The sequence below is a fragment of the Epinephelus lanceolatus genome, chromosome 14 (genome assembly GCF_041903045.1).
Source record: "Epinephelus lanceolatus isolate andai-2023 chromosome 14, ASM4190304v1, whole genome shotgun sequence".
NCBI lineage: Eukaryota > Metazoa > Chordata > Actinopteri > Perciformes > Serranidae > Epinephelus > Epinephelus lanceolatus.
The window spans coordinates 26,981,960-27,270,317 of record NC_135747.1 but is presented as its reverse complement, the minus strand read 5'-3'; the positions used below and the strand labels follow the sequence as shown (position 1 = coordinate 27,270,317).

Genomic DNA, 288,358 nt, shown 5'->3' with positions numbered 1-288,358 from the left:
TTCCTGAATTCAAGATCCCCCTCAGATATACATTTGTACATATCTCTGCTTTCTTTAAAATATTGCTGCAAATTGATACATTGTCTTTAAGCCATTTTGAGTGGAATTGTGTAATTTCTTACTGTGGTGCCCTGTTTTGGGGAATCATCTAAACTAGTCTTTAGCCATGCAAACGGCACTGTGAGGCTCTACTCTGAGTTAATGTAAGCATGCCCACATGCTCAAAATGGAAACGCTGACATCATCAGGTGTACTGTTTACACATGAACCCCAGGAACATCGGCGGACTTTAAAGTCGAATTGACATAGTGTCCAAACCGAGTAACTACAACCTTCAGGTCTGTCACATGAGGCCACTGGACCCAAAAAGACCTTAGGACATCGACTTACTTTGGGTAAGAGACGTCTGTAAATCACTGGGTACATTTATTTTCCAGCATCATAACCCACGTGGAATGACTTGGGATTTGATCCATTTGGTCCAATAACATTTTGAAAGTCTAGAAGAGCCACACAATTGAATCATTTCATCTGCTAATCCGAAAGTTGGCTGCTCGACCGCCTTAAGTCCCATTGAAGGCCTAAACCAGAAGTTAGCCACGTGGTCAGCAAAGTATGTAGTGGACTTCCTCTATGGGCCCAAAGATGCGAAAGCTCCAGGTAATTTTATCCTGGGGAAGTCAAACATTTTTGGCTTCATTCACCACTGAACAGCTTTCATATAAAAGAGTGAGGCGCCTCCTTCGATGCTGTTTGCAGTTGTCTTAATACATCCATGGTTTATACCATGTTCACCATCTTTTTTTTTTTTCACAGTAGTACAGTAACATTCGCTAATTGGCATAAACACAAAGTACAGTTGAGGCTGATAGAACTTCAGTCGTGTTGCTGGTATTTGACCATAAACAAAAGTATTGAACAAATTGGAGTTATGACTTGATGGTTGTTAGGAGCCAGGCAGTGAGGCAACAAGGACCCAGGCGTTGGGTCCACAACATTGTGGGTTTTTATTTACCCAAGAATGAAAAATTACAAACTAAGAAATGAACAATTAGGCCTATTATAGAGGTCAGCGTAACATACTAAATATAATAACTACACAAGGTGTTGACTGAACAAACTGACCTGTCAACATGACACACGAGGGAGCATATATAGTAGCTTGGCCAAACCAAATAATATGCCAAAATGGAGGGCAACTACAACTATATACAAAGCAAAACTAACTAAATCCAAATCCCCCTATGACATGGCAGCACAGGGGGCTTGAACGTGTGTGGGAATTTTCACGGCAATCCAGCATACATTTCACTCAAACCACAAACCAAGTATTCATCATGTGAGAACCACACGTGTGTACAAATGCCATGGCAATTTAGCCTGGACCAGCTGACATTATCTTTAGACCTATGCTGCTAGCATGGCTAAAAATAAGACATACCTGTGCACCAAAATTTAAATATTATGAGGAAATAGTAGAATAATGTCATATCCTATACAAACTCATTTTAGTTGAATGTTTAAAGGTGTAGTATGGAGTTGATTGTTGAGTCTCATTCCCAGGACGTCAGAGATCAGTGCTTTGGGTTGACGGTTCGGTCCAACTACCAACCCAATCTCGTCTGTATTTTACGACCAGGGAATCCGCAATAAACTATCCTTCTCTAGAATTACATTCAGCACCTTGACGATAACTTCACATTACAAATATTGTGCAAAAAGCATTTGACTTGCTGCTTAAAGAGACAAAGTCTTTTGAAATTGTTATGCTGTTAGAGTAGGAAGAGTTAAACCCACTGTGTGATTATCATTTCTACAGCTTTCTGGTCCTTTCCCAGAGAGAGTGATCATTCCCAGTGTAAGAGATTGTGTAGAGACTGTGAGAGCATTAGGATACAGTCTCAGGCCATCAGTGATGTAACATCAGAGTAAGAGAGGATGAAGACAAACACACCCTAACACGCACAAACACATTCAGGAATGTTATACTCATATTCAATAGTGTTTTATTTAACTGTTGTGATAGTGTTTTCAGATTAGATAGAGACCACAAGAGGGCATAAACAGGGTAGATATGTGCTGTTTTAGCTGCTAGTCAAACATGATAATACACATAATTATGCAAGGGGCTTGCATCAGTAGGTTTTAGTCCCCTCAGCTGTGTATTTGTATTCTGTATGTTTCCTTGCCAGTCTATAAGCTACCTTCCCTGACAGGCACATTCCCTTTGAAGCTGGAGACAGGGTGAGTGCAGAGATCCGGGTTGCACGGTGGGAATATAGGCCAGGAATCCAGGATCACGGATATGGGAATAAGCTGTGTCCTTGGGAAAGTAAGCTGTGTTGATAAACCGCTGAGGGATTCCTGGAATGGAAATGGGGTGAGTCAATCGATCATGAGAGTAAAGCCCTAAGGCGGAGCAGAGGTGGTGCTGGGTGGGGTGGTAGGTTGAACTGCATGATGGTATCTCCATCATTGTCTTAATCCCCCCCCTCGAGTCCAGTGACCAATTGAACAGTCAGTACAGTGTTCATTTGTTTCATCACATACATGCAAGGACTGTAGCAGTGAATCTGTGTATCTGATCCCATGCATGGTAGATCTTGTACAATTTATATTACAGCTATTTGGCAAATTACGCTGAAATGTTTAAAAAAAAGAAATTCACCTCCATTCATTTCTGTGTTTGGAAATCAATTGTTGGACTCTCTTGGTTGTGTAATCCATCACAGTGAACAATGCATTTGTTCGTGTCAGAGTTGTATTATAGTTGTGAGGCTGTGCAGAGCACACTGTTTAATAAATTACTAAAATAGCTGATATAAAAAAGAGATGCGATGTGACTGTAATGGAAAAAAGACTGGTTTCAAGAATACTTTGATTTCCATACCATACCATATGGAAGTCAATGGCTGACTGAAAAGTACATTGAAAAATCTAAACCTTTATAGCATACTTTGGAATTTTATTTCCACAGCTATAGTCGGATTACACCTGGTTTGAAGAGCTAAAGCTTGGAAAGATACTGCAAAAACAATGATATTTTAATGTACAACTATTTAATCAATATTACTCAAATGACCCCCTGTTATAATACTCATGCTACGTGATGCTGACTGACCAAGCAAAATTAAGTTCGTGAGATGCAGTTGAAAGCTCGTTGATCTTGAGTTAAAGGAATACATCACTCCAAAATGACCATCAATTACTCACCCTGTGTTACACTGACTTTGTGAGGACAACTATGCATGCTTGTGTGCCTTTATGGTGAATAAAGAATCAAAAAAAGGAGAAAATTTCTGATGAGTTCAAGTAACAGGGGTCCATGTTTAACAAGTAGAAAACATCCCTTTACAAACTCTTACACTACTCCTGCAGTATAATCGAACTGTGTCTCAAAGCACATACTTCCGTTAGTACACTTCCATGTAGTATACTATGTGCACTATGTACAATACAGGCCAAAAGTTTGGACACACCTTCTCATTCAATGCGTTTTCTTTATTTTCATGACTATTTACATTGTAGATTCTCACTGAAGGCATCAAAACTATGAATGAACACGTGGAGTTATGTATTTAACAAAAAAAGGTGAAATAACTGAAAACATGTTTTATATTCTAGTTTCTTCAAAATAGCCACCCTTTGCTCTGATTACTGCTTTGCACACTCTTGGCATTCTCTCCATGAGCTTCAAGAGGTAGTCACCTGAAATGGTTTCCACTTCACAGGTGTGCCTTATCAGGGTTAATTAGTGGAATTTCTTGCTTTATCAATGGGGTTGGGACCATCAGTTGTGTTGTGCAGAAGTCAGGTTAATACACAGCCGACAGCCCTATTGGACAACTGTTAAAATTCATATTATGGCAAGAACCAATCAGCTAACTAAAGAAAAACAAGTGGCCATCATTACTTTAAGAAATGAAGGTCAGTCAGTCCGGAAAATTGCAAAAACTTTAAATGTGTCCCCAAGTGGAGTCGCAAAAACCATCAAGCGCTACAACCAAACTGGCACACATGAGGACCGACCCAGGAAAGGAAGACCAAGAGTCACCTCTGCTTCTGAGGATAAGTTCATCCGAGTCACCAGCCTCAGAAATCGCAAGTTAACAGCAGCTCAGATCAGAGACCAGATGAATGCCACACAGAGTTCTAGCAGCAGACCCATCTCTAGAACAACTGTTAAGAGGAGACTGCGCCAATCAGGCCTTCATGGTCAAATAGCTGCTAGGAAACCACTGCTAAGGAGAGGCAACAAGCAGAAGAGATTTGTTTGGGCCAAGAAACACAAGGAATGGACATTAGACCAGTGGAAATCTGTGCTTTGGTCTGATGATTCCAAATTTGAGATCTTTGGTTCCAACCGCCGTGTCTTTGTGAGATGCAGAAAAGGTGAACAGATGGATTCCACATGCCTGGTTCCCACTGTGAAGCATGGAGGAGGAGGTGTGATGGTGTGGGGGTGTTTTGCTGGTGACACTGTTGGGGATTTATTCAAAATTGAAGGCACACTGAACCAGCATGGCTACCACAGCATCCTGCAGCGACATGCCATCCCATCCGGTTTGCGTTTAGTTGGACGATCATTTATTTTTCAACAGGACAATGACCCCAAACACACCTCCAGGCTGTGTAAGGGCTATTTGACCAAGAAGGAGAGTGATGGAGTGCTGCGGCAGATGACCTGGCCTCCACAGTCACCGGACCTGAACCCAATAGAGATGGTTTGGGGTGAGCTGGACCGCAGAGTGAAGGCAAAGGGGCCAACAAGTGCTAAACACCTCTGGGAACTTCTTCAAGACTGTTGGAAAACCATTTCAGGTGACTACCTCTTGAAGCTCATCGAGAGAATGCCAAGAGTGTGCAAAGCAGTAATCAGAGCAAAGGGTGGCTATTTTGAAGAAACTAGAATATAAAACGTGTTTTCAGTTATTTCACCTTTTTTTGTTAAGTACATAACTCCACATGTGTTCATTCATAGTTTTGATGCCTTCAGTGAGAATCTACAATGTAAATAGTCATGAAAATAAAGAAAACGCATTGAATGAGAAGGTGTGTCCAGACTTTTGGCCTGTACTGTACTTATTGGCGTAGGGCGCAAATTTCAACAGGGTAGTGTTGTCTCAACCCAAACATGGGCGTTGTGCACTTACCGGAAATGACGACCGCAAATGTGCAGCTGTTAGCTAGTTAGCAAACTAGCATTAGCATTCATGTTATGGTTTGCGGTACCAAATCATTACAGATTGCTAAATTAACCCAATAAACATACTGCTGGCTTATACCCGACAATAGTGTAGTGGTGCTTGGTGCAAAAAAACCCCTTCCGCTACATAGCCAAGATGGCAACCATTGAGGGCGAGAAGTGTCCATAGTTCCACACTCAACTTCTTGTCCACTTTGAGTGCACCATCCGGGTACTCATAGTGCACTGCATTTCTCCATACTTCTCAGTGTGAACGCACTTATGCACTCAAAATATTAAGTGTAAGTTCAGAAGTACGCGATTTAGTGTGATCTAGTGTCATTTCTCCAGTCATATGCTCAGTACTTCCCAGACAGATGGCTCTTTCTGATGGGAACTGAATGGAAAGTAAAACTCATGCGTGCTCTCTTCAAAGCCAGACTCCATTGACAAAAACAGTAATTTTACCTCCCTAAGCACAGGAGCTTCTGGTCTACCACTGCCTCAATTTGTAGTTCGTCTGTGTTATTGTGTGACTATGGTGACTTCAAACTAACCCTTTTAAACACCAAAGTCCCACAATAAAACAAATAAATTAAATGATTGAGGCAGTGGTAGACCAGCAGCTCCTGTGTTTAGCAATGTTAAATTATTAGTTTTGCCAGTAGAGCCTGGCTTAAAAGAAAGCGATATAATGGCTCAGTTTCTCATCAGAAATCGCTGCAAAGTAAAGCAGTGAAAATATTCTAAATATAGCGTACACTTAAACTGATTATATAGATGTTTTTGGTGGCTTAAATAGGTTTTGCTGCTGACCCCTCCACAGGAGTACATCATTTAGCTTCCATGACGATACTCCTGCCTGCTTCTCCAAACTGGGAGCATGCTGCCTGATGCTAATACACTATGGATGAGTAACCCATATAAGCCTACTTCAAACAATCCAAACTACCCCTTTAATTAACACAGTTGCACACACTCAGAACATTAGAACACGAAGGGAAAATAAGCACACACACATATTTGCAGGTGCATACACACATGCACTTGTGTGGGATAATGCACTAACCTTAAACACACATCTCTCTGTCAAATCCTGACATCCACTCAGGACAGTAAGCCAGGGCTGAGGGTGCTGTCTTCTTTGACCAATCAGAGAGGCTGAGCCTGTCTCTTTCTCCTCTCTGACGTCAGGCAGATGAAAGCACAGAAGGAGGGTGAGACTGAGAGACAGTGGAAGACAGCGAGAGCTTAAAGAGGAGTCATATCAGAAGAGTCAAATAGGGTCAGCTGAGTGGGAGAAGAAGAGAAGGATGGAGAGTGACGTTGGCAGTAAGAAGGGAGAAAGAAAATGCTGACAGATCATTAAAAAGGAGGAAAAAAGGGAAAAGGTGAACTCAGAGGAGGGGAAGAAGAGAATGAAGAGCATGCATCTTAAAGCCAGCTGTGAAGGGCAAACAAGAGAAGAAAAGAGATATAGTGACAGATTCACTAAAGAGGTCCATTTGGCGCTGACACAGTGTGCAGGAGGTGGAAGGTTGTGGATTTGACACAAGTTTGCACAGTTGGCTGATGTCACCTGTCTCTTTCCTTTCACCCCATTCTCCTCCTCCTCTGATTGTCGTTGGGTGCAGTCTAGCAACAACCTCTGTCCTCCTCCCTGGCTGTCTGTCTCCGTCAGGAATGCCGATGGGTGGGGAAACACATTGTGATGACGAGATAGTGAACATCAGGGTGCGAAAAGGTCTTTCAAAGCTTAGGATGCTCATGAAATATTGATTGGTTTAAAGAGGCAACATTGTCAGCATCAATTTAAGCTTCCTGTGTGACTCAAACAATACAGAATGGGTTACTTTTTATAGCTGGATCAGATTCAGAGTGACTTAAAAAACTTCAGAGAGCTAAAAAGGCAATGAACCCTCCATTTGGTTATTTTGGATTTGTTTATAAAACATTTTTAAATAGGCACTTATAAATAGACGGTTGAGCTTTGACAAGCCAGACAGAGCAATGATGTAAAAATAGATATAACAGGGGGTTTGGATATTGAATGACACACTTATTTGCTTTTGATTTCCTACAAATTAAATAGAAAACGAGATGCAAATGACCTTCGATTCAGCAAAAGTGGCTGTGTGAGTACAGCGAGATAATGCAATCAATTCTACATGTATGTACAGTTGTTTCAGAAAGGACACACACACACGCAGAAACACACACACGTTCCCGGGCATGGATAGTGGATGAGTCATGTCTGCCAGCCCTTACTGTTACTGTGATGGCTCCAGATTTAAGGGCCAGCAATCTGCATTCATCTCACAGACCTACACTCTCTTGCTCTCTCTCCGCTGTCTCTCTACTCTGTCTCACTCTTGCCCTCACACTACTCCTGTCTCCATTACATACACACACACACACATGGATACACAAACAAACACGCAGGTAGGAAAGTGTTGGGAGTGGTGTGAAACTGACAACTCTCTGCTGTGCCAGCCACACACACCGTATGTTGTTGATTGGCCACCTCTCAGGAGCTGACATAAGTCAGGCGTCAGCTCGAACCAATCAAATTGCTGATCTGGAAACGGCATTATGAAACTCCTGGCAAGGTCCCTATATCCATATGTCTACCAACAGCAGGCGGGGGGGGGGGGGGGGGGGGGGGCAGGCCACACACATGCACAAACACACACACAGTCGGGGTCAAAGACAGAGCATGAATTGAGCAACTAACTACAGTTAAAGCAGACTAGACAATCCCAGCCGAAGTAGGACATCTTTCCCCGCGAGGCATGATCACAGCATCCTGCAGTGACATAATATGTGAGAGCAATGAGTGATGAATGATGAGGCATTCAAGCATCCTTAGCAATGACACAACAGATGTTTGCCACAACACCATCCGCTGTTCCAAATTCAGTTGATGTTCCTACCAAAAATCCAGGCCCTGCATGGTGGATTATTCAGTCACCGTTGCGATCAGAGGTGAATCAGAGAAGGAGGACTTCAAAACATCACGCAAATCAAATCTCCTAGTGTGAGCTGCACCTGCTGACATTTGGTGATAAATCTGCAAATTACGTTAGTGACGGGACATGTTCCCTCCACTGGAACATTTTTTTAGTTAAATAGCTCTCTTAAAGGTCCAGTGTGGAAGATTTGGTGATGCTTCAAAACTGTTGGGGATGGCGTTGGAATGGTTAGCATTGTTGCCTCACAGCAAGAGGGTTTCTGGTTCGAACCCAGGGTGGGGGAGCCCTTCTATGTGGAGTTTGCATATTCTCCTGTGTCAGCATGGGTTTTCTCTGGGTACTCCAGCTTCCTCCCACAGTCCAAAGACATGCAGTTTAAGTTAATTGGTGACTCTAATTTCTCGTAGGTGTGAATGTGAGTGTGAATGGTTTGTCTGTCTCTATGTGTCAGCCCTGTGATAGTCTGGTGGCCTGTCCAGGGTGTACCCTGCCTCTCGCTCAATGCCAGCTGGGATAGGCTCCAGCCCCGCAGCGACATGATAAGCGGTTATGGAAAATGAAGAAATGAATGAATGAGCTCTCTTAAAGGTCTAGTGTAAGATTTAGGGCATCTAGCAGATGGCTAAAACTGCTAAAACTTCTCTGGTTAGAATTCTTTGGTGTTCATTGTGCACATGATTTAACTGGGAGCCAATTTACCCCGCAAAGGTCTCCTACAAAACAAACTGACCACGGGCCTCATTTATTAAGCAGTACGTAGGATCCATACATCCATAAAAATGTACAGAAGCCAAAGCAAAAATGGCTTGCGCTAAAAAATATGCATCAATTTCAGGCTTCCACCTTATCATCTGTTTGTAAGCAAGTTTCTCCCACCAAGTCTGTCTTCATAGATCGGTGAGAAGTGGCTTACGCATCTTTCAGCCTCATTTTGTGAGTATGCAATGTTTATAAATGAGATCTTGCTATTTTAAACAGTAAAAACACTGAATAAAGAAGTTTAATATTACGAAACAGTGTTTCCTACACTGTTAGCCGAGCACCTGCTAATTTGTGCTCACCTTTTTTCTTTGATGACTTAACATCCAGACGTTCAGGGGATTTTTCAGGAGGAGCTTAATTATCCACAGAGGTCTCTTCTGGTGATTTAAACCTGTAAAAACACTAGATGACGCAATTTTACATTAAAAAATCTGTGTTTTTCCAACACTACTCATCGCAGACAAACCAAACACTAGCTGTCTGAGCGTTTGGTTTGGTCTGTCTGTTCTGGGCTACTGTAGAAACATGGTGGTGCAACATGGCGATATCTGTAAATGAGGACCCCCTCACTGTGTAGATATAAACAGCTCATTCTAAGGTAACCAAAACACCCTAAATCATACACACTGGACTTTTATACACTCAATGGAAGGTGCAACAAGAGGGATAAATACCTCTTTATGTTGCGTTTGAGGGCAGTTTTACAAAGTAAACCTCTGCAACAGGCAGTTTAGTAAACTGCAGCTTCCACACAGACAACCCTGAGAGGTGAGCTGTCCATGGTGCTGAAACAAAGTGCTGCTCTCCCACAGGACAAAAAGACCACACAATATAAAACATTTTCATTTAATTCCCATCACTTTTCAGTATATTGTTGCATCATTTTTTGGCAGGGGGACACTGGCTGCACTAAAACTAATTGGACTGGTGTTGGATGAGCACTTCTCCCCCTCAACAACAAATTGTAGAAGAAGCCGCCTCCCGCCCTGCCTTAAGCACGAATTAATCAGGTAATCATCTCTTGTCTTATCCCCAATATACAGCCCATTAACATTAGGCAACGCTCTCTTTGGTGGTTCTCCAAGCCATGCACACTGACAATGATTAGTAGCTCTGAGGACGAGGATAAATACAGTAATTTACTTTCAGCACCCTGAGAGCAACTACCTGTCCCTCCTCCCTCTTTCTCCCTCTGTCACACACACAGGTGCATTATATATGGAGTCACACTGTAAGTCATGTGTTTGTTTTAAACCCACTGACCAAACACAACACAGGTGATAAGGTGGGACCCACTTGCAGGGAGCAGGTACATGATACTGAACCTACAAGTACAAAGTGTGCTTACTCAGCTGCTTGTTCAGCTGCTTGTTCAGAGTCAGTGTTGTTAAAGCCTTAATTTCCTTAATATTAATTCCACCTGCGTCTTCTCTGGGTAAGATGATGAAAAACACTGTGTAATGTGAGGATTTACAGCCTGCATTGTGTGTATGAAATGAGCCGGAATTTTAAATGACTGAAACAGTCAGAGTGATGTCTTAACTGCATTGTTGTTCTTGTGAATGGACTCGCGCCTATCCTGCACCAAAAGCAAGATGTCGCCAAAAGTGTGTGTTTGTGCTGCCAAGACAACATTTGGGGACTATTACTCATGAAGAGCAGAGAGGATAGCCTAAACACCCTTAACCACCTTTATGTGTGTCTGTGCTCTCTCTCCCTCTCCCTCCCTGCGTGTGTGTGTGCATGTGTCTCCGTGTGTGTTTGTGTGCATATAGGTAATAAGCTGCTCCGCCACTGCGCAACGATGGAGCTATCGCAACGATGGAGATGACGCAAACCGACCCAGCTCTCCGAAAAAGTGTTTCAAGACGAACATGGCGGCAACTTAACCGCGGTCCAAGATGACAATGGCCAACGGGAGAAAGGATTCTAGGCTTTCCGCCCAAGCACCGGACAGTGTGCGTGCATCGAAAGGGCTCGTTGCTCTCCTTTAAGTCAATCTGCAAAGCGAACGGCGGCAGACGCGCAGCATCAGCACCGAGAGGCTCGCAACAGCTGGTCTCCCTGCGCCCCCGACGAGAGAACAAACCCGGGGAGGGACGGTAGGGAGAGGGGGGCATGCGGTCAAAGAGGACGCCGTTTCCCCCCGGAGAGCCATGGAGAACCGGGATGCGGCAGCGCGAAGCTTAATCTGTGCGGGCGCGCTAATTGGATCGGAATAGCACCGATTGCTGCGGGCGCGATAGAGGAGCGCCCTGGACCGGCGGAGGCACGGCACCCCACCGTTACAGAGGAGAACCAACCGGAGTCCGTCTCCCCCCAAGTCAATGAGTATTGTGGCAGAGCAGCCCCCGCGGTGGAGTCGGCCAGGGCAGCACTTTCCTAAAATATGACCAGGGGTGCTTGGATGCGTCGGCAGCATGATGAGGGCTTAAAATACTGGTTTGCACCCCGAGAGAACGAGAAGCCATTTACCGAGTCGGAGCGGGCCCAGAGATGGCGACTGTCGCTGGCCTCTCTGCTGTTCATCACCGTCCTGCTCTCTGATCACTTGTGGTTCTGCGCCGAGGCGAAACTGACGCGAACCCGAGACAAGCGGTCGGACGAGGGGCTTGCATACACGGACATGGGCGAGCACCCAAACTCCCTCCACCGACACCATATCCCAACATCACCTGACCCCAACCGCCTCGCCAGAGAGAAAGATGTTATTTTTATAGGGAATTCTACCAAACCTCTGTGGCGAATGGACACCTGTCATCCAGACAGCCTGTCCAAAGACTGCTTTACTTTCACGGACGCGAAGACCGTGTGCCAGGGCCTCTCCGGTGGAGGGGAAAAGGGGACACAGTTGGCGTACGTGAATCTGAGCGATTTGTACCTTTCTTTTTGTAATTCCTACTCACTTTTGGATTTGTTTTACGGGTTTACGAGTCCGGACGTTGTGAATTGCACCCTGGATATGCCCATGGGGGCGGATGAATGCACCGAGTGTGTCCGGGCTTATCAGCTTCTTGACCAGCAGGCGGAGGAAATCTACCGGGAGTTTGAACTGCTGGTTCAGAAATATGAGACGGATGCATACTCGGTTAGGACGTGCATGGAGGAATGCAAGGTAGGACTAACGAGGCGCGCACGCACACACACGCGCGCACACACACAAGTGCTTTTAAGGGGGTGGGTTCACAGTCGTCATGGCAACCATTGGGCATATCTGTCAGTATATTGGTATTTATTCTTTATTTATTTTGTAGAGATCAGGCAACCAGTGCTTTTACTGCATCAGCTGGTCTGTCAGGGTTTGCACAAACACACAGCTGCACCACATGACAGTACCATGGGGGACCAGAGGACAGGCCAGCAGACTCCTGCAGTCCCTCATCACTCTCTTTCCCCCTTGTTTCTCTTCCTCTGCCTCTCTAAGTCTAATCTCGTGGACCACTTTGTGAACTGTGACTGTGGAAGTGACGTTTGACATTTGGAGCAAGGGCCAGGCTTGCACCGCAGCTCTGTGAAATGAGGGGAGAGAGGGCTGTTGAGTGGTGCTCATTTCAATATCGTTAATAGCACACGAGTGATTCCTGCACCTAATCCAGGCTTTGTATTGTCCCCAGTTTGCTTGTTGTCTTGATAACATGGCAGCCTCAGACAGCACATATCTCAGGTTGTGGAGTACATGTTGTGCATGTCAACAGCGTAGCATACCCAGGTCTATATACACACACACACACACACATACAGACAAACACACTTTTACTTCAGGCATCAGGGCCCTCTCAGCTGTGTTGAACAAAGACAACGCACCTGTAAATAGTAACATGGTGGAGATACATTGGATATTACACTTCAATCTGGATCATTTGTTGCGCGCTGGACTGTTGCAGAGGCTCTGTCTCCCCGACAGCTGTGCATCCTCCTGTGCTCACTGTCCATGCTGCTGAGAGAAGGCCCTGCAAGAGGCCTTTCAGGAAGACATGCTTGTTCCTGTGGCTGTGTACTTATGGAACAACATCAACTGATTTAATTAGTGTGGCAGTGAAGTACGGTTGTTTTTGTTCACCTTATTGGCACAGGGACCAGCCTCATCTCTTAAACAGAGTGGACCACACTACATGTCCTCCCACCTCTATCCATACCTGATTAGCTCAGTCAGGTGGGTTGATGTGTTCATGTTTGGATAGATGTAAATGTGCAGTTTGGGGGTCTTTCATTAACAAGATTGAGAACTGCTGGTATAATAAATATGGAATATGGTTCATGACATGAGGGATGTGGGAGTATGGCTTGACAAGGACAAAAGAGATTTACTGTATGTTAGTGTGGCTTGTACTGCCTCTGGTACTGTTCTGTATCTATTGTATAGCTTCATTTATTTCGCAGATGAACTTTTCACATTCTAAAACATTAACATGTTCTTATCAAGTTTCTTGTCCTGAACATTAAGGTTTTGAGGAATTATAATGACAGTTGTTATAAAATGCATCCAAAGCCAGGAGAGCTGCAGCATCACCACAAAAGCACTGTGTAGTAACAGGTCAGGAAATGAACTTCGGAAAGCAGGAAATCTTCCGTCAAAACTGCCCTCATAATGGTCCTGCAACCCAAACCCCATTTCTACAAGATGGATGTTGTACAAGGGCAGATGGTCAGGGTGCTGGGCTGTGAGTGCTGATAATCCGTGTGTGTGTGTGTGTGTGAGGAAGGCCAGTTAGTGGGAGGATACACCAAGGATAAACCTTCACATTGTAATCATGTGTTGTTTATATATTTGTTTCTTGTGAGTCATAGCTTATTGTTAGGCTCTGACTGTGTGCATGCATGTACATATGTGCATGAGGCTGTTTCCTACAACATCATATAGCTGCTTCCTTCTCATGCCATCTAATCACCAGTGTGCATTTGCACTCCTACTCTTTGCTAATGTAATCAGACTCAGGCAGGGCTACAGCAGCCTTTTAGCCCCTTTAGCCCAATCTGAATTGCTAATCTGCTCCAGTGTTCGTGTGACCTTTGTGAAAGCACAGCACCCCAGGCCTGCATCACAAACCACCGCTCCTTGAAGAAGCACTCCGCTGGACAATAAGAGACAGCTTGAAACAATATTATTACGATTCACTCGTATCTTTCTTATCTCTCTCATCTCGGACATTTTTACTTCATCTTCATTTTAAACAACTGCTTAAGGTTTCTTTCAAATAGTTTAAAGGGACAGTTCACCCCAAAACCAAAAATACGTATTTTTCCTCTTACCTGTAGTGGTATGTATCAGTCTAGATTGTTTTGGTGTGAGTTGCAGAGTGTTAGAGATATCTTCCATAGAGATGTCTGCCTTCTCTCCAATATAATGGAACTAGATAGCACTTGACTTGTTGTCCGTAAAGCAGCAGCAATGTCTCTTTCCAGAAATCATGACCCCGGTTCTCAAGATAATCCACACAGCTTGTTGTGAGCAGTTTTATGTAGGAACTATTTTCTTTCTACTGAACACACCCACCAATTGTATCACTGCACAGAAGGAAGCATGCATCTCCTGCTAGCTCACCTAGCACCACTGAACTAGTTAACGTTACATCTCAGCCGAGGAGGACCCCTTTAATGTTTAGATATCACGCTGTCATGAGCGCGGGCCTCTCGTCCATGAGTGGACACATGCCTCCTTCTGCATGGTAATGCGGTTGGCGGGTGCAGTTTGGTACAAAGAAAGTAATTCCTAAATGAAACTGCTGCAACAGTTGGTGTCATTATATCCACGAGACGGCCGACAACGCTACGGCCAATATCTCTAACACTCAGGAACTGAGGAACACTCAGGTGGGGTGAACTGTTCCTTTAAATCAATTGAAACTGTAACATCACGTGATGTTTGTTTATGTTATGTCAGTGTTGTATTCGTACATGGGATGGGAGAACAGATAAGCCGTTAGATGATAAAAAAGTAAAAGGGATAATGGAAAATATGAGGCAGGTGAATTTCAAGAGGCATCAATACGATACGCACACACATAATATGACATAACTAGTCTACTAATCTTCATGGACGGATGTAAACTGTGGGTGTCATTATCATTCAAACCAGCTAGTTTTCATCAGCATAGTGTTTGGCACCAGGCCTGCCTTGTTTACTGTCAGAGAATGATGTGTTACTAGAGTTCACTGGCAAGCGTTACCTGTGCAGCTAAAGCCTCATTGAGCTTATTTCTCTGTGTCACAGACCTCCATTGTTGCCCCAGACCTATTAAAAACACATCAGTGGGCCACAGTGTTGTACTGAGTGACATGTTTATCTGTTTCCGTGAAAATAGGCACCGTAGTTGATTTAGAGTCAAACCACATACCCCGTCCTGCTGTTGCACATACTCATTAGTGATCTGAATGTGTATGTATCTGTTGAATAGTTCCCAAAAAATGAACTTCTCTTTGAGTAATATTCGATAAAACTACAGTGCACAGCTGTTTTAGAAAATGACTTAGCTATTAAAAATAACTTTATATTTGTGACATGTTTTAAAAGATTTAAATCTTCAGAAGGAGCATATGGGTGCCACAGACAGACAGGGTAGAGAAGTTTCATTTTCAGATGCTGCCTTTGACTGAGACGGGTCTTTCTTACTCTGACTTGTGACTTTAAAGCCCCACTTTTGCACCACCTTTGCACAATTGCCAGTGTAAGACCATAGCAACCACTTCTTGTGTTAACTTACTCCTGAACTAAACACGCTCATTTGGTAGGCCTTTTTTACCGAGATGCTTGACATGTAGTAAAAGCACAGGTGTAAATAAATGCAATGCAATTAAGCTGCTTCAGTCTCAGGGTCCTGGTTGTTGATTGTTGGCTCATTGTCACACTGTCATGACTATAATGAAATCATTCCTAATGTTAGTAACGTGTGCTTTCCTTACAATTACAAGTCAAAATGTCTGCTGTTATAAGGCATATTACTCCCTAAGAAACTAATTTCAGGACAAGTCTGCAAACTATGTTTACAGTAGGGCTGGGCAATATGGAGTAAATCAAACATTAGGATATTTTTGACCCAATACCTCAATATTGATGTTGCACTGATACTGTAGGGTTGACTCAAAGTGCGTAAAGTGGGTAAATGCAAGTAATAAAACAGCTAATACAATCTGGTAACTTCAAAAAATGACATCACTTTACTGTAATGCAGCCTTTAAAACCAAGAAAAGACAACATTTATGATATTACGATATCCAACGCTGGAGACGAATTCTAGTCTCATAACACAGTACTGACGTAAGATTGATATGTCACCCAGCCCTAAATTACAGTAGCTTACGATTCTCAATATCTGATGTTTTCAGGCAATATTTCTGCTTCATTTGAGATGGAAAAATGACGTGATTAACTCTACAGGCATGTAGGTAAAGGAAGTTTACATTATCGTGAGTAAAGTCTGCTACAGCCAACTCAGGTGAAAAAAACAGAACTTTTGGCACAGTGTGGCGCATACAGTACCGTATACACCAGCACAGGGTCATCAGAAAAATGTGTATCAAATGAAACATAATGGAAGAGGAGTGCAAATTGTTATGCTATATCCAAGGCTGTAGACAGGACCAACTTAATCGAGTCCAAGTCAAGTCCAAGCGCAGTCCAGAGCAAATCGAGTCCTTTTCAAGACCAGAATACACAATAGTTTCTGTCCAATGCTAATATAGTGTTTAAGGAGTTAGGATGGACAATGAAATAAACTATGAGTGAACATAACTGATCTATCTCCTAACATCAAACTAATCAATGCATAGAATTTAGGTCTGAGGCCCATTACAGGCTCCTACTGGTAAGCTCACCAAAATACTTTAAATTCTTTGTTGTGTTGTGCCAGAGTTGCTTGCAAAATTGGTGCAATATCACAGAGGAAGAGGTGGAGGGAGGGGTATTTTCTTTTCACGTATCATGTTGGTAAAATCAGGCAACGTTCTGTACAACTGTTCCCGAATCAGCAGCCAGGAACGACCAGTTCTCAATAGCTGAGCCTGAGACCAAGACTAATTCCCAGTCCAACAAGGCATGAGAACAAAACAAATGCAAGACCTTCAAAAGTGGTCTCAAGACTGGAATCATGTATCACCAGCCCTGGCTACACCCCTCCTCTTTGTTACCTGTTTTTTTCTCCTCCTATTACCCTTTACTTCGTGTGTTCTTTGCGCCTTTTGATCTCTGTATGTACCTGTTTATATCACACAGACATGTGATTATATACACACACACACACACACACACACACACGCGTACACAAAGAGCCCCATGTGCAGTGTTTCCTGCAGGTCCAGACCTGACTGTCCCTTCCGGTGTAATTTAATTTGCACTCCCATAATTCTCTGCTTCTCTGGTGGCTGTGTCTCCAGGGCTCTGTCTCAACATGTTGATCTCCTTTCTCCCTCGATCTGTCATTGTCTCTCCCTCACTTTCACATCCTTTCCCTCTTTGTCTTTCTCCCATCTGTGTCACAGCGCTGAGGAACCAACATCACACGTACACATGTGTCCAGTATCTGTCTCTGCATCACCTCCGCCCCTTTCTCCCCTCCTCCTTATAGACTCACTTCCCATCAGGGGCCTTGGTTTTTCTCTCCCTCTCCCTTCCTAGAGATATGTGGGTGTTGAGCTCTTCTCTGCTGCTGGAGTGATGGATGCTGATCTAGGTTAAGGTCCTTTCCTTCCCTTGAATTACAGGCCTGTCCACACAAATCCCACTGTGTGCTCCCTCAGCCAGCCTCTCTGGCCTTCTGCTTATTCAATCACCTTTTCTCCTCTATCACTCTCTATTTCTACAAGACTATTCAGTTAAGCTCCTATTTAATTTAGCTGTTTATGTTTTAACTCTGCAGTGAAGATGGGACGATTGTGTTTTCCATTAAATAAAACAGAATTACAAAAAGTCCCTGCTGGAGTCCCAGTGTATGTCAAGGTAAAATTCAGAAAAGATAACGTAAGATAAAACTTTATTGATCCCCAGGAGGGAAATTTTGCATTACAGCACCACGAGAAGCAGACCAGAGATACAGTAGGTAGGAACCAGTCTACAGCCATACTAGCAGCCCTGTGAGACTGTTTTAAGGCACAGAGGTGCTTTGAGTTGAATTCAGATGTCACTAATGATAATGCTAACATGATGCTGAGGGTTATGTCACCATCTTAGTTTAGCATGCTAACATCTGCTAATCAGCACTATATCCACTATAAATTTGACCCGATGATGGTTAAAAGGCAGAACCCAGGTCTGAAGAAGGGTAACCCCTGCACCTATGTGATGACACCTTCTAGAGCGGTGGCTTTTGGTTAGCCAGTGGGAGACACACAGAGACTCACATGCACTTACATACACGCATGGTCAGTACATCTACCACAGCAACAAACAGAGAAGCTTGGATTACAACACACATGAAGGTAGCGTGACTTCATTCTCCACTCAGGATGCCATTACTTCACTATATCTTTACATAGAAAATAGTTGTTTAATCTGTATCACATTCCACAGCAGTTCGTCCACTAGTTGAGTTCCCCAGCCAACATTTGTATGTAGGGCCCATGTGGGTGGTAAATGGGCTAAAAAAAATGGGCCCTAGATGGGATTGTCCATTGGTTCCATGATGGCCCCATGGCAGTCGCCCACATGGTTGGGTTTAATCAAGTGGGCCCATATAGGTTATGCTAGTTCTACCTGGGTACAAAGTGGGTATGGGCCCAAAATGGGCACCTTATCTGGGGCCCACTTGGGTAAACCCACCCATGTGGGCAATTGGCATAGGGCCAATGTGGAACTTGTTGGCAATCCCATATAAGGCCCATTTTTCTGTTCATTTACGACCCATATGGGCCCCACATACAGATGTTGGCTTGGCCAGGGGTGTAATGGTAGTTGATGAGGTGGGTGTACTACTAGGTAGATGGGTAGTTTACCAAGGAGGAAGTGGGTATACTCTCCTGTATAGTCCAGTGGCTTTTTGCCTGAGAAAAAGAAGTGGGTATACCCAGTATACCCGTGTGCACCTTCCATTACACCACTGGTTGAGATAGAAACTTTTAGTTGCCGTATTGGGCCTCTTGACTGTCTTCCTCAGGAGATGGAGATTGTCCAGTTGTAATGCTGATCGTAGATCAGATTAAAAGCAAGCTTTAATTAGATAGTTTCTTGTCATGAATGTTCTTAAGTGCACCTTACTTCTTTAAGTGTCTGATTGTTTGTTTATTGAAATACTTGTACATTTATGCTGAATTGAAAGCTCCAAATCAGACACAGAGGTGTGTGGTGAGATTGTTTGTGTCAGTTCATCTAAAAATTCACTCTGAACCAAAACAAAGAGGAGCAGCAGAGTCAATAGCATGCATTGTCTGGGAAGCATCAATGTATGTACAAAAATGTGATGGCATTCCCAATATTTGTAGAAATAAGTGATCAATCAGCAGGCTGACACTGCCATCCCGAGAGCTCCACTGCTAGCATAGCTAAAAAATTCAGTTAGATGCAGCACATGACCCAATATAGTGATATTTTTAGCTCAACATAGATATATATGCAATACATACAGTATTTAATCTGTATTATATACTAAGTTTGGGATGGCAGGAAACATACTGACTCAGTACATGTTTCTATTAACACATTTTGCTTTATTACAAGTGGATGGTGTGCTACACTACAAACTACACATTTGTTAAAACAAACAGCTTCTGCATGCAAATGAAATGAAAGTCGGCTTTGACAGAGCACATAATGCACAGATTTCTCTGCTATCCACACAGACAGCATGGCCTCACTGCAAGTCCTGCACTTTTCTCTCTCTCTCCCTCAAATTCAATTAGGGCTCTGTTGCTTCTCTACGCAGCTCAAATAGATCCAGGGAAACTCCCCTTCATATGAGCTGCCAGTGTTTGTTTCTCCCCAGGCAGGAGATAAGGGAATGCGTCTGTTCGAGAAGAACACAGCAGCACTCCCATGGAAACGCCTCCTCGTCGTCCTCGATTCCCCGTCTACGCAGCACAATGAGACCATACAGCTCCCTCCTTCACTGCCTTGGGCCTCAGCTCCAATCAACACATCCACACCCATTTCATTCTCTCCATATATTTTTCTCCCTCTTTGCTGCAATACTCTGAAAAAAAAAGTCCTTTCCCTCATTCAGAGGAGTGCTGTCCTGTTTGCCTGGTGCGTGGGTACCTTTTAGGTCAGCTGAAAAAGTCAAAGAAAACAGTATGAGCTCGTCTGTGCGCTTGTGTGTGACTGTGTGCAGGAAAGAGCTGCATGTATCCAGCCAGTCACTGTAGGCCATACATCAGCTCCGCTCATAATGAGATAAAAGTTGCAGTGAGTCCTTTTAATGCATCCAATTCAATCAGATCTATGGCATAAACAAATTATGACTTTTACAAATGCACACTCGCTATCTGTCTCTTCTCTCCTCTGTCTCAGTGGTATGCTTAGTTGAATGATTTGATGAGTGGGTGATGTGTTATGTTTGATTTTCTGTGACAAAGTGAAGAGAGAGAAGGGGCTAGAGAGAGCGGAAATGGCTGCTATTGATAACTGACTCCATACAAAATGCATTAAACTGCCCGATAAAATCAGTAAACATAAGGCATTTATTTATCTAATAAGATTTTAGGTGTTTAACAGCCCGTATCTACATCTAATAACCAGCCTCTTCACGATTTCAGGAGGAAAAAATGGCCTCTGCGCAACAGATTTTGCACTTGTGTCCAGGATACGGCCAATATCTGCCACTTCTGTTTATTCAGTGTTAGCTGGTGGCGAACAAAAGTAAGATGACAATTGGATTAACAAAAACAATAATGTGAGGAAACTGATTTTTTAGCACAAACCATTAGAAATACACAAGTGCCACCATGACAGCCCAGCGCAGTTTCACATTTCTGGTCCCAAGGTCCTTTGTGTTGAGATGCACATCTTAATTTAGTTCTTGTGCGTAAGCATGACATTGATCTGTGGACTCAATTGTTTATTTGAAAGGAGGAGAAATAGGGCTTTTTAACAGAATTAGTCACTGATAAAAATGGAATTCATTTAATCAGAACTTCATTGAAGGGATTTACAAAGCGGAGAGTGCAAGAATGTGCTCCACAGACTCTATTTTTAGAGTGATGTCACTTTGCTATTTGATGGTGTTCGTATTAGGTGAGAAAGTGAATGGAACAGCACATCACATTTCATATCCTGGAGGTAAAGGCATCTGAATTATGAATGCACTTGAGGCGAAAAGGGTATTTACATGAAATGTCTCTCTACAATAGTTCAATGAATGAGGAATGAGAATGAATGAATGAACATTTGTTTACCGGTGTAGGGGAGCAGGCTCCTATACTCCTTGTGGCTCCAGAGGGAGCTGGGTTAAATCTAACAAATTGTGTGTTGGGTCTAAAGACAAGTTTGAAAAATAAATGAATTTTGGGTGTGGAGTTGGAGACCTCTGTAGCTTGCTCCTCATCTCTGCTTGGGGCTCGTGGCTGGATATTAGCTGCTACTAGCACAATAATAATATTTCGACCATACATAGGTGCCAGGTTATGAAAAGGAAGAAACATTTGTGGAATATAAAAGCAAATATCTTTCATTCTGCTGCACTGATTTCAAAAACTGCCCATCACGAGTCATTACAGGAGTGCAGTGTTTAATCCCCTGTGGTCTATCACCCAGAACATCAGCGTCATTTGGTGACTGAGCAAAAGTTTAGGCTGATACATGTTTTCCTTTTCCACTCAGGATCTAATAAATGTGTATGTGACTTCCTGTATATACTGTTGATGCTGCTGGAAACTGCCCAAGTTGACTGTAGCTTTTTGTCACCTCCCCCGGCTGCAGCCACGCGGCGAGAATGGATTCATCTTAAACAAGACTGTGTTATCAAATATCCAACCACTTCCTGCTTACATGCATGAATAGCAGGGTACTTTGTTCCCCTGAGTTTGACTCCTGTGAAAGCACTTCCTCTCAGGTTGTTTACACACCGCCTGTGCCCTCTGGATCTACCCTAAATCATCTGTGCCCTTACTTGAAACATCTTGAAGCTGAACCTATATTGGTTTGAGGGGGGTGTTACTGTAGTTGAGGATGGCTAAGGCTCATTTTTATGGATTTTCAAAGCAAATACAGGTCACTAGTGTTTATAATAAACAGTCTTGACCGGGGGTAAAAAGGTAAATTGGTAAAAAAAATTGCCCCCATTGACACTTTGCCACTTCATGCGTCTGTGGTGAATCAGATAACAGTATTAGACACCAGACAAATGTAAATGCAGCCATTCTAGCCTAATATCCATCTCTCCAAGACACAAACACAATCATTTGTCCTCCCTAAAGCTACGTCAGTAAATGGCCTGTGGAAGCGGCTACTCACACGGCCTATCCCCTGTGATAATGGTGGTTGAAGTGACACTGAAATTACACTGACATTTCGATCATTGTTAGTGTCACATTAAAAGCAACAGGAAGAAAGCATGACAGCAATTCCAGCACAGAAGGTCGTACAGAAGACGTAATGTGCTGTTGTTGCATTTATCCGATCCCTGATCAGTTTAACCACCGGATGATCCGTGTGGGTGATCTGTTATTGGTGAGGACGTGGCGTAAGGAAGAGGAAAACTTTTGCCCTAATTGCTAGTCCGTCCAAGTGATTCATCCGTGTGTTTGTGCTGGTTGTTAGCCACCTAGCTAAGCTGCTAATGTTGTTGTCGTCGCACAAGCTATTTTTCTTCTGGTGTTTTTCCAGTGAAACAGCTTCAGGGGTGTTGCAACCCCCCTTTGGACTGATGTGATGCTGATCCTGATTTGTACATAGCCTGAATAAACCTGGGATTGCAATCTGTCGGAGAGGCATTACGTGTCTCGGTGTCAACAAAAGTTTAATAAATTGCATCTGGATTTCACCTGCACAAAAGAACACTTGAAATGGGAACAAAAACAACAAGATCAAAAAGGAACTGACAGCGGCAAAAGTGAAGTGTGCTGAGAAAGCTACAGTCTGAGCATCACTGGCAGAGAGACAAAAACCAGTCTCAGTTCCCAGACTCTGGTGACATTCTCACATTACTGAGTCATCATCATCATCAGCCGCTCACAGCATGTCCTGATTCAGGGAGAGCAGAGAAGCGAGAGGAGACAGTCACATGAACATGTAGCTTTATGTTTATAAACTCGCGCAGACTTTACGTACACAGCATGAGCAGACACATCCTGCAGCATTAACCGACGACAGCACATACAGGAGAGAGGCTGACAGCGATCAGGTGACAGAAGCAAACAGAAGAGGGGTGGAGAGGGAGAGAGAGAGACTGACAAATGAATGGTTAGATTAGAGGGAATACCCAGTGATGTGTGCAGCATGATGGGCTCATGACAGATCCCCTGACATACTGTATTCTCTCTGGGTTTTGTACAAACAATTCATTTGAGCACCTGGTCCTACCTAATCCTTTCAATTTTAATCAGGCTAGTGTTTCTGTCAATGGATGAGTGTGTGTGTATTTGTTGAGTGAAGGGCGCATGTCTTCATGCATGAGTGCGTTGTATAGTGGGATGTTGTAGACGTTTCCATCCGTCCATTTGTTATGAAATCTTGGTCTAAAAAGAGCTATATAAGGGACATTCAGGGCATCAGTATAGCGGTAAGCAAACATTTGCTATGTAAAGACAGAGCAGATTAATGTTGCCTGAGCACAGAATGAAGTCACGCTTCTTCTTTGTGTTATAATCTGAGCTTCTCTGATCTTTGTTGTGGTAGCTGGTCTGGCCAGGGGTGCATGTTTGTGCATGTGAGTCCCTGTTTGTGTATCCCACTAGCGAACTAATCGATTCTGCTCTGCACCGTACTCACATGGCATTTACTGCTGCATAATGTCCACCCCCATGTTAACAGTGTTGGCTCTGTCAGCACTGTTGCCATTTGTAGCATCGTTATCTGCTAGCTGCTGGCTCAGCCACCTCCATGTTGAGAGCCATGTGCAGACAATTTCAGCTCATACTCCGAATCATAGAAATGCTCTGAATGTTGCATTCAGCTTCTTTAAAGGAATTGTGACAGTTGGGGAAATTTGCTTTCTTGCAGAGAGTTAGGTAAGAATTTCGAAACCACTCTCTTGTGTGTCTGTTAGATATGACGCTACAACCACGAGACAGTTAGCTTAGCTTAATAAAGTACAGGGAAATCAAACTGGTTGGTGTCGGACACTAATGTGCAGAGGCACTTTTTACTGGAGGTATGAGATGCCATGGGTAGTGGCATTTGTTGATGCTGCAGGTGAGAAAGTCTGCATAGGTGGGAGGAATGTCAGGGACTTTCACCCGGACTTTCACCTGGGAGCCCACTGTGTGTGTCCCGGACACAATCTTGGACTTCCACTGGGAGCTTGCTGTTTGTGTTTTGTGTGAAACCAAAAGTCAATTCAAGTTACTCTAATAACAATAAAGTCTCCTAGCATGTGTAGCATACAATGCGAGTGACATATGTACGTTGATAAAAAAGGTACGTATTATATGCCAAACCATGGTGTTTTTTTTCCTGAAACCTAAACATGTGCTTTTGTTGCCTAAACATAAGGAAGTTCACCTGAAAATTTTTACTTACCCATGTTCTTACCTAGCTTTGAGTTAAAGTTTGCATGCATTTAACGAAGAGAAACTGTAGCCACATTTCCTGTGAAAACGGAAGTTTTTTTTGAAAAAAGATGATGCATGTAACAAGCCTAAATTAAAATGTCCATGATCTCTAAAACTGATGCAGAGGGGGTATTAAGCGTGTCATGTTTGATGTGATGGGCCACTTACCAAGCATGAGTTGGAGGTGAGGGAAACAATTGTGCTTACAAGGGGAGCTACAACTTGTAATTTTTACGCTTTCATTTTTTAACTAGTTGAACAAGATTAAACTTATGTTAATTAGTTAATTAGTAACTTTACAGGTGTGGGTAGATACATTTTGTTACTTTGGAAGAGAGCCGGCTCGCTGTTTCCCCCTGCTAAGCTAACAAACTGCTGGTGCTAGCTTCATATTGACCATACAGACACAATGTTATTGATCCCAACATCTAATTCTCAGCAAAAGAATAAATAAGGGTATTTCCCAAAATGTTGACCTGCTCCTTTAAAGTTTTATATTATGTCACTTGAATTTAGGGGCATTTTCATTTTATAGGATGCAACTAACAATTACTTTAATTCTAGATTAATCTTTTGATTATTTTCTCGATTAAGTTGGCTAATTAATTATTTTGTCCATAAAATGTCAGAAAATAATGAAAAATGCCCATAATAATTACCTTGAGCCCAGGGTGACATATCTAAATTGCTTGTTTTATTCTACCATAAATCCAAGCCTAAAGATATTCAATTTATGATCATGAATGATAAAGAAGAGCAACAAATCATCACACTCAGGGAGCTGGATGCACAGAAAGTCAAGCATTTTCTCTTGAAGAGTAACTGAAATGGCAAATCGATTATACAAGTAGTTGCCAATTTATTTCATGTCAATTAATTACTTGTTTCAGCTCTAGGGGCAATATTCTGATATTCATTTGGAGACATTGGAGCACAAGGGGTTGTTGATGCAGTGGTTCATGTTTCTGAAATAAAACTGTGACTTTGATGCTCTAAATATTTTTTTCAGTCATGATGGATATTTTTTTTCCTGCCTAGTAATAATAGAAATTAAGACAACAATATTGCATTGTTTTATGACTGTTTCCAGAGCAGCGTGATAAAAGTAAGCAAGTTTATTTATATAGTGCCTTTCACAGACAAAGATCACAAAGTGCATGAAAGGTTGAATTCAGGGTATAAAAACCAACAGTGGGATCAAACTTTTAAAAAATCTTTGCTTTTCTGGTCATCACTCTGTGTGCCTGTTTCTTACAGGTGGGGTGGAAAAACATCTAAAATAGCATTTAGGCAATATTACACTAAACGCCTCCATTCAAACGGATGCAAATGAGTTTGTGTTGTCATCCTCACAGCCCTCATTATGAAGCCAAAGAGGCTGATTATTCACATCATTATTCCAGTGGCACCTAGCAACCACCTCACCACTGAGGAGCCTTTCCTGGTGCCTGATACAGGCTTAAAGTTCCTATGTGAGACCTACAGTAAGTTTGGTGGTCTATCCTCACCCCCCGCACACACACCTCCTCCAGCCTGACACGGTAATTTGATTGCGTACGCGGAGGGGGAAGAGAGAGGGAGGTTATTGATGGGTACAGATGGAACATGGAAAAGGAACAAAGCAAGACAGGAGAGGAATGGAGGGGAGCTTGACCTGATGATGAGGGTCTTATCGGCACCTCTTCGTAATAGTTTTTCACCTGCCGCGCGTGTGTGTGTATGTGTGTGTGAAGTGGATGGATGGTGGAGGGGTTACTGGGGGTTTTTCACCTGCTGAAGTTTTGCTCTTCATCTAAGACTCTTTTGTTCATTTGTCCTCAGCCCCTACAGTATGTGCCATTTGTCAACTGCAGCTGTGTCACTCTTTCTTCATCCTTTTACACCATCTTTCCCACTGTTATGCTTCATTCTTCTTTTTTTATTACTTTTCTTCCATCTAGCACTCGCTCGGGAACTACCTGTATAACATGTATGGGGCTTTCGTCCCATCCTGCTTTGTCTCTTTTATAGCAGTTTTCCTTTACATTGGCATTGACAGCCTCTGACTGATTCTCTTTAAATTATTCATCTGTCATTGACTTTTCAAAAGCACTGAGGAGGAACTGGAACACTTCTGTCCCTTGCTCCCACAACCCTGTGACACTCTCTTGTGCCTTTTTTGCAAGCAAGCACACGCGCAAATCACCAGAATAAATGTTGGCATTTTACATTTCTGCAAACCGCACATATGACACATTTGTACATTTCATATGGAGCAAATACACTGAAGAATTCTGTTTCTGTACATTTAAGTTTTATAGTTCTTGTTGTGACACACTGTGGTTAATGTGTGGTTGGGTAAAGGCACAAAAACACTTTGTCATGATTAGGAAAAGAACATGGAAATGTGCTGATTCCGCCTTAAAAAATACCTGGTTGTTGTTGCAACAACCATCGCTGGAAATTTACCGATATTGCCTCAAAAATATCCGGTACCTAGCCACAATCACGGCTGAAAATGTGCTGACACCACCTTAAAAAATATCCGGTTGTTGTTGCTTCAGTCATTGCTGGAATTGTGCTGACATCATCTTAAAAAATACCCGGTTGTCGCTTTAGTCTTCGCTGGAAATTTGCTGACATCACCCTGGTTGTAGCTGCCACAAACACCACTGGAAGTGTCGTGACATGTCGTTTTAAAACCCCTCCTGATGAGAACCTCAGCTCATATAACCTCAACTACGTCACATTAGAAATGTTGATATGGTACGTATGAAGCGTTTGCAGGAAGGTATATTTGTACATTTGTAGCTATTTGTATAGCTGGGTGTGTTATCACATGATCTGTTGGGCATTGGTTGTACATATAGAGGTGTGCCTCCTTATCTTGTTCATGTCTGATGATGAGCTGATGCTTGAAATGTCAGATGTGGTAATACAATTAACATCTCCAAAAGGAGCAGTTTCAGATGAGCGGACCTGTTTTTGTATTTTTGTATTTGTTCTTTTGTCCAGCAGCCAGAATTTATCATTTTTGGATGTGTGTGCTGTTTTTGAATCATCAAATGTATATTGCCAACATTTTTTTCTGGGGGCCAGGCTGGTAAAAAGCATGCAAGCACACCCAAATATATATGCACAGGGCCTTTAATGCCCTTGAGAACTTTATGGAAACAGCCGTCTTTACCTTTGTGATTTTTTAATCTCCCTGTCAACCTCCGCACATCCTCTATCTAACATGTTACAATAAACATTAGAGGCACACAACTGTAAATAAAAAAGCGCTCATGACTCATGTCTCGTATCATACAAACATCACATCTCAAGCAAGGTTGATGCCTTGTACTCTGCTTGATCCTCGCATATCTTGAAATGCCACGGCAACAGAAACACACATGCTAAAACACAATTTCGGTTGCTGAATTTTCTCCCAGGGTTTCATCAGAAATAGCCATTTATATGTGCCTGATGAGTCCAAATACATACACCAAATTCTCATCTGTATTTGCTAGACAGCAGTCATTGAGTATTTAGACAGTAGGGATAAGCTCTACATAAAATTAAGCTTTATATGGTGTCCGGACTGCCACTGTATGTGTGTGTTTGCATGGCACTAACCTGGAGGGCATGAATGTGTTTTGGTGTAGATATCATTTCCTCACTGTAATCCTACACAGCCTCCCTTCCGTTCCTCTTTCCATTTTTATCAAGGTGGTGAAACGTCACACGATCGCTGCCCCAGTTTGTCACCTCCTCCTCCTCTCCCTATCTTGCTCCCTGTAGCCCTAATCCTCCTGTGCAGGCTCTTAGCTGGATAAAGCTGTCTCCCATCCTTTCTCTTTATGGCAGGATTTACAGCAGCACCCCTTCATATCCCCCTTTTAGCACTCTTATGGTAGCTTCCAGTGTTACAGGGCTGTGCTCTTTGAAGAGCCTACGATTCAGTGGCAGGATGGAAGGAGATCCCTGAAAGTCCAAGTAGCCAAACTTTTACTGCGATGAACTGAAATTACAAAATAGAAAGGTCAGGGAAGGTCATTTTGGAAGTGGAGACAATACTGATTCTAAATTGGCTTTGTGACACATTTATGTTTTAACCAGCTGTCAAGTAAACCTCTCTATAACAGGCTGTGATAGTCTATAAAACAGGTTGTTTGTAGCACAGTGAATCTTGGGGCTTCCCTTGCTCCATTCAGGACTGTCTTGGCAGTCAGCATAGAAGACATGGAGGAAAATATTGAGTGGTTCCCATTGGAAAGTTCAGGGAAGCGGCTGTGTGCTGCTTCTTAGCAGAGATGGAGTGTCAGGAATCAGTTCAGGAAGGACCCAAGGATCCAAATGCAGAGCAGGAGGCTGGTTTAAGGTTAAACAAAAAGCGAAATCCTTGAAACAGGCTGGCAACAAAACAAAGTCCAAATGAAAGGAGAACCAAAACTGAAACAAACCAGTGAAGCATGATGAGGGAAGGGAAGAACAACAAGGAACAAAGGGAAACATTCAGGTATATATACACAGAAAACCAATCAAAAGAACGAGACACAGCTGGAGTAGGTGGACATGGGCAAAAGGAGGGAAATGGGGATTGGCTTATGAAAAGGGTGTGGTTAGAAACAGGCGGGAAAACACACAGGAAGGAAGATAGGAAGTAAAACCAGACATGACGCAAGGATATAATCTACAAAATAAAACAGGAAACAAGAAAGAACACAAAGAGAAAACCCCATAGCAAAGTCCACAAGATAACATAATATTAACAAAAACCCATGGTAATGACAAGGGGAAGTTAACCAGATAAACATTTGCCAAACCGACCAGTTCATCTCCAGTTTGTCCAGTTTTTAAAAATAGAGTTTGAAGACAGTTGAGATAAAGTATAAATCCCACCTTTCTGTCACTTCTTGAAGATTGTTTTCCAATATGGCCGAAAAGATGCTGCAGCTGTAAACACACACGACACACGAAGGTCAAATTCATATTTTATTGGACGTTCTTTCAACCTGTATTTTTTTTAACCTTAAAAGAAAAATGACTTTAAAGATGAGGACTGAGTAGTTGGTTTGAAAAATGCACCTCTGGCTAAGCGCTCCACCTCTGTTAAACTGTAGTGCACAGCCACTTCCCTGAGCTCTTCAATGGGAACCGAAGGCGAGGGGCTTCCCATTTATTTTCATCGTCATCCTTTTTAAATGTGATTGTCCTCACTTTGAGTCGGCAAATAAATGTCTGGGCTCCCCGTTTTTCCTCAGTGTCCTCTTGTCCTTGGTGTCAGTTGGTTGTGGCATGCATTGCAGTATTGAGCATGGTGTGCCGTCATTCCTACAGTATAATCTAGCGTGTGTGTGTTATTTCATCCCCGGAGTGCAGTGTCTCTGAATAGGACAGGATGAAAAGGAGATGTGATTTCGTCAGACAGATTTTCTAAATTTCTAACATTTGGGATTTAATGATTTGTTTTTGTGCTAGTAGCAGTGTTGGTGGGATACGACCAGGGAAGGCATTACTGTATACGCGACTGCGCTCGTGTGTGTGTGTGACCATGCGAGTGAGTAAGCGAAAAGAGAATGAGAGAGAACGAGGGCGACTTTCACAAACTGACTTATTGATTTCCCATTTGAAAGCAGGGGTGAGGTTTCGGACGGGAGAGATTGGGAGGTGGAGTCGTCAAGAGAAAGGAAGACATGAGGTGGAAAGAAAAGACAGAAAGAGAGAGGGCGGGGGTTTGTCAGAGATTGACAACAGAATAATAAAGACGATGCTTGGAAACACATGTAGAAGGAGAGTGGACACACAGGGGGAGGGATGGGGATGGGGAATTTAAGGGCTTGACCTTACAACCTCCCCTCCCCATCCAAGATTGATGTTCTCAGTCAAGACACACAGATGCTGGTAGCAAAGCTCTGGCATAGGAAATGATGGTGACTGATTGATAGGGGACGACGAGGGTCATATCCCGTACAGAGGACAGCAGGACTGTTACTGACAGAATTACTCTGGCTCTCTCATTCTCTTTCATCTCTTCCTCTGTCTCCATCGGTCTTCTAATTCATCTCTCTCAACAGAGGCTAAAACTTCATGTCCAGGATACAAAGTCAGCATCCACACCAGCTGATCCTGTAGGCAACAGGGCACGATTTTTTTTGTTTCAGAAGCATTGTGATTTTTGTTTGTCATCTATTTGTAACCCTAGTAGCACCAACCAATCAGTTTTGAGCTAGCTTTGGTTGCATGCAGGTAATCAGTCCATGTAGAGAGGTGGAACGCACTGTCCAAAATGCAGTCTTGGAACCCAGCACTATGCGCTCAGTAGCCAGGTCCAGCCCTCATGATGTTTTCTGATACCTTATTTTCATTATTATTCCTTGTTAGTCTATACCTTAGGCCATCACAGGTTGATTACAAGCACCTTTAACTTGTGGCTGTTTGGTCTCAGGGGGCCCAGATCCCCTTTTTTGGGACACGTTCCTGGCGAAATGATGTAAATGCAAATATAAGGACACTACGATGGCACTGATTGTCCTATGAAATTTGGTGAGGAGTATCCTGACACAAAGGGGAAAGAAGCAATATCAGATTCTGGGACTTGCTGCCATTTTATTTCAAAATATCACACACAACATCCCCCCAAGAAACAAAAAAAGCGACTGTCCGTTTGACAGATTCTCATCAAAAATGATTCTTTTTCATCACTTTGTGTTTCATATCACTGCTTCACTTGTACATAGAAAACTTTCCAAGTTGATAAGCTTCATTTTAAGCCCAAGTTGACCTTTTGCTTTGGCCTAAATTTGTCACTGTACTTGAAACCAGAGAAAATGGATTTTTTTAGTCACCAGCATTCCAGAGAGTCTACTTGCTAGCAATGTGAATCCGATAGTGTTGACTTCCCCAAAGTTTTATGTTAGAAATGTACAGAATGGATGCCCAGCATTTAGAAACTAACAGATGCTAACTTGAATATGTTGTGAAATGTGCGTAATTAGCATAATTAGCATTTGATTTGGACAGTCTTTGAGTGGTTTTGGGGGTTACTGAGGATGCTGGATCCATTTCTGACATTTTCAAAATTCAAAGTAGCTGTTTAAACCAGATGTTTATACCAGATGTGTCAGTTGAGCTTTTTTTATGAATGTATCTGCATTCATATGCAGATATCTATTGGTGGAGCATCAAGTTGGCAATAGGACTGTAAACAATGAATGGCACACATAAGAGGAGGTCTTGGCCTGGATATGCTTTATCAAGATGGCCACGCTGAAACCCCTCGAGTATTGGCTGCTGCCCCCAGAGGTTAAATCATTGTCAGATCGATAGCCGATTGGGTTACAGGAATGCTGTATCAATAAAACTGTAATTAAAATGGTACTGAATAGATTGGATGCATAGAAAAACATCTGTGCCAGGCAACAAAGTAATGAGATTCATGCCAATAACGTTAGCATGTTCAAACATTGAGCTTTACTTTTGTAAGAGACAAGAATACAAGGATGAGAAATAACCTCTTAAAGAGTAAGAGCGTTTGCAGGTTGCAAAACGCAAGCCTGCCCCAAACACAGAGAGCGTTTTTTGCAGCTTGCTGTGTCTTTTTAAATTGTTGCCAGGGAACCACTGAATCACTTGTCCTTAGTTTAACCGCTATTTTGCTGGGAAGTAAACTTGCAGATCTGTACTTTAAAAGCTGCATATAAAATGGACAGGCAGAGGGCACCTGCCCTGGCTTCGGTTGAGGGTGAGAGGCTGTTATGAAATGAAAGTGGAGATCCATGTGGGTATATGAGACCCTCAGAAAGAGGAGAAATCACAGGAAGTATCGGCAGCTGGTACAGGAGCCTGGATGATGGTCGATGTGAGGCTTATTTTAGAATAAGTCAGGGACAGTTCGACGAGCCAATGTCAATCATTGGGCCTAACTGCGGCTGGTAAAATGTTAGACATGTCTTGCAGCTTGCCTAGGGTGACGTCAAAAGTTAGCTAATGTAAGCTTCACACAAACCATGTACACTACTACTTGTTGTTAGAGCCAACACAGAAGGCCCACCTCTCATTTCATCTGATTACACAGTGGGAAAAAACGACAATAACGTTTGGCGCTTCCAGGGTCGAAGTGTTTTGAAACTTGAGGCATTCAGGGTGCTCCTGTGCCTGATTGTATAGAGTGGAAAAAGCTGGCCCAGGCTGCTAAAAGGCACTCTGTCTGATCGAAGCCTATCATAAGTTTGGCTGGAGCTGCTGGTGTGAAAACTTCCCCCTTCTAAACCCAGATATGATGCACCTTGGCTATCACAGGGTGGTTGTCCAGTCACAAATAGGTGCTGTTACCCCATGTCATAACATAGTTTGTTTACCTCTTGAAATAACTCGAGGTTACCACTGCAGGTAGTAAGCCAGTTATCTGGGCATGCTATCATTTGCAGCTTATATTAGAGCAGATAAACACTATTTAATCAGTTTTTTTTACACCTTTGCATGTGTTTTTGGTTTTGGAAAGGTAATTTCCAAAATGAACAGTTCCTGTCAAACAAACAAACACACACATACACACACACACACACACACACACACACACACACACATACACACACACAGTTTGTGCTGTGGAGTAACTGCTGTTGTGAGCAGATACAGACCTGACAAACAGCGCTGAGCTGCTGTGAGCAACGGGGATCAGAGCTGGTGCTGCACTCAGTGTGTTCTGTGTCCACACAGAAAAGGCTTTCCTCAGCGTAATTACATAATTACAGCTTCTGCATCTCTTCACCAAACCACTTCACCTGAGTGTGACTCCGTTTTTTTTTTCTTTTCACCAGACCAAAACTGCTAAAGAATGTGGTGCCTCCACTGCTATGCAGTTGCTAGAAGTTTATTAAAATGAAATTTCAGTGTTTCCTGACTTGTGTTACTTCATCAAGTCAAGTATGCAGGCTATTTATTCCATGCACAATATCAAAATGTATATCTAAATATATCATTAGAAAAAGTATATGGAGTAAATCTTTGGTAATGTTAGCTAACTGCTAAGGTCATTGTCAACACTTCCAGTTTTGCAGAAAATACCTGACTGTGCCTTCTGGCTATTTATAGTGAAGCACATGCAGGAAGTGGCAGCCTATACATTTGCTTAAAGCTCTAAATGAATCATGTGGATCAGAAAACTGTATTTGATGTGGATCGCTGACATTTGGCTGATACTTGATCTGCCTAATGAGGTCAGTAGAAGCGTATCAGTGCTGAAACCTTATCCAAACGTTCAAATTGCTGCATCTCTACTCTTTTCTCCGGCCTAGCTGTATTCTCTCTCTCTCTCTCTCTCTCTCTCTCTCTCTCTCTCTCTCTCTCTCTCTCTCTCTCTCTCTCTCTCTCTCTCTGTGTGTCTCTCACTCTTGAAGCTGCATGAACAGTCGCACAGTGCAGCAATAGAAAGGAGAAAATTGCAGGTGGAGCACATAATGCTTTTACAAGTCTTTGCTTGCTTGAAACTTCAACCACATTTATGTTTGCTTGTCGACATGGGTGAGTGTGATTTGGGCATGTGCGTGGTGTGTAATGATTGTGTGTGTGTGTGTATCATTGTGTTCCTGTGTGTTCTTGGGGCTCAGTGTAATCACAGCTCTAATCTGTCTGCCAGGAGTCTGTGTGTGGGTGACATTAAAGTTCTCATTAGCACTGTAACTCAGCACCAATGTCACTGTGAAGACACCAACGACACATCCACTGCAGCAAAATCTACCCACCACGTCTGCGTGTGTGTATATCTGTGTGTGTGTGTGTGTGTGTGTGTGTGCATGCATGAGAGAGAGAGAGAGAGAGAGAGAGTAAAAGCTTCTTAAGTTAACAGTTTGGATGATTTCTTGCACCCATTCTCCACATTTTCTTTTCTTAGTCGTTGTTAATGTGCTGTCGATTTCATTACTCATGAAGGCAAAATTAGATAAAACAGCACACGAGTGCTTTGTTTAACAGCATGCACTATTAAAAAGTTGGGGAATAATATGTAACGGTGCGATGAATTATTTCTCGCTGCACCACGTTTTCATTAAATAACTTAAGAGTTCTCTTTATAGACACGCTGTTGGATTCAGCTGAAATAAGGCAGGATGAATGAGAAAGAAGAGATGGAAAGAAGGAATAGTTGGGAAGAAGGACGAGACCGGTTGCCATGGTAACAGGAAACGGGCTGGAATTGAGTGAAAGATTTGGCGGAGACCAGTTTACTGAGTTGAAACCAAAACAAGGTCTACCGCTGCTGGTGTAACCAGAGATGCCGGCTGTGCAGCTGTTTCTTTTCTCCCTGTCAGCCAGATATCGGCATCCCGTTTCTGTACCCATCACTTGACCCCCCTCTGAACGCTGTTTCAATAAGCATGGCTGTGAGCACTCTGCACCAAGTTAGTCTGACTTGTTTTCAGCAAGCATATTAAGTAAAAGAACCAGAGCGAGTGAGAGAAGTGGGTCAGAGGAGGATATGAGCGTCTGCGCTCAGGCCGGTTCTGTCTGATTTCACACATCCCAGCTAATCAGCCTCTAACACTTAGCATCCTCGCTCTCTCTAGCATGCTAACGCACAAGCAAGCTGCCCTAGTAGTTGTTCTTAGGGGGAAGGATAATGCTAACATGCTAACATGGAGCTAATCATCTCTGTTATGCACAGCAATTGTATCCTGTGGTGGATATTGTGGTGTTTTAAGGCAGTCCAGCATGGCGTCACCACTGTGTAAGAGTGTTGCACTGAGAAACTGATTCATAGCTGGTCTGTGTTTGGATGTTAGCATTTTAACTTGCAGCCTGGTTTCTCTTGTTTTTAGCTGCAGCTTTGAAACAGAATAGATGTTGCAGCTCAGGATGGTTTTCCCTGAATGAATGTTTTTTTTTCCTTGAAAAAGGCAGGTTTAGTGAAAAGCTGCAAAAAGTGAAAGCAAGGAGTGGAGGGAGTGATAGCAGATCCATCAGACGTGTCTCTTGTGTCCTTGGTGACGCAGATCTGCAGTTTTTCTGCAGTAGGAACAACAGAGAGGGAGAGAGGGAGACAGAGAGAAAGAGAGTACATTTCGAGGGTCAGGGGCTGAGACAAACAGTGAAGCTCAGGGAGTGAACATTCGGCACCTGCAGTGGGACTTGGCTGCAACAGTAGTTCATTTTTTTCTGGAGGAAATGGGGTCTCTGATTTGCATTATGCAGCATCCTAGCTGCAATGCCAGCTCTGCTGCAATATACAAAGTTGACAAATATCAGCTTTATTGTCAGGAGCTGGGCTTAATTTGGTGTTGAAATGAATAGATTTCTCATTTGGCCTTTGGGCTGGAACCATGTCGTATTTGTTGTTGGTGGTGTGTGTGTAAGGGAGGGGGGAATACAAGCCCAGAGCTGCAGTTTTGGAGTTGAATCTTACAGTGTTTTTGCAGAGATTAAAGAATGGATGCAGAAAGCTGGAAACATGAGGTGGAGTGCTGGGCTACTTCAACTTCATTAACAGATGTCTCATACTATTTTGAGCTGTGTAAGGCTCAGTGTTGTAGTTGGCTACTCGAGCCCCATCATGGTCTTTAGACTGGCCTTAAAATCACTTTTTGAAAGTGTCACCTTGTCTTGGACTTTTTAGTCAGCCTTGTCTTTCTTATAGACAAGGTAGACTCAAGTAGAGCCTATCCCAGCTGACACTGGGCGAGAGGCAGGGTACACCCTGGACAGGTCACCAGACTATCACAGGGCTGACACATAGAGACAGACAACCATTTACTCACATTCACACCTACGGACAATTTAGAGTCACCAATTAACCTGCATGTCTTTGGACTGTTGGAGGAAGCCAGAGTACCCGGTCTGAACCCCCCACCCCAGGTTCGAACCAGGTACTTTCTAGCTGTGAGGCAACAATGCCACCGTGCCATTGGGCTGTGATTGAAATTGTACATTTTGAATTGCTTGCTAGCTGACTTTATTTATGTATCCAGGTCTATCTCGACAAGTGAGATCTCAATCTAAATGGGACCTACCTGATTAAATAAAGGTCTTTATTTTTGCTCTTTAATGTTAATTTCTATTTGGTCAGGATGACTTGGTCTTGGTTTAGGTTGTCTTGACTACAACACTGGTAAGACCGCCCCCCCATGAAGTAAAGGAGCCTTATAGTCACTAAATGAAAAGGGTTCGTACTCACAGCCAGATTAATGATATGAAATAATAGTGTTCTCCTGTTCTAGAGGTAAATGAGGGAGCACGAAGGCTCACTTAGTCATGCAGAGTTAGCTTGATGACAGCCAGTGTTTTTTTTTACTATGCTCACCTGCTGAGTGGTACTCTTGTAACAGCAGCATATTACCACTTCAGCTATGTATACAATTTAACTTAAGCATGCAGACGCTCATCTTTAACTGCCAATACCATTTCCCCTACTGCCCATTTAATTGAATTTACACCTTTTACTGCACAAAGGAAAACATTAGCTAAAAATACTGAATATGCAGGATCTCTATAATGTATTCAGAGAAATTGGATTAAGGTTGGACAATGCTACAAAATTTGGGTTTGATCCAATACCAAGTAATTCCAGGGCCAGGGTCGCCAATATTGGTACTTTTTATTGCGATAACCAGCTAATGTGCTATCTTGTAAGAGACAGAAATATGTCATGATTTCCTAGGTGAATGGATTATTAACTGTCTCCTGCTAAAAGTACTTTAATTACCACTGAATAATTTGCCAAACATGAGATTTCATATGACTCTTCTCTGTTAATTACTTAATCGCATGCACATTTTAACACAAGTCAGGTTTCAATGGCAAATAACAAATGTTCACTGTGCACATGCACACAACAGCAGCAGCGGTGCAAATATTTCAGCACTAAGAAGTGTGTTCATGTGCCCAGGATAGTACCAATACTCCTGAGTAAAACTATACATTTTGGTAACACAGATAGTATTTGCATGTTTCAGCTTTTTAAATGGTAGGCATCTGTTTTTATAACTTTGCTGCCCTTGAAATATCTTCAGTTTTACATGACATTCTCTGCACATCTTGCTGCAATGCATTATATAAGGTGCTTCTCAGATCAGAGACAGCAAACATCCCTGAATGTCTGTCTGTTTTCACTATCCAACATTTAAAATCAATGCGTATGCTCCGGTCTCTTCACACTTCCGATCTTACATTTAAACTATAACTAACAAATACTGGGCCATGTATGTACAGTATGAAAACAAGTTTATTGGACTAAAAGTTGAGGTGAGTGTGTGTGGGATAGAGAGATGAGAGGAGTCGAAGGTTGGAATGAAATGGGGGTTGAGCATGAGGGGATGAACTGAGGGTTGACTGAGAAGCGATTATGGGCCAGAAGAAAGAACGCCTGGAGTTAGACTCAGGTTGGGAACTTCTCAGTAAGGCTTCATTGCTTGATCATCCCTACCTTGTGATTCTTGTAGTAGGAGGACAGAGAGCAGAAACAGAGTTTGGGATTTGGAGTTGTGAGACTTGAGACAAATAGGACAGAAAGGTGTTAAGACCCAGATTCACCAAACAAAGAACTAGTGGTGACCAAGGCCGACTGCTGCATCCCCTCAGGTCCCCTGTGTCTCAGCCCAAAAGTTGCACTGAACACACCCCAAATACTACAGTCAGTGGCTACCTAGCATGTATGTTCTGTGCCTGTGTGAGAGGAAATAACTCTTCTTAGCAGAATGCAATGGTGGTTTGTATTCAACATTACAAACGGGAAACCAGGACAATGCTAGTTAGCCAGTTAGCATATTAACAACAAAACTTGATGTTGAAAGATAAAGGTTATATAAGCTCAAGATCAATAACAAAACAATTACAAACTGTTTCTGCTAAAGACTTTTATAGCTGAAAAAACAAAAAGATCTTAACAATTATAACAAGTTTGTCTCGATCTCACACACATCCTTGACTTAAGCTGTTTGTTTACTTTCCTCACTTATGTTTCTCCTTTTGTGCACTGAACTGAACTTCTAATCAGAGGAATGTCATTCACTAACAGACTCTGCCAGGTCTGCTGCCAATTTAACATACTGAGTTGGGTGAAAAGAACTAACAAGGGGAGACTAGTGCCAACATTGTGGGACAAACTGCAAAAACTAGGGCGACAGATGCTTAGCAATGGTCTGACATTGACCAACGACCAGCCATCGGCTTGGTCTGTCAGGGCCCCTCGACACTCTTATAATATATACTGTAGGTAGACACAGAACAATTGAATTAGAATGAGGCAACATCTCTGGAGTTGAAACACTTCCAGTGTAAGTGTGAGTATAAAGCAAGATGTATTATTACCATACGAAGGAAAATGTTGGACTGGGGTTCATTAAATGTATGCTTTCATTCTGCCAGTATAAAATTTTAACCAGCCATCTTTAAATTAATCCAGTCGGGGTGGTTCTATAAATGGACCACTGAAAACTTTTGCTTAATTAATAAAGGTTAATGCATTCAAGATGGAACACTTAATCCTGCAATACAAGGGCATTTGGTTGAACATTCACTTTGAGTATGTTTGATATCAGTTTCGTCAATATTTAATGTAGAGAATGAATGAAAATTCTAAATGGTCTTTCCGAGCCTTTACTGAATCTATTCTTCAAAGATATGAAGCATTCTGTACTTCCTCCTCTACTGGTAATACAAGCAGGCACAAAGAGAGCATGTCATCAGTGTATACTCTCTACATTCTGAATTTCCTCATCATGAACACTACAGGTGAAAGTGGGAAAATGGTTCTGGTTCAGCAATAACAAACACTACTTTTCCGCAAGGCTAAGTGGCCTATGTTTGTGTCTGTTGTGACCATGCAACATCCGAGAGAAAATTTCACATTAACCTCATAAACCATTGAGGAATCCCATCATGGGCCTGTTCCTCACCACAAAGCAAACAAAATATAGTTGGACATATCACTCTGAAGCTGCAATCAAAAAAAAAAAAACAAATCAAAGAATCAAATGACTAGATGAATGCACTGTACTTGTAGCAAAGTTATCTGTTGCCTACACACTTATGTGGGATTTATACGCCACGTCGTGGCGACGCAGACCACCTGTCTATTTTTGTAAGCTGAAACCATTTCTCTCAGTGGAAAGGAGGCTTTTATTTGCTTTAATTTCACAGATGAGAAACAATAAATTGTGAAGACAGTAAAGCCTCCACAAAAATAGAATTTTAAGTCTTGTGTGTGATTTATATTTTAGGATTTAGCCTGATACCATATGAGCAGAGGAAATCTCAGGTCATCACTAGGCTAATTTATACAATGTAAAATACCATAGGCTTGTGCTAATAACATAAGCATGTTATATTTGTTTGGTAAACATGTTTAGTATAAGACAGTTGTTTTGCCAGTGAACCCTTGTGAGTTGTAATGGAGCTGAATTTTGTAACGTTACCTTTGTTAAATGTTGCTGTTGTCCCTGGCTTCATATGGGTAGAGGAAAAGTGCGCTAGCCGCTAGGCTAATTTATACAATGTAAAATACCAAAGGCTTGTGCTAAAAACATTTGCATGTTGTATTTGTGGGGAAAATGTGTCCAGCCAAACAAAAGCCATAGACTGTGTCGTGTTAAGTATCTGTGAGCTGTAAATTCACTACCTCCAAGCAGAAGAGAGAAGATAATGTTATCACGGAGCCTTGCGGCGGAAAGTTTCTCCTCCTTTGTGCTGCTGCATCATGTCTGCAGCTGTCTGTACCAAGGAGTAGCGTGAAAGTTAAGAATGCTCACTCAGCAGCAAAATCTGGGGACCAAAATGTTCCCAGAAGTACAGTATACAGCACACTGACTAGCCCCCACCCACCAAAAAAACAGACTGCTCAAGTTGAAGCAATCTCAGTCGACTGAGGGTTCTCCGACTGATGACTCGAATCTTCGACTTTAAAAGGACATCCCTAATTAACACACACACTGAATGTACCTTTTAGTGTAAGTTCAGGAAGGAAGATAATTATTATTCTAATTTCCTCATCGCACAGGGTCTCAGCTTGTCATTAATTAAAAGACTCACTGAGCATATGTTCAAGGGCTCTTCTACATATCAACTAATGACCATCCAGGCTGAAGGGTAATCAAACTACAGTACAAGTCATGTCTTTTTACCAGTGCAGCAGTTTGTCTTCATATTTTTGTGGATAATGTTCATAGTCACTAGGGCTGTACTGAATAGTTCAAAGCTTTAAAGCTTCATTTATAACATCAACAATGGAATGCTGTGCAGCTTTATTTATTTTTTCATGTCCATTCTCTTTAAACCAGGTATTTCTGCACAGTTAGGGCCAGGGCCAGACTAGTCTGAGTGGGTGGAAGTTCGCTGCATAGATCAGCCTCTCATTGGGCGGAACAAGCCACCCGCTGAAGTCCCGCCCTACCACCTCCGGTTGTGTAGCAGTTTTCAACACATCCTTTACTAACTTTTGCGGTGTTTGATCTTGCGGGGATGTAGCCATTTTTCTGCCATGGTTCGCATCCTGTAGGCGATATTTTTGTGGGAGTGTTACACCAAAACCTGTTTCCCCCCGGCAATATTTTTGCAAGTGCACCATTGCTGTGGCACCGCCAAGAACGACTGTGATTGGTTGAAAGAAGTAAAAAAAGCTGGGGCGTTTTTTTCTCTAACCTTAAAGTGAGAGTCGGCGCAGCCGACCAGACCTTTCTCAAGAAAACTCTGGTGAGCGAGACTAGGGCCAGACTTACCCACGAGGGCCCACAGTAAAGTAGACTTGTAGCATTACACACAGGAGGTCCTACTGGGAAATGGGCTTAACTGCATCAAAACTTGGCCTTATGCAATGGATCAAACTCTGTTAAGCAAGTTAGGCAGCCACTGTTTTCTCCCAGTTAGTGGTGTTGGTGGTGATAATGCAAAACAGCTTTGATATTATCTGTTGTCCCCGCGGGCTAGTTGGCTCCCTTGCTAGCAGCAGATCCAACTGTGGCAGGCTACCTGGGTGGCGTGACGGGGCGGTCCAGCAACAGTAGCAAGAAAATGACTTCTTATTGACTTCTAATGGTTTCAGCTCTGGCTTAGAAGATAGACTGGGTTGTCCTTCAATCACAAGGTTTGCGGCCATGTCCACGGCTTCTCCTGTACACATGTCAGAGTGTCCCTGATTAAGACACTGAACCCACTGGTGTATGAATGTGTGTGAATGGGTGAATGGGAGGCAAATTGTAAAGCCCTTTGTCTGGCGAGGTAGAAAGACACTATATAAATTCAGTCCGTTTACCATTCGCCTTTTCCAAGTCTTCCTGCACTGCTCCAGACTATGTGTACTGCCGCATGTTTGTGTGTTTGTAAATCCAGTTTAACAGATAGCACTCCAATTACATTATTAAAGGGATTAGGCACTAGTAGGCGTCACAGCTAGTAAAGCAGGGGTGGACAAACTATTGCCTGTGGGCCAGCAAAATGAACTAGAATATGGCTTCAGCATATTTCTAAAAGACTGCACTGTATGTACATTGCACAGCCTAGTTGAAACACAATGTCACTGTCATCCTAAAAATCTGTGCTACTAATGACAAACCCTGTCATTGAACTTAATTTGAAACTAGATGTTGCAACTTCACCTGCAATAATCGATTACTCACTGATAAGTACATTTACCTCAGTAAACATGGCGACAGAGAGAAATTTCTACAGGCATTTCTGCTTTAAAAATACAATTTTTTTTGCCGTGTAACTGGTTGAAAACTGTGCATTTACTATTGTTTGGCCCATGAGTCCTAGTCCATATTTTTCTGTATAAGGCCCACAATTAGAACGTTTGTCCTACCTTTGCCCTGACTGGCCATTACTGTTTTTGATTGGTTCTTAAAGTCTCCACAATTACATGGTCTGTAACTTGCTGAGGATAGTTTCATGACCTTTTTTGTCCAACAGTGTTTTGTCCGGCTTTTTTTCCACATATAAAGATGTGACACAGCTATGGGCACCTGACCCTGACACCTGAACACTTTTTTAATGTTGTACGAAATATTATCGCTTCATCAAGTGGTAGGTAGGTAGTGTGATCAAAATTATTGTCATTATAAGGGGTTGTATAGCTGTAGACATTCAAACACACAGTAATTGACACTCCAGACTTCCTGTTTGAGCATTAGTTCCACCAATTATTTTTAGCACAGATTTGACCGTTGAACCTTTATCGGATGTTTTTCCTCTAACAAAAGTTAGCCAGCCAACAACACATTTTATGTTTGTCTGCAGTGTGTTTGAGACAGATTTTAAAATTTACCAGAAACAGTTCTTTTTATTGTTTCCCTCCAGACCATTTCCTTTATACTCCTGTCTCTATATTTCATTACGTGAGTCACACAGCTCCAAACATATTATTCTCACTCAAGTTAAAGCATTTTCAACTTCAATTTGCATCACCTTGAGTGAACCCTCGTCAGCCTTATTTTTCTTCGCATTCTTGTGAACTCTGTGAAAATTGCTTTGGTTCACTTTTCACTTTGAGTTTCCAGCTATTCATTTACTAGGGATTATGTGACAAAAAAAAGGACTGGGAATAAAAAAAAGATGTTACAGTCATTTTGTACAGGTATCTACATGTAGTTATACAGGACAACCAACAAGGTTTGAGCACAACTATTGTCAAATATGAGCATATAATAGTGAGACAGTGATATTAGCTTCAGTCTGGTGAATCATGACATGACTTAAACCAATATAAAAATGAAGTGACACTAAAAGTTGAGAAAACGGGTCTTCTTTATGTAGCAATTATTTCCAATGGTGGGACAAACTAAACTACACAGTTCAATAGTCAGTTGTATTTGGCAGGTTTGGCATTTTGGCCATTACCATCTTTTTTTTTTTTTTGGTGTTGGGGGGGGGGGGGGGGGGGGCTAGGAGTGACCATATTTGGATGACAAGTTGGAGCTGTGAAGGAGTGAGGGGTGGATCTCACTGAGAGGTAGCCACGCCCTAAAGCATACCCTGCTTTATCGTGTATTTGACTCTAGATGGGACGATAATGTACAAAATGAACATCATGCTGTATTGAAGACTTAAGGTAATGATTGAGACTAAGAAAATGAGGTAATAAATCAAGTGAGAAGTAGGGTCATTTTCTCATAGACTCGTATACAATCAGACTTCTTTCTTCCACAAGTGGAGTCACCCCCTGCTGGCCATTAGAGAGAATGCAGGTTTCAAGCACCTTCGCGTTGGCCTCACTTTTCAGACTTGAGATAACCCCTTGATTTCAACATGTGTCAGTTCTAAGGCTGTTCTGGAAATGATGCTAGTATATCCCAGCGTTACCACATGTTTCCACCTTTTGACCCATTGATTATGGTAATCTGCCAAGAAAGCATGGTCTTTCACTGTGTATCATAAAACAGTTCATATGCTTATGCAACAGTTTGCATATGTTATCAATTAGCACCTCTACCGCTTCTACCGGTTTAGGAAAATAATCTTGGTTGGGCATCGTCATGTTACGCACTTAATGTAACTTAAAATAACTCATAACTAATAATTCATGTTGACTTTTGGTTTCACATGGGACACAAACAGCGGCCTCCTGGGTCAAAGTCCTGTGTTTGTTTGACCCATTCATTCACCCCAACCACATCCCTAAGCAGAATTTGTCGCTCTTTATATCACAAGATCTTTCTCTTTTGCCTCATATACATATGAGCAAGGCCAGGCTGCAGCTCACAGGCCTCAGGTTCACATTCTCCTCATGATCACATGGGTGATTTATGAATTATCAGCTTTACTTTTTGTAGGTATAAGTACAAACAGTGAATGAAAACAGCCTGCATTTAACTATCAAGTGGGCTGTACTACAATAACCTATCTACCTAGACTTTCTGCACATCTCAAATGTGGTTTTAATGTATGTAAGCCTTGCTCTGAGAATATTTCTTACTTTACAAATTCTGCAACCATTACAATTAGATTACAGGTCAAACTGTTGAACTGTGTATGCAGAGATTTCTGTGAAAGATGATAATAGAGCAGCTGTGATTACATATCACACCTGCAGCTGCTGTAAGATTTCCCCTTTAGCTGTCAGAGGTTTGCCCATGTAAGTGCCTGTGTGCCTGTGTGTGTGTTTGTGTGTGCTCGTGTTTGTTGCCCTGCACACTCACTGACAGAGACAGACAGACAGAGAGAGTCAGTGTGAGCCGTGCACCTGTGTATATTTTGTCTTGTGTCAGCGTGGCCTCTCTGAAGCCTGATGTTATCAACCTCTGGTGATGAAAGGTAGACTTTGTCCTTTCCAGGTGTCCCTGGCAGAGGAAGAGAGGAGAGGAGAGAGTCCTTCATGGGCCTCGCTGAGCATTCATGATTGTTATTAAGCTATTTCATGCTAATCTCGGTCGAGTTTCAAGTCTAGGCATGGGTCTGAATCAAATCTTAAATCCCTTTGGATTTATTATCATCCTTTTGTATAATCTCTCACAGGACCAAGTGCCTTGAACAGTCACCATGATAATGAAGCACCTTGTGGCTGCTGAAGACTGAGTAATGTAGACTTAATTGGCTAAATTGCATTTCTTTCAACCTTTTGAAATTGTACAATGACTGGCTGATTACAGATGATATGGTGGAACATGTGGAACATACACTTGGTGGCTACTTTATTAGGTACACTAAGCAAAAGCTAATGCAGTCTAATACAACAGCCGTGTACTAAATCTTATCTCCATGAAGGTTATAATTTTTGGTTTTTGTTGAAACTCTTTTAGAGAACCAGCTATATGGGCAGCAGTCTATTCTATGCTGTAGTCTGTGGTAGTTTTTGAAGATTTAGATATCTATATTTACCATCATTGATATTACATGTATAAGGTGGAAAAAATATTTTTGAGTAAAGATTGTGTGACTTGGTCTCATTGGATAAAACATGTAAAGAGCAGCATATAAAAATGTATGCCAGGTAGGGGTGTAACAGTTCATAATTCGGTTCTCAGTAGGATAGGTGGTCAGTGTTGATTTTGTGGTGGATAACAATAAATACGTCATTGTATGGAAACACTGAGATTTATATTTATTCATGTGTATATTTGTGTCCAGCCCTATTGCGCAAATGATACATAGAGTTTCACTTAAAGTTGTGATCCTTAAGATTTCAGTCCTGGTTAATTTGGCAATACAGTTTGTCACTGAAGTGCAGACTGACTACAGCAAACACTCCTGGCGCAGCTACACTTTCAGAAATACAACAGGGGAGCAACTGTGTGTCTGTTTACAGTGCAGCCAAACAAACTTATGTTATTCTAATAAAGAACTTGGTCAATAATAATAGTGACCCAGATTTGATTTCATGGTGCACACAACAAAAATAGTCTTCCACACAACAGCAGGACACAGTAAAGTTGGTGTCTTTGTTGAGAAGTTGGAGGTATGCAGCCTGTCACTTGCTGCTCTTCATCTAATAGCTAAAAACGGATCTACTGACAAAATAATTCAGAGAATGACTGTTGTCTTGTTCGCCAGATGCATTTTTGATGAGCAATTGCAGAACCATTGAGTTCAAACAGGGCAGCACTAAACACCCTCCCCTTATCCTCAAATGAATCATCCTCTTCAACATCTCCCTATCCCTTTTTATCCTTAGAAAACCTGTATGTTTGTGTGTTTCTTCCACTTCTTGCTGCATCTACGTATGTGTGACGTTGAATACATCCGAGCAGGCTAGGGAACAACACGATCCAAAGGCACTCTGTTACCTTTCAGGACACTGAGTTTATATTAGGCGAGGAAGCTTCTGCTGAATATTTCAGCGATGCTGCCATGCTACTATGAAGGAAATGAGGAAGCTGTAAGGAATAGAAGGACCTGCATAGTACCTGAACATGCTGTTTGTCAATAAACGTAACAGAATTGTGTGTACATAGCTGTTTACTTTCCTCTTGTCATTGAAGCTTGGGGAGTTGGAGGATATATTTGTACTTGACTATGATGCTCACTAAGGTTTGTCCTGAATTTAAGTGAAGGAATACTCTATTGAACACAAGTTTCCTTGTGGTTCATCATGATCACTTGATTAGAGTTCTTAAAATTCATCAGGAAAAACCTTAAAATAAGTGATATGTAATTTAAGGCAGCAAGGTGTATATTTAGTCTGCTAGTGCTTAATGCTGCTCGAATGTTTTAAAGTTATTTTCTTAAAGAAAAAGGGCTTTTGGATGTTTTTTTTAATCAATGTTGCTATATGTACCTATAGCATAAGTTGGTAGTCAATATCAGAGAATCAGACCACGGTGACACTTGAGATACAGCAAACGCAGGACTGAATTACTGTGACTGTTAAAAAAAATACAGACAAACTTTTGATGTTGGCAACTGTTCAACTGTGGTCATTCAGAGAGGCATGCAGGGTAGGGGCACTTCTGCAAACTTCTGAATGTACGAAGGGCGCAGTAGCTGCGTGTACTGTAATTCAGTCAGGAACACTTTAGTCAAAGAAAACTTTATTTCCATTGGCAGTGTTATATTTGGTGGTATGGCTCTGTTCTGGGGCCCCTCTGCCTTTCCTCAGGCCTACGCAGAAAGCCTCTTCCATGTGCCTACATGAAAAGCCTAAAGGCAGAGAGAGCACACTTGTCTGCCCTTCCACGTGCAAATGAGGAAAGCCTGAGGCAGAGAGGCAAACTTTCCTGCCCCTCCATGTGCCTGTGTAGAAAGCTTTAGCCAGGGAGAGCAGCAGCAAAGACCCCCCTGGAACAGAACAGAGCAGCATCAGTGACAAACAGAAATGACATTGATAAGTCAGACACAGCATGAAAAGGAGGAGCTGGGGTGGAGGCAGGTTGCAAAGCAGCTTGCAGAGGAAGCAGCAACAGTAGGCAGGCCAGAGCAGTTTAAATAGGGCACCCTGAATGAGATTCGCCAACTGGTTGCGTAGAACGGAATCATGTGATCTATCAGCTGACTCGCTTCCATCAATCAGCTGATCCATCAGTTTATTGGGCTGTTTGAGATCAGCTGATGTAGCTGGGATGTGAGCTGAGCTTGACATTGTGTCCTGCCTGAACTAACGCTATGCTCAATTAATTAGTTTCTTAAATGAATTGTGAAATGAGTAGTAAGTAGTACAGTGCAAAAATGATTATATTACATTAATTCTATCAGTACAACAACAAAGTATGCCGTACTCACCAATCTGCTGCCTTGAATTTCTGTTTTTCTTGTGTTCAACACAAACATTAATATCAAGCTCTGATAAAATCCAGTTTCTTTGCCCTTCATTCATTCACTGTAAAGCTACCTCCTGCTCATGTTTCACATTGAAAGCCAACCAGGAATAAGCAGGACTATACCCTCTATTTAGCCACTTACAGTACAGGAAACAGTGTGGCACCCACTTCCTTTTCAAAAATTCTCATATTACAGCCAAACAATGCACAAAAATTATGTGTCTAAAGACATTTTAGGCAAGACATCAATGATAGTATCCTGGTTTGTATTTGATCGGCACTGTAGTTTTTCAGTTTGATCTGAGTTTGGTCTGAGAAAGAAAGAAAGAGGTGGTGGGTATATGAAAATGTGTAAGTACAATCTGTGGTTTGAGCAACAGCCCTAGAGGTAGAGGAAATATTTACGCTGAAAGATGAGCAGGGAGATCTAGGCGCTGGTAAGATGGCACAAAGTTTACCATAGTTCTTTTACACACACTACCCAGACTGTTATGATTGAAAGCTGGTTGAAAATAGGTACAGTATCTCTTTAAAAAACCAAAAGCTTGAAAACCTTTCTCTGATGTAAACCTGTTTCAATGAAGTGCCTCGGTTTCTCTGCATTTGAGGACAGAGAACCGGGAGCTTTGTCACCTGATATAAACTCAGTCTCCTGAAAGGTAGCAGAGGGCCTGTGTATTGTGTCGCTCCCCAGTCTTCGTGGTAGTGTTCAGCGTCACAGATATGAATGAAACACACAAATATGCAGGTTATCTGAGGATAGAAAAGCAGGAAGACATTGAAGGAAACCAGTCAGTATTTAAAAGATTGATCCCTTTGTTGACAGCGGTCTGAAATAGTTCATGAGCCAAAAGACACAAGAGAAATAACTTTGATTACATATAAAAATCATTAAATCCAGAGATGACGTAGTAACCAGTAACCAGCTAACCATAATGCTTCACTTTTGCTGCCACCACCTCCCTTTGCCAAACCACTGTCACAAAAAACTAAAATTTCTGGACTGTATGTGTTAACCTACTTGCTCTTTTGCGTCTGTGTGGCTAATAAGTGTTTTTCTTTGAAAGAGTCGTGGCAGGAGGTAACCAACTACTGTTCAGGCCGCCTCATCTCCCCTCGCTGTGCACCCCCCGCCAGCTCTGGTCTGGAAACCCACCTTAATATAGATCAGGCACCTGGGAGAACAGCACGGGGTCCCGGCCCTCTGGCCTGTTCCAGAGCTTTATTGATAGGCACCGAGCCGAGCTGCCAATATCACAGCAGCACGTGGACCTAGTTGCTGTTGTTAAGTGTGGATTTGTGTGGCTCTTTTGTGTACTCTCCGTGTGTGTCTCTATATTGTGGCACTTTTACTTTCTTCTTTTTTATGCTTTTGTTTTCCATCTTTGTTAGAAGGTCCTTTATTGATATGTAAGAAAAAAGCCTTTGAACATCCAAGCAACCATGCATGCTTTCTCTCTCCCACACGCACACACACACACACACACCTGCACAATGTAATCCAACAATACACAAGTCTGCAGTGGAAAGTACAATAGCCAGTCATGAAGTATTTGCAATGAAGGAGAGTGTATAGTCATAAGGCTCCAGTCGTTTTTCTTCATACTTCTGGCTCTCATTTTTTAATGTCACGATTTGTTTCATCTAAATAATGACCATAATGAATCATGGGAAATGAGAACACGGCATACACATGTACATCTTGTAACTTTACCCCCATTTTACAGAGGTTTGACCTCATCTAATCAGTATATAAGAACATGAAACATCTGTGAAAAATGGGGCTAAGGAGGATGGGTAATGAGAAGCATGGAAAGAAAAGTGTAGGAGGCGGCAGACAGAATAGAAGGAGAATGAAGAGGTGCTTAATATTTCATTAGTTAATTAGAGACTGTGCTACGTTCTGAGTGAGTGTGCTGTAGCTCTAGGCTCCTGGGTGTCATTGTGGCCGGCACAGTCATCACTTACTGTACCAGCCTATTTCCGATGGCTTCCACTTCACAACAAATACAGTATGGGGACTAGTTCTTTTGCCACAAACCAAGGGAAAATGGATACATAAAGGTGGAGATATTTGGAGGCAAGTTGCTGTTTAACATGCAGCGTATAGTCAGGCAAACATTGTGTAGACCACAGACGGTGTGGCCGTGGTGTTTTGGTATCTTTGTGGCCAGAGGTATCACCTGCACCCAGGTAAACTTGCACAGATTGGAAAATGATGTAATGCATTATTTAACATAGATTGAGGGCATGCTAGAAGGTGATTACAGTCTGCTATCAGTCACACAAGCAGTATCCCACCATGACGTAAATCCTTAGTGCACGACTTTCTCAGACATTGCGTGTACAGCATGTTCAGAAAGTCCTGAGGATATCACCTACAATACATGTGGGATAAGTAACTGATTATACTGGAAGGCAGTAATGCTGAGGTATATGCAAATTCTGATGTGCGCAAGTGTGCGTTATTATTTTGCAGCACTCTAATTGCAAGCACAAGATGTAATCAGCTAGCTTCCATTTTTCATAACTGTACTGTACACCGGTGGCCCTGTTGTCATACAGTAATTGGATTTACTTTGCATTTCCACTATACATCTGAATGTGTTTCTTATTTATAGTCAGAGTGAAGCAAAAATGCAAAACATTCATGTGGTTGTTGGGCTATTTTGGAGAGTAACATGTGGGTGTTCCTCCGCCTTAAAGTGGCATAATTAGCACCAAAAAAAATTGTGCTCTGTGCAGTATCCTGTTTACCTGGTCTGAGCAGGTGGGTGGTGCACAATACAAAACACAGTCATAGCTTACACCACAAGTGCAGTGCTCCACTTCGCTGCCAATGATACACCTATTGCAACTGTTGTTTCCCTTTGATCATTCCTTTTGAATGTTATCAGTGGATTGAATGGGTATTAGTCTCATAGATGTGGGTTATAAGGGGCCTCCTACACCTACTAGTAGTAGTAGTATCAGCCCATAAAAATGGTTGCAGCTTCTTTGGGTTTCTCCTCCAGTTTTGTGAAGTTGATGTGCCAAAACTGTGTGGTTAGGTTTAGAAAGAAGATCATTGTTTTGGTTGGTTGTTTTGGCGGGGACAGAGCAGCTGCAGCAAGTGAACACGCAGTCTGCAGCCATTTTGACTTGACCAATGGACTTTCCTACAAGCCGATGAAACAGGCTGTTGAAACAGGTGACGTTGCCTTATGTTCTAAAACCAGCTGGCGACGACTTGACCAGCTCAGTTGCAGGCTACACCGTCAGCCATCCTGAGTCGACCTCAGGCCAGCCAGTTCACACTGCTGCAACTTTTCTCTGCAACATTCTAAAACGTTTTCATCTCATTGCAAATCATTGGTCTAAACTAGGCCTACAGTAACATGACAAACATGAGCACATCAGTTAAAATAAGTCAAGATTAACTACCGGTTTCCCACGGGACAAGAAAAGCAGTCTCCTGGGTCAAAGTCCTATGTTCCTTGATCCACCACCCCAACCTCCTCTGATCATGGACTCTGTCGCTTTTTGTATGATGTCACCTGACTCCCTCCTTTGCTCACAATTACTACAGCCACCAGGGGTCGCCTTCTATGCTCCTCATTACAAGTGATAATGACCTACAACAGTAGAAGATTCAGAAGGCCTCCTCTTACCCATGACTATTAGGCTGATAATCACTGATAATGAGTGAGAATGAATAAAGTCTCCAAACAAAGAAAAGGTGAAGGCATATTCAACTTTGTCTGCCAAAGCTGTACTTGTTATGCATCTGCACAAAAAAAACAGCCTGGAGAACCAAGTAGGGGGAAAATGAGGACATGAGGTAAGGACAATGAAGGACAGAAGGGCAGCGCTGAGGGATAGGGTTGGTTTCCTCAGAGAGAAACCATAGAAATGCCAAGAGTTACCTCAGGCTTCTGGGGAGCAACACAGAGAGAGCGAGGTGAAAGTGTGTGTAAGGAAGAGAGAGACAGACAGACAGAGAGGAACATTTGGAGAGACAGATTTAGCTTTTGACACATGGCTGCTAAAAAAGTAAAAAAAAAAAAAAAAAAAAAAGGTCTATTTTCCGTTGAACATTTTCCAATTCTTAATTAAGTCTCATTGCTATTTCAGGCGTAGATGTTAAGACAGAGGTGAGAGTGTGCTTTCTGTATTTAACAAGCGTGTTGTGATGTGAGAATGTCACTCTGGGTCCAAAAAAGATACAGATGTCTCAATAATGAGTCATAGTCATCACAGTTGAGAGTGTTGGAATGAATAGCTCTTGGTGTGTGTGTGTGTGAGCAGGTAGATAGAGACAAGATATTTTGACCAGGTCTCTCTGCAGGTGGTGATTCTGGATATTTAGCTGCAAAGTATTCTGGAAACCAATAATTACACGTGCATACACAAGCGCGCATACGCACTCCAATACAGGAACGCAGATGAAAAGCTTTGTCTTGTTTTGCGAGTCCCAGGTGCAGTAACATCTTGCCAGCCCATGAATAAAGTTTTCCATAGAGAGCAGAGCAGAGAGAGACTGATGCACACGAGCTGTGATTGATGGTTTATTGAGCTTATCAACCCAGAGGGGAACAGAAAACCTAATTCTCCAACTCTTCTCCTCTCACTGCAAGACCAGAAGGAAAAAAACAAAGAGAGCAGGGACCAAGGTCTGCATGTTAATTACAAGAGTATAAGATAAACCCAAGTGCATTGTGTGTATGTGTGTGTACTCAGTAATTAGCCTCGATACGAGTAGAATTGGAAGTTTAAAGCCCACGGAAGTCATTCATTCAAAATAAAAGGTCTCATCATAAAGGAACTTGCATGTAGCAGCTTTAAAAGAATCCCAGATAATGCTTCATTATGGATTTATAGTTTGATACTAATAACATTGACATAGTAAAGAAAGCACATTGTGGGATGTTATTATGATAGAAATATAATCTTATAATATAGTTCGAATAATTTGAGCTGTAACTTTATGTATTTTACAGACTTGTAGAATCAGAAATAAGACTAAAATGTGCCACAGTTAAAGGTCCAGTGTGTAGGATGTAGGGGGATATATTGGCAAAAATGGCATATAATATAACAAATATGTTCTTTAGTGTATAACCACCTCAAAGTAAGAATCAATGCGTCTTTCGTTACATTAGACTGAGCCCTTTATATCTATATAGGAAACAGGTGCTCGTCCATGTTCACTGCCACATCTCTACAGTAACCCAGAACGGACAAACCGAGCACTGGCTCTATATGGCCTATTTGCACTTTTGCATCAGCTACGGTAGTTAGCAGCCACTCCACGACAAGCGATATTGCAAAAACACAGTTTTTTGTAACATGAAACTGCTTTATTTAGTGTTTTTACAGGTTTAAATCACCAGATCCATTTGCTTTAGAGAGGAAGCAACCTCTGGGGATAATTCGACTCCTGGCAAAATCCTCTTGAATGATGAACACTAAAGGACTTCTAACTGGGAGAGGTTTCAGCTGGTTGCAATCTGCAATCCCAACTGCTTTACACTACTAAATCATTTTAGATTTTACTAACTGGACCTTGAATCTATTCATACTAATAGAAACTGAATACTCGGAACAATCTTGCAAGTTCCATCCATCCATCCATTTTCATCCACTTGGGGTCACAGGGGCAGCAGGCCAAGCAAACCACCCCAGACGCCCCTCTCCCCAGCAACAATTCCCAGCTCCTCCTGAGGGACCCCAAGGCGTTCCCATCACACATTTATTGTTGTTCTTGCTTATAATCGTGGGTGAAAGAAAGGACCCAAGTCTGAAGAAGATTAATCAATCAGGCAACACAAGGACTCTTCATTAAGGCAATTTTAATTCATGTATACAGGGGTAGATTGACTTAGCATAAATTGCATCAGTTAACCTACATCAACTGAGAGTGTGTGTTTGTACATGAAAGTCCATTTTTTTTTGTGGTTTGATGTCTGTGACCCATCCACCACCCCAACTTGTCTTCTTACAAGCACTTGGGACTGCTTTCTTGTTTCTTGCCATTAGCGCATAGGTCATGTGATTGCAGCCCTTCAAAATACATGGCAACAAAATTTGGCTACACTGTTTTTTGTCGGAAAACATATGAACAATTTGTGAGAACAGCCTCCTTAACATGACTCGAAGTTCACACCCTTCCAAACACCACTCCTGAGGAAAGCCTTCGGGGAAGTTTTCAGTTTCATGACCCGTCCACCACCCCAACCTACCTCCTTATGGGGCCACCTCCTTCTTTACTCCTGTCAGCATATTGGTCTCATAGCCATCCCAAAAACGTACAGACAGTGCATGAGAACAGCCTGGTTTGCATGCTGATGAGTTGGTGTGTATGGTGTTTGCGCAGGGATGTTTATGGGTGTGGTGGTGTAGGCTTATGCATAACCATCTACCTTTTAGTACACCCACCACTACACCACTGTGAACACACCTCTAACCCACCTTGCCAGATAAAACATCAGTTTGTCCATTTGTATGTTAGTAAAACAGCTTCGTAATAGGTTTTCTTCAGACTCCAGAAAACCAATTGCTATATTTCTCAATACTTGCCAGAGGAGCCTTGAGGCTCCCCTGAACTGCAGAAGAGTTCAACTGTGTGCATAGAGTTCACCTCAGGACAAAGTAGATACACAAGGACATGGTGCACATACTGTATGGAAGATCTAAAAGTAAATATAAAAGATTTAAGATATGACATGAAATGATAATGAAATGATTATGACATATCTCAGTTTAGTAGGGCTAAACTCAACCAAAGAAAATCTTAGTTAGCTGGAACTGCACCTAATCTTATCGTATCTCTAGATCATCTGAATGGGCCACAGTGCTCTGAGTGCACTCTACTTGGTAGTGTTGTGTTTCCACTAAAGTGTTTTGTTCCTGTCACAAGGCTCGACATTAACACTTGCTCAGGGCAAGTTAACTTCCAGTGAACTTAGTTACTTCCAGTGACAAACTAATGTGATCTCAAATGTAATACTATACGAAAATAAACTACGCACATTTAACACTTTTCAACTTGAGCTGCATATGTGAGTCTTTCTCACCACTAAACATTGAACAAGGGTGGGTCTTGGGAAAAATCCGACATACTGGACATTGCAGAAGTTAAGACTGGAGTTTAGGATGTCATATACAGCATAAGGTTACTCATGCATTTCCGTAACCACTTTTCCTTTTAGGGGTTGCGGTGGAGCTGGAGCCTATCCCAGCTGATACTTGGCGAGAGGCAGGGTACACCCTGGACAGATCACCACACTATCACAGGGCTGACACATAGAGACAGACAACCATTCACACTCACATTAGCACCTATGGTCAATGTAGAGTCACAAATTAACCTGCATGTCTCTTGACTATGGGAGGAAGCCGGAGTACACGGGGAGAACATGCAAACTCAACACAGAAGGGCTCCCCCACCCCAGAGTTTGAACTCCCCTCTAGCTGTGAGGCGACAGTGATACCCACTGAGCCACCTTACTGCTCCTGACATAAGTTTACTAATGTTAAATATGTAACGCTGCATGCAAGAGAGAGACTTCATATTTTAGTCCAGTAGCTAACGTTAGCTATCCTGCCGCTTCAACAAGGGCTCCAGTGTGATCCTATTCCTTTCAGAAGCTTTATGATCCGGCCTTGAACTGCAGTGTTTTTTCTGAGATGTTAGTAAATTAAATCCATAGTGATAAAATCAAAAACTGAATGTCTTCTGTGATTATTTATCTGTTTTCTGGTTAAAAATGGAAGTTGGAAAATGTTTAACTTTTGGTAAAATGCTGCGTTTGTCACTGTCACCAGCCGTCAAATGACTGTGGAGTGGGGGCGGGATAAGTACCTTAAAGACCAACTATCACAGAGGTGCAACACCTGCTGTTTCCAGCCAGGAAAAGAAAGGTTGTGGTTGACAGACAGCCTTATAAAAGTAACACAAGCAACTGTTTGACTAATGAGAATTTGGTCAGCATTGTGCATGCAGGTATCTTAAAGTGCATCCAACAAAATTTAACAGTGTTCAAGTTTCGATTGGGTGAATGACTTCATGTAACCTAACGTGGCTTCTGTGTGTGTGTGTGTGTGTATGAGTAAGCGTCTGACTGGCCTCCAGCCATTTTCTCAGTTTGTTATGTGAATTTGCATGCATTCAGTGCGAGCCTAAAGCCAAGCTGCAGTCAAAGAAAATGCATCACGGCACGGTCCCTGAGAGAAGTTTGAGGGCATTATGCAACCAAGCCACCGTACTGTTACAGTATCCCAGGCAACACTTTCATATGCACCACACCTTCAACATTTTAAACGGCTGCGACTGTATGAGCTTGAGCCCATTTTTGCACTTCAAATGAATTTCCACTCAGATCTCGGCTGGCAAGTTTGCCGTCTCTACCTGCAATGTTTCACTGAGCAGAATCTGTTTCACGTTGGGAAATTAGCATTCTACAGTAGCTTTCACTCTCACATCAGGGTGTTGTTGCTGCTGTTTTTAGCAGCTTTCACTCCTACACTCCTGGTTCTAGCCAGTTATGACTCAGGACTACTAATTGTCCTCGTGGCATGAAGGAAGCCTCGGGGTATCAGAAAATAACCCTGAGTGATAACTCACGTTCATACCTTTTTTTTGTCAGTCTGTTGCTTCCAGGTATATCATGTGATCTACAATATGTGTGTCGACTGTAGGTGTGCATGTGTGCAAATATTCCTGCATACATGTTTCTCTCCAACACACACAGTATGTCTACTGATCAATCCATTTCTTTACAGGACAGTGCGTGCCTTTCTGTGTGTGTGTGTGTGTTGATGGGTGCAGCAGTGTAACTGGGATGATTTCTGCTGCTGGAGTAGATAGTGATGACCTGGCAGTGGTGTTATTTGGCTGAGAAAAGACTCTGGCCCTCTCCAACCCTCTGCTGTACTGATTACTGACTCCTGACTCCTGGCACACACACGCCAGCTATAGGCCAGGGCAGCTCCACCCCATAATCACTATTGATTACTGATAATCCAGTTAGGAGAAGGAAAACTGCCCCTGTTTTGGCAATGGAGAGAAGATGGCATCAGTGAGATGAGCTATCTTCTTACAGTAGTGCTGACAGAAAGCATACTGTATTCTAAAACCCCTCTTCAGATGTGAAGAAACATGTGATGGCGATTTTATGTCAGTCTCATGTTTGAATAAACCTCTGAGTTACTTTGCCACAAAAGTTGTGCTCATGTGATTCTGTCAAACTTAGAAAAAACAGAGATTAAATAAGCACTGTAGTAACTTTGTTATTGAATTATCATATATCATGCACAGAGAAAATGAAATCAGTTTAATACACCACAAAATAGTGTCAATATGTCAATCTAAATTTGTGCAGGAGATTCTTCTCATGTCAGATCAGTCCATAAACTTTTTTATGAACTTTTTTTGTAGTTCAGTACAAAACAGAAGTTCTTTTTTTTTTTTTTACTTTTATTTTTTGTGTTTTTTTTTGTTTTTTTTTTTTTTTACTGCACCACAAAACATAAAATTTTATGGGCCGATCTGACATGAGAAACACCCCCCCCCCCCCCCCCCCCCCTTTTTCACGGTGGTGCAGTGGTTAGCATTATTGCCTCACAGCAAGAAGGTTCCTGGTTTGAACGCAGATTGGGGGGTTTGAGCCAGGAGTAGGGGGGGTCAAGACCCGGGGTGGGGGAGCCATGTTCTCCCTGTGTCAGTGTGGGTTTTCTCTGGGTACTCCGGCTTCTTCCCACAGTCCGAAGACATGCAGGTTAATTGGTGGTAGGTGTGAATGTGAGTGGTGAGTGTGAATGGTTGTCTGTCTCTATGTGTCAGTCCTATGATAGTCTGGCGACCTGTCCAGGGTGTACCCCGCCTCTTGCCCAATAGGCTCCAGCCCCACCCAATCTCTAACAGAATAAGCATATATGGAAAATGAATGAATACAAAAAACCTTAATTATGATTAATAAATAAAATAATCATCAGACCATCAACATAAACTTTTATCTTTCAATAAAAGTTACACTACATACACCATGTAAGCTAGTAGAACTCAAGCAACAGTCAAAACCCAATGTCATTTTTTTTTTTTTAACCTCTGCTTCAGTGCTGTGGGATTGTAGACAGAATATATTGAGATAACTGTCAGGGTTGGTTGAACCAGTGAGCAGAGCTGATGAGTGTCACTTACACTCACAGTTGTTATTAATTAAAGGTGCCCTGTGGAGTTTTCTTGTAAACAAACAGAAGTTATGTTTACATTCAGTGTTGTGCATGAATACACATTGTGTGTATCCTTGAGTTCTAGCAAATGTATTATATGCGTTTACTTCCTCATAAAACATTTTCAAAGCCATTTTTTAGAATTAATTGCTAGCTTGCAGTCGCCTTCTTGGGTTCTTTTGTTAGTGCATTACATGTTTCCTACACATTCCCTCCACCAGCTACTAATCAGTGGTGCTGAATGGAGCTGAAGTCAGCCTGTGAGATGCAACACTTGCATGTTCAAGCTTGTGCATGTGTGTCTGTGTGTGCGTGCACAATACAAACACAACAGGGACCTACTTGTGAAGACGTGGCTCCACAGCCCTCCTAGTGGTCAAAAACTTAACAAGGTACCTTTAAGTCACGGAGATAAACAGTCATTAAACTGAGGGATAAGTTTGAAAAACTGTGAATACTTTCTCCCTCAAAATTATTACTGTTCAGCTCAGCACCATCACTCACTCACCATGTGCCAAATATTGCATGGGGATTCTAGCTCTTTGCATTGTGATCCTGTCAAATTTGAATAACTCGAATGTTGAGTATTTATGCTACAAAGATGTTTGACTGCCAAAAAAAGGTTACTTTAAAACAGTGGTTCCCAAACTGAGGGTCCCGACTCCAAAAGGGTTCACCAAAGCTTCATGGGAGGTCACAAGGCCGTCTTGATTGTCACTTTCAGACATGTATCCAAATCACTTTTCACACAAACTTCCCGCAGTTATTGATTTCACTGTTTGGGTCAATTGTACAGTTTATCAGTTGTTTTGTACTCTTATCGTAATGCCTTGAATATACCATGAAGATCCATGAAATATGTCACCTAGTCAGGGGTTGTCAGGTGTTATCGATTTTAATGACAGAAAAGTCTATGGTTTAGGAAAAAGGTTAGGAACCACTGCTTTAACAGACAGATAAAGACAATAATAGATTCCATGTCTGGGTTAGAATTAAGCAATATCACACAAGAGGGAGTGATGTTGTACTGCGGCCTCGTGCCTACGACCGAATCACAGCCATGACGATATCACAGTACAACATCACGAGCTCGAGTGTGATATTGCTTTTATACAACAGTTCAACAATTAAATAAGCAAGGCTGATTAAGAAATGTTGAAAAATGAGGACAAAATAGATAATTTAAGCATTTTATTTGTCTTCCGCTAACAAAAATAGTTCCCTCAGGACTCCGCTGTCACCGTTGCTATGTAACGCAGACATGGTGCGCCAGGCACTTACTCTTTATACACATTTATCTGCACGTTTCCATTAATTGTGCAGCCGGTGAAATAAGTCTCTGGTGACTGCATGGTGGACTGTCGCTTCCCAGGCACAGCTGACTCTGCGTTCTGATCTGACAGTATGTTGCTTTTCTCCAAGTCATTGAGCTCCGCTGATGAAACACTGACAAACCTGGATGTGTGCTCAGATGGATTCAGCTTCTCCTCTCCCTCATCTTCCTCTGATGACCATTCATAGTTCAATTCAAAACTTATTTTAGGAAATAAATCCATATTTTTGGCTGTTTGACAGTGGATGAATTAATTAGCCTACAACGCAACTGCTGACCTAACTGACACTAACCGTCAGTTTTGATTTGATTGTTGATTGCAATCAGCTGTGAGGCGGAGTGATACATACACAGTGAAATAACCGTGATGTTGTACTCCAATATCATCACGGTTTTACTGTCTCTCGACCAATCAGATTGCAGGGCCGGAACTAACTGTTGTATAATGATTTATATTCTTTAGCCTCATTTACACTGCATGGTTCAGCTCCACTCTCACTTTTGGTTCCAGTTGCTTTTCTCAATTTAATTTCCTACTGCAAGCAGTAGCCCTTCAATGCGGACAGGATTCTTAGCTGATCGTCATAGCAACGCTACATGAAACTGCTGTGACATCATCTTCAACGCAACAGCGGGTGATGCCCCTCCAGATCTGGCTGGATCCTGTTATTGGCAACCAAACAAAGTAATGTCTGCACTTTGTGGTTTTGTGAGCTTCCACTTTTTTAGAAGCTGAGTGAATCAAAAAACATATGGTTGCTGTTGATGGTAACTTGGCTATTTAAAAATGGACTGCACTTGTATGACGCTTTTCTAGTCTTCCAACCACTCAAAGCACTTTTACTCTGCATGCCCCATTCACACACTGGTGGCTGAGGCTACCATATGTGGTGCCACCTGCTACTCAGTAACCAATCACATGCACTCACACACCAATGGAACAGCCATCAGGAGCAATTTGGGGTTCAGTGTCTTGCCCAAGGATTGAACTGCCAATCTTGCGATTAGTGGACGACCTCCTCTACCTCTGAGCCACAGTCACCAAAATGGCGGATTTGTGCAGTGTGTCCTGTGTCCTACTAGTCCCTGACCAATCAGTGGTCTGCAGTGTTTTGACTCTACCTTCTTCAGCAGTGTCACCTCAGTTGCTTACACCTCGAGCAAGGTGGTACCAAAAAGGTAACGGGTACTATCCACAAAGTTTTCAAATGGAAAACTGAAAAAGAATGGTTGCAAACAAGCTGAGGTGAGTCGAGCCGCACTGTAAGATACAGTGGAAATAAGGCCTTTGTGAGAGTGCTAGGGAGTCTGCGTTATTGAAAGCCATCTATTTGCAGTTCAGCAGCCTTTGATAAAGAACCATATGATTAATCAACAGTTTGATACTATATGTTTTCTGATTGCAGTTAAAGAGAATCAGATATAAAGCTGAGAAGAGATTTTGAGAGAGAAGAAAAGAAGAATGAAAACATAAAGGAGGTAAAGGACAGTGAATGATAGGTTAAGAAAAACAGCTTCAGTTAATCCGCACAGAGGGGGATGAGGAGAAATGGTGAGATTCACTGTAGGTGTGCAGCTAAACTGAGTAAGGTATTAACATGGATGTTTTGGGTACAGACATTGTAGCATTGTATCATACTAAAGAAAAAAATAGGTTAGCTTAGGTTATTTTATAGTAGCATTCAGGTAATAGGAAATAAACTCCCACATGGTAAATGATTGCTTTTGAACCACCTCAAATGTTAATTCAAAAACATACAACTGAAAGATACTACATCTTGCTTCATATAGATTCTTTGAGATGCATTAAATGTGAGGATGCAGGCATCTACCGCGCTGTGTGGCATAATCCTGGCCATCAACTCCCACGCTCTCTGCATCTCCACAGCATGGAGCATCCACTGTCTGTCAACACTCTAATGGGAGGCAAACCAAACAACACAGAGGGAAGGGGACAAGAATATACACAAACTACACAGAGATAAATGGATAATGGGCCAATGTTGTACAGATTGGAGCATTGTGAATAATGCTGATAATGGATCCCGTTTCAGATGGTCTGTGTTGGACAGCTGGAGCGGACTTCTCCTTGTGTCACATTTCAGCTTTATTGCGTCAGTGTGAAGAGGCTGTATCACTGTAGTGCGTTATAAATGCAGCAGCTGGGTCACAGGGGTAGAGGGCTTAGAGGGTCATCACAGTGGAAACTGTTGAAAAACAGAAAATACACCGAAAAAGAGAAGAAAAGAGAAATTGAGCTCATCACCTTTTTTTCATCCTTGTCACAGTACAGTAGATTTAATAGTGCTTACAGAAAACGGAGCGGTGATTAAGGGACTGAATACAAGATAATTATATTTACTGCAATGCACACATGGGGTCAATAATAAGAATGAGTAATGTTGCGTAGTGCAGTTGGCGGGTTACAGTGCTGCAGGGCCGGCCCATGTCCTTCCTGTTCTCTGAATACAGGGTCCCATTGGAGTCTGAAGGCAGAGATGGCAGCTAAGTGGGCTCTGGATTGATGTTCTCCACAGCGAAGCACTGCAGAGGCCTGACTCGCACTCCCCTCTACCCCTCTGCTAAACCTCTTCTTCACTCACCTGCATTGCACCAGTTATTTCTCACCTCCAACTTAACATCTCCTCCTGTCCTACAGATTCAGTGCTCAGGAGTCCTCCCTCCCTCTGTCCCTCTTTCTCTCTCGGTAAACACTGCAGCGCTTCATTCACGTGTGCTCAGGTGTGGGCTGGCTTCGGGGCAAATGAAGGCTGATAATCCTCCTGTTAGCATCGATTTTGAAATACAGACATCGACTGTGGGAGAAATAATGGCACTTTTCCACTGCTGGAACTTAACAACCCGTAACGTGAAGCTTCCCAAAAACTTTTATGAACCTGTAAGATTGTGGCTGTTTCTTTTGGCTGGTTCTGACTTGTGTTTCTGTTGTGTTTCACAAAGTGAAATTTGTCAGATAAATATTATTGAAAGTATGACACCTCTTTGGATAGGCCATAAAAGTTAGTCCTTTGGGTTGTTAAACCAGCCCACTGCTCTATTCCCTCCAGGATTAGAAGATGGGGGAAGAACAGATGCAGCACGATCATTCAGGAGCTTCTTTTTTTGTCTTCAAGAGAAAAAACAATATAGTGAGCGTGAGGCAGGAGGGGTTTGCAGGTCAAACAAACATCAACTTTCGCCCTGGAGAGCGGTGTTCGTGTCCCGTAAGATTATGAAGCCAAACCCTGTTTTTTTTCTTGAACTTACCCACATGTGTTAATTGTTGGAGGAACGTCAATTTGGGTTGTTGTACTGACGTATTGCATTTATTTTGAAAGAGACTGTATGTAAACTGTAAATTTCCTGTGAAAACTGAAGCGTATTTTGAAAGGGGACAATGCATGTAACAGGCAGAACTTGACACAGCGTCCCAGAACATCAACAACCAACACGCCCAGGGTACCTTTCACGTCGTATCTGCACAGGGAAAGTCCATGAGCTAACGTCGATATGTGATGAGGTTGGTGTGAGAATGGGTTACTTTTAATTGTAGCACATCAATGGATGCTCCATCTAGCAGCTTTATTGGACTTTATTGGAGCCAGAGGTCACTGACCTGCCCGGAAATCAGCCTAGTTCTTCTCAGTCTGCAACAGAACGGTAACTCAACGGCTATAGTTCTTATATAGTGTAGGGGCGGGGCTTATGCTAAGGGTTACTCCACTGTGTCATTGAGCTTGCTTTTAGCCCTGCCACAAAAATCCTGGACACAGACAGTTGAAGGACCTAAGTCCACAATTCCGTACCATATAGTTCAGTATTTTCACATTTTCAACAAGTGTTTTTGAACATGTTTAATTTATTTAGATGAAAATGTCAGAGTTTTACTACTCTGATACTAGACTATTATTAAAATAATATAGAAAAGAAATTAGACCAGACCCTGAAACTATCGCAGCAGACTGGCACTGTGGTGATAGTTTTGGCTTGCTGGGAAACTAATGGAGCATCCACAGAGTTCGTGGTCAGCTTCCCAGAGCTCTGTTGCCAGCCACAAAGGCTTCAGGGTGCTTTGTGGTACTTCTGTCTCTTGTCTAAACCTGGTAAACTCACCAAGATGCACTCTCAGGTACTGACGTTTAGCACCAATGCATTTAATGTGAATTGGTACTCGTTAATACCCATGTAATTTGGTAGGTGCCATTAAAAGTACAGAGTTCTGTACCCAACCCTACCCTCAAGAGTACCTGCAACTTGTATTTAACTCTGGTGTCCCCTCCTGAGTTGTGGCAGAAATGTAGCTCCAGGAGCTCATGATCTCAAAAGCCCAGGAGTACAGTGGAAACAAAAGCAGAACCTGTGACCATGATTACAGTCACAGGCTGTTAAGTTCCCGTAGTAGAAAAGGCACATAAAATCACATAAGAGCATCACCGTCTTTTGTTAAACAGGACAAATTGCAGACATGGCCTGGCCCTGTGTTCCACAACTGAGCCCATGAAATATACAATGATGTTCAGCCTCCTCTCTCACACAAGGTCTTGGCCTTCTCCTGGAGCTGAGGCAGCCTGGGTAGGCTGAGCTCTCCTCAGCTACTGAACCATGACGGGCTACTGCTGTTCAAGAGCTCTGCCTAGGGAAACGGGACCCAGCTTTACACCGCCAACCCCAAGATTAAATGGCCAAAGGGAGAAGAAGCAGGGAGACCAGGGTGTGTGTCGCGGTGCATGTGTGCGACAATAGTGTGTATGATTGATCATGATAGTAGGATGTGTTTACAGCGTTTGGTGAGGCCACTGTAAATCAGGCCCCCTCTCTTCCCCGTCGCTATGGCAATGACTTCCTGATCCACTCTGGGCTGATTTAATGGTCCTGGGGGACCTCTAAACACACGCCATGGATGCTCTCTGGGCTCCACTCACCAGGCTTAGGCTGCCGTAAATTCAATCAGTTACCGGTTAGAGCACCTGTGTGCACTTGGGTGAGTGTGTGTTTGTCTGTGCAGCTTATCAGTTTGTGTGTGTTTGTTTTGTGTAATTTTTTTTTTTTGCACTAAACAAACAAATCATTGTCTGAGGTAATTCAATCAAGCAGTCAGTCTTGGAGTGTTAAAAAATGTAGTGCTTGTGGTGTGAGATGATGAGTTTTCAATTCAAGCGTCATTATGATCTGCCTTGTTTTCAGTTGCTGACTTCTAACAGAGATGAGTGGAATCATTTCATCTCCTTGATAGAAAAACCTAATTTTATTTTAATTTAAAGATATATAAAGCCTTAATTTCACATAAGCATTCAATCAAATACTAGAGTTGCTTATACTGCCAGTCCCGCTAACAGTTAGCCTCAGTCTGCAATTCTGTGCAGCATTTAGGTGAAGTAAATGGAAGGTGTCAAAAATCTGGTTAGCCAGTGGCACTGAAGTAGCTGATGATGGACATAAGGTGAATACAAATGCAAAACCGGTGTTTGATTGCATAATATTACTCATATTGGACTTTTTCTGATGGAGGTGTAATTTCTTAGGCACTGTTACACATATTCCCATCTGGAAGCTGCCCAGTACAACCATAATCGTAAGTGTGTGAGGCCGACTGATGAGAGTTATAGTTTGGACTAGCCAGAAGAGTTTAAATCTGCAATAACATATTGCTTTGCCACTTGGGGTTAGGGGAAACTAGGGGGACATCTTATCACCTTATATAGTTAATATGGCAAACTTGTTGGCAGACAGTTGCTAATTTAGGCCCTGATCACATAGAAAGCATTTTAGCAGCTGGAGGCACCTTTATGTAATTGTTTTTAATAAGAATGAAGCTTTTGCTCGCAGTTTTTGCATAGCCATGTGCCTCGCATTTCTGCACCCCATATCATCTCTTATTTTTGTCATCTTTTCTCCCATTGTCCAACTGGATGATTTGAGAGGGGGGTCTTCTGGTGTGGTCATGACAACAAGTTTACAGCTGGTAAAAAATGGAGGAGAAATTGGTGGTAGCGGTTGCTGGATACCCAGAGCTATACGGCATGATGATAGACAGCAGATTGTGAAACTGCCCCAGAGTCGTCCTAAAATATGCCTGGAAACAGCCATCATGGAGGTGAAGCTCCTGGACCAACTGGTGGTACTCCCCGTGATCCACCCTCTTTTTTAGGGTCTCATGTACCCACAGATCTCTGTTTCCCTGTGCCCAACAAACTATTTACTGACAGCCTCACCCTCGGCCACTGCTACAGCAAGTACCCTGTGCTTCAACATTTTAGGAACTAGATAATAATTACTGTGAAAAAATGAGGAAGTTGATCTAATGGGAAGGTTAGCGTAGGGAGGTGATGGGGTAGTTGCCTGGCAACAATAAAAAGGTGCAGCAAGAATTTTTTTTTTTTTTTACTAGTGGCATAAACCTTTCTGTCTGATCAAGGCCTTACTTATCCAGAGGACATGTAGCAACATTTGCATTCGTTGCGAGTTGTGTCTCTGGCCACCTGAAGAATTTAGGTCCAGTATTTTACTCTTCCTTTAGCTCTGTTTTGGTCACCACCAACTCGTGAGAAACATATCTGGCTCCTCAGCAGCTCAAAGTCAAAAAACTGCTAAGCAGACAAAAAAACTTCTGCCTGCACTCAGAATTAAAAATAATAATGATTAAAGAAAAAACAGTTTCAGCTTCCTCCAGCTGCCTGCTGTGGCCTAAAATTATTCTAGAATGTGCCGAAATATAAAGCTGAAAGACGTGATAAATCTCCATGGAGATGATGGTAACTGCAGAGGTGATAATGTTCTGTGGTTTCATCACTACAGGTGACCCAGTTCACATTACATGCAGTCATCTGATCCAGTGTCGTTATAGAAATACTGATTCAAGTAGCAGCTTAGTGATTGGTGCTTTGACGACAAGTCTCTCAGTTGGTGTCTCGTAGAAAGTATGACGTACACAATTTAGATATGGCCACCATGTAAATCAATGACTTTCATTATTATGTTGTTTGTGCAGACTTATATAAAGTCATGAGTGAGTGTCTGTAGTCTAATCAGTACTTATGTAGGTGACAAGACCTGGTGTGAATAAATATCATCTCTCACACATATGTTCTAAGTTTAACCCAAGCCAGTGACCTTGTCTTTACACCCACCTCTCTCTTTCTGTTCTTGTTTCCTCTCTACATATGTTCTATGGTCAAATACCATGAACATTTTTATTGGTTTAATCTAAAACAAAGTATTAACATGGATTATTAACCTTTACATCTTCATCATACGTCTTACAACTTGGTCCCTGCAGACATTTTAAATAAAGACATCAATCAACTGGCAACATGTTATCTATCTTCTGTCATGTTGCATGTAAAAAAAAGTCCAATATGGGATGACATTATGGGCCTAACTCTGGCCCAGAAAAAGGAAGATAAATTCACAATTTGCTCCGTATCTGCAGCCATAGAAATATGGTGTGAAAATCTTTCATGTCAGCACACAAGCATGGAGGCCTTTTCCTCTCTTGCTATCTCTCTTCCCCCTGAAGACACACACACACACACACACACACACACACACACACACACACATGCAGGAGGGATGACATAATGGAATGTATCATTTGTTTGGGTTCGGTTTGTTAACTGGTATTAAGCCAGACTGCCGTGCAAGAATCAAGACTGATCTAAGAGTAGATTGCCGGAAAGACCCTGACTGGCTTTGTGTATCCGTGTGTGTGCGCTTGTGTTTAGGAGGAACCTTGTCATCAGATAAGCCTAATAAGCTGATTGATCACATGTTCATAAATGTCCCTCTACTCATTTATCAGTGAGAGCTACTGTACAGCCACATGTAAACAGAACACGCAAGAGTCGTATCATTCAATATGATGTAATTCAATTTATTTCAACCATTTGCATATTCTTTCCATAAACAGCTCATCCTGAAGTCAGATTGCAGTGTTCAAAAGATATTTACAGGGTTTACTGTAAGTAGTTTAGACCATAATATTATAGAAAACAAATATGTCTTCTTAGAATGTCATTAAGGAATATCCGCTACATTTGCCCCATGTTGTATGAGCTGCAGTTAAACCGTGGCTTTACTTTAGCATTTCAGCGCCAATAATAAAAAGAAAAACTGCTTAAATGTTTAACCAGAGCAATGAAACTGTTTATCAGTGTAAAATGACTACAGCCCTGGAGTATTTTAAGCAAACCACTGGTGCTGTAATGGCTTTTACACTTTTACTATTTAAGGCAAATGCGCCTCATTTACTTTTCCTTTACTGGTATCACAGATTATCACCAGTGAGTGATACTGGTCTGTTCCTCCTGGATGCTGAGTCTGTGTTTTTTGTGTAAATCATCTTTAAAAGTCCAAAAAACACATTTCATTCCTGTCCTTTTGGAGATTGTAAGACTCCATCAAAGCCACCCTATGGAGTTTTCTGTGCAGATACAGATGTGTGTATCTTTTAGGCCTAACAAGCATATTGAATGAATTTTGAATCTTATTTGCTTTATTGCAAAGCCATTTTTTTAACATTTTGAAAGCTGCATTGTTAACAACCACGTTTACATCGACTAGCTGTCTCCTTCTCTGCATTTTGCTGGTGTATTGCTACGTTCCGTGGAAAATATTTCACCTGCTTTACTTCTTCTGTTATAGCTTGTACAGTATGCAGCTACACTGTGCATGGGATACAAAAAAATAGGAAAACATTGCTCCATAGCAACAGTATTGGAAAAAACACCTTTTAGAAGATTACCAGACGTAGGGATATTTAGCGATTTGTTTGCTTGCATGATGGTTTCAACCTCTACGCTGGTGGAACCCATCTCAGTTCTCCTGCACAAACCACATTTGGGTTTTCTCACTTCTCGCAAGTGCTATACCAAAATCCATGAAACAGTTTTCCCCTTGGTTATGTAGCCAACAATTCTTATTTTATTATATTTAAATTCTGATGGTATGGTCTCAAATTTCTAAGAGAGCTTAAAGATACTTCACTCCCCAAATAATCATTTGGATATCAACTTAACCCGTGTTATGGTGAGTCCTGGAAGAAAACATTGCTTTTGTTGCATGCCTCCATGGTGAACAGGGAATCTAAAACATGATAAAGAATGCATGCTAAAACCTTTGTATTTAAAACACTTGCACATAAACACACATGGACGAGTTGTCACCTGTTTCTTCAGCCAATCAGCTTGTAGTGAAGTCCACTGGTCAGGTCAAAATGACGACAGACGGCATGTTCACTTAATGCGGCAGGTGCTCCATCCACGCCAAGCCCTCTGTTTCCGTCCTCATGGTGTGCCGGTGCTGGTCGGTGGGTCGCTGCTGCTGCTCACTATACAGTATGTGCTTATGCCCCCTCACACACACACACACTCATTGACTGATTAATTGGCACTGGTTATTTGTATTATTGTGGCATATTTATTATGAATACAGTCCATATGATGCTCATTTTGTCTGTCTTTTCATCCACTTTAAATGCACTTGTAGCCAGTATCTTACTATCACTATCCTCATTCATATTTTAAGAAGCTACAGATTATATTCAGCCACAAAATAAGCGTCAGGATGGAGGTACAGAAAGTTGTTGCATAGAGATGATACACCGTTTCATCTAGTTGCATTGGTGCGAACCGACAGGTTTTTAGAACGTTGCAGAATTCGCATTGCAGGTAGTTGCCTGTTTCAACTCTTCTCGTTGCGAATCTTTGGTCTGAACTGGGCGTTAAGTCGACGGAAAGAACTTGTTGCTGAGATGGAATGAAAACCTGCGGGCAAGGCACATGGCTGGCTACGTCTGATCAACAGCACAAAGAAGAGATACACAGTTCTGTATTCTGTGAATGTGTTTGAAAATCTTCAGTTGTAATATAACTGTTTGTTTTTAGGATTAGGCCAAGTGAAACCTTTCTTTTTCTAATCCTCTCCAAATTTCACTCAGATTGTGGGAAAAATCCAGTCGTCTGACTGCCACTGAGTGTTTGCACACACATTTACTTTGTGGATATTCGAATGTTCTGCACTGAACTTGGCTGGCACATGTAAACACCATATTGTGTTTACAATATGCCCGTATCTCAAATTTTAACTGCAGAGTCTGATGATAGTTCTGTAGGTTTAACACAAAGAGAGACTCCTTTCACATTGTCACATATTATTCTCACATATTTTCATTTGATAGTAATTACTAAAACATTGTGCTTTACGAGCCTGCTTATAACACACATATTAATAGTGCGTTATTCCCCAATGAATGTTGTGGAAACTTGTTATAATATACTGTACTTACAGTACTCCACTTGGTCAAGTTGAGCTGTTACACACAGCATGTTCTCACTCCATCCATCCATCCATCCATCCATCCATCCATCCACTTATCCAGGGCTGGGTTAGGGGGCAGCAGGCCAAGCAAAGCACCCCAGACATCCCTCTCCCCAGCAACGCTTTCCAGCTCCCACTTAGCGACTCCAAGGCATTCCCAGGCCAGATGAGATATGTAATCCCTCCAGGTCTACCCCAGGGTCTCCTACCAGTGGGACGTCCCTGGAACACCTCTAACGGGAGGTGCCCAGGGAGCATCCTAATCAGATGCCCGGACTACCTCAACTGGCCCCTTTCGACGAGACATTCTCACTCCCAACTCATGAAATATGGCAGCTTAGTCAGTGACCTTACGCCTAAAACTCTAAGTACCCCACTAGCATCAATTTTGGACACTCAGGGACAGCTTGTCAATTGCTGCTCACTACATGCATAATGTCTTTTCAAAATGAACTTCTGTATCTAAAGGAAACTTGGATTTCGTCACCAAAAACTACCATGGGTTTATGCAACATGACTACTTGGTAGGATTTAGAAAAAAGATTATGATTTGAGTTAAAATAAGTATGTTTGTTGTATAACTTAACTTATGTTAGTGTTAACAAGTATGTCACGAGATGTAAGAACAGCGGTCTCCTGGGGGAAAGTCCTGTGCTTCTTTGACCCATCAACCACCCTTCCCTTTCTCCAACTTTCTCACTCTTTTATCTGCAACATTGCTGCGGATGGGTTTATACTGAAGTCACTTGAAAGCCTGGTATATCTTATACAGACCCTAAAGGGTGCCTTGTAAGTCAGAATGAGACGCTGACAGCCACTGACCATCTGCTGTATTTGACACCCTGGGAATGGGAAAGAGCTGTTATGCAGTACATACATAAGCTACCTTGCGAATGTTTAAATCCAAAACCATCTCTCCTATGTCATGGGTTAATCTAAACTAATTTTTATATTACTGAATGTTGAAAATGTCTTGGCTTTGGTGTCAATTTTTTTAAAAACAGAATTCAACAATAAACAATGTTACAGCCTCGAGCTTTACAGAGGTTTAATGTAGTTCATTGTATTATGTGCTGTGGATTGCAAAGTTCATGGAGCATTACAATGGAACTGAAAATTTCCTTTGTGCTATATCCATGTCTATATTTAGTGTCAGTGAATATTATAATACACCCTGATAGATCATAAATTTAGCACTTTACAGACGAGTGTAACCATGGTAAAACATGGTTATACTTTTCACCACTCACACTTCCTAACAAGTGCTGTTGGTGGAACTAGGTCTGCTGGTTGTCATGGTAACCGCTCTATTCATGCCGGGTGATGTACGACTGCTTCCTGTTTGCTCTCCCCCTTGGACATTTCGGCTTAATCGCCTGGAAACAGGCCAAATATGAATTTATGATGCAAGTTTGGCAGCATGAACAAACTTTAAAACATCAATAAATTTAATGTACATACATATTTTGGGCTGTTCTTTAAGTGTCAAGGGCTTACACATGTTAATGTGGGTGAGTTGTAGTTGTGTAGCTCTGCCTTTGTCCGTGTTATCGTGGAAATACTGTCTTGACTTCAGCTGACTCACTTTCCTTTATGGATGTAGACGGATGTCTTCTTCAGCGCACACTGTATCTGACCAGCAGCTGTCAGCTTTTAGTTCTGAGGGTGAGGATCTGTCTGTCCCTGCAGACATATTTGACACATATACACACTCATTCACATACACACACACACTTTCCTTATGCTCCTGGTGCATCAATCCTACTCTCCCTTCAAGGGAAATGTAAAAGAGCTCCAAGCGATAGCCTCAGGGCATTACAAGGTGGCTAGAAAGACCTTTCATCCTGCCTTAAGCTCCGCCATAGCCAACATGCTAGTATGACTCCATCAGAAAACATGTGAGAAGCAAAATGATTTAAGAGGAATAATTCCCCTTAACATTGCAACACTGCTGAACAAACAGCCACTGGCCAAGCTCTCACTTTGACCACTCTCATGTGTAACTGCTGTGAAGGAATTTTCGATCATAAAAATGTTTGATTGTGTGTCTCATAAAAATGCTTAATTTGTGCGTTGACATGTAATTGATGTGAAAAACATTAGTGCCCTTAGCACTTAGCATGTTTCATATTGAGAGGCTCCTGCCTGTCTGGGAAATAAGATGTCGACCTTGTTGATGGAACACACATCCTTTGTCTGACTCATGTCTGGTGATGTAATGATAGGAGATTCTGAATGATGCAGGACAGACACTGTATCAGGCGGAAATTACTGCTCTGTACCAAGATACTAAGATTTTAGTATGTCTCTGTACATGCACATGTACGGTGCAGAAGGCTTCTCTGATATCAGATCTGAGTTACAGTTATACAGTTTATTCAAGTAAGAACAACTGCGGCTCACTGAGTTTATTTTATTATTCATCAAAAAGAGGACTGACGAGTTAAAGTTTTTCCACATCATCAGGCAAAATATAGATCGCACAATAGTTTTGGACTCGCGTTTTACTGATAACACACAGCGTACTGGCATAACAAAAAAAGTAGGAATTTGAGGTGAGAGAACACTTTCGAAATGAGTCAAAAAATGTGGGGACCGGACAGAACAGGGCACAGACAAAAATAAAGGACAAAAACATCACAATGTGATTTCTAACCATTTTTATAGTGTAGTTGCGGATAAGATGCACTGGGGGTGGCATTCTTTGATGCTCTGACCAATTGCTGTAGTATAAAGAGCAAGAAAGTCAGTTTAGTGTAGGTGGGAGTGGTGGTGGATGTGTCGAACAAACTCCACACTTTCACCCGGGAGCCCGCTGTTTGTGTCTCATGTGAAACCAACAGTCAGTTGGATTATTTAAATAATATGCTAGTGACATATGTCACATAACATATGTCACATAACAATGTATTTTTCTAAACCCAACCACATAATTTTGTTGCCTATATAAACCTAAAAGCCTACATTCTAAGTTTATTTTGAAAACTGTACACATTTAATGAGCAGAAACTGTACATTTCCCATGAAAACAAATTTATTTTGAAAAGGCACAATGCATGTGATGAGCAGAAGTTGACACACCGTCCCTTAGCATCCAAAACAACTTGTGGCAACCTCTGGGGCTGAAAGATGAAGCCAACATGGAAGTACCAAAAACTGCAGTTCATCAAATGGCCACTTGAGGCTGGCTCCAGAAGCCAGTCAGTCCCCATAGACACCCATGTTAAAATGCCCAACTTTACAGCAGAAATAAACATAACAAACTTGATAATTCCACCCTACATGACAACTGCACCTGTTTACGTTTTATTAACAGCATATAGTTACGCATAATTGAGGACAGGCTGCACTGAGTGACAGGCTGTCTGCTGATAGTGCCCTCAGCTTCTCAGTCAGATCCACCCCTCGCTCCTCCACAGTGACGGCCTCTTGCACAAATATGGTCACCAAGATTGTGAAGGCTGAAATGCCAAACTCAAGCCTTCAAAATAGGCTGATGTCACGAGAGAATGTGTTGCCGAGCAATCAGGGTGATATTTTGTCTTTAAGGTAGCGACTGGTTCATGTTTTTAGTCAACAAGATCATCCGGTGATTTGCAGACACTGATTAATATCCTCCTGTTGGTGAATGCATTGCTGATGTTGAACATGTTGCCCAGCCGCCACTGGTGGTTTGGGTGTTTGTGTGCAGTCAGAGAGCGAGCAGTGGAGCAGTAATTTACATTCAGTAATTTGGCAGAGGCTTTTGTTCAAAGTGACTTATGATAGGTGCTTTTAAACCCAGGGGACAAACTCAGGAACTCAAGGTCCAAGAGCTAAATGCCTTAAAAAATTGGAAGTGAAACCTCCAAAATAAACAGCTTAAAGTGTGTTCAGAGAGCTGCAGTACAAGTGCTTCTTTTCTTTTTTTCCCAGTTTAACAGACACACTAAATTGAATATGATTTATCAAAAGTCAGTGTCAGTTTTGGGTGTTAATTATTGTAGCATTTTGAGGATTGAACAGCAACTATTTTAATAACTTGTTAATCATTTAGGTTCACTAATGGCATTTGCTGGTTCTGGCTTCTTAAATATGAGGATTTGATGCTTTTCTTTTCGTTTTATAAGCTTGTTTATGAAATACTGTGGAGTTTGGGAGTGTTAACAGAAAGAACAATTTAAATAAGTCACCTTGGGTATGTTTTAGTATTTGCTGACATTTTACAATCTAATTGGAAAAGTAATCAACTGATTAGTTCATAATGGAAATAATCCTTAGTTATACCCTGAAACTAGTGACAACTTCTGTAGAGACTCAATAATGTAATCTGTAAGGTTCAATAGGGACAAGCCCATCAGAAAGGAGGAAGTGATACTAATCTTTCTGCTGACAGCTGCCTCAGAGGACACATCAACAAGACATACTGTGTTCTGAATAAGGGCAGCAACCTTCACTCGGTCTGGACCGGCTCACTGATACATAAACCCCTGTATAAGATGAGGCAAATCTTAATTATGAAACCTTGTGAGCAAATAAAACCAATCATCTGTTCTAGATGTTGGTGCTATACAGAAAATATATGTTCAGACAGTAGCAATTGTTTGCTACCAAGCTAATTTCACTTAGTCCCACACAGCAAAGTGGAACAAGTTTACCCCTTCTCTTTAGAGGTTACTGAAAGTCATTCTGGGAAATGTAAAAAATGAAAGTACAGCAGGAGGCAGGCAAGAAAATAAATTAGTCCACTTAATTTGAAAATAACTTCTGGCCTCCATTGAACATAACTAATTGATGCTATTTGTAATCTTCCTATGTGACGCGTTGCTTCTGGTCACCCTCTCTTGCTCTGACATCTGACCTGTTCCCATGAGGCTGCACTCCAATCACAGAAAAACAGGAAGAACATTGCCTCTGACAGCAGGCGTTACGAGTGGCCTCATGGGAAATGTAGTGCTGGCAATCTAAAGTGGGGTATGAGTCACCATCTGTCTCTCTCACTCAGTCATTACACAAGTGCTGCACATGCGTGTTTTGATGTGTGTGTGTGTGTTTGTCAGTATAAACTGTGATTGTATTTACTGGTTATTTGTCCTACATCTGTCTTGCAGTTTGAATCTATTACGTTTCTGATGACATGGGAAATTGTGAGTTGACCTTGCAAGGTGCTGGGAGAGTCTTGGATGTCACTCTGTCTTGTGTGTCTGGGAAGAGCCGACGGTGCTGGTAGCTGTTGACATACACATAGAGAGTACGCTACTGCAATACAGGCACACACACACACACACACACACACACTACCTCAAGGCTGAGACTGTCCTACTGTGTCTCTACTTGCCACCACGTTTAGGTATTCCAGGCAACGCTCATAGGGTATATTGACATTCCTGTCTCATTGCTTGCTCCATTGTGCATTCTGTGAGAGCTAAACCCCCCCATCTCTGTGTGTGTATGTGTGTGTGTGTGTGTGTGTGTGTGTGTGTGTGTGTCTCTCTCTCTCTCTCACTCTACAGAGCATCAGACTTATTATCCTCACTCACACTCAGCTTTGGAGAACAGCAAGACAACACATGCATCAAAACAGGCACACATGCAAACACACACACGCACACAAACAGCAATTACTGTACGCAGACAATATTTAAAAGATACCTCCGATGTTGTGAATGACCCTATTTATGTGACCGGTTTACAGATCTGTCAATACGTCGCTTAATCATGATGTCAGCCTCTCCTTCAAAAGGCTGAAGGTGGCGATTGGTGTCAGTACTTTTGAGTCCCGACCGATTAGGATTGAGAGATGACAGTCATGCTAATATGCTCACAATGGCAATGCTAACATGCTGATGTTATGAAGATATGTCTGCCTTGTTCACTATCCAGGTTTAGCATATTAGCATGCTAAAAAATACATTTACAGTGTTTGTACATTTAACTATTTACACATTTATGTTCACAATTATTATTTACATACTTAAATATTAAAATATTCACAGCAGCATTGTTAAAAACAGTAACAATAATTTTCTTGATCTGCCTCAGTAATTCTCACACACGTTGACCTCAGTCTAAGTCCTTCTAGCTTCTCATTGGTTAGTTAAGAGACATGTGACCCATAACAAAGAAGAGTAGTTACGAAATGTTGTTGTGAAGCTGCTGAAGTGTGAGAACAGTAAAGTGCCTAAGAGAATATCTGTCTCCATCCCGCTGTGTACTCTCAACAAGAGTGACCCAAACACAACACATCGAACCCTCACGTTACACTACTTTTTGTTTAAAAATGCGTAACTATTGCTAAGTTGACATCTAGCATTCACACTCTTCTGCATTTTGGAACCCCTTAAACAGACAATTTGAAACACTGATGATCCATTTTAGTTTTAAAACTCCGTGGTTGCGTTTTAGTGTGGATGGGTGAAAATGGAGACCTCAGAAAATGATGACACAGACACTGATGTCCACTTCTTGGTTGGGTCTTATAATTCATGGCATGTTAAGCCAAAAACAGAGTCTACAACCCCTTTGTGATTTTCAACCTTCTTGTGTGGGTACTTCCCCTGGTGCAGGTACTGCTCTAATATGTCGCTGCATTTGCTTTGCAACGACTCAGTCTGTTTTCCAATGCCTCGACCATTTTATAGTCATTATCAATAAAACAAAAACAAAACATACTGCAGTATTTTTTGTAGCTGGTCAGTACGGGCATCTAATGTACGTGAATGGTCATGAGTTTTGACCTAATGATGGTGCTTCATGAAACATCTTGGCAACACAAAATTTATCACAACTGATCCTGAGCAATCAAATGCAGACGTTGCGCTCGACTTTTTCGTCGCCGGTCATTTTGACCGACAGGGTCATAAAAATCCGGTCATAATCTATTTTTACCAGTCATTTAAATTTTCGCTTTTAAATGATAATAAAGATATTCAAAGACATTTAGTTTTCATTCGTTCGTTTTTAATAAATCCAACAAGCAAGTTATAAAGTGTGCATTAATAAGGACATGAACGAAAAGATGAACAGACATCCATACACCGCAGCGCTTCAGTTCGGCATCTGGTCTATTTTTCACGCGAGCCGCGAGCGCTTCTGTCAAGCTGGATAGAGCGGATCGTACCAAACAGGAAGTCGGACACAGAAAAGACGAGAGAATTCGGCCAATTTTCAAAATAAAATAACAACAGCATGCACGATGAACATGAGGAGGCAATACCATGTTTATAATTTAAAATAACACAACAGTGCATAACTGAACACATTTTTCAATACCCTAATCACTTCATTACAATTTTTATTTTGTGTCACCGAGCCTACAGACATAACTACATGAATAAAATGGTCAGAACAATATACCCTATTCATTCAGTGTTAATCCAACACGCTCAATACATGGATATGCAATGACAAACTGTCATTAACTTATTACATTATAAAAAACGATTAAAATACGGCCTTACCCATGTTTAAAATGACCTGTTGATGTGAAAAACGTGTACTGACGGGAACAGACGAGTGGAGTCGATGTTTAACCGGCGCAGAGAGCGCAGGAGAAATGCGCTGCCTGTGTGGACAGTCAAGCGCCTACGAATATACTCTCAGGACTTCTGCGGCACTAACGCATCTGGTGTGTCCAGGCAACAACGCTACATGAAGCAGATGAATGACTTTTTCTCTGCAGTGTGAAAACGGCAGCCACTTAAACCACTGACTGTGCACTCCGCCGCCAAGTGGGCAGGGGTGGTAATTGCAACTGGTCAAAATGACCGACAGCCTTCAGATTTTCCGGTCATTGTTGTAAAAAAAGGGTCAGTGACCGAGAATATCCGGTTAACGCGACCCCTGGTCCCAAAGCTGCTGAGATATTTCATTCCATACCAAAGTGGTGGACCAACACTGCAGCAGAGTAGGGGCGCCCTGAGGTTCCATTGATATATTCCTCTTGTTCTTGTATGGATGTGTCATAAAACAAGGATGCCCTCAGAGGTTCGGCTTACACTTTCCTTACACTTGTGATGTAAGGTGCTGTTTGTGATATTTTCTTTTTTTACAGTGGAGATTCAGCCCTCTGTATGGTGTGTACAATCTGTTGTAGCTTAACAGGATTGTGTTTCTTTATGGTGTCACCTTATGAAAAATAATAATGGAACAGGTGGCTTCCTGCATCAAGCTGAAACTTTTTTTTGTGATTAAGAAAATTTTTTGGCTGAAAAATGTTTAAATTGCCCTGTAAGACTGTATTCTATATACTGTATGTACACAACATACAGTCAGTAACCTTGGTTTAGCATTTCATACCCAAGCCCAACAGAATCAGTGGTGGGAATTAGAAGGCCTGAAACATGGTTATATACAGGTAGTTCATCTGCACCCTCTAACGTCAAACACCATTATTTTTAGAGTTTTGAATGGGTTTGAAGTATTTTTTTTTCTATATAGATTTTATTTCTGAGTTTTTAACACTTTAACAATACATAAACATGGACATAAGAAATACAGGACAGAAAAAAAGACAATGACAAAAACAAAAAAAAATATACCAAATTTCTTCAAGCTGTCGACAAGAAACCATGTCACTTAGCCATTTTGTAAAGCAAAGAGGGGAAGCAGATTTCCATTCTCACAAAATAACCCTTTTTGGTATCACAGTGAGAGAATCAGGGACTAACTGTTTGCTGTATATGTTACTATACAATTGAAAAATGTCCGCCCAGAAATTCCTGAGTTTGGGGCAAGACCAGACAAGCTGACCTGAGGTACCCTCACCTTATTTACACTTGTCACATGTAGAAGTAATTTTTGAGAAACAACTGGCATTTGTTTTGGAGGATAAACTGTCGTCGACCCAACAAGTCCTCCAAATTAAACGTCAAAATGTGTAACTTGTCCATGTCCTCTTGAACACCATACAGAAATGTTCCCTGAATTGTCACTCTTTCTGAGAGCACAGTCTTGTTTGGCAAGTGAAAAACATACTTTGGTTACAATTATGTAATTTGTAGTCATCTCAGTAGTACAACCTATTGTTGTTTGCCTAAGGATGTGGAGCTGCTGTTGCCCGGGTACAGTGCTGCGGTAACTGTTTAGAGTGATAGGAAGTAAATGCAATGATTCCTTATCACCAAATGCGTTGCCATAACACAGAAAAACAAGGATTTTTTTTAGCTCCATAAGAAAAAGCATGTATATAGTGCTAATTTAGATCTCAAGAGCTCTCACAATACTGCAGTCATACTCAAGTCCTTCTCTAGCTGTGTCCAATAATGAAAGTGGGACCCAGATAGAAAGTGACATAAAAACAAGCTTAATAATTTAATAATGGTCTGGGATCTATGGTCTCTTTGTGTTTGCTTATCTTCATCTAAGACAAGGGGTTGTGGCTCAGCTGCTGCTTGTTTATCTCCGTGCTGCAGGTGCTGTAAGGAAAGACACACAGGTAGACTAAATAAATATATCCCTTATATAATATATCCTTACAGCACAGGCCATAATCATTTAAAACAATTCCTTAATTATGTCTTTTGTCTGCAGGAAACAACACACATGATAATAATAAATATGGCTAATAAGGAGAAACAAAACAGAAAAAATTAAATATATAACGTTAAAAAATTGAAGTGGAAAGACTGAAATAGGAAGTAAGAGTCATGAGCATTACACACACTTTGTCATATAAACAGACCTTGTTTGTGTACACGCACATGCACACACACACACACACACACACACATTTGCACACCTTCAGGAGCTGGAAGCAATGCAGTTTACTCGCATCACACTGGCTTGTGATGTTGGTTTGTTTATGTGTGCCAAGGGAGTGATAACCTGCTACTGTAGCTAACATTTCTAAACAGCTCCAGCAGCAGCTCGCACTGAGGAAATGAATGGGCAGACTTCACCTGTGCTTGGTTGTTTGGCGGAGAGATGTGTTTGAGGCATCTGGTCTCTTTGTCAGCTAAAAACACTCATGGGTTTATTTATTTCGACCATGCTGCATCCTTATCCTCTTCTCTTCCACATCACACCTCTCTGTCAAAAGTTGGCATCTCAACCATCGGTGAGGAGACATGCAGTCTTTTCTTTTGAGTTGTTTTAACTCAATGGCACCTCGGGACGTCCCTCCTTTGCTCTGTGCTTGCTACATACTTGATAAGGCTGGTACAGTGAGAAGTGAAGTGAGAATTGAGCAACTACAGCTACTATTTGAAGTGTGATCCTGATGTTAAAACACCCTCAGTCAAGGACGTTTTACTTCAAATTTAATCAAGTGTCAAATTTTCAAACTGGATTTTGTCCCCACGTTTATTTCAAGCACTTATATCCAAGGAAAGCCAAAAGAGAGGGCCAGCTGTTTGAGAAAACAAGTTGAGCTTTGACTTTGTCCCTAAAGAAAAAGTTAGGATGGAGCTCTTGATGGGAGACATGGAGACATTTAGAAGGGAAGACACATGATAGCTGGCTTATCCTGCTTCACCTCTGACAACACCCAAAAAGTAGTCAAAATTAAATGGTCTAAGTCTGGAGCCTATCCCAGCTGACACTGGGTGAGAGGCAGGGTACACCCTGGACAGGTCGCCAGACTAGCACAGGGCTGACACATAGAGACAGATGCTCTCATTCACACCTATGGCCAATTTAGAGTCACCAGTTAACCTGCATGTCTTTGGACTGTGGGAGGAAGCTGGAGTACCTGGAGAAAACCCACACTGACACAGGGAGAACATGCAAAATCTGCATAGAAGGCCTACCCCATCACAGAGTTTGAAACCCCAACCCCAGGATCCTCTTGCTGTGAAGCGACCAGTGTTGGGTAAGGGTTACTTTAAAAGTAATCAAAGTACATTACTGCGTTACTTTCTAATAAAGTAAGGAGATACTTTACTGCGTTACTCCCTGAGAGAAGTAACTCAAGCACTTTTAAAGTATTTTTGAGTATTCTACATTTCCTATTGGGCAATGGACCACAGGGCGCTAAGCCTACATTTTTTTGTCTCCAAAATTAAAGTTACGGACCACTTGCCCTTCACTGAGATCCAATTCTCCCATCACAGCCGTCACTTTGACCAGTAGAAACACAGAACGATCTGCTGCCGTAGACAACTGTGTGACAACAACACCCCAACGTTTTTAATATTTCCTCTAGGGATGTTACCACACAGAGTAAAAGGGGGAAATGATGGTGTGAAACAGCAGAGGCACTTTGTCAACCCGCTGAGTTAACGTTACTGTCATTAGCATCAAGCTAGCAAACAATGGTACATCCTCACGGTCGGACATAAAGTAATAACATTAACAAATAGCGGCAGGGCTTTTACTCACCACAACTGCAGAGGCTCCCAGCTTCATTTGAAACAAACTACATTATAGACGGTCCGTTATTTATTAATCCCTCTGTCAATCAATCAATCAATCAATTTTATTTATAAAGCCCAATATCACAAATTACAATTTGCCTCACAGGGCTTTACAGCATACGACATCCCTCTGTCCTTATGACCCTCGCAGCGGATAAAGAAAAACTCCCCAAAAAAAACCCTTTAATGGAAAAAAAACAGTAGAAACCTCAGGAAGAGCAAGTGAGGAGGGATCCCTCTTCCAGGACGGACAGACGTGCAATAGATGTCGTACAGGACAGATCAGCATAATAAATTAACAGTAATCCGCATGACACAATGAGACAGAGAGAGAGACAGAGAGAGAGATAGAGAGAGAGAGAGACAGAGAGAGAGACAGAGAGAGAGATAGAGAGAGAGAGAGACAGAGAGAGAGACAGAGAGAGAGATGCAGGTAATAACAGTAGCTTACAACAACATTATTGAAAGTAATAATATTATAGTTATAGTTCTGGCTACTGTGGTACAATATGTTGAAAGTATGTATTAATATCTGGCAGTATACATGTGTGACAATGTGTATAATAACAGTAGAAGCAGGAGGCATCTGGCAGGACCACAGCAGCAGCACAACCACACACGTCACGCTGTCCAGGCACCACTGCGATATGAGTTAATCTGAGAGACAGTGGAGCACAAAGGCTCCGGAGAAGAAGCCGAGTTAGTGACATCCAGAATGGCCGAGTTAGCAAGATGCAGTAATAGAATACGAGAGAGAGAGAGAGAAGGAGAGAAGGTGCCCGGTGTATTATAGGGGGGTCCTCCGGCAGACTAGGCCTAAGTCAGCCTAACTAGGGGCTGGTACAGGGCAAGCCTGAGCCAGCCCTAACTATAAGCTTATAAGCTGTGTGTTTATATATTTACTTTTTATCTGCTCCTCAACACTTGTTTCAAATTAAAAGCCCCTTATAACCTCGGCTGAGAGAATCCCTCCATTTTCTAAATAGACTTTTATTCTGAAACATTTGTCAGAACTTCCTGTGGAAGATAGAGTAACTTGATAGTTTACATGTGGCGCTTCGAATGTAGCTCCTGCCATCTGCTGACGCTTTTAGGTGACTACAACAACATGTCGGCTGGCACATGAACAGACACAGTTCTGGCAGTGACTCAAATAATAGTCAAAGTAATAAAAATAGGACAAGAATAACCCGATGACATCACACACGCCGTAAAAGACGACCGGGGATAATTGGTGAGTACCAGTGTGTAGCGTGTACCAGGCATAATGCAAGTCCTGAGTCTGAAATATCTCTATCAGCGAGTCCACTCCACCTATTTAGACTCCACCATAGACAACGGCAGCATTTCTCCGACCACGTAGCGAGCCACAAGCTCCGTGGCTTCTTTCAGACTGATAGGTTTAATGTTATCTCCGTTATTAGAACCAAACGACAGCCGTTGCTGTTTCGGAGCTGAAGGACCAGCATTCTAAAAGTAACGGAAGTAACTGATGTCTTGTTTGAAAATGTACTTAAGTATTTGATTACTCAAACAGCAAACTAACGCGTTAGGTTACTCGTTACTGCAAAAAGTAATCAAAGTACTCTAACGCGTTACTTTGTATTGTTGTATACCCAACTCTGGTAGGAAGATAGCAAGTCAGTTAATCATCCATCTTTTAAGTTGTTATGTATTCAGTCTTATCTGAAGTGCACAGCTGATATTTTACATGAAGTAACAGAAGTGCATAGTTAATGTATTCAGTGTGGACAGAGAGCTCTGATAACATTCAATGTGACGCAATAGTCTGACACTTGTATGCTATTAGGACACGTGCGAATTTGTTCCACTCAGGCGTGGCTGCTGAGTCAAGTGCCACACCTGGTAAATTTGGTATACTGATCCGATCTGGCTCCTAATATCAAACTGGTTTGAACATTGGTACGCCGGCCCAAACTTAGTCTACAATACTAATATAAGTCTGTTAAATACTCACTGTGTGTTTTTTCTTCTTTTTTTTTGGAAGTGGAATATTACTACAACCCCTGAATCCCCCCCCCCCCAAAATATTGAGGATTCCCCAAAAACACAAAATTTGGAGGCTGTATATTGTCTGCGTTGTATAACATTAATGTGTCAGTAATCACATTCTACAATGTGTTAATATTTAGGTGTTAATATTTCACATTGCATGTCACCCTCTTAATCATAGGTCAAGCTAGGGGTCGGTGATATATTGATTATACTTGATGTATCACAGTGTGTTCCATGTGGGATGTGTAAAATGACTTTATCATGAATGTCAAGTATAAATTGTCATCTCATCTCAGACTCCTTCGCCCATCCAAACCACTCTCGCCTGGCTGATAGAGTGAGCAGGCGATATGTGTGTGGTTTTGCTCCAGACCACCACTTTTCCAGCTCACAGTGAATAAATCCTCACGTTTAAAGGTGCTGCGTTAACAGTTCAACTTTTTGCTAATTGCTAACATCTGATAGTTTCCTGGAGGCTTCAAGTTTAGAGCAAAAACACCAACACTGCTGGCCTGATGCTTCAAAATAAGAGCACCAGTGGTTACGTTTCAATTTTTAAAATGTATTAACAATATTTTAAAATACTCTGAACTTTATTCAGAGTATTTTATTTAATTTCATTTTAACAGCACCATATTTAACTTTCTTATGACAGTAGCGACATAATTTGAATTGAGTGTAACTGTAGTTTCTTGATTAGTTTTGTATTTTAGTAGTCTACAGTAGTTTAGAGGAGATTTTAAAATGTTGCGATATAGCCTAAAAATATTGCAATATTATTTTTTAAGCTATATAACCCTAAAGGTCAAGCCTTCATCTATCATGTTCATACAAGAAGTAAATAAATCTAAACCACATATAATGGCTTCTGTATGTAGTCATGTAAACATGCACACACACACGTGCTCATACACACACACACATACACACACAGGCCTACTAAACTACATTAAGCGATTCAGCATTGATCAGAACCCCAGAGAGCGGACCTCTTAGCACTTTTATTAATAATTGATACAGGCCAGGAGAGCACTGGGGCGCTCATCTTTACTTAGCATATTAAGGTAGGAACCTTTTTCTTCAAGGCTTAGAGGCAGAAGCCACTTATGGGAGGTTTGTGGCTACTGCGTTCGCATGCTGATGACATTTAGCTGAGCGCGGAGTCAGGGGACTTTATTTAGATGATGGAGACATTAAGACATGGCTGTAAGCTGGCAGACCAAAGTCATAATATCAAACCCAATAATGTGGATAAGTGGAACGAATCCCCAAGAGACGTGCTTGTTTGCTCTATTATCATACACATTTGTCATCGCTGCATCTTGTACAGAGGAAGTCCCAGAATAAGCTCCAGTAAAGAGGAAAATAACTCCACACCAGTGCCTGTGTGTTATTTCTTAAACTGATAGAGGGATTTCACACCCTGCTTGTTATTTAAAAATCGACTTATCTATGCTGTGCATGTCAGTCGGGTAAAGCTGAACATAGATTGAGAGAGTCTGCAGATACCTTTAATGATTTGTTCCTGTTTTGATATCTCCAAGGTGTTAAGTTACACGCATATCTTTCCATTGTGAGAAAGGATGGGAGGTAAATGAGAGGAGAAGTGAGGCCTGCTGGTGTTTATGCTCCAGCATGCTGTTCAGCAGGCCTGTAGAGCTGCCAGGCAGAGAGACAGCGGTGGAGGTGTTGGGGGGGGAGGGGGGGGCAGTAGTCACATACAGATGACACAATCCGCTGTGATGCCACAAAGCTGACACTGGCAGAGACCAGCGAGAAGGCAGGCGATACACATCCTGGCATTTCTGTGTTATGTAACCACTTGTACACTGTGGAACATTTAAGGCCATGGTGCACCTGAGGCAGCAGACGCACGTGTTTTCACACACCCTAAATGTTTTTGGTGGGCCAGTGCAGTATCATATGTCATGTGTCATATGAAAGCATGGCGTGGTTGCTGTTGGCGTGACTCAGCACCACATACTATGTATCACAGTCCTGCATGATTATCACCTGGAGCTCAGACATTTCAGTCACAAGTCCACACATTTTTTTCCACTAAATTTTTTTCTAAATCTACGAACAAACCAGAGCAGACCTTGACTTCGAGTCACAAATTCAGATGAGAGAAAATTAATTCAGTGACCAGTGATTTAGCAGGTATTATAGATATAACGGCCTGGATGTCACAGAATTTTTTCCCGCTCAACAAGGATAAAAAGAAGTACATGGTCCAAAGCCTCAGACAGAAACTGGACTCCAAACTAAATACAAAAGGTCTCAGCAGGAGCAAAGAAGCAAGAAATCTAGCAGTGATTTTTGATTCTGATTTCAATTTCAAGGTTCAAGGTACTGGGTGTCACAAAAATGGCATTTTATCATTTGAAGAACATCTTCAAAGTGAGGCTATTTCTCTCTCTGAGCCACACACACACACTGATGTACGCTTTTATAACTAGCAGGTTTGACTATTGTTACGCTCCTCTAACAATAAATCAGCTGAAATGAATTCAAGATTCTGCTGCATGAGTGCTAAGACTCAAAGGAGAGCGCACATTACAGCTATTTTAAAGTCTTTACTTGTTACCTGTTTAATATTGATTTTTAAGTTATTTTATTAGTTAAGGCTAAGGCTATACCTGGCTGCCTGTCAGAAATGCTTTTTAAGAACCAGGCAGGCCTCTCAGATCCCTGGGGTTTGAGCTTTTAACTGTGCCACAAAGCAGAACAATACATTTGGCAATGCTGCTTTCAGCCATTATAATCCAAGTTGCTAAAACAATCTTCTCTACTCTCTACTACTACTTCTCTACTCATCTCAGAGTAGCTATAGGTCAGAATCAAACCTGGGCAGCTTCAAGAAGGACTCACAGGACTACCATTTTTAACATCTTTTTTTTTTATCGATGGTGCTCTATAAAGACAGTTTGATTGATTTATTGATTATGCAAAAGCTGAATTACAATATTGTGAACAAAATGTAGCAAAGACTGCTAGCAAGTTCAGGCAGCCCAACTCAATTCAACCGCTGAACTCTACAACGGTTCGTATGATATCTAACAAAATGAACGCCTTACGAGTGAAGTAAAGATGCGTAGGTTAGATTTAGGAAAAGAAACATGGTGACGACAAACCTTAAAACAATTTAAAGTTAATTTTGTTTCACACAGTTCCAAACACCGGTGTCCTTGGGGAAGGTCCTGCATTGTTTGGCCCATCCACCACCCCAGCCTGCCTTCTTACATGGACTTTCTCCCTTTATACTACTCCTGTTAGCACACTGGTCATGTAATTGCAGCCTTCCCGATTACATAGAGTATACACAAATTACTGGCTCATAATGAAGTGGGTTGTATGAGGTGTGGTGTTATTATTAATTTTCGTAGGTATACGTATGAACAGTGCATGAGAACCACCTGCTCTGCAACATACAGTATATCGAATGCACTCTTTGTATCATGGCAGTGTACTTAACCCATCAGTGCTCTGCTTCCTCTTCTGCTGCATACCTACTGCCTACAGCATTTGAAAATCACTCCAGCATCCACCTGTAGGCTCTGAGTCCACCTTTACCCTGAAGATAGCATAGTTGCTGTCCATTTCCTGGTGTGCTGAGCTTAAGGTTTCCTTGTGAAGCGCAACAAGGTCAGAGCCCTAATGCTGTACCAAGCAACATCCAGGGCTAAAAAAAATGAAGCAAACACCAAAGTGCGAAAAGCTGCAGTTCTTTGAACGGCCACTAGAGGTTGGCACCAGAAGCCAGTCAATCTCCTCAGACCTCCATGTTAAAATGCCTGGCAGAAATAAACATGTTTACAGCCAGGTGCAAAAAAGGTTTTAGTCGCAGTTGGTCTCAACTGCACATGGGGTGAATTTATATACAACTCATCTGTTAACATTTTATTAAGACTTAATGTTACACACAATTAAGGGTGGGCCACCTTGAGACAGGCTGTCTGCCGATAGACAGTGTTCACATACAGTCCATTCCATGTGAGTCAGCTGACTGAAATATGTAATATAATAACAGTATACACTGTAGTTATCTGTACTTCAAACTAGTCACCAGATATGAGGGAAAGGTAACAGCCCAGACCATTTAACTTCATTTCATTCATGCATCCCACAGGGTTGAAACGCAGGTGAAAGCACTGCTGATGCTTCAAATCTCCTGTCTGCAGTGCACCATATTCAAAATGACACATTCAAAAAAGTATTGCTTCCAGTGGCCCTTTGGATCAGCTTTTTTATGTAACCCTTAGAGGGCTTTACAATCTGTAAACAGGTATCAAGCCTTGAAAAGAGCAAATTGCTTATGAAACAGTTCGGATGAGTCTAAGCAGTTGTGACACGGGTTTATGTGTTTCAACAGACTGTTAAAAGCAGGAGCCTGGCAATGTCAACACTGTGATTGAATCCATTCAACATTATGTCAGTATGGTACAAAGGGACTTACTACATTTTGCATGAGTTAATTGTGCCTTCCTAAGCATCATTTGCCTGCTTGATGGAACGCAGCAGACAAAGAGTGTCCTCAGACCACAGCCGCTGCCCACATAACACACTCATCACTAAGAAAGCAAAGAGCTCACAGCAGTGCAGGAGTCATTGTGCACCCCCCATGACAACACAGATCCTCGTACATCCTCTTCTGACGCTTACATTGCTTGCCGTGTGTACGAGTGTGCTCAGCCTGTTTATTCATGCATGTGCATGCACGCATGTGTATGCACACCCTTTTGTGCATAGTATGCGGGGGAGGAAGAGGAGGTGTCAAGCACACAGTGGTATCCAGGAAAAGATTGTTCTGTTCTTGTAGATGTGTGTGGGAGGACACTGTGGAGTGGGGTCATCTGGGACCATGGATTCTCAGGGAATTAAAGAATTACTTACTCTGTTTTCAATTTAAATGCAAATGTTGTGAATGTGAGCTTCTAGGAGAGTGCAGAGACACCAGGAGTGGCGAGGAAAGCGGGCTGTGTACTGTATGTGTGCACAGGGATGTTTAGAGGCCTGAGTATATTAACCATGATTAGTTGTTGTCAGTAAAGATCTCCAAGGGCAGGACCTGGTGGGATCATTACAGCTGCCAGAGAGTGACCTGAAGAAGGTCAGCACACTCGTTGTGCCAGCTACAGCAAGCGCAGGTTTCTTACATTTTCCAAAGCTGTTGATTACTGTCCATTCATAATGTCACGGTAACTCTGTTAGCCACAAGTCCGGCCTCTGCAGCCAGTGGAGGACAAAGCATATGTCCGCTCTTTATAAAAGCCTGCCCTGCTTTCATAAATTCCCAGGAGTAACTCTTACAGACTGATTTACATAATGGAAAAGAACAGAGTCATTGAAGATTGTGAGTCTACAGAAATATGCTCCAAATTTTCAGTTCCATAAAAAATATTGTCATGGCTCAGCAAACTGTGTCTCCACACTCAGATACTACTCTTTCACACAGGATCTATCATACTTACACACTTTATTTGTAGGACTGTAAGCAGTGGCAAATTAGAGGGACTGAATGAGCAATAACACATGAGAGAACATGAAAGAGAAGGAAAGCGGTTAAAAAAAAAGCTCTGAAATTGGGAAAAGAAGGAGTAGTAGTCAAGGTCAGTTAAAAAAAGAAAAAGAAAAACAAATGTGGGTGAGTGCAATACTGGGAGATCACTGGAATAAAAGAGATTAATTGGTTGCCAAATGTACAGTCTATCACCAACAGATGGTTCATCTCACTGGGATTATTTGCAGCAGCACATAATCATAGCCCCACAGGTAGCATAGCATCCCGGCTAAACTCAGTACTTAATTTCTAAAGAGAACATTACAGGGCTTAATGACTAAGCAAACCTTTACAGCCTTTACATGAATAATCAAATCAAATCTCAGTTATTTCTTAAAGGTCACATTCATTCATCAGTGTTTTACTCACATGGATTTGGGGATTTTACAAGATGTCTTTGGGATAATTTTATACACATTATTTCAAATGCAGCTTAGTGTGTCCTGTTTCTTTGGAAACTATGGGTTCTTGGCTTGAGTTTAAAATAAAGTTTATTCATTTGAACAAATTTTGTCCACACAAATGCTTGCAGTGATTGACCCACCGGCAGGTCAGTGTGGCTGAACATTTTACAGCCAAGTCACTAATAAAATGCTGGCATTGTACATTTCTGTGAATATGTTATGTTGCGCACTTATGATGTAGCTCAGATTGCACGCATATGAAATGACTTTCTCATCAGGACAGGAAGGGATGGTGGATATTGCCATCTAAGCAAGACAGCTATATGTTAGACTATTTTTTAAGGACAGGTCAGGACATTTCCAGATGCTTTTCTAGTGATCGACCAGGTATTTTAAGCCAAACATGATGTTTTCCTCACCTTAACCAAGTGGTTTTTGTACCTAAACCTAATCACACGGTAACAACAGTGTTAAATAAGTGTTAAATAATAAAACTGAAAAGTGAAACATAAAGAAACGAAAAGTTTTAACATATCAGCTACCTATGAAACATACAAATGTAACATATCCACGGTTTGCAAAAATATACCATGACATGTATTCTAGCAATTAGGTTGTAAGTCAACATGAATATTTTTGAGCATGGAAGAAAAGAAGGCAGGCACATACTGTTAATGGTAAATTGAAGGCAGTATTGCCTGCAGCTAAAGCCTGGTATTCCTTTGCACCACAGAGCACCATCGTTGTTGAAAAACCTATTTAACGCACACCAAAGAGCCACACTGTTGCACTGTGAAAGCTTCCTTTGTTACCAAAAACATGAGCGCATGTACACTGTCCTGCTACTAAAAATAGTCCCCAACAAATGCACTATTTACTTCTGTTTGAGTAACATGTGCCGAGCACTACAGGTTGTTCATTTTCCATGATTGCTTATCTTGTTAGGGGTCGTGATGGGGCTGTAGCCTATCCCAGCTGATACTGGGCGAGAGTCGGGGTCTGACACGTAGAGACAGACAATCATTCACACAATTTAGAGTCACCAATTTGCCTGCATGTCTTTGGACTGTGGGAGGAAGCCAGAGTACCCGGAGAAAACCCACGCTGACACGGGGAGAACATGCAAACTCCACACAGAGCAGCTCCTCCACCCCTGGGTCGAACCAGGAACCCTCTTTCTTTGAGGCCACAATGCTAACCACTGCACCACCATGCTGCCCCAGCCTTGTTATATATGCCCTATACAATAAAATGAAAGTATATACGGTATCTCGACCTGTATTTAAAGATTTATGTCCTCAATAGTGATGAATTGGCTTGGGGCTGAAAGCCACAGACGCAGTGAGTCAGAAAACATGGAGAGACGGACTTATGCACTGTTGGTTTTTGTCTTCTCACAGGATTTGTTAACAAATACAAATACAAAATGCTGCACCCAATTTTGGAATGAAAATTGTCACGTGACCTGATGTGTGATCCTGCAGACAGCCAAGTGCTAACCCCTATTCTTGGAAGATATATGTGAAAGGGCCCCAAGCTCGTGCAATGTCCACCTGACCAGACCTTGAACAGTGGAGAGATATAGGCTATCAATTATTGAAGCCAGATATGGGTTATCTATTATTGCTGCGCACAGAAAAGAATGTTGCACTTTCATCACCGCAGACAGTTGAATGTTCCTCATTAAGCAAGCCCTCCATGAGTGGGTGACAGTGATTAGTGCTGAAGAGGACACATATACTTGATGAGGCTGAAGTGTAGTATTAGCCTTTGTTACATGGAGCTTGTGTTTGGAAGTGGAGCAGAGTGCACCAAGAGTTCCTGTGTTCTCTCCTCCTCACAATGGAGGCAGCAGAGTGGAAAATCTCTGGATTATGAAGAGCCTGACCCAGGGAAATGCACACATGCGCACACACATACAAACACACATAGACACACACACACACCGGTACACACATGCTCCACTCACCCCATTTATGTAAAACTCTGTGCACCTGTGCTGTACACACAACATAGTGCTCATGGGTATTGCAGGTATTGCCGTGTTACTATTATGGGAAACTGCTGCTGCCCCTAAGCTCCTCTCCTCCCTTATGCTCTCCTCTCATCCTCTCATATATCAACTCCCCTAAGCAGTGGTGAGCAGGGCCCCCAGGCTCGCTCTCTCCCAGCCAATGACGCTATTAGATGGTCCATTTTGTTATCACAGCTCAATGGAATTACAGCCATGTTCCTGTCTCAGATAAATATTGGATGTGACGAAGGAAGCTTTGGAACACCACGGTGCACCTTCCTCTGCCACCCTCGCCCATTTTCTCTGAATGTGAGTGTAAAATACGTGTTCTGATACACATGACACCATGGTGTAGATCGATGATATGAAATGATAGGCGAGGTGGTATGAGTAGGCCCTTGAGTTGTAATGAGCCAGCAGGTAATGGGACGCAGCCATGTTCCTACACAGCCTCTTGTAATGGGATATATAGCCCAGATTAATGGACCTGTCATTGCTCGGTCTGAACGTATGGTCCACACTCACCTGAGAAGTTCACTTCAGAATATTTTCCAGCAGATAAGCAAAAAAATCCCTAAGCATCATTCAGATGTTTTTGTTTTATAATTTCCTGCTTTCCTGCTTGCTGCTAATCAACACTTAATATTTTGTTTTATCCTGACTTATCTTCAAAGTTACTGTTTTGGGAAAAGGCATGTGTTGTGTTTGACCAAAAAAGGGTAATACCACCTAAATAAAAAATCCCCCTTTATTATTGCCATGGTGTAGGACAGTTTCATCAAAGACAGAAACCGGAGAGGTAAGTCTTAAACTTGTGATGTCATCAAGTATAAAGTCTGGAGCTGCTCCATAGACAATGGATGGGAAATTGATTCTGTGTACACACAGAATGTTTGCTGCCTTTTTTTATAACCAAATGAGCTTTATTTTGTTATAGTCTTCTCAGTAGAGAAAATGTATCCATATACAACTGACATTATACTTTATGACATCACAAATTTGAGTTTTAGCTCTCTAGTTTTTGGATTTGGGAGAGTAGTTTATGTTTACTTATAATTTTGGACTGTCTTAGACCATAGAAATAACATGGATGAATTTTGAAAATGGGCATAGTTGCCCTTTAAGTTAGTGTTGCTGTGGCTGTTCACTTTTTTACTCTGCCTCTGCCAGTATGCGTTTTATAATGATAGTGGTGGTCAGTTCACTCTAAATTTGTACTCTTTTTTGTTAACCATGGGTCTTTGATTTAGGAAAGAAATTTGACAAATGGAGGGTTTCAAGTTCAGAGATGACTATTTCAACCCAGGCTCAATCTGAAGTCTTCGAAATCTGTTGCTTTCGCAATGAATTGCGGCATCAGACGCCATCCTTCAGTGTTGGTATGATACGTGGCCAGTTGCTGTTATAGATTATTGGCACTCTGTGGTGTCAGAGGAGCATGATCGAAAGTTAAGGCGATGAAAGTTCAAGCAGGGCGGGTGTCGGGTGGTGGATGGGTCCAGCAAACATCGACTTTCACCCAGGAGAGCGGTGTTCTTGTCCCGTAAGATTATAAAGCCAAACCCCATTCTTTTTTCCTAAACTCATGTGCGTTAGTTGAAGGCAAAAAAATGCAAATGTTTTTTACCAATCGACTTTATTTTGAAAGAGACTGTATGTAAACTGTAAATTTCCTGTGAGAACGGAGGCGTATTTTGAAAGAAGACAATGCATGTAACAGGCAGAACTTGACACGGTGTCCCAGTGCATCAACATCCAACGCACCCAGGGTATCTTTCACATCGTACCTGGACGTGGACCAAACGTCGCTATGTGATGAGGTCGGAGTGAGAATGTGTTGGCAGAGTTTAGTTATAGCTAAATAACATTTGGTTGGTTGAAAACTCTCAACTTGATTTTTGTATGTTTCTAGCTGATTCATATGCGAGTAAGCCCAAAGAAAAAGGGTCTTAATATGCATTTGATGGCTAATCTCTGTGTAATGATGATGCAAAAAGGCTAAAGCTTAATGGCCGCACGTGAAAGTATTTTCACTACGTGATAAATCATATATAAGACATGGTGATAAAGAAGCAGCTTGTTAGCCTGGTTAGCTACACTATTAAGGAAACATGAGTAAACTTCCCCAAATCCAACACAGAGCAGGGCTAATGTTATTCTAAAGACTAATTTGTTTAGTAGCATCTGGTCAGGGCTTTTTCCACTGTCACTGTGACCACACGATAATATAGTTAGCTAATGACATGCTAACTCTTAGCCTTGGAAGTGATGCTAAGTTACTAATGGAGGTAGATGACCTTGTCAACTAGTCATGCTAACAATGGAGGTTTGCAGTAGAGTTGGTAAATACAGTGTTTAATCCTTTCCTTATGCTAATTTCGCTGTTACATGTTTGTTTTTGGAGAGGTAAAAAAAAGAGCACCATGCACACTGCTTCAGCACCTTTAGAAATCCAAAGCTTGACAGGCCTACTGTGCCTAGTTACAGTTGCTCAGCTATGATTGGGTAATTTGAAGAGGAAGGCTTTAGTAAACAGTCTGTTACTTTGTGTTATTCTGAAATGTTAGCTTTTCATTCATAGCTGTTTGTGCTTTTCTTGTTTTCCTATTGGAGCAGTACTGTTGTCCACCTGGGTTGATAAGTTTACGGTGGTCATGGATACACACTGAGCATGCATTTGTGTGCATATCTTCGAAGGCCTTGAATGCTTAACTGGATCCTGATAATATTCTCCAAGCTATCATTATAATTCAGTGTAAATGTGATGCCTCTCCCTGCAGTAGGCCTACCAGCAGTGTGGGGGCTGCTCTGTTCTGCTCTCCTCTGCTTGCACAAACTCTCATTCTATCCATGATACAGAGCTGCAGCTTATTCTGGCAGCAGCAATCAGATTAATAAGTAAACAAGCTAGTAATTGTCCTCAATGAAATATTCAAATGATACGGCTGTTTACTAAAAGGACACTCATCCTGGAATTTCAAGCATTAACCACCCATGATGATATGACATGTCATTACAAGTACCATCTCTCTCTGTGACTGCCTCCCTCCCTCTCACCTCAATCCTCCCTTTGCATACGAGAGCGCTCTGAGGCTGTCTGTGCATCATGTACTTTCCTTCACTTGTGGTGTATTTTAGAATAATGCACTGCAGAATTCCAACTAATATATGACTTACTGCTGCGACCAATGAGCTTTGCAAAATACAACGTCATCTCTGGCTCCACTAAAACATACATCTACATATGTGGCACTGCATGCATCAGATCTCTCTGTTAATCCTTTTATCTCGCAGTGTATGTGTGTGTGTGTGTGTGTGTGTGTGTGTGAGCGCCCATGTATGCTTGTGTGCCTCTGTGATCTTGCTTTCTGTCTAAGCGCAGCATTGCAGAGCACAAGCTGCATACTAACCCAATCATTAAGACATAAATGAGAACATCAGAATCTATCTGCAGTCTCGCACACAGCAGTCCCGAGAGAGAGAGGCAGAGGGAGGGAGAGAGGTGGGGGGAGGGCTGACCAATTTATCTTCAGTCTCTCCTTCCTCCTCTTCTAATGTTTGCATCTCCCCATTTCTCTCTTGCTCTCCCACTTCCTTTCTTTCTCTGACAGATAGAAGCACAGGGGCGGAATGTGGCCTGGTTGAATATATCAGACTCAGACTTTCTGCCTGTAGTTTTTAGTCTAATTGGGGGCAGCAAAGCTGCCGTGTCTCAGGCTCGGCCCAGACGTTGTGACCCCATCGGATTCTACCATTCCTTTCTAATTTTGTCCTGCATTTCAGACATTGGCCAATCCTGGCCCACTTTCCCGTCCATATGTGAGATAAAAAAGACAACATCAGAGACAAATGAAAAGATGGAACGCTATGATAGAGGGAGTTGGGTAAAAATGATAGAGAAGAAAAGCTACCTGCGTTCTGTAGTGCTGTTGCTAGAAAGAGTCGAAAATGTTGTCTCTGTGTACAAATGTGTGAGTCAATAGATGCGTGCTTTGGGTGAGGAGGAATGTGTGAAAGAGAAGAGATCAGTGATCTTTTAGCAGATGCCACACTGCAACTAGAGAAACCAGTTGAAATGGGAATAAGAGGGAAAAGTGACAGGAGAAGACATGTTGAGGGATTTAGGGGGTTGTGACTTGGGTTAGTGATTCATTGAGGTCAATACAGACACTCCTGACCTCTCTGGCTCTATGGAGACCCAGAATCACTGGGAATAATTCCCATAGGAACCATTGCATCTCCCTCTGTGGGAATGGAGAGCTTATTTTGATCGGTGCAAAAGCTCCAGGTTATATGATGATTCAAACTGCAACATCTGGGGAACAAAGAGCTTGACTGCACTGCAGTGACATGTTTCATGTAGTGTGTGTGCATGCATGTGTATACTGTGTATCCGTGTGAGCGTGTGCATACATAAACACATTTAAACATAACATGGAGCATAGCCCTTGAGTTTGCTCCTTCTTTATGGGATAATGCTATTAGAAATTAATCTCCTCAGAAGCGTTGCTGACAAAGCATGTTTTGTTTGACCTGAGCTGTTCCAAAAACACCCCAAAATAAACACAGACTTTTGCTGTTAGTAATGTTGTGGTTTAGGAGCTGGCATTCATGTTTCACGATCTACAACATCAGAATATAGTGAGATCCTGGTTAGATGAGTAGTCTCACAGACACAAGCTGTGTGATGGCAGGTTCAGCACTTTGATCAGGAAGTGTTTCACCTCAGCTGTCACACACATCCCTGGGTAGGCTCTATGTTGAAAGCAACACCAGTTGACGAAACTTACAAAGCATTTCATGTGTGTATTAATAGTCTGGCAGGGCACGTGTATCAAGAATACAAAACTAAATGACTGTTCATCCTAATTCATGAAACCATGCTTCTGTCTGCTTCTGTCCTGCACTGACTTCAAATTAGCAGCGTAAAATCGTCAAAACAGACTCTGCATTGTCATACACCACCAATAGGTACACTATATACACTGTGCACCATAGTATCCTATAATCTGATTTGAGGGGTGGAATCGATAGCTATCAAATGATATGGTGCATCTGCAGTTAATTAGATTTTTGCTATCGCTATCACCTTTAATTAGAGGGTGCGTTTAAGGTCATATTATTTAACTCAACTTCATATTTCAGTCAAATTTCTGCCCTGCCATCCCAAATGCGTTCGTCTACGTGATTTGTAATGCAACTAGAAGCAAAGACGATTTTAACAGGTCATGTTAGAGACCATCACAATGTGTTACACCCCACACAAGTACACATTAAAATATACATGTGCGCAATTCCACTGGGACTGGGAATGGCAAGATGTGTTCATTATCAAGTGCCTGGACACATGACGTTGATGGGTGATAAGATGTCAGCTTGAATGACACACAGTTAAACTGATATCAACTCAGATGAGGTGGTGTTGAAAGCAATATTAAATTAAGTGCAGCGACGAGTTTAAAAAAAAGTCAGTGGTGAGTAAAATTGCACTGCATCAACCTGCTTAAATTTCTAGTTGAAAAATGAATGTCAGGCTGATCAAATATATTCATAAAATGATTTGTTTACAATTTCATTTGATCGCCGTGAAATCATGTAATTTGGGTAATTGGTTGCAACATTTCAGTATTTAATTTAATTGCATTTAATTTGGTTCAACATTTAATATGATAACATTATACTCAATTCATCATTTAATTTGCTAGCTATTTAAACGAGTCTGCATTTAATTTATCGTTTTTCATGACCTCCAACCAAGTCTGAGGACAAATTTGGAAGTTGTTTTGATGCTAATTTAAGATATTAAAACATATTTATTAGAATAAATGAGCTTATATGAAGAAGGAAAACTGTAGCTGTCTGATAGCAGATGCTAGCAATGTGTAAATCTGAAACCACTCACTGGATGCTGTCAAACATATTTGAATATACAAACTTTCTTACGGTGTTACGGTGCATAAATGTATTGTAATTATGATATCATAAAAATGAAATAAGAGACACATTTTACTGTTCTGGAGTCCAAATGGGAGTGTATCTATGTTCCCAGGGTCCTGTGCTCCCAGTTCAGTGTTCTGTAAAACACATTATCCCTGCTTTTGTGTTCTGGTCAAGTTTTGCCTGTCTCTTTTTTTATCCTTTGTTTTTCCCCTCTCGTTTAATTGCTTAATTAATGGGTTGATTAACTCTTGTTATATTGATTTTAGAGGTGAAATCTGTTTGGAAATTGTTCTTCATACATAAAAGTAACTATTATCTAGACTAAGATCTGTGCAAGTGCAATTGATTCTAGTCCTCTAACCTAAAGACTAGAGGACATAGGACCCTGAGAACACAGGACCCTGAGAACATAGGATCCAGAGGACAAAAGACCCTAGTAATATTGGACCCTTAGAGCATAGGACTCTGGGAACATAGGCCCTTGGGAATATAGACCCCTTGGAACATAGGTCCATGGGAACAAAGGACCTTGGGGACATATGACCCCAAAACATAGGACCCTGAGAATACAGGACCCTGGGACCTTAGGACCTTGGAAACATAGAACCCTGTGAACATGGGACCCTGAGAGCATATGTCTCTGGTGACAAAGGACCATGAAAACATAGGACCTTGAGAATATAGACCCCTGGGAACATATTACATTGGGAACATAGGGCCCTGAGAACCCTGGGAATACAGGGCCCAAGGAACATAGGACACTGAGAACGTAGGACCTTGGAAACATAGAACCCAGGGAACATAGGACCCTGAGAACATAGGACTTTCGGAACATACGACCCAAAGAACTTACAGTAGGATCCTGTGAACATAGGACCCTGGGATCATATAACCCTGAGAACATAGGACTTTCGGAACATGTGACCCCAAGAACTTACAGTAGGATCCTCGGAACAAAGGACCCTGAGATCATAACCCTGGGAACACAGAACTTTGGGAACACAGGGCACTGAGAACATAGTACCTTGGGAACATATGACCCTGAAAACAAGGGATCCTGGGAACATAAGTCCCTGAGTACACAGGACCCTGAGAGCATAGGACCATGGGAACAGAGAACCCTGACAACATAGAACTTTGGGAACATATCGACCCCAAGAACGTAGGATCCTGGGAACACATGACCCTGAGATCATATAACCCTGTGAACACAGGATCCTGAGAGCATAGGACCCTGGGAACATAGGACTTTCTGAACATATGACCCCAAGAACTTAGGACCTTGGGAACATAGGACCCTGAGAACATAGGGCCTTGACAACACAGGGAACACAGGAATAACCCTGTGCGAACACCACCATGAGCCACAACCGAAAACACGACCAGAGTTAGTTGAATAAAAACCCCTGTGACACAGTTTCAACAAAGACTGAACATTGTGAGCTTCACAAAAGTAGAATTCATTACAGCATTGTTTTATATGAGAGGTTCAGAGTCAAACCTCTTGTCAGTGGAGCTGGCCTCTATACCGGATTTGTTGTGTGTGATGATGTGCTTTAGCAGCCAGTCATGGGTTCACAGCAAGCCTGTGGCTGGACCTGCCCAGACAAGACCTCCATTATCGATGCCCCCTTAGCTCTGGTAGCTGCTCGTCTGGTAATTAAACAGTTGATAGTGCTGATTTTCTGCCGTGTTAGAGATTGCCCATGTACATGTGTTTGTGTGTGTACTTCAAGCGTGTACACAAACATCAGTATTTGCTTTTGTTTCTTACATGTTCCAGGCTTCATGCTGAAAACACCTCATTCATGTTGAACTAAATCTACTCACACTACAGCGCATCTTCATCTAATGGTAAAACATCAGATGCATTAATGTATGTCCCACTTTTGTAATCATATTGACTGATATTGTTTATACACATTTAAACCTCTAAAGCATATAGGCCAAAACCATTTAGTACTGTATATAGAGGTCATTTCTAGGAGACAGTGTTGTCATTATTGCAGACAGTAAATGCTATAGAAAATGAGTGAACTATTTGTATGTTTGTACTGTTTATTATTATTAGAAAATTATTCTGTTTTATCAGCTAAAGAGAGATTTGGGACACTGAGTGAGAGATTGACTTTTAAAGGTCACATTAGTAATAGGGAGGCTGGAATAAAGACAATAAGATTAAAGACACAGTTTCGTGAATAGAAGAATACAATGCAGTAACTGGACCGTCCCTCTTACACTTGAATGCAGCTCAGCAACTCTGGCAACAAAAGGATGAAATTAAAGCTATGCTGGAACTTTGTTAGCTGCAGTGAACATAATTATACTTATTATTATGATATCTTTACATGGCGAAATGTTTTAAGAATTGTTATCTGCATAAGGTGTCACGTCACCCTGTGGCAGCAGTGAGGAGGTTTTGCTGACTCAAGCAGAAACAACTGGGACACAAACGGGGCATCGGCACGCGGTTACTGCATGACCTTGGAATAATTAGATTCTATCTTTACAGGGAGCAACAATTTTTGTTGAAAAAAAAGCTGACAGTTTGGTCCCAAATTGTACACAAAATCAAAGTATTCATTACTGAAGCGGAGATAAACTCCAGTGACACCCTTTGAAGATCCCTCTCTCTCCTCTCTCTCCCTGACTTTATCTTTCACGCCTGTGCCAGATAAACACGGATTGAATGATTTTCTTTTTATGAGGATTTGAATAGCAAAACATCTGAGGGGAGTTATTAAAGGAAATGTTTAGTATATGTGGATGCACATGTGTTTGTACTGTGCACCTTTAAAACAGAGAAGGTATTCAGCTGGCCAATTTAGGACATGAGCTCAGTTTCAAACGATCCGATCCACCGGGCCTGACATGGCTCGCCTGGCTGGGTCAGTGGCACCCATGGGAGGAAAACTCTCTGACAACAAGCTAGTGACAACTGTAGGATATTAATACTGTAAAGACCTGGAAAGACACCACCATCCCTCCTTCTCTGTCTCTCTGTTCTACATGTGTGTTTGCTTCTCCTGTAAATGAGACAGAAAGAGAGCAAGCTAGAGAAATAGCACGGCGAAGCTAGAAAGAGAGCACAGTGTATGTCTGAAGGTGAGTGTGTATATCTGTTATGTCTCTGCTGGCAACCTTGCGCCAGCCCCCCCTTCCAGGCCATTTTTCATCCACTTGCTGCAGTACACACTGCAGAGGGAGACAAGGGGGGAGTGAGGTAGGGGTGGGGGGAGGCATGTATAGCAGCAGGAGAGACAGCAGTCGCGCGAGGAGGAAGGGATTTTCCTGCGATACTGTGCGGTAATGGTGAACAGTTGTCTGTTGCCGGGATTACTCGCTGTGTTTAACAGGTTTGCATGGCTGGGGATGCAGGAATGGGACCCCACAGAGGCAGGAAGAGCTGATAACTGAGCTGCAGGTACACGTCACACATGCATACAAGCATGGCCCAGTAGAGCTAACAGCAGGCTGTATGACTGCAGTGGGTGTTGATTCATCACTCTCACTCACAGTAGGCCCATCTTGCTGATAATTATCTTTGTCAAATTAATTATCAGTGTAAGTGTCAGCCTGACAGTGCCGATGAATTACATCCAGATAACCTCGATTAATCAACAAAATGAGTTTTAGGGCAAATGTTTTGTGCATATGGATGTGCTGCCTGTAGAAAATGTCCTCTTTCTTCTTCATCCATCTCCATCCTCACATTCATAATTTCTCATCGCTGCGTCTTTCCCTGACACTCTCTCTGTCTCTGCGTTCTCTATTCTTACAGAGGAGTTTTACGGTTTGGAGTACCAGGATCACAAACTTTCAGAGCAGACTAAAAGAACAAAAATTTCAGTGTCCTGACCTCTTTTTTAAGACTTTTCGGCTTGACTGGAAAGCTGTTAACTTTACGAGACAAATACTGTATGATGAGATATACGGGCAGGGATATCTGTACCAAAGTTCATGGCAGTCCATCCGATAGTTCAGCCAGGAGAGACCTAAATTGATTTATTTGACATAGTGCACAATAGAAAAGTTGAAATATGAAGGGAGACTTTGTCAGTTTGACCCCATTATTATTTTAAGGCTGTAGTGATGCCGTGAGCTGCACAGGAATATCCAATGATGGAGTATAGTTAATGGTGAATGGTTGTAGAGCAATGACTGAAGATCTGGATGGATATGACGTGGAGCAAAACTTCTGATGAGCTCACAGGAACAACCTATGGGCGCTGGTTGTGATGACAACAGGAGGTGAATGGGGTGGAAAAGGGTTGCATCGATCTCACGCTGAAATGACAGCTGACAGCAGCAGAGAAAGCAGCAGCTTTAAAATTCAACATCAACGAGATGATTGGCTGACAGAGACTGTGGCAAAATACGATTTGTGTGACACTCTCAGTCAGCTGATTGAGTTGTAAGTGGGAAACAGAGGAGGGAGAAAGAGAGAATAAATAGAGTAAGAATGAAGAAAGCCCTCCTGTTTAAACTTTTGCCAAGCTTCATTTGTTATGTCAACCTACTGGCAGTGCTATAAGGCTTTTCTATACAAATGGCTTGGCTTGACTCAGTTTGACTCGGCACGTCAGCCCAGTGTGGAATCTCCATATAGCAGGGATCCCCGCTTGAGGGTGTGTCTTCAGATGATGTGCTAACTTTCCTTGTGAACCATGTTATTTCACATTGTGTGCATTTTTCTGCCCGCTGTCTTTTTTTAATTCTCCCTTACACTGCATGCCCATCTCCTTTAGCTTGCTCGCAGTGTCTCAGAAGTGGTGTAGTGCTGCTGGAGCACACCAGAGTAACGCTCTTTCACTTTTTGTCTCCAAGTGAGGAAGTCAGGTGGTTAGCACTGTCGTTTATAGCAAGACGGTTCAGGGTTAGATCCTGCCTGTTTGGCATGTGTGGCAGTTTTCATGTTCTTCCTGTGTCAGCGCAGGTTTTCTCTGGGTTCTCCAGCTTCCTCCCACAGTCCAAAGACACGCAGGTTGCATTATTGGTGACTCTAAATTGTCCGCTAATGTGAATGTGAGCATGAATGCTTTCTGTCAGGCTCCAGCCCCCCAGTGACCCTGAGTAGTATAAGCTTTTATGGATAATGACTGAATGAATGAAGGATGATATCAAATAAACACTCGTCAGCAACACAAACCTCCAAATATTAACGAATGAAGGGATTCTGTTCACAGAAATGTCGTCAGAGGGCTTTTATTTTGAAACAAGAAGAAAGTGTTGAGTGAAAATAAAATTTTATACAGATGTTAAATTGACAGATAGAGACATTGAAGCTGTAGTGAAAGGTGGTGTGATGTCAATATGATTATCAAAGAACCATTTTCACTGTCTATTTTTCCTGCCCGTCGCACACAGAAAAGCTAGGCGAGACTCTGGATCTCTGAACAGCAGCCGAGCCACACAGGAGCAGTGCGTCTCACACAGGCAGTGGGGCCTGCGCGTAAATTGCTTGTAGTTGCCAGCAGACTTTGAGTGGCACAGTGGATTAAATTATTTTTTCTCAGGCTAGCTAACTATATGTATATAAAATGTGCCTCTCTGACATTTCTTTTAAATCCTAATGCACTTTATTTAAACATCTGTGCTCAATTTGAATTGATATGCACAAGTTGGAGAAGCTGAGGGGGCTGCATTTAACTTCAGTTGTACCTTGTATGATTTGACAGTTAAATTTACTGATTGATTGACATTGAAATTTGATGCTTTGGAAGAAGCCCGTCACCTCAGTCTGTATGGTTGGGCGCACTGTTGGCCCAACTCCAGAGACGGCCCATTTTAGGCGTATCTTGGCACACCTCTGTTTTTAAACTGGTAATGGAAACTTAAGTCAACGCTGCATGGTTTGACTGCGGCCAAAAACACCAATGGAAAAGCCTTGATAGAGAAAAAGTCTGAATCTGAGAAAATGTCCTGAATCAGAACTCCACACCAAGCACACATCAGACGAACCACTGCAACTGGTTTTCCTTTATAACATGATAATGCAGTCACCACCTTAATGGAATCACAGTGAAGTTCTCTGCGCTCTTCTCGCACAGTTCATGTTTATAAATGTGTGTGTGATGGGAGCTCCATGGTAACTTTATCAACTGGTCTATCAACTCGTCTCAGAGGCTCACACCTGCACAACCTGACACACTCTTGCAGGCAGTGAACACCTTCTGCTTGGAGGAAATTCATTCTTTCATTATTAATTCACACACTGCCATGACCGTATCTTTCATTCATTAATTTTTCATGTTTCCCTGTACCGCTCCTATTTTGTGATTCAGCACTCATCATATTTGTTGTATTTTTCCCTTTTCAGTAGCGCACTACACTGAAACATGGCCCGGCAACGTCTCAGCATAACAGTCTGGTGAACTCGGTGCAGTCTGTAGTCTGAGGTTATTCTATTTTTTTACACACATGTCTCCCTCTGTCTCTCTATTTGTTTGCATATATTCTCCTTTTAATAACCTCACTTAATGTAATACTGTATGTCCTTGGTGTGTGGTAATTACATTAGCATGGCTTTTGTTTGACAAACGAGCAGCCCATATTAAAAAGATATGTTTAGCTGTTGTTGCGTGTGTGTGTGTGTGTGTGTATGTGTGCTGTGTGTGTTTAAGCTGTCCATCTGCCACAAACAGCAGGTGGGTCACAATGAGAAACCAGGCCTCATGTGTCCACACAGTCATTCAAATATAACATGAATGTAATTGAATAGGTGCCTCTCAGGGAGTTGCATGCGTTCTTTCTGCGCACTTCTCTTTTCAATCAATGTATTGTGTTGTGGCTGCAGTCTGCCAGCAGCCTCTCTTGTCCTTTTGTTTTACAATCGCGCTCTTACTGCTTCCTCTAACCACCTTGGCTAAACCTGCCTTTTTATTTTAGCCTGTCTTGTTGTTTAGATCATTAGCTATGTAACGTTTTCTCTATGTAACTGCTGTTGACATGGTGTGCTCGCCAGCTGCTGGCGCCTCAGGCTAGTCAATATACACACATGCATGTTTTCACTGTACATAAAAGAAAACGCACATAAATACATCCCAGCCAATTAAATGTTATCTGCTGAAGTTAGCGGGGTGTTTTTGCCGTGATATTGATTATACATGCACTTTCCTTGCAGGGGACCCATGGTTTGTTTTTTCTTTGTGTTTGAGTTCACGCTTGATCACATTCATTGACGTACCTACGTGTTTAGCCATGCACACTCGTTTGTTTGTATATGTGAATGTGGATGTTTTTTTTACAGATTATATTTGGTGTAACCTTTGCGATTTGACCCTTCAGCCCCCATCTTGTGGTGCAGCTCCCATGGGGCATTGCTACTGCTGCTGCTGCTGCTGGTGTAGGAATTAAAGCGATAGTTTACATGCTGGCTCCTACTAAAGAACAATCTCTATTTGACCCCGCACATGTTGGACTGCCCTAGTGTCACTGCTTGAATGGACTGCTCATTTTATCCAACACTGTGGAGAGCATGCAGAATGATAATCTGTGCTTCTGTGGACTGGGTGTGGGGAATTACATTTTCATCAGCGGACAGTATACAGTGCATAGGGTCAAAAAAAAAATGTCTTAAAATTAGCAGGAAAATCCAAAGAGACACAAATCCAAAAGCATTCTCTTTAACCATTTCTAGTTCTTTAATATACTCAGAGGAAGTATGACGATTTTGCAATGCTGTCTCACACATAAACAACAGATTAGGTTGAATTTCACTGACTTACTGAAGAACTCATGTGACCGACTCCAAAATGGTATTACTGTTATAACAGTTGCAGTTGTGACCAGGTGATTAGTTTCATGAAGCGCACACAATTCTGGTTTAAACCTTTGTGGTTAGGTTAAAGAAAAACATCATGGTTTGGCATTAAATACTGTAAGTACTTTTGTCACTAGCGTATGTCAGCATACTAGGCTATGTTTTTTATTTTAGGGCTGTCAAAATAATGCATTCATTTTGATCCATGGTGCCCTTTGACTCTGCGCATCATTAAAGGCCACAGTTGCTTTGTCACATGATGGAGGCAGACAAAAGGCGCTACTTGGTCCCATGAATGGAACATTTAAAAAACAGAGAGATGAAAGTGTTCATAGGAGCACTGTCCTCTGCAATTTCTGCAGTAAGAAATTTTCATACCATCGGAGTGCTTCAAGCCAAAATATCACCTCATCGCAAAGCACTTAGAAGCAAGCCTGGAGGTCTGAGCTAGCACTGCCTCTGATGCTAGCACTAGCAGCCAGCCTGGCCAAGCCACACTCGACCAGGCGTTCAAACTGAGTAAGTCCACCTGTGACCGACTAATTAACTCCCTTGCAAAATGGATTGCAATGGACTCCAGGCCAGTTTCGGTGGTAGAGGACAGGGAGACAATTGTGTCCAAAATCCAGCAGCTTTACTACGACACATCTGCCAAAATTTATTTGAACTGAATTTTTAAAAATACTTTCACAGCAAAAGTTGACGTATGCGATTAATTTAGATACTTTTTTTTAAATCCCTTGACAGGCCTAGTTTTTATTAAAATAAGTCAACATTGACTCTGGGACACAAACAGCAGTCTCCTGGGTGAAAGTGCTGTGTTTGTTTGACCCATCGAGCACCCCTTCCTTCCACCCTATAGGGGTTTCTTTGATATTTGTTAGGGGTGGGAGGCTCCAGGCACCTCAGGATTCAATCGATTACGATTCAGAGGGCCACGATTTGATTTTAAGAAAATTATCGATACATCTTGATGCATCGAAATTTTCAATTTCTATTCATGATTTATTTTTGACACTGTGCGACTACCTGATACTTTTAAAACATTACGTGCATCTGCATTTTCAATGATCCATAATTAAATAAAAATATGAATTTACTTGCATAAAGTGTGGCTTTTGTCTAGGTCCACGCCCTGGCTGTTAAACCAGGGAGTGGCAGTCAGATTGTATCCATCTGCAGTCAGTCATGCTAACCCACTGTGGGATATTGTGTCTAGTATTTGCATACAGTAATATTTCACTGGACACAGTATGTAATTAACATACTGTTGATTAGTGATTGGTTTGCAACCTTTTTATTTTAAAAGGTTAACTGCATTCATTTAGGAATTAATTAATGTGAAAACACCTTACTGTGTCCTACCTATATGAGAATAACGAAATGAGGGAAGGCAGAGTGCTCCTCTGTGTTGTTAACTTTACTTCTTGAGCAGCCTCTGCAGCATGGTAGCTGTGGGGAAAGCCAAGTCGCTCAGCATGCCATGTACAGGGTTTTTGAGGTGAAACAGACTGAGTTCAGAGTTATTTTCTTCACCACAGAGGTGTTATAAGTTGCTTGATGCTGCTGTGTGTGTTGGTCAGCTGGTCTAGTTTGTTAACATTACTGCTGATTGCTGCTCTGCGCTGTTAATGTAACTAATGTAACTGTGGGTGATGGCATAGCAAATGTACACAATATACTTCATCTCGCAAAAATGTAATCATCAGACACTGAATTTAAACATGCTTGCAACTGCTGACTTTTGTGCTCAATATCAGGTTTACAAACACTGAGATAATCGATTACTGACATTTGCAAATCGGTGCTGAATCATCCATGTCCACATCACGATGCATCCAATAATTAACATCCCTAATATTTGTACATCATTACATCGACTTTGTCACTGTTTTTTGTTACGTCATGTCACCTCCTTCTCTGCTCCTGTACTAATTAGCTTACTACGGCCACTAGAGGGCATCACCGTACAATAAATCTAAGTATGGGTCGTAATACACTGCTTGCACAGTCAACCTTTGCGGTCGTTTTTCAGTGAGAGTGGGCCGTGAATTTGCGTTTTTTCTTAGCTGTGCTTGTTCACTGTTTTACAACGTTTGGTGCAGGGAGACAAAATATAATCAGTTCAAATCAGTGTAAAAAATTTGGTGTAGAAAACCAGAAGAAAGCATATTTTTCTGTGAAACTTGTAACCTCAATTACAAGTTTTTCATCACATCCTTCTGTTGTTTTACTCCCATGCTGCAGTCTGACACAACTTACAAATATGCTAATACCAGGCTATTGTGCTGTACACTTGTCCTGGTCCATTATTTAAGCTGAGGATCATTTAAATAAGCAGAGCAGAAAAGAGGATACAAGAAAAGAGGACAGCCCAAATGCATCGAAGCAGTGAATGGCTGTTAGTTGTAATTGACAAGGCGGCTCATGAGACTCTGCATGTGTTTATGTGTGTCTGTGCCTCTCTGTAGCTCCACTGCACTGTACTGCATGCTGAAGAAAAATGGGTTGCAGTAAAGTGGTGCGTTTCTACCATCTCCCTCAGCCTCTGTCAGCAGTTTAGCCACAACCACAAGTCCAGATAAAACATTAAAGACGAGGCACTGACAAGGCAGGGCCATCCGGGGCCACTTAAAACCAATACCACAGGGCAGGGTAAGGCCTTCCATCAATTACAACCTTATTAGCCTAATCGTTATAAAATAATCCAATCCAGGAGACAGCTGAGTGTCAACTCTGCAGATCACCAAGTCAAGCAAACCAGTGGAGTGCAGGGGGAGGAGCCGGCCATAACAAAATATTGTGGCATTATATTTTGCAATACAAAAATGATATGCATTGTAGAGCCAAAGACTGGATTGTAGTATCAGCTAAATCTTTTCAGTCAATTTTTAAATTACAAAAGCAAATTTTCAGACCAGACCAATTTGACTCAAGCTGTATCTCTTTATACAATCCATGTTCCCTGTATGCTCATAAAAATGTTGTCATTATGAACTTTAGCAGATGTGTTTTCACCTTCAGCACATCTGCATGTGTTCATCTCTGCAGTCTTCTGACCATTACCTTTGTTTGAAATTCATGCAGCCTCTAGATATCGCTGCATTGCGCAAATAGATGTAAACAAGTTGTCATTACTGTGGTGGCGTTCTCCAAACTTTGTTATCAATTAGCTGAGATGATTTAGAACAGTAGTTCCCAATTGGTCCAGCCACGGTGTCTAGATTTCTCCTCAGTCATTAGTTAAACAACCACACATTTTAATATAGTCAGTGTCATACTTGCGTTTGGCATTGAGCTAGTTTGCTGTCTCTGTGTGGTCGCTGTCCCTTATTCACTAACTCTACAGCAGGAAACAGCACTTCAAAATAAAAGCTCTGTGCTGTAAATTCAGTGCAAAATAAAATGCGTTTTTTACAAACTCAAAACATTCTGGAGTCACTTGCAGTCCATTCAGGATGGACCCACCATCCACCAGTTGGGAACCACTGATTTAGAAAATCTACCACCTTTGCTGCGCCCATTGTCAGCAGGCAGCAGAGACACTGCACATTGCCACCTCAGTTGTGTTGGCACAGCAAGATGACGACATACATTTGTTCTGTATCTTCACGAGGGCATTCTCATACACTACATGCATTGCATTTATATACAGTAATCTAGCAGTTGTTTTTATCCAAAGCAGCATACATTTTCCACCACACAAACATGCATGAAAAGCACAGAAAAACAGCAAAGTAGAGGCAATTATAAATGATTAGTGTGTGAGAACAGTAGTTCTGTTAAAAAGGGAATTTCAAAACAACACAGCAGTCATTGTGACACGCTTTGTTCTTGTATTGATATAGTATTTACTTCACACTGACATTAATTATTGTCGGCTACTTTTGATAAATAAATACTGAAGTAGTGAATAAGTGTTGTGATCCATTAAGTTCTCCTTCATTATTTGAAAATACATTTTCCATTTTTTTCGTGTGTGCCTCTACTTGAGAATTTACGGTAAAAGCACCACTAGTAAATTGAACCATGAGGCCTGTGTTGTGAGACCGTGTTAGTCGCACCCTCGATGGGAAAGATGACACAGTGACGGGAGTTCAGCACAGCAAAAGCGGATGGGAGATGTAAAAGGAAGTGAAAGGTGACAGAAAAGGGGGAATGAAAATTTGAGAGCCAGCTGGCTGACCTCTAACTCACTGAGTCGGTGATTGAGGAGAAGGCAGTATTTTACTCTCTCCCCAAGGGGGTCAAGAGAAGACACCAGATTGGAAAAAAGTTACATAAAGGAAAGAAAGAATTCATCCCACCACTATCTCTATCATGACACTCCTCTCCCTGTCTCTCCCACTTGCCGTCTCTTTCTTCCTCTCTGAGATTTGACAGCAGGATGATAAATTACTAGTCATGCGTCTACAGAAGACTGATGGTTGAGGGAGTGGAGATCTCGTGTGCAGCAGCAGCAGTGGGCCTCACTAACTGGGACTGAGTGCAAAAGGATATGACTGTGTGGCAAAGGGCCAAAAAGAGCTGTGGTTTCTACACCACATCTGTTGCACTTCAAACAGATGTTCTGGTGACTGGCAGGCTCACGGGGCATGCTTGCCCTTTTTTGTTCTGGTCATGTGGTCTGAGAGTCACCTAGATCCAACCTACTTCTTTGTCCTTGTGAATAAGCATTAGTTACACTGACAGTGCTGGGCCTAGCACTTTCGGCATCCTAGGCAAGCTCCTCCTGCGCCCCAATTACTGCTGTTATCTTTTATATTTATATAAATCAACACAAATAAACAAAAGAAACAACTTAGCAAACAAATTGAATTAAAACAAAAAACAATAAGCGAACACTTTATGTGCAAATTTGAAAAATTTGTGTTCTTGTTTTCCGGCCTCAGCACCAGTGATAGACGTGGGTAGAGGCATTATGTTTCTGGGTAGTCTGGCAGTCCATACATTGGTCCGTCCATCTGTCCATCTGTCAATACATCCTTCAAATTTGGCACAAATGTCCACTTGGACTCAAAGCTGAACTGATTAGAATTTGGTGGTGAAAGGTCAAGATCACTGTGACCTTGCATTTATCTCATTCTTGTGAACATGATATTTAAATTGGGCCTTGAGGGAATTTCCTCAACTTTGGCACAAATGTCCACTTGGACTCAAGGATGAACTGATAAGATTTTGTCAGTCAAAGGTCAAGGTCACTGTGGCCTTAAAAAACATGTTTTTGGCTTAAACTAAAAAATTCATTTGCTAATTATGTCAAAATTTCACACAAATAGATAATAGGATAAAATGGTGAGGTGACATTTTATATCCACAAGGTCAAAGGTTACTTTCACCGTTACATTGTAATGTTATGAAAAATGCATTGCTGGCCATTATGAAACTTAATAATGCAGGAACAGTAGGAGAGACATCTGGTCAGATACAGAATTGGTGACACTAATCTTGGGTGTCCATTTTGAAACTGTGCTGACCTTCCGTTCTAACACATTCTCACACCGGCCTTGTCACATACAGTATTGACGTGCTTGGTCATGGACTTTCCACGTCCACATACGACGTGCAAGGTACCCTGGGTGCGCTGGTTGGTGACGTTCTGGGACACCATGATAAGTTCTGACTGCTACATGCATTTTCTTCTATTAAGATACACTTACATTTTCACAGAAAGTTTAACGTTTTAACACTTTCAAAATAAACGCACTATGTCGGTACAACTCCGCGAATTGAGTTTTTTTCCTTCAACAGCAAACACACATGGTTGGGTTTAGGCAACAAAAGCATATGGTTAGGTTTAGAGAGAATCTTGAGAATCATACGGGACACAAACACCGCTCTCTTGGGTGAAAGTCAGCATTTGGTAGACCCATCCATAATCCTCCCACCTTCCCCACTCGGACATTAACTTTCGTCCTTGTCTTGCCATGTTTCTCCCTGACGCAGCGTATCATGCTGAAGTTAGCGGACAGCTTTTTCGTCGGTGTCTGACGCTGTAAGTCACTGCCCAAGCGCCGGATTTCGACCACTTTGGTGTGCTGCCGGGCGGAAGATGTGTGTGAAGCAACCATGTTTTAGAATATCTAGCTTCTTTGCAGCAACATCCGTATTTGAAGTATTGTCAACTGTCATGGCTACATATGGGTCTGGACAGGTATAGATGTAAAGTGTAACTTAAAAAAAAATGTAAAAAAAAAATAATTGGGGGCCTATGTTGCCTATAGAAAGTTCCACTAATGACCACTGACCTCAATTCTGCTAGGAAATGGTTGCCATACTCAAGTGAGAGCTAAGGGGCTGCTTGAAGCGTTGTTTAATGATAATCTCTTTAGTTGTGATGTTATTGATTATTCAGCTTTTCATTTTTTGATTTATGTCCGAGCCTCGGTGCAACCAGACAGACCTTGACTTTAACATTGTTGTCTGACGTTCTGCTGAGTATGGGAAATGTCTGATAAATACCAAAACAGACACCACTTGACACTCACTGCCTGTGACATTGTTAGTCTAACGTGATGCGTTGCTGAATTTCACTCAGTTTGTCTTTATCTCCTCGTGCTGACAGCTACATTAGGAGAAGTTGTCCATACACAGGGAACAGGAGGACATGAGGTGGAAAATGTGTTGCACAAGCGAAATGCAAAAGACTCACACATACATGGACGCTTCTATTCTCGCATACACAGATGCACAGCATGTTAATAATTTAGAAATAATCATCTGATGCTGTATGTACACGATGTGACATTAGGCCATTTTCATTTGTGACATTCACACAGTGATAGATTAGAGAGAAGGGCAGTGTACGTGCCTGCGTGTGTGTGTGTGTGTGTGTGTGTGTGTGTGTGTGCGGTGTCCTCAGGAAGCAACCTTATCTTCTACTGCAAATCCAATTATTAGCGCACAGCAATTTACTGCACAGCATCTGTGCATGTGTGCAGAATGTCCATTTGTGCACATGTTCAGTCATGCATATCGTATATGCCTGTCAGTCTACAACAGGCATGACAGATGACTCAACCGAGCAGTCATGTTATGTTGAAGTGATATTTGCATAATGATATAATACTATGATAAATTTCAGATGCTACAAAATGACATCTCAGTGTGGCCATTACAAGCACAAAGGATATGTGAGTACCAGACAATAGGTACTTGTCACAATAAAGGCAATTGTTAAACTTCTCTTTATTATTCCAGCAACATTTTGACTTACAGTAATATGCCCCCACTCAAGTTCTGAATAATTTACTAACATGAATCAAAGGCAGACATTTTCTAAGAATAGTTTTCTGATGCATTGCATTTTTTCCCCTCATTTGAATCACATATTGCCTTCTCTTTTCCCCATTTATATGAGGACTAATTTGTAAAATGACACACAAGCATACACTAATGCTGTATTACAGAGCAGTCTTACACTGTTATTACTATTATTATATGTATTACAATATATATTGCCGCTTAACAGTTCAAGGAGGACCCAGATGCAGACTAACAGGCTGGTTGAGGTGACAAAAAGTGAGCTTTAATACAGCCAATAAAAAACATCCAGATACAGCAGGTAACAAAGTCCAAATGAAAGCAGAACAAAAAATAAATTGAAAATCACATGGGATACGGAGCATGGACGACATCAAGAACACAGGGACGAGCTCAGGAATACACAGAGATGAACATAGACGAGCTGACAAAGAATAAAGGGAAACACACAGGTATATATACACAGAAAACTAATCACAAGAACGAGACACAGCTCAGGGAAATTGACATACAGGGAAATGGAGATTGGCTAACAACAAGGGTGTGGAGGGGAACACTAGGGTGGAGCAAACAATACTAATACACAACAGGTGTGAAGGGAAGACTCTGGGAACAGGGAAGAACTAACGAGACAGGTGTGACAGCAGAAAACACACAAAGACAGGAAGTAAAACCAGACACAACACACGAGGAAATAATCTACAAAATAAAACAGGAAGCAGATTAAACGTGAATGAATAACATGAAACAAGGGACACAAACAGAAAACTAGAAAACAAAGTCCATAGAATGACAGACTATAAACAAACCCATGATCATGACAATATATGACATATAAGGTATTATAATCAGTTACAATGACGCTTAAAGCAACAAAAACATAAGGATTTTTGTTGGTTGAACAAACACTGAAACCTGAAACTTTTTTTTAAAATGGAAGTATGTGTGAAAAGTCTGACAGGCTGTCATTTACTACCAAGCAAGACAAGCAAATGTACACAGTATGGTAACCGTCAATTTTCATATGGGTTCACAGTATACTGCTGCAACCCTGGAAAAGACAACAGAATGAGTGATGAGGCTGTAACTATGCCTTAAATAGTAATGCAAAAGGAAATGTTAGTGCCTCCATTATGCAAAAATGTTTAAATAATAAGCCCATTAATTACGTTATGCTATGATGTTAATGCTAATTATCATTAGCTCTATTATCCCAGACATAGCCTGCAATGTCTGCTCTTCAGGAATATTATTTAACCATCATTTTCTTTTCTTTTCTTCTCCTCTCCTCTGCTTTACATTACTTAGGCTACATCTTGGCTGGATTGCAACCATTTACATCTACAGTTCGACGAATAGTTTTTATCAATAATCATTCTGTTTTGTGTGCTTGTGTGTATTTTTCCTTTGCTATGTTCAGGGATTATTTATTTATTGGTATTTATGTGTCATCCAAAAGAATCTCTGCATTACTATTACATAAATACTGTATTTCAACATACACATTTGATCTTGCTCTCTCCTCTTTCTGGCACTCACACTCACACACACACACATGGACACCACCACAACAGTAACATGTACTGTAAGTATCTATGGGGGAGTGACATGGTTTGGTGCACTGTTTTTAGGTGCGATGATTAGCTCCAAGCAGGTGCTAGTTTGCCTCGTGATCCCTGGAGTGTTTCACAGGAAATACCAGTAAATTGCTGCAGGTGATAATACCTCACAATGAGGTGACAAGTTTATTGCATGAGGAAGGAAAAAAATAAGGTGCTAAGTAAATCATTTGTCCCCACTTGTGCACTGGTAGAGCTGAGAAAATAAGTGAGAAAAGAATTAGGAAATTACTGAACACAAACATCAACATTATGTAATATGAACCTTTTTTTTTTAACATATACTGCACATTTAAGATAATCTCACATTTACAGTTTAATTTACAGTTCAGTTTGTTTTCAAAAATACATATTTTTCCTCTTACCAATTGTTTTGGTGTGAGTTGCTGAGTGTTGAAGATATCGGATGTAGAGACTTTCTTCTCTTTAGTGTAATGGAATTTAGTTGCACTCAGCTTGTGATGCTCAGAGGGCCAAAAAATTACATTACAAAAATTGAAAAACTCTACATTGATGTCTCTTTCCAGAAATCTTGACCCAGTTACTCAGGTTAATCTACAAACCTTGTTGGGAGCAGTTTCTTAAAGGAACTATTTTCTCTCTACTGAAGTACACTTGCCAACGGTGTTGCCACACAAAAGGAAGTGTGCATCTACTGTTAGCTCATGTTACAGCTCAGCTAAGAAGGGCATCATTAATTAATGTTTCTTCACAACCACGAGCCTCTCATCCATGAGTAGATGCACTCTTCCTTCTGCATGGTGACACGTTTGGCATTAGTAGTTCGGTGGAAAGAAAATAGTTCCTGGATGAAACTGCTCACAACAATCATTATCTATGTATTTCTGTTTCTGGAAAGAGACATGGCTGTTGAGTTTTACAAATGTATTTTTGGCGCTTTGAGGACCACAAGCTGAGTGCCATCTAGTTCCATTATATTTGAGAGAAGGCAGACACTCAGCAACTCACACCAAAATAATCCAAATTGCTAAATAGCACTACAGATAAGAAAAAGATATGCACTTTTGATTTGGGGGTGAACTGTCCCTTTAACACACCTGTGTTTTTGCTATGAAATGTTAGTGAACTGATGATGATTCAAAAAATAAGACAATTCTCCTGCTGTATTTACAAGCATTGCTGGTGTAAACCAACCTAACAGCATCAGCTTAGAATTTATCATATTTGATATAAAGAGATTGTATGAAAAGAGCTGTAAATGTTGTAGTGATGGATCATCCAATTTGGTGTTTTGATTTCTGAAGGAACAATTACAAGCTACTAGCTTTTACTGACTCACAGTTTACTTAGGGTGTACATAATAGAAGCGGATTCTCTGTGTATTTTGAGCATCACTGGATAATACAAATCTGAATTATGCCTCTGAAAACTGTGAAATGCAGCTGCAGCACACACTGATACAGTTGTTCTAAAGAGGAAGTTGTGTAATACTGTATATTGACCGGCTGCCCAGCAACAGCCACATTCATTAAACAGTGGCTATCAGGATCACCAGGATATCTGCTCAGTTCTTTGTGAATCAATAGCTGTAGAGGTCATGGATGATGCACATACATGTGAGAGTGTGCATGTGTGTGACTGCGTATCATCTGAAGCAATCCTCCCTAACTCATCAATATCCTCTCTCTCTGCGCCCCCTCCGCCTGTCTTTCTCTCCCCCCTGCCCTCACCTCTCTGTCTCCCACCTAGATGGTTTATAAGCCCTGGCTGTGTTCTCAGTACTTCCAGACCACCCAGATGCACTGCAGTAAGCGAATCCCCTGTGGTCAGTACTGCCTGGAGGTGCAGCAGCGGTGCCCCTTCGTCCTGCCCGACAATGATGATCTCATTCATGGAGGCAGCCCCAGTTTTATATGCACAGGTACAAAAAATATCTTACAGTGTTTGCATTAATCTGTTTGTATAAAGCTCCTGTGCGTGTTTTCTTTTAACCTTATTTTAAAGATTAGTATCACATGCAGCTGCCCAGTCTCACTTCAGTGCTCAGCAACTCAACTGAGCACTTGGAGCGAAGTGCTTTGTTGACTATGTGAGGGATAAAGGAGCATTACTTCCTTAAATCCGAGGATTCGAAGCCACAGCAACAAGCATCTCGAACCTCTACTGCTTCTGCCCACCCTATGTACTATAGATCATGCTCTTCACCTGTGAAACTTAGGCCCCATCCCATTTCTTTTTACCCCTACCCCTAGTTTTGAGTGCCCCTTTGAACAGAGTTTCAAGGGGTGGAAATCTTCAACTATAAAATGGGATAACACTTCAAGACCCTGAAACATCATCAGCATCGTCATGAATGGTATTTACATAAATAGACATGATGATTGCAATAATGGTATTATCACAGTGACATTTGCCTGTAATTTATCTGATAGATATCGGAAAGCATGGATGCTAGTCCATTGCTCATAACTTAAAGAGCATGGACATCAGCAGTGAGCTAAAACATGTTTCTGACAACATTTAAAGTGAGAAATAGGCAACTCACTTTGGTCATACAGGGACAGGATGGCTTATATCAATGACACAGGTACCCCATAATCCTGCAGCTTCTGTCTCCAAGTCCACGAAGCACGTGTAGACTGGATGGGCAAACTCCCACAACCCTGCAAGAGTAAAGAGCTGGTCCACTGTTTCATGGTCAGGGCAGAATTGGCATTGCTCCTCTTGAATCTGAGGTCAGAGCCTCCTTTCCAGCACCCTGGAGTAAACTTTCCCCAGGACCCTGAGCAGTGTGACACCCCGATAATTGGAGCTCACCTTCTGGTCCCCTAGTTTTTTAAAGTGGGAACCACCATCCTGATCTGCCACTCCACAGGCACTGTACCTGACCTCTACACGACTCTAAAGAGGCGTGTCAGCAAAGACAGCCCAACAATGTCAAGAGCCTTCAGCATCTCAGGGCAAATCTCATTCACACCCGGCGCCTTGGCACTGGGAAGCTTTTTGACTACCTCAGTGACCTCTGCCAGGGATGTGGACGAGAGTTTTCTCAAGTCTTTAGACTCAACAATATCCCCAGTCCAGGCAGGCAGTTTTCCTCCCCTGCTGAGCACAGCCTGAGATGAGCCCTGCTTTCACTTCCTGAGGTGTCTAATGGTTTGCTAGAACTTGCTTCATGCCAACCAAAAGTCCTTCTCCATAGTTCCCAGTTCACCCTCAATACACACTTGGGTTTGCCAGCCTCCCCAGCATCTGATCCAACTCACCACCAAGTGGGGATCAGTTGACAGCTCTGCTCCACTCTTCACCCGAGTGTCCAAGACATACAGCCACAGATCTGATGATACAACCACAAAGTCAATCATTGATCTTTGGCCTAGAGTGTTCTGGTACCAGGTACACTTATGAATCTCCCTGTACTTGAATATGGTGTTTGTTATGGCCAATCCATGACTCGCACAGAAGTCGGAGTATCGTAATTTTAAATGTTTTTTAACGTAGAAAATACAATTAGGAGTTTCTTTTGTTCTTTGTACAGCCATCTTTCTGATGATTTCTCATAACACTCGGTTTGAAATGTGCCTCTGAAAAACCTCAGTATTGAGGGCCATGTAGCCCTAACACTTTGCCCTACACCTCTATCCCAACAAGAATCAGGACACTCCTCCCTTAGACTTGAAAGGGCCAAACAGTGTACTGGGATTGTACAATGAGCAAACACATTGTTAACACATTTGAACGTAGGGTCCTGCTCAATGATACTTCAGTAGAACACAACCCTTTGATGGTCTCACAGTGAACACTTGTGACTTTACAGTTACAGGATGTTCTGTTTGACCTGACTAACAAGGGGATACACCATTACAACAAATTGTTAGCAATTCATTCACAGCACCAGGAGACAGCTGTACAGTGGAGCACTATCTTTATGTTCTGCCTGTACTGCACTCTGTTGATCAGTGTTAGTGAATGTGGTGCTTATTCACACATGATGACCTTTTTTTGTCAATGTACATGGAAGGTAAATAAGTGGGAGCACAGTTTTTCTGTGTGACCAGACTTTTGTCCCCAGAACTTGATTAATACAAAGACACACACTCACATCATGTGTTGATGCCGCCCTCTAGTGGTCATATTGAGCATCAGGTTACATTCATGTACAGTATAAAAGAAGAAATTCAAAGTGTTTGTCATAATTAGTTAAGTTTTTCTATTAATCAACAAATGTATGTATTCATTAAGAATACAAAACAAGGCTGCTTTTCTCACTCTTTGAAACTGAAGGATAAGACTGGCAATATTCTGTCACATTTTTACAATCATCAACAAAAGACCAACTATGTTAGTCTGTTTTTAATAGTTGCTGATGCCCCCAGCCTGTCTGTAGCTCTCAACTCCAAGCCCCTTCATCTCATTGGAAGAAATATTTAAAAATGGGTCACACACACATATATATTTGCTTACAGTCATTATCATATTGTCTATGTGTGTATGTATATGGGACCCTATGATGATAATTACCATGTATTCATGCAAATCACCTCTCAACTCCTGCAATAAAAATGACATGACTTCCATTTTCCTCCATGCTAGGCTGAAATGTGAGCATGTTTGTTTGACATGGCCAGAATAAATGGAGATAAATTGAGATAGATCAAATTTGTCTTGAAGATCTGAAACAGCTGAGCACTGTAGGTTTCGTCAAATGTTCCTCAGACAGGAGAAAATGGTACAATGGTCTGGTAATTTTAAGATTAATACAGATCCACTGCACTAGTGAGTATTTAGGGTGATGTATATGGGGTTGAGTCAAAATAGGCTACAGCCTGTCATGTTCATTGTAATGAAGAAACTTATCTCCCAGTGTAAAAGTGCAGCTCATTGGTGTGTTTTTAATATTTTTGGGACAGTTATGGGGCTTTGCGTCTCATTAGAATAAACTACACTGACAGTACTTGTTATCTGGATCATTTAATTGGATTTGGTCGTTCCACAGGCTTTTCTGACAATATAGAAAATGTAGAATAACACCCTCCATCCTCTTCTGGACTCTATGGGTTGTACTCTTCCAATCACAGTCACCACTGAAATTTGAATAAAGGTAGCTGGCAAATCAGCACGTGCGAATATGTGCAGAGCCCACAGGATGTAGAGGAGCCTTACAGTCTTAGCATCCTACTCTGTCTGTAGCAAGCGGAGTAGGAGCAACAGAGTGCTTAGGTAAAGAGCTCTGCTTGTGCTAATAGAACTAAGGTTACAATATCATAACCTTCATTTCAACTCCAGTTGCAAATAAATATGTTTTTTGGGGGACACTAAAAACTGCTAAGCATGTAAAAGACTTTTTCCTTGGTAAATTGGGTAACAATATTTACTTGTGAGTTTTCTTTTCATTTGCTTGCGTTTTCTAACGTTGCAGATCACTGAGCTCTCTTGGCCACGGTGCTTTCAAACCATAATTTCATGATCAAAGTCATAGGAATGTATTAATGTTATTTTGTCTTTTATCTCTTTTTTTTTTCTAGTGGGCGAAGCTGGATTAGCTGCAATATTCTTTTTGTAACAAGAGGCAAGGACAGGATTTATAAAGTAAATGTTAAGACAACATGTGTGCTAACTGTTTAAATCTCCACTCCCACCACCACCCCCTTCCCCCAAAAACAAACCCCAGGGCTGCTGGAGGACCATCCATCAGGTGTTGACCCGAAAGCAGAGTGCTGCGACGTGCGGTGGGACTTGAAAGTGGACAACCGTTCCCGGGGGACCCTGAAAAGAACTCACCCGCCATGCCAGCACCGTACCTCCCTCAGCTCCTCGGCAGCCTGCAGACTGTGTAACAGCCGGCTCAAACTCTGCCTGCTGGTCCTCGTCCTCCTACACACTGTTGCCAGCCTCACTGCATCCCACAATGCAACAGGACTGGGCCTCCCCGCCATCACGCCTCTGGAGGAGAGCCCCGCCAACGAGGAGTGATAGAGCTGCCAGGAGGAGGTGAGGTTGTTGGGGTGGGGGATTCCCTCACCATGGCAACCAGTGTGGAAAAATACAGCCACAGTTGTGCGAACGGCTGGAGCTGTGTGCCTGTGGACATTCTGCAGCGCTTTCTGGCAAATGGAAAATGTGGGACGCTTTGAGACGAAAGACACACAAATCAATCAAAACAAATAAATAAGTAAACAAACAGACACACTGAGGGACTCAACCAGTCCCTTAGATAGAAAGGGGACAATGCCACAGCCTTTGTTGAGTGGGAAGGTCGGCTTCCCCATGGCTGAGTTTCTCTCACTACGCTTTTTTACACTGTGTTCCAATTATTGGTTTCTGTTGCACTGGCTGACTATGGAATAACACAATCATATTCTCTTTCTAATGTTCATCCTTTGTGTTTGTTTCTGGGTCTCTCATACAGGAAGAAAATGTGTTCTCTAAATAAGACAGATAATGTGTAAAAAAAATTAATTAGCTGCAAGTTTGTGTGAGATGGTTTGTGTTTCTAGATTTACCGTGTGCGTGAGTACGTGTGGGTGTGTGTGTGCTTGTATGCATGTCTTTAAATGTGTGTGTGTGTGTGTGTGTGTGTGTGTGTGTGAGAGAGGAGGAGTGTGTGTTGCTCACATGTACCCTAAAAGTCTAGCTAACAGGCTGGTGCAGCGATGATGTTTTTATGGAGCCCCCCCCCCCCCCCCCCCCCCACACACACACACACACACACACACACACACCCAGATGTCACTTAGCTCTGCCATGCTGGTTTGTTGGCCACTATCCCATTTTAACTTCACTGGGTTTTGGATGTGGTTCTGATGTCCATAATAAGCACTGTGTTTAACACAGGTTTATGGTCCTACACTTGGCTTTAAGAGATAATATTCGCCTGGTAACACTGTTTTAAAGGATCAAAACATTTTAGTAATTAGCATCAGTGAAAAGCTAACACCTGGCTAAATTGTGAAACACATCAGGATCTATCCAAATTTTATTACAAGTAGGGAACTATTTTCTTGGTTTTGACTGTGATTCCTTTTACGGCGCTGTACTCACCATGTTTATGCTTTCTGGGAAGACTGATAAAATGAAGTCTGACAGGGGAAGAGACATAAGCAATCAGTTTAGACAAACCTAAAACCAACCAAACTTATGTGGCAGATAAAATGAAGACAGTTTTCCTTTGCAGTGACAGATTTTTACAAACATTTCAACATCACTCACTTTCAATTTGTATGCCAAATACAATATATTATAAACATGCTTTTGAATATATATCAAATATTTCATCTGACCACTTTTCTTGCTCCATTAGACTTCGTTGTAACAATGCTGACGTGTTGCCAGATCTCAGCAGTTAGTTTGTTGAGTAAAACCTTGTCATTATCAATAAAAGTGACTGCCAAAACTATAAATGTAAGACCCAAGCTGTATTAAACCTGAGTGAATATTTAAGCTTCAGGCTTATCACTACAGTGGGGCTGAGCCAAATGAACGGAAACTGAATCAGAATGATCGTACAAAATAACTTGACTGCAAATTTTAGTTATGTGTTGAATGATCATGCTTTAAAGGTGCTAAACTAAAGCATTCGGATCAGCACTCATCAGGTTGCACTCTGCTGTGCTTTGAATGAAGATGAACAAAAGGGGCCCAGTCGCCAAAGGAAAATTTTTGGCATTGTACATTTATGCAAACCATGGTTATAGTGACTAGCTCTATACTTAGCAGTTGCTAATCGGCTGAATTGACTGGACTTGTTCTCAGAAAACTACTCCCAATCTTTTTGAATGCTGTATATCATTATTGGTTTATTTTCTCACCACTGAACATAACTTCCAACAACTTTCAATGCAAACTTCCAATAAATACATACTGTTTGCGCCCTAACATCAGCAACACCTGTGCTTACTGGGATGAACTTTAATACCATGGCCTGCCTCAGCCAGTGACATAAGCCACCTAGTGGCGTGGTGGGATATTACATTTCACACAATTCAAAACAATGTCTCCAACAAAGGTTATGTTACATATGGATGTTAGTTAGTTATGATCACATGCATATGAGCTGATTTGGTCATCAGGAGGAGGAGGGGATGGTGGATGTGACATTCAGGCAAGACAGCAGCCAAGCAGTGGCCCACTGCAGCCCACTGACCAACCATAACTAGTTGTTTTTGTGCCTATACATAACCGCATGTTAATCACAGCATTGTTGAAATGTAAAGTTTCAACATATCCACTACACACTGTATGAAATGTGCAAATGTCTGTTGTTTGCATAAATACACAATGCCAATATTTATTCTGGTGATTAGGCTGCCAAAAGACAAGGCAGGACCACCTGGTTAGATGCCAAAGAATGTGTAGAAAGCTTTTATTAGACACTCTGTTAAAATTAAAGGAGGGGGTCTTTATGTTGCTGCTGTTATTTTTTTAACTACTCCCTTTAAATCATACTAGTTAATAAAATATTATACCTGGGTTAACTGTCAGCCATTAAAGCTTGGATAATACCATGAACATGTAGCCAGTTGTTAGCAACTACTGCACTGGAAGCTTTAAAAAAGCACAGGTAGGACAATTTTATCTCATATAACAAAACATGAAGCTGTGTTAAGCTTGTCTTAACCAAAGATGTTATTTCAGGCGTTTTAACAAAACCCAGTCAGATTGTGGTCACTTCTCAGCAACGTTGCTCTGCAGAGTTAAGTGACATCAGGGTTATAGCACTGGATTAATGTTATTCACTGTTGTTCCAGATGAAGAAGCTTTGTTATTTTTGATTTTAAAGGTACTATCCAGTCAAAAATTAATGTCCGCAATATAAGAATGATGGTTACTGAACGTTCCTACGTCTCCTCTGCCTCAAAAGCCTTTTCCTATTCCCTGCAGCTCACCTATAAAGATTTTTTTCTATCACCACTACTTGAAAACACAAACTAAATTTAACGTTTGCCCCGGAACCATTACTGATGCCTATATCAGTGGTGTCATTTTAACCTCAGGCCTTTTTATTCACACGAAAAATGATGACTGGATGTTACCTTTAAGGACTTTTTATAATTGGTAAACTGTAATTCCCGTGCAGTTATGATGAAGATAAAATGTCAACGTCTCACTAGGAAAGGTAGCATGCTACTTCAAGTAGTGTGAGGGAAAATCCCCTGTCCACTGATAGGTATATTACACTATAACCCTGCTCCCCGGCCATACAGTAGGTACAGAAAGACACTCAACATATCACCAACACTAAGACGATTTGTTCAGATTGGTCACTTTGTTTCTGTTAAATCGAAATGTGTAATCGACTCTCATGAACTGCATGTGGAGGCTCTGTGCAAGGTTATGACGGCCTCTTTTGTTGATTGTCCTCAGCCCCACTTCGCACCACATCCGATCCCAAATCAGCTCCTGTAGCATGCCCACTGTCTCGTACTTTTCTCCTCCAAACATCAAACTAGCGTCTCATTAAGTAAAGGGCTTATTAAGATACACAGTACAAACATGATCATCAAACACAGTCAGACACACTTAACAACATGCACATCCAAATTGTTAGCAGACAAAGGGTAAAAACATGGCTCACTTCCTGTTTCTTTTTTAACTGGTATAATACCTGCAGTGCAGAGGCATTCCACTGGCTGCTGCTGGAGAGCAGGAGCAGAAATCTAGAGAGAGAGAGAGGAGCGTGTCATTGTTTGTGTAAGCACTAATGGCATAACCTGGTAATCGTCTAAGTCAGCTGGCACTTATGTTTCTTTTCTAAATGTTGACCAGCATGTGAACAGAAAGGAATGGCGTGACCTTAAGGGCTGACTTCTTCTTTAGTTTCTAGATTTTATTTTGTCTCTTCGATGAACAAGGCTGTGAGATGAGGTATTTGAAGACAAACAGATGTTACTGAATGCATTTTTTCCACTCTCGAGTATGTTGAATACTTAAATGAGATGTCCAATCTGATATCTGATGTCAAGAATTTTATTATACAGCTTATATGAGGATTTAAAATTCATCATTATTCACATTTTACGTCTATATAACCAATATATTGGCTTATTTTTGACACTTACTCTGTTTAGACCCTGCCCCACTCTAGACATCACCATTCTTGCTTGCATAACTACTCATTGTCATTCAGCCCAGCACACCCATGCCCATCTCAGATGACCGCAGTCAGTGATAGAAAAATGCTGCTATTCTATTGGTCACCAGTAGATGGAGATATTTTTATTCTTTTATATTGCTACCGCTGCTGAAGACCTATCACACAAGGACTGTCATATACACAGAGTCAGGAAGGCTGAGCTCAGAGGATAAAATGATGGGCCTGTGGGTAAAAGTGCGCTGTTGTGTGTGTGTGTGTGCATATGCAGAAATGTGTGTTTGTGTCTGTGGCTAATTGCCGTGTGTTCTCTGGAGAGCTCATTAGCGTTGCTACGACCTTGGGGCCTGCAGGACAGGTGTGGCAAACCACCACTGTCTTTAGACCCACGGGGACCTGCTACATTAATCGTCTCATTATTCACTGCAGCCCTAAAGCTGCATGGACTGTAGTATGAAACCACTGTACTGTACAATGTGTAATAAGTGTGTCAGTGCCCCGAGACCCCCACACAGAGTAGGGTAGGGGTAGATCTATTTTTTCCACAGCACTTGCCTGCTAGAATAATCCCCGAGCCCTTGTCTGAAATGAGATGATGCACAGAAGGTCAGGGAGAATGAAGTGGACAATGACCCGAAACTGGTGCCAAAGCATACCTTGATCCTGAGTAAAACAAACCCAATTCAAATCTAATATGACACGCAACAGGAGGAAAACAGGGTCTGTCAGTGTTGGAGAAATGTGCCATGTTAGCAATATATGGATTGCATCTCATAAGCCTCACACAACCCTCGCCATGAACACATGTAAGGGATCAAGACGTACATGTGATTCCATTCTGCCTATCATGTCAGCAGTTGACGCTGTGATGCCATCACAAACCAACTGTCGGACATGTGTTCATACAATAAAGTCATGCAGAGGCTGCTTTACATGCAGGAATGCATCCTCACTGCGGTTGCATGGGTGCGAATGCTGTGCATATGCGTTGTCCTTCATGCTGCTTCAGACATGTCAGCACCAAGGACGGACCTTGTGTGCAAGGTTTCTTCCACAGACAATAATAGAATTAGATTTGACTGATGTAAATCTCTGATTTGACTTTTGTTGGTAATGCAGGCATGCACGCAACAGTTACTCTGCTGTGATAACTTTTATTTTCCTGTGTGTTTTGGTTTGTCACTTTTTACTGCATTATACTGAGAAGAAATTGTGTAGGGTCCTATAGATTCAGTCTAGATCCCCGACAATGGTCTGTAGCAGTCGTAGGGTATGGTCTGTCACATTCCATAATACACCAACCTACAAAAACTAATTTTGTGTTTCCCCCCCCTGCACATATAGACTATGTATGCCTCTTGCCCCCAACCCCCCCTCCCGTGCACCCACCGCCAAATGGTATGTACACAAATATTGCCCTCTTTCACTCCCTCTCAGCCTCTCTCTGTTTTCACAATAGTTCCGTTCTCTATCCTGTGGATCTATGCAGAAGCCCATTCCTTTTTTGGTTGTAAATACGTTCCTTAGTATGCTGAACAATGTATGTCTTTGCGTCCAGGTTTCCTTGTGTACTTTAAGTTGATGTCATGCTGTTACTTTCTTCTTCTTCTTCTAATTCTTTTTTTTTTTTTTAAATTTTATTTCGAGCGTCTGAAATCATTGATGTTAAAAGAGAATGTGGGGAGGTTTAACCAATAGACTCGCCCTCAGCTTCGCAACCTTATTGTGAGAGGTTGTGGTTCTGTGTGTGTGGAAGCGATTTATGATTATAGAAATGAAAAAGGTTCAAAGTCATATAGAAGTATCATTGCGATTATGATTATTATGATTACTATTATACTACCAGTATATTGTAATATTATAGATGCTTTAGTTCAAGTAACTTCTTTAATTTTTTTACAAACAACTTTGATGAAATGATTTATAAAACAGTCTCACAAGTCATGATCTTTTCGAAAAGTATGAAAACTACTGCTACAATGATTAAAATTGTGTTCTGATGAAAATAAATACAGACATATAATCTGTTCCTCTGTTGTGTTTTGTATGATGTCACATTGTTCCAAGTAAGATGCAAAGATAGCAGTGAAAGTTCGGCTTTTTTTGTATTTTTACGTAACAGGCTTTCATAAACTGCTGTAATAATGTACCTCAAAGAAGTGGTGAAACTAGTGTGCAAAACACAAGCCTCAAAAGATTGGATAATATCACAAAAAAGTGTCTGAATCTGCAATTTTCACAGCCTCTCAACAACCCACGATGATGACACAAGGCGCAATCACATGACATATTTTCTACAGAGGTGCTGGTGCTGACGAGAACTAAAATGATCCCTAACGACTCTGCCGGTGGGCAACATTGATGTGATGTTCGACAAAGGTAATGAATGTTGTCAGCTGCCTGAGGACAAGAGGAAAGGTAAAAAAAAAGAACTGTTATAGAAATCAAACACCTGTCAGTATTTCACTATGACATAAAGACACAGTTCACGTTTTACTGTTGAATCATTACATAATTTAAACTGCCGTTAACTTAAAATAAAAGTTCAGAATCAGCATTATTGGTCAAGTATGTGCAAACATACAAGTAAACTGACTCTGGTTTATTGCTTTTAATGTTCATCCAGAGATTATAGATACAAAGAGGTGGGTATTCCTCAAGCTTGGGTCCTCTACCAGAGGCCTGGGAGTTTGAGGTACAGTATCTGCACATCATTTTAGCTGTTCCTAGCACTCCTCCAGACGGAGACCTCACACTACCTGTTCCCATACACTACGCCAGCCACCATGTATGCTGTTCCTGCCTGCATCTTGCACCCTGCTATCACTGTATGTGCTGAACCGTCTCAGGAGCATCTTTGCACAGCCTGCACCTGGGATCCTGTCTGGTGTGGTAGACCCCTGCTCTTGTGCTGCCACGCTTAGTGCTTCTCTTTCAGTCCAGCCATTCCAGCTACTGGTAGGATGTCTTGATGTCTGCCACTTCTTCAATGTGTTGGTGGTACATGAGGTGCAGGGGCTTGTCCTTCCATGATGGTTCATTCGAAGCATCCATATGTTCCACATCCTCTGCATGTAGCCCCTCTCACTGGTGTTACCTGTGTAGTAGCATTCCAACATATATTCTCTGCTCTTGTCCATCTATGTTTTGTTCAATTTCTCATCAGTGTTTTCCTGTTTTTTAGGGGCACTTTATAAAATAAAATACTTAGGCACCTTCTTACCTTTATAGCACCTCTTCATTGAATCCACAGTATCTGGTAAATGCCCATGTCAGTGCTGCTAACAATCCATGAACCCCGTTTCTAATGCAGGTTTTCTGTTAGATATGCGTAGACCCGCAGCACAAGATGAGGTAACACTGGTGACATTACTGAGGTTATTTTTGACTTCCACAGATATTGAATGAAATCCAATAAAACTCCAATGCTGGTCATTAGTATGCAGTAAGCACTAATATTTAAGCTTCTGTTTATGCCATTAGATCCATAATAAATTCCTCACAGTCTACATTTGTTGTGTCCATCCATGTCCAAGTTGGAGCACATATACAACATGCAGTTCCACTTAACAACATGAGATGGCAGTATCAGCATATTAGTAGGAGTGTGTGCTGGCATAAATCCAAGAGTACAAAAATAGATCACTAAAAAATGTTGACATCACAACCACAGGGATCATGAATGAATGCTACATGGGCATTTATTGACTGAATTTTGTGCTTAACTCTGTGCATCTTCACACCAGGAGAGGGATTAGCTCATACAATATCCACTGGGTGCTCTATTAAGTATTTACCATTAAATATATACCACATAGTTTAAGTATATACCTTCACTCTGAGCCGAGTTAAGCCAAGAGACTGGATATATATTTCACTCATACATTATAAAACTGCTGACCAAGACCTGCCATGGCCAGCTGGGTCAATTGCATACACACTCACCTTTTAAAATTTAATGTCACTGCACATGCATTTATTCAGCTGTTTATCAAGCACCGCTGACATTATGGAGTGAGTGACCCTCCTCACTGTGCATAATAATGTTTGAAGCCATGACTGTGTCCATTCATACTTTTTGTGGCCCATTAACTGTGTCACCCTGCGAGGATTAAATTACTGTGGGTCAGTGAGATGGACCGCTTGAGCTTTATTTGTCACTGGTAGGCTACATTGCATACACACAGGCAGGCTCAAAACTCAGTGCCATTGTAACTGTGGATTATAAACGTGGGAAACAATACCAAATCACATATATTCCCCTCTGTGCCAGTGGCCCTTCCACTTCGGATTAAAGCCCTCATTTCTATTTCGGCTTGCTGGGGGAGATGAGCTCATCTGACTAATCCTCAACTAACCCGCCAATAGTCAGCATCCAATATTCCACCTGCCATTCAGACCACAGTGTGTGTGTGTGTGTGTGTGTGTGTGTGTGTGCTGTTGAAAGAAAATTGCTGTATTGGCATGCAGCACTACTGACGTAAAATAGGGAGTCACTGATGCTGATTTTGGAATCAACAACAGTCCTGCAGAGGACTTCTAGTAGCCTATCTTTACATTTAAAATTTGGTTTATCAGTATTTCATGCAGATCTTGAATGTCAACTCAATGGTGCTGCCATACACCTGCCAAGAGAGGTCAGTGCTATGCAGGCATTAAAGGAAATATAGCATCACTTTATGATTTAAATCAGTTGTTAACAGGGGACTTTATTTTATGGACAACATAGCCCTTGCAACAACACTTGTTATACACTGCGTCTAATAACTAATGGAAAGACTATACATATTTTTGCTCTAAATCCCAAACAATTGTTAAATCAAAAGGCAGACGCCGAGCAGCAGGGGCGAATCACCAAACCAAGCTGAGCTGAGCTTGGCTGAACTGAGACATGTTTTCTCCCCCTCTTTCCACCAGGCTGCATGCTGCTGATTGGATGTTAGCTAATCCTACAGAACAGTCATTTGTCAGTTCTGCTGGGAGCTTTGCATGTGTGAGGCATAACAGGAATTAATGAACATTTCCCACAACCTCCCAATTGCCCTTTCACTTCAGCATAAATGACCTAACTTAGTCGCTCATGGAGGTGTTGCTACTTACATGTTTCTTATGTAGGCTTGTGAGAAGAGCTGAGAAAAGCCTGGTTTAATATTTCACAAAGTTAAAGCCTCTGAAGTCCTTATGTAACAGTCCCTCGTAACAGTTTTTAAGCCAAGTCTCTGGCGCATCCTCCTGATTTTTTTTTTTTCTCCCACTTGTTTTTTGCAGCAGTGTGTGTATACTGTGTGTGTTCATGTTTTATAACAAGAGGGAGGGGAGGAAAGCAACATTAGGACCACAGGGATTTAAGAAGATGATCTGCCTCGGCGGAAATTCAAACACATCAGACGCAGCAGTGTCAGTCACATCATTGCAGACATGGGGGGGCGGAAGTGAAGCTATTAATTGTGCTGCACTGATTCTGATCCACCAGCATCAGCTGTGGTCACTGTTAAGGGCTTAATGGACAAGGCATAATTAAGCAGATGCTTAGCTGATTAGACGAGCTAGAGAAGTTAGGCACTGGGTTGTAAATGTTGCTTACAACAGTGTTTGAGTGGCATTGTGGCAAGTGTCACTCACAGCCAGAGAGGCCTAATTATGTGCTAATTGTTTCTCATTGTCCCTTGGTTTCTGATGAGGTGCGTCCAATCTGTGGGTCTCCATGGGTTTAACGAAGGCAGGAGAGGGAAGCAACCACTGGCAGCTAAATGTAATGACCTTAATTAAAAAACGTAACAGGTTAGTCTAAGGAGCTATCATGAGAATCCTTGCAGTTAAAGGAGCAGTGTGTAGGATTCACTTCTCCCGTGTGCCAAGCATGACATCCCGGTTGGGATTTCTCAAGTGTTCATGGTTCAGGGGTTTTTGGGTGGGAGCTGGATTATCCACAGAGGTCTCTTTCTCTCCAAAACAAATGGACCAGGGTCACATTTATAAACATTGCATGGGCCACTTTAAACGGAAAAGTTGTGATCTATAAAAACAGACTTGATGAGAGAAACTTTGACCCATACTTAGGAACAGTGTGGAGACAGGAAATCGATGATGCAGATGGTGAGGTGGAAGCCTGATGGTTGAAAATGTTAAATATTTTTTGGTGCACGTCATTTCTGGCTTTTGTCCATATGTACAATTTAAGTATGGATCCTACGCATTGTTTTGTGAATGAGAACCCAGTTTATTTCCTTTAACTCCCAGCTGGGATTTCTCTACTGTTCATTGTTAAGGGGGTTTTAGCAGGAGCCGAATTATCCACAGAGGTCTCTTTCTCTCTAAAACATATGGACCAGGGGTCTTATTTCTAAACATTGCGTATGCACAAAACAGGGCTTGAAAGAGGCGTACGCTACTTTCCACGCAAAAGTTGTGATCTATAAAAACAGACTTGATAGAAGAAACTTTGACCCATGCTTACGAAGATTTAGGAGACGGAAAATTGCAGTTGCAGATAGTGAGGTGGAAGCCTGATGGTTGAAGGTATTGAATATTTTTTTGCGCCTTTAGTCCGTACGTGCATTTTGAGTATGGATCCTACGCTTTGTTTTATAAATGAGACCCTAGGTGATTAAGACTGAACTGAGATCCTGTTTATACGGCAACAATTTCAACTGAATTTTTGGAAACAGCATCATCTCTGTTGTCATGTAAACTTGCAATTTGCAGTTCCTCTGAAAAGGGAGACTTTTCGCACATGCACATTACGGTTCCAGTCACTAGGCATGCGTGAGTAAGTCGACCATCACAGCAACATTGGCGGACTCCCGAGCTCTGTTTGTGCTGCTCAGCCTGTTGAATTAATTGACGCTTCTCCAGCAAAGTATAGACTTACTGTAGCAACTCCACCTCGTCGTCTGTCCAGACAAACATTTGTGCGGTTGCCATTTTGTTTGTTTATACATCACTGCTCTGTCGAAGGAAGTGCATGTGTGTGCAACTACTGGCTTGGCATGTATAGACCTACTACAGCGTTTTTGGTCATTTTTGCGGATCCGTGTGCACGGTGATTGTTATCAATACGTTGTCGTCTGAACGCAGAACTTCTTTCAAAACAAAAATGAGAAACAATTCCGTTTTCAGCGGATCGTTTTTGTGTAAACGTGGCCTGAATGAAGCAATTTCATGTTAAAAAAAATCAGTGTTTTCCCGACAGCTCATTGCGGAGGAGCTGCTAACTATTGTGGCCCCTGAGAAAATGTATATCGCCCTTTCTAAAGCCAGTGTTTGTTATTTCCGTTCTATTCTACTGTAGAAACATGGCCGTGCAACTGAACCTGTAAGTTCACAAGTCCTTTCTTTCTGTGGTTGGAATGTGAAATACAGATCAATGTGAAATGACAGGTATGCATTTTGATTCATAGGCACTGGAGAATGCAGAATTTTCTATGGTTCTAGACTGTCAAGAGTTAATGCAATGCAGGAGACATTTACATACCTTGTATTTCTGCTGCATAATGCAACAGCAATGGCAGTTGATATGTGCAATGCAACACTGACACCTTTAATCTTTTGTAAGCCCTTTAACTGTAGAAAAAATTTCAAGCAGCCTTGCGGTTAGGTCTTGGGACAGAGATTGAGAGAAAAGGGTGCATTTTAATGCTGTTGGGATAGAAATACTGCAAACATACAGTTCAAAGCATTCAAGAGTACATCGTATGTGGTTGCCAGGCAGAGGCGTTCTCTCTGGCATGCATCTCTCTCTTTCAGTTGGACATACTTTGCGTAGACACCTGACATGTGCCTGCACCCCCACGCAACTTACATTGTTTGGCGTATGAGAAGAAATAATGAGGAGAACCCATTTAAAGCTTTTAACACTGCCTCACTTTGGTTTCTGTCTTTCTCTGTCTGCCTCTCATCCCCTCTTTCTGTTTTGTTTTAATCATCTGTGTCCATCTGGACTTGTGCATGTATACGTAGGATCAGTGCCAAAAGAGCCGGTCATTCATGTCCGAACAGAGTGCCTTTACACTGGTGGCAAAATCTGGACACACATCTGTGTAGTTTGACTTCATGGTGCAGATAAAGGCAATACTAATGACAAAGTAATATGGACAGACAATGGGGTATTGTATCTGCATCCTAAGAATGAAGTTTACAGTGTAATTATGAATTACATACAGTAATGTTATCTGCTTGGTTGGTGGAACAGACAGTATCCCAAAACACCAGTGTCATGAATGTACACTTCACTGCTCAATGGAACCATCTACCTCGATGGAGCAGGCATCCTTTTTAGCCAGGTCCCTGGTGCCATATAATGCTGTTTTCAACAACACTGCATTCATCACAAGCTTACATGAAAGAGGATGCTTGCATGGATGGTGCTGATGCGTGATTTGTATATCTGTGTGTGTGTGTGTGTGTGTGTGTGTGTGTGTGTGTGTGTGTGTGTGTGTGCCTGCGTGTGTGGTGCTTTCTACTCACTGGATTGATGACAAAGAATGTACCCACCCGAGGACCAGCCTGAGGCCTTTTGAGCCTCTGCTACTGCCATTTAGAGTTTGCTTGGACTGAAACCTTTCCTCTTCAGGCTTCTGCTCAGAGCAGTTGTTTGGACCAGAATTCAGCAGCACTGAAACCAGCCTAGACTAAATGAATCAAACAAATGTTTCATTCAAAGTGTACCACACAGTATGCTGCTACTATACTTCTACTCCACTACATTTTAAGAGTCAATTATTGTACTTTTTACTACACTACTAGTACTGTTATTATTATTATCTAATTTAGTTTAATTTAATTTAATTTAATTTAATTTAGTTTAATTCTCTTTTGAATTATTTAATTTCAAATTATTTTATTTTATCTATCTATTTATTTAGCAGTATATAAAATAATTAAAATCATCCGTTTGAGCTGCAACAGTATAGTGATGTACACAGTGATGCATCCCTAATTATGATCAACATACATGAATCTGAAACAGGCCACGCTGCATAATGAGTACTTCTTTTAATGCTAATACTAATGTATGTGTGAGTATTTTTACACTGTAATATTTACTTAAAGGGCCACTGTGTAAAATGGGTTGAAAACTGTTGAAAACAGTGACATCAGTGGTCAAATTCTAGATTGCAGGGCTCACTCGCTCACCCCTCCTGTCGGGTAAATGACGGTGGCCTCGCAGGGACAAAAAGCTTGCGCAGACACGAGTTTTTCAGGAGTAGGTCTATCTAGCAACGTGGTGAATGTCTATTTAGAAATCTAAACCATGTTACGATATTGTAATGAATCCCTGACGAGCAGGAGACCAGAGGAGTGTTTGGGAAAAAGGCCCATTTATTTGAGCACTCCAAAAACTCCGGTAACACTCCAGGGGGTAAAACACTCCGTCCCAAACTCTGACTCTTCTAGCTTAACAGACACACTTCATACACACATACTCGTTTACGCTACCAAGCGGGCACCCCCTCCCCTCTCTGCTCCACTAATCTCCAGCCCGCACACTGACTGACAGTGTAGCCGGTAAACAAAGCTCAGCTGTTTATTTAGCCTAGCGATATCTCCGGACTATAGTAGCTGCAATGGACGACTTTGAACGCGATTTTGAAGAGTTTCTTGTAGCGGACACAGACCCAGAGCCATACCTGTTTGAGCCAGAGCATACAGATGAGGAACTCCATGTGTTTGATGCTGAGCGGGTGCGAAGAGAGGCTGAATGCCCAGAATGGGATTCGGTGCTACTGCTACCATCGTTGGGGAGATATATCACCAGGAGGAAAAGCGCCGCAGAGAGTGCATCACAAGGAGTGAAGTTGCATCTTCTTTTCCTCGCAGATGACGGTTTGGGTTCATTCTCTCCTGTTGCGTGGTAAGTGTGGTCCATTCGCAAACTTTATAACTAAAAAAACTTTTCACTACTCTCTATCGACGAACTACTAACACTCTCTGCTGTTTCCTCCTCCTTCTTCCTTCCTTCCGCTGTCTTCGTTGGTTTATTTATACACGCGAAACGCGTTCTCTGGCTGGCTGGATTGTCCGCTCGGTCTGCCGTACATACATGGCGGCACAAGATGGCGACCTCTCTAAAGCAAGGCCCTTGCTATATATATATATATAAAAGCCTAATTATAAGGCTATGAAAACCAAACGAATTTTATTTTATAGCGATTATACACTTATATAAACATATTAATGGGTAGAATATTCAGATTCAGATTCAGATTTCAGATGCCAAATATTACACACTGGCCCTTTAAATACACTAAAAGATAAAAATACTTCTTCCACCACTGTGCATGTGGAAGAGTGGAACTTTATTTGACATGTGTTTGACAAACCTGTGAGCAATTTTCACTGGATTAAATGGAATTTACTCTTCCAATAAACCATGCGACGCAAAAGCCTCAACCCCATTCATTTAATGAGGCACAGTGTTGACACGATAGAGATGCAGTGGCAGAGGCCTCAGGTAAAAAAATGCAAGGATGTCAGCTAAACAGTGTGATCTCATCTGGCATTACACCGTTTTGGCCAATCACTGCTTACATTGCTGGATTCCAAAGCAAAGGTAAAAGACTGTCACTGTGAAAACTTTACACAGTTGTAAAATCCAGTCACACACTACTATAAATAGTTGGCATTGTTCAGTCTTCAGGTTGGCCTTCACATTTCTGGAAGCTGCATCTTCACTTCCTGGATTGAATTTCTACATTTACATCTACAAAACAATGCGTATACTAAAAATGTATGTATGGACAAAAGCTAAAAAATAGAGTGTGCCAAAAAATATTCGACATTCGCTTCCCCTTTACCATCTCCATCACCAATTCCTCAAGTGGTGTATGTCTCTTTCGGGCTTTCAGGAGTACACATAAAATGGGGCCTTTATAAATGAGACCCCTGGTTTTGTCAAGACGTGTTTTTTGGTCTTCTTTTTTCTGTTTGTTTTATATTTTTGGCAAAGCTACAAGAAATAAGTTATGCTGGAGTTATGCTGCTGCATGGACGGGGAAAGGCACAGCCCGAAACACAATGAAAAAAAATTACAGCTCTAACATAATTTGGCTAGTGTACCTAACGCTCCACAGCCACTTAATGCACTCAGAAGGTCTGGTAGAACACACTGTATGAGACACACACACACACACACACACACACACAATCTTGCCCACTGTTTGTTGCTTTGTGCATAAGGAGTTTGTCAGAGTATAACTTGTTCAAGCAAGCTGGAGAAGAATTTTCCATTCACAGTTCTAGTTTTCCATGACCACTGCTGCTCTGAATAAAAGCGAGCATAATAAAAAAACAACAGCAATCTCCTGTCTTACTCTGCTTTGTGATGCATTTTATGTGTGCACTACATATACAGAGATGTGCAATCAAAGCTTGGCGAGAGAGAAGCAGCAGGATACAGCTGTGTCAAAGGTCTCTTGCATATATCTGTTGTATTTGTGCATATGTGCTGATTCTCCTTTACATCTTCCACAACTTGGAAACACAGCGGGAACGTCCCATCATAAAGAGATTAACAATGCCGTCCCATTTATCATCAGGCATTGACTGGTCTATGAGCTGGAAACCTGTTTAATAAATGGATAGTTCAGTTGATTTGATGGGATTATCAAAGGATGACAAAGAGCCAATGAGTGGCATTACTGCTGTAATAAGCCAGCATGTCATTAAAGGAATCCACTGATGAATAGCTGGTAGATACATTATGGATGAAGTGTAAGGAGCTCAGAGTAAGGATGATGTATTCACTATATGGAAATACTTTAAATAGGAGGTTTCTATTCTTATTATGCTTTTTCCTCCACATATCAAGATGAGGATTGTGCACAAATTTGCACAAAAAATATCTCTTCCTGTTACGTATTTAGAAAATGACATACTTGTGTTACAACATTTCTGTCACACCTAGGCTGTGCAACCAAATTTGTACATATGTCACACATTTTAAAAGGCTGCAATCACAGCAGTCTTCTGAAGAGGCAGGTTGGCCAACACATTCTCACACCAATCTCATCACATATCAACGTTTGGTCATGGACCTTCCACGTCCTGACACGACATGAAAGGTACCCTGGGTGCGTTGGTTGTTGACATTCTGGGACGCCGTGTCAAGTTCTGCCTGTTACATGCATTGTCTTCTTTCAAGACACACTTCTGTTTTCACAGGAAATTTAACGTTTACTGTAACGTTACCGTTTGACGTTTTTTTCCCTGCAACAACTAATGCATGTGGATGGGTTTAGGAAAAAGAACAGTGTTTGGATTTATAATCTTACGGGACACAAACATTAATCCCACGGGTGAAGGTTGGTGTTTGTTGGACCCATCCACCACCCCTCCTGCCCACCCTACTTGGACTTTCGCTGCCTTAACTTTCATTCTTGTCCCACTGTGTTTCCCCTTGATGCTGCCCCTGATCACTATAACGATGATCGGCTGCGTATCATGCCGACGTTAAAGGACGGCTTTTTCATCAATATCTGATGCCACAAGTCATTGCTCATGTGCCGGATTTCAATGACTTCGGATTGAGACCGGGTTGGGTAGGGGTAGTGGATGAATCACAAAAACCCAGACTTTCCCCTGTAGATGACTTTGGAACCATGAGAACTTTGAGTGAACTTTCAGTCATCTTAAAGGCATAGTGCACCCAAAAATGAAAATTCAGCCATTATCTACTCACCCATATGCCGATGAAGTTTTAGAGTCCTCACATCCCTTGCGGAGATCGGCGGGTGGAGCGGCTAGCACACCTAATGGCAGACGGCGCCCCAGACATCCAAGAACACAAAATTGAATCCACAAAGTATCTCCATACTGCTCATCTGTAGTGATCCAAGTGTCCTGAAGCCCTGACATAAAAAGTTGTTTTGAAAAACGTCATGAACTCTGTTTTTAGCCTCACTGTAGCCTGTAGCTCTGACTACTTCTCTGTGCATTTTTGGGTGCACTATCCCTTTAAGGTGTGTCCTCACCATGTTTCTTTTCCACAACCTAACCTCTGTAACTTTACATTAATTACGTGGCTGTATGTTAAGTACGGAACATCATTTGTGGAGCGCTAATTCGTAGCATATCATACAAAACATTTTATAAGAATGGCAGCGCACACAATAGACAGCAGTCTGAGTGCCATTCCTCACTCCCATCATCTCAACACCATATTAGCACTTCAAAGAGCTGGTCTGAAACTCTAATGTGCCATTCTTAGAGACTCATCTTGAAGATGGGACACACAAACACTGACACATTGTGAATATTTTAATGTATATTTGCTTGTTTTTTGGTTTCACATCTGAAATCTTGCATATTTTGGACCAGAGATGAGACTGTGTACGGATCATATGTGTATCTCACCCTGTTTCTATGTGCTACAACTCTTAACTTGTTAAGTTAGATTTAGTTGCTCAAAAATGGAATGGTGGATAATGCATGGAGAAATGCATCGATTAAAATATGCATTTCATCTGAACACAATGTCAACAAATAGCACAGAAATTGCACTTCTTTATAAATTACCAGTAGCAACTCTTTTCATATTCAAAGTTAAGCAAAGCAGAACTAAGTGTCCTTACAAAAGTTTGCACGCCATCAAACTCTTCTCCCCAATAAGACTGTGTGCCTGTGTGATTTAAAATCTTCAAAGCTTGGATGAAAATTTCTGTCCAATTACTGAGATGTTGTAGACACCCACACCATCCTATTTCAGTCTAATTTTCTTACTTTCTGTCACTTTTGGATCACAAATTAACACATAAACACTGCGAAAAATAATACAGAGCAAGACCACTAATTCAAACTTTGTTGTGCTCTTTGAAGTGTCTCCTTACTTTTCCTTAAAGTGCTTGTCAGTGAATATTCAGATGCAGTTAATTTTGTGTTTGCTGTTACAGCTACTACACCGTGCACGCTGTATCACAGTCACTGTGGAGGTCCCAGGCCACACAGATGGGATGGACAGAAGATTTAAAAGTTAGTGGGTAATGGGGTAAAATATTGTCGTCTGTCTAGTGCTCTGCTGCGGGATGGCTAGCTTAGTAAAATCTAATCCCACACACACACACACACACACACACACATGCATGTATATCAGCAGACAAACAAACACATCCCCATGCTGCTGTAAACCGTTTTTAAGTTGTCTTAACAGGAGTAGAGGGATTAAATTCATTTACACACAACTCTGTCTTTCTCTCTCCCTCTCTTTCCGTCTCACAAGCACACATCTATGCACGCATTAACACATGCACACGCGTACACAGGTCACAGAGAGCATCAGTTATTAGACCCAAATGGAGCTGAACCCTGACTGACAGCATCTGTTTCTAATGCCATCTGCCGCAGACATCAGCCAGCTCGCTGATGATGATCTGATTGTGTCCACGATAAATAGACGGGGGCATGAACGGTGAGACTTACATAATGTTGTTTCCGCAGTGAAGAAGCATATGAACGTATATTTGTTTTGTTTTTGGTAAATTTAGATAGAAAACTGTTAAAGGTTGTGATCTTGACAAACCTCAGCTGGTTCCTAAAAGGCCCAGCACTAACACGTAGATGGGTTTCCAAGCGTCATTGTCCTTTTTCATGAAAGATAATTCGACGTCACCGTAGAAAAAACACAGGTGTGAGTAATAAAATAAATGATGGCTACATTTTTCATCGAGGATAATTAGACACAATATGAAATACTAATTATAGTAAATTCCATCCCGAGCGCTTTAAAGGGATAATAAGTTTAATATGGCCAGAATTTGAGTTTAAGACATTTAAAAAAAAAAAACTAATAATATTAGCAGAATGTGAAGAAGTAACTGTGTTGACACTGATGTAAAAAATGTCTATGCATTGTGTGGCAAAACACGATTGAGCATGCTAACCAGCTTGCCCTGGTCTGTTCTGTTTTGTAATACCACTTTTACCTTCGATAGATTGATGCACGCCACATACACATTCATATCTATATTTTTAAGATACGATAGATACAAGTAAAAGCAAATCAGTTAAAACGAAACATGTGAGGGGTCCTGCCTTATGTTTGTGGCCCGTGAGAGAAGGCGGCCTGAGCGAAGGTCACAAATAATAATCCGATGATCCTCTCAGACATCTTGACAACCTGCTGCAGGTCTTTTTTTCGGAGCCGGAGTACCACACAGTACAGCAGTATGTTATTATGCTCTCAACTGTGCAGTGGTAAAAGAGGATCAGAAGTTCCTGAGGAAGCCTGTTATGTTTCAGCATCCTCAGAAAGAATAAACTTTGAGAGGCTGTGTAGCGTCCACCCTCAGTCCAAAATCAGAGGACAAAGTGATAGAGCTGCACTGAACCTGTACTTAATGCCACACTACATCCAATATATTTCTGTTTTTAAACACATACATTTTTATGAAGCAAAAGATGGCTGAAGCTCTGGGCAAGTGACCTTTGTCACCATGCCAGCCACCGGTTCCAAGAAATGAAAACATTGGCGTCGCTTTCCACTGCTGGAGAGAGGTCTTGGCAGGTAAAGAGACGAGGTTCACTGCAATGTTTCTTTTAGACGAGAGCCACATTCTGGTGCTTCAAATGGGGATCCTTGAATATATAATAAACAATGAGTAACATCTAATGATTGCTATCTAGTGAAACTGATAGCAATACAGTGATACAGTCTAGCTGAAGCTGACATAAACTACATAAGTTACTAATAATAAATACCCATGATATTTTCTAGAAGGCTGATCTTACCAGAACCCACCCCACCAGCTATGGGTCAATAATAAGCTGATAGTAAGCTGACAGATGGATTTATGAAAAACCTGTGGGTCAAACCTATATATTTGGGGTTGGTAAATCATTCCGAATAAAAGTATTTCCCTCTTAACTGTCTCAATTAAGATGCTTCAATATAATAATAAAAAATAAAAAAAAAACACCTGTACATGTTTTCTCCCTCAAATTTGATGAATACATTAATATTCTGCGCCTATGCCACCAGTTGACAATCGCTGCTATAGACCAACACTGAATCTGCTTGTGTGTCTGGAACCTCCCATCTACAATGGGTCTGACACGCGCCCTCGTTGAAGACTTGGCTCAGATTCTGGAATTACTTCTTATCCTGAAGCCTCCTTAAGGAAAGGACAATCTTGATTCGGCGGTGGGAACCTCTTGCGACCGCATGCTTTTGCTGACGTTGACCACAGCAGGATGTGAGCCCTAGACCTTCCGCATGGACGAGTGCTAACCACTAGGAAGGCCCCCCCTATAAACCAACACTACGTGTGAAAATTGTGAGATGCCAGTGTTATATTGACCGGCTGTCAGTGTTTCACCCCACATACTAGGAGTACGTCCCAAGTCCCTTAAAATTACTGCTAACCACCTAACCTAGCCACCTTACCTAACTGTTTAGTCCCTCCCACTTAGGAAAACATTTAATGAGTCAGGAGTTAGGAGTGAGGAGTGAGGATTGCTGATAAGAGACATGAGACGGCCTTACTCTGAAGCGTCACGTAAAGCGACGTCCTATTCTGGTGACGGCGGCACCTATGGGCGGCACAGCTGGATCTGCTGCATAACGGAGCCAGCGTTTGGCGTACATCCCAAGTCACATTATATTCGCTGATCAAAGCCGTCTGTTGACTTTTTCAGAACGCAGTGTCAACTTATGCTTGTTACATGCACTCTCTTTTCAAAATACACGCATATGCATATGAGCCTTTTCAAAATAAATTTACAATGACGGTAAAACACCTCATATTGATGTTTACTTCCCTGTGTAACAAAAGCACATGGTTAGGTTTGGAGAACAAATGCATGTGGTTAGGTTAGGTTCAGAAAATTATATCATGATTTGGCTAAATGTTCATATGGGAAGAGAACACCAGGCTCTTGGGTGAAAGTCCAGGGTTTGTTGGACCCACCCATTGCCCGTCTCACCCACCCTATAGAGACTTCCCAGGTCCTTCTATTACATTGTTTCGTTACGTTGCTGCAATATAAACTGACGCCCACCTGGCCTCAAAAGGTGCCTTTTGCTTTGTTGTCTGATGTCAAAATCACTCACCAAGTGATGGTATTTGACGACTTCATCATAAGAACAGGCTGTAAATTTAGATGGTGGATCCAGTAGTAGACCAGTGAAACACTACTCTCTATTTCTTTGGAGCATGTGGCCAGGCATTACACACTGCAGGTTTTATTCAAGGAAACCAAACATACAGAGAACAAGACATACCTGTAGCATGAATGTGGTGCTATTTGCGGCCTTAAAGAGCCTTCATCCTGTTCCTCATCTAGTCAATTGCATCACTGGGCTAGTTGGTCTTCACTGTAGCCTTGATACAGTATGAACATAATGGTAGTTTCTTACATTATTATTTTCATTATTTTTTAATACTGGTCATCACATGTGCTTTATTAATAGCAGAGAGCTTGATTGTATGCCCAGAATTCATTAAACAAGCTCTCATACTGTGCCTGAGTGTCCAGGAACACACCAAAGGGACGGCTGCCTCAGAAGTAATCAGCTACCGTGTCCTCAGGGGAACTGGTTCCAACAATGAATCACATACTGTAAATAACATACCGCACCAAGAATGTAAGTAACCATCATAATAGGAAATGAAACTATCGGTCATGAATCTAATGGTTGCTCTGCCATGACGGTTTATAATGATGACATTCATCTTTCGTCTGTCATGCGACTTCCTTTCAGCATAACCAGTGCCCCCAAAAACCATCACAGATGCATGCTCTTTCCAGACTCCACACAGTTGATAACAGGATATTAACCTAATCATAGGGATGGCACGACTGATCCTGATTAAGTCATTAGCAAAGGCTGAACCGTCCCCTTAAATTGACTCCTGAAAGGTATGCAGGAAAGACGGAGCGTGACATAGAATATGACACAATGTGTAAAGCAAAGTAAAAATTTCCTTTCCATACATCTTTCCATGTATCTGCATATTGTCTATCCTCGGGTTGAGTGTAATCCATAAAGATAATGACGCCTAAAAAATAGTGCTTAAAAGATGAACATAGCTTTCATTAACGTCAACATTATCCAACTTGTATTAACTCATTACCATGCTATGAAAGCGAATCTAAAGCATGGTTAGTTATATTTACTTGTGCCAGAAAAAGAAGCCCCATGCAGTGATTTATTTTATTGAGCACCACGCTGAGTCTGGACACCGCTCAAATCATGCTGATGATGCTATAACAGTATTTCATCCAATATTATTGAACCGCATTCTCACAAAAGGTAGTTAAAGCTGACCTGACTTGAACATTTTTTTCCACAGTTGGAAAGGCACCATCAAAGCCTCCTACCCTGCCAAAGGCTGCCAGTTTAAGACCCTGAATTACACCTGACAAGCTTTTATTTTTATTCATCCATTACTCATTTTGTTTTTCATATACCCTCAGCTGCTCAGTAAATCAATAGGACATGGCCTCAGTGGACTTTAGGAGTCATAATTTGTGATGCGTCACCACTATTTTTCCTGCACAAGAAGAGAGTGTAAAGGATCGCTGGTGTGAGACACGCCAGCCACTGCCAAATCTTGCTCCTTGGCCGGATATATTTTAAAGACATATTTCCAGTTTGCTCCATTTGATTGTGTCACGGTTATGAAGGCAGGTGGACCCAAATGCAGAAGCAACAGGTGGGCAAAAGGAACTTGAGGAAAATAAATATTTATAACCAGATGCCTGGGAACATGCAGACAGATGCAAAATGGAACTGGCTGGCTTGAAACGAGGAGCCAGGACAAATAACAAATACTGGAACTGCAACACCATGATGCACTGACTCTGACCATTTCAAGGCATCTTTCAGTTGCCAGGAAACAACATCATTGTTTAACTTAGACTTAGACTCCAGCCAGTTAAGTCCTCCTGAACTGAAAGACACACTGTGGGAAATGGCAAAATTAGTTTTTGGACCTTGCTGCTCAATGGTAGGTTGTTCTCTTCGACAAGGTACAAACTCAATGTCAGACATAAAAGCCCACCACTTCCCTAAAGAAACAAACACACGCTGCAGCAGTTAAACAAAAGAACAAGATACTGTCAGGAAGACCCAGAGTCTGTAGTGCTCATTTCATCACTGGAATGTAAGCTTCTTCAAGCTAACAATTGCTAGCCAACAGTCTACTGAGGAGCATTCGTATTTGTGTGTGCTGTGTGTCTTGTCATTGTTATTCTCCCTAAAACTGCTAAACTTACCGATGATGCCCAGGACCCTGGATTCTCCTGGCGGTATCCAGTTTGTCATTTGACCACTGTAATCCATGCTTTGCACTGGTTCGTGTCTTCAGGGAGGCTGTAGACTTTTATTTCTGACATTAAGTTTGTGCCTTGTCAAAGGGAGCAACCTACCATTGAGCAGCAAGGTCAATAACTAATTTCACCATTGCTCAGAGTGTGCTCAGTTCAGGAAGAAAGATGCTTTGAAACGGTCTGTACACAGAGAACTAATCACAAGAGCAAGACACAGCTGGAGTAAGCCAAGGATTTATGAAGAGACCTGGTTTTAGCATTAAAGGCAGGACCCCATTCATTCCTATGAATGTTGCTAAGAAGCGACTGAAGTCAAAAACGTTTATATGCTGCATATAAAATCACCTGGTCGATCTGGACTGCTTCCACATCATTGGGCCCATGGAGTAAGTGCATTAGAGACTTCTGCTGGCCGAGCCAGAAACCTATGGGTAAGCCCTCTACGATCTTGAATGGGGATAAAATTATTTAATCTTGCAGCTCTTCCAGACTTTCCAAATCTTATTGGATGGAAAGGATCCCAATAGTGAAACAAGTCATTTTGCAGGAACTGCAAGGCTCAAAAAAACTTTGTCCACTGATTTACAGACTTCTCTTTCACAGTGTAAATATAGGGAAAATGTCTTTTTGGGCCCAATGGCATCACATGATGGACTTAGGAGTTGTAATTCCACATTTTGGCCACTATGAAAATTGGCTTCAAAGCTCGGCGTACTTCTTGGGGGGCTAGAACAGATGGGCACAGGCATAAGGATGAAGACACTAGCTAACAATTAAGGTAACGAGGATTAACAAGGGTTGGGCAAATTAGACTAGTACAGGAAAATAAGGAGGAAACCTCTGGAACAGGGAAGGACTAACGAGGCTGATACAAGCAGGTATGTAAGAAAACAGGCGAAAAAGAAAAAAGTCCACAAGCGTATAAGTAAAAAGAGTAAGCCTTCTACCTAATATGTATGCATGTATCAGACATCCTGTATTGTATAAGGATTAGCATAGTTAGGACTGATCACAATTGAATATCTAAAGTATCACTCAACAATATATACAATATACGTACGAATAATGGTGGATTTTTGGAGGCTGAATAAAAACATACTTAATATTTAAAATGGTAAATGGACCTGCATTTGTATAGAGCCTTTCTAGTCATCTGACCACTCAAAGCACTTTTTATGCTACGAGTCACATTCACCCATTCACACACACATTCATACACTGGTGGCCGAGGCTACCATACAGCTAACCTCTGCTGGCAGAATAATGCCTGGACTAATACAATGGCGTTACACAGAGATAGATACTGTAAACCTAGTTATTCCGCTTCACCTGTTTCTGTTTCTGTTAAGTGGAATGGTAGTGAAGCATTAGGGTTTTCTTAATGCAAAGAAAATCTAATACAGAGAAAGCAGAGGATGTCATGAATTCAGGAGCATAGACGAAGACCCTACGCTTGGTTCAATCAGCTTGATAGGATTCTTTGTTTGTCTTCCCATGCATCACCTTGGCAGGCAGCAATGGTTGGTATTTTTTTCAGCTCTTTTGATATTGTTATGTTTCTGGCATTACCTTATGGCAATTACATCCACATTCAGAAGAGAAACATTATCCAGTCCCACCAGGTATGGTGCTTCCGAGGTTAGTCTGCCAATATCCTCTGCATATTTGAAAACAATCTTTATTAGCAAATCCAAATTTGGGCTTATTGCTTTGGATATGCTTCGCTTAAGTGGTTTCAAAATATGCTTTAGGGTGTCCATGTATAACCGAGGCTAACGAGGATATTGACTGCATGCAGTCCTATCGTCCATCTTATATGAAACCAGCTCTGCACACAGGTGCTGTCAATGCTGCTGATGTACAGCACCAGCAGGCCCCGACAAAGTCAGCAAGAAGAATCCATTAAGTGTGAAGAAGTATTTGGTGAAGTACAGTTCAAAGCACACTGCCAAAAGCCAACGCACTCTGTGATATATATAGAATACATTAGCTTTCAGTGGTGTAGAGAACATACAACAGGCATGTAAGTGCAGGTATGTGCTCATGCAGCCAGACACACAGGATTTCTCAGAGTGACAAACTTATCAATTACCAGAGCTGACCTAGTTAGTTTTGGGTACATTAAACAATAACTAAAAACCCCATCTTTACCCCATCATCACATTTAACAAAGTAAGAAAACTGCTTTGTCTACTTATCTGATCTGCTGCTGTCAGGACAACAGCCTATTCCCGAATGTCAGTAAAAGTAAGGAGATGATGGTGGACTTAATGCCCCCCTTAATATTGACACGTCCTTGGTGTGAGAGGGTGTACAGCTTCAAACACCTTGGTGTCCACATAACTGAGGGCCTGACCTGGGTACTGCAAACTGACTCAGTGGTGTGAAAGGCAAAGCAAAGACTCTTTTACCTGAGATGCCCAAAGAAATTCTGTGTATCCCCTAAAATACTGAGGAATTTCTACTCTACTGCATCACCAAGAGCATCCAGTGGCAGGGGCAAAATGGCTTGGCCACACCCTCTTAACATGAGCACGGACCACATGTATGCAGAAAAATCGGTACACATGTGTTGAAGGGCACGTCCACTATGGAGTGTTGAATTTGGATGTCTCGCCATGAAACATGAAATTGCTATAACTTTGGATTACATGCTGCAATGTGCATAAAACTTCATGTTTCATAAATGTCCCAGCCTGAATACATTTGCATGACAATGAGGAATCATAGTCATACTGCCACCAAGTGAAGAAGGAAGTGTCTTCAAATTCCTTCCTCCTGTGTCCAAGGCGGCAGCACCTTATTTACCAGTCTGTGTCTGGCAACTTGGTTGCAGTTGCAGCACACCCCGACAGGCATCAGGGTGTGACGGCCTGTTCAACGCTGCTTGCAGCTTTAATATTACGTTATATTTTGATGTTAGTCATTGTAAACTCTTTTATCTGTATTTTAGAAAATTAAACTTATTAACATATGGTTTTGTCTTTTAGTGCTGCAGATGGTGTTGGCCTCCGGTCACGGGAGCAGCTGGTGGTGGGAGTTCACCTGTTGGTTTGTGGTGATATAATTTAAGGTTTGGTGTGTCACTAGTTATTTTGTGTGTAGTTTTGGTTATCCACATATAGTATACTTACAGTGCACCTGCCTAAAGATTGCTGTGCCACACCCTGCAGCAAGACACTCTGACTTTTAATTGCTTTTAAAATACTGCTGTTAGGGACCCTGAGTTTAATAAAAGCCTGTTTTGGCATTTTGACCCACACTAACTGCTGGCTTCATTATTGAAGACCACCTGTAGTTATATGAATGTGAACTTGGGTGTTACAAGCTGAAAACACTATAAGCCTAAAGAGTGTTTACACCAAGCGCTGCTAAAATTAGGCCAGGAGAACATTAGAGATCCCAGCCACCCAGATAACTGACTTTTCACCCTGTTGAGTTTGGGGAGAAGGTACCGGATTCACCAGGGCGTCACTAAGAGGCTCAGGAAGAGCTGCTACACTCAGGCCACAAGGATACTGAATGAAGACCCATCCTAATCCTTAACACTGACATTTATTTATTGTACTACACTATTGGGAATATATAAATTGACAGAACTGGCAACTGTATTTCACTGAAATCATATTTTATGATTTCATGTAACGGATAAATTGAGTGATTTATACAATTTATTTAAAATGCACTTCAGCAAGAGAGTCCATGTACACTTTACAGGTCAGTACACAAAACAAAAGCAGGAATTAAGAAACACATTATATGTCAAAATACACGCATGCACTTACTTTCATACACAGGTGATTCAGATCAGTCATTTTAAAAACAGATCATACAGAATAACCATAACAGGATTGGTGTATCAAGCCTGTCAATGACATAAAAAAAAAAATCTCAGTGAACCCTCGTGTATTCAGCCTGGATATGAAAGTATGAAAAGAGCCCGGCACCTGAATGTGCAGCGGGAGATTATTCCAAAGAAGTGGAGCTCAGTGGGCACCAGAAGAGTTTTTATTAAATCCAGGAATGGTTAAATAACCAGCATCAAAGGAAGGTAAAGGGTGTGATGGAGTATATGGGGACATTACGCTGGAGACATGTGAGGGAGCCAGTCCATTCAAAGCTTTACAGGTAAGAAGGAGGACTTTGAAATCAGCTCTTTCGAGAACCAGTAGGCAATACAGAGCCATCAGTGCCAGTGTGACTGTATATAATACAACTTCTTAGAGCTTGTCAGAACTCTCACAGCTGCATTCTGAACCAATTGGAGACCTTTTGTTGCTGCCTCAGGTAGGCTGGAGAAAAGTGTATTACTGAGAAATTGTGCAGCCATCAAGGTTAATGGAAAATCTGTAAAATATGAATCTAGCAGGACCAACCTGCGTGCATTCAAATGCAGGGAATTAAAGGGAAAAGAAAAAGCAATTACTTCAAAGTCAAGAATCATAAATATAATATGAAGGGCTATATTGTTTTTAAATCCAAGAACATTTGTTTTGTTTTGTTTTTTAATTGGTGCACTTGCACACTTCCCTGCATAGCTACACCCACCCTGAGCAGAGGTCTAATGTGCCAGTGTAACACCTTTTTGTTAATCACTGAGAGTCATTCAGCTCTTGATTGTATACGTTTACTTGTTTTAACTGAGTTTTTCTCCTTTGGTGTTTCAGATCTATCCAGGGCGACCCAGCATGTTTAAAGCATGAGACAAAGTAGACGTCAATACACACACTCGCAATACTTCTTTTTCTAGAGTCTGGAGCATCAGCAGTCGTTTGATCTGATTCAGAATGAGGCATTTGCAGCATCTTGTGTGTGTATACAAGATGGACATGACGTAGATCAGCCCGTACATCTTTCTGTGTGACAGCTGAGCCCAGCAGTGCTGTGGCAGCAATCAGGAAAGAACAGCAGCAAGTGTTGAAGAAATGGCTCGCTGAAAATAAGACAAATGTAACCTGTGTGATGATGACATCAGCTCTCTGCTAGTTTGATTCAAAATGATTCCTCGTATCTTTCTATATTGTCTGAATGGGAAAATTAAAGGGTGAAGGGACACATCTCAGGGAAGCTGTGTTAAAGCCAAAATGCATGACCTGTATATGTACACATAATTTAAAATGATTGTTAGATTGGATCAGCATTGTGAGTTCATACAGGAAAATTTCGAAACCACAGTGCTATAATTAACAATCGCAGCATCTGGCTGACAAACCCTCTGCACAAAGCAAATATTTGGGTTCACATTAGATACTTTACAAACCTTCAGTTGCTTAACCTGCAGTCGGCTCTGCTGGATGGGCTGATGTGATTGTAAAAGAGGATTTTGGAGGCTTTCAGGCTGAAAGACCAGAATGGCAGAGCAGGGATTAAATCTGATGTCATCAGCAGTGCAGAAGACCTCTCAGTGCAGGCTCAGAATGCCTGAAAGCTTCTGAGTTGTCTTTTATTCAGCACTAGGCTTCAAGTCTGGTTATTTTATAACCCACTAGGTGGTAAGATTGTTGTCGAAAAGCAATGGACATTAAACACAACGTTTAAACCATTGGATGTTCTCTAGTTACATCAGTCAGTGTCTCCAATCTTTTTACAGTACTATTATGACATCAGTTTCTGATTTGCTGCTGTTCTTGTTTTAAATATGTTAATTCTGGGGAACTTTTGTAACACCTCTGGCTTTTTCTTTTTCTTTTTTTTTACTAACAAATCCTCCAAAGCAAAATACGTTGTTTGTCCATAATCTCTGTCACGACTGAGGAAAAGCAGGTTTAGACCTAAACTTAGACAAGGCAGGCAGACAGAATCTCTTGTGATTTAAGGTATACGCACATGTATAAGGTACAGGAATGATGATGAAGCAGGCAAGGGCTCAAACCAAGAGTCAAAACAGGTTAACAAGTCAGACGAGGGAAGATCAGGCAGAGGTTCCAAAAGCTAATTTTCAGATAACAGACAAGAGATTACACACAGGCAAGAAACACATGGAAACCGACAAACAATAGGGCCAAGAAGTTGGTAAAATGGTACGTTCCATTGAAAGTGGGAGGTCAGAATTTTGGATATTTCAACTGGAGACTCAAAAAGTTGGAAGAATCTCCTCAACCCGACCTCAAAATAAAGGTGGCTGCTCCATGCATCGACACACTGAAGTTAGCGCTTCAGTCTTATGTGTGTGTCATTTAAACAGTTGTACATTTAGTGCTGTCCAACTATCTGTGCACGTGTTGCTATGGTGTTTATATGCTTAAATTACCACGTAATGTTGTGTTATTAACTAGGGCTGCAACGATTAGTCAACTAATCAATGACTAATCGACTATTAAAATAATCGGTGACTATTTTATCTTTTTTTTTTATTTATTTTTTTTTTTTACTGAATTTTATAGTGCAATACGGTGACTATTTTAGTAGTCGACTAATCGGTTTGAGTCATTTTTCATAGAAAAGTCCCATGAAAGTACCCTAAAATACTCTTATTGCAGCTTCTTATGGTCAGATATTGGCAGCTTTACACACTCTTCCATGACGGTGAACTAAAACCCTTTGGCGTGAGTACGGAACAAGACATTAGATGACATAATTTTGGGGTTTGGGAGAGACAGACCGACATTTTTCAACATTTTAACACATTTTTGATAAAATGATTAGTCGACTAATTGAAGAAATAATTGACAGATTAGTCGACAATGAAAATAAACGTTAGTTGGAGCGCTATTATTAAAAACTAAACTGGTCATGAATCATGCATCTTGGTTTTCTGACTTCTTGGATAAATGGAAAGCAGTATAAAGTGGCAATCCATTGCAAGATGGACAATAATAGTTATAGTATATATATATTATAGTCAATAATTCTGAAACAATATTCCTGACTTCCAATCTACATTTGTCCTGGTGCATCTGCTGGGGAAAACAAGTATGCCCGTAGCAAACTGATTTCTGCCAAGTCTCTGAGCTTCACAAGCATCCACAGAAGACCTACATCATTTGCCACTACCAAAAAGAATGTTACCTGTCTTGCTCGTCTTTGCTTATTGAAATAACGTATAAAGGCTCAGAATTGTGGAAGCAGGTGCCGAGTGAAATAGTTTGAACCACACCCAAAAGTAAAAAAGTTTAAGAACTTGTGTGAACTTACGTTGTGTGGACGGAGACAGAGATTAGCATGCACTTTGTGCGCCGCTATGTAACTGATGTCACAGGTTTTATGTCACTGAACTAGGGCTAGATGGATATTTCCCAAGTTTCCAACACTGACTTTGGACTTGAATGACTGTTCCATTACACTTTTCCATGTCAGAGGTCATTTTCCTCTGAGTTCTAAGTACAATGGAGTGCAGTGTAAGTACTTCAGGGCTGATGAGGAAATGAGGTGCAGGTGGGGAGATGGACGGGGAAGCTCAGTTGGTTGCAGGTCAGATGGGAGTGGCAGCATCTGGAATAAAATGACAGTCTAGAGGCATGTCGTGGACAGGTAAAGAACAGCACTGAAGGGGCCTAGGAGAAGGAGGGTAATGTGGCTGCAGAGAGGGACAGAGAGGCAGAGAAAGGGCTTGTGTTACAAAACAGAACTAATTACAGCACAAACAGCTAATGTGAGCTATACAAACAGCTCACATTAATTACAAAGAAAAAAATTGAGAGAAGCATTTTGGCAGACAGACACATAACCCCTCAACCCAGAGTGTAGTTCATCCTCAGAACCAATTGAAATTGAAAGGAGGATGAATGAATAAAGACAGATGTTTGCTCGGTGGTGTAAAAATATGAACTGATGTTATGAAATGCTTCTAAGCAGCTTGGTGAATAAAAATAGCGGCATGTGTGCTTGCTTTGACCCCTACTGTGCTCAAAGTACTCGCCATCCCAGACCTTCTAAATATCAGTCCTGGCAGCAGTCTGGCTCTCTGCTCACTGTTTTCAATTGTAGCAAAAGGGCTGTTTGGTACATAAATCACTGGCATTATGGTGCCTGTATATTTTTAAAAAACATTTGAAAATAAGTCCACTTACAACAATTTAATTTAAATAACCTACTTGGATGTTTTAGCATATTAGATTTTAAAAATTGAATTGTCTTTTCTTTAAATAGAGCTCAAAAAGAGATCAGAGAGAGAATCTGAATGATATTTTTACTGTACGTCTGTATTAACTGCACCAAATGGTTTTATTTGTCAGTCCAGTGAATCTCATCAAAGCACATCAGAAATGCAATTGCCGAGGTCAAGTCGACCTGCCATCATCCCTCGCTGGTTTATTCCTTCTCAGTTTCTGAGAATCTAATTTTTTCATAACATAATAAGACAATTAACTCTTTCTCTCTCCCTATTATTCATTCTTTTGTACAGTATGAATAGATGCATTTGTTCATTCTCTGCTTGTCAGTGTCTGAGTTTCTCGTTCTCTTTGTGCTGGTTTGTGAAGTTCCTCTTTATGTGTGTGTATGCAGTGTGTCAACGTATCCTTACACAACGGTTCGTTTGACATCTTGCAAAAATGCACATGCAAAAGTTTGTGTCACAGTGTGCACTTCCAACCTGCCATACAGTACATACCACACACCCAGTAAGTTTCCACCACACCTACCTGTCAGCCTATCCACACATCTTCTGCTCCTGCCGGTCCACCACACCCACCTCATCAAGCCAACTGCTCTCAGCTGTGGATTATTACCTCCCACCACTATAAAGACACTAACTTCACAGACAGAGATTGTTCTTGCGATACCCATGCAAGACTTTCCATGTTATGTTCCCAGACTGTTTCCTCACCTGCCCCTGACTGCTCCCTGGTAAACCACTTAGTCTTCTGTCCCTGACCAAGAGCTCTACTACTGCCTTCCTGGTTTCTGTTCGCCTATTCCCTGTGCCTGTTTGGAAAGATCGTCACCCAGCTCTCCATGGCGAGTTTACCCTAGGCATGTCACACCTAGCGCTTGGGACTGAACCTGTGTCTTAGAAGGCTCCAAGTCATGACTGTCTCACTGTCATCATTCTGTGTTTGACAGGCAAAATATTAAAGGACATTACAAATTTTCCTGTCAGCCTGTGTTGCTGCAATTGGGTTCTTACCATATCTATGACAAGTTCGTATGACATCTAATGAATCAGCATCCCTATAGGCTAGGTTAGGGTTAGAAAAAGAATCATGGTTGGGTATAGTAACGTTATGTACTTAACTTGAAGTTACGTAGCTTAGCTTTAGGAAAAAAACATTGTTGGGCACTGTCAGGTCACGATCGTAACATAAAATGGCAATGTGATAGCATACTTTAAAATAACTCAAGGTTCACTTGTTTCACACTCGACACAAACACCAGACTCATGAAGAAAGTCCTGTGTTTCTCTGACCCAACCACCACCCTGACCTGCCTCCTTACGCAGAATTTTGCTCTTTAAACTACTTCCGTCTTTACTCCTTTCACCAGCTTGGTCACGTGATCACAGCCTTTATGATCATATGGTTGTATACAAATTACGAGAACCTGCCTCAGAATTATGTCAGTCCAATTTGATTTGGCTGTTCAATACCAATATTCTGTGATTCTTTTAAGTTTTTTTTTTTTTTTTTTTTGAAGATATTTTTGGGGGCATTTTTGCCTTTAATCGATAGGAAAGCTAAGTGTAAAAGGGGGAGAGAGAGGGAATGACATGCAGCAAAAGGGCCACAGGCTGGAGTCGAGGGGTCTGCCCATTGGTCTGACAGCCCATTATTCCGACATCCCATTGTTCTGACCATATTAAACCCATTGTTCCGAAGTCCCATTGTTCCGAAATCATCATGATGCCCTGTAGTTAAGGTCTGGTTAGGTTTAGACACAAAAACAACTTGGTTAGGGTTAGGAAAAGATCATGGTGTGGGTTAAAATGAAAAAGAAAGTGGCAAACACATAAGCCGTGAGCCTGCTTTGCCTCAAGCCTTTCCCAGCTGACCCAGAGCCGGTCGCGGCGCACCATCAAGGCAGAAATATGCCCGCCGGGAGCCGTTCAGCACCACAGAGAGCTCCCCACACAACCCAGACCCCAGAGTTAATAACAGGAGGTTATGGTGTTTCATTCTCTCCTCTCTATGACACTTGTATCTCGACCAGTAGCCTACTTTTGTTGCGTTTGCTGATCTTCTATGATACACAAATACAGTATAGCCTAGTATAATCACATATCGGAACAACGGGACGTCAGACTAATGGGATGTCGGACCAATGGGCTGTCGGACCAATGACATGGAGCCGGAGTCGAACCTGGGCCACTGCGCCAACACCCTTGTACATGGGGCGCCTTCTCTATCCACTAAGCCACCAACACCCCGATACTTTTAAGTTTTAAAGTTAGAACGGGGCTCAGTGTGACATTCCTGCAATATCATAAACAAGCTAACTGTGCTAATGATGGATCGGAAATGTGCAACAACATTTTCCCAGACACTAGATATCAAACAAAAGCTGGAGACTTTGTCGTATTAAGGTGTTGTGAGCTGTAAATTCACCTCATTTAACTACAACAGAGAAGATAATGTCATTTTGGAGCCTTACAGGGCAAAGTCTCTCTTCCTCTTTGCCACTGCATTTTGTCCACAGCTGAGAATCATGAAAGTCAAGAGCGCTTACTGTGCAGCAAAATCCAGGGACTAAAACATCCCCAGGAGTGCACTGCACAGCACACTGACCAGCAAAAAAAAACAAAAAAAAAAACATAAAAACTGCTTGACTTGAAGCAATCTCAGTTGACTGAGGGGTCTCCGACTGGTGATTCAAATCTTCGACTTTCAGGGAGCAGCCCAAATGAGAACAGCGCTGTGTGTGATTGTAAATGTAATGAAAAGAACACACAGCCTCCTGGACATGTTCCTATTTCTTCTGCTTGCTGTATTGAGCCACAAGTTAAGCCCTCCCAGATCAGTGCGTCAACAGGGGATTCCAGTCGGTTAAGCTGCTGTGGGTGGATGCCTCCCCGTCAAGGCTGAGCGTTGTCTGTGTCATGCACCTTTCCATCCAAAAGTGGAAACTTTATCACTTATCCTGGTCCTTATCGTACAAAGTCTGCAGTGTTACCGACCATGTGTTCCATCAGTGGTCCCAAGGCCAGGCTATTGTTAAGTGTTGGGTGGGTTGACAGAAGGCAGAGGCTGTGCTACAGTAAGTCTCCATGGCAGGTGTCTAGATCACCTGGAACACCCCTGATATCCATGTCCTTGAAAGTCCACTTAAATATAAACAAAAAGCTTGAATGATTTTGCAGATGCAGCGGTCATCAAATCATAGTACATTTAAGAAAAAAAAAGGCCATGGTACAACCCAATGGCTAAAAAAAATTCTGCAAACCTTGGATATGTGACATTTGTACGTTATTAAACAGTGGATATGTTTCTTTACCTTTCAACAATGCTGTGGTGAACACATGTGGTAAGGTTTATGTACAAAGAAAAACAATTAAGTTAGGTTATAGTTAGGAAAAGATCTTGTTTTAGTCTGATCTGTGTTGGCCCAGATGAGTGACTGAGTTCAAACCTGTAATGATACATGATGAAACCTGGCCTGGTGTCAAGGATCAATGCCTAAAAGGGGTGACTCAAGCATCCACTACTTCATGCAAGGCCAGGGTAGTTTAACAGATGGAGACAGCTTAAGGTTTCTCAATGCCTTGCTAGCTTGTCTATTTGTACTGTAAGACAGTAATTGGTGGAAAAGCGGATGAAAAAAATTGTCCTTTAAAAGTAATCGTCGATAGCACTAATTATCCGAAAACCTTACATACTTCCGTTAGTACACTTCCATGTAGTATACTATGTGCACTATGTACTTAATGGCGTAGTGCATGAATTTCAACAGAGTAGTGTTGTCTCAAACCAAACACGGCCGTTGTGCACTTACTGGAAATGACGACAGCAAATTTCGACCTCTTCTTCTTCTTCTTCTTTTAATGTGTAATTGTAACCGGCCAGTGGAGTATTACTGCCACCATTTGCTTTCAACGTCAAAATGTGCCGCTGTTAGCTAGTTAGCAAACTAGCATTAGCATTTGCGTAATCGTTCGCAGCACCAAATCATTAAAGCCTGATAAATTAACCCAATAAACATACTGCTGGCTTATATCCGATAACAGTATAGTGGTGCTTAGTGCAAAAAACACATGTATTTGTACAATGCAGCGACGTTCATGGTCGCACAGTCCACGGCCGCCATTTCCAGTTTGACAAGTGGTCCCTCCCCTTCCGCTACGTAGCCAAGATGGCGACCATTGAGGGCGAGAAGTGCCCATAGTTCCACACTCAACTTCTTGTCCGCTTTGAGTGCGCCATCCGGGTACTCACAGTGCACTGCATTTTTCCATCCTAGTGTGAACGCACTTATGCATTCAAAATATTAAGTGTAAGTGCAGAAGTACGCGATTTGAGACACACAGCACAAATTTCATGGTAATGCATGAAAACAGTTGAGGAAGTTTCACACAAAATCAACGATGCGTGAAAAGATGACACCTGTAGGACTCTGGATGAAAGCCAGTACCAAATGTTGGGAAGATATTCAACACATTCTCACTCTGACCTCGTCACATATCACTGTGTGGTCATGGACTTTCTGTGTCGACATGTGATGTGCAAGGGAGCCAGGGTGTGTCTGTTGTTGACGTTCACGTTTGTAACCGGACCGAGACCACCTCTTCAAGAAGATCTCAGTGCAGTTGTTCTGGTGTGCACCCGAGTGCGATTGCTGTGTTCACACCTGCCCAAACGATCCGCACTTAGGGGGCAAACGAACTTAGCGCAGGTGTGAAAGCACCCTTAGACAGAGGGTGAATAAAGGTGTCCCAGCACAGCCAGTAAGAGGAAAATAAAGCGTTTTTTGATCATCAAACCATGTAAAAATGTTCAAGTAGAAACATAAAATACACGGATGAAACAGAAAATGAGCGTAACTTTAGATATACATTTTTAAATAAAATCCTTTATTCTTGTGGTTGTAACTTTCAAATGAAAGGTGCAACAGTTACAGCAGCTTGGTAAGATCAAGCGAGTAGGTGGACAGGATAAGAGGCACAAGGAGAAAGACAGTGAAAACTCAAACAGAAGCAGGAAGTGAGCTCAGATGGGTCAGAAAAGGAAAACGCTGACTCTAAAGGGGAAGCAGAAAGATGAAAAGCAAAGACACCTTCTTCACCTTAACTGATGCCATCATCCTTGCTGCTTTTTCAAGAGTGCTCCGTTTTAATCCAGCACTGATTCTACCTCCAGTGAGAGGCACAGAGGGGAAGCCAGCAATTAGTACTGATAGATTTGATTACCGGAGTTGTCGACCTGTGGTGTGCATCTGTAAAAACAGCCTCCGGTCATCCACACCTCGAAGAACAAGAGGAAAGGGGCAGGAGGAGATGAGGAGCTGCAAGGTTAATTGCAGGTTGATGAGATCTTTCATGCCCGAGGCAGAAAGCACATAATGTTAAATAAAACAAGATACCATGACTCAGTCCTCATGCCTGTGACATTCATGGCAGGTCTTCGCTCTAACTACATGACAAAGGTAATTTATCAGGCCATTGCTGGCTCGTTAAACTTTATGAGCCACTTGTTTGCGCACTGAAACAACCTTCTGGACCAATACTGAATCATATATGCAGCAGCAAGGGTTTTAAATTGAAGCAGAGTTTGGATCTGCTTTCTATCTCAGGTCTTGAAATAGACAAATCTAAGTGTGGTAGCAGATGTTCTTTGTTTGTGTTTGTTTGTTCCAGAGTGCCTGCGTTTGTATTACCTTTTAGTTTATAGTGTCTGTGCATGTTCTGCCCAGTGCTAAATTAAATACTGATTTCCCTTTTGGTAGAAACATTCACAATCTTTGATTAACATGTTAGAATTCAGCTCTGCTCTCGCCATTTACCAGCATCCCACAGGCAGACAGATAAGATCCTGAACACACACAGCAACCATATTGCACTTGCCCATTCCTCCCTCTTCCTTTCCCTCCCTCCTTTCGACCGCATCATTCATCATTAGGGAATGAGTTGCAGGTGACAGCAGTAATTACCTTTAACTATTTTGATGAGATGAATTCCAGAGGAAAATTAGGATTTCAGTGTGTGTGTGTGTGTGTCTGCACGCAAGCATACACAAACATTTAATCGTTTTGGTGTGTGTGTGTGTGTGTGTGCCTCTCTGGACACTAATTAATTCAATGTCAATTTAACCAGCCGGTTTTCGCCATAATCAAATGATCTAGATGAAGAGTCAAAGTTTCATTTATCATCCTTTAACCTTAAAGTTTGAGAAACTTGACCTTGTCTTAAGTGGTCTAACACAGAAACAGGAAATTGAATAACAAATGAATTTGCTCTCACTCTAATGTTGTTTGAGCTGTTGAACATTCAAAGCAAACTTAATATATCTTGTTCCGCAGTCGGAAATGTTTGCCTTGCACAGGATTTCCACAACTAAATTGTTCTAAATCGTTTTCATATGTAAATGTTAGTGCAGTATGCGTACCTTAAAGGGGATAGATATAGGATTCATAATTCCTGGCCAGTAGGTGTCACACACACACTCGCCCGCTCTTGCTCCACTCTTCAATTCTACAGGTTGCCACGTAACCAAATCAAGATATTGACATATTTTCTAAAACAATTATTTCTCTACTGTAATTATTTTTTTCAGGAAAATATAGACTTTAATTCTACACCTTTCTAGACATGCTGTGGATGTATTATTTTTGAAAAAATATTTGTTTTGCTGAAACAGCTATACATATGATCTTTAAAGGTATTCTATGCAGGAAATATTGGTAACTGATTTTAAACATAAAGGTGCCATTATCCATCTGGGGCGCCACTAAAGGGGGTAGAAAAAAAATCTAAATGTTAATCTTTACTCCTTTTTTTTTTTACTATACTATTTTTCTGGGTTCCAGCTGCCCCCCGGCTGCCCTCCCCCCCCTCCCCAGCTCGTAACACTTACCTGCTCTGGAGGGGAGATGGGTGAGTTATTCAATATCAGGTGAACCCCGAAACATGCTGTATCTTTATCAAGTCCAAGTTTCAAAAGCTCTCTGGTGCCCACTCAGCTACCATTACACTACTGAGAGGAGTGGATGTGGAGAGAAAGAACATGAAAAACAACAATAACAACAAATCAGTGTAGAAATCGGCAGGACGAGAGCTAGTTATTGCATCCAACAGCTCACAGAGGTTGCACTGATTTACATTGTGAAGCTTTCGAGCTCTATTCAGTATAAATTAGTGTCTGGCAAAGGCAAATTAAAATGCTGTCATGACGTGTTCAATGTAATCTTGTAAAATGTAGCTTTGGGTGAGAAACTTGAATAATTCCAGTTTATTTAAAGGAGAAATGTGTTGATGTTTTCACAGCACTATCCACCTTATTTTCAAACATGGAAGTAAATAGTGATCAACTTCCGTTTTTTTGTGTGTGACTTCCGGTCAGCCGCTTTCCCTCATGCTTTCCCTTACCGGAGCTAACGGTGCAAGCTAATTTTTTTTCAATTTTCAGTTGTTTATGTTAGTCAATCAGTTAGTTAGTTAGTTAGTTAGTCTGTGTATTTTGTATAACGTTAGATAACTGTGCCCACGTTTCCGTTATAACGGAAATTTATTCCCTCTAAACGCGAATAAATCGCACGTCAATCATAAACTATGAACCAAAAAAGCACAATCTATCCCGAGTGAGACAAACTGCTTGATCCCTGTCTTCAGTGTACCAGCAGAGAACCTGCAGAACCGAATCAGCGAAAAAACACACTGGGCTACATAGCCTCTCTACCTGAGCAGCTGACGCTGCGGCTCGCACCCTCGATACACAGACACACAGACGGTGCTTCTGCATGCCAGCCACACGTGTGCTCGTGTGTTCTCACGTGAGAAATAAATATGTGAGGTGTACGCTGCTTTTCTATCTTTTTTTCCCTTTTCTTTCTTTCTTTCTGTCAGCGGCATACACTCCTAACACAGGACGGGTTGTTTTAATTGACTGAGTTGATCGTTAAGCCATAGTGATGCGCGGATCGGCTCTGATAGCACCTGAATCAGCATGTACGCATCAACCATCCAGCCATTACAACATGATTGAGCTAGCAAAGCAGTTTTGTGTTGCTATGTGTGGTATTTATTCAGTTTTGGGAAATCACGATGTCTAGAAAGCATCAGTGGCTGCAGCTGACAGGGACAGCTAACGTTAACACTAGCAGCAAAGCTAACATCAGGATCGACATCCGTTAAAAGCCTCCCGTTGTCAGATACGACATGAAACTACTCCAATTAGCTCAATCATGTTGCAACTAAGACATCCGCTGGAGAAAATTTTTTTTTCACGGGCCACTTTGTGAGTTTAGTGAGTTATTACAGACACGGCTAACGGCTAACAGCTAACGGTTAGCCCAGCTAATCTACGATAACCATGTTATTAATTACACACAGAGAAAATACTAATGTTTGTTCAGTCATTGTGTTTATAGACTTTACAAACATCAGATTAGTCTAAACGGTGATATAGTGACGTGAAAAATGTGATATATACATATATATAGCTAAACTCAGCAAGGTAAACAACAAGGCGATTCCCATTTACACAGTGGTAAGAGTGCTGGACCGGAAGTGTTGCACAAAAAACGGAAGCTGGCTGCGTTCTGTTTTGCCTCCGTGTTTCCGTGAAAAATAAGGTGGATAACTTAGATATTAGAGAGGGAATTATGATGTATCATATGTAGTAAAAAGGCTTATGGCTTAATTTTTTAAAAGATGCTTTTAATTTGAAAGAAAGTTATGTTAAATGTTGTTCAATAAATGCGTATTATTAAATTTGTGCTCATTCAAAGGTAGTGTAATGAAGGACTGAATGACTTTAAAATTGGTCATTTATTTTTTTACAGTGTAGATTTCTGTGTTTCCCTGGAACTAAAGAAGAATAAACAACAACCAAAGCACCAATGTAAAAACATTGCTATTGGCAAAATTGTTCTTTTAAACATCAGTATCAGTATCAGCCCAGAATTTCAAAATCGGTGCATCCCTAGTTCAATTATAAAGTTAATGTGTACATTTTATAATTATTTTACAGTGTCATATATTAAGTTCCTTTGTAATTAATTTATCCACTGACTATTAATTTATATGACTATTATAACACACGTAGAACATGTTACTGAAAGCAAATTAGCACATATTATTATCTTGCCTTTTGTTGGCTAGGCAGTATATTTGCATTTTGGTACTTTGACTGTTGAGTTGCAGCAAGCACCTTGCCAAGGGCCTTGCCTTAGGTCGGCACTGGTAAGAACGTTACATTTGTTTAAATGGAAAAGACACTACTTTAGCAAGCTTATTAAGCTAAATGTTAGCGCCTACCTGCATGCTTTTGTTTTGGAACGAGCTTTGGCTTTTAGTGTTTCACCATGCTATACTTATTTATATACATGTTGTACTGCAGAATATGCAGGCTACAGGTGATTATTGACACACCATAAGCTACACAGAAAGGCTACACTGACATGACAATTTTCCAGTTAAATTGCCTTTAACAAATGGGCAGTACATTTCTCTGCCATGGCAACCAATTAAAAAGCTGATGGTGACAATAATTGAAGCATCTTTTTTTTAAATTATTGGTTCAAAACAACACAAAATTAAGACATTTTTACATTTTGATTGAAAAAGAAACAGACTACAACATATCAGTTTAGTTAGTCATTTATTATTTAATCATAGCAACTTGAAGTGACTTAGAACGATAATCAGCCTTCCATGACACCATGGGGCTCATGATGGCGGCCATGACTCTGGTGCACTTTCACTTCTCCCTGCGGACAAACCTTGTTAGTGTTAATTAACAACCTAAAAGTCACCTGTCTGTCTCTCTGGCAGGTCTGCACAATGCCCCTCCATCCCTGAACCTCCTTACAACCAACTCCCCCAGTAAGACGGCTGCCACTCCGACAACAAGGCAATGTTAGCACATGCCATGTGCTTCAGAGTGAGAGGAGGGTTGTTAATAAAACATTTATTCAAGTTTTGATTCCAATGACATTCCATTAGAGTCACTTTGCATATTTGTCGCGGTACTCATTTTAGCAGAGAAGTTGTCAAAATCCTCAAACAGCCTAATTTTGTGAATTAACTCCAGTCGATGGAGGAAATCTATATTCTAGGCAGGAAATGCAAGGGCTCCGTAATGGATTTTAAAGTAGAAGGTTTGGAAAATAAGAGAGTTGGGTCTTCTCTGAGGTAGGCTTTTAGCCATGTGGAAATAATATCTACATGGACCTCCATCAGGTCTGTGGAATTGCTGTGTGCTGCATTAAAACTCACTCTTCTCTGTATTCCATGGCTCTCCAGAACACTCTGTCCATTTTTCCATCCTGTCTTTTAATGTAGCAATTAGGTAAGTGGAGATGGAAGAGTCACTAACCAATCCCCCCATATGCCCCTTTTGCCTTTTTACAGCTCTACTTTGGTGTAGGTGTTACATGGTCAGCTTCCCCTTTCCGTCTCTCGTCTTTTCTGGTTCTCCTCACCTGAATTATTGAGTATGATGGACATGTTAGTATCCTGCCACACATACGAGCATAAATGGAATAAATATGATCAGACAATAATGTAGTGCATGCAGTTGTGTTTATGAGGGTCCTGGAAATAAATACAGTAACAACTTGTAAAGAAGTGTAATCCTTTGGAAAATTATGATATACTTGCATTTTATGGCTCGGTTGCAGTAGTTGAGAACAAGAAGGTGGAGGAGCCCTTCTATGTGGAGTTTGCATGTTCTCCCCATGTCAGTGTGGGTTTTCTCTGGGTACTCCGGCTTCCCCCCACAGTGCAAAGACATGCAGGTTAACTGGTAACTCTAAATTGCCCGTAGGTGTGAATGTGAGTGTCAATGGTTGTCTGTCTTTACGTGTCAGCCCTGTGACAGTCTGATGACCTGTCCAGGGTGTACCCCACCTCCAGCCCAATGTCAGGTGGGACAGGCTTCAGCACCCCTGCAACCCCCGACAGGATAAGCGATTACAGAAAATGAATGAATGAATGAATATTATTAAATTAATTGTTTAAATTTTTCTGTCAATCATGTCACAGAAACCTTTGTAAATAAACTCCAGACTGCTCAGATAAAGCTCTGAAATGTTTTTCACCCAGCTTCAGGAAAGGTGTTCAATAGGTGTCTGCTCATTATTGTAATGACACGAAGTTTTTGCACTTACGCATGAAAGCACATGTAATTAATCTTAATTGATCTTACACAGTATATGCTTTACTTTTAAATTAATGGCAGGCATGCTAATGTTTGTCGAAGCTGCCAAATCATTTCACATTTGTCTGGTATGTTGCTTGCATCTCACCACAGTGACACAAACAAAAGGTCTTATTTCCCTCTTTTTATCACCGAGTTAGTTGCTAAGTTACTGAAATCGACTGATGAAATGTTCCATTCAAAAAAAGAAAAAAAGCCTACTGAAAGAACGACTCCCCCAAATGCTTTGTGTTTCTGTTTCTCTTATTCGTTCTCTGGGGGGTCTTGTTACCTTTACTGTGCCTCTGTAAACAGCAGGCTGCTGTGTTGCAGCGATGTGAGTCATTATGTTGCTTTGTGTGTCTGTCTTTCTGCTTGCCTGCATGCTAGTGTACTACTGTGTCCATTAGCATAACTACCTGCCTGCAGTTTGTCAGACCCTACACCCAGTTTGCCTGCTTTTATCTCATATAACAACATTCCCCCATACATTGGTTACTATCACATGAGCTAATGAATTAGCGCTCAACAAAGTGGTGTCCCTACCGGTTTGGTTGGGTTCAGGAATCATGGTTGGGTCTACACCACCTGCATGAAGAATTCCATTGTTATTTCCATGGCCTAGGAAAATTCGATCAATATTTGTGAACATGAGCCACTCTCGCTCTCTCAAAGCCAGAATCCAGAGAGACATGTCTCAAGCTTGTGATATCAGAGTGTTTATTTTCTTTTTTATACCTCAATTAGCTTTATTTTATGTAAGTGGTCTCAGTTTTGAAACAGAAAATATATAGTGATATAGTCAGAACATCCCCCTGGGTGCTCTCAGTGTCATCAAGGTCAAGGTCAAGGTCAACTTTATTATCCTCAAAGAGGAAATTCATTCTAGTTCTCATACACGTCTCATTCCAACATATAAATACATACATTATATACATTATATATAACATATAACATATGTACTATAACATCTTTCACCCTTCATTGTGTATGAAGCAGCTTCAGACTTTACGCCGTATGACATCACAAATTTATGTTTTTGCACTCTAGAGTTGTTCATGATTACTGATATTTTTTGAAATGTCTGAGAGCACAATAATAACATGTACGAAACTGAGAATGGGTGTAGCTCTCCTTTAATGTAAAGTTACATAGATATGGTTTAGGAAAAGAAACAGTTGGGCATCCTTACATCATACATACATCTTACATCATGTTAAGTATGTAATTCTACGTTGGTCATGTCAAGTGACGATACCCAACTGTACGTTAAAAATACTTATTAGTTCACTTGGTTTAACATGAGACTCAAACACCAATAGGAAAGTCATGTGCTTGTTTGACCCATCCACCCCTACAACCCACTTACTTATGCAGACCTTTGCTCTTTATACTACTTCCTACTCTACTCTTGTAAGCGCATTCATCACATGATCGCAGCCTTCACAATTACGTGGGTTAAATACAAATTACTGGCACATGATTACTTGGGTTGGTTATTGGGTTAAGTGGCTAACTAGCATCGAGACGGTCTACCAGTTTCCCTTTTTGAATTGATTACAGACGACTGCTGTCTACTAATGTGGAGAGTTATTTCCTCTCATGTAGAACGTATGTGCGGGTTGGCTGCTGGCTGTAGTCTTTTTGGCCAAGACACAGGCAACGTGAGGCAACACAGCAGGGGGCTGTTGTCCCTGTTAGTTCTCTGAAGTTGGTTTGGTATCACTAATATGAAAGATTTTATATAACTCATCCTTTCCTTGCATTCATTCCCATAAGGAGATTTTGGTATATAGAATATAAATGTGATGATAGTACCCCAGTCCACAATGCAGTTACTCTGAAGTGCCCAAGGGCACGCAGTCCCAACACTTTGTGAAAACACTGTAAAGTGGTTCTTGAGCTAAAATGTCACTTCACAGCAAGAACAAGTGGAGCTGTAGACCTTTTTGTCCACTGCTTACTTGTATTACTGCCTTTGGCTCTGTACACAAGAGTCCTGACATTTTTCTAAGAACATAAACTCTTAACCTCATTCAGAAGTCTTCTTTCACAGTTTTCTGAATCACTACAGGGGACAATTCTTTCAGTCATTACAGCCCAAATCTTTACTGCGAAGGTGTTTAGGTCATCCTGTCACTGTGCAGGTTTTCGTCTCTCCAGGGAGGCAAAGGCTGAATCTCCATTCAATTCACAGTATGCAATATGTCCAGTACAAGGAGGGTTAGAGGGAGCAATTATTTCTGTCACATGACAGGCCCTGTGGGACACACAGGGTCACAGAGGAACAGGATTGCTCATCAGGCCCTTTCACGCAGAATAACGGCCATTTCAGTTCTTCTGTATTCAAATAACTAAGACCTTCTTTAGACCAACAATAGCCTCCTGACAACGTCACCACAAGAGTCTGTGTTGGTGTGGATGTATTGCCACAGGATACCAATTAAAATGCAAACCGGAAAATGAAAAGCTTATAAGACACAAGAACACTGTATTTATACTCCTTTGAGGCAGGACTGTACATATCTGGAAAGGTATCGGGGTGGCAATGCTCTCCATTGATGCCTGAAGGTACAAACACAATGCTACAAGCTGCATGCTGCAAAAGTGTGAAAAGTATCAACATCAGCACTGCTTTGCTCATACTGCATCAAGGTTACATCCAGGCCTCAGGAGTGATCCCTCACCTACGTAAAACCTGTACATCACAGACTGACATATCATTTTTTTCCCCCAACTCAGTAAAAGCTGACACTCTGGGAGATCATTTACGCATGAAACATGACTCAGACTGGCGTATCAACAAATCTGTACATCTGGTGACGTGATGAAGCAAATCAGCAGTGATAAATGGGTCTCTTTCCAAAGCAACCTGCAAACACAAAGAAAGGATTTTTCTCAAGGTAATGTTCTTGACTGATGGAGGCAACTGGGAGGGACTGTTTCAGGGTTATACCGCTCATAAAAATGCAGATTTGGAAGACAATGCATTGTATTGTTTTCATTATTATGTGTGTAAATAAACATAGTTGTCTGTGAGATTACCTGCAGTGGTTTTACCTCAGAGTGTGAGACAAAGCATGTTACTGATGGTGGGTGGAGACTGTGTTTTTATATATCATATGCAGCGATAGGCAGAGAATCTACTCACCAAACACCAAGAAAATAGATCATATTACTCCTTTAATGTATTTACACTGGCTACCAATATGTCACAGAATCGATTGTTAGATTTTGTTCAGTACCCCAGATGTCCCAGATTATATCTCTGAATTACTCCTTGTCACACAAACTCACTCACACAGACTGCATACAGTCCGAGGTCCTCAGCCAGGAACCTGTTGACTCTTGCTGTTGTCCCTGGCTTCATATGTGTAGAGGAAAAGTCCGCTAGCCACTAGGCTAATTTATACAATGTAAAATGCCATAGGCTTGTGCTAAAAACATTAGATTACTTCTTCAAGATAGTGGGGTTTCCCCAAACTAAATAAATACCCCCCAGATATAAACACAAAACTGCATAGCTCAGTCTTGTTCTGACTAAAATATCTACTGAAATAAATAATGTTCCATATACAGACTTAGCCACAACATCCGCAAACTTCACATGTATTGCTAAGATAGTGTAGTGCTGTGTCAGTGGCACAGCTGATGGAAGATGCTGGAGGATGCCAAACATTTTAATAATTATTAATATGATTATTAATAACCCAAGAGCACTGTTAATACCAAAAGTCAAAACTAAATCAAACATTTTTTAATAATTTCCAAAATTTACAAGATGTTTTTATCTAATGAAATGTTCTGCTTCAACCCCTATTTGGTGGCGTTTAGCTGCTCAAAAACAACTGTTTAACTTTTTCCACTGCTGTCACACTCTGGCTTGCTGCAGTCCAGGGAGGCACACACCTGCACTGACAACACCACAAATTATATTAGTAATAGAAAGTTGATTTAATAACAATAAGACTAACTCATTCAATCTGATGCACCACTTAGCTCATATAGCCTAAGTATGTTGGTGAATTTCTACAAATGCAGTGGTTAAGTTCAAGTTCTGAAATTGTCTTTTTTAAGTTAATTATTCTATAAAAGTTACTGTATCAGCTGCAAGAAATAGCCCATGATGAGCATTTGTTAGATAGCCTTATTTCTTTATAAGATATCCTAACAACCCATTCTAGTTGGCTTTTAGCTTTTTAGGTCATTTGAAATAAAGAACAAACAATATTTCAGATTTATTAGTGTGTAGGTGGGTGTGGTTAGTAGTCAGAATGTTCTGACTTAATTCCTGGACCTCTGAGCTCTTTATCTGAAAACGCCACATCTCTCCTTTTTTTGTTGTGTTGTGTTCTTCTCATCCTCTTCCAACCGTTCATCAAACTAAGTATGCTGTATAAAAAGCCTTCTGGTTTTTGCTCCAGCTTTGGCAGTCACAACATCACTATGTAACTGGCGGAGTAATAGTTTTAGTTTAGTTAAGGAGCAAGGTGTGCTGTTGTGCCAATTTGAACACATTCTAAGTGTCTTGTCGACCAATCAGATTGCTTGGTGACAGCTACTTGTTGTGCAATGTGCATTGACGGAGACATTTATCTCCAACCCCCATCACCTTAAGAGGCATTCTGTGACCTCTGTGACCCCACTTGAGGTGCTCTGAGGCGATGATTGGAGGATGTTAGGAGGCAATGGCCATTGTTGATATTTGTTGCCTAAAATTTACTGCCTTTCAGTCAGAGATATCAGTAGTTAATGATCTGACCAAAGTCAATACTTTATTTTTCTTTTAAACGAGAAATGTAGTTGCTGCTTAGAAACAAGCAAAACCTGCTGTACCCCCCACCATTTTGAGTATTTCGAGTGTTTTGTTTTCATCTGTGTCACCGTGGAAGCAGCAGTCAAGATAAATGACATTCTCCTCACTTTGGGCTAAAAGGATTTGTGTCATTATTGACAGGTTGGCGTAATGACAAAATCCTTTTAACTCCACATTGATTTCTGGGCTAAATGCTTGTCCATTCAGGAATGTGGCCAGGCAGTGCTAATCCTTGTCAGTCGCTGTATCGATAGCAATGACTCCCCTCATCAGTAGTCATCCATTACACATAACCTTGTCATCTCAATTATATTTGTCTTTCTAGTGAGTACCTCTTCATGCACACAGTTATCTATCACGGTTAAAATGCTGCCAAAAGATGGCAACTGGAAGGGAGTTGTGTGTTGAAGGTCAAGCTAACGGTGCTAAATCAGCACATCTCTGCTTGGCTCTCATGCATGAAATTTTTCATCACTGCTACTGCATGATTGAATGCTCCTGTTGCAGTTTTCTGTAAGTTTTAGTATTCATTAAGGCCGAGTGCTTATTTTACATGACTGGTGATTGCAGAAGCTATACAGGATCTATGTAAAGAGCTATAAGCCAACATTGAGTTTCTTTTTGATTCCATTAAGGCCACTCTGAGCACAGCTACCACATAAGCAAAAGAATGAGTGAATGGCAACGCCTGTGCACTTTACCTTATAGAGTCTCAGCACTGCATTGTACTTTGCGTAAAGTGCTCACAGGGGCTGAAACGGACAGATGGGGCTTTATGAATTTGCTGCTCTTCTCTCTCCACTTAAAGGAATACCATGCTGGATTTTCCTAAAACAAATATATAGACTCACACAAAAGTATTCCCTCTTAATCATCACATATGTGGGACCCACTAGAGGTTTGTGGTGATGTATTTATCTACAGAGACCCTGCCCTCTGCCTGTATGTTCATATTTTCTTCTTATTTTGTTGTGTTGGGAACACTTTTGGGCTGCAACCTTTGGGCAGTGATGTATAACCCGCATCCAAAAATGGCACACAGGTGAGGTCCAGATAGCAACAGATAACATCTGAGAGCAAGCACAACGCTGGAAAAAAAAATGCAAATATAGTGAGGCAAAACACCAGGTGGACATGGCTTGTTCCAAAACAAGAGTGAATCTGGCGTTGGCTTTCACTGTTTGCTGGCGAGCACTGAAGGAGAGAATGGAGATAAAGAGTGGCAAGGAGTTAGTCTGTTTTCTGTTGGAGAGGTAGGTGTTGATGGGTAGCTTGCCAAAGTATCACTGTAGCAAGTTTAAGCCCATACTTTTTGAGGAGGCTGTGGCGAGCACGTTGACATCCTCTATCACTGTCTGGTGCAGGAACTGCTCTGCGGCTGACAGGAAGGCGCTTCAACGAGTGGTTGAATCTGCTCAAAGAATAACCAACAGCAGCCTCCCTTCCTTGGTGGACATTTATGTCAGCAGGTGCAGAAGCAGAGCGTCATGTATCATGAAGGACTCCACCCACCCGGCACACGCCATGCTCATCCCCCTCCCCTAAGGCAGAAGGCTGCACAGCCTCAGAGCACCAACAATGAGTGTGCAACAAGCTTCTTCCTGGAGGCTTTGAGGCTTATGAACTCTCTAGCTTCAGTCTTTCCTCTGCACTTTATATCGCTGCGACTGTGTGTGGCTGCTTGATTTTTTTTTTTTTTACCAATGTGTTATATTTATTATAGGCTTTTAGGTTATTAAATTATTTATTACACGTCTATCTTAAATGTTATTTATTCTATATGCTGCTGGACTTGGGTCACAAACTTTGTTTCCTCATGTTCTTTAACATGTTTGAATGACAATAAACTGAAACTTGAACTTTTTCATAACAACAATTTATGCTCGTTACATGCATTGTGTCTTTTCAATATAAACTTCCATTTTCACAGAGAATGTAGTTTTTCTAAATGCATGCACTCTTCTGTTTTTTCAAAATAAACTCAGAACATGGGTAAAAAAGTTTTTAGGTTCACTTCCATACGCATAGGCAACAAAACCACATGGTTAGGTTTAAAAAGAAACATCATGGTTTGGCTTAAAAGGACTACGTTTGATAATAACATAATGTAACGTCACTAGACAAGCATCACATATGTTCATACGTCAGTAGTGCAGTATGCTGCTCATACTAGCTGGTTCAAAGCTGGACCAAAGCACCTGCAATGAGCCAGCACCCTCCCTTGGGCCTTGGAGCGGCTCATGGCAAGTTTTCTCCATAATTAAAAATGTCAGCTCAACTGTCAATAACACAGAAAACAAATAACATAAAACAAAATTAAAAAAGGTTGAGTGGATGGCCCTTTGCTGCCCCACGCCAGCTGTGTCCCACCAGGGCTTCTGGTCGTACTGTTGGCGGGGCTCAGGGTGGGGGTTGACCTCCTGTTTGCCTCTCTCCTGTACCTGTCTGGGCCCACTCCTCATCACTGTGCAATTTAAAGTTTACTACAATTGATTGTTGACTATTATATTATTATCATATCACTTCATTAATATATTACTATTAAATTATATTGCTGTCACATAAGATATATTTCCAGTCACTTTAACATCAATACAGCTCCTATTGCTCTGCCTCTCTGCAACACATCCCATGGCCTACTGCTTACCCCACAAACACCTGTTTAGACTTAGTAACCACACACACAGCTGCCTCACACATAAACACTAAAACATGAACACACACATAACCAACACGTACCCTATCTGAGACAATCTAATCTCTTATCATATCTCCACATACATCATCATAATAGCTTTATGTCTATCTGTCCCCTTGTATATACAAGTGTCACCCTTGTTTTTTTCTGCCACAATATGTCACCAATAAAATTCTTTTAAAAATGACTTTGATTTTTGGTCTCACATGGGACACAAACAGCTGTCTCCTGGGTGAAAGTCCAGTGTCTGTGCCATTCATCTTCCTCCCACCAACCCTATGAAGACCTTCTCATTCTTTATTCTACAGATTGTTTGGAGCCAAGTGTCGGTATTTGACAAGTTGGGAGTGAGATGGGTGGAAGTCTTCTAGTTTTGCAGTGTACATATAAGTAGTGGAGGGAGGAGTCTGAATCTTGTGTTTATAGACAAGCAACAATTTGTGCAAAGTATACCTTAAACTTGTCAGTAAAGTATTTTCAAATTCATAAAAAGCATCCAAAGCACAGGAAAAAAGCACTTATATTTGCAGTACAATGACAAAGAATACAAACGAGATCCTGGTGTAATTTGACATAGAGACTTTATTAGAATTAAATAACATTACACAAAAAAAGCAAAAGCAAAGTACTACCAGCTGGACGGTGGCCCAGTTGCACATACACATTTATAACTGTGTGTGTTTGTCTTACAGAGAGAGACACAGAGACAGAAAGACAGACAGGAAAACAGAAAACTTGCATCTGTCGGACATGAGGATCACCAGTTTAGTAAGAGACAGCAGCCAGCGTAAAATCTCAAAGATCACATGTGACAAATGGCACAAAATCTGCCTCTACGCCATGATCCTGGCTTCATCTCTGACACACACACATACTCATTCACACTTTCCATACTTAAAATATACAAATGCTATCCAGATGATCCTCATGCCGAGAGATAGCACGTCCCTTCTGTCTGCCAAGTCAGCAACAACGAATAGTGGCTGTAATAACAATCATAATAACGATGAATCTGCGCTGTCATAAGGGAGGTAGACCTGTTGAACCTCCTCCATCTAGAGCATAAACCAGAGCGGAAAACTACACATTCCAAACCACGAGTAAACGCCTAAGGCCTTATAGCATCATAGCAGCACAAACATACTTGTCAAGAAAACAGCGTAGACAGCAGCCAAGAAAACCACATCAACTATTTTTCACAGGTTGTTTTCTCAAAGTTGTCACTGTTTCAGAGAGGATAGTAGTCGCAGCAAGCTCCGTCTGCATTTCTGGGGACCGAGGCTGCCAAACACTTTCCTCTCCTGCTCTCGTTTTCCCTTAAACAGTGACTCATGTATACGCACAGTAAATAGTAAATGCATGAGGGACACATATACACACACACACATGCACATTGCACACATAGACATACAGATACTGTACACTCAAAACACACTTAAGGCAATGGTGGCCAGGCAACTGTGACCGTTCGAGTAGATCTAAATGTGCCCTCATATGCTTCTTTAACCCTTCATCCCTGTTCGTCCCTGTTGAGCCTGCGGCCTCAACAAGCTGCTCGGAAATATGGAACATTACTACAGATCACTGAAACACAAGATCAGCTCTTTCCTTCACAGAACATCACCAAGCAAATATACAAGAAAATACTTATTTCACAATGTTAACACCTGATTTCAGGACAAGTCAGAATACTGTGTGAATATTAATAAGGATACAGATGAGCAGATACTGTATGGGTGCACAATTTATATTTGCATGTTTTTAAACAAGGCTTGTGTCATATCGTCGCTGACATTCACAGGAAGATGGCTGCACTAATCCAAAATTCACCCCAGAGACGGTAGGCATCAACACTAATGAAACAATACCCAGACGACACAGTCTTTAATCCCCGCCATCATGTTCCACAATATTATTTCTACACTCACTCTGCACGGATCATATGATGGCTTAATGCCTAATGAATCTTCAGTTTTGATTTTGATACAACCCTGAAGACTATATTAAAACATAACTCACACTTTGACTTGCTGCGCATGTGCATGAGAGCTGTCAGTTCTAAGCGACTAAACAACAAAGGTGTTTGTGACAGCCTTTAAAAAAAAAAGGTCTGGTTGCAAATTTGTAAATCTCAGGATAGCCAGTCTCCCTCTGACTGGCTAGTGCTTGATCCCTTCATTGATTAGATTGGTTAGGTTTCAGCAGCATCAGCAGTTGTTAGGGTTAAGGTAAGAATGTCGCCATTTCTCCACTATTCTAGAAAAGACAAATTTGCCCACTGGTTGGACTGGGCATATCTGGAACTTTACACACACATTACACAGTAGGGGCCCGGCTTTGTTTGCCCTGAGGCCTCAAGACTGTCCTCCTAATGCCCAGTTCAGACCAAAGATTCGCAATGACATAAGTTGAAACAGGCAACTACTTGCAATGCGCCGTTCTGCAACGTTCTAAAACCCTGCGGATTCACACCAATGCAACTAGATGGGACAGTGTATCATCTCTATGCAACAACTCTGTACTTCTGTTCAGATTTCCAGCTTTTGAGGATTATTTTGTGGCAGAATATAATTTCTAGTCTCTTAATATTTGAATGAGGATAGTGAGAGTGAGATACTGGCTACAGTTGCATTTGTTGTAGTGATGAAACGGTGAAAAGCAGAAACAAAATGAGCACCAGATGGACTGAATTCATAAAAAATATGCCACAATAATATGAATAACCAGGGCCAGTTAATCAGTCCATGAAAGTGTGTGTGTGTGTGTGCGTGTGTGTGTTTGTTTCTCTTTAATGCTCCAAACAGTTTCGTCTTGTTGTGAATAACTGGTCTGAACTGGGCTTAAGAAGAACAGCAGCAGTTATTTCATCAAATACCCCAAAACAATATTTACGTTCCAAAGCACTCTAGCGGCCGTAGTTATTTTGATGGGGGCAAAGGAAGAGGATAATATATTACGTTATGTAATTTAATGTGGAGGATTTGTTAGAGGCCAACTAACAGGACAATTCAACCATGTAAAAGGGACAAACTAGAATTAGAATTAATATCTCTTTAACCCATTTGCCAGAAAAAAATGTTGGCATTGAACATTTCTGAAAACAATGGATACGTTGCATTTGCGTGTTACTATGTTACGGATACACTGAAACTTTAGGTGTCAACAACACTGTGGTTAACATGTGGTTGAGTTTAGGCACAAAAAACATCTAGTTATAGTTAGGGAAATGATCATGTTTCGGCTTAAAATATCTAGTTTTGGAGGCACAATCCTGGCAAGAAACACAGCCATACCTTGGAAGAAAAACTGCTTTTCATGGCACAGTCCATGTTGGGAAAAACAGCAATTGGTTGCTAAAAGAACAAACCCCAAAAAACAAAAAGCAAAACAACCTGGTTTGTTGTGTTTTGGTCTTGAACAGTGGTCTACGTATTGGTGACATCTTGCCTAGGTAACACGGCATCCACCATCCCCTCCACCTCCTGATGACAAAATCAGCTCATATACATCACTTTAGAAATGTTGATATGATACATATGAAACGTGAAAATATAATGTATTCCTGGTTTGCAAAAAAAGTACAATGCCAACATTTTTTGCTGGGGATTGGGCTGGTCTAATAGTGATAATAATAAAGCTGCTTTAAATGTAACTTAACTATCAAATTACTTATATTAATATCTGAAGGGCAAGCTGAAAGTAATACTTATCACAGCAATACCAACAGTTACTACATGTTCAGTTGGGAACCTTGCCAAAATCTTGAGGCAAAGCTCAGATAACCAAGCTTTTTTTTCTATATTTTTTTTTTACCTGGGTGTGCAGCCCAGTCAGGCAATTTTGCTCATCAAATATCAGCTTTGCTCACATTAAACAACTCCGACCCTGCCAGCACCTGTGCCCCAGAGGTTTCCTCTGCAACACCTGTGGACAGTGTCCTTATCATTCACTAGCAGCACTCCCCCCTCTCTCTGAGCACAGCATCAGTGACACTGGCATCAAAGAATAAAGGACCATTTATTGTAACAAATGGTTACACTTTTATATGGAGGAATGGGCTCTGTTCATGAACCTGCTCTGCAATCCAAGCGGCAGTGAGAGTTTCAGCAGAGCATAATGCTAAAGGTATGAGATGCCATCATCAAGCATGATAATAGGCTGGAACTGGGGGGGGGGGCAAGGTGGAAGAGGGAAAGATCAGTCAACACAGCCGGTAACAGCTTTGTGGGGAGGAGGCATAATAATCACGGGAGTGAGTGAAGACATGTCACTTTATAAAGGCCACCTCATTGTCTTGACTGAACATGATTGATTAGCTGTGTGAATGTGAGAAGGATCCCTAATTGCAGAGAACACTTTCACCCCTCTTACAGTGTGTTGTGTATTGTCACATCATAGTGTTAATTATAATAACAGCCATATTTGTCATCTTGACTAAACTTAAAGGGTGTCATTTGTCTCACTGAGAGTGTGTGTCCATGTAGAATTTTTCTTTGGCAGGAAAGTAGTGGCAGGGCGCTGGGGAGTGCTTCATCCCTGCGCATTATTTAGGAAAAAAAAACAGAGCTGCCAATGCCAACACTATCATTATCATTAGCTATATAGATAACTTTATGCTACTTTAACAGAGGGTTAAATACACAATTAACAACAAAGCTTACAATATGTACAGTAGTAAAGGCACAACACTCACCAACAACATTCAGTCTTTGCTGTGATAGTTTCTTACTGACATACCATAACGCTTGGGATAGACAGTAGCTACAGGAATGGCAGTGACGACACCAGCACCTTTCTGAAAAGGGCAGAGATTTACAACTAGAAGCGCTCAGCAGAGTGGCAGCACAAAAAAGTCAGAGCACTCTTCTCTAAGCCGCCACATGCAGCTGTATACTCTCCCTCCTCATTGGGAACAACTGAAAAAAGATGCTGATGCTCAGAAAAAATGCTAAGGCCCTAACATTTCTGCAAGATTGGAATGGCATGCTTCATATGGATAATGTTTATAATTTGGATGAACTGAGTATATCTATCTATATATATATATATATATATATATATATATATATATATATATATATATATATATATATATATATATTCATTCATTCATTTTCTGTTACTGCTTATCCTGTTAGGGGTCACAGGGGAGCTGGAGCCAATGTCAGCTGACATTGGGCAAGAGGTGGGGTACACCCAGGACATGTCCCCAGACTATCACAGGGCTGACACATAGAGACAGACAGCCATTCACACTAACATTTACACCTACAGGCAATTTACAGTCACCAATTAACCGTTTGAAACCTGAGCAATTTGGCTTGATTTATTTCAAAATCATGGGAAGTAGGCAGTGAGCAATTAAAGAAAAAATGACCCCAAAAATCTGCAAGAAATTAGTTAAAGGAGAAAATTTTAAAAATAGAAAATTAGTAAAAAAACAAAAACAAAAAAACAAACAAACTTAAAAACAAAAAACAAACAAAGAAATGACCTGAAAAAAGGCATAAATAATTCCAATAATTCTGTATCATAATTATATATATGTAATAATAATAATGATAAACATAAATAGATTTTTCCTAGCTATTTTCCCTCTAGTTTAAAAAAAAATAATTTTCTAAATCTATTAATTTTTTTGTGATTTGTGGGACATTTCTTATCAAGTTGGTCATTGCCTTTTTTCCCATGTTTTTGAAAGAAATCACTGGGCTTAAATACTTAAATACAAGAAAAGTGGTGTTGCTCCAGGTTTTAAGGGGTTTTAAAGGGTTGACCATTGCAATTTAAATATATAGCTATATTCACATATACATATATATGACAACACCATTGGTATTTGTTTGTTTGTTTTGTTTTCATAGAATTGACTTTTTTTTTTTACTTGTTATGGCTCACATGTTAGCTAACAGTTGCCGTGCACATTCAGCAGAAACAAAGCTATATTAGCATATATTCAGTTATGTTTTTGGCCACCCAGTGAATTTAAGTCCAATATTTGCTGTCCTTTTAACTCTGTTTTGGTCTCCACCAGCTCCTGAGGGAAATATACAGGTCTCAAGCAGCTAGATTCTCCTTTATGTTCACCAAATAGTCACAAACTTTGTCTGTCTGCTGTTTGGTCGGATTATTTGCTGAAAACAGCTTGCTGCAGAATTGATGAGAGCAGAGTTACAGGCCAGAGAACCAAAATTATGATCCAAAAAAAAGGCCAAAACACTCTCAGTAGCTGAAGGGAACTGTGGAGATGGCTGATAATCCTCTGTGGGTTTGTCACTGTGACTGACCCCTTTCACATTACACATAGAAGACTGATCTACTATTAATGTGAATTAGTGCAGCTTTGAACTCATGGCACCCTTGGCAACACCATCTGTAGATATTGTGCAGAAGAGTCATTTCTGTCCGCGTGACATATAATATGAAACTTGTGAGTGGGATCACTAACATCCAAATTTAAAACAGAGGACTGAGGGTGGCATTTAAAGTAACCTTTAGTACCTCTGTTCACATTGACATTTATACATAATTTGGAATGTGGTAATTAGTGATACAATCACTACCCACTGCATATTAGTCATCACAGTTATTTTTACACTGAGCTTTAATTTAATGGCTAGTATTAATTTGGTCAAAGAGGAAAATAACTAATTATTGGCATGTCTGTAATTGGTTGTGAGCAAGTACATAATAACTAGTTTAAACAGGGGCAGTCTGTGTATGTGTGTGTGTGTGTGTGTGTGTGTGTGTGTGTCGACTGGATGAGATGCAGTAGATTGGGGAGCAAGTCATAACGTCAAACGGCCTCTATGACACCACAGGGAAATCAGCCTCTCACAGCCTCACTCTCTATGAAAAAAAAATAAGCTTTCCAAGCGTCTCTCATAAACAACAACACAGACAGCAGCGTTACAGTATTTCTCTATGTGGGAAATGCTTCTAGCAGACACATAAATCCCTCTGGCTGTTTTTACTGCGGGAGAACTTTATTCACCATACAAAATGTCTGCTTTTCCAAGGCTTGACAGCAAGATTTCGAGACCAGATGGGCATTTCAATTTGAGGACACACATGATCTCACTATGGCATCATTGTATGTGCGCATTTAAAACCAGAGCCATATATACAAAGGCCCAGTGCCCAATGGTAATCAGCAGTGGGTCATGAAGCCCAGAGACAATCATCAGCTAGATGAATGTGTGCCTCTTGTGCTTCGAACATGGTGGGGGCTGAGTTTGCACAGTGAGCTAAGGGGAAGGTGAAGGCAATGTTCTGCTGTCACTTTGCCTTCCTTCGTACACTTGACATGAAGCGGAAAGAATATACGGTTGTCTCATTTTAATGACATAGGAACAGGAGCTGCAGATATTAATTTGTTAGCATGTAAGTGTACGATTTTATCGTCTAGGCTTGTCGACAAGGTTGTCATTTGCTGTACTTTGCATAACACAGAGGTTACAGCTGATAAAATTCCCCCCTCTTACACTGTTTTAGTCTCATAGAAAGGCTTCACTATGATTTATATTTTAAACACAAAGGGAACGGTGCACACAATAAACCACAAAAGTTGCAGGCCAATCTAAAATCCTCCTCCTCCAAAAAAAAAAAAAAAAAAAAAAGCTCACAAAAGCAAGTCCATACATCTATTAGTTGAGAGGCTGACAGCATTGTGCTTTGGTGCACTCAGTGAAATATGCTCATCTGTTCAGCCTGGCAGGTTTGAGGTTGTAATGCAATTAGTGCGAGGTGCGCAGGAGAGCCAGAGTCAAGTGTGCTAGACAGGGCCTGACAAACACAGACCTCTGAAACCTGGCTGCCATTTTGTAGCCTGCAGGTGAGCTCAACAGGAACTGCAAGTCACTGAACTATCACTGAACATATTTGTATTCACTGTAGTTACTGAATCCTCTTGCTGCCTCCATAAAACATACTGTGAGGCTGCAGTGAAGTTTTTTTTTTTTTTTTTTTCAAGATATAAGATTACCTCTGGCGACTTCATCAAAGTCCTTGTATCTATAGAAATATAGAGCACCCTCTTTTTAAGGGGAGTTTTTCTAATGTGACAAGAGCATGCGTCTCTCTCCCACCTGTGCCCATTAATTCTGTTTAAACCTGGTCTCAGGTGTGGCTATCCCTTTCTCTACTGTTTTTGTCAGATCTCATGACCTTCCTTCCCCCAAACCCTGTTCTCCTCTTCTCTTCCTGCTCAGCCGCTAGCATCGTTACTAACAAAAAGAAGGTCCCAGATATGAACCCCCAAGGGCATGGCGAAGGTCAGAAAGGACGTGTCCCCATCCTGAGACTCAACCAAGCAACAACCTCCGGGGCTGAAAAATGAAGCCAACATGAAAGTGCTAAAAACTGCAGTTCTTGAGGCTGGCTCCAGAAGCCAGTCAGTCCCAATTGACGCTCATGTTAATATGCCCAACTTTACAGCTTAAATAAAAATGTTTATAGCCTGGCACAAAAAACAGTTTGGGCCTGTTTAGCTATTTCCCCTTCATGACAACTGCACAGGGGGGAGTTTTCATATAACTCATCCCTTTAAGTGATATTAAGGCTTAAAGTTAAGCATAATTAAGGGCGGGACGCCAACAGTGTCTTCAGCTCCTCAGTCAGATCCACCCTTTGCTCCTCCCCAGCTCCAGCCTCTCATCAAAATGTGGCTCCAAAACATCAAGATAGCAAAGGCCAAAATGCTAAATTTGAGCCTTAAAAATGGGAGTCCAGAAACCAATGGGTGATGTCATGGTGGCTACGTCCATTATTTAATACAGTTTAATATGCTCCAGCCTCATCACAACTCTGTTAAACCCTGTTCATCCCTCTTGACCACAATCACCCCATCATACATGACCCCTACCGACCTTCAGGACCAGTCCATCTACCCTGTTTTCAACCCTTCCCTTAACATCATCACACCATCAAACTCGATCCTCACCTCATCTTTCCCTAATCCTCTCATCATCCCAAATAAAACTACTTTTATACCGTACATATGGAGTGGTCTTTTGATAGTGAAGTAGTCTCTGAAGTATCCCAACTTCCATCTCAGATGTTCTCCAGCGAATTGTGTACTGCCCTCAAACAAGAGTCCTGATACTAGAAAGAAACACAACCCTTCAAGTCACCCTGTTAACATTTGCTACTGTGTTCACCTATGAGGACACAACACAAACAAACACTGCAGCACACACAGAAAATCTGCCTCTACAAACTCAAAAACACAAAGTTGGCTAGTGTACAACCACAACACAAGGCATCACCACTGCCCATCTAAGCTGTTTATAGCACGTTTCCTGCTTCAGACTCATTTATCAGGTCCCGTCTGGAGGAAATTCTTATCTTCTGAGGAGGATTTTCAGTTTGTTTGGAACATATTTTAAGTCTGTAAACTCCACTTCCACAACCCCTCAGGTTACAATTTGCCTGTGATTATGGTGCCTGTGATGAATGAGGCAAATCAGCAGCAGACAAATATAACACACTAGTATTTAGAACCAGGCACTTAGTCCACAAGGCAATTGCTTCACCATCGTTAACATGGATGAACAACTGACAGCAAAATATAAAACACAATTTAAAAATTACATAGCAAACGATCTTCCTGTTTTTATAGCTACGTGATGAAGTTATCATACAGCCCACCACCACCACACACTCACGCACACACACTCACACACACCCCACCGTAAACATCTAAGCAAACGATTTGCCTTGGTCCACTGTGACAAGAAATAACTATAATTTTTTGTGCTGTTTTTAATATAGCTACTGTATGGAGGTATTTACACTGTAAGACTGTGTTTCCATAAATGATCCCTACGTAACTTTACTCACAGTCATGGGTGAAGCTTCTATGCTGCTACACTATATGGCCTGATTTTCCACTCCACATCACTGTCCCTATGAGTACAGCATTGGCCTAAAGACAAAGGATGTGGGGTGCTGTGTTGCCGTAGTAACTGTCTCTTCTAGATTGTGCCTGCATCCATCTGCCTCAGCAGGTTCCCATGGTGCTGACTGTAGTGTAACTGAACTTGGACATGGATGCTCCCGTTGCCATAACATCCTCCTCGTTGTCCCGTAGCCCACGGCGAGGATGGCGACGGTGGCAAGGGGCAGCGCAGCACGAGAACGTGGCTAGCAGAGCTTTGCGGAAGCGTGTGTTCATGAAGCAGTAAATAATTGGGTTGACGCAGGCAGAGGTGTAGCACAACAAATGGATAAAAGCAATGGGTGCCCCCGAGAGGGCTTGTTTGGCAGAGATGTCATCGAAAGCTCGCCAGGTGTTGGCACAGTACAGTGGCATCCAGCAGAGAAAGAACAGGACAACAATGACCACCAGCATGCGGATAACTCGCTTCTTGGCCTCCAGCTTAGCCTCAGATGTGTTGCTGCGTGGTCTTTCCGCCTTGATGGCTCTGTTGGATGAGGACATGGTGGACATCTCCATCGAGTGTGGCCGCTGGACGACGTTCACATAGCAACCATCTCCATCATCACTGCCAGTCAACACAGTGGAGGTGAGTCCATTCTTCACATCTGTATGGTTTAAAAGGGAGGAATACTTCTGTCAGTTATATGTAATTAAAACTTCATCCCCTGATGTGTGAGTAACGCTTTCATTTTGTGACACTTAATGCTTTCCCTGCACATTGTAGGCACTGTTAAAGCTGAGGTAGGCCGTTTTTGTTTCTTGTTTCTTTGCATCATTGGACAAAAATGCCACAACAACCTTTCATCATATTGCAATAAAAGTTCTCTGAGAGAAAACCAGACTTCTACACCTCCTCTTGGCTCTGTTATCAGGAAATTAAGCCCGTGATGTGAGACTTTGGCCACTCACAGGTCATTTCAGAGAGAGGGCTTAAAGCCTGATTAAAGCCTGATTCAATGGTGGAAAAAGTATTACAGAAAAAGTTGCCATTCCAGCCTTGGCAACACCTACCTACACTGCAAAGCATCCAAAAAAAAGGAAGATGGAACTACCAAAAAGAGAGTCTAGAGGAGAGTCTGACAACAAACTAGATAAAACACGTTTTTGGTGAGGTGTTTCAGAGATGGAGAGAGAATGTTGCTAACAGTTTAGCATTCTGCTAATTGGGGCTCATGGCTGTGACTAATTCAAGTTCATGTTAATGTAGCTAACTTTTGCTGGAGCCTCAAATCCCAGCATGTCATCTCAAAGGGCTTTATAGGCACGGACCTTCAGCAACTTGAATTCATCCAGCACAAACCCCAGTGCAGGGGGTCTGATCCTAGACTGCCTGCCCCTCCCTGTTGGATCAGCAAACTTTCAGAGTCATGACACAGCTGGCCAGAGACTGCTGTGATCCCCGACTCTGGGGTTTACGTTGGCTGAATTGTAGTTGTTACAGCTGCTGACTGAAGGTCCGTCTCCAGAGCTGCTGCCTGCTGTGAAGACGTCTGTTGTGGTTTGATAAACAGAGAGAGCCAGATTGGGGCAAGGAGGGGCTGCATGCAACTCGACAATGAGATAAGATTTTACCCATTTTAAATAGTAAGATTGGGAAACACTGGGTTACTGTATGAAGCATGTGCATATGTCAATGCTCGTCTGGTGGGAGGGGCTTGAGACAGAGAGGGGAGACGGGACTGCAGCAGGGGATACTCCCAGATATACTCTCCATACCCAATACCGAAAGTGTAGATATTTCTAAAATTAGTCCTTGATTTGAATATTAATGTACTAGTGTCAATGTGGTTAATAACAACAATAATGCATCATTATCACACCAGATCACATTGTGGCCACATTAACACGTTTCTCACGTTTTAAATCTTAAAAGACAACAAGAACTGTTCATGTTTAAACTGCAGAATTAATCAGTATTTGAAGAGGATAGCCTAGTACAACTGGTACTACTTATACTAAAGAAGTATGTACTAATAATTAAACATTAAATGTTAGTTCAGGTAGGACACAATATCAAGCTCAGCTAACATCCTAGCTACATCAGCGAATCTTTATGCAACCAATTGGGCGAATCTCATTCAGGGCGCCTTACTTAAACTGCTCTGGCCTGCCTACTGTTGCTGCTTCCTCTTCAAGCTGCTTTGCAACCTGCCTCCACCCTAGCTCCTCCTTTTCATGTTGTATCGGACTTATTAATGTCATTTCTGTTTGTCATTGATGTTGCTCTGACCTGGTCCCAGGGAGTCTTTGCTGTCTCCCTGCCTTAGGCTTTCCATGTAGGCGCTTGGAAGGGCAGAGAAGTGTGCTCTCTGCCTTGAGGCTTTCCACACACATGTGGAAGAGGCTTTCTATATACTGTACTGTACAGCCAAATATAATACTGCAAATGAAAGTAAAGTTTTCTTTAACTAAAGTGGTCCTGACTGAATTAGTATTCCCCAGCCACTTTGCACATCCCCCAGGCCCATGCATTTCATCGAACTATCCATACTTGCCATTCTCCACCAGTCTACCAGATGTCCTCAGACATTTCCACCTGTCTCAGTCTCACACTCCCAGATCCAACCACTCTCTCCTTTCCCGCAGTAACCCCAGCATCTGGGAAAGATCCCTTCACCTGACCCTCCCCGCCCACATTCTCACCTGCTTCCCGTTTTGCCTCATCAGCCTAGCAGAATACAACTGGCCCTTCTCCACTCATTCCATGGAAGATTGTCAATGTTGCTTCATGCCTGGGCCAACAAACCAGTACCTGCCTGCCTGCGGGCTTATGTATCTTCACTTCTTCAATAAATTACTGAACTGTTCTTGTCAACCTGGTTTGTGTGCCCTTCCCTATTGCCTGGCACCAATGCGCCTGACAGAAACATTCACATAAAGTACAATTGGCAGGCAGTTTTGTAGCAAAAGGGATCTAAAAGTCTGTGTTCAGAATGTTTATGTGAAAAGCTTAGTGTTAGAGATAAGACTGGACATGTATGACTGGATGGTACAGTAGCCTACTGTATGTCGAACACGTGACTATGAAATGACTTCAGTGCCTGCCTGACTCACTGGCTCCTATTTTTTTCCTATGAAATTCACTTCTTGTAGTTTGATCTATTTGACTGATATTGGCTTAAAAGCCACTGGCTTAAAAAAAGATTTCAAAAAATAACCAGGTAAATCAACAACTGAGCCAAAGCACCACAGCTCTGCGATATTACATGCACCCATCTGTGAGGTTTCTCTGGAGTGAATCATAGCTCTTTAAAGAGCAGCAGCTCACCTTAATGGAAAGAAGAATGACTAACAATTCTTGCTGAGCCACAGTAATCATCCATCAGGGGATATTGCAATCTATTGACAAAATTTAATAGTCCATCTTTCCCTCTTCAAAGGACTAAGTACACTGAACACAATAATAAGAGCCCTGAAGCAAGCAAATACAAACAGGAACTGGTAAAGTAGTTAACCACTTCTGGATTATTAAATCAAACACATTTTCCAAACGGTTATTTTAGAAGTTCTTTGCCCTTTATCCCTGTTTTTTTAACCGCATGCTCTTTGTCTCTCAAACTTTGTTTTTATTTTTGACATCCTCTATCTCTCTGAGGCCAAGCAGATGGTGATGTCCAGGCCCGCAGCTGCCAGCCAATTCTATCCTCTAATGGAAGCCCCTGCAAATACACTCAACACTGCTATCATCCCAGACACACACTCACAGGACCACAAAAGGTTATGTTCCACTTAACCCGCACACATTACAGTGATTGTGTTGCTAATGAAACCGTGGTGATTAAAAATTAAATTCCTCATCATTCACATGAATTAGAAAAAAAAATGTAAATGCTAACATTAAAGTCAGGTTGGTAGGTCCCTGATAACGCGATGACATTTATTGAGAGACACAGTTTGACTCAACAATCAGATGACTTCTTTTAATTAGTGACAGGCTGCTGAGCAACGTTAATGCCCTCTTGGAACATGTGTTAGTATGTGTGTTAGTCGTACTGCTGCTGTTGTGGCAGTATCTTTCATACAGTATGTTGTCTGCTATAACATGTCTGATTTGCTACTCTTTTATTTGTTACTCTGCATGCACAACTAAACTCCCCTCTGGATATGCATAAAGGCATAGAATAATCAAATGTAATAGTATTCATAGGTACAGTTAAGTTCACATCTTATTTTCTCAGCTCATAAGTTAAAATGTTCATATGTCTTATACTTCTTTTTTATTGAGTCACTTCTTACTTGTACTAGGATCCATTGGTGTACTGGCCATGTTGCATGCTGGGACAATATTTGTTGGCCTCAGCATCAGTGGGCTGATGGGCCGTCAAACGATCCGTAACGTTTTTACCAGCCGTCTGGCCCTCTCTGTGTGCTTGTTATTCAGGGTCAAACACACAGAGACAGCGCCAGGCTTTGAAGCCAATGTGATATGGGTAGCCAAACAGCATAATTACAACTTCTGGGTGTTGTCACGTGATGCCATGGGGCCCAAAAAGACCAAAGTTCGGGTACAGCATTGGAGGCAGGGCCTTGTTCATTCCAAGTTGCTCAGTGGTGCCTGAAGTGAAGAAAGTTTGACTTCCAGGCATAAATTCATCAAGATCCTCCTCATTACAGGGCCCATAGAGCAAGCGCACTACTGTGTCCTTTAACTCTGGCTCCAAACCACATTGTCAGGCTCACTCACATGAATGACAGTAGGAAAATAACCGTGGATTCTGCTATTAGTGAATGTTACAACAAAGACTTGATGATTTAAATTGAGCTATTTAAGTGCTCATACTGGGAAGTCGATGTACCTAAAAATAAAAATAGATATCTGCAAATTTACAGATGTCCCTTTCCCATTGTAAGTCAAGTGACGTGACAGAAGTTGTAATACCACTGGTTCCAAAGTGTGGCGCTGTTACTTTGGGGCCTGGTATGTCAGTGTGCTGCATGCATTTACTGTGACTGGGCTAGGCTCTACTGTAGCCTACTCCATTGCTACTGTTGTGGCTGTAAATTAAACAAAATCATTAAAATTCAATTGAATAAATTGTTTGTGTCAGAACCCCCACAAGATATACCATCGTTCAACATTTGTAGAGTCTAGAGGAGCTGCACTATTGAATTTTTTCATCCCTATTCAAGGTAACATTGATGAACAGTGTCTACTGTGGACACCTTCAGGTTTCTCGATACTGGAAAAAGGCCCAGCAGAGGCTGTACTTCTTGCGACAGCTCAGGAATCTCAACTTGCCTCAGGAACTGCTGATCATGCTCTACACAGCCATAATCCAGTCTGTTCTCTGCACATCCATCACCATCTGGTTTGGATCTGCCACCAAACTGGACAGTAACAGACTGAAAAGGACAATCAGGTGTGCAGAGAGGATTATTGGTACTGATCTTCCCTCCATTGAGGACCTGTACATGTCAAGGGTCAGGAAACGGGCAGGAAACATCAATGCAGACTCCTCACACCCCGGGCACAATCTGTTTAACTCCTCCCCTACAGTAGGTGCCACAGAGCACTGTTTGCCAAAACCATCAGTCACAAAGACAGTTCCTTCCCCCTTCTGATGAACTCATAACAGTCACAGAGTGGCAGGACAAACAACACTGTATCCTTGTATATTGTATATTGTATATATATATATATATATATATATATATATATATATATATATATATATACTTTTTTTTTAATTTGATGTATAGTTGTATATTTTTTGTATATTGTATATTCTGTATATTCCACTTATTAGATTTGAGTACTTATGTCAATTCTGGTACATTAATAAAATAGCTAAATAAATAAAGCTGATTCTGATTCTGATAGCTGTATTTATTTTAAGATTTTTTTTTAAATTTTAAATAAGTAAGAATCAGGAAGAATGTAAGATTTGTGCCATTTTAATTTTTATGAAAGATAATAAAATAAGTGAGAATACAATGGAGTGTTTTAAACTTCAAACATGACACTTTTTTTTGTAAGTTAGGTAACAACCTTCTGGAAAAATGAAAATGTATGCATGTAAATTCACTGGTATAAATCTAAATTAAGCATCTGTCTAAGGTCATGCCTCTGGAATCCTAGCATGTACTTAGCTGTCTTTTTGCATATTTTATTATTCATCGACTGCTGTCTGTGAGCCAAATTGTCCTCTGGAACACTAATTAAAGCTCTATCTACTGTGTTCTTTATGTTTCCTGCATGTAGTACAAATTGCCTCACCAGTAGAGTCTTTTTTGTGGCCCATCTCAAACTGGATGCCTCTGTAAAGTTCCCTGGAGATCAGTCCGTAGGCTACAATCATCACCAAGCCTGGGATGGCGAACAGCACGAGCAGCAGCATAATGTACCTGCAAGAGACACACGAGAGAGATAAAGATCCCAATGTCCATACATTCAGGCACGTATGTAGCCCCAGTTTGTATCTCTCATGTCCAGTAGTAATGTATTACTACTTCTTGTTTTTTTCTCGGAAAAATAAAAACCTGCAGAATGTTGTTCAGCAAAATTTACTGTTGTTCTGAGGATATTTCCAAAATCCTCAGACACTAGTTAAACTGTCTTGATGAAAAGAACACCCCGTCTTTTGCATGATAAAAAGAGGTTTTTGGCAGGTTTCCCAAGTGGCTAGTCCTTCCTAATTAATAACAAAAATGGTAGCAAGGAATGAGATATGTTTTTTTATTTCCATACAAATAATACATTTATATTTTTATTGCATTGTGTGAAATAATTTTGTATTTTTCACTCGTGTTAAGACGTCGACCACAAACTACAACCTGGATGGGGATTTTTATCTCTGTTTCTCTTTTTAATTGTGCAGCAGACAAAGCTTTCTTTCATCCAGATGGTAAGTCTTCACAGATTTTGGGAATACCTTCATAACCATAAATGTTGAAAGACTACTTTTTTCTCTCTTTCTCAAATATGATTTTCTCTGTGCATCAGAATTGTATTGTAATCATAATATGTGTATATACTACACCGGAGACACAAACTGGTTCTCGCACCAATGCACAAATTCACACACCCATAAGGAAACCTGCAGTCAGATAAAGACATAGAATCAAACACAAAAGTACTAAAATACACACACGTACAAAAACATAATTTTCAGCTGTACACACATATACACAGATCTTCACTGAGATGACTGAAATTACCCCAAAGCCTGTTCCTTCTTGGTCCAAAACAAAAACAAAGAGCACATCCGTCTGTTCTCTTCATCTGCACTAATGTCTCCACAAAAAACACCCAAAAGACAGATAGTGAGAACTGCTGCAAACAGGCTCCCGGTTCAAACATGGAGGCAAATGAGATGCTTCAGTGTAGCGTGCCTTGCTGAAAGTACACACATACACACACACACACACACACACATTCGTCCCAGACACAGGTCATCTGAAGTTTATTTGATACAAAACAGCACATTGTCCAGATGGCGAGGAAGATGGATGATCGGAGTCTAAATTTTATGTTAAATTGCATTTTATGTGCTGTTGTGTTACTCTGGGAATGTAACTGGCAATGCTCAGGGAAACAGAAAATATCTCCAGTCAGATTTACAACACACCAAACTTCTCCGTGAAGAAAATTACCAAGTATCCAACTTTTCGGAGAACTTGTTTGAACTGACCCTTTTCTTGTTATCAGAAGATTCATTGGTGTGTCATTGTAAAAGGAAACACGGATGTTATGATGAGAAAAAGATCCAGTTTAGGACAAAGAAAAGACACTGTGGTGTACGGACACTGAAGAAACTGCATGTTTGTGTCTGTGGTTTGGACGTTCTCGTTGATCTCTATTTGTTCTTGTACTGATTTTGTGCTTTTTAATCTGTCAGTGAGATGTGCACCTTGACGTTGGCATTAACCAAAACTATTTCTCCACTTCCCCTGTTCATAATCAATTGTGTCTACCTATCTATCTGTGAGTAGGACTGTCTATACATGCAGCTGTATTTGTCCTCCCAGTGGATCGATGACAAATGATTCAACCATAGACTAATTTTTCCCCTCTGTGTAGCCCCAAACATCTAAATTTTTAATGTAGTGTATGCATACATAAGATATTCTATCCTCTGTTATGCAAATCTCACCATATCTTACTTGAAAGCCGAAGATAAAACTAAATTACACTATCCAAATGAGCCATCTTTAATTTATATGTATGGACTACTGTGTTTTCTCAATGCATCTTTTTCTTCTCATCACTTTGATATAAAATCAGGATATATTAGAAGTACTTCCTTGTTAAAACTAAAAAATATGAATATGATATAAATATTAAATGAGACGATGCAAGTTTTAGAGGAAAAAATGACTGAAGCTGTGTAATAAAATGTACCGTTTGTCAATTCTTCACAAGGTCTTTGTTGCTTTATAGCTTTATTTGGTCTGATATAACCTGTAGCAAATGATGGCTAATGCTGACGAAAGCAAACCTCAGATGGATGCTGTGTGACTGACATTAATGAGTGTATTTACTGACTTTACAGCTCTTTTGTACTTGTGCTCCTGTTGCGCTACATTTAAGCACGTCAGATAAATGTGATATGTACTGTAGGGATTTTGTCTGAGTTCATGGCAGCTTTTCTAAAAGTAAATTGCGATGCATGTTGGGGCAAGCATGACGCTGTTGATGCCGTTCAACGCAACACTGACACACTGGTTTCGTGAGAAGCTCTCCTCCTGACTCTCTCTGCCCAGAACGAGCTTATACATCACAGCGTGATCTCATTCCTAGTCATCATTTTTGCCGCAGGGCAGAAGCCCTAAAGTAGGTGTTAGCATCCAACACCAAGCTGTTATTCTAACACCGACACCAAAACAGCTCGACTTGTTAATTACTGTTGGGCAGTGTTAATGTGATGCTAACAGTTAGCCCTGTTACTGTGTATGCGACTCTGTCCCAGGCACAGAGCCCCAGCCCCACTGAAGTAATCTCATGATAAAGCCACCTGGTCTCCCTCTGAAGCTCTTGGAAACCAGCCGTTCTTTCATGCTGGCATGATATGCAGCCTGTCACTGGTATTGTTTAATTGCCCCCAACACAGTGGGACAACAGCGAAGGTTAAGGGGGGAGAAAAGTCTAAGTAGGGTGGGTGGGAGGGGTACTGGATGAGTTCAACAGCCACCAACATTCACCCCGGAGACCGGTGTTCACTTCCCATTTGAATGTAAAGTCAAACCCTGTTCTTTTTGTTCTTAACCCAACCCCATGCGTTAAATGACAAAAACATCAATTCGCGGCGTTGTACCGATGTAGTGCGTTTATTTTGAAAGAGGCTGTAGACAAACTGTAAATTTCCTGTTAAAATAGAAGTGTATTTTGAAAACAGACAATGCATGTAAGAGAGCTGAAGCTGACACGGTGTCCCAGAATGTCAACCACCAACACACCCTGGGTACCTTGCACGCCAGATCTCCACGTGAAACTCCATGACCAAACATTGATATATGATGAGGTCAGAGTGGGAATGTGTTGGATAAACAGAGAGGGAGATGCTCTGAGCGAATCAATACGCTGCATGCAGCTCTGCAGTGAAATTAGATTTTAATCACTTAAAATAGTCAAATTTGCGGTAAAGATGTAGTAATTGAACAAAAGTGCAAGATCATGTAGAATTCACAAGGGATTGGCATTAATTTACATAATCCTGGTGGAACCGGGGACTTTAAATCAACTGACTCAAGACAACCTTGGGAAATACTGAAACTGAATGTGTCATTATCCTGTAATCACCACTTGTGGCCACAGCAGCTGCTGTTCAGCAAAAGTTTCATAGAAATTCTTCTTTTTCACTTCCTTTTATAATGAGAAAAAGAAATTGCTGCAACATTTACTGATTATACTGAGAAACTTAGAAGATTTCTTTTCACATGGTTGCAGGTAAACAATCATTTCGACCAAAATTGTGCTAAAGGTAGCCTATACTATGCAGGATTTTCTTTAACACTATGTATAGTTTCATATCAGGAATCCCTCTCAATCATCAAATGTAATCCACTCAAGATGTGTGGCGGCGTATCTGCAGAGATCCCTGACCTCTGTCAGCAGGCATTCAAGAGGAAGAGGCTACAAAAATGGCAGACGCAGTGCAGAACAACACAAATATGGCGAAATGCCAAGCGGACAGAGCTTGTTCCCAAACAAAAGTGACTCTGGGGTGGAAAGGGATGAAGAACAGCACAGAGTTGGCCTGTTTTCTGTTGGACAGGGAGGTACTGGTGATAGTTAGCTTGCTGGGAACTGCCCATTGGTTCGACATCCCATTGTTGTGACCATATTAAACTCATTGTTCTGAAGTCCGTTCCGAAATCATCATGATGCCCTGTGGTTAAGGTCTGGTTAGGTTTAGGCACAAAAACCACTTGGTTAGGGTCAGGAAAAGATCATGGTGTGGGTTAAAATGAAAAAGAAAGTGACAAACACATAAGCCGTGAGCCTGCTCCGCCTCAAGCCGGTCGCGGCGCATCATACGCCCGCCGCGAGCCGTTCAGCACCGCGGACAGTCGGACTAATGGGATGTCGAACCAGTGGGCTGTCGAACCAATGACATGGACCCAGCTTGCTAAGGTATCGGCTTTTCTGTTACAGAAAGGTGACATTCTTCAATAGTACAGTGGTTTGCAGTGTGTGTACAAGCAGTGTAGCAAGGAGGGGGCATACAGAAACAGACAGTTCCTGCATAGTTTACCTTTAAATAATTGGGACCAACAAACACTCACCAGGCCTGCTCTGCCGTTGCGACCGGCCACTTGTGGCGACACTGGTGGGCAGTGGTGTTGTCAGGACGCTGAAAAGACTCCAGGTGACTGATGATTGGATAGGGGATCATGATGATGAAGGCCAGCACCCACGTCGCAGCAATCACCCGATAGGCATGGGATCGGGTCTGCCACACCCGTGACTTCAGGGGATTACAGATGGCGCTGTAGCGCTCGATCGCTATGGCAACCAGGCTAAATGTGGAGATGCTCACTGATATTCCTGCAGGGAAACAAAACAGATTATTTAAAGAGCAAGTAAACACACAGGCTATCTTTTCTTTTTGATGAATGAAAAGTTATTGCCGCTCTGTGCTCAGAATAGAGCCTTGGACCAGTAATAAAAAAAAGTAACAAAAACATGTTTGTTGATGTTCACGTAATATCTGCAATCATAACTGAGAACAAAATGCGGTGGCCCGTGAAGATGTGCTTGCAAATGAATATAGCGCGAGATGGGAGGTGGGGACGGTTATCTGAGCTCCGGTAGAAGGAATCATGTTGGCCTAGTCCACTGATGTTATCGGCCATCTCCCTCCTGACAGGGCAAGACGGGAAATTACTCTTTACCTTCGTTATCCAAGTCCTCAGCAAGAATACAGACTGTGTGTGTGTGTGTGTGTGTGTGTGTGTGTGTGTGTGTGTGAGAGAGGGACAGCCAAGCCAAGCCAGCCCATGACTGTACCAATAAGGGCAGCTTCAGAGCAGATCCCTCTGAATCAAAGAGCAATCTCTAACTTTCACATTATCATAATAATGTTGCTATTAATCTCTCTCTAACTTCATCACTCCTTTTTTAAATTTACTCCTCCATTTTCATGCACTCTTCATTTTCATATTACCTTTTATTCCTCCTCACAGTGGAGTGTAAAAGCAGACAGCAGAGACAAGTGTTGTTGTTTTTATCAACGGGGTTTTGCAAAGTGTCACATGACTCATGTATCAAGCAAAATAAATGCTTTTATTATTCTGTACGTGTTATCAAACGTTGTAGTATTCATTGCACTAAAATGAGGAAGTCTACTGAAAAACCAAAGCAATCATAAGGCCAGATGAGAAGTGCATCCAAACTAAAATACTTGATAGCAGGGCGATATTGTGCATTTATGCCAGACCAAAAAATGCAGTCTGAAAGAAGTTGTATTCCCTTATAAGATTTTCTTAGAAAGAAGAAACGTCTCCATATTCACCAAGGATATTAGGCATGATGTGAAGTGCATACAAGATAAATACTGCACTATGGAGTGGGGATCCATTTTGTGGCAGACTTAAAGCGCCATCTGAAAGCATGTGTATACCCTGTAACTAAGAAACTTCTCCATATTCACCAAGACTATTAGGCATGTTCTCAAATGTATACAACATTATCAAAACACCTTGATAGCAACGCATCATCTGACCATGACGGAGAGGGAATACATTTTGAAGCAGGTTAAAAATGTAGTCTGAAAGAATTTCTATCCTCCTATAATTTTTGCTAGGAAAGAAGAGACTTTATATCCACCATGGAAATTGGGCAGAATGTGAAGTACATACAAATTATAATACCTGATAGCAGGGCATAATTTGTGCATTACAGAGAGGGGATGCATTTTGTGTGTAGACACGTACAGAAGGATTAAAGCATTTACTTTGACAGATGAGCCATGTATTACTTTGAACAACAATACTAAAACCATAAATTACACAAATTACATGCTGCTATTTCTCATTTACCTCTTGTAATTGAATTGTAGTAATGTAGGTCCACCTTAATTGAATGCATGCATTTGCCTGTGGCCAGGAGCAAGGAGCTGTTAATTCTGTAAAAGTGTCAGACTGTTTAGTTTGTCTAGTCTAATATTTTGTTTATACATGTCTGCCTTGTGTGCCTTGGTGATGTTTTATTCTGCTGTTAATCCTGCAAGAAACATCAGAGTATTTAATTTTAATATTGTTTGATGCAACCGTCACAGTGTCCACAGTACTTTTTTATTTACTGTCTGTCATTTTCTGTTTAACTGTCTGAGTTTTGTCCTCTTTCCTTGTTAATTTAGACGCTGAGGAAGCAGCTGTTATATGCACAGACTGCAAGGTGTTGTCTATAGAAAAGGAAAATTTAGGGTGCGTTCCGCATTGCATACCTTTTCTTGAGTATGCAGTATGCACACAATCGGGACATACTACTTTCTCATTACATTACACCCTGAACTTTGACCCTCTTGCTTTTATATCCGTTACCTTGGAAATAAAACAAACACCACTTACTGAGTTCGCCAGGGACGGAATTCAACCCAGACAGCTCTGCTGTTGTTACTTTGCAATGTGTGTAGTTTAACTTTAAAGTTATAACTGCACAGACTGTGGATTCTAATATATTATATTTGTGCAGCTCTCTGTGGTTGTTATTTTCACAGTTACGTCCTTTTATTGTTCGGATCGAATGCAATGATTGGCCGAGCGTCCTGTCTGTCTTTCCCATGTAGAGGCCTCCGACTGACGTATCCGCTCGTGTAATGCAGCTTCATCCTGAGCTAAAAAGGGACAAGGTGGTAACAGAGTTTCTCCTGGACAGGTATTTTTAGTTTGCCTCTAATGTAACATAGGCTAGAACGTTATATATGACAACACAGCATCCAGTTGCTAACAGCTAACATTAGCCTACTGTAGCGTAGCCTCTGAAACATTAACGTTATCTTCCTTGTGTATTTCCACTTACTAGTAACGTTAATGCTACTATCTAACGTCAGCAGTCATCACTGACTCTGGTTGAGTTTTAAAACTCCAGGGTTGCATTTGACTGTCTGAAGGGGGTGTAGGCCTTTGGAGTTGTGGATGTTCAAATCACAAGTGCTGTGTGAAATGCAAGAAAGGTAAGAGTAGCTTTAAATGCGCTGTCATCCATCACTGTAACTTCTGACAGCTGTCAATCAGTTGTCATTGAGCTGTCGAGCTGTCATAGCTTACTCGATGCGATGCATGGTCAGCTGTGCAGAGGATTGTGGGTCAGAATAGCCAGAATAACATGCTGGCTTGCATACTGCAAAATCGGACCGGATATAGTAGAACATCCATTTTTGGCATAATGCATTTGATTTATTGTAGACTATGTTGACATGTTAATGCGCTTTATTTTGTTAGCTAAATGTTTTTGTTTTTTTTTAATTTATTCAATAGGTCTATCATAGAAATTCAACACCATATACAGTTTTGTCTTCACCTTCCATTCACAAGACTGGAAACTGGAGGCAACAAAGCTAGTCCTGGCAAGACAAGGAAGAATCTTAAGCCGTTTGTTGACAGATCATGTAGATGAGAGAGAACTCATTACTGAGAGGCATGGATTTTCCCTTGATGTAAACCAGGCAAATTAACCTAAAACTGACCAATGAACCTCCTACAAATTGGGAAGCTAATGAAAATGATCTGTGATGCTGTTCAGTGGTAATCTATACCTTTTGTAAAGTGGTGGTCAGGAGGTCAGAGAACGTGTTAACTTCTTGAGTGCTGCTTGTTTCCCTGGTTGTTGCAGTTTAGGCTCACAAGCAAAGAAAATCAATAAGAATGGAGCATTTGAATGGAGTTTTATTTCAGTCGTAAAACAATGAGGCTGCTGTGTCGCCCCCTTTTAATTTTCTATTGAATGCCAGTCTTTTCAAGGCAACATAGGATTATCCTAATAATCAGACTGAAATGTAATTTTCTTTCTATTTAAATCACACACAAAAAAATGAAGATGTAGGCAGTGATTCAGTTTTGTCAGATCTGCAGGCAGGCTATTGTGGTATAGTTTGTTCTGAAAGAAGATGACAGTAAAAAAGTAACATTAACTGCCATTTTGAACAATTTTACTTTGAAGTGCCGTACTGTATCACCAAAAATTAAGAAAGATATTTGATGTCTTTGTGTGTCAGGAAGTTTTGTCTTTCCCCGCTGTGGAAAAATGTCTGTACATCAAAAGACAGCAGTTTCTTTTGCTGTATCCACCTCAACAATTACAAAGACTGACTATAATGAGGTGCTGCTTAGAAAATGGTTCTTATCGAGCCATGATTGCTGCAAGACATGATACAGATATCTAGGGCTGCAACTGACAGTTTTTGTGATCATTAATTTGTTGGTTGTTTTTCAGCTGATTGAATAGGATACATACACTCATCTGCCACTTTATTAGGAACACCTGGATAACTGCTCATTATGCAAATAGTTAATCAGCCAATCACATGGCAGCAACTCAGTGTCTCTACTGGGATTTTCACACACAACCATCTCTAGGGTTTACAGAGGATGGTCCAACAAAGAGAAAATATCCAGTGAGCAGCAGTTCTCTGGGTGAAAATGCCTTGTTGATGCCAGAGGTCAGAGGAGAATGGCCAGACTGGTTCAAGATGATAGAAAGGCAACAGTAACTCAGATAACCACTGGTTACAACCAAGGTCTGCAGAAGACAATCTCTGAACCAACAACACGTCCAACCTTGAAGCAGATGGGCTACAGCAGCAGAAGACCACACCAGGTGCCACTCCTGTCAGCTAACAACAGGAAACTGAGGCTACAATTCACACGGGCTCACCAAAACTGGACAATAGAAGATTGGAAAAACGTTGCCTGGTCTGATGAGTCTGGATTTCTGCTGCCACATTCAGATGGTAGGGTCAGAATTTGGTGTAAACAACATGAAAGCATGGATCCATCCTGCCTTGTATCAAGGGTTCAGGCTGGTGGTGGTGGTGGTGTAATGGTGTGGGGGATATTTTCTTGGCACACTTTGGGCCCCTTACTACCAACTGAGCATGGTTTAAACACCACAGCCTACCTGAGTATTGTTGCTGACCGTGTCCATCCCTTTATGACCACAGTGTACCCATCTTCTGATGGCTACTTCCAGCAGGATAACGCACCATGTCACAAAGCTCAAATCATCTCAAACTGGTTTCTTGAATAAGACAATGAGTTCACTGTACTCCAATGGCCTCCACAGTCACATCAGGGATGTGCAGCCGACAAATCCGCAGCTATCTGATGTTATCATGTCAGTATGGACCAGTGTCTGTGAGGGATGTTTCCAGCATCTTGTTGAATCTATGCCACAAAGAGTTAAGGCAGTTCTTAAGGCAAATGGGGCCCAACCCGATACTAGCAAGGTGTATCTAATAAAGTGGGTGTATTTTACTCTGTCAAAAATGTTAAAAACTGTTTCCCAGAATCCAAGTAAGCGGCTTCAAATGTGCTTGTTCTGTCCAACTAACACACCAAAACCCAAAGACTTTTCACGAACAATGATATAAACCTGTTAGCTGCCTGGCATCTTGTGTGGATGTGTATATGTAAGACATATGGATATGAATATTCATTAAGAGGTTTCATTCAAGAAGTAATGGCGGATTCTCAGTCTTACAAAATGGTGAGTCACTGTTGTAGATATGGAAATCCTAAATATGAAAAAAGTCTCTAGACTTTGTTTGATGAATGTAATGGATCTCCATGCCACAGCAGGCATTAGCTGAAACATTTGACTGAGTAATTCTCCTTGATAGTACATTTTTAAATTAATTTTCTTTCTTCTTTTCTTCCCTCTTTTAAAGTCTTGGCACTGATTCTGAACTAACATTTCTTCTGAAATCTATTCCAAACACATCTTTCCATATCTCTACTAAAAGTCCCAGTGGTAGATGTACTTCTAACCTCCATCAAAAGGCGAGTGACCTCCTGTCTGCAAGTGTTCACCCCAAAGCACTGAAGTATGCTTGGGCCGCCAAAAATTAGGTTAGATATAAAAAAGCATTTCACTGCAAAGTCCACTGAAAAAGGGTTACAGAAAAAAACACACACTATAATCTTACACTGTACAGAACATACTGTATAACCCTGCTCTGTCAAAATAATGATTTATAATATAATAATTTATAATGCCAGCCCTTACCACTAATACCCCTAAATCTTATCATATAAAAACTGCAGTGAAACAGTTGTATTTATTCTCTTTAGATGTCCTAGTTGACCCACAATAAACAGTGCAACAACCTTAGACATTTGTTAGTTTGATCCAATAATACTAACAATAGAGATGGATGCTGCTGCTTCCACTGTTCCCTTGTTGGGACTGTATTCACCGTAACAAATATTGATTTTTTTAATGCTGCTTTTCTAAAATCACTGCATTACCTGCAAGATAAATAATTCTTCTAATTTACTGAAATGCCCCTGTCATATGATTTATATTAAAAGTTAAATGAATGAATGAATTTGAGAACATCAGTACATATGAAGCTTAAAGGGATCCTGCATTAAGACACTATAATTAAAGCAAACATTTTAGGGGCAGAGAAACTTTCTCATAGTTCTATAAACCCTCTTTTGTTGCATCCACACTGCAAGAACTCAGTACAATCGTAGTTCTTAGAATGCCATTTTGAGGGACTTTTAAAGCTCCTATTTCAGAGTAGATACTCTCCAAGCACAAGAGGAACCATGAAGGACGTAAGTGTATGGTGAGTGGTCAAACACAGCTAATACAGTACCGGCAACTGCCCTTTTGAAGAAAACAGTTAGCTGTGTAAACAACAGACAGTACAAAACACAATGAACAGCTCATAACAGAAAAGGGGAAGAAAACACAGATAAAATGGACTGACAGAAAAGTCACTATTTTAATGAGCATATATGTGCACATGTGATTTTGACTTATCAAAGTGAATGTGACGTTGCTATACCAACCACTGGCCAGCTTACACTGGTGTTGCAAACAGGCCAGCCATTAAGAAATATCAGTAGAGGGGGTTCATTCAATCTTGAAGAACTGAAATAATGTACCGTATATAGCTGTCAACTCTCTGTTGTCCAGTCATCCTCAATTTATGCAATTCCAAGACTGTTTTGGGGCCCAGAAATATTTAAATACACCATTTTGTTATAACAGGTAATGTTCCTTTTTCTCTCGCAAAAATTTAGTGCAACTATGGGTAATTATTTGGCCCCCTTTATAACATGATAGCATAACACGGTTGGTATCAATGGATACCTAAGATGTGTCCATGTCATTGGTCTGACAGCCCATTAATCCGACGGTCCGTGGTGCTGAATGGCTCCCGCTTGATGGTGCGTCGCGACCGGCTCTGGGTCAGCTGGGAAAGGCTTGAGGCGAAGCAGGCTCGCAGCTTATGTGTTTGTCACTTTCTTTTTCATTTTAACCCACACCATGATCTTTTCCTGACCCTAACCAAGTGGTTTTTGTGCCTAAACCTGACCAGACCTTAACCACAGGGCATCATGATGATTTCGGAACGGACTTTGGAACAATGGGTTTAATATGGTCGGAACAATGGGATGTTGGACCAATGGGCTATTGGACCAATGGACAGTTCCCACCTTAGATCCTCTAGTTCGATATGATACCCATGTCTCCACTGTAGCTTTAACATTAAGCCTGCTACAGCAGGTTTTCTTACTAAAAATTAGTCTTCCTCTTTTTTTTTGCCTGTTCCTTTAGTTTTCTTGTTCTCTCTGTACCCTGGCTTCTCGTTTAGGAGTCCCTGATTTTGGCGAGGCATGCTGACTTGTCAGGTTGCAGTGTGCCTCACATTTTTACATCAGCAGCACTTAGTTAGTTTTGCACATCGTGCACCTGACTGATGTCAGATGGACCGCACCATTATTTATTATGTAAATACACATAACTTGTATTGTGAGTGATATAAATCAGTAAGTAAATTGTTGTACTTGATCCCAGTTAAAGGTCAACCAAAGATCTTTTCACAGGCCACCCCTTGGCCTTGGGTTGGGGTCATCTGTACCCTTTGACCCCCCTGATGGCGGGCCTGGTTGCAGATGCAAACAGAAAAAAGGGCCCTTAAATGTACATATGTAGTTCTCTGGGGAGCTCATGGCAGTTCCTCTCAGGAAGTCCCCATAACTGCTTGGTCCATAAACGTCTACAGCGTTTCAGGAAGCAATTTTTACCAGAATTCTTTTTAATTCATTTATTCGTTTTAAGATTTATTGGGGGCGTTTTCATTGCCTTTATTGATAGGACAGCTATAGAGAGACAGGAAAGGTGGGTAAGAGAGGGGGTATGACATGCAGCAAAGGGCCGTGGATCAGAATCAAAATGAGGCTGCTGCAGAGGACTCAGCCTACATGATGCACACACTCTACAAGGTCATTCAGAGGTCGCCCCCACATTTTTCTTTTTTAAACTCAGCTTTTAGTGATTTTATTTTCATTTTTAAATGTGACTTTGTTCATATCAATTCTTCAGATAAAAAAAAATGGATGACCATTAATATGAAAGATAGTAAAATAAACCCTGTATGGAAAATGCATATTTACGATTGGTTATTTTCGTATATTTTCTGTGTAACTGATGCTCTAAATGAAATATTTGTACTTGATATGACCAGTCTTTGCAGTTTATACCTATTTAACAATTCTAGCCATATCAACCGAGCCCACATCTATTTCCCAATCGCTCCTTCACTTATGTATGCTTTATGTATTCTCTTCAAAAATTCCAACAATGGAACAAAAAAAGTAGTGCCTTGTATCCGAGTGTCTATTATACTACATAGGCAAAAGTGAATGTGTGAACAAGGAAGCCATTTTTGACGTGGGTATGAATGTAGAGTATGATGGAAAATATAGAGATAGAAAGTCTGCCCCGCCACTCCCCCTTCTCTCACCCATGAGGTAGGACACTATCTTGCACATGGCAGCTCCAAAGATGAAGTCCTTGAGGATGCTGGGAATGAGGGTGAAGGGCATGCAGAAGACGGCCATCATCAGGTCGCTGACGGCGAGCGACAGCAGGAAGGTGTTGGTCACGGTGCGCATGCGCTTATTGACTGTCAGCACCACAATGATCAGCAGGTTGCCAAACACACTCAGGAAGAAGATGAGCGAGTAGAGCAGGATCCGCAGCGTGTGGTCATCATCTGGTATGGAGAAAGGCAGGAGAAGAGGATATGTTAAGTGTCCTGTTTTACATGATGATCAACATAATCACACTGATTGATTGATCCTGAAAGCCTGGAGCCATTAGTGCTACTTCTGTAATTTACTAAACAATACAGGTACAAACTTAATGCTGTCAGGTTAAGCAGAAACATAAAGACTCTGTCCTGATCACTACTTTGTAATATCTCACAAAGTGGAATATTTTTGTCTGCTTTACCTTACACACTAACCAATCAAGGCAGCAGCTGACCAGCAACACCTGTGTATACAGTGATGTAAAATGTTTTTCTCAATGGGGTCTGGTGGCTTTCAGATAAAAGCTTCAGCTCCCCATTGGAAATGGCAGTCTAAAGGAAAGCAGTGAACATATTCTAAATATGGCGCATACTTTTCTATATGGGCCTTTGTTTTTGTGGCTTTTGTGGCTTTATTTTGTGCACATGATGCAGGGGTTTTCTACCCATAAGTTATGTGAACACTGTGATTTCACCTATAGTGAACTTGCACCATCTGCTTGGATGACCTCTCAGAATAAGACACACTTAGAACAGATTTACACACGTAATTGCTTCCAACTGCTGCCCATTTTCGTCCAACTAGGTCTCTGCTGTCTGAGACAAAATTAGCCTGTTTAGCTTGTTCTGTTTCTGATAGCTGTTGTTCCATAAATATTCCTGCTGGCATGGCAAGCCACCGATTAGTTGCAACCAGCATTGCCAGGTCTGACTGACAAAAAAATTCAAAGCCTAGAACCTGCCCAATCATCATAAAAGTACAAATTGTATAAACAGTACAATTAGACAAACTCAATTATCATTTTGTGTGTGCACATGTGGATTTTCACTCTTAGCAACCAATTATTATTAATTAGCTGCTGTTTTATCAATTTGGGTACCAACATAAACATTTTCACCTACAAAAAGTACTATAGCCTGCAGCCCAAATCCTCTCTGTGCCCATTAGGTTCACCATATCATATCCTGTAAAGTCTATGCTGTTGGCTCTCTCTGTTATCTTCACCTCACCTCCTGCTTAGACACAACACTTTTTAACAGGCTACCCACTGCTTCTGTATCCTGGGGATTAGAGGCACCCAACAGCCACAGGACACAAATCACATCACATGCCTAAGACCACACTTCATTGACACAGTTGCAGAGGCGTGTGCAACCAAACACATTTCTTAATCCCCTGAAAATACAGCAACAGTGCCTCAAAGGCACTGGTAAATTACGTAGACTTGAATCTGCAAGACATCTAGAGAGGTTCTGTTTCCTGCAAAATACCAACCAAATGTACTGCTGTCTCCATCTTGTCTTTTTATTTGCTGCATTCCTGTTTCTATGAGGGTATTTTAAAAGCACATTGTCATCTTTCAGGCATCTTGTTTTGATCTTTAACCTTTTCCCATCTTGCTCTCTTTGCTTTTTTTCTTGGACTATTTCCTTTCCTTCCAGTCTTAATTAAAAGTGGAAAGCTTTCAAAGAAGACAGCAAGACTGTAGCAAAGCCATCCGCACAGCTACGTGACTCAGATCTGATGACATTCAGTGTTTGCCGCAAAATTAGATTCTGTTTGTGGTGGTAGCTGACTGGGGGAGACACAGACCTCCAGTTAACACCCTGTAGCAACTCGATTTTACCCAATGAAAACGCAGCACCCTGGTGAGGTAGTCTCCTAGGCGGGGGATGTTATGTTGGTTTGTTTATCAGCAGGATTACAGAAAAACTACTGGATCAATTTTCATGGCACTTTCATGGAAATGTGTAACACACCCCGAGGAAAAAACATTTCAATTTTTCAATTCTGTTTACAGATAGAGCATTTGGCCATGGTAGAATATCTTAAAATCCAGTAAATGTTAGTAAAGTTCAATTTTGACAAGATACATCCCAGCTACATCAGCTGATCTCAAACAGCCCGATCAACTGATGGAGCAGCTGATTGATGGAAGGGAGTCAGCTGATAGATCATATGATTCTTTTCTATGCAACCAATTGGCAAATCTCATTCAGAGCGCCCTATTTAAACTGCTCTGGCCTGCCTGCTGTTGCTGCTTCCTCTGCAAGCTGCTTTGCAACCCGCCTCCACCCCAGCTCCTCCTTTTCATGTTGTGTCTGACTCATCAATGTCATTTCCGTTTGTCATTGATGCTGCTCTGTTCTGTTCCCGGGGGCATTTGCTGCTGCTCTCCCTGCCTTAGGCTTCCCATGTAGGGGCATGGAAGGGCAGGGAGGTGTGCTCTCTCTGCCTCAGGCTTTCCATGCCTGCACGTGGAAGGGCAGAGAGGTGTGCTCTCTCTGACTTGGGCTTTCGACATAGGTGTGTGGAAGAGACTTTCTGCATACGCCTAGGAGAGGCAGAGAGGCCCCAGAACAGAGTCATACCGCCAAATATAATACTGCAAATGGAAATGAAGTTTTCTTTGATTTAAGTGGCCCTGACTCAACTAGTATTCTAGTATTCTCCAACCAATACCCACCTCACCCAGGCCCATGCATTTCTCATGCTCTCTCTGCCTCAGGCTTTCCTTGTCTGCACGTGGAAGGGCAGAGAGGTGTGCTCTCTCCACCTTAGACTTTCTGCGTAGGCCTAGGAAAGGCAGAAAGGTCCCAGAACAGAGCCTTACCACCAAATTTAACACTGAAAACTATTTTTTTTTTTGTTTATAACATGCTGCGATGTTCATGATGTCATTCCAGTCTTTGATATTTGTCCATGTGTACATGATGGAGCGTTTTCTGGTTTTCGCAGATATTTTATATGTAATATATTTCTCATTTAGAAATGCCCAGCTGAGATGAAAAGGCCAAAGCAAGGCACAACCATAGTTTGAGATCAGTGTAATAGTTTCGGAAATACATCCAGACATAGTGGTTATGCTTGCAGATTTGCATATCATAAAAGACTGGGCTATTGTCCTTGGTGGAGGTCTGCACTCTCCTAGTGCTCTTTTAGCTGATTCATGTTTTCCCGCTGATCAGTATCCTCAGTATCATAGATTTCACACCTCACTGACTCTGAACATCATAAACCCTATTAAAGAATAAACATATATTCCCATTCGCCTGTGTCACATCTGCTAGACATCATCTTAAGCCTGAGTCATATTGATTTACAGTTACCCACCTGGGATGTAAATATATGAATTGTGCTCAGCTGGCTGGGGCACATAATCTGTGTGTTTATCAAAAAGCAGCGTACAGTTCAGGTTAAGCTACAAAAATCCGCCGCACAAAAGCTGGTATAAAGATAAAGAGGACCATCAAAAATGGAATTTGGTTTCTCTAAATCCATATGGGCAGATGTGTGGATCATAAAGCAGGATGCTGGCATGTCACTTAATTGATTTAATGCTCTTGCCTCCACCCAACCACTCTGAAATGTTTGTTTAACTGGCAGACTTAGCAATGGATTCAGGCTCAGCTTGGTCAGCAAAAGTCTGTCTTCCTCTGTCTTGCTCTCATCTCTCTCAGGAACACACACACACACACACACACACACACACACACACACACACAAATACAGTCTTCCATCTACTGACATGAGGCTTCACCATCTGCCTCCCACACTCCTATGCAAATAAAAAGCAGTTACCTCTAATATGGTGGTTACTGTTCTGCTGACAGTACATCAGAGTTTTTCTTAACCACAGCAGGCTTGCAAATGGAAGACACCAAAATGTTTAATTTTGTGTTTGTTTGTGCACATTTGTCTGCATGAGCATAATGAAAATGTGCAGGCAGATGACTGGTTAGAGAGAGGAACCAACACTCTTCTTTATTACTGTCTCTCTCTCTTGTACCTAATGAAATATGTTACACTGGCCCCCACCTAGTCCAAGCCAATTAGCTTTCCTGTGTGCTCGCTGGCTATGCGGGAAACACTGATAACTCCCTCAGCACATTTACCAGTTCCTTCAGGCCAGCAATTCCAGTAGCTGCTCCTGCTCCTGTGTTTAGAGCGGAAGCATTTATATTAATCACCTGGCTCACTAATGCTCTACCTGTGCTTGCTGGCCAGTGTGCGGCACAAATAAATATTTCTGCTCGATGAAGTTGAGCACTCTTGTTCTGTCGTGTTCTGTTCTACAGCCTCACTGGCAGATTTATACTGATGTATAAAACTGGTGCTCAACAAGCCTGTTTAAATGAATATTCTTGGCATACAGACATTTCCTTTTCTAAAAGCTGTAAAGTTATGATATACACAGACAGGTATTACAGAGCATGGTGGCATTTATGATCTAGAAGCTATAAATTAAGTTGTAAATGTTTCTTAAAGAGGCAAACACATCTGGGTTGAGAACGTTTATATCAACAAGACAGAGTAGTGTAAAGAAAGTAAAGTTTCTAGGCAATTATACCTCACTTGAGTATTATACTTCTACTACACAAAAATTCAGAGGGAACTTTGTCCAATGTCAACTTTTTTAACTCTTTTACATTTATTTGACAAATGAAGCTCAGCCTAAGATCAATCAGGAAGACTTTCTTTGTGCTCATCCATTCACAGTTCTCTCCCTCCCACTCCCACTGCTTCCTCTAATCAGCTGACTATGGGTGCTCACTCTTGTAGTTATCCAATCAAACTTCGCCACGATCTCTATCAGCCAATCAGGATGCTACTGCAAAATTTTAATCCTGCTTTCTCCTCTGCTGCTGTCAGCTGTCATTTTAGGCAGAATCTTTGCGCCCTCCTCCACCCAGTTCACCTCCAGCCATCATATCCAGAGGCCAGGACGAGCTCAGCAAAGGCTCATTCCTCTACTCATCCAGATCATCAGCACTTCTCCATCTTCTTCTCATTTCCTCGACCCCAGGGGGGTTCTCTATTCGACTATGGATTCATCATCCTCCTTAATCTTTTACTATAAAAATTAGTCTCTCCTGATTGAATTTTGAAAACAAAGTTGATGTATCTGGATGTATGTTGGGTTTAGAAAAAAAGAACACAATCTTAGGGAAGCAAACACCGACCTCCCGGGTGAAAGTCAGTGGTTGTTGGACCCATCCACCACCCCTTCCCACCCGGGTGCCGTTAAATTATAACAGCGACCAGCTGCGTATCATGCCAACATGAAAGGTGGCTTTTTTTGTCTGTGTCTGATGCTGGAAGTCACTGCCAAAGTGCCGGAATTCGATGACATCTGAGTGGGACCGGGTTGGCACAACAGAATGACCCGCTCAGTGCCTCCTACCCCTCTCTCTTACGTTTATCAGAGTAAGCTCCACACCTGGGACAGAATCACACACCCATACACGCACACACTAACACACTTGGCTAACAGTACCCAACAGTTATTAATGGTTTCAACGACAGAGTCGAGTGATTTTGATGTTGCTGTAAGGATTGGACAGCAGAGAGCCCAGGAGGAGAGCGGCTCCCAGAGACAATCCTTTAGTACTGCCTCAAACAGTGGCAACAACTGATAGTCAGGGATCAGCTGTTGCTGCTCCCCCACCATCACAAATAGATTGTAACTCTATGGGAAACACTGAATTATTATAATAACAGGCCCCTAATCAGCAATTTCATTGCAACAGAAATGCCTATGAACATCCATACATCGCAACATGCATCACAATTTTATAGAACAACTGCCATGAAAAAAATCCTGGAGAAACTGACTAGTCAGATCAATAATACAAAATGTAATCAATAAATACATTCTGATATATCACAAAAGGGTGAAGACCAGACTTGTTGAAGGTGCGTTTTAGCATCTTTTGGATTGTTGTTTTGGTTTTAAAGCCCACAACAGCAGTTTACAGCTAAAAAGCTCAGATGAACACACTGCACACTACCAAAACAGCAGCCAGACAGATTTAGTGACCAGCTGGTGAACATGGTGATGCATTTAGCTGAGAAAGAGTTAGACATGATGAATGGCTCAAATGGAACTCCTATTTGTGCTGGTCTACACAGCTGTGCCACACATGGTGCTCCTGATGTGGGTACATAATGAATAATCCACATACAGTGCTCAGCTTTTAGTATTTCACCACCTGTGACAGACAACTGGCAGACAAATCCCTGATGTCTGGAGAGCCTCTAGACATGACAGACTCATTAATATTGGAACAATACCATAGGAGAAAATTATTATACTCTCGCTGATGGGAAGCTGCAAAAGGACATCATTTATAATGTGACAAATCAAGGTGACAAAGTCAGAAAGTATTAATATAAAAGTGATGCCAGACAAATATCAAAAGTTACTTTTGGAATATTTTAAAATATGTTAAGTCACAGACAATGCAGTTCTCTTTCTGGGGAAATTATTCTGAGCCTGACATGATAAAATATTGTAACTATAGCTTTTATTTATTTATTTAATTAATTATTTATTAGGGATGGCAGTGTCCAGACTGAATTTTTTTATCATGTACCACCTAAGGATGGATTGTAGCAACATCTAGCACCACTATCCAGAAAAAAATGAAACTTTGTCCAATACTTTGGTTTAAGAATCCCATAGATTGTATAACAATAATGGACATAACAACTGTGACATCACCCATTGGTTTGTGGACTCAGAGGAGACCGTATTTGGATGAATTTAAATGAATGAGTTAAATAACAATTCACCCCTGTACATTCATTTTCCGTAACCGCTTATCATGTTGGGGGTTGCAGGGGCATCGACATTGGGTGAGAGGCAGGGTACACCCTGGACAAGTCACCCGACTATCGCAGGGCTGACACATAGGGACAGACAACCAATTACACTCACATTTACACCTATGGGCAATTTAGAGTCACCAAGTAGCCTGCATGTCTTTGTGGGAGGAAGCCAGAGTAGCCGGAGAAAGCCCAGGCTGACATGGAGAACATGCAAACTCCACACAAAAGGGCTCTCCCACCCCAGGGTTTGAACCAGGAACCCTCTTTCTGTGAGGTGACAATGCTACTGCATCACCATGCCGCTTTTGTAAAGGTTGTAAAGGTGCAAGCTCACCTCACACCACTGAGCTGGCTAACATTACAGCTCAACCGAGGAGGACGCCATTAATTGTTACAGCTCATGCTGTCATGAACATCTTATCCGTGATTAGAGGCACACTTCCTTCTGTGCTGTAATACAGTTGGCAGATTTAGTTTTGTAGAAAGAAAATAGTTCCTGCATGGAACTGCTCACAACAAGGTCTGTGGATTATTTTGAGGAACCGGGTCATGATTTCTGAGAAAGAGATGTTGCTGTTGAGTTTTTCAAATGTATTTTTAGCTGCTTTAAGCACCACAAGCCAAGTGCAAGCTAGTTCAATTATGTTTGAGAGAAAGCAGACATCTCAGCAAACGTTAGGCGTCTCACACCAAAAATATCTAGACTGATAAACAGCACCACAGTGGGGGAAGAAAAAAATGTATTTTTGATTCTTGGGTGAACTATCCCTTTAAAACACATTATGGGGTCACTCTATTGTAGTAAAATACTCCAATCTATTTAACACCGAAGCTGCTTTACTACTACAACTTTATGGGGGGAAAAAAGAAACCAACACTTCCCATTTGGCAACGTGTAGTTTTCACTCCGCTCCACCAATTATTTGGAGAACTATTTTCAGTTTAAAAAGCCGAATGACAGAAGGGAAGCCTGTAGCACTGGAGGTGTGGGAAGCCGGTTTCACGAGTGTGTGTACGTGTATGTGTGTGTGTGTGTGTGTGTATGTGTGTGTGCAGTGCCCATCAGCCGTGTCTGACCGTTGGCTCTGGCACACAGTCTGCTCCCTGTTTACAGACGAGAGGCACTGTGAGCAGGATTTTGGATAAATGACTTTGTTGCAACTTCCAGAGGTTTGTTATTTGAAGTTATTCAAAATAGTCCTGCAATTTTGTCGAGCACTGCCTCAATTTATCTTCAATTTATATCTTATTTGAGTGCACTACCTGCATATACTATCTCAGGAGTGTATCCCTATCTATAGCCACATCTCATACACACAGCATGTCTGCTATATTAGACACATTTTACAGTTGAGTTCAATTGTGCAAATGTACATTCCATTAAAGCTTTTCCACCTCTTGTCTAACACTGATTTGAAAGCATCATGTAATTTTGGGTGTGAGAGGCTGATGAACAGATTCCCTGCAAACAATAATTCAAAAAATAATTCAAGTGGAAAGTTAACTGCAGTGACGAGGGCTATGGTTAGATATGCAGTGAAATCTTGGATGAATTAATAATGGGGTTCACCCATGAATATTTAAGGTTTCATCTGTTTCTTATTGACTGTGAATTATCCCCCCCTCCTTTTGTCTAATACATATGCAGCGTGTGTCACTTTCTGTCCCAGTTGGCCCCTCGTCTCGCTGCACCTATCAGGGAAAAACCGGCTATGCTCCCGTAAGACCGAGGTATCGGTAAATGTCACAGCTAGTAGCTAATCCAGCATAGTAAATGTCATCTAAGCCTTGTCACTAAGCCAACTGCACCCCCCAACAGTTGATGGAGGCACTGAACCACATCACTTCCTGTTGACTGACAGAATACAACACACGAGCCGCAGAGTCCCTGGTCACTGCGGTCAGACTACAAAACAACATGTTGGTGGCTTGGCTCACAGTGCAGGCATGTATTAAACACTTCAGCTCCCAACAAGCAGTGAGATGAGAGGATGTGAGCGACGGATAGTAAAATACACACAAACAGGGGGAACGGAGTGGCAAGAGAAGTGGCGTGGTGGGAGTGAAGAGGGAAATGAAAAGCAGTGGAGGGTTTAATATTTTTTGTCTAAATGCCTTTTGTGAGGGATAGATTGCCTTGTGTTCAGGAATGAAAATGGTGGTTCATTCCTGGCAGTGACTGATAACCCCTCCTGCTACCATCATCATCACCTCTAAAGTAATGACCTCCTACTGTTGTTGTATGATGAATTGCTCCCCGATCAGCCAGTATCCCTGACAACCTGTAAACATGTTTATTGACTCTATAAATTAATAGTTATTCAGTATTGTCTTGTGCAGTTCACAGTGTCTGACAGGCTCACTTTAAAACCATTATAACTGATATCAAGTCTACAGTAGGGGTGCCAAACCATGTGCCATGAAGCAGTTAGAGAGTCTGCAGGTTTCTGTTCCAGATCCAAAGTAACACCTGAGCTGCATCCAATGTGAAAACATTTTGAAAGGTGTTTGTGGTTGAGCGATATGTTCCCTCCCAGCGATGGGCAAGGATTTTCCTCGCTCTGAGATGTGTTTGCTCCTGTTTGCTGGATGCCGGTATCCATGGTGAAAATCTCCCAAACAGTGATGTATTTAAACACTGAAATATCTCAGAGATATCAATAACCCATGGGTTGCATTGTGCACTATTATTGTGATTTAGTGCTGCACCCCCATAAAAATGAGGAACGTGCTCTAGACAGATATATAAAAAAAGATTGTCTGACCCTCCCTGTCTGGTAAATGTCGTTCAAACACCACATCACCGGTGTCTAATGCAGGCTTTCCTTTAATAAACTGCAGTCTCAGAGCCTGGTAAAATCTCTGAGGTTATTTACTCGAACATCACAAAGCTCCTCAAGAGCCACGATGACTAGTAAATTCATATTCCTCAAGCGGCAACCTCCAGGGCTGTAAATGAAGCCAACACGAAAGCATCAAAAACTGCAGTTCCTTGAATGGCCACCTGAGGCTGGCTCTGAAAGTAAGTAAACCCCCATAGAGCCCCATGTTAAAGTGCTCAACTTTACAGCAGAAAAAATCAGGTTTACAGCCTGGTACAAAAATAGTTTCGGTCTCTATAGCTAATTTCCCCTGTCATGACAACTGTACAGGGTAAATTTTTTATGTAACTCACTGGCTCAAACTTTATTGAAGTTTAAACTCATGCACAATTGAGGTTGTGGCCACTTTGAGTGACAGGTTGTCTGCAATGAGTCACCCCAGTCTATTGTCAGATCCACCCCTTGCTCCTCCCTAGCTCCAAACTCTTGTCCAGATCAGGTCCCTCCTGGCCCCAAATATTCAAGATGGCGACTACCAAAATGCTGAAAGCTTCAAAATGTGAGTCTACAAACCAATGGCTGACATCATGGCGGTTACGTCCATTATTTTTATACAGTCTATGATACTGATGTATATGAATTTATAAAGTTTTCCTTTAGATAATAATCAGAAGCTTTCCTGATTTAAATTTTATGAAGACAGAACAATACAGTTTCGGTTATGGGTATGAAATTACCGAAATCTTCTGCATCATAGGGCCGATAGAGCATGTGCACTAACACTTCCTTTAACCCTGGCTCCCAAACCCACGGTCTCCAGCTCACTCACATGGACACCAGTTCGTAATAACTATGGATTTGGCCATAAGTGAATTTTAAAACTTTTAGGACATTATGATTTAAATGTGGGCTATTTGAATGATCATGCTTCAAAATTTATGTACCTCAAAAGAAATTATTACCAACACATTCTCACTCCGACCTCATCACATATTGATTGGTCATGGACTTTCCACATTCAGATACGAGCAAGGTACCCTGGGCGCATTGGTTGTTGACGTTCTGGGATGCCACGTCAAGTTCTGCCTGTTACATGCATTGTCTTCTTTCAAAATGCACTTCTGTTTTCACAGGAAATATACCGTTTATTGGTATTTTTGTCGCTACAACACTGTGAATTGATGTTTTTTTTTTCCTTCAACAACTAATGCACGTGGTTGGGTTTAGACAACAAAAACACGTGGTTGGGTTTAGGAAAAAAAAGAACATGGTTTGGCCTCAACGCTGCTGGGCATGGAAAGTCCACGACCAAACGTCGGTATGTGACGAGGTCAGAATGAGAATGTGTTGAAAAGGAGTGTCAGGTTAGAAAAAGACGCTTTGTGTCATTGTTAAGGCTGTTCTCATGCACTGTTTGTACATGTAGCTATGAAAGTAATGCACCAGAATTAGAAGGAAGCAGTATAACTAGTGAAAGTCAGAGGAAGAAGGAAAACACTGGACTTCCCCCAGGAGGCTGGTGTTCATGTCCCATCTGAAATCAAGTGAACTTTGAGTTATTATAAAGTACATCGTCATCATGTTTATTTTTCTAAACCTAACCTACTCATCTTAACATTATGTATGGAACTCTATATTAAGTGCATGACGGGACGATGCCCAACTGTTTCTTTTGCAAAATCTAACCTATGTAACTTTACGTTAAGTGTGTAACTTGATGTCAATAATAATGTTAATTATTCTGATGATTTTCACTTGAAACAGCTCGTCCTGCCTCTGAATATCCAATCAGATGCAGTGTGAAGTCACGTTCAGGCCCTTTGGGGCAATATCAGCCTGGTTGGAAATTGCCCCGACTCACTCTCATAGACTTCCATGTAAAATGCTTTTTTTTCTAAATGCAGGCACTCCAATGCAATCTCTATGTGTTCCGGGAGGGGCGTGTTTTCGTCATACGTAAACCACCAAGTATCATTCATGTGCTCCTCGGATGGTCCGATTTCCCGTGTCTGGAAGTTGTTTTTACTTCATTGTGTGTTCATGAGCGTTTAGGTCGTAATGTGGAGACATCATGGACATTACAAAGAAGATGTGTTGTATTTTATCACTCAAAATGTTTAAAAAACATGTCGTCAAACGTTTCCACTGAAATATTGCTTTACGGTTGGAAACACATTTTATCGATTATTCCGACATCACATGAGGCAGCGCCACTGCGCAGCGGTCACATTCAAGATCAACATGACTAACGTTTCCTGCTGATCCAAGAGGCTTTTTAACCATATAGGTTAACCATATAGGTTAAAAAGAAATGAGACATAGTACGCCCAATTTCACACCTGTTCGTTCTTCTCTATGGATTTTCTCAGCGACCGTTAGCGAGAAGCCACACATATCACGTGAAACAGCGGAACTGCAGCTTTGTCAGACACTTGTCGGTAGTCCAATGTTTTCACAGCGAAAAAAAATGATAAAGTTACACTAAAATTATGTATAACAGAGCTTTCATACAGCTTTGCACACACATTACTCTTGGATGGATTACTCGCAAATGCAGGGTCGCACAGAAATGCCACGCATATCAAATGAAAGTGCAGGAGCAGAGCTTTCCAATGATACCACACACATCATTGTGCTGTCATCCCATCATGCTAAAAATCCAGATCAATTGTCTACAAAATGAAAACCTGACGAATTTCTTTACAATCCATTATACAGAGCTTGCTGTCAGTCGCTTCATATAGTGAGGATTATCGTATCTTACCACGTTTTAGGCTTGTGTGTGTTTCTCCCTGTCTATCCACATTTGTAGTCCGGCTTTCAAGATGCAAATATCTCCATATTGTCCAGTTGACACTTCATCAAACTTTGTATGACAAGACCAGCCACTTCACCTTTGCGCACCCGGACAACTGCAGCCTAATTATGCATGCATGACAGGGCCTTAGTCACCACATACATTGAGGGGAACATTGAGGGGAATCTTTAATCAGAACACAAAATTAATTTCCACTTAGCTATAATAAAATGTTTTCTGATTAAGACTGAGAATGACTCAGTGAATACCTTACTCAATTTTATTTGATTAATGGTAAAACAGGTCTCTGTTTACATTCAAAGGTATTTGTGTGGGCAAACGGATAAAAATTAGTCTGTTGATGACCACAGTGGATTGTTCAGTCATTGTAGAGCCAAATTAATTCAAATTTACCCATTGAACGGGTCACCTCAGCCATCATCACAACAATTGCCCCCCCTGAGAAATTTGGCAGGAGCCGCCACTGATTTGTAGGAACAAAATTTAATAGATACCATATGAACCACTGTATTTGCATGCCTGTATGAGGATACATTGAAAGGCCATTTACAAACAATGCATTTTGTCATTTATTTTGGCGGACTTGTTGGTTTCGTCAAGTCTGAACACAACCTTCAGTTGATTTCACTTCTTGGTAACATCTCTCCAAGAGGAAAGATTGAATTCTAAGAGCCTTTTGGTGAGAATGAAAACCTGCAGACTGTATGTGGGAAGACTATAAGTGGTTAATGGCACATGCTCTTATATCCCTGGTCTGCAGAAAAATAGGGGGGGGTTTGATGATGACACACAACTCTAACTGCTCCATAAAGATCAAGTGTCAGAGTGACGGACAGAGAGAGGAGATAGAATGAGATGAGCGAACGTAGTGGAGAAATAAAGTCTGAGGTGACGGAGTGAGTAATGATGGTGACAGCAGCTGTGCGGGGTCAGACATCCTCAATTATTCTCTCTAGAAGATGGGCGTGTGGTCCTGTTGGAAGATACAGTGGAAATGCTAACAGAGAGAGCAAAAAGCCAAAGTGGGGAAAAGTGATAATCTGTAAGTGACACAGTGTGTGTGGGCGAAATAACATAATGATGGAGCATAAAAATGGTTTCAGCTCCCAACTTAACTTCCTGTACTTCTCACCAGACAGCGAGACACGGCGGTCTTGATTTGTACTTGTCACCAGGTGTCCCCAGTGGGTTTCAACACACTGATTTAGCTCAGTGTAATGGGTCACACTCACTGCGGGGTGCTCGGAATTACTCATCAGTGGCAGGTGGAGGAGATGCGAGGTAAACACGGGAATGGAGCGAAATCATTCAGTTAACAAACTTGTGTCTCTCACTTATGATGTTGAGCTGTCAACACTCAGCAGCGTAATGAAGGTGCTCAATCTCTGCGGTGTCTGCTACACTCATGTAGCCCACACACACGCGCACACACACACACCTCATCACACATGGAAACCCTGACAACTGTTAAGGGATGAAAATAGCAAGTGTTGATTGATAAAAAGTACTTGTAGGTGGAGATAGGAAATTGCAGGAGTGATGACGCATTTCACTCTTCTTTCTTGTTCACAAGCTCAAATCAAGTCAGTTGTATTAATGTAGCTCCAAATCACATATTTGCCTCAATGATATTACAGCCTGTCCAACCTACAATATGCAGTTACACCCTCAATTTAAATTAAGGGATTAGAAATGTATATGTATACAGTACATAACACAGAAACATACTAAATTGAGAAACAGCAGAAAGCAGCAGCACGGCCGTGCAGCACAGCCCAGGTATGAAACCATTTGACTTCTTTTTAGAAATCAATCTCCCTGTGTACCCGGGATTTGATTCCTGACTGCTCTCTGATCTCCATTTCACTGTAAACACCTGAATGTCCACATGTGGGGATCAATAAAGGCTTGTCTTGTTTCCATCAATTTCCCCGTAAAGTAAAGCCAAAGAGAGGCCAACAATGCAGCTTTACTTTGAAAAATAGAGTCAGGCACATCAGGGTATCAGGGTATTGCAGGGTATGTTATGAACATAGATTGATTAATGACTAAAATGATAAATACACTTTTGCTTTTTAGAGTAGAATTTTTAATTATGAGCCAAACCTTACACAAAATCTTCTTTTATCTGTAGTTATTTGAAGTCAGTTTATCCTCTTTTCAGTTCAAAAATCTTCTGCCATTGCAGCCAAACATCTGAACAAACCTTCATTTACACCCTATCATTAGAGTGAGGGTATTTTAAAGGAAATCTACTTGTAATATCCTTGGCAGCACAATTGAGTTTGTCAGGAGAGCCAAGCCAGGTCACCTTCCCAGAAAGAAATTTAATAGGTCACATTTGCACGTTTTAATTAACCTCCAGATGATAAACGTTGAGTAATCTGCGTGTCCACTCACCTTTGTACCTCACGCGCTGAGGTATGTGTGTGGAATCGTTGCCGCTGGTGATGTTTGATGCCTCCAAGCTCCCGTTACCGGCTCCGCTCTGCAGCGCGTCAGTCTGCGCTCCGACCCACTCGGGAGATGTAAATGTCTCATTTCGCGCATAAAGATCCATGTTTATGTCTTATTTATTTAATAAAGATCTCTGAGGTTACGGAGAGTTCGATCCAGACCTTTTGTCAGTTTTTGTCTGAACCTCTAAAGTGGTAAAAATAACTCTTCATCCATGGTTCTTCGCACTTGAGACCGTGGCTAGTTGTCGCTTTCCAAACCTCTGCAAAACAAATGTAAAAACAAAACTGCACTTTACTAAATGTTCGCTTATGTTCCCACCTTTGCTGTAGTGGATGTGTCTCACTTGGCATCACACGCCTCAATCAGGGATCGGTGCGCACTAGGATAAAGGAGGAGCGCGGCGCACGGCTGCGCCTGTGCCAAGTGAACCGCATGGAGAGCGAGTGAGCGCAGAGTGGAGTGGGAGACTAATGTCATATAGGGTGGGTGGGTGGTGTGTGTGTGTGTGGGTATGTGTGTGAGGGGTGTTTTCTCAATCTAAAAAGCTCGATAAAAACCATAAAATGAAAAAACATGAATCGTTTTTCCATTTGTGAAACATAGTCGCCCTGTGCGGGTGTTAGGGGATTACTGAATGAAAAAAATATTGAATCACTCACAAGAAGAGTTAATTAATTTTCTTGAGGTATAAAAGAAGGGGTGGCATTGTGGGGTTAAAAGTAATTGAGGAGTTTAATGAGCTCAGCTGGAAGCATTAAGTGCAGCAACACTGTGTTAACGAATAAGTTAATACCTTTTTTTTAATAATAGCTCCACCTCTATCTGTCATATCTGAGTCCACATCATCTTGTCATAGTGACAAACCTTAAGATATATCTCTTCAATTTTAGGTTGACAAAAATAGCCTGGGATCTATTGTTAAACTGCAAGGCAATTTAAATGAACAATGCGCAGAATTCAGAGACTGGATCTGAGTGATGAGAGGAAACAATGTCCACGCGTTGTGCATGCAGGTTATTTTGCGACTCTAAATTAAGTGTGAATAGTTGTCTGTCTCTTTGTGTCGGCCTGGCGACCTGTCAAGGGTGTAGACGTCCCCCCTATGACAGCTGGAGGTGGCTCCAGCCTCCCTGCGACCCTCAAGGATAGGCGGGTATAACGGATGGATGGATGACCTCATGCTCTTAATAGGCCCATGGCTAAAAGCAGCTGTAGTTGTTTGTGTGCGCACCGCCGCCCTCATGTGGTGTATGAGTGCACTTCCTGTCTTTTAGATCAACATGTTTCAGTGCTTTGCGTGAATTAAAAAGGTTCTGGAGAATATGGAAATACACGTCACATTCTTGTCTGAGTCATTTGCCTGAGCAGAAAGGTACAGTATGAGTCATTGTGGTTTTCAGTTTGGAAGGGTTATCCTCCTTATTATATCTTGCTTATCATAATCAAAATCATTATTACTTCATTAACCTCTCCTCTAGAAGAGACTAATTACATCTTATGATATCAAAACGTCTGCAGTGGTTCCTCCACATCTTTTTTCTGTGTTTTTACCATGCATCACTCGCATTCAGAAACATTTTACAGATGTTCTGTGTGAGATCTTGGCGTTGTATGTATGTTTCTGCAAACCACGGATAGGCTACATAACATTTGTACTTCTCAACAATGCTGTGGTTAACGTGTGGTTAGGTTTAGGCACTAAGTTCACTTGGTTATGTTTAGGAAAAGATCATATTTTTGTGCGAAATACCATGCTTTGGTGGCACAATCCCTGGTGGAAACGCAGCAATGTCTCAGGAAGAAATAACTGCTTTTGGTGGCACTATCCCAGCTAGAAATGCTGCGACATCTTGGTACAAAACAATTGCTTTTTTTGGCACTATACCTGGTGAAAACACAGCAAAGTCTCAGTAAAAAACAGTCCCTTTTTGTGGCACTACTCCCATTGGAAAAACAGTCACAGGTCAATTAAACACAACCAGTTTTGCTCTTTGTTGGTCTCAAACAATGATCTGCGGTGGTCTGCTGCTTGGCAGGTGTCTCACCTAGAATGATCACCTAAAAAATGACAAAAACAACCTGTTTTGTTGTTTAGATTAAAGACTCTATTGGTGCTAAAGAAGCTGCAGGAGTTGACAATCAACAATAACAATAATGCTTGTATATGATTGCCTTTTATAGAATTGTTTTACATGAGGCTCTGGTTCTGCAGCCAATTAAATCATTATGATTTAATTGGCTGCAGAACCATAATGATATGAATACATGCCCCTTACGTACTCTTGTGTCACCTAAAGACATGTCAGCAGTGATGAATGTGACTGAGCCTAGTCGTTGGGAATTAAAATTAAAAAAAAAAAAAATACATTTTAAAAAACAGCACTTGCAGGTCTAGACAGATATATCCATTCATTTATTCATTTTCTGTAATCGCTTATCCTGTTGGGGGTCACGGGCAGCTGGAGCCTATCCCAGCTGACACTGGGCACCCTGGACAGGCCGCCAGACTATTGCAGGGCTGACACATAGAGACAGACAACCATTCACACTCACATTCACACCAATGGCCAATTTAGAGTCACCAGTTAACCTGACATGCATGTCTTTGGACTGTGAGAGGAAGCCGGAGTACCTGGACGAAGCCCACGCTGACACGGTGAGAACATGCAAACTTCGCACGGAGAGGCTTCCCCACTCTGGGGTTCAAACCCCCCACACCAAGGGCCCGTCCCAATACCCCCCCTTAGCCCTACCCTATTTGCGCGTTACCACAAGGGGTAGGGGTGTCTCAATTCCTTTTTGCGTGTAGGGGTAGGGGGCATAACAAGGGGTAGTGGGTATGAAACTAACCCTTTGGAGCGAGAGATTTCAGATGCTGACTTGCCAGCGAGGGGTAGACGTCGCCATGGCTACCACCGAGCAAGAGATGGGGAAAAAAGTTCATACATAGCTAACATTACTGTCATCAGGTTGCTTGTTAGCTAGCTAGCTAGCTCGCGCTATCTGGCGTCTGTCATCTGTCCTGTTCTGGAAAATTGTCGGGTTTTTCACATTACGATAACACGCCAGCTAAAATAACTATGCTGCCTCGTAATGTTAGCTGGTTAGCTAGCTATCTAGCTAGCAGAAGTCCCCTGTCGTCTGTCGTTCATCAAATGGAGCATGATGAATAATGCAAACGTGGTCGGTAGGATGAACTCAACTGGAGACTCCATTGTAGATGCCGGTTGGAAATGTAGATGGCTCACAGCTTCCTACTTAAAATAGTTACGTATGCGTGAACGTAACCGACGCAGTGACGTAGTGAGTGGTGTCCCAATTCCTAGTGAAAGATTTCAACCCCTAACCCTCGTTGTTTCATTTCGAGGTGCTAAGGGGTAGTGGGCAAGGGTTAGGGGTATTGGGATTGGGCCCAAGTTCGAACCAGGAACCAGGAACCCTCTTGCTCTGAGGCGACAGTGCCAACCACTGCACCACCATGCTGCCCAGATATATTCAGAGCCTGAATATCACTGATGGTTTCGGACTTTCAACATTTTTATTACATGTATGGCTCAGTTTTGTCTTTAAATGCTTAGAATTCTGAATGATGTTCAATGACAGAATGTTTCTACAGGTTTGCGCAAAATTAATGGCTTTTATTAAAGGCTGGTAAGTGTCATGATGAGAACAATCCTTTGGTTAGGCCATTATGATCAATCATTTCATCAAGGCTTAAAGATAATGTGTTTCCGTCCATCTGCACCATTGCGCTGTACCGAGCTGGGGAGAAGAGCGGAGACTGTCTCTTCCCTGCCACCTGTACATTTGGGAGGTTAAAATGTCGCTGCTTTCTGAGGCGTGTTATTGCTGTGGAGAGCGGGGACCGACTGCTTGGCCTCTGAATGCTCAAATGACTCCCGGAGAGAAAAAAAAGAAGGGGCCATTATTTGAAGCGGCCCAGCTCTAATCTTTCTCCTGGTCTAATTAGCTGGCTCAGGCAGGTCATGTGCGGGGCCACTTACCCCAGATAAACAAGCCATGTGAGGATGCCAATCAAGATGAGGAGAGAGCCTAGTGCTCCCAGTTGAGTGCAGTAATCACAAACTGGCATGGCGTGTTGATTACTGATGCTCCACTGCTGATGAAGACAGGTTGGAGATAATCACTGCCGGGGTGGCAGAATACAGCTCATGACTGTATCCTCTGGTGCTGCAGCATATGCATACTTTTCTGCCGTTACTGTAAACACCACAAAGATTAGGTTACAGGTCAAATAAACAACTGCAGCACTGGAGGATTCATCAATCCAGGCGGTCGCTGTCACGGAAATACATTAAACTCTCCTTTTTTTCCGGCAAACACAAGGTGATGACTGAGGGTAATGGATAGTGAATGCATCAGTGCTAAGCCGAGCTGAAGACAATTTCTGTCTCCGTCTGCTCACTTCATCTCTCCTCTGGTTGTGGCTCCTGGACCCCTGGAATCGATTGTTCAAACATTGCTCCAGGCCGGTGAGTGTGTGGCTGTAGGGTTGGAGGTGTGTGTGTGTGTGGGGGGGGGGGCTCAGGGCACCGAAACATCAGCAGTCTTAAGTGCCTGGTCTCAAGGTGCATACACCTGTATCTGAGTGTCTGTGTATACAAGCGGGGAGACTGATGCCCTCGATCCTGCACAGATTCTGCCATTTCCTGCTGTTGTTCTCGATTTGTGGCAGACAGTGCTGCGCCCTCATGATTTTTCACCTGAATGCTGTTTCCAAAAACATGGTTATTTTCTGAACTAGAGGTAGTGGGTAAGCTCTTTTCTTGCAGTGGCTATAATCAATATTTTTTTAAAAACATTGTGGTGGCAATTTCTGCTAGACAGAACTCGTCGACTCAGAAACTTGTCTTTTTGTAAGTTTAATTCAGCTTAGGTTAGGTTAACTGGTGACTCTACATTTCCCATGCAAGCAAATGGTTGTCTATACGTGTCAGCCTTATAATAGTCAGGCTATCTGTCCAGGGTGTGCCTACCTTTCACCCAATGTCAGCTGGGATAGGCTCCAACCCCCACATGACCCTTAATGGGATAAGCAGTTACGGATAATGAATTAATTAATTGATATAAAATCATAATGTGACAAAGAGGTCACTTGTAGTGATGAACCTACAGAGAATTATCACCTGAATCTGCAGCTTCCCTCTCTCTTATGGAGCTTTATAATGAGTTTCAGCTCAGTTTAGCTGTCCTGCTCACGCTTCACCGCTGTCATAGCTTTCAGGGAGAAGCCTTAAAAACTCACTGTACATCACCTCTTCAGTGCCAAAGGGTTGACAGACACAGTAAGTGAGCTGGTGAATCAACCTGCTCCCCCAACTCATCAAATACCACCACTTTGTCAGTGGACCTAAACATCAAAATATGGCGCATTAGGTAGCCTCCTGTTTCGGTTCTTGATGTTCACAGACGGCATCTCAACTGACGTTTGTTACATGCATACTGCCTTTTCAAAATAAACTTACTATGTGCATAAAACACTGTTTTTATATTTATTTCCTTAGCTTTAGGCAACAAAAACACATGGTTAGGTATAAAAAAAACATCATGGCTTGACTTAAAATAAGTACAGTTCTTAAAATTGTAATGTAAGTGACATACGTCATGTGACATACGCTACTGCTGTAGCATGCTACACATACTAGTACACTGTGTTGTTTAAATAACAATGACTTTTGGTTTCACATGGAAAACATGCAGTGGGCTCCTGGATGAAAATTGTATTGTATTGTATTATTTTTCTATTGTGTGATCGATTTGACTGTCACAATGTCTGTTGCGTGGCTGTGATTTTACATTGGGATTGACCTTGAACCTTGAAGCTTGGAAATCCAGTGTTCGTGTGACCCAATCCCCTCCCCTCCCACACGCACTATACTGTATGGGCTGTCTTGCTCTTTACACTAAGGTTGTCACAAGCAATGTCACAATAAGCCACCGCTTCGTGCATCTCATGCCATCACAAAGAGTGTCTCGGTATGTCACTGTCTGATGCTGACATCTACTGGCAAAGCTGCGGTATCTGACGAGTTCTGTTGTGGCTTTCGGTGTCAGAAATAGCCGCTGCCCGGTGTGTGTTATACTGTGGTGAAAGGTGCCGCGGAACATTGGTGTCTGACTCCAAAATCAGTGACAAAGCAGAGGTATCCAACGAGTTTGGAGTGAGAACAGGTTGGGTGAATATAGCTGAACATTTGGCAGGTAAAGAGCCAAAAGTTTTCCTCAGGAGTGGGTGGAGACCAAAAACAGAGCTAAAAGAGTGGCTAAAAACATGATTCCAAATGAATGATTATGTTGCTTGGATATAAATAATTTGCTAAAAAGTTCATCATATCAACTTAAAAAAAAGGTGATTTTTTTTTCTCTGCCCCCAAGTGGACAAAAAAAAAAAAAATCAGCACTTGCAGCTTTAAAGTTGGGATGTGGGAAGTGTTTTTCTGTCGGGTTCCTGTGTTGTTTATATCTCCAACTTTATATGCACTGAACAGCAGGAGCACGGGGCAACTCGATACACATTTCTGCACACTGCAGAGGATGGTAATGGATATCTGCCGATCTTTCCACCAACAGTTATGCATATCAGTCAATATACATTACCGCTGGTGGCGGTAATTCTCTATGAAGGATAGCAGTGTGCCAAAAAGAGGAGGATAAAATAAAAGTGCAACTAATGCAGGTTTCAGAGCATCAACTTAAAAGCTTTGCAAGTGCTTTCTGAGAAAGGAGATGTTTGTCAGGTATCAGAGATACTCAGTGAATGTTTCATGAGAGATGCAAAATATAACTGAAAAGAATATTTATTAACATGTGCACATAAGAATCAAAAATTAGACTCCATAGAGAAGGTATGATTAAAGGAGGGTGATGAATCAATAGTCGATATAGGGAATGGATGAGCACAAAGAAAGTCTCCCTGATTGAACTTACGCTGAGCTTCATTAGTTGAAAAAGGGCTTTGATACTTTCTTTCATTAGTGTTTAGTGTAGTGTTGTCTTTAGGGGAGTCTGCTAGACATTATTCTTTCTTGCATTTAGCTGACAGCTCTGGTTAAAGTGAGATTTTACACTCAACATGAGATACATTTTTAAGCATTGTTGTTTTCAGGTAAAAAAAAAATCATGATACTTTGAATCTTAAAAATGTGTGACATAGGACTATTAACAACAGATGGGGATGATGCATTCATTGCATACCGAGCTGATGAACTTTGAAATGGTTGACATGATAGATTTTTCCAACATGTCCTCCTAGTCTCTCGTCTCAATTTTCTTTTCAGCCCGTGAAGGAGCATATCATATGAATGCATTCAAATCAAAGTTGGTTATGTGAAGAGTTTACCCAACATTAACAATAATACGACATTGTCAAACAACGATCAGACTGTAAGCAGAAAACACTGCTTATACCCCTTTTCGACAGTCATGGGCTGGTTCGGCTTAGCTTGGCTTGGTTTGGGCCATCAGCCCAGCCCAGCACAGCAGGGACTTGCATCTCCATTACAACAGGACTACCTTCTTAAAGGTGTGTCTTAACCTGATGAAGGCTTGTCCTGAGTGATGATGTTTAGAAAGCAGAGCACTGATCCATAGTATAAGTCCCCTGTTATTTTTGTTGCATGTGTGTTTCCATCGCACAGCAGGGCAGGTAAAAAAGGTTTACCTGTTGGAGGTGAGCTGTTTGCAGAGGTGCAGTACAGCCTGTTGTCTGCAGCTCTTCATCAACATCTCACTGTGGCTGTTTCTGCTTTTACTCTTCCTCTTGTTCCACTGATGCAGTAATAACACTTCATTTCCCATAAATTCTTTGCAATAAAACTCTCCCATTATTTTGTTATGAATAAACTTTTATTGTGAAGTTTTCAAGCATCGACTTCACATAACTTCTAATACAGTGGATTGCGAAAATAAACGTACAATAAAGCAGATATCTAAAGTAAAAACAGGACGCAGGAGAGAAACTAAACTCCACACCACAGAGATTCAGTTAGAAGCTACAAAAGCACTGAGAGACTTTTTAAAACGCTTTTCTCTCTGGTCTCCTGCAGACAGAGGTGAGTGAAGTGCAACACACATTTGTTTGAGGGGGAGAAACGGTGTCGTTGGGGGTTGGCTGCTGTTGGAGAGATGTCACCATGACCCATTTGAGGGCGGATGGCCCGGCTTTTGGACCTACTCCTGTGAAAGTACATCTCCGGCACAGCTTGGCGTGGCACAGTATGTCTAAACTGACAGTAGAAAAAGGGTATTACTGTACATTTCAATACTTAAATGATTTGAACACATTGCACAGAGGTTTAGAATGAGAACCCTAATTGTACTGATGGTGAGATAACATTACTACTTGTACTTGTGCACCTTAGATATATACAGTTTAAATGCAGGGCTTATACCTGTGATGGAGTAGGTTTTCTTTTGTAGCTTCTTTCACTTCACCAAAAGGTTTGCACACTTCCCCTACTGCACTGTACTTCAACTTCCATTATACACTCACTCCAATGTGCACACACACACACACACACACCGGTCAGTAAATACCCTAAACATACATGGACACAAAAAATGTCTGTATCTTCACATACAAAATAAAAAGTATGTGTTGCGTTATGTGCATACAAAGAAAATAAATTGCACCTCTCCAACAAGTTTGTACATTTTTGGAAAATGTCCAGAAACACTCCTCATGACAACAGCAGATGGCAGCAACATGTTTTTGCAAAGCAGCAGAGTCTCACTCCAACAATGATTGATGGTGTTGCTTGGTTATGTCTCCTCAGTCCACAGCAGTTACATCTTTGTTTTGACTGTTTCTACTTCATGTCACAGAATGAGTATTGCTTTAGAAAGAGAAGGAGAAGAACTGATGGATGAGTGGACCATAAGGTGTTGTTATCAAATTGCTTTACCTTAACGAAAAATCATAGCTTTCCTGGAGGCTGTGAGAAATATCAATATCCTGTTAACTGGATTCAGAGTACAATAATTAAACAGAGCCATGCTACAAACAAGGTTTGCACAGTAATAAATTAACTTTTAGTTTGCAGATTCATTTATGCTTGGCTTTGGTTAAGTTTTTGTCACCTTTGTCCCATCCCAAGGACAGCAGTATCGTAATAGGCCTTTTATAACCGAAGGACTCTCCCACAGTTACCGGCCGTGGCAACCATAAACCTGGAAAGCTAAACTACACCCTGAACTTTGTGAACTGAGTGGATGTTGTTCTGTCCATTTAGTCCCCTCAAACAGAGGGTTGCTCAGGTACATATATTCTTACTGTTGTATCGTATTGACATGTAAAACATATTTTGCAAGAGATGCACAAAGGCAGCGAGGTTAAACTTTAACCTGTGATGATATTAGGGGAAAATCTTGGCACTGCCCACTAGGAGAGGGGTTAAAAACTGTTTTCACAAACTAAATGAACTTTTCAAATGTTTAGCAATTTTTTTTATATCAGTAGAATATCACTGATGGTTTGTTTCTACAATTTTTGGAGAAACAGTTCTTCACAAAATAGAGTATAAAACTCTGTTTCCACTGAGTTGAATTTGAGGTTGGGTGTTTTTCTTGGTTGTTGTAGTTTTGTTTTTGTGTTTATACCTTGCGGCAAATGCTGTATTTGGCCCTCAGGAGACAATAAAGAAATCTAACATGCAGTATAACAGAATACAATCCGAGAGAACCACAAACAACAGCCTTCTAAGTGACCATAAAACTAAATCATCACCACACTTCAAAACAGTTAAACAAAACGTGAACATTACAACCTTCATGGAGGTAGAGTTTATTGTTGCAGGGAAGGTGAATTAGACTGGATGAGTTTTAGCTTATAAACTAGCAATTAAGTGTACAGGTGACACCATATGGTACAAACTGAATGATTTCTCCAAGGCATATGAATCTTAAAAAAAACACAGGGTGGTGATTTTTATTTTATTTTATTTTATTCATTTATTTTACTTTATTTAAATAATTTGCTGGATCTACCTCAGTAATTCTCCAACACATTTACCTCAGTCTAAGTCCTCCTAGCTTCTCACTGGTTAGTTAAGAGACCCATAACGAGAAAGCGTAACCAGGAAATGAATTTGTTGGGAAGCTGCCGAAGCGTGGAGAATAGTAAAGTGCTGCTTATGAGAATATCCGTCTCCATCCTGCTGTGTACTCTCAACAAGAGTTTCTCAACTACCACACATCCAACCCGCTACAGTTGTATTTACACTTTACTGAACTGCCAGATGTTTGAACCAGGTTTTGGTTGAACTCTCAGGGTGACAGCAACGTTCACATGATATAGTAAACAAACCACGTTCACCACTTTAGCAGAAGGCAGACGATGACGTTATCTTAGAACCCAAACAGGCAAAGCCTCTCCTCTTCCAGGCAGCTGCCTCCATCTCACTCAGACTCACTCTGGGTCAGCAGCTGCCTGTACTCGTCAGACACCTTCACCATGTGGATGCGAGGACTTGACAGTGATTTTACCCTGGAGAGCAGCAGGAAAGCAAAGAGCGCTGACTCTGATGCTAAATCTCGCTAACAACCACGTGAAGAATCTCAGTCGACTGAAGAGTCTCTGACTGATGATCGAATCCTTGACTTTCAGGGTGCAGCCTTAATTTCACGCTATGGTGTTTCTTGTTGATACACAGAGAACACCCAAGATGACACTGGCTTCCTGTTTTCAAGAAGCATAAAGTAATACTGTCAAGACATGCAGTGAGTCCATACTTATTTTTGTGCCAATAACATTTATGCAAATGAGTATGCTATTCCCCTTGATGTCTAGATACATGTACCACAATGATTCCTGACACTGTTTATTGCCGCCTGTGTCATGCACCTTTAACCACCAAACAGATGACTCATTTATGGCTCCATCTTCCTTTAGTACAGATTGCACAGGGCCATCACCTCCTGAGACATTCCTGACGCTGTTAAATAACTCAGCCTTTAGGCTCACCTTTGGCCCGTCAAAGTCCCCACAAAGAGTGGGAGAGGGGGAAAGGAGGGAGGGAGGGAGGGAGGGAGGGAGGAGGAGGAGAACAGGTTGAAGACACATTAGATATCAGCCAAGCAGTGACAGGTGAGCTCCTCCTTTGGACTGGGACACTGAGCAGAGACGTGCTGGTGAGTTTAATTTCAGAACACTCCACCATACTGTATGTGGTGGTTTTCTGACATATATGATCACAAATCTGATGGATTATGAAATGATGAATAGATTAGGGAAATAGAACATTTTATTTTTCAAACTTTCCTTTAATATTTGCATTTATTTCTTTTACATTACTGGATAATTGTACCGTTTAGTCCTCTATAAATGGAGCAAAAGTACACTTGTTAGTTGATATAGTCACAAACACTGTAAGGTGTTATGGGTAGACATTGCTTTGTTTCAAAGGGTTACAACATGCCTTACATTACTTTAAAAAATGGTGTGGATGAGTTTTATAAAGGCACTGTAGTTAAATTGAGGTGTGTTATTATCTCTCGTGTCTTTTAATTTTGATACTGGACCTAATAACCTTACAATCGCCAAAGTGCCCTCTAGTGGGTGCAAACCTACACGATTTTATTTTAATTTCAAAGTTTCATAAGGCACAAATTCACTTAATATGGCTGAATGTTGAAAGAAATGTGTGTAAAATTATGTATAGGACCTCTACATTTTAGTCATAAAACGTGTCTTGGGTTTGAATATCGTACTCGACGTGAGCATGAATTAGTTAGCTCAGTGTCAAGAAAGTAGATACTTCTCTCCTGTACAATGGCCAAATGTTTTGTTTGTTTTTTTTTAATTTAAACTAACTTAAGAGGGAGAATTTTGTATGGGAAATAATGGATTTAGGGTTTCAAGACTTCATAATAGCATTGACTGTAGCGTCAAACAGCATCAGTAAAAAACGGTAACAACTGACTTAAAACCACTTCACACACTGTCAGAGCACACAGTATCCTATAATAGCTGTCAGTCAGTAGGGATACACTCCTGTCCACGTACTAACACACACGTCCTTTACGACCTTCACGTATGGAAATAACAGTCCAATAAGAGGATTACAGTGACATTCCTCACGGCGCATTCAAAGTCCAGGCTGTCTTCTGAAGGAGAGTCGTCACCGCAGTCAGCTGTGCCCGCTATTAACCATTAACTGCCACTAGAGTGCTGACATGGAAGATTAACTTTTCATCTGACGCTATCAGCACTTCTATGGCTCCTTTAAGTCCAGGGTTATGTGCTGCTAAATGAAGATGTTTAACGGGTGACAGCGGTGACAGGAAAAGAGGGAGACAGAGGACGGATTTTTCAAGGTTATAAATAAACCCAATAACTGCAGCTACTCCTTTACTGAAAGGGTAGATTAACATATTGAACAAAGCATGTTACTGTGTGTCTGTCCCTTGTTTGACTTTTTATATCACAGCCTCAAAATGTTCATTGTCTATATGGTAATGATCTAGTGTGTAAGATTTAGTGGCATCTAGCGGTGAGGTTGCAAAGCTAAAATGTCTCCCATGTGCCTGGCATGTAGGGCAGTAACAGTGGTCAATGGAAAAATACAAAAATGAAAATGGCCCATCTAGAGCCAGTGTTTGGTTTGTCCGTTCTGGGCTACTGTAGAACAACATGGCAGACTCTATGGAAGAGGACCCGCTCCATATGTAGATATAAATAGCTGATTCTAAGGTAACAAAAACACAGTTATTAATATTTTCAGGTGATTAAAAAGTAATAAAAACATAGTTATGAATATCAGACACATTTCAGCCAACAGATGCCCTAAATCCTAATCCTTTAAGAGCATTTTCTGTATCATGAAATGGATTTTTGCAGCTGATAAAAGAAGGAATCTTCAACAATTGTGATTATTGTGTCAGTAAAAACACATTTCTGTTTTCTTTATTTTTGTCACACACTTACTTGACACCAAAAGGAACAGACAAAAATTAGATGATAAATCAGTCATTTATTTTAATTATATAAACAGCGACCTTTTAGCCTATGTGTGGTTTTTGCTACATTTCCATTATACCTGAGCCACATTTTGGACATTCAAGTCTGCTTAATTTTGAATTAAATAGCCACCTAATAGTGACTTCAAATCTACAAACAAATACAAACAAGAGAACACATACCTGGAATCCCATTGCACACCACTGCAACATTTTGAGGAATCATGATGTTCAAGCTGGAATCCTTGGCAAAGTGGTGCACACCTTTTTATGAGTGAACATGCAGCAGCTAGCTCCATGGACTGAAATAAGAAGAAATCGAAATAGAATGATGTTAATCCAAAAAAATATTTACCAGCCGTCATTTCCAAACAGCTCATATCTCCTCAATGTACAAGTAATAAGAAGGACAACATTTTATATTGTGTAATTTGTGTATTGCTAATGCTAACTAAAACAGACATTAGCAAGCTAACAGATGATGAGTTCTTTTTGATCATAAACAAAATTGACCATAATTGAAGAATGACCCATAAACTTCTTTTTAATTTGGAGATGACTGTAGTGACTACGTACAGCAAACTGTGCATCTTTTCTATGTTAGGACATGGCCGGGTTCAAGCCGAGGGTGATCTCTCTAACCAAGAGGCCGGGTCATTCATTTGGCTTCTACTTGAGGGTGGAGCATAATGAGGAGGGTCACCTGATCCGCTGCCTGGAAATGGGAGGTCCAGCTGAACTGGCTGGCATGAAGGATGGAGACCGCATCCTGAGGGTCAATGGAACATTTGTTGATGAAATGTCACATTCAGAAGTAAGTGGGGTGTAGAATTACCGCAGTGCATTAATGAAATCAGTGATGACTCCTGATATGGAGCCCCTAAAATGACAACATATAGTAAAAAGTTATGTTATTGGTCTCCATAAGCTGAGTATGTGTTTCTCCGGGACAGGTGGTGGACATGGTGAGAAACAGTGGCGCATCAGTCACGTTCCACATCCTGGATGAAGCTTCCTATGTGCAGGCCAAAGCACGGGGAGTGAACCTGTCCAACCCTCAGAGCGCACCAGTTGTCAATGGTGGGACCAGCCAGGCTCTAAAACCCAAACTCTGCTACCTGGTTAAGTCCAGCTCATCCTATGGGTTTTCTCTTCGCAGTGTCAAAGGTGAGCTGAGGAGGTAGGGTAGGGGAATCCCAATTTAGGACAATTGATAAAAAAGAGAATCTGTTTAATTGGTCTACTCATGTGGGGTGGAACTGGTTGGTAAAAATAAAATGTGATGCTGGGATTTGTAACCTTAGATTTACTGAACTTTTTGAGACTTTTTAAATTTCACTCAGCATGAAATTATGACCAATTTGACATTTATCAAAATTAAAGAAAAAAAAAACACAAACCAACATCAATTACTGAGGGTTAGGGACAATTTTGTCTTATGCTTACTGTAACATAAAACATGGCTTTTTTGGTCAAGTTAAAACAACACATTCTCACTTCGACCACATATCAATGTTTGGTCATGGACCTTCCACATCCTTTTTTTTTTTTTTTTTTTCCCTACTTGTCTGCATTGGTCTTCATAGCTTAGCGCCACTAAAGGGTGTAAGCTTCTTGTGAAGACTGATGCACTGTTAATCTTGCAGTCAAGTATTTTATACCCATAATGCGTGGTTGTGACCGTCACCCACCCTCCCTGGAGACTAGCCTAACAGCCTTTATTGGAAAAACTTCCTAATATGAGTCAGAGAGGGCCGTGATACACCAAAGTGTGTCAAGGGGAAAGTAAGGAAACAAGCAAGGGGGAGGGGGCAGGTGCTTAAGTCCTGAGTTATATAGTGACAGTGCATGCGGAGAAGAAGGAGGAAAAACAAACAAACAAATAAACAAACAAACGAAAAAAAAACAGGGGAGAAACAGGCAGTGTAGCTGATGTATTGTGGCCTTGAGGTGGTTGTGCTCCATGCGGATTATCAAAAATAAACATATACATGTCTGCTATACTGTACTGAAAAACAAAAACAAAAGAGAAGTCTATACTGAACACCAAAAATGTGAGAGTCTTGGTGGAGGGGGAAAGCCCGATTGTAGAGAAGAGTTGCCAGCGCGGTGTGTTAGGTTTGAGAAGCAAGTGGGCCCCTTTGGAGTGATCCCATCGGTTCTTTGCGATGCGTCACGGAGCTGAAGTATCGAACATGCATGCGTGTATTTGAACCCTCCCAATGTGTTTATGAAAACCATCACCAGGGTCCAGGGCCAGCCCTGCGGGGGAAGGGGGGCGGTATGGCACCCCAAGACCGCAGGAGCGCCCAGACCCCAAGACCAAGGAGCCGCAGCCGCAGCCGCAGGACCTTCCACATCCTGACACAACATGAAAGGTACCCTGGGTGCGTTGGTTGTTGACGTTCTGGGATGCCGTGTCAAGTTCTGCCTGTTACATGCATTGTCTTCTTTCAAAATACACTACTATTTTCACAGGAAAATTACCGTTTATGTACAGTCTCTGTCAAAATAAACGCACTAAGTCGGTACAACAACATGTATTGACCTTTTTTTCCTCCAAAAACTAACGCACGTGGTTAGGTTTAGGCAACAAAAGCATATGGTTAGGTTTAGGGAAAAAGAATAGGGTTTGGCTTTATTACAGTATGTAGACACCACTCTCCTGTGTAAAAGTTGGTTTTTGTTGGACCCATCCACCACCACTCCCGCTCGCCCTACTGGGACCTTCAGCACCTTAAGTTTCGTCCTTTTCCCGCTGCATTTCCCCCTGATGCCGTAGAGAGCCGTTAAACTATAAAGCGACTGGCCACGTATCATGCTGACATTTAAGGAAGGCTTTTTCATCAAGTGTCAGATTTCGACGACTGGGAGGATTTCTCATACTTGCGTTTGGCCATGTTGTTGAGCTAGTTTGCTGTCTCTTTCAAGTAGCTGTCGATTTGTCACTCACTCTACAGCAGAAAACAGCATTTCAAAATAAAAGCTGTGTGCTGGAAATTCACTGTACTTAAAAGTAAAATGTGTTTTTTTACAAACTTGGCAGATTTGTGAGTCACTTGCGGTCTCTTCAGCATGGACCTGCGACCTACCAGTTGGGAACCACTGTTTTTAAAGATCCGCAGGGGTTCCTGCGTTATAAAGGGCTTATAAGTTAAAGACCCTGCAGGGTGGTGTACTCCTCATGACAGCTGCATCAGATCAGACCTCTGATTACATCAAACCACAGCCAAGGACAACTTTTAACCAGAGTGGGCAGTGAGGCACTGCTTTACAGCCTGGTGTGAAGTTACTCTTTAACACCAACTTTGTAACATTTACAACGGCAGACTTTATGGACCATTGTGAAAACCTTTTTCTAATGATATACTAGCGTTTATAACTACGGACATAGCTTACAAGAAAGTGATGAAACCCAATAAATATCAACCAACTATCAAATTGATGCAGCAGAAACAGAGCCCCTTCTTTTTATTCCACACATACTTCTACCTTGTCAAAATCTGGCACCTACATTACCCACAGTGCAACTCAACCACCAACAGTTTGGTCAGAGATTTGGGTGTGTTATGCTGATAACAGCTGTTTTGCACTAGCCTCAAGCAGACATGAGGAGATGACTAGAGAGATCTGGTAAGCTTACTTCCTTCTGACTCAACACCACCAGGTTGTTTTCAAGAAGAGAACTGTCTCTGTAACATCTCAGAGTTTAATTTCAATATCTTCTATGACATCTTTTCTAGGTGAACACGGTTTGTTCATGACAGAGGTGATCCAAGGAGGTGTGGCTGACAGGGCGGGGGTCTGTGTCAACGACCGCCTGTTGGAGATCAACGGGGAGAACGTGGAAGGCGCCACACACGATCAGGTAGTGGAGAAGATCAAGCTGGCTGGCAGCAGCATGATGTTCCTGCTGGTCGATCAGGAAACAGACAGGCACTACCAGAGCAAGAATATGAAGATGGGAGCATGGTTAGCCACAACCAAGTATCTCCCACACAAGCCACGTGTAGTCAACTTAACCAAAGGACCTGATGGCTATGGCTTCCTTCTCAGGGAGGAGAAGAACCTATCAGGCAAGGCAATAATCGGTATGTTAAAGGGAGAATTCACCCCAAAATCATTTTTTCCTTTTACCTGTAGTGCTGTTTATCAATATAGTTTCTTTTGCTGTGAGTTACCAAGTGTTGGAGATACCAATTGTAGAGATGTCGACCTTCTCTTAAATATAATAGAACTAGACAACATTCGGCTTGTGGTGCTCAAAAATCTTGACCCGTTCACTCAAGATAATCCACAGACTGTGTTGTGGGCAGTTTATGTAGAAAATATTTCCTACACCCACCAACCGTATCACTGGAAGTGTGCATCTACTGCTAGCCCACCTAGCGCTGCTGGGCAAGCTAACATTACCCCTGAACTGAGGAGGACGCCATTAATGTTTAAATGTTGCACTATCGCAAGCAAGAGCCTCTCGTCCTTGAGTGGTGATACGGTTGGCGGGTATAGTTCTGATGAAAGATAATAGTTCCTACATGACACTGCCCACAAAAAGGTCTTTGGATTATCTTGAGTAACAGGGTCATGAGTTCTGGAAAAGGACATTGCTGTTGAGTTTCTCAAATGAATTTTTTTGGCGCTTCGAGCACCACAAGCCGAGTGCCATCTAGTTCCATTACATTCCAGAGAAGGCGGACATCTCTACGGCCGATATCTCCAACACTCGGCAACTCACACTAAAACAATCTACAATGATAAATAGCACCGCAGGTAAGAGTAAAAATATGTATTTTTGATTCAGGGGTTGACTGTCCCTTTACTGTTTCCAATAACTTGGTATTTTAATGCAGTAAGACAGCTGCGTTTTAACGGTGTGCTCATTAATCCATTTAGGCCACTTCATCAAGGACATAGACAAAGGCAGCCCCGCAGATAGATCGGCTCTGAAGGAAATGGACAGACTAATAGCTGTTGACGGCAAATCGGTGGACGGCTTTAGCCATGAGCAGGTGGTGAACAAGATCAGGCAGAGTGGCAATACATGCAGCTTCCTAGTGGTAGACAAAGACACGGACCAAATGTATGAGCAGGTAAGTCATGGGTACCACTGTCAGACTTTAATATAAACTGCAGACAATCTATATAATGTCATTGTTGTGTCCCTCACAGGGGAAATTGCCTCCTATGCTCCCCTCGGAGGATATGGAGGATTCCAACTCACCGCCAAGTTACACAGAGGCCATCAATTTACCAGTTCCTGTCAAACCATCCACACTTGTTCAGCCAAGGAGGGCGGAGCTCAAGCCTAAACTGTGTAGAATGGAGAGGACTTCAACTACCTATGGCTTTCACCTGAACGGCATCCAGGGGCTCACGAGACAATACATCAAGGAGGTATACATGACAGGAACGCCTGCCATTTATTAATTTTCCATTTCAAAACAAAGTGGTGACAGGAGGTTTTGTTTCAGGTGGTGAAGGGTGGAGTGGCCGACAGGGCAGGTCTGGAGGATGACGACATTGTGGTTGAGGTGAACGGGGTAAACGTGGAGGAGAGCACCCACGACGAGGTGGTGGAAATGATCCGCCGCAGTGGCAACTCACTGGAGATGCTGGTGGCTAAAAGGAGCGTCTATGACCAACTCAAAGCTCAGGGAGTGACCATCACACGCCTGCTCCTCGGGGAAACGTCTTATGCTCAGGTCCACACTGTAGATACTCTAGAAGAAGTTACGAGATACGAGCAGAAAGCCAGACCTGAAACCCCAACTGAACCAGCAAGAGGGAGGGTGAGTGGTGCTTTTTAAATACTCAGTAATATTTTCACTAGCTGTGTGGCTATAGGGATGGCAGTGTTGGTTTGTATACCACTTTGGTACAAACAGAAATATCTCAACAACTATTTAATGTATTGCCATGAAATTTTGTAAAGGTAATCATATTCCCCATACAGTGAATCCTAATGACTTTGGTGATCCTCTGACTTTTCCTTCAGCGCCACCATGAGGTTAACATTTGTGGTTTTAAATGAAACGATTGGATGGATTGCCATGAAATTTCGTACAGATATTTATTAATTAATCAGAACAACTTTGGTGATCTCTAAATGTTACTTTAGCAGCATCATAAGGTCATCTATTTAGTTTAGTTTAATCCCAGGCTTAATATAAAGATGGACGATGCGTCTTCATCTTTTCCCACTGTACAAAACTGAAGACAAAATTTCCTGAATACGGCCGCTGCCATCTTGTGCTGGTGACGTCATTTGAAGCCAGAGTCTGTGCAGTGGGAGTGGAGCCTTCTCAAGGTCCCACTCATTCACCCACAAGTGTGTCAATGCATCATACCCTTTTTTGTTATCAAATAACTAAAACCAGAGTGATAAGAAGTACCTAAAATGACAGAAACGACCATTAGGAAAAAATTATTTGACACGTACTTCTGTTTCCTTAGCTTCAACCATATCCTATCCGCTAACATCGAGGGCACGGTTTTTATGGCCTACACTATAGCTAGCAACAAGGGGACAATCAAGATGTCTTGGCTCACTTTTAGGGAGCTGTCCAAGCCAACAGAAACAGTGCCAAGCTTTGAGGCCATATGTGGAAGTAGACCTTGAGGGTCTTGGGCCCAAAAAGGCTTTCTCCCATAGACTTACATTGTGATTGAAACATCTGTAAATCAGTTGGTAAGTGGCCTTGTGCGCTTACTCTATGGGCCCAACAATGCAAAAATCGAGCCTATTTGTCTTTATGCTGAGCAACTTTAATTGTAACTAATGGGGACCCGTCTCCAGCGCTGTATCCAGTTCTCTTTACACATCTTTACACAGTCTATGGATTTTCAAATATCTGCAAATCTACTGACATTCCCAGGATCCTCAGCTGTACCTTGTATTTACTGCCATTTAGCAAATGTTAAAATGTGTATACAAATACAATACACTAAGATGGTGAATACTGTAAATACTATATTGGATAATAATCAGCATGTTGTCATTGTTAGCGTACTGACATTAGCATTTAGCTTCAAACACTGTTGTGTGTCACGAGCACAGTCTTAGATAGCAGATTATTACTCAGTTCTGGAGAAAGTCCACACACTTTATAGATCATAAACTGTAATTATCTATGGAGGGAATCATTGCCTGAAATCTGCACCCTGAGCATTCTTTTGTACACACTAGCATGGCTGTAAATTTTTCTGTGCTGTTTATAGGTGGCTTTATACTTGGAGCATCATTACAAGAAGCTGAAATAATTCTGATTTTATTTTCCCTCTCTCTTCCAGACCTTGTCAGCTTTATCTCAAGAGAGCATGGATGAAAGATTATGAGAAGCCGCCGAACGGACAGTCTCCCTGATTCGGCTTTTGTCAATCTAATGTTGATCAATTGTTGTTTTTTAACAATCACCTCTAAGGGCACAAACAATAAAAAGCGAGACAGTAAAGACTTCTGAAATTCACTGTCAATATGTCATGTATTAAAGGGCTGAGAACAAAATATGATCCTGAATAGTGTTGACTTCCTTTGGTGCAAACAGTCGATGAGCCTGTGCAATGATATGATGAATGTGTAATGTCTCCTTAACCTAAGAACACCAATGCTACCAAGCTATCTACAGCCCACAGAGCTGAAGCTTACACTGTTGTTTCTAGTAAATACTATGGCCTTTCATGTATTCTCCATGAAAAAGCTGCTGTCTTTATTTAATGCTCTAAAAATTAAACTTTGCTGTTCCCAGTTCAATGAACACAAATAAATGAACACACATGTCTGAACTAAGTTTCCTTTATGGGTATTTGTTTTTGTTCCCAGTTAAATGATATATTTTGCTTCAGGATGTACATGATTGACAGGTGTAAGAGTAAAGCAGGGATGTGCCATGACCAGTACAGCTCCAGTGTCTTCAGACAAAAAGAAAAAGATCATTTTGGCCAGAATAAAAAGAATTTAAGAGAAAAACCAAGTGTCTGCATTTGCAGGTGAAATTAAATTCCCAATAGTAAAGTTTTTTCTGTGCATACTTCAACAAAGTCCACCTTCAAAGTTGTTTCCTAATGTGCTCCAATGCCCCCATCACTTGAGTCCAACAGCCATTCCTGATTCAGGAACAGACAGTCCAGATAATTATGTCCCATATAAAAAATACCCTGATTTCTGGACATCCCTAAATCCCAGATTCAAAGCCCTCCAAGTGAGAACAGATGCAGGAGATCAGAGGGTCATGTGTTTCTCTGGTGCCTGCTTGTGGGCGAGGTAAAGGAAGAGGATGCTGGACAAGGCGCTGACCAGGAAGATGACATCAAACCAGCGGTGGTAGAAGTTGAACTGCAGCTCTCCCAGAACCTCTGTCACGATGGAGCGATACTCCAGTGGCATGCTCATACGCATTAGCAGTACAGACGACACAAAATACATCCCCTGGTGGAGTGAGACACGGAGAGAGAAATGTTGGTTTAGCTGTAGTTTAGTGTTGCACAGTATACTGAGACGTTGATATGGTCGGTATTCAGTATTAGAACTTTGTTGTAGGTCAAATGTGTCTTTGGTGTAAGTGATCGAGAAGATGAAATGTAAAACATGGCAACTGTGCATGTATCCCCATTACTACAGCGTGAGACTACTTTTCCTAACGTTACAGAGGCAACGCTGATGGTGAGCCCACTGACATATTAATGCCTGTATGCAAAAATTGCTTTACAACAGTGTCGTGCAAGGGAGGAAACACTTCAAACTAGGGCTAGGCAACACTTATGAAAATAATATTGTGATATTTTCAGGCTATATCTCAATACACAATATATATCTTGATATTTTTAAATCTCCTAATGACTATTGTTTTTTGTTTTTTATTTTCAGAAAATATTGTCACAATTAGATTTTTGATCAATAATCATCAGTAATGTGAATATAACAGCTAGGTGGGTTAAGGCAAGCATTTTAACAAATAGAAAATCTGATAGTTGATACATTTACATCACATCTAATATCTCAATAATGATATAACATCTACACTACAGGCCAAAAGTTTGGACACCCCTTCTCATTCAATGCGTTTTCTTTATTTTCATGACTATTTACATTGTAGATTCTCACTGAAGGCATCAAAACTATGAATGAACACATGTGGAGTTATGTACTTAACAAAAAAAGGTGAAATAACTGAAAACATGTTTTATATTCTAGTTTCTTCAAAATAGCCACCCTTTGCTCTGATTACTGCTTTGCACACTCTTGGCATTCTCTCCATGAGCTTCAAGAGGTAGTCACCTGAAATGGTTTCCACTTCACAGGTGTGCCTTATCAGGGTTAATTAGTGGAATTTCTTGCTTTATCAATGGGGTTGGGACCATCAGTTGTGTTGTGCAGAAGTCAGGTTAATACACAGCCGACAGCCCTATTGGACAACTGTTAAAATTCATATTATGGCAAGAACCAATCAGCTAACTAAAGAAAAACGAGTGGCCATCATTACTTTAAGAAATGAAGGTCAGTCAGTCCGGAAAATTGCAAAAACTTTAAATGTGTCCCCAAGTGGAGTCGCAAAAACCATCAAGCGCTACAACCAAACTGGCACACATGAGGACCGACCCAGGAAAGGAAGACCAAGAGTCACCTCTGCTTCTGAGGATAAGTTCATCCGAGTCACCAGCCTCAGAAATCGCAAGTTAACAGCAGCTCAGATCAGAGACCAGATGAATGCCACACAGAGTTCTAGCAGCAGACCCATCTCTAGAACAACTGTTAAGAGGAGACTGCGCCAATCAGGCCTTCATGGTCAAATAGCTGCTAGGAAACCACTGCTAAGGAGAGGCAACAAGCAGAAGAGATTTGTTTGGGCCAAGAAACACAAGGAATGGACATTAGACCAGTGGAAATCTGTGCTTTGGTCTGATGAGTCCAAATTTGAGATCTTTGGTTCCAACCGCCGTGTCTTTGTGAGACGCAGAAAAGGTCAACGGATGGATTCCACATGCCTGGTTCCCACTGTGAAGCATGGAGGAGGAGGTGTGATGGTGTGGGGGTGTTTTGCTGGTGACACTGTTGGGGATTTATTCAAAATTGAAGGCACACTGAACCAGCATGGCTACCACAGCATCCTGCAGCGACATGCCATCCCATCCAGTTTGCGTTTAGTTGGACGATCATTTATTTTTCAACAGGACAATGACCCCAAACACACCTCCAGGCTGTGTAAGGGCTATTTGACCAAGAAGGAGAGTGATGGAGTGCTGCAGCAGATGACCTGGCCTCCACAGTCACCGGACCTGAACCCAATCGAGATGGTTTGGGGTGAGCTGGACCGCAGAGTGAAGGCAAAGGGGCCAACAAGTGCTAAACACCTCTGGGAACTCCTTCAAGACTGTTGGAAAACCATTTCAGGTGACTACCTCTTGAAGCTCATGGAGAGAATGCCAAGAGTGTGCAAAGCAGTAATCAGAGCAAAGGGTGGCTATTTTGAAGAAACTAGAATATAAAACATGTTTTCAGTTATTTCACCTTTTTTTGTTAAGTACATAACTCCACATGTGTTCATTCATAGTTTTGATGCCTTCAGTGAGAATCTACAATGTAAATAGTCATGAAAATAAAGAAAACGCATTGAATGAGAAGGTGTGTCCAAACTTTTGGCCTGTACTGTACATATTGCCCTACCCTACTTCAAACCTCGCCAAGCACCTCAGTGACAGACACCAAGACCTCTCCAAGGAGTCAAAAAAGGTAGGAAATAAGCTCATCAACGCTGATGAAGGCTTACAGCTGAAACGCGTAGGTTGTTTTTTGCTCTGCTGCCTAGATTAAAAGATCTTTAAAAGTATCAATATCAGGCCTACCCTATTGTAAGTAGCATGACAAGCATATAAGAAAATGTAAGTTCCCAAATGGCAAATGTATTAAGCTGCAGTGATTTGAGGGTCTAATTTTGGTGCTCTAATGAACAGTAACAAAAAACTAAATAACTTAGGGCTGCATGTCACTTCTAAAATAATGTGGCTTTATAGTATCAGACAGAACGGCCGGTTAAAAAGATTGCACACACACTCCCACTGTAAATTTAGGCAACACAGCCACTGGCTAAAAACAATGTGATTGGGTGGCTAGAGTATCACTTATTTTGGTAGAGTCATGGTTTGTCACGTTGGAACTACTCATAAAATAAAACACTGGTGCATGGGGCAGGTCTATCATACATAATATATTATTATTTGGCCCAGTGAATGTAACCACATATCAGAAATTTGCCCTGATACGTATGAATAAAATGGAGTAATTAGGATTTTATTGTAAATTAATTTTGTACACACTCTAAATCTCATGGTTTTGCAACAAAATGTGATCAACCCTTGTGGAAATGCTGCTTCTAATCTGTATAGTTTCGGTATCGAGTATCACTACTAAACTTGATATAGCTATCAAAGTCAAAATTTTGGCATTCTGCCAACTCTGCTGTTGTCTGTAGGCTGTGCTCTGTGTTATAAGACAACTATAAAGCAACACACTCACCATGATCTGAGCAAGGACGAGCACAATGACATTGGAGGACTTGCTGCTTGATATCGCATAAAAGAACTAAAACCCAAGAAACGTGAAATCTTTAGTTAAACAGACATATTATTCAAAAACAGTCTCAGATTTTTGTGCCTCAAGATCTGTAGCCATTTTAACATGTGTCATGTGGCAGTGTTACCTTGGTGAGGGTGATGAGTAAGCCACGGATAGATGTGACGATTATTATTCCCACCAGGATGAAAGAGATGTGTTGGGACCAAAACTTCACCTGAGAGGGGGAGAAAGAGAAACAAAAGATTATGAAAAATAAAGTGATGAAAAAAAAATAAGGACAGAGGACTCTCAATCTGCATGTATTATGTATTCATTTCAATTTAAATGCAGTGCCATGTTCTGTGGGTGTGAGCTATAACGCAATCAAGTAATTGTCTGTGTGGCAAAAGATTGATAGTGATCATGCAGGCAGAGAGATGATAATGGGCTGACAATTATCTTTATAGGAGGTCATGCGGTGTGGCATGTGACTATTTCTGCAGGTGTGTGTGTGTGTGTGTGTGTGTGTGTGTGTGTGTGTGTGTGTGTGTGTGTGTCTTACATCAAACTGGATGCCCAAGTAGTTCACTGTGATTTCAATACCCCTCGTCACTGGATCCGTCTTTCCAACTCGATCGAACACAATGTTTATTGTAGCCTATGATGAACAGTAGACAGATTTTTAAAATACATTTTTGATTTAGATGTTAAACAATATAAAAACACTGTACATGTGATTATGTAACTGGGAGTGTGAGTGTGAGGGACAGACACAATGCCAGAGGTTTAGAAGTTCTCACCATGAAGATTTTCCAAACACAGTAGATGGAAAAGAAGTAGCCGAGGAAGTTGAAATATTTCCCCTGGAATGTCTTTGAGTACTCAATTCGCTCCTAAAGATAAGGAAAGGTGGTGGTAAAGAATTGGTAAACATTTATGGGGTAATCAAAGTGGGCGTCGTTTGTATAGATAAAAGTGTGTGTCTGTAATGGCAGTCAGTGGTTCTCGGGCTAGAGACTTCTGGGTTTAGTTTAAACAATGTAATCAGGCACTGATCTGAGTGAAAACCATTCATATAAATGATATGGGCAGCTGCAGATGACGCTTTCTTCTGATCTGTATGAACCACGTGATCAGGAAAGAGCAGACCTGACAGCATGCTAATAAATTTTTTCTTTTATCAGGTCCTGTGACGTATGACTGTGATGTTGCAACAGAGGCAATAAACTTGGCTCGAATTACAGAGGGGGAAAGTCTGGAAATTGTTGCTGAAGAGGGGAGGGTTGTGTTGAATGGAGCAAAGAAGAGCTCCCACACAAGGATCCACACCTGTACCCAGGATAACAGCTGATAAAGCTCCACACTGATAACATTCGGCAACTGAGATTTTGTTTTGGGAGATGGGCCTTTGTTGACTGATTCTCGGGAGGGGCAGATGGCTCTTGTTGTCAAAGAAACTGCTCCACAGATTATACTTTAACTGAGCGTTTACAGGAGTCATAAAGCAGTCACAACTATCAACAGTGCAAGTTAAGAGAAGACACATTAAACAGACGCTTAAACCTGTGATAACAGATGTTTTTGGACCATTAGCCACCTTATCAGTGTTAACTTTGATTGTAGTCAGTTTTAATTTACTTTTTAGTCTTTTTTTGTTTTGTCATAGTCAAGTTTTAGTCAGTGGAACTTCATTTAAGTCTAATTTTGGTCAATGTTTTAATCAGAATTTTCTCAGACAGTTACTCTGGTTCCTTAGATGCAGTTTCAAAATTATGAAACTGTCTGAGAAAATTCTGATTAAAACATTGACCAAAATTAGACTTAAATGAAGTTCCACTGACTAAAACTTGACTATGACAAAACAAAAAAAGACTAAAAAGTAAATTAAAACTGACTACAATCAAAGTACTGTAATGGATTTTGCTAAATTACATTTGTCCTGGCTGTAAAAAATCAAATGAGAACTAAGCACGCCTTGAACTATGTGTTAGTCATCAAGGCGGAGAATGCGTCACTAATTTACCGTACTTTTTTCATGTCATATAAAAATAAATGTATAAAGACATTTATAAAATACTACTTTATATTACTGGGGTTTTCCCCTAATTACTGTGACATGTTTCACCTAGCAGTACTCCAATTTTATGAATCAGCAGTTAAAAAAATGTGTAAACTGAGTCGTTACAGCAGACGAGCACTACCTGGGTAACATCACATCTTATTACTCAGTTTTTGTCTAGTCTAGCAACTCCTGAGGGAATCATGTGGCTCTTTAGCTGCTAAGTGCTCAACTATGTCCACCAGCAAGTTGGTATCTGTGCCTGTCTGCCGTTTGGTGCTGAGCAGATAGTGTAAAATTGATATTTTACAGCTTAATGTTGCAGGCCAGGTAAATAGATGATGCTCTGAAACTCACTGAAAATCACTCCTCCACCTGCATAACTTCAGTCAAGATTATTGCTGCATGTTCCTCCATGTTTTTGTTTTTAATTCACACTGTGTTTCTCTGTAGTTAAGTGGAGCAACATGTGCTCGAGCATCTCTGTGTATGTGTATGCATGCACATGTGGTACCTTGGTGGCTTGCAGGTCCACAGTCTCAAGAAAAAGCTGCCGACTCAGCTCCTCTAGAGCGTCAACCTCTTGCTGGATCAAAGACAGGTCTGGAGGGAAGAGGTCAAGGCTGACATCTACTGTGGATAACTAATGTATAATTATCTGGTAACAGCTAAAAATGAAGCATCTTTGCAATCATACTTAGTGTGAGTATAAAGGATACTTTCGCTGCCTGTTTGTGTGGCGGTAACACTCTTGATCATGCCCCAGAATCCTGTCTGCTTGTTCTGGTCTTCCCCTCGCTGGTACATCTGCCTCCTCGTCATGGCAATCCTACACACAAAGAATGAATTGCAGCAACACCAAAATTTGTTTTATTTATTTTATAAAAAAAATAAATAAATATAATAACCACTCTTTTTTACTTACCGTTTCTTTTTGCTGACAATCATGTCCATCGTCTGGAGCAGCCGCCTCTCCAGAGCAAGGATGTCACTGTCTGTTACATTTCTGTGAAAATAACAAAGCAGGAAGCATCGAAGCAATGGCAGCATGTGTCATGAGAACAAGGATGGGATTCGGGATGTCTGATGCATAAGCAGATGAACAGGTTGTATGAAGGTAACATCAGAGAAAACCCACAGCTGAGCTCACCTGAGGAAATAGGACATGTATGTGTAGGGACAGTTAACCGCACCAAACCCTGACAACAGAGCCATGAGGGTGACTCCGATCACACCAACTCGACTGATTAGCTGCTCAATGGACAGGATCCCTAAAAAAGACAATGACACTTTTCAAACATCTTCCTAGATGAAGGGCTCTCACAATTTATGAGAAAAAGGCATACATAAGGCGTAGGTGCACACAGAGAGGAGACGGATGCACACTCACCATGTTTTGGACTCAGGATGGGGAATGGGTCTCCCAACTTCCAGAAGAAATACATGAAGGTAAACCACACCATGCAAGCGAACAGAAGCTTCTGTCTCTGCACTACACAGACACAAGAAAACAGCTTTCTGTGATGTAATGAGTTAAAATAACATCTGTTAAACAGCACCTTTCATTTTCACTTACAGCATCATATTCGTAATAGGCTAGCCAGCTAATTATCTGTACTTACACAGGCGTATGTTGCTGACAACGAAATAACCGATGTAGAAAGGCACCACAAAGATTAGGACCAGCAGTATCACATAGAGATTCAGCTTCCAGTGAAAATACCTGGAGCTGTGGCAAAAACATGATAGTTAAAATTCTTCACCTGCAATAAGCAGCAATAAAACATAGTAATAGTCCACAGACAATGTACTTACCTGCTACTTAAGGCACCCAGAATCTCAAAGATGATGAGCTCGAACATGGTACATGAAAAAGCAAAAGTGACAGAGAAAACCACCTGGACAACGTACTGTCGCACCTGTCAACAAACACAAAGACAGTGAAGACTGTTCACATGGAGGACCACCAGTGATTGATGAGGACTACAGCTGTATTAGTGGTGATGACCAGTGGTTATTATGCCTGAGCCAGTGGTCAACACATCCAGGGGTCAGCTGTAAATAAATGCTTTGGGAAAATACTGTACCTCATAATCTTTAAACAGCTGCCGCATGAAGAATAACCAGCCAAATCCAAAGAACAGCACCTGTGTTGGATTAAATGGGGATTATTTGGAGGAAGGAGAGGAGGGGATGATTACATTTCCTGTTTTTTCTGCCTTAGTTTTATCAAGCTAAATCAAATTAGCAATGGATCTCATCTCATATCTATGAATTAAGCCTTTTATAGTGTTTTTGCAATCTGTTCTGGCTCACTGTCACACTGTCATGACTTACTGGGACACTAGAATAAAACAGAGCCATGGTTGATGTTAGTAATAGCTGTGCTTTTTTTCTGCAAGTTAAAAAACTTGGTGTGGGGAAAAAGGTCTAATGGTTACTGTCAGCTCTCTTAACCAACCTGCAGCTCAGCACAACAGTTCATTAAACATTAGGGCTAAGCAATATGAATATATTATAACATTATCAAGATATGAGACTGTATCATCTTAGATTCTGGATATTACTGTATTGTGATATGGCATAAATTGTGATATTTTTTTTCCATTGCTTTAAAGACATTTCTATTTGTTTTAGCGCTTGCCTTAACCCACTTAGTCATTACATTCCCATTATTGATGATTATTGATCAAAAAACTAATTGTGTTAGTAGCAATAGTCATCCCTACAACTTTGTCGCATTAGAGAGGGTAATTGGTCAGCAATATTGTTATGTTTGATTTTGTCTGCCAGTCCTAGCATGCTTTTGAGGAGATTTTATAAAAAATATTGAAATATATATCGTGTATCGAGATATAGTCTGAAAATATTGCGATCTAATTTTCAGGACATATCGCCCAGCCTGATTTAACGTCCTAAAGTTTTTATTCATAACATGATGAAGTTAAGCACTGACAACAGATAGCATTACAATGAGCATAACCATAATTTGTGTAATGTAAGGTAAACAATTTAAATGGAATAACTTCTAATGTTGCATTTAATCGTGCAAAACGAGCTGCTAATAGACAGAGTGTTGCTGGTGGTTGAGTTTTAGCAGGAAAACATTTCAAGAACTTTGAAAGATGTGGTCATGACAAAGTAACTAAGTAAAAGAGATTAGATTCAGTGTTTAATTAATTGACAAATGGCTGTTATAAACAGTAACAGACAGTGACATGCTGGCTGTTTTCAAGACGTCTTTTACCCTTTTGATTCAGATAATAGACATGTTAAAACTTCTACAGGAAGAACAAGAGCGCTGTAGGTGAAGACAGTCGAAATGTAACGTTTAATGTAACGTTAGCTGGTAACATTTAATATAACATTGGCTCACAACATGCGCTGTATATTCTTGTTCAGTTAGAGAAACACACGTTACAGTTTACTGACTTTACCAACTCTTCATTACCTGTGAGGTGAACATGATGACTGAGTCCACCAGAAACGACATGATGATGTTTGTAAATCAGCCTTTACTCCGCGACAGAAACTGACCGTAAAGGTGTAGCAGGGCCGAGGACTGCTTTAATTCATGTTGATATGACAGAAACTATCAGTCTTGACCTGTATGAAATGTTCGCTATGTTGCTATTGAGCTCATTTTAGGAGCATTTGTTGTTCAGCTGTCAAGTTGCAACGGTTGGCCATGTGTATACGTCATCAAGATGAGTCCGACGAGGAGACTTCCGTCTCAAAACTGTGACGTCTCGCAAAGAAAAGACACCAACTAAAAAGTAAATTAAAACAATCCATAGTACTTTAAAACGTTTTGAAATATAATAAATATTTTTAGTTTATGGTCATGAAGTTGGTCACTTTTTTTTTTTTTTTTTTTTAAGGCTGTGAGGATTTTGGCATGGTCGTTGTAATTACCATGTTAACCTGTAGGGGGCCACAAAACACACTACCACCACTACTACTACTACTGCTGTTCCTGCTACTGATGATAATAATAATAATAATAATAATAATAATAATAATAATAATAATAATAATAATAATAATAGACATTTTAGCATATTAACATGTATTAATTAATGTAATTAAATTAATCTATTACTATTTTTATCATTGTTATTATTATGTCATTGTATATTACGGAATTGTTGATTTTATGATCTATGGATACATTGCTGTTTGTTTGGGGTTTTTTTTACTTTGTCTTGTAAGATGTCCATGAGTGCTTTGAAAAGAAGACGAAGAAGAAGAAAAAGAAGAAGAAGAAGAAGAAGAAGAAGAAGAAGAAGAAGAGGAAGAAAGCCCTGAAAACTTATTTTCTCAGTCTCCGTCCAAAGTTGTAATAGTTTATTTTGTTCTGTAATTTATTTTGTTTAATTTATTAATTAATCTATTTATTTCATTTTTATCATTATTAACATTACTATCTTTTCTTCACAACTAGTAGCCTACTTTTCTGACACCCAAATATATATGCTTTCTGCAAATACTTGTTTAATTTTACATTACTGCTACTACAATAAGATTTTATTTATGTATGTATTTCACATATAATACAGTTTTGTATTGCCTATTCATCTTCTAGGGACTGATGTCCCTGTCTGGATTTCTTCCTCTGGACAACAAAGATAAAGTTGATTAAGTTGCAGGCCTTAGCACGTCTAATGAACTATTTCTTTCACCACTTACTGCAACATGAGTCCAAATTTGGCCTCAGTACATTTAGCCACAAAGGAAACCAAATTAACAAAACAATTAGTCCTACTTCTAGGCAACTTATAGGCTATAGAAACAGGAATCCTGGATTCAAAAAACTTCCACCTGTCCCTCAGAGCAATGTACACAAAGTGACACTAGATAGCGCTGTTTGGCAACAACTGAGCCGCGATGTGGCTTCTCCTGCAGTCAGAACTCCAGTGCATCCTCTGGAAGTGAAGTTTGGTTTGGAGCTGCCGCCGGCTGGTGTTCATTGTGCAGCTGCTGCGCAGAATAGAAAACACACGGAGGAGTAAAAATAGTTTCTCGCTCGGTCTGGAGTGATGTTTCAAAAGACTGCTGGCTCATAAGGACGGGCAGGATGTGTCAGAGGTAGAACATCTTCAACTGTTGGCTTTTACCTTTTGCATTAGGACAAGTAGAGGTGAGTGTCTCAGTCTCATAATTTATGACCCAGGGAATAGAATGTATATCAGATAATTCAATTCTCAGATCTCTTGATTAACTACAGGTTGTCTAATTAAATAAAACAAAATGTTGAACTTTTATTTGCTTCATAAAGTTGCTGTATATTCGTCTAGAATGGGTTTGAATTTATGATTTAAGTTATTTGTAAGTCATTGTGTTTGACTTAAATGTCCCATAGATTCGGTTTAGTCAGAGATGTGGCAAGAAAATGAAGTTTAAATGTTTGAAGAGCTCTGATAGCTCTTATACTTCTTGATAACTTATTTCTGATCTGTTTCTCTTATGAAAATCTTTATATATTGATATATATGTATGTGTTATGGAGCACTTGAGGATATATTTTTGCATGGCATCTCACTGAACTGTTTTCTGGACGTTTGTATGCAGTTAAATGTGTTTGACAGCACAGTGACCACAGGAGTCGAATTGACTCAATAGGCACTGTATCACTGTTGGATCAACAGCTGTTTAAATTATAGGAGGGTTTGGGTTCATGTTGGGCTGACTATGATATCTCGTAAAATGTCTCAGTGCCACTCTTCCTCCTCCCTGTTAAATGAGCGATGAAGATGATGATGACCCAGGCCTCCTGTAGGAAAGGTCTGCAGGTGTGTTTACTCCTACTGATGGTGGGAACACTACAGGGTGAGTCTGCCATGCTAGAGAGATTTGGAAGACTTTGAAAACTCATGTCACACCACATTATAATGCTTATTTTTTAATATTGGTGGATGTTTCAGGCAGGGTAACAGCACCAGAACGTCAGGAGGCTCCCGTGGAGAAGCCCTTCACTTTGACTTGCACTGTTTCAAGGGACCGAGGTGAAACTCTGAGGGAGGTGCGTTGGCTGGATGTCCAGAATCAGACCCTGCTGACCTACCAGCCCGGCAACAGAGACAGTGTGAGCGGGCAGCAGTATGTGGAGCTCGCCCCCTCCCCGAAAGACACCTCAGCTATCACTATCCGCAGGGTGGGCTTCCGTGATGAAGGCTGCTACACCTGCATCTTTGACATGCATCCTTCTGGTTCAAAGCAGGGACAGACGTGCCTCACTGTGACCTGTGAGTACGGCCTTTAATGACACAGATTTGATTTTATGAAGAAGGAAGTTAGTTCAACTTCATGCAGTGTGGTGTACAGATACAGTTTTAACAGATGTTGTCCCCTCATTTTATTATGTTTCAACTGTTGGCTCCAACAAAGACATAAAATTCCCAAAAAATCTTCAACAAAGATGTTGTATCTCTGTTCTACAGCCCAATAATTTGAGTTTTCATGTTTTAAGCACAAGTAAGAGAACCGATCTATTTAGATGTTAGGAATTTAGTTTGTGCTTTTATTGAGCCCAACCAGTCACCAAGGCGCCAAGGTCCGGCCACCAGACACTCGCTGGTGAGCTCCCCCTGCAGGTCTGGCTCCAGGGGGGGTGCCCAGTGTCCCCATACTGGGCAAGGTGCTCAGAGTCCAAATATGCCATTTCACATGCGGCCGAAATTAGTCTCCTCCGTGGGGTGGCTGGGCTCAGCCTTAGAGATAGGGTAAGGAGCTCAGACATCTGGAGCTCGGAGTAGAGCCACTGCTCCTTCACGTTGAAAAGGGTCAGTTGAGGTGGTTTGGGCATCTGATCAGGATGCCTCCTGGGTGCCTCCCGTTAAAGGTGTTCTGGGCGCGTCCCACTGGTAGAAGGCCGCGGGGCAGACCCAGAACACGCTGGTGGGATTACATATCTCATCTGGCCTGGGAACGCCTTGGGGTACCTCAGGAGGAGCTGGAAAGCGTTGCTGGAGAGGGACGTCTGGGGTGCTTTGTTTGGCCTGCTGCCCCCGTGACCTGGCCCCAGATAAGTGGATGAAAATGGATGGAAGACCAAATGCATGTTTAACTGCCAGGACATTGGTCATGCTATAGGCACACTTAAACACTAATTTATTCATTTGCTTTGAGGTGACAGTTTGCAGGAGTAGAGTTGTTTCGGTGTCGCTGTGAGTTTGCTGGGACATTTTGTTGCTGTGTCAGCTTGTGCTTACCAAGCAGATGTTGCACTGACCATTCACCGAGATGAGAGCGGCTCCAGGAACAGTCCTTTTTACCTGTGTAACGGCAGCAAATGAAAGTTTGCTGATCTAAGTCAATGTGGCCCAGGAAACATGAGTGTTCACACTGCTGAGCGATCAGATCTTAAAGACACACTGGGTGCATTCACACTTGAGCTGTCCAATGACACCATTAATACCAGGTGTAAACAAGGCTTGACATATATTCAACCCTGACAGGAAGGATGTAGATGAAACATGAGGGGTTTATTTCAGCCCGTGATACAAGCCAGGATGTGGCTTTACTATTGTGACACAGTTATGAAGGTCATGAAGCAGGTGGGAGAGGTGTCCACCATGATGACTCAGTAAAGGAAAAGAAATCTCACCCTTAGAAACAAACTGTGTAGCTCACATTTAGGACACTGAATCAGATCTTTCCTATGTTATATGCAGCATCAATCATTCATATTAATCTGTTTTTCTGTCTGAATTTGACATATTTCTTTGAGTAACTGTCTTATATACAGTAGCTACCAGTATAAGTGAAGAATAACACTCCTTTTAAATTAGCCGAATCAATTGTATTAGTATTAAAGATAGGAAGATAAGAAAGATACCATCAGTGTCAGTGTTAATCACAAGTTGAAGGCTGACACAGAACAGATTTCCCTTTCTGCTGCTCGTAATTACATTTTAAACCATATTACATGAATGTGGCATAACTGATTTCTCATGCCTGCCCTTTGCACCCACCCTTTAAAATTAAACAAAACCAATTCCCCGGTAGACTCCGGGAACAGTTACTCCTCCCTACAACCTCAATATCAATCTGCTGTGGGGATTTACTGAGAAAATATGTGAATACAGATGTCCCTAACCGCCCATAACCTCTGAACACAAGTTGATGAGCCTGCTGAGGCTCAGCCAGTCATGTTAATAAAGAGCTGTGGAGCAGTGAGAGAAGGAGGGCTCATTTTTCTAAGCAGAAACAGCTGTTGCAGATTCCAGTGACTGGTTTCTGTTTGGGTGCCTCATATTTCTGAAAATTAACAATGTCCTGTTTTTACCCTCTGTCTCCCTTTTCTGTTCCCCTCATCCATCCTTCTCCCACTGGATGTTGGTCTCTTTTTACACACAGCGCAAATCACCGCTGATAGAAACAAGACAGCAGTGAGTGGCAAGAAGATCTCCCTGTCATGCTCCTACGGTCTGCCCGAAAAGGTGGAGCAGATCATATGGACACACACTTCTGCACAAGGGGTGTCCACAGAGGTGGCTTCTTTTGCAAAGCGGAGCGACCCCATGATAGAGCCTCAGTTCCAGGGGAGAATCTGGCTGAGTGCCTCCCTGTCTGACAGTCAGCTCACCATCCAGCCTGTCAATATCCCGGACGAGGGCTGCTACACTTGCCTGTACAACACACATCCCAATGGGCCGAAGAGCTCCACGGTTTGCCTCGCCACCTATGGTAAACTTTTTTATCCCAGCCTGCCATTATGGCTGATTATTCTAAATTACACTTTATGAAAATATGGCACACACAAACAAAACAGGTGAGAGAAACCAATGTGTTGTCATCTCAACTCGTCAAATATTGCCACTTTGTCAGTGGACTTTCAAGTCTAAATATGATGCGCTAGATACCCTTCTGCATCTATTGTTGACGTTCCAGGACGGCATATCAATTTACACTTGTTACATGCATTGTGTCTTTTCAAAGTACACTTCTGTTTTCATAGGAAATTACAATTTCTTTTCAAAAGATGTAGACAGTCTTTTTCAAAATACACTTTAAACATAGGTGAAACACCTCTTTTTTTAATAATTGTTTTCTTTGCGCAAAAAAAGCAAGTGGTTAGGTTCAGAGAAAACATCATGGATTTTCTCAACATTCACATGGGAAGCGAACAGCCTGGTCCCTGGGGAAAGTCTGGCGTTTGTTGGTCCTATCCACCTCCCCTCCTACCTTCATGTTACTGATGCTGTTTGTGGCATTACTGACTGCCTGGCAGCGTATTATACCACTGCAAAAGGTACCTTTTTGCACCGGTGTCTGACACCAAAATCACTGACAAAGTGGCAATGTGTGGGGAAACTTGAGCTCCACCTGGGTAGAGCAGGTTATGCACAATATAGCGGACATTTAGTGATTGGGTTGGGTTGACGCTGTTCGTGACATTTTTCTTCACTGTAGCATCATGCAATGTAGGAATGAGGGGGGCCATAAGGCTGTGAAATGATTGGTGTTGTTTGGTGCAAATATGCTTTCTTAAAAGAGTAGGTCTACATCTTGGAAAATAGGCTTTTTCACTTTCTTGCTGAGAGTTAAAAAAAGTGACACCGCTCTCGTGTCTATGCATTAAATACGAGGCTACCACCAGCAGCCGGTTAGCGTAGCTTAGCATCCCAACTGGACAAAGCGGGAGCAGTTATTCTGGCTCTACGTAAACGAAATTACACAAAATCCCAAGATCAGTTGAAGGTAATGTGTGCCTTTCTCCAAATAAAGTTGTCCTGGCAGTTACATGTAGCAACTTACCGGGACGCATTCCTCTATCATGGCTCAGCAAAGAAACAGTCTTGTGCCTGGCTCTTTAACACAGGGTCCATGACTCCTTGGAGGTCCTAAATGTTACGGTAAATACACATGAACATGAATCCAAATTAGCAAAAAATGAATTGGCTTATTCCTAAAACCTGTTAAGTTTATGGTACAATACATTAATGATAGGTTAACTGTTACATGTGAGCACCTTTTTTTTCAGATATTGGCCACCTAGTTGTATTATTACTGGTATGTCATGTATACGGACATTCTTGTCAGCCACAATGGGTCGTTTTGTAATTTTTCAAGCAAGAGACTATGACGCACCATCCACATCAGAAACCACTGGCTAAAGCGCAGATGGTAAGGCTATTAAATTGTGCTCCAGATTTCACGGCAGTCCATCAAATTGACACGTCTTCCACTTGACTGAAGTGTTGGACTGACAGACTAACTGACATTTCCATCGCTGGATCAATGCAGTAAAAATTGTTGTTCCCACAGACACTCATCAGTAGGCACAAGTTGCTCAGGTTGCTCACATTTTTGCAAGCCTGTAGTAGTGTGAGGATATGTCCTACAGTAGATTTACGTGCTGGGGTTCTTGAGGGGAAAACCAAGCAGTCTGACATGCGTGCGAGTGCAGAGAAACTCAACTTGGATTTGAGTCTGCAGGAAAGACACCCCTGGGATTTAGACAGGAATGTTGATCTTTTCTTCCCGATTGTTGCTGCTGAATGTTTTCATGATATAGCAAGACTAAGCTGTTGGCTGACACACAAACACAGAACAGTGTGTGTCCATGTGAAGAATGGACCATTCGAAAGAATGATGGAGGCAGGGAGCGAGGTCCTGATGCATGACTGTGTCAGTGTTCGCAGCGGACAGTGATTCCCTCTGTGCTTTGTCTTTGTCTTTCTCCCTTTGCTCAGTTTCTCTCGCTCCCTTTCCCTCACAGTTATCTCAACAAACAGATGTGCTTTTGTTTGAAACTGAACTGTACAGTACAGTAGGTGTTTCTAATAGTGACGAACAATCAGCATTAACGTTTTTTTTTCTTGCTGTGTGCTGCTGCCAGCAGTCTTTCACCCTCACCCACCCTGGATGATGTGATGCCCCCTCCTTTACTCCCCTTCTCAGACATGCTGCCCACAAACAGTGATAGCTAAAGCACACAAATGCACATGATCTTACAATAAATTACAACCTGAATAAGTCGTAAAAATCACATGTTCAAAATCATGTAAAATTGTTTAGGAAAGCTGCAAAATTTCATTAGCTTTCTAAATAGTGGGTTTCATTTTTTTCATTTTCATTTATTTTATTTATTTGAACAGGTTAAAAACAAACAAACACAATAAAAAAATAAAGTTTAGGCAAAAAAAACCCCCAAAAAACAAGTTGATGTGACAACTCTATAACAACATAAATAGCCATTCCATGTTCGAAAGGATGTAGCATGAAGTTAATAAAACTTATCTAGTCCTACCCCTTTAGCATGTTAAAAAACATAACTTGCAGGAACAATAGGAGAGAAGTGGTCAAAATGAGTAACCCTAAACTGAACTATAATGCAAGTTGAAGTAATCACACCATAAATGCCTGTGGTTTTAAACATACATGCAGCCTGGTCCCAGTCCCAGGGCGCCAAAACATGTCGCTTTGGCAGTGTCATTGTTTAGCATCTGTGTGAGACTTTCCTCCAACACCCAGAGCAATCAACATAGTTTAAAGAGCGTTGAAGTTTGCTTATGGTGGGTGGGAGTAGGTAGGAGGGCAGGTGGATGGGTCCAACAAGCAGGCTTTGACCCAGGAGGCTGGTGCTCAGACAACATCGGTTGTGGAGTTTGTGCTACTCAAAGCTGGGTGTTTTTACTGTGACATCCACAATCTAGTCCAAACCATAACTAAGTAGTTTTGTTGTCTAAATTTAACTGCTAACCCCTTGTTGCCACCATATTTGTGCCACTCAAAGATGGGTGTTTTTTAGCAACATCCTCAATCTTTTGCTAACCATAACCAAGTAGTTTTGTTGCCTCAATCTATCCACAAACCTCTTCTGCATCAAAATACAATGTGAAATGCTGCCCCTGGTGGTATTTTAGTAACTTCTGTGGGCAGCAGTAGCTCAGCCCATAGGGACTTGGGTTGGTAACCAGAGGGTCGCCAGTCCAAGTCTCTGTCTCGACCAAATATAGAGGGTGGATTGGTAGCGGAAGAGGTGCCAGTTCACTTTCTGGGCATTGCATCAAACCCCCCAACTGCTCAGGGCACTTGTCCATGAGCAGCCCCCTCACTCTGACAGCTCTCCATTTGATGCATGTATAGATCCTGTTTGTGCATGTGTTTGTGTGAAAAAGTATATCTTTATCTTCTTCTGCCCAAACCTCAAAATATGACGAGTAGACATGAGATCACATTGTTACATAGGACAACATCACGACATTAGATGTCAGTGGTGGCAGAAGAATACAGATCCTTTTTGTAAAAGCAGGAGATGCAGTGGTGTTACCTTACAGACTATTTTGCACAAAAACAATTCATTCAGTAATTGCAAACATAAGTCTTGCAGTACATCTGCACTGCACATGAATAACAATAATCAATTTCTGTTGCCAGCATTCTTTCATAGGTCCTAACATTTGGTCTCCCCATTCCAACCAGAGTTCAGACTCAATTTTTTTGATGTGTGCACACAGTAATATCCACAAACGTAATCCGATACGAGAAAGAAACGGCATTAGTAGTGCCATCGTTACAAGTTAATGTCCTTCTCTATTGAGGGCCACCGTGATCTGGGCCAAGAAGGATGGATCATGACCTTGCTGCATGCTGATCAGTGAACAGTCCAGGTAGAGCGAGCTAATACTGACAGAGAGAAAGAGCATCAGACAGTTTAGTCACACAAAGTGATGGCTTTTTTTCGCACTTTATGTAAAGTAGTTTAAATCTACATTCTTAAAAAAGAAGCAATGTGTCCATATGACAGTGTAAAAGGATAGTGATCACTCCTAGTGACACCGATAAACTAATCACCTGCAGCCACAGCTCCCTTTGGCCTTACAGAGTTTTGTAGTGAGAAACACAGTGAGGAAAAACTGCTCTGTTTTCTCTCACAGGTCGTCGTGGTTTGGATTGTTATAAAGATTTATTCCCTGTTGTGGTTTAACCCACCCCAAAATCTGATACGATCCAGACCGATGGTGGGTGAAGTTCACCACCTAGAACTCTGAGAAGATGCAGAAACTATGAGGGCTAAATATCTGTGGCTGAACATGTTCTTGCCAACACAAATGTTCTCAGTTCCAGTGCATCACATTCCTCGCTGAGCCCCGAGAACAGAGAATTGAAAACAGCCAGAGATTTACTTATGGATCTTAAGAGAGCAGGAATTCACATACCTTACTTGATCCAAAGGCTTCAAGGTTTTCCCCAGGTATCATCTCAGCAATTTACCCAAAGACAGTTTGAAGATGTATAAATACAAACTAAACTACAATGTGAATTGTGGCCAGGTTTTGCATTAGAATAGCATGTTTCATATGCCAGACCACCTTAGTGTTTGATCATTATGTGATAACATTTCCAGAGTGTTCTGGTTTGTGTGCTTTATACACACCAGCACAAAAGAAATAGGGAAGAATACATTTAAGGGTAACTTCGGTATTTTTCAACCCAGACCCTATTTTCCCATATTTTTGTGTCTAAGTGACTGATGGGAACAACAGACTTTTAAATTGGTCCAGCACTGGTCCAGCACTGGTCCAGCATTGGTCCAGCGGTCATTGTTTTCTATCGGAAACCGGTGGATTACCTCCTCCGGGTTGGAAGAGAGTTAGTGGCTTAAGCGGGGGAGTTCAAGTATCTCGAGGTCTTGTTCACAAGTGAGGGTAGAATGGAGCGTGAGATGGATTTGTGGTTTGGTGCACCATCTGCAGTGATGCAGGTGTTGCGCCGGACCGTTGTGGTGAAGAGGGAGTTGAGCCGTAAGGCAAAGCTTTTGTTTTACTGGTCCATTTATGTCCCAACCCTCACCTATGGTCATGAGCTCTGAGTAGTGACCGAAAGAAGGAGATTGCGGATACAAGCAGCTGAAATGAGTTTCCTCTGTGGGGTGGCTGGGCTCAGCCTTAGAGATAGGGTAAGGAGCTCGGACATCTGGAGAGAACGCAAAGTAGAGCCACTGCTTCATCGCCTTGAAAGAGGTCAGTTGAGGTGGTTCGGGCATCTGATCAGTATGCCTACCGGGCTGCTCTTCTTGGAGGTGTTCTGGGCATGTTCAACTGGCAGGAGGCATACCCAGGACACACTGGAGGGATTACATGTCTCATCTGGCCTGGGAATGCCTTGGGGTCCCCCAGGAGGAACTAGAAAGCATTGCTGGGGAGAGGGATGTCTGGGGTGCTTTGCTTGGCCTGCTGCCCCCACGACCCAGCCCTGGAAAAGGGGATGAAAATGGATGGATGGATGGATGGATGGAGTGAGTGAATGAGAACGTGTTGTGCATAACAGCTTTACTTGAACAAGTGGAGTAATGAACTTTAATATCACTTAGTATTGTAAGTAAGTTACCAGAAACAAAATAAAACTCACAAAAACTGTGTTGGTTCATTTTTCCGCTGTTCCAACAATCACCAGCTCTGGTTTGGTTGAAATAAATCTTTAATTCACAGAGTTAGATGTGAAAATGTGCTGGCTCTATACATGTTAAAATGGATGTTTATTTAAAAGAAATGTGGTGGGTTTGGCAATAGCGATATCTGGCTGTTTCTGGTAAAAAAAAAAAAAGGATTCTACGCTTTGACAAAAAGGTCTATCTCTGTAGGGATCCTTTCCATAATGTTTTCAGACACTTAAACCCAATTTCAACCAACACATTTCAAAAATGGTTGTTCCCATTGGTCACGTAGACACAAAAACATGGGAATATAGGGTCCAGGTTAGTTATCCTTTTATACCATGGCACAGTGCATAACAGTGAGTCTGTCATATGTGCTCTATACATCTATTACAGTATGAGCTTGCTGTTTGTGTGTAACTGTGTGTTGTGATGCCTGTTTATTTCTCCCAGTGCTGCCCAAACCACAGGTGAGCTACAAGACAACCTCTCCAGGTGTGATTGAAGCCAACTGCACCTCAGTGTCACGACCACCAGCAGAGATAGTGTGGAACGTGGAGAGGGATAACCGCACCATGGGCCCTCCTGTGACGACACAGATCCTACAGAGCGACGGGACCACTCATGTCATCAGTACGCTAACCGTCCAATCAGGGCTGCTGAAAGACGTGTCCATCAAATGCTTGGTGCACCACAAAGGGCTCGAGTCACCGATTGCTGTATCCATGAACACTAAAAGTGAGTTGGTGTCAAAGAACCTTTGCTTCAATGATATGTTTCACCTCAGCATTTTTGATAGCACTGTGTCTTTATTTTTCTTGGTACACTCCAGAAGTACTTGGACTATGGACACAAATGTAGAGTGTACACTAATGTACATAGAGTGCTTGGTCCATTCATGCAATCATGCAAACTGCCTGAGTGATGCACATGTCCATGGCCTTGCCCACACTACACGGGTATATTTTAAAATGTAGCTTTTTCTATGCATTTTGGCCTTTCGTCCACACACAGACTGCGCTTTAGGTCACTGGGGTGAAGACTTTCAGAAACTCTGTTTTCAGTCTTAACGTGTAGACAGGGTAAATGCATCTTTTGGATTGAGACATTAGAGTGTGCCTCGCTATCACCTTTGTGAGGCGTCACAAATAAGGCGACATGTCATGCAATGGCAGACACAACCAAAATAGTGTTGGCTCTACCTTGCCAACAGGACTTTTTATATGTTTACAGATAAATGCAGAGTCACACTACCACTATACTGAGCAACATTAGCATCTGAAAGAGCTACAGAGGTCACTGCTCCAGGTAGCTCTCTGTCGATAGCTTTTTTTTCCAGGCTTCTGATTGGCCAACATCTTCTTTTTTTTTCTTCTTCTTCTTTGCCTGGCTTTAGGGTTAGGGTTATATCACCGCCTGTTAGTTTGGCATGCTCTTGACAGTGCTTCACTTGTGTCATTGTGATTTCATTTAGACAGGATTTGCTTTTCTAGCAGTGCTTGTGTGGTCAAGATTTTCTTTGAGAATGGAGGGAAAAACCTTCCAAAAGTTATTTGACGATGCCTGATTAAGATCTCTGCTAAAACAAATGTTGCTGTGTTAGACTGAAATTATTTGATTATTAGAAGAGTGTCTGACTTCTCCCTTTTGAATATAAAGGGAAGGTAGAAGTTCTTTGACTACTCTTATGTTGCAACAATTTTTTTCTGTACAACATTTGTAAAATACGTTATATTTAACTAAAACAAAAATCAGTATTAGTTTTTATGCAGTCTGTGTTGGACAGTATAGGTAAATGTGCTCATAACATGTGTGACTGTTGTGACGTTAGTTTGCTGATAACCTGTGGCTGACCTTCATTTCATGGGTCAGGAGTCTACAATTACAGTGATCAGTAAGTAACACTGTAGATTAAATCTCAAATCTCATTTGTGATGGTCCATAAAAGGGAAGCAGTGTTTAGACTGGCACAGGCCTTACAGTACTCAGACACACATACCGACACGTATCATTATATTTAATGTGGCCAGGATTTACATGCTGTAGTTTATGTGGCAGATAATTAAACAGCTGATCACTTCTCTGGATTTCTCCCTCCTAGTTGGGACGGCTCTCACCATCCTGATCTCAGTCACCACAGTGGCTGCCCTGTTGGTCATGTCCCTCTGCTTCTGCCTGTGGAAGTGTTTCCTGCGCAAAGAAGGTGAGATCATGTTTGTCAGTGTCAAGGTTTATGTCAAGAATTAAGTGTCATACTTGTTGTTTATACACCAGGTCATTTAGATACAGATGTGCAGAAGACAGTGGGGACAAAAATTCTTCAGTCTGTCAATGACAGTCTGTGTTGTTTGGCCTTCACCAACACACTCCCTGTATTGTCTGTATGTTTTTTATGATACCTGCCATAGGACAGCAGATGAAATTTAGCAACTGTGTTAACTCCGGCATATTTATATTGATGCTTTTTGCTAAAATGTTGATTAATGTGCACTGTCCTAATCAAATAAATTGAAAAAAAAAAAAAAAACGATGGCGAAATTAATAAATTCAAACCTCAAATTACACCCCTTTGTAAATTTATACCATGTTTTGGCCATTTGATATCCAAAAACATAACATCTGCTATCATTTTTACTTGCTACCACCACCCAATTGTCTTTTTTGGTGATGGGTGGGGTTAACTTGTATATATAATACCCAGTGCTCCAGATGAATTATCAAAAACACTTAAATCTTTTATAGCAGGAGAAAAATAGAGAAATATAAGACAACAAAATATATATATTTTACATGTATTTGACCTTAAACAAGAGATAAGTAAACATTGTTACAGGGTTACAACTTGGAAAATGAATTTATTTCACTTTAAGGATAATTGTGATCAGATTACATTGGGAATAGAAATCAATTTTTTTTGTAATGATGTTAATGTACCTTTTCTGAAGCTGACGTTATTCTCTTGGCTTATTTGGGGAAGTTTCTACACATTTGCAACCCTGCTAACGTCATTCCCTCAAGAAGTCATTCGAAGGTCAATAAAATTTGTTTTTCGAGGCTCCCTCCCAGTTGTGGGTTTTGGCAAACTGCCCGGGTGTCTGCAGAGACAATGAAAAGGAACAGTGGGCCTTTGGGTTGTGCTGCAACACTGACGGGCTAGCCTCTGTTCCACTTTCCTCTGTAACTCACTGCATTAAGGATTTCTTTCATCCGTCTTTATGAAATAATGAAGCGTGACTCTGGGGTTTGTTTAGCATATTCTAAGACAAATCCCCAACCACTGCAGCACTTGTTTATTTTTATTGAACCTTTATTTAAACTGGTGGTCTCATTCAGACACAGGGTTTCTTTCTCAAGAGAGACTTGGTTGTTGCTGTAAGAAATTGAAACCCTCGTGATTTTATCAAAGTGAAACATTTACTTCGTCCCATGAACAAACCACAGGGTACTTTTGTCATTATAATTTGGCTTCATCTATATCCATAAAACTTAAATACTCTCTTCTAAAGTCATTTATTTAACCTCCTTGTTGTAATCTCTTTATGGTAAGAACATCTACAGCATTCAGTCCTCTCTGTCCTGCTGATATTACAGACATGAGTGGTCTGAGCGGTCCCTTGACTCTCTCGTGGACCCTTTTCTGTTGTGCCAGCAAACTACCAGGGCTTATTGAAAATAGAAATATTGAATGAACAACAATTATAGTTTGATTTTCAGAAACTTACTCTCTTATCTAAACAAATGAAATGAGCCTCTTAATGCGATCCTCCTACTGTCGAGAAAGGGGCTCAGGAGGTAAGTGGCATGAGGTCATGCTTATGTCATCCACATCCATGAGAACATTACAGCCTTTTCACCTTTATTTCTTCGCTACCTGCACTCCAGCTGCACTTTATTCACATGTCCAATCGATGATTTCTGTCTGTGCATGAAGAAAACCAACCATGGATTTGTGTGGTAGAGCTAGCAGTGCAATGTGTATCATATAGTTGTATCATAGCTGCACTAAGTCACATTTGAAATCACATTTTAATGCAAAATGTTCCATTCTGTGTCATCACTCATACATTTCTTTCCAGCTGATTAATCTCTCAGATCAGAACAAAGGCTGAAAACAAGATGCAGTGCTTCTCAGAGCCAACCTTGAAGAATAGTTTCCCTGCATCATCATCATCATCGTCGTCGTCATCACCATCATCCTTGTTATCACCTTGGTACAAAGGGAAGATATTCTGACACACATCGATAGGATGTCATATACAATCCTATTTATGAACGCCAACTGTACAGCGACATTCATCTCTGCTCTCCTGCCTGACTCTTATATAATCTCCAGGCTATCCTCACATAACGTCAATGAGGAAATGTTGAGCGGATCTTTTTTTTTTATATCTTTCCTCTCTGGCTCTGTAATTGATTGAGTCGATGGACACACTCTCCACAGCACGCAGCGGAGTCACTGTATGGTAAATTAAAGCACAGTGATTCTGCTGTTGCAACATATTGCATAACCTGAAAATATTTCCCTCTGTTTGTCTCTGTCTTTTGCCCGATCCTTTAAGGATAAAGTCTGGTGATATATTTTTTCTTATTCAACCAATCTCATGAAAACACTAAAACCAACAATGAATTGATTCTATTAACAGCAACTGTCTTTAGCAGGCCAAAGTCTGATACAGCATACCCCTGCATTGATGTCTAAAAACACATCAATAAGCCACATAATGCAGCAGTGACCTGAACATGGGCACTGTAATTTATTGCATATTAATCCGCAGCTGAAAATAGTCCCCAAAAAATGCACTTTTTAAATAACATTTGCTAAAAAGGACAGTGCCAAGCTGTTTATTTGGCCACAAGCTGAAATAAATTCACGTGCTGTTTTTAAAGATCCCTGTCCTAATTCTCCAGCCAAGCCAGTATTGTAGAGGTGAGCTAACACTTTTTGACAATATGAAAAATACAGACCATGGCCAGCCTTTTTCTTTCAGTAACATTAGCTAACTGAAACTCAAGGTTTTACTTCTCGTACCTCAGCCGAAGGCCTCCATCACTTCTGTGTATTGTCCAAGCTGGGTGGGGTCAGGCACGTCCTTCATTTGTTCAACTAAGACAGCTGCATAATTATGTGTTGTTTATGTAATATCTATTGCAAACTTTTCTACATGTGTTCAAAGTCTGTTTGTGTAGTGTGTGTGTGTGTGTGTGTGTGTGTGTGTGTGTGTGTGTGCGCATATTTCTTAGAGGTTAAATTCCACGGTCAGATAGCTTGAATTGATTCCCAGAGGAAACCTTTTTGGTGCCCCTGAAAGGAATGCGTGTCTTGCTGCCTGTCGACATTGTAGAGTCGAGAGAGATCGTGTGTATGAAGATGTGAGTATGAGTGTACAGGTTGGGCTGTGGTGGGTGGCTTCGTGGTTTGATAATGATTAAATGTCCAGAAGTGCCGCACTGTGAGTGTTTATGGGGGAAAAAAAGTCAAACTCTGCTTGCTCATTTGGATCAAAGAGGCACCTTAATGCCTACAATATGTTATGAGGCTTTTGGGATACATCATGTGGGTATTTAAAAACTTAAGCTTTAATCTTGTATATCAAAGCATATGATCACATTCCTCACCAATAATAGGAGTTTAGGCAGCATTCCTCTGTGTATAGTTTAACTATACGCATGCACCCTTGATTATGAGCTCAGAGCTTAACTTAGGATAATTCTGAAATGTGGCTTTATAACGTTTGTCAAAAATAGACTGAAGTGCACCACAGTATCCAACCCTGTACAGAGAAAGTACAGTCTGATAATAGAAGAAGAAAATATGAAACACTGCATTATGACCAACTATGTAAAGTTGATGTAATGAATGCAACAAATAGAATAATAAAGATATTAAAGTAAGTACGTTTCTGAATCTTTCTTGCAGTACCACACTTTTATTGTTTTCAGCTTTGTACCTCTCAAAAAGACATGAAATTCCTTTCTGATGTGTGATGTGCCAAATCTTGCAGCCAGATGCTCATTTTTTGGGGGCCTTTTTCATCTTCAGCCAGACGGATTATTGTGGACCTCACAGAGCAAAACACACACACACACATGTTGTGCAGTTGTTCAGTTCTTTTTTGATGTTTTCGTAAACTCTGGGGTAGTATTCAATATTTATTATAATGCGTTGGTTAAAAGACTCAATTAGCTACCAAATTATATAGCTGGTTATTATCACCCTTGTGGTTGTACGCCTCCACAAATCGGTTAAGTTGCACTTTCAGTATACAGCCTATGTCTATGAAAACATGAATGCTTCACACCCATTTTCCCTTCGGCAGCACAGAAGATCCATCAGCACAGTTTCAAGGTGGGCACCTAAGATTAGTGCCATCAATTAAGCTGCCAACCAAATGTCTCCTTCTGTTCCTGAGTTATGATGTTGAGACATGGCCACAGTGAGGTTGACCTCCGACCTTTTGGATATGAAATGTCACCGCTACATCATGCTATGATAGCTTTAATGGTAGTGTAATGACTGTCTTGTGGGTGTGGTTTAGGCAGGTGGTGGAAGGCAGGGTCAACACTGACGTCACACTTGGGGGTTGGTGGAATTGGCTTATCAGCCGCTATTAGCCGTACCTGGAGGGAGAGCTGGGGAGGCTTTTGAGCTGAGCAGGCATGCCGAGAGGCAGACGCCAGAGGCAAGACATTCTGAAGACAAAAGGGAGACCACAAATTATCCATGTAAATACACATTCACTCTGAACAACCATACAGAAGAGCGAGCTGGCCGGCCAACTGGTACGACGCAACAGCACCCGAGGAGTGTCCTGCGGAATTATCCAATCCGAGTAAGCTGGTCTTGTGGAGCAAATTTTGTCATAATTGGCGTATGAATTCCTGTGTTATGAACAAAAACATGTTTGGTGAGGTCACAGTGACCTTTGACCACCAAATTCTAATCAGTTCATCCTTGAGTCCAAGTGGATGTTAGTGCCAAATTTGAGGAAATTCCCTCGGAGCCTTCTTGAGATATCGTTTTAATGAGAATGAGATGGATGTAAGATCACAGTGACCTTGACCTTTGATCAGCGAAATCTAATGAGCGCATCACTGAATCAAAATGGATGTTTGTGCTGAATTTGAAGAAGTTCCCTCAAAGCGTTCTAAAGATATTGAGCTCACAAGAATGGGATGGACATACAACATATGAATAGACCGATGAGCCATTGAACCGATGGACCAATGGGCTGATGGACAGACAACCCAAAAACCAGCTCTGGCCACGGCTATCACCAGTATGAAGGCATAAAAACCATATTATTATCAGACATCTGTGTTGATAGAGTACAATTTCAAGCTGAGACTGATCACGCCAGTTGCAAAACAGCGATCAATGACTTGAAGCAAATGTGGTCGGGGGGCGTAAAGCGAAAAGGCAATGACCCCTTCCCTACTTCCTACCCCTCCTACTTCCAGTGTCCTTACTCAGCGCACACACGTCTTCAAATTTGGCCTTCAACTACACACTTGTAAAGTTTTGTGACTGCATCTTGCACAGTTGTGACACTATCGCATTGAAAAATCTGTCCACAAACAGACATCTAAACACTCAACAAAGAACTCAAAACCACTTCTCTAACAGTTTCTGCTAAAATACGTGTCTCCAGGACCACTTTTTGCCATGATGACATGAACGCTGACTCAGAAGGTGAAAACAGACACTACCAGCCCAGCTGTGAAAGCTGGTAGCAAACCACATGTAGTACTCGTGATTACCATCTTAAAAGGTTGCAGTGCTAAACACTGTGACCACACACTCACTTAAATCACACCTGCTTGTTTGTTTGTGTTGTTCCGTGGTATGTGTGTGCCTGCATGTGTTAGATGTGAAATTCCAGTTAAAGTGTTTGAAATATGTTTCCTTCTGATGTAACACTTAAACCCCATTCGTTCCCCTGAGCTTCTCATGGCTTTTACAGCTGGGTGAGTGTGAGGAAAAAAGTGTTAGTACATGTAAGGCTATGGTGAGGTGTTGAAACGGGGGCTCAGTGGCTTTGTAAATTACAAGATTGCTTAAACACGAGTGATACATTTATAAAAATTATTCCGTTGCTTGGTGTTGCAGGTTAAATCTACTGTATCTGTAAGCAAAACCACAAAACCATGATAATCTAAATATAATGTTAAAGCTACGGATGTCATTTAACTTCATGTTCAGGAATATTTACTTGGTAAAATTAAAGCTGTCATTCCATCTGACTCATAAAAGCCCAGCAGATTTATCTTTACGTCTTTTTAATAATCCTCCAGATACAGAATCTGTATTTTTTAGGGAGATTTTGGGGTAAGATCACAAGCATTCAGCACTCCTCTGCACCTTGTCAGATGGTTTCTAAGTCACACTGCTGCAGAGTCCACACACTCTCAGAGTGACCTCAGGCTTGATCTAATCAGGCCTGTCTCAAACGCTGCCTTTGCACAAGCCTCCACGCTCTCCATCTCACTGCTGCCTGAACCGGGGCTTTGTCCACCAGAGAAAAAACACAATTACGGATGTGTGCGTGTGTGTGTGTGTGTGTAAGAGAGAGAAAGAGACAGAGAGACTAGAGGAGCAGGACTTGTGTGTGGGCTGTAACTACCAGACACCGTTGCTGAGATGAAAAATTTCCACTCAGAGACAGAAAAGAAGTTCACAGAGTCATTTCACACAGCGCTCAGGACTACAGCAAGAGACTATATTTCACCTTTTCACCTTCCTCTCCTGAGTGTGCATTCCAGTGAGTAGGCCTGTACTGTAATAAATACACAGCAAATGCCAAGTCACATTATTCAGGAGCATTTCATGACATTTTCCACATGCCATTTCTCAGTGAAAGGACCTTCTGTGAGCATCTGTTAATGGATTTACAGCCCAGGGAACACTCTGCTCCACTGGACATCATCTAAAGAAAACCGAATTATCAGTCTCTGTCAGTATGATTCACTGTATGTATTCAGCATGATGGACAGTGAGTGATTTGTGGTTTTAGGGGTTAAATAAGGTGAGCAACTATGTCGTCTGAGTCGACTGAGAATGACACTTATTGGCCAGTTAGTTGTAACAAGTGGTGAACCAGGTGAGAGCGGACTCAAACGGACAACTCTAGAGACAGTTTGGGTAAAGTAACAAAGTCTTTATTGGTCAAAAGGTAGGTTCGTTACACAGAAGGACAATCAGTAGAGGCAAATAAATCCAATAGGGATGAGGCAGAGGAAGACTCAACAGGCTAAATCTAAAAAACCAAGGACAGGGCACAGAGAAACAAAAAGTTGGAATGCTAGACACACAAGTAGCTAAGATGAACTGGCATTGAGAGAAAACAAGACACACACTAAATGAGGGGAGGGATAACGAGACGCAGGTGAGACAGACAATCAGACACAGGTGAAGTCAGCAAAAGGGAGGAAGTGAAGTGATCTGAAAGGAGAGATGTGAGTTTCAAAGTAAAACAGGAAACAACATGAATGAATGAAATAAGAAACATTACCTAATAAACTTGAGCTGAGACATAAGCAATATAATCAATCACTTAAAATGTAAATGTGCAGCTTTGTTTTCCAGCAATACCCAAATATAAGTAGTTTCACCACTTTCACCATGATTGATAAATCATGGAATAAAGCTGTTTCATATTTCATAATTTTAGCTATTCTTGCTAGAGACCAGCCTGGGAGTGGCTTTATTTAGTTTTTATATTAATAAATAATGTGCTCAGTGACAGTGGATGAAGTCCTTCTGTGCTATTTGTAACAATGGTAACTTCAAAGTTAATTTTGATCAGGCAAACAAGTGTATTGAGCCTATTATAGTATATATTAAATAAGCCTTTCTGAGAATTGAATTGTGCATTTGCTGATGGTTCCCAACACAAGGAGACCTTACATGAGGTCACAAGGTAAATCTGAAAGGGTCACAATGTGATTATGAGAAGACCCAGAGACCGTCTTGCACAATACAGCCATCCACGGCTTAAAATGACTGTGGGCCAGGGGTGTAAAGTCGGGGGACAATGGCCCCATCCATTCTTCATACCCCCCAACCCTTGCTCGGACCACAGCCATCCTCGAACTTGGCTTTCATTTTGAACTCTGTCCACAGACACACAAACAGACTTAGTACCTTGCAGAATACTCAGAACTGCTTCTGTGGTATTTTCCACTACTATAGGTGTCGCTTGGACCACATGTTGCCATGATGACACACACACAGTCTAACAAAGTAAAGAAAATACCAGCCAGCGCAACATTGTTTTTTTTTTTTACTTTTTGGTAAATGTTGCTTTTTCTGGTGAAACACTGGATATTTTCACCTCTTTTTGCCTCTTAAAATCCCTAAAATTAAACAGTCTGAGAGATAAAACGACTCTTTAACTGACTCACAACTCACAGTAAGGGTGTAACTTGTGATGCTGGCTCGCAATTAGATTTGTTTTAAGGGGTCACAAGCCACAGAAGTCAGGGACCATGAGCCAATGGTTTACTGTTATATAATTTTCTTTAATAAAATCTCTTCTTTGCTCAAGCCTGTCTTCTCTTTGTTTCTGTTAACACAGACGATCAGCACTCCTCTGTCTTGTATATAATTCGCTTTGTGTTATCACATCAGGATAAGACCACTGCTCAACTTATCTGAGTATGTAAACCATATGTGGTTGAGCAGCGGTGGGACATCTGCAACAACAAATGACGTCAAGAAATCGTTCTATCTCCTTCTTTGACTTCCTGCTCATTGAAATCAAACCACACTGGTGTGGTCGACAGACTACTGTGTTTCCACTGAGGGCTACATGTGGGAAATAAAATGTGTGAGATAAAGTACCAGAGTTGTAAATAAGGTAGTGTTCTTCCACACAGAATTATAGGATGAGCTGGCCAACTTATTATGTCTTTAAAATATTCAAATAATCATCTCAACATCATCATCATCTCAAGAACAAAATGTTTCCACAGTCACAGACCAGCCAAGGATTATAATGGAATGCAATTTATTTCATTTTATTTATATTAAGACATAGTCACCTCCCAAACTTCAGTCTTTAAACTACTAAATCAGACAAAAGAATGTACAATAGGTATTCAGTGTGTCTGCATATGACAAATCTACTTATCTACAGTCTTTTCTTAAACAATCCACTAAAGCTATGACGAAGAAATGCCTTCTGAGTAAATGAAACGACTGGGGGGAAATAAACAACTGAAATATAACTACAGCTTTTAACAAAGAGCATCAAGGCCTAGAACAAAATGAAAAGTGAGACATTAAGGTTGAACTGCTTTTGGTCTCATCTGGTTAATTAAAGCTGACTGTACTGCGCATCTGCGTGACCACAAGCCTCCTCCGTTCACCTTTTCAGCATTGTGGTCAATTGCTTAGCTTCTTCGTCTGTTCCATGACACCATCACATACTTGTGTGCATTTTTCCATCTATGTTTTCATCTGCATGTGTCTGTGACAAATCCAAAATGTTCAGGAAACATTGATGGTAGCATATTCTGCCTTTTTATTTTGTTTAGTCGCAGCATGGTGTTCTCTAGCAGTTCTCCCAAGCTGTCGGTGGTTGACGATAGCATACACTGCACTGTCTGACACTTGACTGCCGTCTGCTGTGTTTCCAAGACCATGCTGGATCCCTGTGGTCATTTGGGGAGGTTGTAATGGTGGTCTTTCCTCAGTGCGTGGAGAGTAGGTGTCACACAGGACAAGAGATAACGGAGCATTCCCTTTAGGAAGGTCGGGTATCACATGAGTGGCCATTTCCTATGACATCAAAACACCAGAACAAGGTTAAATAAGACCATATAATACTCATGCTTGACAACATTATGACTCTTGAACAAAGGAATTAAATGGTTAAAGGAATAGTTTGACATTTTGAGAACATTTCTTGCCAAGAGTAAATGAAGATTGACACCACCCTCATGTCTGTGAACTAAATATGCAGCTAAAATTCAGCCGTTGGTTAGCTTAGCTTAGCACAAAATCAGGAAACAGGCCTCGCTTGCCTGTGTGTGGCCTAACAGTAGAGTGCTTATTGAATAAAATGAATGATTTGTTGAAGTATATCCAGCAGAAGCACCACCACACCTCTCCCAACTTATCTCTGCTAGCATTTCAGCTAACATTAGCTAGCCAATTTCCTGCATTGGTTTTGTCTGCACCAGTTTGTGCATTAATGTCTTTTCTTTCATCAAAATCAAATCCTCTGCTACTTTCATGTTTTTATCGGCTTTTAACACAAATGCACATGTTCTCAGTGTTAATGGGGACGTGTCCCCTATGTCCCCCTGAAATCTATACCTATGGCTAGCCCAGTGACCCCCCGTTACGTTCCCTCTGATTGGTTATGACTTCGTGCTCGACCTGAAAGACATGACGACATAATTTTTTGGCATGTGAACCTCACGCTGGGGACACTTGGGCGAGCATAAAGCGTACCTTACTTTAGAGATGCTAAGCAAAGCTAACTGACTGCTGCCTGTAACTTCATATTTAGCATAAGGGATGAGAGTGGCATCAAACTTCTCATCTAACTCAGCAAGAAAGAAATTGCATGATTTACCTGCGATACTTGTCTCTTTGTGAGGTTGTACGTTCCAATTCCTGTGAAGGCGACATTGAAATATGTTGCTTTGTTATGTGGTAAGATGTAGAAATCTTGTTGCAGTAATTTGGACTGTGAATGCATATTAATGTTCTTACGTTTCCAGCTATAAAAACTCAGGAAGGTTAACACTGTCAGTGTGAGAACCACAAGAGCTATGCAAACACAGATGTAGAAGTAGGGCAGCCAGGGTGCACTCTCATGTCCAGCACCGCTTAGTTTATCTACAAAAGTGGAAGAAATAGATCAGTATTAGTGTAGTCTGTATTCAGTAAAATATGTGTGTATAATTCAACAAATAAAGGTTCTTACCCGCATTGTTTTTAGCCAAATGGCTTAAACCTGTAGATTAATAGAAAATATATACAATTAAAACTTGAAACTGTGTCCATTAAAATGTGTGTATAGTTTAATGAGTAAAGGGTCTTACCTGCATTATTGTCAGAGTATTCAGTCCCCTGGTTTAAGTCTATAAAGTTACAGAAAACACTTCAAATTAACTCCTGAAATGAACCATCTTATATCTACATTTTGGCACTGAGGGAGCAAAAACTGCCTACCTGAAACCGAGACATTGATAGCGTGACTGATCTCTTCATATTTGGGTCCTCTTAAATAGCATCTGTACAGGCCATCATCACGAATGGAAATCCGTGTGAAAGTCAAATATGAGATCAGTTCATCCTTACCGTGTACATCCGTCTGTCTTATTTCTACATTCTCTGTGGGATTATTGATCTGTTTGCATTCGTATGTGTCGAGCAGTTTACACCAGGTGACTCTTGGTGATTCTCCACAGTGTTTGACAGGACAGCTGATTGTCACATTTTGTTGTGGGCCAGTTTTCCATGTCGCACCTTGCTGGACCATAAGCTTAACTTCACATGACAGAGGAGAGCCTAAAAATTACAATTGAAAAAAAAAAATGTTAATAATTTATGGAATTAATACAAGATAACAGAAAAGTAACTTTCACTACTCAATGTGATGTCATCCCCACTTGACATATTTTCTCCGCTTGGGCAGAAGCCCCAGGCGTCACTAAAATGACCCTGAGGGCAGCCTTTTGCGTGCATCTTGGCAGGGTTGGCAGTAAGACTGGGTTGCCGGTTAGGTTTTAGGCAGCAAAACTACTTGGTTAGGGGCGGCACGGTGGTGTGGTGGTTAGCACTGTCGCCTCACAGCAAGAGGGTTGCTGGTTCAATCCCAGGTGTGGGAGCCCTTCTGTGCATGTTCTCCCTGTGTCAGCGTGGGTTCTCTCCAGCCCCCCCGCGACCCTCAAGAGGATGAAGCGGTTAGAAGATGGATGGATGGAAATACTTGGTTAGGGTTAGCAAAAGGTTGCAGATGTCGCTTCAAAACCCTTCACCTTGAATGGTACAAACGTGGGAAAGACAACGGTGTCACAAAAGAACACCAGGCTTTACATGGCACCAATGCCTAAGCAATGTTGATGTTTGTTAGTTTCAGGACACTTGTCTGCTGGGTCAGTCTGGTGTTTGAGTGGACTTTTACTCTCTTTAAACCAATGGTTCCCAAATGCTGGGTCATTCTGAATGGAACGCAAGTGACTCACAAAGATGTCAAGTTTGTAAAAAAACAATTAATTTCTATGTGCAGTGAATTTCCGGCACATAATTTATATTTTGAGGTGTCATTTCCCGCCGTAGAGTGAGTAAATAATGGACAGCTACTTGACAAAGACAGTAAAGTAGCTCGACGACATCGCCGATCTCAAGTATGACGCTGAATGTGTAAACTGTGTGGACCTTGAACTAATGACTGAGGAGAAATCTGCACTCCGTTGCTAGACCAGTTGGGAACCACTGCTTTAAACTACCTCTGTTGCCCTGTACATCTAATAATGATTCAGATGGGTTTACGTAAGAAGTAAGGGAAAGCCTGTTTTGTCTCACACAGATGCTAAACGAAGCCCAGGCAACGTTATAGTGAGGCTGGGGTTACCGCACAAGCAGCACATTTTGACAACCTGGAAGTACAACCAAGCTGCGATGCTACAGTAAATTCTGACAAATACGTCTAGCTACAGTATAACATTATTCCTTTAATGCAAGAAATACAGTCACATTTTCAAAATACATCAAAGAGATTTTTTAAACTATGCCATTTATGATTGAAAAAAAACCATATAACATCAATAATTTAATCGCAATATCATCACTGCTGCTCCATTTTCACTGTTTTTCCTATCTTGTTCTTGTCATGTATTTGTTAGTTCCTCTGAAGCACAGTCTACCTCCTTATTCCTTAACCTCTTGTCTTCTAGCTTGGACTTACATAGCCGGAAGATACTAAATACTCAATGTGTTTACACCACACATATATTAAATAATTACACTGAAATTTATGAACTGTAATCAAAAGTGTAAATGTTTTCTCTTGTCCACTTAATAGCTATAATCGATTTAAAATGTTCCACCGTGCTCCCTTTAAAGTCATGTGACAGGATAAAAGGGTGTTTAGACTTACCTTGACCTCTTCCGTTAATGCAGACAAATGTAAAAAAGCAGAATATCAGCAGAGAGGTGTGCATTAATCTATCCATCACGCTTGATGTGTTCATCACCTGAGACCTGAGAGAGATTATCTAAAACTCTAGTTACCGCTTGGGCTCTTTTCACTTGTGACAAGCTCACCACTTCCTGTCCTCCCACACATATTATAAGACCAGCCTGCATGTGTGAATTTCAGTGTCATGACATAACAGCTGTTAATGTGCACACCTGAAAACTGCATATTATGTGTTATTTTGCCATTTAATTCTCCAATTGCAGAAACACTTGTTAAATCAGATTCAGTCATCCTCAATGCAAAAAACTGAGACGCAAAGTTATCTAGGTTATTGAGTGGGCATGTCACTTCTTGTCAAGGAGCTGGGCATTGTATGCACAGATTCATCATCTCAACCAACAACAGGTTGTTTGAAAGTGGCTCAGGAGCCCGACAGGAAGTTGCAGATATCCTGCTTTCAAAGTCAGACTGAGGCCTTGAACGAAAAACCTGACTATACATGAATTGCTTGGGTGTGGATGACTGGTGGTTATGGATGTCCTGCAACATGTTTTTGATGATACAGTACTTTGCAAAGGTGTTTTTTTTTTTATTTCTTGTTTGCAACCAGCAGATGGTGTAAGAAGACACATAACATTTCTTTACTGATGTTCTTGTTCAGTTGTGTGTGAATCACCCGGACTGCTGCAACAGTGCCCTCCAGTGTGTAACGTAGTGTCGTCTACTGCACATAAAGACATGGTTGCGTCAGGCATTTGTGAGTATACAGTGTAAGTTATATTAAAATCTACCTTATCTCTACCATCTGATATTTGACAGCTGAAATAATTCATGATGAACATTCAGTGAATCATTCTCATTCTGTGTTGCTTTTTGTAGACTTACTGAAACTGATTTTACTGCATTTTGCATATGACAAAAATATCTCTGAGTGATCATTACAGCCACGAAGGTCTATTACTCAAAACAAAGACGCAGCATGTAAAGTAAACTGGACTTTCCACCGAAAAAAAAAGGTTTGTGACTTCCTCATTTTTCTCATCAAGAAAAATTTGCACAATCATGCAAATGAGACAATACAGCAACAAGAGCAAACAGGGTCAGCTGGCCTCACCTAGACTGTGTTACCCTCCTGTGATATGCAGCAATGCACATAGTTTCAGTTTATGATTCATAGCTAAGACTGAAAGAAACTACATTTGAGCTTACACTCCTCAGCTAGCAGTTTTTATTAAGACAATGTCCTCTGTGAAAACTGCTGCATGTGTAGGTTGTGTGTCTGCACATGTTTTCTTTTTCAAAATTCAGATAAGCTGACTTGTCTTTATTTCAGTTTTTCAATTCTGGTCCCTGTATGACCAAAGTGAAAGCTGTATCCGCATACTCAGTGTGAAGTCAAACACGTTCTTGGTGGGTGTCGGTCCCTTGTCATCGATCCTGTTTGTGATTTTCACGGACAAGATCTGGATCAGCCGGGGGGGAGAAAGGGGTCCAATTTGGAGAACTCAGAATTGCCTCTCTGCTTTTTGCAGATGATGTGGTTCTGTTGGTTTCACCACACCATGACCTCCAGCATACACTGGAACGGTTTGCAGCCAAGCGTGAGGCAGTTAGGATGAGAGTCAGCACCTCCAAATCTGAGACCATGGTTCTCTGCCAGAAACCGGTGGATTGTTCTGTCCGGGTTGGGAGAGAGTTGCTGCCTCAAGCGAGGGAGTTCAAATATCTTGCGGTCTCTTTCATGAGTGAGGATAGAATGGAGCATGAGATGGATCGGCGGTTTGGGGCGGTGTCTGCAGTGATGCAGGCACTGCATCGGTCTGTAGTGGTGAGGAGTGAGCTGAGCTGGAAGGCGAAGCTTTTGATTTACTGGTCCATCTATGTCCCAACCCTCACCTATGGTCATGAGCTCTGGATAGTGACCGAAAGAAGGAGATTGCAGATACAAGCGGCCAAAATGAGTTTCCTCAGAAGGGTGGCTGGGATCAGCCTTAGAAATAGGGTAAATGGCTCTACTGCTGTTTCGGGCATGTCCCACTGGTATGAGGCCCCAGGGCAGACCCAAAACACGCTGGAGGGACTATATATCTCATCTGGCCTGGGAACACCTTGGGGTCCCCCAGGAGGAGCTGGAAAGCGTTGCTGGAAAGAGGGACGTCTGGGGTGCTTCACTTGGCCTGCTGCCCCCGCGACCCGGCTCCGGATAAGCAGATGAAAATGGATGGATGGATGGATGGATGGATGGATGAATGGATTAATGGATGGATGGATGGACAAAATTTAGTGCACGGAATAAAACTGAACTCATTTAAAAGTAATACATAAATAATAAAGGAGGGGATAAAATATCATCCGTACTTTAAACACACACACATACTGCACACAAATGTATGCACACATACGCACACATATGCCAACATATGCCATGAACATAAGATAACCTAAAGTATTTGCACATAAAATAAATAAATGAATAAAGTTATTGCACATGATGTAGATATAAATATTAAATGTTACTGGCTGTGTGATTTCACTGCAGTAGTAATTCAGTGTAGTTCAGTGTAGTAATGGCTTTGAGGTAAGACAGTTCAGCAGTCTGCTGGTGTGTGTCTTGTCCGATAACATCTGCCTGGGCAGAAGGTCAAACAGATGGTGGGCAGGGTGAGATGAGTCCTTCAGGATGTTTGTTGTTTTCTGGAGGCAGCGGGAGGTGACAGTGCCTTCCAGGACAGGTTTGTGTATGTTTGTTATTTTCTGTGCAGCTTTTATCACTGCAGGGCCTTCTTGTCAGCTGCAGAGCTGCTACCGTACAACACCAGGATGCCATAAGTCAGGACACTTTCCACAGAGCAATGATAGAAGGACAGCAGCAGAGGTTCCACCTCGAATCAAGCCATTTCTCTTCCTCAAAAACCTGCAGACAGTCACCCACGCTCTCATCTCCTCACGCTTAAACTACTGTAACTCTCTGTATATTGGTATCAGTCAGTCCTTTCTGTCCCGCCTCCAGCTGGCTCAGAACGCTGCTGCCAGGCCTCTCACAGATACCCGGAGGAGAGACCATATCACAACTGTTTCAGCCTCTCTCCACTGGCTGCTTGTAAAGTTCAGAATTGACTTTAAAGGTTCTCCTGTTTGTGTACAAAGCCCTTAATGGTCTGGCCCCATCCTACATCACAGACCCTCTAACCCTCTATTCTACCTCCAGGTCCCTCAGGTCAGCTGACCTGGGGCTCCTGGCTGTCCCACACTCCAGACTTAAGGTCAGGGGTGATCATATTATTGTTGTGTCTGCCCCCAAGCTGTGGAACAGCATCCACCTCCCAATCAGATCTGCCCCCACCACTGACTCATTTAAGTCCATGCTCAAAACCTACTTTTATTAATTAGTGTTTGAATGCCCCTGATGTGGCTTTCCATGACACGTGCCTGTGTGTTGTGTCTCTAAATGTGTGAGCTATGTTCCTGACAGCTATGTTGCTTCTCATGTATGTGTTCAGCACTTTATTCCTTTTATACAGCACTTTGGTCAATGCAAGTTGTTTAAATGTACTTTATAAATAAATTTGAGTTCAGCTGACATTGTTGTTGAGAGGTTGTGACAGGTTGAGTGTCCTGAGAGCTCTCAGGAAGTGTAATCACCGCTGTGCCATCCTGATCAGACAGTTCGTGTTGTGTGTCCATGTGAGGTCCCCTACAACCTTAGTGTATGCTTGTGTGTGCATCTGTGTGTGTGCGTGAGCATGCACGAGTGTGTGGTGTTAGAGACAACTGTGAACAGGAAATCAAAATGGCACACCAAAGGGCTGTTGTATACACACACACACACACACACACCCTCTCTCTGTCTCTCTCTCTCTCTCTCTCTCTCTCTTGCTCTCTCTCTGGCCTGTGTGCAGAGAGATCAGTGAGATCAGCGTCTACCACAGTGTCATCTACAGCTGAGGGTTGCGACAGCGACCAAACACTGCTACCTGCCACCTGCTGACAGCTACAGTGTGTACTTCCAGACTCTGTGGGCACATCATGGGTAACTGCACTTCAGGGTGAGTAATGATCCTTAGATGCACATACTGTAGGAGCAGGTTGTAATTAATGCTTTTCTGAAAGTGCTTCTTATACAAAAATATTTAAAACAAGAGTGATTAAATTAGAAAAAAACACTGGCAAGACCATTTTAAAAAGTAACGCTAGCGTTGGAATGACACAATGCCGCAGTCTGGTGCTGTGTCAGGCAGCTTCTGCATTTGTTCAGCAAGGAAATAATGGGCACCAGAGAAGAACAGACTAAGTTTCAGCGTGTTTCATGTGTTTGTTACAACATGGCGTGAGATGCTGACCTAGAAGCATGTGAAATTCCATATGTTCCAAGCGCTGTTAGTCACTGACATAGACGGTTGGTCACAGACAGATGTGGGTTGCATATGTAAAGTGTTTCCTGTTTCAGCACATGCTGTCTTGTGTTGAGCTGTCAAGGAAACACTACTGTGTGGTAAAACCTACACCTCTGAGGAGCTGTTGCGGAAATTGTTTGATGTTTGACATGAAACTGTGCGAAAATAAGTTATTACCTGTAAAGCTGATTCAAAAAGTTAAATTAATGTTTTCAGTCGTGTTATTTATCACACACTAATGGGTTTTATTCTTCTGTTTAATGCTCTGGATGTCTGTGTCCTTATTGTGGTCTCATCATACTAACCTGATCTAATGTCAGGACAAAGAAGAAAGGGAAAGGTAAAACTATCTTTTAATGTTATTTATAGTATTCAGTGTGTATTCATTTTGGACAGTTTTGCTGCATGTCATACATTTGCATTTTCTGTTTCAGGGGATTTCACACCAGGTGGAAAAAGCAACACAGATAACAAGGTAAACTTTCCCACATCAATGTTGAGTCTATTTTTGTTCAGCATAAATCTTCATAGTTATCAGCTCCAGCTTTTCATGAGACATGGGTGTGCTCCTGTGCTTTCATGATAGCCTTGTCAGAGGTGATGCCTCGTTAGATTTGCATACTGGGTGAACATTAATGTGAGGCCCCTGTTGTAAAAGAAACTGTGAGGCTGTTTGTTTCATCCGCAGGAAGTCAAAACCACTAACCACATTTAAAAAAAAAAAAAAAAAGAACCTGCCGGTTGCAGGAGCACTGTATGAAAAAGAACAATAAATAATGTGCAACATAAGTTCAGGAATCTCACTCTGTGTGTGTTATCTCCTGACAGCCTAACGAGGATGTCACGTATGCCTCTATTGACCACAGCACCGCCAAAGGATCACCTAGAGCCAGAGCTACCACTGATGATGATTGTGACTATGCAACAGTTAACCTACCAGCAGCGGCACTCCAACCTGAAACTGTGTCCAAGTGCTCGTCTACAGAGGAGAACACAGATGATTATGTTCTCATGGGGTGAACAGAAACTAGGAAATCTTAATTCAGGTTATTGCATGATGCAGGACTCGGGAATGTGACTGTTAGTCAAATCTTGATCTTCAAACTTGAAGAAACTGTGACAAAATGAAACAAAAAAAACATCCACAGTAGCTGGTTGCGGAAACAAGAAGCCCCCAAGATGTTTCGCTCCACTTTTGATGTAACCCCCACCCTGAACATAACTGTGGTGTTCCTTCCTGAAGAAGAATAACCCGCATCACGTTTGACGTCTGTACAGAAGAAACTCAACCTCAGGTGGAGGATCTGTGGCTCTTCAGTCTGATATGAAACGCCATGACATTAGAACATTATCCAGAATCAGTTAGTCAGAGGAAAATGAACCTGGTGTTTGGCTTGACGAATATTTGCCAATCATAAGAACAGCAACCAAACTGTCAAATCCAACAGCATCATATACACCAAATTAGTTACACCATGACGTGAATGACAACATTTTAAAGCCACTATGTGACCAACTTTTATATTATTACTTTTTACACCAAGAATAATAATGAGGAGCTGATTCCTGGCAATAAACTTGTGATGCACACACGTGACGCTGCAGCTTTTGGGCCTTCTTCAAGATCAGCAGGTTGATCTTGCTTGTTGATCTTGAAGATGGACGAAACGTCACACTTCACATAAAACAAAAGATATGCATATGGAGCCAGAGTGTACGACACTTGTTTTCTACAATCAAACTTCTATATTACAGCATCTTTTTTAAATAAATCTGATTGCATACACGTTAGTTTGCAGGAAAAATTAGCCAACACAATTAGTGTAGCCAGTGTGTACTACAAATAGATTTCTAAATTGTCGTTATGGTAACACAATACTTGGAAGTAAATGAAACTGAACTTTACCAAATTCATACTACAGGCTCTACACAGTATGTAGAACGTGCACACTAGGAAAATGGCAAACTAAAGTCAACTCAAAGCCTGCAGAGTTCTTTCTATTTTTGAATGTGCTATTGATGGGTCCTACTCTCTGATAATGTGTTGCACAGAGGAAATTAAGCTCACTGCTGAGAAACAGAAAGGAAATTGTGGGCAGTCTTGAAACAGCTAAAAATAAAAATAAGTAATAAATCTTAAGAAAAGTATTTTTGCTTTCTCTCTGAGAGGTTATTTCGGCTAACTAGCTCTCCAAAGTCACAGTTTAATTGGCATTTGATGTTGCATGCATTATAGTATGAAATGGTGAAGTATACTTCCTTGTCTAGAAGTAATATCAATTTTGGACAGAGCTTTGGTGTTTGGGCTTGAACTTTTTTTGCCATTAATGCAAGAGGTTTTGTCAGTTTTCTCCAAAACAGTGAGCCCACCAGCTTCTGACAAAGCAATGTTAGTTTCAACATGTCACTATGTGTTAAATGTTCGTTACATGTTTTTTAATGTATGATTTTGTTTGTAGAAAATTTGCTCTCCAAAATGAGTGTGTTACTTTCAGCATTCAAGGGCTGTCTGTGCTACAAAAGTGGTGGAACTGTTTTTCCACCCTGAGAGGAAAAAGCAGCTATGACACCCTGTTAACAGAAAGAAACACTGACTTTGTAGTCAGGATGGCTAATGCGAGCACGCCTGCTGTCACTCTATGACTCGACGGCAGATAATCTTTATCTGTTTTTGTTGAAACCTTTAACCAAAGTTTCAGTTGCAGAAACCCCACATTAATCAGCCTCAACCACCCTTTACTAACAACGCTCATATGCCCACATGTCATCCGATCAATGTTGGAAGAATATAATGTTTATGGCCTCAACTCAAACCTTCATCTGCTTCCTGGAGTTCCTCATTTTGCAATACCGCTCCTGAGAACTACTGCACACCACCCAAATATACTACAAATACATATTTAAGGCTTGAGAATTTATATTTTTCATGTTTTGTATGTGCATATATGTTTGTGTCTATGCCTGTTCTACCTACAGGGTTATTTATATGTTTGAGTGGATGTTAAATGATAGGGCGGTGTAATTTACTGTAAGCGCCTTTGTTTCATTGTGGCTTTACTGATCTTTTATACTGATTAAACCTTACCACTTTAGTCAGTTGTTCTGTGAAATTAATCAGCTACATTGCAACAAAGTATTTGCAAGATGTCATGGCAATAATCTGTTTTGAGATCAAACTGTCAGTGAGGTTCTTGGCCACATTTCAGAGAAAAAATCATGTTGATGTGTTCGCCAGAAGTGGACAAGTGACAGACTAAGACAGGCAAAGTGTGTCATGTCCTGTGGTTATCTGTCAGTTTCCTTTTTTCTGTTGCACTTAATAATCAGTGTGAGGGTAGAAGGCAGATTATAGTTGTTGCACCTTATGGTTTAATAGCAGAAGTCAACAGAAAGTCTAAACCCTGCATGTTTATTAGCAGGCTGTGGGTTTTCTTCTCAATCATTAATACTGGAGGCACATTAGGAGGGCATCTCTTTAGATTAGGAGAGGAGCCTGAAAAGTTATCAGTGCCAGAATTAAATTAACATTGGCTGAATAAATCTGTTCAAGTACTGAACTTTATAAATAAAAAAATGTAAGCTCCCTGAGGCCCCTCTCACCCCTTAAAGGTGCTAAATGGTTTAGTCCAACCCTGCAAGAGAATCTAAACACAGCTAAAGCTGGGTGAGAGACTGCTTATGCTAATACTGTGCTTGAGCACCAACATACATGTTTTTTCCAAAGAAAGGAAAATAGGAGTTCCAAAAAAGAAAAGAAAATAACTTTGTAAAAATAAATTAATAAAATAATATTAAATTAAATTAAATTAAATTAAATTAAATTAAATTAAATTAAATTAAATTAAATTACATTTTGGGGAGCCCACTAAGACTGCTTATCTATAGGGCCCAGGATTTTTATCTTGACACAATTAAAAGCGTTTCCACTGTAAACTGCAGAAAAGGCACAACAGTGGCACTCCAAATTTACATGAATGCAGAGATTATTAGCACTATTAAGAAATTAAAATGAACTGTGATACAGTGCATGATCATGATGATGTCCACCAGTAGATGGCAGAACAGTCCACTTTTTCCAGTTTCCACTTCCTAACAGTTTCTTTAGAAATGGGTTTACACTCATAATGAAAGTATTGCACCAAATTCAGAGACTTTTTTTTTTTTTTTTTCGGATGGCCCCGGCTAATAATCATTAATCGCAAAAGTGAAAATGTTGGGGGAGGGGGACATTTTCAGTATTTAGAACATGTGCATTTGTCAACCCCAATAAAAACATTAAGATAGCAGAGGACTTTTGACAAAATTACAGACATTTACAACCCCCAAAAACCTCCATTTCATAAATGCCCCACCCAGTGTTGATCAGTCGGGTGACAGAAAGTGTAAGTTCCTGCATGTCTATAAAGGGTGTAAAAGTCATCTTGACATGTAATCTTTTTAGATATTAACCACAGTGGAAAACAGTGTGGCTGTGTGTGACATTTTAACTGCAGCACTTGTTATCAGCACTGTAAAATTCAACCTGATGAAAACAACACCCTTGTTTACTTGTTCTTTTGCACTATTTTTAGTGTTCTTCTTAATTTTGCTGAGCTACATGGAGAGCAATGTGTTCAGATGTGTGTTTAATACACTCAGTCACACACTTCTGCATTGAGACATGAATATTTTACATAATATTGTCCACATTATCTTGAGGCAGTTTTACACATGGGACTTTTACTGGGTTGACTTCAGCAAGAATCCATTAAACAGTGAGCATCTCTTTACAGTTTATCTAGAAATATGTGTTATAATAATATTAATGATAGCAATAATCATACAATTGCAGCACATCAAAAGTTCTGTAGTCTTGGAGTGTTGTGCCTGGCTGAAGGCGGTGTTCGTTCCAGTCCAGCAATCATTGTATCTGTAGTCATTATTAAAGTTCTCCATGACACCCACACAGGGAGTAGTGGGCTGCAGTGCTGTGCACTGGAGCCAGTGTGTGCAATCAGGTACATCCCCTGTTCCATCAGGCGAGAGTTTTGCTCAGGCAGAATTAAACTGAGAGGCTTCCCTCTTATCGGAAGTCTTTCATCTCATTCCCCTCTGTCTTTACTATTTCACCACTTCTCAGTTTCACAGCCCTCGCACTTTCTCACAGAGACATGTGCATTTAAGAGTGTGCATGTGATGCATGTGCAGGATTTTATGTGAACAAATCTGCAGAGGAGTTATAGATAGAGTTCACACGTTGAACATAGCTGGCGTAGGGCTCCACTTCCTCCACATCTTCTGTCTGTAAAACAGCAGAGAGGTGTCATGAACAGAGCTTAAAGAAGTTCAGTAAAACATGCAAAAGTGTCAACTGCAGACTGACAGGAAGAATACCCACCGGTGGAGGTTTGGATGGTGAGGTTACGGACTTCTTGCATCGCCTGGCGAAAAATGGACACACAAACCAGCTCAGTGATTCAACAAAAAAATGCTTGCATGTCACTGAAATTCATTTAGCAACACATGAAAATGCTTACCTCAATAATATTAGTTTCTGATGTATAAAAAATAGAACTCCTGCCAACAACACGATAATCACCACACCACCAATGATGAACAGCCGAGGCACATAACCTGCTGTGAGAGAGTGAAGACGTTTTGTAACAATCTGTTTTACATAAATACAGCACATGAGTTTGCAAAGTCATAACTGCCACTAAAATGTAAAATACTTAGTCAGTGTTCATCAAAATACATAAAATGACTTATCCACTTTGCAAAAGCCTGACCTTTTGGGAGTTTTATACTCCTTTTCTCTTCCCAGTACTGGTGCCTGACAACACAGCTCAGGTTTTCTGTGTCCATTCCTTCAGGAAGCTCAAGGCGACTTTCCACTGTTAAAAATCCATGTGAGTTAGTTTCCACAGACGATGAGTTTCCTGCATGACTCCAGCTGATGTTGGCAGCAGGTTTTCCTCCTGCAGCTCTGCACACTGCCACCATCTTGTTGTCCTTATGCTCCAACCACATTGATATAGTAGGAGGGACTGAGCCAGGGAGGAGAAAACAGGAGAAACGAGACTCATCAAATACTTCAGCTTGCTGTAATTCAACCAGACTACACACAAAGGTATACCTTATATACCAACACTGAGGGGACACACATGAAACATGGGTTGGGGGTGTTCTCCTTCAGAAAATTTTGAACATCAAACACTTCATTCTCTGCAATCTGGTTAATTCTTATGCACCAATTTGAGCCTTTTTTTGCCTTTCCTTGTGATATCAGTGAATTTGATTCTGCAAAATATAAGTCATGTTTTTATTAGGCGAAACAAATGCTCATGTTACAAATAAAGAAGACGCCACATCACCTGCTCCCCCCAAATCAATGCCTATGCACCAAAACTTGCTGTTTTACTAATTTTTGTGAGTGTGATTTGAGTGTGAACTGACCCTTTAAAGGTCCAGCATGTAGGATTTAGTGGCATAAAATGAGGTCACTGATTGAAACTTCACCCATGTGCCCAGCGTGTAGGATGGTGGCCGATGCAAAAATCCAAAACTGCAAAACTGCAAATGGCCTTATCGAGAGCTAACCTTTAATTTGTCCATTCTGGGCTACTGTACAACAACATGGCAGACTCTGTGGAAGAGGCCCTGCTCCATATGTAGGCTCATTCAAAGGTAACAAAACACAATGGTACTTATTTCAGGTGTTATGCAGGTGCATACACTAATGAAAGTATAATTATGAATGCCATATACCATGTTTGTCCATATGCCCCTAAATTATACACACTAGACCTTTAAGAAGTAAACTTTATCAATCACATGTTTTTTTAAATCATCTAATATTGTGAGGAGAAAAGTCCTACCTGTGATATTCACGTGCATCATATAAACGTCGACTCCTCCATTGTAAACTGACTCACACCTGTAGTCCCCCACGTCATCATTTGAGAAGTTTGGGATATGCAGGTATGACTGACCTCTGGATGTGTTTTGGAGTGACTTGCCATCATTGCAGTAGTCGCTTGTGTCTCCAGGGGTAAAGGCTATTCTACATATTTTATTCTTATTTTTCAGTGTTAAAGTCCAGGTGACAAATATCGTCTCATTCCATGTCTTATTGCTGCATGTCAGGTTAGCTTCGCTCCCCAGGTTGAAAGTTAAGTGTCTGACCACTGAAAAAAAAGGATGCAAGAAAGAATAATTGCATTATTTACACATGCATAAATTGTGCTTAATAAATGATTTGGGGTTATTCTGTTATAAAACAATTAACACATTACACACATCCTAATATAGCCTAAATAAATACAACATACATACACGTGCAAAAAGGAAAAAAAATTCTACATGCGGCAAAAAATAAAACAAAACAAACTATAAATAGCATGTAACACAGATGCTTTCAGCATGAAGCATTACACAGGATACAAACAGTTAAAATACATCATATAGTTGCTTTATGTTTATAACTGACAATAAAATATGCCTGTCTGGAAACCTTCTTAGCAAATATTTTAAGTAAAACACTTGATAGCTATCAGTCTAAGATGACAAAAATCAAGTTTCATGTGAAGTAACATGACTAAGACTAACAAAATACAGTTATCCATTTAATCCAATTCTGTAATCACTTTTTCAAAGTGGGCAAACACTTAATAGAGCCTCTTAATATATTACCAAAATAAATTAAAGTAGAATGACTACACCGTTATTCATCATAAATAACTCGTTTCAAAGCACTTTTTCAATGATTGTAGTTCATTTCAACTAAAAAAAGAGCTTTAAAATCAGGAAATGAGCAATACAAATGTTCATCATCGTGTTCAACTTCCTGCGCCTTCACTCGTCCTACTTAATAGTCATAGTCTTATTTGATATTTTACTCATACTGCAAAATAGCTGAAGAGAAAAAGGGGAAAAGAGTTTACCAAAACCTTTAGGATAAGAAGCGCTGGTGTTCACAGAGGTGAAGTTTTGATTAGGTCCTGAGAGAGATGGAGGTGGATGTTAGAAACAAGTTAGTAAAATTTGTTCAGTCAGAAAGCAGCAGTTAGTGATTTATTCTGAAGTGTACAATCAGTGGAGCAACAATCAGAGTGGTTAATCTGTTATTCATTTTTAGTTTAGTTTAGTTAGTTAGTTGATTAGGGTGTGAAGCGATACAGTTAAAACCATGATATGACCAACTGCAGCGGGGCTAAATCACACACGTGGCAGAAACGGCACTTTATTTCTATTTATCCAACTTCTATTGTGTTTCAATGTGTCCTGTCCAGATGTGATATGATATTTTAATGCACCCTTTTAATGGTAGATTTTGCACATGCATACCAAAGACAAATGCATGCGTTACTCTCATAATCTCCCCTGTTTCCCTGACTGCACTGTAAGACACCCACTGACATTAGCCCTGCTACTACAAAGATATTAATCAGAAAATTTAGTCCTCACTGGCTCTCACTGCTGAGTGTTATGGGGGTCTGAGACTTGTTTACTTTTGACAGATGTAAGCAAATGACAGTGCATGGGGTGGGATGACAAAACCACAGACCCAGAAAAGAAGCGTCTGCTGCTTCACCCTCCAGAGACCACACAGTGGAGAAAAGCTGCATCATAGTGTGTGCCCTGTTCTGAAATCATGGTTTCCACTGAGGAGGCAAGAGGCACCATGCTGCTTGTTCATTCAGAAAATATGGGGCAACATTTTCATACGTGTGTTGTGGAAGGTTTTCCTCCCCCTGTCAGTATCTGTATTACCCCACCCTCGGGCTTGTTCTTTCCACTGACTGTCTGCACTGTGAGTCACAGCGCAGATAATTTAGCAGAAATCTCAGTGTCAAACCAATTTACAGTATACTACTAATCCAGGTATTACTGACATGTCACAGGTTACAGTACAGCTGCATGATTTTTGAGTTCTATTGAAGTGTACAATATTTTCACACAGCATATCTACATAAATTATAAAGTCCCACAAAAGATGCAGTTTAAAACAATGTTTAGTGTCTGTGGAGACAACTCCTTACGAGGTCATCGTTTTGTGCTCCTCTAAAAAGCCATGTCTGTGTCTTAAAGCTGTCTCTAACAAAGACTGTGAAGATGCAAGTAGAATGTATTAATGTTCAAACCTTGATCCATGCTCCATACTTCAGACAACAAGAGGATACTAGCGGCATAAATCCACATCATGTCCCTCATCTCCTGCTGTCCTCAGGCTGCTCTTTAAACTGGCAAGCACAGCACCTCTCACACCAGTAAAAACACATCAAGCCTTTAACCTAATCCTTCCTCCTGAACTACAGCAACATCAAACTGGGCAATTTCACTTTCTCTATTGTAGCCCAAAGACGCTGAGGGTTTGAGCAGAGCAGGTTCACCAGCCCATCCAGACAGAGTGAACATCCCTTGCACCCCTCATGATAAAGAAACATGAAGGACATGTGACTAACTAATCCCTCCCTCCTTCTGTCTCTTCCCCCCTCTCTCCAAACCGCTTTCCACTCAAACACCTGCCTTCTTCTCTCACACAGGATGACGTCTGACAAGCAAAGACACCAGTTTCCTTTCTTGATAAGTCACATGATCATCCTCTTTCAAGGCAGTTTGTGTGAACACTCCAAGTTAGACAACAGCTAGACACGGTCACTTGAATTTGTACTGTACCATACATCAAATCCAACACAGCTTTGACTGCCTTACATATGAAGGCCTTGTTGCCTGGGCTACACCCAACAGCCCTGCTCTAAATCATACTTTCTATAATGTTAAAAAAAATTCAGGTTTTGTTTAAACTAAGACAGAGATGTTGCTACTTTACATTCTGGAGGCTGTAGCTTTTGGTGCTTATGTATTACATTTCTGATATCTAGTATATTCTCACTGATATAACTGGTGAGGACAAAAACATCATAAACGCCACTCACTGTGACACAATAAAATGTGACAGCAGCACAAACTACACAGTCACCAAAATGCCAAGATCAGCTGATTCAACGCTTCCTGAAAACTTAAATCTCCTGATCCTCTTGTTTCCTGTGCTGGTGAAATGTATCCTGTGACTTAAATGTATCAGTTATCAGTAAATTATATCTCGATAAACACAATTTATGTAACCATTGTTTTGGTTATTTTATTTTATTTTATCCTATTTTATTTAATTAATTATCATATATTATTATATTTTTCTGTATTTAGATTAATTTCTTGTTCTCTCTTTTTTTGATTTCTAACTCCAGTATTACTACATCATATAATTCCTTTAAATACAAATAGAATACAAAAGAAATAAACAACAACAACATTTGAAAAGTCTGCCCCCCCCAAAAAAAAAACTTTAATCAAACATTATAACCTTAATTCACTGCATTTATTTTACTTTTAGTGAGGCTTTAGATATCAAACTGCTCACAAAGTTAGTCAAGAGCTAAAAGCTTTCATGCTGAGTAAGTGTTATTTGTTTGTGGTCTCATATCTGCTGGTGTCAGAACATCTTGCTCTGTAAGGGTTACACAATGCAGACTTGCTTACGTGTGCTGTTTATGGAGCGCCAATGTGGGTGCAGATGTTACTAAGGGACTTCATCCCCAGTTTGCAGATCAGAGATTAACTGACAGCAACGTATTTGGTTATCACTGAGTGTATGTGGTTATGGTCTGCGAGCTCTGTGCGGAGTTTGTGGTTCATGAGTACATCTTGCGATAAGGCATTTTGATATTAGCTGCCCTATATAAGATCAGGAAGGGTGAATGAACAGTAAAACTCAGCTTTTCTTTTTCTAGAGTGCATCCTCACTCTGCCTTCAGAATAACTGCCAAAACGTTCAATGCTGATAAACAACTTAAGAAAGGTACATAAAATCAACCCACACCTAGAAGACTCTGACTTACTGGTGTGTCCTCATAAACTCTACAGCTGATAGGATTTCAAAAACCATATACTGACATGTGAGGAAGTAATATTTGCAGTGATCTATGCTTTTAACAGGCATGAGGCTGTTCTCCTTTTTCTAATATTAGACAGTGTTTATTTTAACATGCATAGCAGAAGTTCAGCTGACTGTGAGCTGGCACACTTGGCTCTAAAACTAGCTTTTCCACAGAATTGCAAAACCTTCCAGCTGTGAAGTAATGTCGCTTTGGTCAGCTGTGTTCCTCATATCCAACAGGGGATAAAAAACAATAATCATATTAATAATAAATAATATTTAATTAAAAAAAAACATTAAAAAGTTGATGAAATAGCGACTTTACGGAGGATGAAAATACTCTTTGCCACATTTGGCGTGTACGTGTGTGTCTGAATGTGTGTGTGCACTGTTTCCCCTTGATAGCACAGACTTCCTGTTGATGTCAAAAACAACCTTTTTGGCAACCCAAAAATATGCTCTGAAGGGTAAAAAAACCGAGACACATAAAGTGAAACATTTCCTGAAAACAAATAGTAGGCAAAACAAATTACTTATGTGTATTTCCTGATTTTATATTCTATCAACAATTTAAGCCAATTAAAAAGTGACTGTTGAATGAAAGTAATTTAATTTCTTTTTTACCATTAAAACACCTGATAAGCACTTAATTAAATGTATGATTTCTTATCACATAAACAAAGGAACACACTGTTTTATCACATGGTCTAAGTGCAAAAAAATGTTCAGAGTGAGACTGAAGGCAACTGTAACATCTCACCAGTCAGAACTGAGACATTACCATGAAACTAATTATGATCCCTCTCTGCCTGCCAACTCATCTCCAGTCCTGGTTCCCAATTGGGGGTCCTCACCCCTAGTAGGTGAGTAGGGGTCACCAAAGCTTCTCTGGGGGCATCATGAGGCCTTCTTGAGTTTGAAGGGTGTAAAGCAGGATTTACACTTGTGTTACAGCTCTGTGCAGAGACTACGCTCTAGCCTACACATGTGGCCTACATTGTGTGAGCATTTACAATTGTGCGGTGGTGTGTCTGTGTCACTCTGCAGCCACACCTCCAAAGAACTTGTCAGTGGCAGGGTTTCTGAAGTGCTGTAAAATTTGGTTGATTCAAAACACACCCATAAACACACATTAAATACACATTAAACATGGCTTAATAGAGACTATTTCACACACAAGTTCACAAATTGGCTTCAGTATAACTCGCAGCATTCACAGACAAACACTTGTCTTGATCTGGACACATTTTCCCCACAAATACAACATGCTAACGTTATTAGCACAAGTTTGTGGCATTTTACATTGTATTAATTAGCCTAGCGACTAGCTAAGCTTTCCTCTACTCATAAAAAGCTGGGACAAATCACATACAAGATTTAAAATGCTATTTTGTGGGGGGCTTTATTATCTTCACATCATATTTAGTGTTTCTTCCGGTTACAAAATAGACAGGAGGTCTGCGTCACCGCAACGTGTAGTTTCATTTTTGGGGAGATGCACGTCATAGACTCTATGTTGACGCAGAGCCTACGCCTACGATGTTTAGGTCGAGGGACTGTGAGGATATGGGCAAAACCTTCAGCTTGCTCCTCTTGCGTCCATTGTGGACTTTGAGGTGTGTTCAGGATCATTGTCTTGTAGAAGCCATTCTCTCTTCATCTTCAGCTGCTTTACAGATGGTGTGATGTTTGCTTCCAGAATTTGCTGGACTTTAATTGACAGGTCTTTTCTCCAGAAAGCATCAGTCTTGTTTAGATGTTCCTTTGCAAACTTCTGACACTGAATTTCATGGTGAGGATGCAGGGAAGGTTTTCTTCCGATGACTCTTCCATGAAGGTCATATTTTATTTTATCATAGACTGATGTAGATCTATCATAATGACACTGCTCTGTCCTGCCCTCCTCCTCCTCCTCCCTTCATTCACCTTCTGTCAGTTACTGTCTGTGACAGCCTTGTAGCCATTTCTATTAATCCATGTAAAGAAAGACCTTGCCACTTAATTAGTATTACACTCGTCATGCCTTCTGTTCATTTTTTATCTGGATCACAGTGCAAGATAACTACAACTAGAAAGCCCTTTAGAGCAACTAACCCCACTGCAGCAAGTTGATAACTAAATGGAGTCTACTGAGATGATGTGTGCCATTTTGACGGTGTATTATGGCAACTTGTGCTGTGTCAGACATCCTGTTGATGATAGATAGTGAAGGATAGCTCAGACGGCTGAGCTCTGGATGTTGCACTAATCTGCATTTTCAAAATATCGAGATCAGGGATGTCAAACATGCGGCCGTGGTCCAGAGCTGGCCCGCCAAAAGGTCCAGCTCATGTAAAGGCTGAGGTTTCAGGAGCAGTTTGAACAGTGAGTAGATACTTAACGTAACATGCTGCACTTTGACCAGAATACAGCTCTCTGAAATAACAATGAATACTTACTGTGGTCATATTTAAAGATATTAAACATTGTGCAAAATATTGTCATTCAGCAGCTTCAGTACAAAAGAATCTGTATCAGACTCCTATCCTAAAACAATATGGGTGGAAATCTGCTGCTGAGGCACTGACAAAACTTTAGATTGTAAATGGTTTGCAAGGCAGGGGATGACTTCACCTGCTTCTTCAGTAGCTTCCACTCTAGTGGGAAATTATGAAAAGTCACATTTCATAGTGAGTAGTAGACTGACTAAGTGTGGAAACTGAGACATATTCTTGAATTTGCATATAGTTTTTCGTAGGATATTGCGGGCTGCATCAGCCCAGTCTAGATGATTTGATCTTGATAATGCAGTGTGGTGTGTGTGTGTGTTGTAGTGTGTGGATTGTGGTTTATGTATTCTATTGTGTCTTCCATGTTTATAGTGTATTCCAGTTGTATGATGTTTGAAACTGTATATTTTTGATAACATTTTTAGGTCTACATATAAAAGCCCAACTAGGGACAAGAGCTGAAAATTAGCATTGGACTCTCTGTGCAACACATCACTCCCATTCTCTGTATTGGAACTATGTTAGATTGCATTGTCCCTATGAAATGCAAATTTTAGAGAATTA

General features: G+C 41.3%; 8 protein-coding genes across 10 annotated transcripts; 4 read left to right on the top strand and 4 right to left on the bottom strand.

Annotated features, from left to right (window-relative positions):
- The first annotated feature begins 11,011 nt into the window (after nucleotides 1-11,011).
- On the top strand, nucleotides 11,012-119,537 carry nalf1b (NALCN channel auxiliary factor 1b). The gene is made up of 3 exons (XM_033617088.2): nucleotides 11,012-12,034; nucleotides 115,168-115,339; nucleotides 119,090-119,537. Exons 1-3 carry the CDS (start codon nucleotides 11,309-11,311, stop codon nucleotides 119,389-119,391), a joined length of 1,200 nt encoding a protein of 399 aa, XP_033472979.2. The 5' UTR covers nucleotides 11,012-11,308; the 3' UTR covers nucleotides 119,392-119,537.
- A 50,544-nt stretch (nucleotides 119,538-170,081) lies between these two features.
- On the bottom strand, nucleotides 170,082-214,296 carry cckbrb (cholecystokinin B receptor b). The gene is made up of 5 exons (XM_033616460.2): nucleotides 213,814-214,296; nucleotides 198,873-199,124; nucleotides 190,177-190,438; nucleotides 185,669-185,796; nucleotides 170,082-180,056 (listed from the first exon to the last, which is right to left on the bottom strand). Exons 1-5 carry the CDS (start codon nucleotides 213,971-213,973, stop codon nucleotides 179,512-179,514), a joined length of 1,347 nt encoding a protein of 448 aa, XP_033472351.1. The 5' UTR covers nucleotides 213,974-214,296; the 3' UTR covers nucleotides 170,082-179,511.
- Nucleotides 214,297-224,936: 10,640 nt separating this feature from the next.
- On the top strand, nucleotides 224,937-234,630 carry pdzk1 (PDZ domain containing 1). Of its 2 annotated transcripts, none has more exons than XM_033617631.2 (8): nucleotides 224,937-225,021; nucleotides 227,453-227,662; nucleotides 227,802-228,015; nucleotides 230,592-230,924; nucleotides 231,742-231,938; nucleotides 232,018-232,242; nucleotides 232,320-232,637; nucleotides 234,139-234,630. In XM_033617631.2, the coding sequence occupies exons 2-8, from the start codon at nucleotides 227,456-227,458 to the stop codon at nucleotides 234,181-234,183; spliced, it is 1,539 nt and encodes a 512-aa protein (XP_033473522.1). In that variant the 5' UTR covers nucleotides 224,937-225,021; nucleotides 227,453-227,455; the 3' UTR covers nucleotides 234,184-234,630. The 2 variants fall into 2 exon arrangements, with proteins under 2 accessions (XP_033473522.1, XP_033473521.1); XM_033617630.2 differs by having other exon boundaries at nucleotides 230,592-230,939.
- Nucleotides 234,627-244,160, bottom strand: LOC117251379 (Golgi pH regulator). The gene is made up of 14 exons (XM_033617632.2): nucleotides 243,907-244,160; nucleotides 242,543-242,602; nucleotides 242,271-242,374; nucleotides 242,078-242,184; nucleotides 241,846-241,947; nucleotides 241,606-241,726; nucleotides 241,381-241,461; nucleotides 241,175-241,284; nucleotides 240,970-241,058; nucleotides 239,197-239,289; nucleotides 238,959-239,054; nucleotides 238,542-238,631; nucleotides 238,358-238,423; nucleotides 234,627-235,273 (listed from the first exon to the last, which is right to left on the bottom strand). The coding sequence occupies exons 1-14, from the start codon at nucleotides 243,946-243,948 to the stop codon at nucleotides 235,067-235,069; spliced, it is 1,368 nt and encodes a 455-aa protein (XP_033473523.1). The 5' UTR covers nucleotides 243,949-244,160; the 3' UTR covers nucleotides 234,627-235,066.
- Nucleotides 244,161-245,389: 1,229 nt separating this feature from the next.
- Nucleotides 245,390-260,730, top strand: LOC117249484 (OX-2 membrane glycoprotein). The gene is made up of 7 exons (XM_033615167.2): nucleotides 245,390-245,595; nucleotides 246,171-246,284; nucleotides 246,380-246,700; nucleotides 248,814-249,143; nucleotides 255,292-255,576; nucleotides 256,940-257,041; nucleotides 258,915-260,730. The coding sequence occupies exons 2-7, from the start codon at nucleotides 246,203-246,205 to the stop codon at nucleotides 258,920-258,922; spliced, it is 1,128 nt and encodes a 375-aa protein (XP_033471058.1). The 5' UTR covers nucleotides 245,390-245,595; nucleotides 246,171-246,202; the 3' UTR covers nucleotides 258,923-260,730.
- Nucleotides 260,731-265,838: 5,108 nt separating this feature from the next.
- Nucleotides 265,839-270,085, bottom strand: LOC117251726 (B- and T-lymphocyte attenuator). 2 transcript variants are annotated; one of them, XM_033618244.2, is made up of 7 exons: nucleotides 269,952-270,085; nucleotides 268,022-268,360; nucleotides 267,892-267,930; nucleotides 267,774-267,803; nucleotides 267,560-267,685; nucleotides 267,420-267,460; nucleotides 265,839-266,617 (listed from the first exon to the last, which is right to left on the bottom strand). In XM_033618244.2, the coding sequence occupies exons 1-7, from the start codon at nucleotides 270,043-270,045 to the stop codon at nucleotides 266,327-266,329; spliced, it is 960 nt and encodes a 319-aa protein (XP_033474135.2). In that variant the 5' UTR covers nucleotides 270,046-270,085; the 3' UTR covers nucleotides 265,839-266,326. The 2 variants fall into 2 exon arrangements, with proteins under 2 accessions (XP_033474135.2, XP_078030671.1); XM_078174545.1 differs by lacking the exon at nucleotides 267,774-267,803.
- Nucleotides 270,086-273,893: 3,808 nt separating this feature from the next.
- On the top strand, nucleotides 273,894-277,475 carry LOC117251169 (uncharacterized). The gene is made up of 4 exons (XM_033617189.2): nucleotides 273,894-274,039; nucleotides 274,708-274,727; nucleotides 274,822-274,862; nucleotides 275,216-277,475. Exons 1-4 carry the CDS (start codon nucleotides 274,020-274,022, stop codon nucleotides 275,405-275,407), a joined length of 273 nt encoding a protein of 90 aa, XP_033473080.1. The 5' UTR covers nucleotides 273,894-274,019; the 3' UTR covers nucleotides 275,408-277,475.
- Nucleotides 277,476-278,997: 1,522 nt separating this feature from the next.
- Nucleotides 278,998-283,840, bottom strand: LOC117251082 (cell surface glycoprotein CD200 receptor 1). The gene is made up of 7 exons (XM_033617062.2): nucleotides 283,510-283,840; nucleotides 282,310-282,366; nucleotides 281,245-281,553; nucleotides 280,156-280,413; nucleotides 279,904-280,003; nucleotides 279,765-279,807; nucleotides 278,998-279,668 (listed from the first exon to the last, which is right to left on the bottom strand). The coding sequence occupies exons 1-7, from the start codon at nucleotides 283,577-283,579 to the stop codon at nucleotides 279,579-279,581; spliced, it is 927 nt and encodes a 308-aa protein (XP_033472953.1). The 5' UTR covers nucleotides 283,580-283,840; the 3' UTR covers nucleotides 278,998-279,578.
- Between the last annotated feature and the right edge of the window lie 4,518 nt (nucleotides 283,841-288,358).

Excerpts from the sequence above, each read along its gene's own strand:
- LOC117251379 (XM_033617632.2), bottom strand. The coding sequence starts at position 243,948 with ATGTCGTTTCTGGTGGACTCAGTCATCATGTTCACCTCACAG. Across the intron at positions 242,603-243,906 it reads TCATCATGTTCACCTCACAG|GTGCTGTTCTTTGGATTTGG; the intron begins GTAATGAAGAGT and ends AATCCAACACAG. Across the intron at positions 238,424-238,541 it reads TACTCATCACCCTCACCAAG|TTCTTTTATGCGATATCAAG; the intron begins GTAACACTGCCA and ends CTTGGGTTTTAG.
- LOC117251082 (XM_033617062.2), bottom strand. The coding sequence starts at position 283,579 with ATGAGGGACATGATGTGGATTTATGCCGCTAGTATCCTCTTGTTGTCT. Across the intron at positions 280,414-281,244 it reads GATGCACGTGAATATCACAG|TCCCTCCTACTATATCAATG; the intron begins GTAGGACTTTTC and ends TCCCTGGCTCAG. Across the intron at positions 280,004-280,155 it reads GAGTATAAAACTCCCAAAAG|CAGGTTATGTGCCTCGGCTG; the intron begins GTCAGGCTTTTG and ends ACTCTCTCACAG.
- LOC117251726 (XM_033618244.2), bottom strand. The coding sequence starts at position 270,045 with ATGAACACATCAAGCGTGATGGATAGATTAATGCACACCTCTCTGCTG. Across the intron at positions 268,361-269,951 it reads CATTAACGGAAGAGGTCAAG|GCTCTCCTCTGTCATGTGAA; the intron begins GTAAGTCTAAAC and ends TGTAATTTTTAG. Across the intron at positions 267,461-267,559 it reads GAGTTTTTATAGCTGGAAAC|GAATTGGAACGTACAACCTC; the intron begins GTAAGAACATTA and ends TCGCCTTCACAG.
- cckbrb (XM_033616460.2), bottom strand. The coding sequence starts at position 213,973 with ATGGATCTTTATGCGCGAAATGAGACATTTACATCTCCCGAGTGGGTC. Across the intron at positions 190,439-198,872 it reads GATAGTGTCCTACCTCATGG|GAATATCAGTGAGCATCTCC; the intron begins GTGAGAGAAGGG and ends GTTTCCCTGCAG. Across the intron at positions 185,797-190,176 it reads GCAACGGCAGAGCAGGCCTG|GTACATTATGCTGCTGCTCG; the intron begins GTGAGTGTTTGT and ends TGTCTCTTGCAG.
- nalf1b (XM_033617088.2), top strand. The coding sequence starts at position 11,309 with ATGACCAGGGGTGCTTGGATGCGTCGGCAGCATGATGAGGGCTTAAAA. Across the intron at positions 12,035-115,167 it reads CGTGCATGGAGGAATGCAAG|ATGGTTTATAAGCCCTGGCT; the intron begins GTAGGACTAACG and ends TCTCCCACCTAG. Across the intron at positions 115,340-119,089 it reads CCCCAGTTTTATATGCACAG|GGCTGCTGGAGGACCATCCA; the intron begins GTACAAAAAATA and ends AACAAACCCCAG.
- pdzk1 (XM_033617630.2), top strand. The coding sequence starts at position 227,456 with ATGGCCGGGTTCAAGCCGAGGGTGATCTCTCTAACCAAGAGGCCGGGT. Across the intron at positions 228,016-230,591 it reads TTCTCTTCGCAGTGTCAAAG|GTGAACACGGTTTGTTCATG; the intron begins GTGAGCTGAGGA and ends CATCTTTTCTAG. Across the intron at positions 232,243-232,319 it reads CGAGACAATACATCAAGGAG|GTGGTGAAGGGTGGAGTGGC; the intron begins GTATACATGACA and ends GTTTTGTTTCAG.
- LOC117249484 (XM_033615167.2), top strand. The coding sequence starts at position 246,203 with ATGAAGATGATGATGACCCAGGCCTCCTGTAGGAAAGGTCTGCAGGTG. Across the intron at positions 246,701-248,813 it reads GACGTGCCTCACTGTGACCT|CGCAAATCACCGCTGATAGA; the intron begins GTGAGTACGGCC and ends TTTTACACACAG. Across the intron at positions 255,577-256,939 it reads TGTATCCATGAACACTAAAA|TTGGGACGGCTCTCACCATC; the intron begins GTGAGTTGGTGT and ends TCTCCCTCCTAG.
- LOC117251169 (XM_033617189.2), top strand. The coding sequence starts at position 274,020 with ATGGGTAACTGCACTTCAGG. Across the intron at positions 274,040-274,707 it reads ATGGGTAACTGCACTTCAGG|GACAAAGAAGAAAGGGAAAG; the intron begins GTGAGTAATGAT and ends ATCTAATGTCAG. Across the intron at positions 274,863-275,215 it reads AAAGCAACACAGATAACAAG|CCTAACGAGGATGTCACGTA; the intron begins GTAAACTTTCCC and ends ATCTCCTGACAG.